The 243,793-nt window shown below is 44.4% G+C and overlaps 5 protein-coding genes and 1 long non-coding RNA gene across 13 annotated transcripts; 4 read left to right on the top strand and 2 right to left on the bottom strand.

Annotated features, from left to right (window-relative positions):
* Window positions 1-10,407: 10,407 nt before the first annotated feature.
* Window positions 10,408-19,780, top strand: LOC123993094. Of its 2 annotated transcripts, none has more exons than XR_006831363.1 (4): window positions 10,408-10,607; window positions 10,717-10,776; window positions 19,505-19,625; window positions 19,720-19,780. It is a non-coding gene; the product is annotated as an uncharacterized LOC123993094 (long non-coding RNA). The 2 variants fall into 2 exon arrangements; XR_006831364.1 differs by having other exon boundaries at window positions 10,413-10,603.
* Window positions 19,781-24,698: 4,918 nt separating this feature from the next.
* Window positions 24,699-31,880, top strand: LOC123990330 (mucin-5AC-like). Its single transcript, XM_046290919.1, has 5 exons — window positions 24,699-24,832; window positions 25,450-25,854; window positions 29,165-30,549; window positions 30,755-30,861; window positions 31,178-31,880. Exons 1-5 carry the CDS (start codon window positions 24,781-24,783, stop codon window positions 31,878-31,880), a joined length of 2,652 nt encoding a protein of 883 aa, XP_046146875.1. The 5' UTR covers window positions 24,699-24,780.
* A 416-nt stretch (window positions 31,881-32,296) lies between these two features.
* LOC124003874 (fibroblast growth factor receptor substrate 2-like) lies at window positions 32,297-80,156 on the top strand. Of its 6 annotated transcripts, XR_006833281.1 has the most exons (35): window positions 32,297-32,827; window positions 32,921-33,197; window positions 34,917-35,231; window positions 35,427-35,687; window positions 36,678-36,941; window positions 37,097-37,372; window positions 39,423-39,683; window positions 46,966-47,232; window positions 58,577-58,840; window positions 58,958-59,221; window positions 59,690-59,814; window positions 60,044-60,182; window positions 60,428-60,700; window positions 61,055-61,196; window positions 61,308-61,444; window positions 61,687-61,950; window positions 62,471-62,737; window positions 62,993-63,292; window positions 63,943-64,221; window positions 64,563-64,712; window positions 65,457-65,739; window positions 66,058-66,164; window positions 66,305-66,410; window positions 66,515-66,595; window positions 66,749-66,766; window positions 66,907-66,988; window positions 68,141-68,231; window positions 68,370-68,446; window positions 70,437-70,571; window positions 70,687-70,809; window positions 72,115-72,278; window positions 72,591-72,726; window positions 72,882-73,002; window positions 75,524-75,607; window positions 75,743-75,834. XR_006833281.1 is itself a non-coding variant. In XM_046312503.1 (34 exons), the coding sequence occupies exons 1-34, from the start codon at window positions 32,771-32,773 to the stop codon at window positions 73,460-73,462; spliced, it is 6,129 nt and encodes a 2,042-aa protein (XP_046168459.1). In that variant the 5' UTR covers window positions 32,297-32,770; the 3' UTR covers window positions 73,463-74,408. The 6 variants fall into 6 exon arrangements, 5 of the variants coding, with proteins under 5 accessions (XP_046168459.1, XP_046168471.1, XP_046168478.1 ...); XM_046312503.1 differs by lacking the exons at window positions 75,524-75,607; window positions 75,743-75,834 and adding an exon at window positions 73,440-74,408; XM_046312515.1 differs by lacking the exons at window positions 75,524-75,607; window positions 75,743-75,834 and adding an exon at window positions 73,440-74,408 and having other exon boundaries at window positions 66,518-66,595.
* Window positions 80,157-81,694: 1,538 nt separating this feature from the next.
* Window positions 81,695-105,660, bottom strand: nup160 (nucleoporin 160). Of its 2 annotated transcripts, none has more exons than XM_046312555.1 (30): window positions 105,487-105,660; window positions 104,657-104,765; window positions 103,709-103,919; window positions 98,608-98,906; window positions 98,368-98,482; window positions 97,950-98,186; window positions 97,699-97,796; window positions 96,104-96,188; window positions 94,417-94,569; window positions 94,119-94,289; window positions 93,807-93,906; window positions 92,027-92,192; window positions 91,657-91,790; window positions 91,228-91,382; window positions 90,942-91,078; window positions 90,755-90,825; window positions 90,474-90,624; window positions 90,150-90,219; window positions 88,785-88,883; window positions 88,454-88,573; window positions 87,640-87,927; window positions 87,419-87,524; window positions 87,074-87,295; window positions 86,843-86,953; window positions 86,514-86,637; window positions 83,347-83,448; window positions 83,048-83,189; window positions 82,773-82,898; window positions 82,310-82,405; window positions 81,695-82,219 (listed from the first exon to the last, which is right to left on the bottom strand). In XM_046312555.1, exons 1-30 carry the CDS (start codon window positions 105,575-105,577, stop codon window positions 82,136-82,138), a joined length of 4,173 nt encoding a protein of 1,390 aa, XP_046168511.1. In that variant the 5' UTR covers window positions 105,578-105,660; the 3' UTR covers window positions 81,695-82,135. The 2 variants fall into 2 exon arrangements, with proteins under 2 accessions (XP_046168511.1, XP_046168503.1); XM_046312547.1 differs by having other exon boundaries at window positions 91,228-91,385; window positions 105,487-105,656.
* A 10,580-nt stretch (window positions 105,661-116,240) lies between these two features.
* Window positions 116,241-186,725, top strand: LOC124003914 (cortactin-binding protein 2-like). The gene is made up of 22 exons (XM_046312567.1): window positions 116,241-116,751; window positions 120,761-120,868; window positions 158,488-158,715; window positions 162,316-163,750; window positions 165,882-166,088; window positions 166,985-167,084; window positions 169,336-169,486; window positions 170,674-170,904; window positions 174,287-174,404; window positions 175,980-176,279; window positions 180,080-180,175; window positions 180,990-181,069; window positions 181,443-181,629; window positions 182,171-182,338; window positions 182,652-182,833; window positions 183,043-183,227; window positions 183,396-183,601; window positions 184,253-184,435; window positions 184,524-184,575; window positions 185,015-185,126; window positions 185,240-185,341; window positions 185,510-186,725. The coding sequence occupies exons 1-22, from the start codon at window positions 116,671-116,673 to the stop codon at window positions 185,834-185,836; spliced, it is 4,839 nt and encodes a 1,612-aa protein (XP_046168523.1). The 5' UTR covers window positions 116,241-116,670; the 3' UTR covers window positions 185,837-186,725.
* A 456-nt stretch (window positions 186,726-187,181) lies between these two features.
* LOC124003923 (cystic fibrosis transmembrane conductance regulator-like) lies at window positions 187,182-236,882 on the bottom strand. Its single transcript, XM_046312575.1, is given in 30 exon segments — window positions 187,182-188,281; window positions 189,034-189,139; window positions 190,296-190,468; window positions 193,782-193,871; window positions 193,966-194,121; window positions 195,082-195,309; window positions 195,886-195,986; window positions 196,417-196,644; window positions 197,671-197,821; window positions 198,013-198,092; window positions 198,865-199,151; window positions 199,459-199,496; window positions 201,127-201,255; window positions 201,502-201,762; window positions 202,131-202,683; window positions 203,066-203,152; window positions 205,305-205,399; window positions 208,085-208,195; window positions 208,197-208,277; window positions 210,261-210,437; window positions 211,147-211,239; window positions 212,417-212,545; window positions 214,792-214,909; window positions 224,686-224,811; window positions 225,932-226,095; window positions 229,302-229,391; window positions 229,842-230,057; window positions 231,084-231,195; window positions 233,077-233,187; window positions 236,554-236,882. Coding segments are annotated over 30 exon segments (4,560 nt in total). The 5' UTR covers window positions 236,607-236,882; the 3' UTR covers window positions 187,182-188,065.
* Between the last annotated feature and the right edge of the window lie 6,911 nt (window positions 236,883-243,793).

Raw genomic sequence — 243,793 nt, forward strand, 5'->3', positions numbered from 1 at the left:
GCTTTCCAATCCTTGGGGATCTCAGACGATATGAAAGAGAGGTTGAACAGGATGGTAATAGGGGTTGCGACAATGGCGGCGGATAGTTTCAGAAATAGAGGGTCCAGATTGTCAAGCCCAGCTGATTTGTACGGGTCCAGGTTTTGCAGCTCTTTCAGAACATCTGCTATCTGGATTTGGGTAAAGGAGAACCTGGAGAGGCTTGGGCGAGTAGCTGCGGGGGGGGGGGGGGAGCTGTTGGCCGAGGTTGGAGTAGCCAGGCGGAAGGCATGGCCAGCCGTTGAGAAATGCTTGTCGATAATCATGGATTTATCGGTGGTGACCGTGTTACCTAGCCTCAGTGCAGTGGGCAGCTGGGAGGAAGTGCTCTTGTTCTCCATGGACTTCACAGTGTCCCAGAACTTTTGGAGTTGGAGCTACAGGATGCAAATTTCTGCCTGAAGAAGCTGGCCTTAGCTTTCCTGACTGACTACGTGTATTGGTTCCTGACTTCCCTGAACAGCTGCATATCGCGGGGACTATTTGATGCTATTGCAGTCCGCCACAGGATGTTTTTGTGCTGGTCGAGGGCAGTCAGGTCTGGAGTGAACCAAGGGCTATATCTGTTCTTAGTTCTGCATTTTTTGAACGGAGCATGCTTATCTAAAATGATGAGGAAGTTACTTTTAAAGAATGACCAGGCATCCTCATCTGACGGGATGAGGTCAATGTCCTTCCAGGATACCGGGGCCAGGTCGATTAGAAAGGCCTGCTCACAGAAGTGTTTTAGGGAGCGTTTGACAGTGATGAGGGGTGGTCGTTTGACTGCGGCTTTGTAGCGGATACAGGCAATGAGGCAGTGATCGCTGAGATCCTGGTTGAAGACAGCGGAGGTGTATTTGGAGGGCCAGTTGGTCAGGATGACGTCTATGAGGGTGCCCTTGTTTACAGATTTAGGGTTGTACCTGGTGGGTTCATTGATGATTTGTGTGAGATTGAGGGCATCTAGCTTAGATTGTAGGACTGCCGGGGTGTTAAGCAATATCCCAGTTTAGGTCACCTAACAGAACAAACTCTGAAGCTAGATGGGGGGCGATCAATTCACAAATGGTGTCCAGGGCACAGCTGGGAGCTGAGGGGGGTCGGTAGCAGGCGGCAACAGTGAGAGACTAGTGTGCAGTTAAAATTGGCAATAAATAGGGATGCAGCTTGAGCCGCACCCTCTTCAACATACACTACCGGTCAAAAGATTTAGAATACCTACTCATTCAAGGGTTTTTCTTTATTTTATTTTATTTTTTATTTGTAAAATAATAGTGAAGACATCAACACTGTGAAATAACACATATGGAATCATGTAGTAACCAAAAAAAGTGTTAAACAAATCAAAATATTATTTATTTTTGAGATTGTTCAAATAGCCACCCTTTGCCTTGATCACAGCTTTGCACACTCTTGCATTCTCTCAACCTGCTTCATGAGGTAGTCACCTGGAATGCATTTCTATTAACACGTGTGCCTTCTTAAACGTTAACTTGTGGAATTTCTTTCCCTTTTAATTTGTTTGAGCCAATCAGTTATGTTGTGACGAGGTAGGGTTGATAGGGAAGATAGTCCTATTTGGTAAAAGACCAAGTCCATATTATGACAAGAACAGCTCAAATAAGCAAAGAGAAATGACAGTCCATCATTACTTTAAAACATGAAGATCAGTCAATATGGAACATTTCAAGAACTTTGAAAGTTTCTTCAAGTGCAGTCACAAAAACCATCAAGCGCTATGATGAATCTGGCTCTCATGAGGACTGCGACAGGAATGGAAGACCCAGAGTTACCTCTGCTGCAGAGGATAAGTTCATTAGAGTTTACCAGCCTCAGAAATTGCAGTCCAAATAAATGCTTCAGAGTTCAAGTAACAGACAAATCTCAACATCAACTGTTCAGAGGAGACTGCGTTAATCAGGCCTTCATGGTTGAATTGCTTTAAAGAAACCACTACTAAAGGACACCAATAATAAGAAGAGACTTGCTTGGGCCAAGAAACACGAGTAACGGACATTAGACCTGTGGAAATTTGTTCTTTGATCTGATGAGTCCAAATTTGCGATTTTTGGTTCCAACCACCATGTCTTTGTGAGACGCGGTGGGTGTGAATGGATGATCTCTGCATTTCCCACCGTAAAGCATGGGGGAGGAGGAGGTGTTATGGTGTGGGCGTGGTTTGCTGGTGACACTGTCTGTGATATATTTAGAATTCAAGGCACACTTAACCAGCATGGCTACCGCAGCATTATGCAGCGACATGCCATTCCATCTGGCTTGGGTTTAGTGGGATTTTCATTTGTTTTTCAGCAGGACAATGACCCAAAACATTACCAAGAAGGAGAGTGATGGAGTGCTGCATCAGATGACCTGGCCTCCACTATCCCCTGACCTCAACCAAATTGAGATGGTTTGGGATTAGTTGGACCGCAGAGTGAAGGAAAGGCAACCAACAAGTGCTCAGCATATGTGGGAACTCCTTTAAGAGTGTTGGAAAAGCATTCCAAGTGAAGCTGGTTGAGAGAATACCAAGCGTGTGCAAAGCTGTCATCAAGGCAAAGGCTGGCTATTTGAGGAATCTCAAATACAAAATATATTTAGATTTGGTTACTACATGATTCCATATGTGTTATTTCATAGTTTTGATGTCTTCACTATTATTCTACAATGTAGGAAATATTAAAAATAAAGAAAAACCCTTGAATGAGTAGGTGTTCTAAAACTTTTGACCGGTAGTGTACACTATATATACAAAAGTATGTGGACACCCCTTCAAATTAGTGTATTCGGCTATTTCAGCCACACCCCAACCGGAGAGGGCCTACAGCAGCACCTAGATCTTCTGCACAGATTCTGTCAGATTTGTGCCCTGACAGTGAATCTCAGTAAGACAGAAATAATGGTGTTCCAAAAAAGGTCCAAGAAAACAAATACAAATTCTATCTAGACACTGTTTTCCTCGAGCAAACAAAGAATTATTCCTACCTTGGCCTAAACATCAACACCACAGGTAACTTCGACAAGGCTGTGAACGATCAAAGAGACAAGGCAAGAAGGGCTTTCTAAAGCTCAACATCCCAAATAGGATTTGGCTAAAAATACTTAAATCAGTTATCGAACCAATTGCCCTCTATGGTTGTGAGGTCTGGGATCTACCCAGCACCCAAGAATTCACAACATGGAATTAACACCCAATCGAGACTCTGCATTCAGAATTCTGCAAAAATATGCTTGGTGTACAATGCAAAACCCAAACAATGCATGCAGAGCAGAATTGGGACTATACCTGCTAGTTATCAATATCCCGAAAAGACCTGTTAAATTCTACAACCACCTAAAAGGATGCGATGCCCACACATTCCACCACAGAGCCCTCACCTACAGAAAGATGAACCTGGAGAAGTGTCCCCTCAGCCAGCTGGTTCTGGGGATCTGTTCACAAGCACAAACAGACGCCACAGGACACAAACACATTTAGACCCAACCAAATGATGATAAAGCAAAAGGATAACTATTTGACACACTGGAAAGAATCAACCCAAAAGAACAGAGCACATTGGAATGCTATTTGGCCCTCAACAGAGAGTACACATTGGCAGAATAACTGACCACTGTGACAGGCCCCAAATCCTTGACTATGTAGAGACTCTGAGCATAGCCTTGCTATTGAGAGGTAGACCTGGCTATTGAGAGGCAGGCCTGGCTCTCAAGAAAAGACAGGCTATGTGCCCACTGCCCAGAAATTTAGATGGAAACTGAGCTACACTTCCTAACTTGCTGCCAAATGTATGATCACATTAGAGAAAAAAAAAAGAAATTCAACAAAAAAACTCCCATATCTGCTAGGCAAAATACAGTAGTGAGCAATCACAGTAGCAAGATGTGTGGCCTTTTGCCATGGGAAACGGGAAACCGTTGGAGCACAAACAACATTGTAAATACAACTTATTGAGAGCATCCTGTCAGGCTGTATCACCGCCTGGTACGGCAACTGCACCAGGCAGTGCAGTTGCATCAAAGCTGGGACCAAGAGACTGAAAAACAGCTTCTATCTCAAGGCCATCAGACGGTTAAATAGCCATCACTAGCACATTAGAGGCTGCTGCCTATATACATAGACTTGAAATCACTGAACACTTAAATGAATGTAACACTGGTCACTTTAATAGTGTTTCCATATCTTGCATTACACATCTCATATGTATATACTGTATTCTATTCTACTGTATCTTAGTTTATGCTGCTCTGACATTGCTCATCCATATATTTATATATTCTTAATTCCATTTATTTTATTTAGATGTGTTGTGAAATTGTTAGATTTTTACTGCACTGTCGGAACTAGAAACACAAGCATTTCGATACAACCGCAATAATATCTGCTAAACATGTGTATGTGACCAATAAAATTGGATTCAATTTATATTTATCTGTTTATTTATTTTCCCTTTCATACTTCAACTATTTGCACATTATTACAACACGATACATAGCCAATAATAACATTTGAAATGTCTATATTCTTTAAAAACTTCTGTGCGTAATGTTTACTGATTATTTATTTTGTTTATTGTCTAATTCCATTTGCTTTGGCCAGAGGTGATTTTAGCATGTAAATCTTGGTGGGGCAAAAAAAGTGGGATTGTCAAGTGTGCTCCCTCTCCGGCCTCTAGGTCACCAGGCTGCTCGTTATGGCGCACACCTGTCACCAATGTTATGCGCATCAGCGCATAATGACACTCACCTGGACTCCATCACCTCCTTGATTACCTGCCCTTTATAGGCCACTCCCTTCGGGTCCTTCCCCGGGCATCATTGTTTCTGTTCCAGTGTCATGTCTGTGTGTTGTTTGTGTTTCTTGTTTTGTATTTAGTTGCGCTTATTTATTAAAACACTCACTCCCTGAACTTGCTTCCTGACACTCAGCACACACGTTACAGAGATGCATGCCAGCAAAGCCACTACACAACACAACACTAAACAATACATTAATTGCACTCAAACGGTGCCCACAAACTGTTAGGGCCTAGATAAAGATGTCCCAACATCTTACCACTGCTACACCTGACTATCAGCGGAGCCTTGTCTGGCAGTGAATTTACTGCCTTTAAAAAAACATAGTTGATAAGTCTGACTTCCTTAATCAAATGTGGTTTCTAATGACAATTGAGATGTACCAACTATGACATAAGGAGACAAGTGGATAAGAGGCAAACCGTAATTTAAATTAAGACATTAATGAGAGAGCTAGGACAGACGTACTTATGAAATGTACAGAGACAGAATTCAGAACATGGGCCGTTCGTACAGTGTTCTCCCTGTACACCAAGTCAGAACTGTAGGATAAATAATGGGAGCATATAAGTAGACAACGAAAGCTCTTACAAAATTTGATGATTACATTTCTCTAAAACAGGTTATAGGCTATATGTGCACCACTAAGTCAGAACAGTAGGCAAAATTAAGAGGGGTAAATAGACCAAAATATTAGTGTGAGGCACATGGGAGGCTAATAGCTTACTACACAACATACACTTAGTATTACTTTCTTAGCTACGGTATACATACCTCCCTGGTATATTACATCATTTATGCAGCAGCATACAATACATTTTTGGACTCACCTTATTGTGCTGTGCTCACTTGAACAGAAAGGTGGCACGGCGGTCCTTCGTGGGCAAATGTTATCTTCAAAGTCTTGCATTCTCTGAATTTATGGTGCTTTCAAGACAATTGGGAACTCTGAAAAAACAAAGTTGAATCATGATGACGTCATTGATCTTCATGTCATAGCATAACCGTCCAAAACGTATTTCCCAGTCAGAGCAATTTTTCCCGGAATTCCCAGTTGTCTTGAACTCACTGAAGTCAGGTTTTCACAGTTACGAATTAACAGTTGTTTTGAGCGCAGCACAAATCATGCTTCATTGACAGCATGGCCAATGTTGAATGTTTATCATTTTAAACTTGGAAAAGAGCCCCTTCATCCCAGATTTGGTACCACACAGCCACTGTCACTGATTCCTTCCAAACCACTCATTGTTGAATTTACGATTTCCAACTTGTTGTGTAATGTTTATGTCCAATGGCCGATGAGCACGGATATGTTTTATCTATAATTTCTCTTCATATGACAAGGATTATAAAGGATTTGCCAGTAGATTGTCTACTTGATTCATGATGATATCTGCTAGCCACAATTTTAAAAGTATGATGTTGATATGATTCATCCAATCAATGCTTCTGTACATATAACATGATTTGATGTCATTTTATCTGTGGCCAATGACCTTGAGCCTTCTTGGATGGGCACATCTAATGTAACTCTACAGCAGCACCCAGGGGGCTAGAATTTTCGATGTCTACCCTTATACTTGGCGGTGGGTGACATAGTGTCCCCATGATTGACAGAACACTGAGCCAATAACTGCGCAATGCTCCATATTTTCTGCTGCCTTGTCCCACCACCACAGAAAGCACTGAGCTAGGCTGAAACACCTGCATTTTGGAGCTGTCTTACTCAAGAAGACCATGTTTGTATGCGGCTTTATTAACTCAATGATATATACATATATATGGTTTGCAAACTGATATGTGACACATATTAATACAAAAATAACATGCAAAACAGGCAAGTCCCCCCCCCCCAAAAAAAAATCATTTTTCATGTATTTATTTTTTTGCTAAAAATATGGCTCTTCCCCACCTGCCCTGAATGACTGGTCGACACTGGCTTTGGCATTGTAAACATATGTTTCCCATGCCAATAAAGCCCATTGAATTGAGAGAGAGGCATATTGGCAAATGGGGTAAACTGAAGAAATAAGGTTGAGGATAAGGAATACAAAATTGTAAATGTACTGTATAACGTTTGTTTTTGCTTTTTTTTATTCAGTGTTTTATCCCTTGCTGAAAAGACAAGTGCCAACTTGTATGGAGGGCTTCCATAACACAGTACATGTACACTCGCAACAGTTGCCAGCACCCAAACAAGTTCTATAATGAATATAAATAACATTTACAGGTAGGCAGTAAGTACACTCAGATTTGAGGGCAACTCCGCAAGACTGAGATCAACACAGTACACCCACAGAAGCACGCCATCTTCTTCACAAATACAAAGAGACGGGCATTCCAAGCAGAAAGGTCAACATAACTACAATAAAAAAACACAATATCCATAACCAGAAATCTTCTTCAAAGAGCACCTTGCAGTTGTAAAACTAGTTTTTGACGTATCCTCGTTTGGTTACTTCGCGATGTCATGGCTGGCTAGAATTAGAGCGACATTCGTACCACTACGCGTCATGACGTAGGGGGGACGAGCACACGTTGTGTTGTTATTACCAAAATATCACTATGTGTAATTGTGGGCTACTGTGTCATGCAGATTACTGCCATCTTGTGGTGTATTAAAACCCTCCACTCTTATTGCAGGCCTTTTTTCTCAAAGAAGTGGATGGCGAGAGACATCTCTAATACTGATAGAGGCAGAGCTACTTGGAGGTGAGATTGCATACTCTTCAGCACCTAGGGTAGTTCTTACCAAGGTCCAGTATATCAACGGGGCAAGTAGTGCACTAGCAAAGCAACACCCTTAATGCACCATGCTCCCATGGCTATACATATCATTCATTCCAGTTGTTGATGCAGTTTCCTCCTTGACTTCACACTATAGAAGGCTGAGTGTCAGGTAAAATGTTTGACAAGAGGCTTTATGTGTGAAGCTCCCTCCAAGCAAGCTCGTGAAACAGTCCTAAGTCAAATCTAAACCTAAGAGCATGGGAAGTAGATATTAGACGGAAAGAGGAAAAAAACGCTGTCTTGTGGTCATTTTTCTGGAACATTAATGAGGACAGAGCAACAGCCTGTTGGTGGCTTCAGAAGCTAGTCTTCGTCTGTTTCATGGTCAAGTGATGTTACAGCAGCTAATGCCACCCACCACACATAAACCTCACAGTTTCTCTGGATGTCCTCTCAAATTGCTATGAACAAATAACGGACACATTTTTACTGTACATTGTAAAAATGGGACACCTTGTGGTAATTTCTGTCACTGCAGTTGTATTCCACGAAAGCTGTCGTTGGGGTGGTATTGTGTAATACCTGAATGTTGGGAGGAGCGGTTGTTGCCCATTTACTGTAAAGGGAGTTTGCCAATTACATTCCTTCCCTACCTCAGAGGGTGATGAGTTTCCTGAATAGTTGGACGAGTGATGTCCATAAATGTCCTTGTAACTCTGTGTCCAGTCAGGGATGACTTTTGAGCAAACACTAAAGCTGGGCAGGCCCATTTTCCTGTACGGCCCTAAGTTGGTGTAACGCCTTATAACAGGTTATAACATTAGAGATGTTATCAATCTGAGAGTAGAGTAGAGAGAATGTTTACCGAGTTACAGTATAACTATTGTCTTCCTGATTATTGTTGCATGCAATAACATTTCTTTCCAATAAATTGTCTGTGGTTCACCTCTCTGTCTTTGCATGCTAAGAGCCCCTTGAACTGAACCTCAAACTTAGATTTTTGACCCTTATCGCTGAAATGAGAGACCAGGTCCTACTGATATGATGGGCCCATCAATTATTTAAACTGAATTCCTTCCCCTCGTCCCCCTCTTTTCCTTCATCTGCACAAGGTGACAATGTGGAAGCCACTTTGGCCTGTTGGGATGGACCCAGGGATGTCCTGCAGACTAGCAAAGATGTTATCAGGACCCCTAGACATGATAGGGCAACTCTGCCTGATTATAAAAGGCTGGAGGAGAAAGGCTGTGAAAGGAGTTAGTGTCAGCTTGTTTCCTGACCAGGATACCAGGATATAAGGTGTGCTTAAGACTCAGTCAGCACTCTAGATGGTCAGAGGAGCTACGTCACCTCCTCTTTCCTAGTCCCATCGCTCTTCCTTCTACCACCAGAGAATGCCTGGAATGTTTTATCGACAAGTAATTAAATTATATTCCCAGATCTCTAATAATGCTGTACACCTCAACGGCTCCTCAGCAGTGACAACATGTTAAGTACTTCACAATGTACACAAAATATCATTAGAACTAAGGCACAATTTGTTTGGCTCATCCGTCTCTCTCCAACCCTTCTAAGGGGTCGCAGGTCAGGGTGTGGGCATGTGCTCAAGGTCGCCAGGCTCTGATTGAACCAGGAAATGGCAAATTGCAGAGGAACTGGAGACTTCCTGAGCTGCTAGCGTTAGCAGCCAAACCCTGCCTGGACCGGACTGAAAGACTGAAAGTAGGAAATGCTCTATGACTCTCCCATTAAAGCAAGTGTGTGAGTGTGTGTGTGTATGTGTGTGGGGGGGTAGGTCAAGGTTAATGCAAGGTACATGATGAGTTGTCTTTTCCATAAGTTCAGGAGGACTCGTTGAAATAACATGGAGTGATAAGAGACGGTTTGTCCAACCACAGGGCCCTGTTTGGCCTGAAACACGTATGTAATTAGGCGGCTGCAGACAGTTTTCTTATTGGACTGCCATAACATTGTATGTGGATGGTGGTTCCATTGTTTCCCATCCCAATCCTTAGGGACATCCACTTTGTGTATATCACCAGGTATCACTGGGTGAATAGAACAAAATGATACTAGCACACCTGGTGAAACCTTGTTTAACGAGTCCACTGAGTATTAAAGCTTCCCTCACTAGCCCAGTGCTGGTACCTAACACGTGCAACACATGGGGCACGAGGACCTTGTTGGGAAACTGTAGACACAACTTGAACAGTGTAGTCTGGGTTCTCTGTCGGTCTGGAGTCTCTTTTTTTCTCTGTGCTTGGGGCTAGAGATCAGGGGGTTCATGTGTCCAGAGACCAGAGCTCTGGGGTCTATGTAGACAGACCAGGGTTACACAGCATATCTTCCTGTAGAGGGTGGAACTTCCTCTTCACCAATTAGCAGCAGGCTTGTTTTTAGTGGGGTTAAGTATACAAGCTCACTCTGCACGAAATGGTACTAAATCTTCCCATCCATCCATTTTGTGCAGAGAGTGTGTCGTGAAGGGCACGAGGTAAGACGAGTAGTAGTTTTACTCACGCTTCAACCCTGACCAGTATAAAAGCCTAAGAACACCATATTAATCCAAATGATTTTTTAAATATTTTGCACCATTCTGGGCACTGGAACGGCATGCTATTGTCCAGCCTTATCTCTAGACCTTGGCACTAGAGGGGCAGGAACAGACTGGCAAGGCTGGGTACAAAAGATAGAGGGAAAGGGGGGTAGGAAAAAGAGAAAGCGAGAGAGAGAGAGAGAGAGAGAGAGAGAGAGAGAGAGAGAGAGAGAGAGAGAGAGAGAGAGAGAGAGAGAGAGAGAGAGAGAGAGAGAGAGAGAGAGAGAGAGAGAGAGAGAGAGAGGAGGGGGGCATCCGGGGAACTCCCTGGCTAAGCATGGGAGTACACCAACACCCTCCACCCTCTCCCTCCATTTATCTGGCCCTGTGGGACCGGGTCTGCCACAGTCTCTCTCTGACCTCTCAGCTCCCAGATGGAACACAATGGGTCAACAGGGAGAAGACCTGGAGAGACCAGCATATACCTCACCCTAGCCACTGTATCAAGACACACTTCAAAAAGTAGGTATGTTGCTTTATCTGACTTTTGGAAATCATTTGAAAATATATTTTACAAAGGAATTGAGTCTGTAAGTCTGATTTGTTTCTGGGGGGGGGGGCTTCTCCCTTTGCAGTATGTTGCACTGATTAAGCGGATAGAAGATCTTACAGACGCATCACCATCGTGAGGCAAGGTATGCTATCATACAGCATTCTCTCTGTTTCTGTCCTGTCATCCGTCTATTAAAACTTGTACTGCAGCCTAAATCACTGTCCATTAACAGTACGTCGTGGTCGACTAAACCTGTGCTTTCCAACCCTGGCCCTCGAGTACCCCCAACGGTACACATTTTTATTGGCACCCTGGACAAGCACACCTGATTCAGCTTGTCAACTAATCATCAAGCCCTCAAATAGGTTGAATGAGGTGCGTTTGTCTAGGGCTACAATGAAAATGTGTTCTGTTGGGGGGTGCTGGAGGACCAGGGTTGGGAAACACTGGACTAAACTGAGCTGAATACCTGCCAGGGTAGTGTTGTGGTGTCGGTCTGGACAAAGAGATGAGACACAGGGATGAGCAAGAAACCATAAGGGGACTTTAGGGACCCAACCAGGACATACTGGAAAGGGGAGGAGAGGACACACATTTACAGTGCATTCACAAAGTATTCAGACCCCTTGACTTTTTCCACATTTTGTTACATTACAGCCTTATCCTAAAATGGATTCAATGTTTTTTTTCTACACACAATACCAGGTAATGACAAAGCAAAAAAAATATTTTTTTTTAACTTGGCAAATTTCTAACAAATAAAAAAACAGAAATACATTATTTACATAGATATTCAGTCTTGAAATTGAGCTCAGGTGCATCCTGTTTCCATTGATCATCGTTGAGATGTTTCTACACCTTGATTGGAGTCCACCTGTGGTAAATTCAATTGATTGGGCATGATTTGGAAAGGCACACACCTGTCTATATAAGGTCCCACAGTTGACAGTGCATGTCAGGGAAAAAAACAAACCATGAGGTCGAAGTAATTGTCCGTAGAGACAGGATTGTGTCGAGGCACAGGTCTGGGGAAGGGTACTAAAAAATGTCTGCAGCATTGAAGGTCCCCAAGAATACAGTGGCCTCAATCATTCTTAAATGGAAGAAGTTTAGACAATCTAAGCAATCGGTGGAGAAGGGCCTTGGTCAGGGAAGTGACCCAATGGTCACACTGACAGAGCTCCAGAATTCCTCCGTGGAGATGGGAGAACCTTCCAGAAGGACAACCATCTCTGCAGCACTACACCTATCAGGCCTTTTTGGTAGAGTGGTCAGATGGAAACCACTCCACAGTAAAAGGCACATGACAGCCTGCTTGGTGTTTGCCAAAAGAAGACACCTAAAGACTCAGACCATGAGAAACAAGATTCTCTGGTCTGATGAAACCAAGATTGAACTCTTTGGTCTGAATGCCAGACATCACATCTGGAGGAAACCTGGCCCCATCCTTATGCTGTGGGTATGTTTTTCAGCTGCAGGAATTGGGAAACTATTCAGGATTGAGGGAAAGATGAACGGAACGAAGTACAAAAAGAGATCCTTGATGAAAACCTGCTGCAGAGGGCTCAGGACCTCAAGACAACACATGAGTGGCTTCGGAACAAATCTCTAATTGTCCTTGAGTGGCCCAGCCAGAACCCGGACTTGAACCCGATCGAACATCTCTGGAGAGACCTAAAAATAGCTGTGCACTAACCACCCCCATCCAAACTGACAAAGCTTGAGAGGATCTACAGAGAAGAATGGGAGAAACTACCCAAATACAGGTGTGCCAAGATTGTAGCGTCATACCCAAGAAGACTCAAGGCTGTAATCGCTGCCAAAGGTGCTTCAACAAAGTACTGAGTAAAGGGTCTGAATACTTATGTAAATGTGATATTTCCATTTTTTTGGAAAACATTTCTAAAAACCAGTTTTTGCTTGTCATCATGGTGTATTGTGTTATTATTTAATCCATTATAGAATGAGGCTGTAACGTAACAAAATGTGGAAACAAAATCACAGACAAACTAATAGACGGGCAATGCAATGCAGGTCCAGAGTGTGAGTGAGATGGTAACGGTAAAGATTTTCAGTTTGAAATTATGACCAACCATAGTTCTCCGAACCAATAGAAGCTGTCTTCTTTGTGTACAACAGCCAGAAGGTCTCATTGTATGCTGTTTTTGTTGTGTGGTTGGTTTGTGGAGGTTGTTGTAGTGGAGTGACAGCCTCAGTTTCTTTAAAAGAAAAATGGTGACAAAAGCAGATGATTTCCGTTTGTAAAGCAGAGGACAGTTAGTCTGGCTAACACCTAATTCTTGAAGTCCCCCTGACTTCAGAGTCTGAAATGGCTCTTTTGATATTGTTGGCACCCAACGTTGATAACGAAGGGGGCTGTGCTTTTACTGGTTGGCTCTCCTCTGTGTCTTTCACACTCAACCCACACACAGTCCCTGAGCGCTGACCCCTTCCATTACAATGGTTGGATTTTCAAATCCAAACAATGAGAGGTCGCGTCAGCCAGGCTAGAAGACAATATCAATGCAGAAGTCACCACCGCAGCACAGGGTGTCTGTGGGTTGTTGCTGCTGTTTAGTTCAGATATTTAAGAGCAGTATCAGTGTTTCCCCTATATTCATTTACTGTAGCAGTGGCAATAAACTCTCACAGACTAACTGTTCGCTTATACGTTTTCTTGAAATGATATACAAAAACACTCAACAACTGTGGGCTTTCTAACAACAGTTGTTACTGTGTCAACAATTGAAGGTCCAGGACAGGTCAGTCCTTCATCTGTCAATTACATGTGAAGGTTGAAGGTACGGTGGGTTGAGGCTGACGGGAGGATGTGGAAGAAGGAAGGAAGAGATGTCCTACTCAGAGAGAGAGAGCGAGAGAGAGAGCTCTCCCCCTCCTCCTCCTCCCCTCCGCTGTCTCCTAACTAGCAGTGGATCGTGTACCAAAAAGTACATTTTATGCCCTGATTCACACCCCTTGACTTGTTCCACATTTTGTTGAGTTACAGATTGAATATCAAATGAATTAAATTGAGTTTTTTGTTGTTGTCACTGGCCTACACACAATACCCCATAATGTCAAAGTGGAATTATGTTTTTCAACATGTTTGTGCAGGGCAAAAACTAAAATGTATAATGTTGGGGGTACTTGAGGACCAGGTTGGGAACACTGGACTAAACCGAGCTGCACACATGCCAGGGGGGTGATGTGGTGTCTGGCTGGACGCAGAGATGAGACACAGGGATGAGCATGAAACCATAAGGGAACTTTAAGGACCCAAACAGGACATACCAGAAACGGGAGGAGAGGACACACATTTAGATGACAAAATCAGAGACAGATAGACAGAAAATGCAATGCGGGTCCAGAATGTGAGTGAGATGGTAATGGTAAAGATTTTCAGTTTGAAATGACGGCCGACCATAGTTCTAGAAGCTGTCTTTGTGTACAATACCCAGAGGGTCTCTTTGTATGCTGTTTTTATTGTGTGGTTGGTTTGTGGAGATTTTTGTAGTGGAGTGACAGCCTCAGTTTTATTTGTATTTTTAAAGAGTGTAAAAGCAGATGAGACACAGCTCACCTTGCGCAGTGCTGGGTGTCTGTGGGTTGTTGTTGTTTAGTTCAGATAGAGCAGTGTCAGTGTTTCTCCTATATTCATTTAGCATTGGCAACAAACTAACTGTTCACTTATAAGTTCTCTTCATATTAGATACAAAAAACTCAACAACTGTGGGCTTTCTAACAACATTTGTTGCTGTGTCAATGAGTGAAGGTCCAGGACAGGTTAGGGCTTCGTGTGTCAACGACATGTGAAGGTTGAAAGTACTTGTGGGTGGAGGCTGACAGGAGGATGTGGAAGAAGGGTGGAGGAGATGTCCTGCTCAGAGAGCGAGAGCTCAACCCGCTCCTCATCCTTCTCCTCCTCCCCTCCACTATCCCCAGACTAGCACAGGATGTTAGGGAGGGGGTAGAGTGTTCCACAGGGGGAAGGGATGAGACGGGAGGTCAGGAGAGACAGGGTTAGTTTAGGGCCCCTATCCCACAAAGGACCTACTCCTGCTGGAGATAGGGTCTTTCGTGGGATCTGTTGACCCTGGAGTGTTGTAGCCCTTATTCTGAGCTTCTCTCTCTCTCTCTTTCTTTCTCTACCACTCGCCAATCCATTCCGTCGTCTATTACCTTTTCACCATCAATTATGTCGTGACATGCATGTCAACAAAATATGGCAGCATTTGACTTACGAACTTATGCCTTCCGATAGCCCTAAAATCATGGGTGCCATCGTCTTTAGGCAGATTGGTGTTCTCACTCATACAGATACCTTGCCAATGTTGCAACTGCCTTGTATTTTGAGGCTCAAGGCCAATGGTAATATGTGTTTGTGTGGAGGGCTGGCATGATTCAATTCTGTGAAGCCATGACTCACTGGGCACAAACTGGTTTGAAAAAGGTCATCAAGTGTTGTTTTGAGGGTGAACGTTCAACCACAGGATTATGTCATGGTAACCAGTCATGGTAACCAATTTTCAACCTAGTCAAACCTTGTATAAAATATGTTGAATTTGCACCTTTGAAACAACGTGAGATTTTCAATGTTATATCCACTAGCAGAAAAAAACTATAGGTTGGGCAGCACCTCCTACTGGAGAGTTGATCCAGCTACAGCTATCCCTTTGGTCTCCCATCCAGGGTTTAAACCAAGCCTAGCCCTAGTTAGCTTTGACATTTGTCACTGACTACTACCAATGTGTTAACGTGAGAATGATTATTGAAAGATCTCCACTTAATAAGCATATAGATTCACTGTTGCTATCAAAGTCATTCCAAAGGGTAGGTTTAACAGAGCAATTGAAATGTAAGTCATACAGTATATCATTAATGATACTATTTAGGCTTATATAGCATTTGTGAAGTCATTAACAGGTATTATTTCAATTCAACCCAGGGTTTATCTAAAAATATACACCGGGTGGGTCGAATCATGAATGCTGATTGGTTAACACCGCATTCCAGTGCCTATTCCACAAGTTACCATCGGTTAAATCTATGACGTTAAAAAACGTATTTAATCTGTTCCATTTGAGCAATCCACTGTCTCATTAGTGTAACGGATGTGAACCGGCTAGCTTAGTTAGCGGTGCGCGCTAAATAGCGTTTCAATCGGTTACGTCACTTGCTCTGAGACCTTGAAGTAGTAGTTCCCCTTGCTCTGCAAGGGCCGCGGCTTTTGTGGAGCGATGGGTAACGATGCTTCGTGGGTGACTGTTGTTGATGTATGCAGGTTCGCGCCCGGGTATGGGCGAGGGGACGGTTTAAAATTATACTGTTACATTAGCACAGCCAGACAATTTATAAACTTGATCTCCACTATAAAAAGCATCTAGATTCTAGACATTATCTCACATTTCCTTTAGACTAACATTTCATTTTCAACAGCTGAGATTTGTATAAACCTCATCTGTCTCTCCGACGTTTGCAACGTTGTCTCAATATGGAAATTCGATCTCCTGCTGTCCCATAGTAATGAACGTGTTCGAGAGTCGGGACTAGACAGACAGGCATGATTTCTCAGTGAGTCGAAATCATGAATCAGCTGGCATCATTTTTTGGATACATACAAAAAATATATATATTTAAAAAATGTGACGCATTGATGAAACGCAGCTAATTTGCAGTCTTTCCAGCTTCAGTTTGAAGTGATTGTGTTACTGTAGCTGTGTTGTTAACTAGATCCTCTGAACAACAGGGTCCTGACGAGTGAGCACATTTTCTATGCCAGGCGAAATCTTGCCTAATTAGCTCATTGAAATGAATTTATCCAAATAATTGTCACTAGAAAACAACTTAAACAAATGCAGCTACTTCTCTGTTATTCTGGCTGCAATTTTTGACGTGACTGTAAATTAGTCGTAGTTGGCTGGCTAGCAAGGGATAAGAACTTGGTCAGCCATTATCGCGATTTAACATTGAGAACGAACAACTGGGGCGCGTCCATAGATACATAACAAAAGGACTGAATGACTGGGTCAAATCCATAGATGCAGAACAAAAGAACTGAACGACTGGGTCGCATCCATAGATACAGGACAAAAGAACTGAACGACTGGGTCGCATCCATAGATACAGGACAAAAGGACTGAACGACTGGGTCGCATCCATAGATACAGAACAAAAGAACTGAACGACTGGGTCGCATCCATAGATACAGGACAAAAGGACTGAACGACTGGGTCGCATCCATAGATACAGAACAAAAGGACTGAATGACTGGGTCGCATCCATAGATACAGAACAAAAGGACTGAACGACTGGGTCGCATCCATAGATACATAACAAAAGGACTGAACGACTGGGTCGCATCCATAGATACAGAACAAAAGGACTGAACGACTGGGTCGCGTCCATAGATACATAACAAAAGGACTGAACAACTGGGTCGCATCCATAGATACATAACAAAAGGACTGAACGACTGGGTCGCATCCATAGATACATAACAAAAGGACTGAATGACTGGGTCAAATCCATAGATACAGAACAAAAGGACTGAACGACTGGGTCGCGTCCATAGATACATAACAAAAGGACTGAACGACTGGGTCCATAGATACATAACAAAGGACGCATCCATAGATACATAACAAAAGGACTGAACAAAAGGACTGGGTCGCGTCCATAGATACATAACAAAAGGACTGAACGACTGGGTCGCGTCCATAGATACATAACAAAAGGACTGAACGACTGGGTCGCGTCCATAGATACATAACAAAAGGACTGTCCATAGATACATAACAAAAGGACTGGGACTGGGTCGTCCGTCCATAGATACATAACAAAAGGACTGAACGACTGGGTCGCGTCCATAGATACATAACAAAAGGACTGAACGACTGGGTCGCGTCCATAGATACATAACAAAAGGACTGAACGACTGGGTCGCGTCCATAGATACATAACAAAAGGACTGAACGACTGGGTCGCGTCCATAGATACATAACAAAAGGACTGAACGACTGGGTCAAATCCATAGATACAGAACAAAAAGACAATGACTGGGTCGCGTCTCTAGCAACCTTAGATTTGTGCAAGGATGAAATAGTATGAATATAGTAATCTAAATAATGTTTTTAATGAAACTATGTCAATCAGTATTTGAATATGTTGGTAACCCTTTGTATAAAAGTGATAATGCCCTCGAAGCCGGTGTTTGGAGAATAAACTCAGAAAAAAAAGAAACGTCCCTTTTTCAGGACCCTGTCTTTCAAAGATAATTCGTAAAAATCTAAAGAACTTCACAGATCTTCATTGTAAAGGGTTTAAACACTGTTTCCCATGCTTGTTCAATTAACCTTTAACAATTAATGAACATGCACCTGTGGAGCGGTCGTTAAGACACTAACAGCTTACAAAAGGAAGGTAATTAAGGTCACAGTTATGAAAATTTAACACACTAAAGAGGCCTTTCTACTGACTCTGAAAAACTCCAAAAGAAAGATGTCCAGGGTCCCTGCTCATCTGCGTGAACGTGCCTTAGGCATGCTGCACCAGATACTGACTGTTGCTTTTGATTGTGACTGCCCCTTTGTTCAGGGACAAATTATTCAATTTATGTTAGTCACGTGTCTGTGGAACTTGTTCAATTTATGTCTCAGTTGTTGAATCTTGTTATGTTCATACAAATATTTACACACGTTAAGTTTGCTGAAAATAAACGCAGTTGACAGTGAGAGGATGTTTCTTTTTTTGCTGAATTTATTCACTGAGTATACCAAACCTTAGGATCACATTCCTAATATTGAGTTGCACCTCCCTTTTTTTGACCTCAGAACAGCCTCAATTCGTCAGGGATGCTGGCCTACAATCCTTTGACCATACCCAGCAGCGTTACAGTTCTTGACACAAACCAGTGCGCCTGGCACTTTCTACCATACGCCGTTCAAAGGCATTTAAATGTGGAAAGAGCAGGTGAAATGTATCAGATGTCTGGGTGGCTGGTTTCAGACGATCCCACAAGTGAAGAAGCCAGCTGTGGAGTGTCAAGTCTGCACCCGCTCCCCCACTCCGGCGCTCGACGTCGTCAGTCTACTAACCCACATTACGCTTGGCAGCCATCATATGGGCACACCTGCTCCCCATCGTTAAGCACACCTGGACTTCATCACCACCCTGATTACTCTCCCTTCATATATCCCCCAGTAAGCCTCAGTAATCAGGCAGTATTGGTTTTGGTTACGTTAAGTACGCATCTCCTGTCTTGTATTAGCTTCATCATCATGATGATGATGATGATGATGATGATGATGATGATGATTAAACTCACCTACTGCACCTGTTTCCTGACTCCCTGCGTATAAGTTACATGGAGGTCCTGGGCTGGTGTGGTTACACGTGGTCTGCGGTTGTGATGCCAGTTGGGTGTACTGCCAAATTCTCTAAAATATCAGTGGCGATTTATGATTCAATTCAATTCTCTGGCAGAAGCACTGGTGGACATTCCTACAGTCAGCATGTCAATTACACACTCCCTCAAAACTTCTGACATCTGTGGCATTGTGTTGTGTTATTTTATTGTCCCTAGCTCAAGGTGCCCCTATGTAATGATCATGCTGTTAAAACAGCTTCTTAAAATACCACACCTATCAGGTGGATGGGTTATCTTGGTAAAGGAGAAATGCTCACTAACAGTGATGTAAACAAATTTGCGCACAACATTTTAGAGAAATAAGCTTTTTGTGCATATGGAAGCTTTCTGGGATCTCTAATTTCAGCTCTTGAAACATGGGACCAACACTTTACATGTTGCGTTTATTTTTTTGTTCATTATGTTTATATTCCGGACTCTGATGATTAAACCTTATTTTTTTCAGAGTTCTCAGTTGTCTTGAAAGCTCCATAAAGAGAATGAAAGAATGAAAGATTTGATGACAAAACTTTCCCACAAAGGACCGCCTCGCCACCTTGCTGTTCAAGTCAGCACAGCACAACAAGGTGAGTCCAAACATGTCTTGTATGCTGCTGCATAAATGATGTAATATGCCAGGGAGATATGTATTGTCACGTATACTCCCTCTCCGGCCTCTAGGTCATCAGGCTGCTGATTGTCCCACACACCTGTCACCATCGTCTTGCGCACCTGCGCCTCATGACACTCACCGGGACTCCATCACCTCCTTGATTATCTTCCCTATATCTGTCACTCCCTTGGTTCTTTCCTCAGGTGTTATTGACTCTGTTTTCACGTCTGTGCGTTGTTTGTGTTACGTGTTTATTGTTTAATTTATTTATTAAAACACTCACTCCCTGAACTCAATTCCTGACTCTCAGTGCACTCGTTACATGTATACTGTACCTAAGAAAGCAATACTAAGTGTATGTTGTGTAGTAAGATATTAGAAACCCATGTGCTGCACCATGATAATTTGGTCAATTTACCCCTCCTAATTTCGCCTACTATTCTAACTTGGTGGAGCACATGTAGCCTATAGTCTGTTTTTAGAGAAATGTAATCATTAAATATTGTAAGAGCTTTCATTATCTGCTTATATGCCCACTTTATTTATCATACAGTTCTGACTTGGTGTGCAGGGAGAATACTGTAAGAACGGCCCACGTTCTGAATTCTGTCGCTGTACATTTCAAAAGTACTGAACAAATAATTATTGACTACATCCATTCTAGCTCGCTCATTACGGTCTTAATCGAAATTATGGTTTGCCTCTTATCCACTCGTCGTCCCCTTATGCCATCGTTTGTACATCTCAATTTGTCATTAGAAACTACATTTTTTAAGCAAGTCAGCACATATCAGCTATGCTTTTTTTAAAGGCAGTAAATGAGGCTGAATGAACTGTTCCGCTGCCAGACAAGGCTCCGCTGATAGCCAGGTGTAGCATTAGTCAGGTGTTGGAACTGCTGTTGGGACAGCTTCATGTAGGCCCTAGCAGTTTGTGGTCACTGTTTGTCACCATTATAGTGCAATTAATGGATTGTTTAGTGTAGTGTTGTGTAGTGGCTTTGCTGACATGCATCCCATTTTTTGCCCCACCAAGATTTACATGCTAAAATTGCCACTGATATTTAGGTATTAATGCACCGTTGGAGCTAAAAACATAAGCAATTCGCTGCACCTGCACACTCCTTGACGTTTTCCACATTTTGTTGTGTTAGACTGAATTTAAAATTGTTTACAGCAACATTTTTTTGTAAATGGTCTATGCACAATGTCAAAGTGGAATTATGTTTTTCAAAGTGTCTTAAGTCAATAAGTATTCAACCCCTTTTATGGCAAGCCTAAATAAGTTCAGGAGTAAAAATATGTTGTAGGAACTCACTCTGTGTGCAATAGTGTTTAACATGATTATTGAATTACCACCTCATCTCTGATCTTTTTTAAACACAGACTCAACCACAAAGACCAGGGAAGTTTTCCAATGCCTCACAATGGCACCTGTTGGTAGATGGGTAAAAAATAAAGTAAAAAGCAGACACTGAATATCCCTTTGAGCATGGTGAAGTTATTACACTTTGGATTTAGTCACTACAAAGTGTCACGAATATCACCGAAGGTGGCTCCCCTTCCTGTTCGGGTGGCGCTTGGCGGTCGTCGTCGCCGGTCTACTAGCTGCCACCGATCCCTTTTTCCTTTTCGTTTGTTTTGGTCTAATTGTTTTCACCTGTTCCTTGTTGGAGTTTTGGGGTTTAAGTTTGTTTAGCCCGCTTGTGTTTGTGCGGGCTTGTTGTCATTGTACGTTGGAGGTGTATTGTTCATTTTGGGTTTTCGCCGTCCGGTTTATGTAACAGTGGTCTTTTGGTTGTGTTGCGGATGTGTTTTGGCTTCACCCATTTTTGTACCTGTTTCTGTTTACTGTGGACATTAAAGCGTTTTTCCCCCGTGAAACTTCTGCTCTCTGCACCTGACTCCACACCCATCACTCTCCTGACATTACATAAAGATACAGACATATTTCTTAACTCAGTTGCCGGAGAGAAAGGAAACCGCTCAGGGACTTCACCATGAGGCCAATGGTGACTTTAAAACAGTTACATAGATTAATGGCGGTGATAGGAGAAAACTGAGGATGGATCAACAACATTGTAGTTACTCCACAAAACTAACTGACAGAGTGAAAAGAAGGAAGCCTGTTCAAAATACGAATATTTAAAATGCAAAGAAATGTACTATTGGTCCTGAATACAAAGTGTTATGTTGGCAAACCCATTAAAACACATTACTGTACCACTCTCCATATTTTCAAGCATAGTGGTGGCTGCATCATGTTATTATAAGGGCACAGGGCGAGACCCAGATGCAGATGGTTTGAGTATCCAAGGGGCAGTCAAGAGAAGGGTCGTGGACAGACAAAAGATCATAACACTGTCAGAGTCCAGGAGGTACAGAGTGGCAGGCAGGCTTGAGGTAAGGGCAGGCAGTATGGTCAGGCAGAAGGGTTCAGAGTCAGGGGAAGCAAGGGTCAAAACCGCGAGGACTAGGAAAAGAGAGATAAGAAAAAGCAGGAGCACGGGAAAAAACACACTGATTGACTTGACAAGACGAACTGGCACAGAGAGACAGGAAACACAGGGACAAATACACCAGGGAAAATAAGCGACACCTGGAGGGGGTGGAGACCATCATAAAGACAGGTGAAACAGATCAGGGCGTGACATTTATGGGTATGCTTGTAATCGTTAAAGACTGGGGAGTTTTTCAGGATAGAAATAAACGGGATGGAGCTAAGCTCAGGCAAAATCCTATCTTTAAACCTGGTTCAGTGCTTTCCACCAAACACTGGGAGATGAATTAACCTTTCAGCAAGACAATAACCTAAAACACAAGGCCAAATCTACATTCAAGTTGCTTACCAAGATGACAGTGAATGTTCCTTAGCGGCCAAGTTACAGTTTTGACTTAAATCTGCTTGAAAGTCTATGGCAAGACCTGAAAATGGTTGTCTAGGAATGATCAACAACCAATTTGACAGAGCTTGAACAATTCCGAAAAGTGGGCAAATGTTTCACAATCCAGGTTCGGAAAGCTCTTAGAGATTTACTCAGGAAGACTTGCAGCTGTAATCGCTGCCAAAAGTGATTCTAACATACAGTTGGGAGAACAAGTATTTGATACACTGCCAATTTTGCAGGTTTTCCTACTTACAAAGCATGTAGAGGTCAGTAAGTTTCGTCATAGGTACACTTCAACTGTGAGAGATGGAATCTAAAACAAAAATTCAGAAAATCACATTGTATTATTTTTAAGTAATTAATTTGCATTTTATTGCATGACACAAGTATTTGATCACCTACCAACCAGTAAGAATCCCGGCTCTCACAGACCTGTTAGTTTTTCTTTAAGAAGCCGTCCTGTTCTCCACTCATTACCTATATTAACTGCACCTGTTTGAACTCGTTACCTGTATAAAAGACACCTGTCCACACAGACCAGAGAGCTGTGTAAGGACCAGAGAGCTGTGTAAGGACATCAGGGATATAATTGTAGACCTGCACAAGGCTGGGATGGGCTACAGGACAATAGGCAAGCAGCTTGCTGAGAAGGCAACAACTGTTGGCGCAATTATTAGAAAATGGAAGAAGTTCAAGATGACGGTCAATCATCCTCGGTCTGGGGCTCCAAGAAAGATCTCACCTCGTGGGGCATCAATGATCACGAGGAAGGTGAGGGATCAGCCCAGAACTACACGGCAGGACCTGGTCAATGACCTGAAGAGAGCTGGGATCACAGTCTCAAAGGAAACCATTAGTAACACACTACGCCGTCATGGATTAAAATCCTGCAGCGCATGCAAGGTCCCCTTGCTCAAGCCAGCGCATGTCCAGGCCCGTCTGAAGTTTGCCAATGACCATCTGGATGATCCAGAGGAGGAAAGGGAGAAGGTCATCTGGTCTGATGAGACAAAAATAGAGCTTTCTGGTCTAAACTCCACTTGCCGTGTTTGGAGGAAGAAGAAGGATAAGTACAACCCCAAGAACACCATCCCAACCATGAAGCATGGAGGTGGAAACATCATTCTCCGGGGATGCTTTTCTGCAAAGGGGACAGGACGGCTGCACCGTATTGAGGGGAGGATGGATGGGGCCTTGTATCGTGAAATCTTGGCCAACAACCTCATTCCCTCAGTAAGAGCATTGAATATGGGTCGTGGCTGGGTCTTCCAGCATGACAACGACCAGAAACACACAGCCAGGGCAACTAAGGAGTGGCTCCGTAAGAAGCATCTCAAGGTCCTAGAGTGGCCTAGCCAGTCTCCAGACCGGAACCCAATAGAAAATCATTGGAGGGAGCTGAAAGTCCGTATTGCCATGCGACAGCCCCGAAACCTGAAGGATCTGGTCAAGAACTACAGGAAACATATGATCTCTGTAATTGCAAACAAAGGTTTCTGTACCAAATATTAAGTTCTGCTTTTCTGATGTATCAAATACTTATGTCATGAAATAAAATGCAAATGAATTACTTAAAAATCATACATTGTGATTTTCTGGATTTTTGTATTAGATTCCGTCTCTCACAGTTGAAGTGTACCTATGATAAAAAAAATGCCAGACCTCTACATGCTTTGTAAGTAGGAAAACCTGCTAAATCGGCAGTGTATCAAATACTTGTTCTCCCCACTGTATATTGACTCTGGTTTGAATATATATCTCATCAAGATATATTAGTGTTAATTTTTTTAAATTACAAACATTTGAATTTTTCCTCCCCTTTGACAATGTACAGTATTTTGTGTAGATTGTTGACCAAAAGTGCGAATTAAATTAATTTTAATCCTACTTTGTAACACAACAGAATATGGAAAAAGTCCAAGCATGTAAATACTTTCTGAAAGCCCTGTATCTCTATGCAGCCAATAAAATGTGAATTGATTCGATAAACCGGTGTCCCCTCATTGCGTTTGTTTTGCCTTCTATCTGAACACTTGAACATCTGTGATGTTCTTTGGAATTTCCGATAAAACAGCATTTCCCTGTCAATGTCCAGTGCTGACGGTTACTTTACTATGAAACAATTGAATAGAAGGAAACACAAGTCACTGACTTTTTCCTCCCCAGAAGGACACTTCCCTTTGACGCCTCAGCTCATCTGAATCTACCGGACGAGTCAAACCATTACGAGTTGTAGACAAAAATGGATACTTTGTTTTTCCTTATATTTATACTTTTTCGATGTACTTCGTCAAGTAAGTAGACTAACTTTTAAAGTGTGAAGATGTCGGTTAATTTACTTGCTTATTATTAGAGTAATAACTTTATTGTGCGTAGGCCTGAAGATATATTAACAACGGACACTTTAGTTAATCCTTATCTATACAGGGAAGCCAGGCAGTGAAAGAATGTTTGAGGTTATTTCAAATATTATGATCAAAGTAGTATCTCACTGTAACAATAAATAGTTCATTTTTTGGCAAAGAAAATACGTATTTCATTTTATATTGACCATCGTATACTATTTTACAAGTAGCCTAATAAAATAAATACAATTTAAATTCACCCTGTAGGTTTGAGATGTGGATAATTAATGAATAATAAATTATGTCAGTCACAAATTACTTTCACCTGATTTATTTAGCAACACCTAAAGAAAATTCCGAGCGTAAACATGTAGGCTTTTCTAGGCCGTAGCTATGTGAGAAATGTTTGGATTTATGCATTAAAAAAACGACATTACTAACCTGCTTTCAAAATAATAATAATAATGTGGATCTTAATTCGTTTTTGGAACATTAGACCTTCAGTCTTTCAATGATTGTTAGTCTCCACACCATTAATTCACCTTCAATTTGCATCTTCCATTTAGACAGTTTCCTTATTGTGCACACCCCAAAGAAACTGTGCCTGTCTACCCACAAATCGACCGTTATCCTTGGAAAATGCAATGTCGCCAGTCCCTATCAACAATGGGAATGGACGAACGATATGAAGTTGCATCACACGCAGTCGTCGAAGTGTCTCTGGGCCAACACGAGCAGTGCGATACCTCTGCACGCTCGCCTGGCCTCAATCATCAACTGTGACAGCGCACATGCCTGGAAATGTTACGACAAACAGGGTACTTTCGGTTTAGCGAAGGAGCCCATGTACCTGAAGAAACAAGGTACACGCGTTGTGATTAGAGGAGATCCGAGGTATTCAAACTGGACAAAGCACGAAGAAGTCGACTCTGGAGGAGGACAGGTGATGACACATTTATGCTCGCGTAAAGGTGAGTGGTCTATTGAGGAATTACCGGGCTAGGCCCTCTGTGTTTAGTTTACGTTCCACTGATTAAATTAGGTGTACCAGTCATATAGGCCTACACTGTTTAAATATATTTGTGTATATGGCTTTGGGCTATCCCTTCGTTTGCATTCAGCGAATTATTTATGCATTTATTTCGGCTATTTGAAATGTTTATAGCCTCATAGTCACATTTATTTATGTGTATTCAACTACCTTACATACATTATCAGTAATAGTAGCCTTGAACTTTATGGCTATTTAAAATTTGATAAGAAAACATAATCATGTAAAATGATAAGGCCCGACCACAGAATAGTATCCTATCTCTATGGGCCCAACAAACCCATTATGACTTAAATGACCTCGTTTTTCTTTTTAAACCAGGGAAAAGAGAATAATCACACAGACCAAATCTGTAGCTAAATTACTCCAAACTACTCCACACCATGTCAATTTTGGACTCGTCTGACATTGGTCTGGTGTGAGTGCATGAGGAAAAGCAGAGGATGACACTCTTGATACTGACTTCCCCTGCACATGGTTGTCCAGTTCTATCAGCTCACTCAGTCAGGAAGAACGTCAATGTTCTTCCTGTGACAATATGGCCATTCGGGGAAATATGAGTGTTTCTCTAAGTCACATTTGATGTAAAATACATGCCACAATGTAACTGGCATTGTTTAATGTTTATTTACACAATGTTCATTCAGGCCACCTGTTATTACAACCATGCATGAAACCAATAGGGGAGAGTGGGGTGTAATATTATAGGTAGTTCTCTCTCACAAATATATCTACATATATTTCAGGATGTTGTGTATGCCTGGAAATAAATCAGAACTTATGTAAATATTACGGTTTTGAAAACATAGCTTGTCCAAAAAAAAGTGGTCTCTTGGCACAACTTAGCCTGGGTAATTTTTTTAAACACTTATGTATTAGTTCCAAGTAGGGCTTGGCTGTTTGGCTGTTTTTTCAACCATTCCTGGGTTTTTCTTTATTTCAAAATGTTGGGATCACTGGTATTGGGGTAGAGGTAATCTCAGAGCTATAGCGCAGTACTGAGCTCCAAAACCAGGCAATGATACAAGGTGCATGTTACATTTAACAAACAGGCCTGTGATATTTTTAGGGTCGGTATCAGGTAAGTTGAGCCACGGGACAGGGTAAGTTAAGCCACGGGACAGGGTAAGTTAAGCCACGGGACAGGGTAAGTTGAGCCACGGGACAGGGCAAGTTGAGCCACGGGACAGGGCAAGTTAAGCCACGGGACAGGGTAAATTAAGCCACGGGACAGGGTAAGTTGAGCCACGGGACAGGGTAAGTTGAGCCACGGGACAGGGTAAGTTAAGCCACGGGACAGGGTAAGTTGAGCCACGGGACAGGGTAAGTTGAGCCACGGGACAGGGTAAGTTGAGCCACGGGACAGGGTAAGTTGAGCCACGGGACAGGGCAAGTTGAGCCACGGGACAGGGCAAGTTAAGCCACGGGACAGGGTAAATTAAGCCACGGGACAGGGTAAGTTGAGCCACGGGACAGGGTAAGTTGAGCCACGGGACAGGGTAAGTTAAGCCACGGGAGTAAGTTGAGCCACGGGACAGGGTAAGTTGAGCCACGGGACACGGGACAGGGTAAGTTGAGCCACGGGACAGGGTAAGTTGAGCCACGGGACAGGGTAAGTTAAGCCACGGGACAGGGTAAGTTGAGCCACGGGACAGGGTAAGTTGAGCCACGGGACAGGGTAAGTTGAGCCACGGGACAGGGTAAGTTGAGCCACGGGACAGGGTAAGTTAAGCCACGGGACAGGGTAAGTTGAGCCACGGGACAGGGTAAGTTGAGCCACGGGACAGGGTAAGTTGAGCCACGGGACAGGGTAAGTTAAGTCACCTACAAGTGTCTGTACTGAATGAAACATTTTTATTTGATTTAAACTTGACCTAAATAGGCAAGTCAGTTTAAGAACAAATTCTTATTTACAATGACGGCCTACCAAAAGGCAAAAGGTCTCCTGCGGGGATGGGGATTCAAAAATAAATAAATATAGGACATAACACACATCATGACAAGAGAGACAACACAACACTACATAAAGAGAGACCTAAAACAACAACATAGCATGGTAGCAACATATGACAGCACAACATGGTTGTAATACAACATGACAACAACATGGTAGCAACACAACATGGCAGCAGCACAACATGGTAGCAGCATAAAACAGGGTACTGCTTAGCCGGCCCACAAGAATGTAATGGTCTACCATATCAAATGCTTTGGCCAAGTCAATAAAAATAGCAGCACAACATTGCTTAGACTCAAGGGCAATGGTGACATCATTGAGGACCTTTAAGGTTGCATTGACACATCTATAACCTGAGCAGAAACCAGATTGCATACCAGAGAGAATACTATAGACATCAAGAAAGCCAGTCAATTGATTTACCACTACCTTTTTAAAATGATTTCTATCTTTATTTCTCAAACACAAGTCAACACAATCACAATCACTTTCTTGTATTTGAATAATCTAAGCATAATTTAACAGTCTTAAAACCTAACAAACACTTTGTACTTTTGTTTTAAACTTTTAAAATAGGCCAGGCCCTGTTGTTACCTCATATCCCAGCGATAAACGCCTGGGAAGAAAACACTTAAATTTGCTCAACTTTCCGCAAGGTAAACATTTTGACTATATTAGCTAACACAGCTACAAGGATGCACTTTCATGCTCCACCTCATTTTGAAGCTTATAGAGACCCCAACTAATGTATAGAACAATCTTAAAATGATCTACTTTGGTTTAGATACAAGCATCATGAAACCTATAACACAATATATTCATTTGACTTGGTGAAAATCCATGTGGTTTCTACCTTCACAGACTCCATGAAATGATGACCTGATCCGAAATATTGGTCAAATTATTAATTTTGTGTATGGTTTCCTAGAAACAAGGGTAACTCAACTTATCACACTCTCTCCTACCCATCTATTTATTTCAAGTACCTTTGTTATGTTAAAAGATGAATAACATGATAATAAACCATCTATTACCACGTTATTTAAAGAGCATTTAGCATTTCACTCAGGAAGCAACACCCACATCAAAGCACAGAGGTGTCAGGAACTGAGGGGGAAATTCTTTAATTTCCCTTTCAAGAACACCTGGGCTGGGTGAGAGTTATTACATATGCAATGCATACAGTATCTTGAATTTATTTCAATGCTATTTTCTGATATTATTACAACCATCTGTATCTACCTCTAGTCACAATAACCCCTCTTTCTTCTAGGGTCCACCACCATCTCAACCACCAGAATGTATTCATCCACGCACAAACCGGTGGCATACACCAGCACTGTCCACGCCATCCCAACGGCCCCTGTAACAGCCATAAACACTCACTCTTCATCAAACGCTATGAGCACCCATAGGAGGACCACCCGTCAGATCTCTACGTTAAGAGTTCCCATCACAACGCCCAACAATGCGGTGACCTATGAGTCTATGGTGGCAACGCACACTTATGACCTCGTCAAGACTCAGACGATGGGTTTCATTCCCAGGTCCGTCTCAACGGTCATCACGGCATCTGGGACAGCTCTCAGCGACAGCCATGATTTTATCTGGTCCAGTCCTGCTTTGTCCACAACTGACTCTGCCATGGACGAAACGGTGAACGCTGCCACCGAAAATGCCCTCCTCGACTCGAGGAACGGAGCCAAGATTCCATCAGTAAACCGAGCAACTTCCAGTTCCACACCCCCTAATGTAGATGAGCTGGTGTCAACTGCCTCTACCACTACTGTGGTTTCCTCTACAATTTCCTCATTGCCCAACTCAAGTGCTCTGACTGATTCACCATCCACTTCTGCATCCGTAGTCGTTACCTCTGATGCTAAAGTCCCAACTTCTGTTGCTTTAACTACCCCTACCCCTGATTCCATCTCTAATTCTTCTGCTACCACCACACCTACCGATACCACAACATTGTCCACAACTAGGAAAGTACCCCCCAGAAAGACTGTCGTTCCATCTACAACCAAAACCACAACAATGCAGACTACAACAACCGCTGCCCCTCCTACTCCTACTACTTCTGCTGTCGGCCAAACCACTATGACTACATCAAATCCCATTATAAAAGTAGCCTCACCCACAACCGCCATAGCCTCACCCACAATAACTTCCACTCTGCCCACAACCTCCTCAGCTCCACCAACAACATCTTCAACTTCACCCATAACATTTTCAACAATAAAGATTACAGCTAAAACCACAAAGAAAATAGCCCCACCCACAACCTTCACAGCCCCACCCACAATAACTTCAACTCTGCCCACAACCTCCTCAGCTCCACCAACAACATCTTCAACTTCGCCCATAATCTCTTCAACTTCACCCACAACCCCTCCAATAACATCTACAAATGCCCCACCCATGACCACTACAATGCCTCCCACAACTACAACAAACCTGCCCACAACTACCAAGACTTTGGCCACAACTACCGTAACCACAACTACTGCAACCACATCCACAACTACCGCAACCACACCCACAATTACCGCAACCACACCCACAACTCCAGCAACCACACCAACCACACCCACAACTACTACAACCACACCCACAACTACCACACCCACAACTACTACAACCACACCCACAACTACCGTAACCACAACTACTGCAACCACACACACAACTACTGCAACCACACCCACAACTACCACACCCACAACTACTACAACCACACCCACAACTACTACAACCACACCCCTAACTAACACACCCACAGCTACTACAACCACACCCACAACTACCAAAACCACAACTACCACATCCACTTCAACCACAACCACTCCCACCACAACCATAGCTCCACTCACAACTACCAAAACCACACCCACAACTACCAAAACCACACCCACTTCTACTACAACCACACCTACTACTACCACCACAACCACACCCACCACAACCATAGCTCCCCTCACAACTACTACAACCACACCCCCAACTACCAAAACCACACCCACAACTACCACTTCTACCACAACCACACCTACTACCACAACCACTCCCACTACAACCATAGCTCCACTCACAACTACCACAACCACACCCACTTCTACCAAAACCACACCCACAACTACCACACCCACTTCTACCACAACAACAACCACACCCACTACTACCACAACCACACCCACAACTACCACAACCACACCCACAACTACTACAACCACACCCACAACTACCAAAACCACACCCACTTCTACCACAACCACAACAACCATAGCTCCACTCACAACTACCACAACCACACCCCCACTCACCACAACCGCACCTACCACAACCACACACCCAACTACCACAGCCACACCCACAACTACCAAAACCACACCCACTTCTACTACAACCACACCTACTACTACCACCACAACCACACCCACCACAACCATAGCTCCACTCACAACTACTACAACCACACCCCCAACTACCAAAACCACACCAACAACTACCACTTCTACCACAACCACACCTACTACCACTCCCACTACAACCATAGCTCCACTCACAACTACCACAACCACACCCACAACTACCACACCTACTTCTACCACAACAACAACCACACCCACTACTACCACAACCACACCCCCAACTACCACACCCACAACTACTACAACCACACCCACAACTACCAAAACCTCACCAACTTCTACCACAACCACAACCACACCCACTACAACCATAGCTCCACTCACAACTACCACAACCACACCCCCACTCACCACAACCACACCCCCAACTACCACAGCCACACCCACAACTACTACAACTACAACCACAACTACCACACCCACTTCTACCACAACCACAACCACACCCACTACTACCACAACTACCACAGCCCCACCCACAACAGCTACAGCTCCAACAACAACTACTACAGTACAGACTACGACCACAGAGTTGACCACCACCCCACAGGTGAGTGATGATGACAGTCACTTGAAATGAACATTTAAATTGATTTAGCATTTGTGAAATTCCATAAAGAATGTTCAAGATCATATTTGCATACAGATTTGGACAAAGGACATTAAAAGGCTGTGAAGCTTTGCACAAACCTGAAAGAAGGGCTATGGTAATGGATAACAGTAATATAGAATATAGACACATCCAAAAAGTATTTAAAGAGAGAACATTCAACAAACAAAAAAGTAGGCTATGAAATACAACCGTGCCATGCCAACTTTTAGCCTGCTGTATCCTATGGGTGTTAGTTTAGATGGGCCATTAAGGTCTTCAGAAAGAGAAAGTCCAAGGCCAGCAGGAAGGAAAGAAGGGTGTGGTGGGGCAAGAGGAGGGGAGACTGCTCAAGGTGCTGTTGTCCAGATAAGTGAAACTTAGGGCTGTGAGAAATACAGTAGGCTATTTGATTAGAACTTGTATGAATTTATAGACAGTTTATAGACAGAGGGCTGAAGTGGATGCTTTGATATGGAATACATTTCCTGAGCACTCTGTCTACCTCACGCCAGTGATGGTGCAACCTGAGCCTTGAGGAATGGTGTAGGAAAAGTATTTAGCCTAGAGATTTATTTCATTTATTTAACCTTTATTTAACTAGGCAAGTCAACCTAGAGTCAGCCTAGAGATTGAAAGGGATGAGGTGGTAGCACGGGAAGAGACTGCGTCGTCGAAAGAGATGCCACGCTTTGTTAGGCGCGTACCACTACTGTAACGCCTCCAACATGCCATTGTGAAATTCTGAATATAATTATACATTGTTATTTTATGGACCGATTATGACAACCAATGTTGAAATATATTTTATATTTCTTCTATTATTTATTGACCTAACATATCTAAATCAGCGTTCGCAATGTTTAGATGTTCGACTGTTATTTTGATACTTTGTTTACGGTGGAGTTGTGTCAAGGTGAGTCATGGTGAGTCATGGTTAAAGTACATTTAAAATGGTTCATTCGTTTCCACCTGTAGCATACCCGTTGTCTCTTTTTGTTCCTTTCAGGTCGAGACCACAAAGGCAGTAAGGTGTTCATTTAACCTGACAAAAACCAGCGCCAATACGGATTCTATTGCACTGGAATTGATAACAACAGGAGAAGCGTGTAACTTCACCGTGTTTTATGAGACTAGTCGGTCCGACATAACGGATTGTTATCAACATGGGGAGTACACTAATGTGTATATCTGCGATATAAGGGATTTGGAACCAGGAACATTACACCAATTCGAAGTTATATCGAAGAATGATGGAGAGAGGGTCAACGTATCAGTGCGCACAGGTAAGCGTTTCAAATCTAAATTCGTTTCTATTCTAATCTATTTTTAACCTAATCAATAATATTATATTCCAAAAGTATATTAGACTGTTATATTGACTTTAATTCATATCAAACGTGCTACCGATATCTGATGTAAAAATATTTTCCAGTATCAGACAATATATGTTTTTCTGTTTATTATACTTATATTTTGAACCATGACATTCGATTGATTATTTTTCGTAAAAAATATCATAACCCCTTCAGAAGATTAGGTGAATGACTCATGACACATTATGACAGAAAAAGTTCTATCATTTATTGAATATATCTTTGAATCTCTGAGGGCTCATGAAGGCTCTCTCTCTCTCTCTGTTGGCGTTTAATTCCACAAAAACATTTGGAATTTTGCATATGTATCATTTTACACTTTTGCAGTAATATTTGACCTATAGGGAAAGGGCTTGAAATAGTATATGTTTATTCAGGATATCATATCCTTTTTCATTATTCGATTTATGGTTACAGTATTGATTCTTTTTTTGTGCACAACATGGCACTGATTGTGAATAGATTCTGTGCACCACATTGAAGAACATAGAGAATAGATAACTTTTGTGCCGACACCTCCTGAAGTCCAGTAGGTACACTTTATCCCACTGTACCTTAGTACAATCCTTTGCACATTGTCAAGGCCACAACCTTAGAATGTCCTTTCAAGAACCACTCTGGTCAGTGGTCTCAAAGCTCTAGATTAGAACCCTGTAAATTCTGGAACACAGCTCCAATCATCTAAAGTTGTTGAGGCAGAGGTCAGTAACAACGCAGAGCATCGTGTTTGTTTCCAGACATATCTCCCTCTCCCCAGAGCCACATCCCGTCAAGCATTGTTTCTTTGTACTAATGGATACAGGAGGTCTCCATGTTTTCTTTTCATGGCACAGATAGATTACACTCAGAGTACACTTCACATCTTTGCGTTGAAAGTGTGCCCAAGTTTTTTTCTCTGGTCCTTGTGAGTGGACCACAACGTTTCCATTTTTGACAGTAGCTTACGAAGGATGAAATCCTCAAGAATAACAGTTCAGGAATTGCCAAATCACGTGGACTTGACATTATCCAATATGTTTTGAATACGGTAGAAATCACAGATACAATGTAGTTATGGTGTAATACAGTAGTGGTCTTGCCAGTTTGGTTTTAGGATTGGACGGACAATGTCCTTAGGGTTCTGCTGATTGGCCAATGTGATTCCTGGGGTTGCTATGAAGAGAGGAAGCCATTATGAAGAAAGGGTCAAAGTTCAGCGTTGAGCTACGGCCTCTCGCCCCGTCCTGCTCCTCTCTCTCTCTTTGTTTTTGTTGTTTCCTGTAACGTCTCGCTCTCACTCTAAGACGCATGCAGGTTTCCCCGTGAATCCAACACGACATTCTTTAAAGAACCAAAACAATATTATCTCTCCCCTCCATCGCAGGCAGTCACCACTGGCCTTCAGCTGAAGTACAAAGGCAGGATGCAGAGACTCTTCATGCACTTTTCTCCTAGTTATGTAATATCATAGATGTTTAATTGATGTGTAGATAATATTGCCAAGGTGCTTCCCCTTGGTTACTGGTTTATGGGATATCTTTGTTTTCTATAGCAAAATTGCCAACACATTATCTCCATCTTTCTTGCTCTCCTTCCTCTTTTCTCTCTGTCCTCTTTTCTCTCTTTTATTTCACTCTCTCTCTCTCTCAGACCCAGTGGGTCCATCCAGGTTGGACGTACTACCAGACCAGATCCAAGCAACCCAGTATAAGAGTCCTATTCAGGGTCAGGGTGGCTCCCATGGCCTGCACATATCCTGGCCTCGATCTCGTGGGCAGGTCGACTGGTATGAGGTCACACTACAGGACACCAAAACAGGGACGAGCCGCATTACCCGCGTCATGGGAACTGCCGCCACTCAGTCTCGCTTCACCGCCCTCACCCCTGGAACCCTCTATGCCCTCAGCCTGGTGGCAACGGCTGGGAATAAAACAGCCCTGCCAGTGCTGGCCACTGCAGCCACAGGTGAAGGGTCATCTTGCTGCTCTAGTATGGTTTGACTGGTCCTCTGATCACACATGATTTGCCTGGTCTTCCACAACTACTGTGCTGCACACCATCTATTTATGATACTGTAGATAGCATAGAAATCCCTGATCTACCTTGTCTTGTTAGACATCATTACTCACTGACACTGACTACTCTGTCTTGGTTACCCAGCTCCCTCAGCTGTCAGCGGCCTCCAGCTCTCACCCTCCTCCAGCAGCCTGGGTGTTTCCTGGCAGCCCGGTCCAGGCAGGAGAGAGGGTTTCAGGGTGCTACTGAGGGAGCAGCAGGGCGCCCTAGTCAGGAACGTCACCCTTAAGAGTAGTGTCACCTCCCACATCCTTGACGACCTGTTGCCTGGGACCCTCTACACTGTCACCGTGGTGACTGAGGCTGAAGGCCTCCAGAACGCCATCTCCAAACAAGCAGTCACAGGTATGGCAAGTAAAACACCTGGTAACTCTGTTTGGGTGGTGACAGTCCTCATTGGTGTAGCAGTGATGAATCTAAGTTTACATGTTAAAATAGTTAGATTGACAAGCAAAACTCAAGTTCAAGTCTTTAACCCTAGCACTATTCAATGTGTCTGATAAAAAAGTAGTTTGTTGAAGGTTATTTTTGCATTGTATCTTATTTTTCAAGTCGTCTGCCATCAAATCACTTAGTCCCATTGTTTGCCAACAGAGCGATCTAGGGCTTCAATGTCTCGGTGGCTTCAATACAGGTGCAAGATATGATGAAATGTTTCTCACATATTTATCTAACTTAGTTTGTAGAGCTTTGTTTTTACTATCCAACACTGCACCCTACCACCATCACGACCATGCTTTCTCTCTGTCGTGTTTCCAGGATATTTTAGGCTTCTCGATCCCACCCTTCCCTTCCTCTTTCTGCAGCTGGCTGGCCCATCAAGGCCTCCCAGAGCGCTCCCTTCCCCTCCCAACCCGCCTAGATATCAATAGAAAAATAGGAAATTACTATGAAATAATAAAATATTTCAGTTCTGTGTATTGCTTAGTTTTTATTTGATTAAAGTACGTAGAGTTCCACGTGTTTAGTTGAAATGAAACTCACAAAAACAATAAAGAGCTAAACGAAACGTGAAGTCATGGAGTGCTCACAGGCCACTACGCACAAACAAGATCCCACAAAAATCCAGTGGGAAAAGGCTGCCTAAATATGATCCCCAATCAGAGACAACGATAGATGATTGAGAACCATACCAGGCCAACATAGAAATACAAAAACTAGAGTACCCACCCTAGTCACACCCCGACCAAACCAACATAGAGAATAAAAGGCTCTCTATGGTCAGGGCGTGACATGATGATCCTTTCTTATCTTTAGTTATTGTGTTGTTTTCCTTGATCTAAATCCTTCTCCCCACATGTTTAAATCAATACTGATATTTTCTCCTTCTCACAGTTCCTGTGGCGGTAACAGAGCTCTTCTTGGAGAACCACGGCAGTCTGGACACCCTGAGGGCCTCCTGGGTCAATGCTAGGGGCGGCGTGGAGGCATACCTGGTCTCCCTGGCAACCCTAGGCTCAGCCAACCAGGATAGGAAGCTTCCCCCCAACGCCACTGAAGTGGTCTTCAGCGGCCTGACCCCTGGACGGCCCTATCAGGTCACTGTGAGGTCAAAGGTCGGAGAGCAGACAACTGAGGCAGTGGCCACAGGCAGAACAGGTAAGTCATTCTGGAGTGTCAATCAACTAGCATTTTCACATGATTGAGCAGAGTTAAGCCAAGTTGAGCCGAGCTACGGATCCACCATAGTTGCTGGAACCGTGCTGGAAAGGACAATGTGAATCTCTCACTTTCTCTCTCTCACCATCCCGCAGTGCCAGCCAAGGTGTCTCAGCTGTCCATGGTGGGCGTCATTGATGGCAGCACTCTGAAGAGTACATGGTTGCCCCCAAGAGGGGACTGGGAGAACTATCGTGTCCTGCTACTGAACGGCACGGTGGCTCTAGTCAATGAGACAGTGAGCAGGCTGGTTAGACAGTACTCCTTCTCTGTAGCTTCCTTGGGGCTGGTGCCTGGCAGGCTCTACACAGCTCAGGTCATGGTGGAGAGCGGTCTGTTTGGCAACACCGCTCAATGTCAGGGGAGGCTAGGTACGTTACATTAAACATTTTTACTGCACTGTATTTCAAATCAAATCAAATTTTATTGCTCACATGTGCCATAAAACAACACATGTAGACTTCACAGTGAAATGCTTACTGACCAGCCCATTAAAAAAAGAAATACAAATATTAGCTACATAAAATGTTTATAGTAACACAATAAAAGTAATAACGAGGTGCCAGTAACAAGTCAATTTGCAGGGGTACTGGGTGGTACTCACTACCCTTTGTAGCGCCTTGTGGTTGGATGTTGAGCAGTTGCCATACCAAGCAGTGATGCAGCCAGTCAAGATTCTCTCAGTGTTGGAGCTGTAGAACTTTGTGAGGATCTGAGGGCCCATCTCAAATCTTTTCAGCCTCTTGAGGGTGAAGACGCTTTATTGTGCCCTCTTCCCGACTGTGTTGGTGTGTTTGGACCATGATAGGTCCTTAGTGATGTGAACACTGAGGAACTTGAATCTGTCTACCGTCGTGGCGGATGTGTTGTTGCCTACCCTCACCACCTGGGGGCGGCCTATCAGGAAGTCCAGGATCCAGTTGCAGAGGGAGGTGTTCAGTCCCAGGGTCCTTGGCTTAGTGATGAGCTTGGAGGGCACTATGGTGTTGAACTCTGAGCTGTAGTCAATGAACAGTATTCTCACGTACGTGTTCCTTTTGTCCAGGTGGGAAAAGGCAGTGGTGCTCTCACGCATGGTTCAGTGTTGCTTCCCTCGAAGCGAGCATGTAAGGCATTTAGCTCGTCTGGTTGGCTCGCGTCACTGGGAAGCTCTTGGCCGGGTTTCCCTTTGAGAGGGAGAGCTTTGTATGCATTCCTGGGTGTGGAGTAAAGGATCTACAGTTTTTTCCCCCTCTAGTTGCACATTGACATGCTGGTAGAAATGAGGTAAAACAGATGTCAGTTTTCCTGCATTAAAATCACCAGCCACTAAAAGCGCCACCTCTGGATGAGCATTTTCTTGTTTGTTTATGGCCTTATACAGCTCGTTGAATGCGGTCTTACTGCCAGCAGCGGTTTGTGGTGATAAATAGACAGCTTTGAAAAATACAGATTTTTGGTAACTAGTATAGTCTACAGCTTATCATGAGGTATTCTAACTCAGGCGAGCAGAACCTCAAGACTTCTTTAACATTAGAGATTGACAAAGAGACACACACACCGCCCCCCGAATCTTACCGGACTCTGCCGTTCTGTCCTGCCGATGCATATAAAAACAGCTAGATGTATGTTATCCATGTCCTTGTTCAGCCATCACCACGAGAAGCATAGATAACAGTTCTTAATGTCCCATTGATAGGATAGTCTTGAACGGAGCTCATCCAGTTTATTCTCCAGTGATTGCACATTCACCAATAGAACAGAGGGTAAAGGCAATTTATTCACTCGCTGCCGTAGTCTCATCAAGGCACCCGCCCGCCGGCCTCTATAGCGTCGTTTTCCCATGTTTCGGGGAGTGTCGGGGATTTGGGCCTGGTCCGGGATAATCAATGTCTTTCGCCTTTGACTCATTGAAGTAGAAGTTGAAAGCCTTCCCAGGACATCTAGTGGAAAGCCTTCCGAGAAGAGTGGAGGCTGTTATAGCAGCAAAGGGTGGACCAACTCCATATTAATGCTCATGATGTTGGAATGAGTTGTTCGACGAGCAGGTGTCCACATACTTTTGATCATGTAGTGACGCTGTTCTAATGTCCAGAAGCTCTTTTTGGACATAGGAAACGATGGCGGAAAGTTAAGATTAGCACCAGAAAATACACAAAAAAAACACAATTGGTCAGGAGCCCTTAAACCGTCCGCTTTCCAAAGCAGCGCCAATCTTGCTGGTTCCCCTGCTGGGTGTTAACCCAATGTTGTTATGGGTTGTATGTTGTCAAGAGCATTTAAGATGTCTATTTAAATTGCCATGGCTTCTGAAGTTTTCATTTTTGTTTTGATTACCCCTCCTCCTTTGCCCTCTCTCTCTTTACTCCTTCACATAATATTCCTCTGCCCCCCCCCTCTCTCTCTCTTTACTCAATTACTCCTTCTCCCCCTTTCTCTCAGCCCCTCAGCCTGTCCAGCAGCTTATGGTCCGTCACGGTGATGAGACGTCTCTGAGCGTGCTGTGGTCTCGCCCCGCGGGGGTGTGGGACGGGTACACCGTGGTCTTGAGACAGGGGGACACTGTTGTGTCACAGAGGACACTGTCCCGTGACGCCAGGGAGTGCACATTCAACGTCCTCATGCCCGGACGCCAGTACGCCATCGCCGTCACGACCAACAGTGGGGGCCTAAACAGCTCGGCTTCAGTGATTGGACGAACCAGTGAGTCAAGGTTCCAAAGGGAGACGGATTTCACCTTTCTTTTCCCAATGTGTTTGTTCTAGACACGACACTAGAACATTGTTCCTTACAGGTTTTGCAGTCATATAACAGAATTGTTGTTGTTGTCATATAATAATGAGCTTCTCTCCATTGGCAGAACTGCTTCTTTATGATCTCATTATGATTTCAAAGTCTTTCTATGACAGGGTTCAACACCTGGTGGCCTGGTGATTTTATTTGGGACCCCCAAGTTTTCTGAGAAAAAAAAAACATTTAAATTTTTTGGACATAAAATACTAAGAACAAAAGCAAATCAGCTCCAAGTGATTTTAATTTTGAAAATATTTTCCAAAGTATTCCCACGCATAAGAGAGAGATACTGTTAATGTGATTGTATACAAATGTCAGCAAGGTTTGAAGTGATTCTGTTTTGGTCTAATATTATATCTGTTTGGGCTTCTTGCGGTCAATTTGCAGTCTACAAATTCTTTGTAATTCTGTTAAGTTATTATGTTATGTTTGGGGCGGCAGGGTAGCCTAGTGGGAAGAGCGTTGGACTAGTAACCGAAAGGTTGCAAGTTCAAATTGCAGAGCTGACAAGGTACAAATCTGTCGTTCTGCCCCTGAACAGGCAGTTAACCCACTGTTCCTAGGCCGTCATTGAAATTAAGAATTTGTTCTTAACTGACTTGCCTAGTTAAATAAAGGTAAATGTTCTGGCCCCTGAGTACCGCTCAAGAAAAAAAAATGTCCCGCTGCTGAATCAACACTGATCAAAAATATAAACGCAATGTTCTCCTTTAGTGAACATTTCTCCTTTGCCAAGATAATCCATCCACCTGACAGGTGTGGCATTTAAAGAAGCTGATTAAACGGCATGATCATTACACAGGTACACCTTGTGCTGGGGACAATAAAAGGCCACTCTAAAATCTGCAGTTTTGTCACACGATGCCACAGATGTCTCATGTTTTGAGGGAGCGTGCAAAGAGCTGTTGCCAGATAATTGCATGTTTGTTTTTTGACCATAAGCCGCCTCCAACATTGTTTTAGAGAATTAGGCAGTACGTCCAACAAGCCTTACAACTGCAGACCACATGTAGCCATGTCAGGCCAAGACATACGGCTCCTTCACCTGTGGGATCGTCTGAGACCAGCCACCCGGACAGCTGATGAAACTCTGGGTTTGCACAACCGAAGAATTTCTCCGCAAATTGCCAGATACCGTCTCAGGGAAGCTCACCTACGTGAATCCCAGTTTCAACTGTACCGGGCAGATGGCAGACAGCGTGTATGGCATTGTGTAGGCGAGCGGTTTGCTGATGTCAACGTTGAGAACAAAGTGCCCCATGGTGGGGTTATGGTATGGGCAGGCATAAGCTACGGAAAACGAACACAATTGCATTTTATAGATGGAAATTTGAATGCACAGAGATACCCGGACGAGATCCTCAGGGCCATTGTTGTGCCATTCAGCCGCCGCCATCACCTCATGTTTGGGATGCTCTGGATCGACGTGTACAACAGCATGTTCCAGCTCCTTCAAATATCCAGAAACTTTGCATAGCCATTGAAGAGGAATGGGACAACATTCAAAAGGCCACAATCAACAGCCTGATCATGTTATGCCGGTGAATGAGGACCCAAAAGCGACTTGGCGAAAACAGAGTCTTTAATCCAGTAAAGGGAATATGCAATACTCCTAGACAAATCGGAGCGGTAAATAAAGCATAAAAAACAATTCCACTCGTAATGACGAGAACAGACTGGAGACTCGATCATAAACTGTAGGTTGCCTCGGGAAGGCACTTGACCGTAGCAGACTCAGACACCTGCTCACCACGCAGCATCTGAGGGAAACACGACACGACAGGGCGATACAAAGACACAGCACGGTGAACAATATACAAGGATCCGACAGGACAGAAACGGAAAACAAGGGGAGAAATAGGGACTCTAATCAGGGGAAAAGATAGGGAACAGGTGTGGAAGACTAAATGATTGATTAGGGGAATAGGAACAGCTGGGAGCAGGAACGGAACGATAGAGAGAAGAGAGAGAGGGAGGGAGAGAGAAAAAAGGGAACGAACCTAAAAAGACCAGCAGGGGGAAAACGAACAGAAGGAAAAGCAAAATGACAAGACAATATAAGACAAAACATGACAGTACCCCCCCACTCACCGAGCGCCTCCTGGCGCACTCGAGGAGGAATCCTGGCGGCAACGGAGGAAATCATCAATCAGCGAACGGTCCAGCACGTCCCGAGACGGGACCCAACTCCTCTCCTCAGGACCGTAACCCTCCCAATCCACTAAGTATTGGTGACCCCGTCCCCGAGAACGCATGTCCATGATCCTACGTACCTTGTAAATAGGTGCGCTCTCGACAAGGACGGGAGGGGGAGGGAAGACGAACGGGGTGCGAAGAAAGGGCTTGACACAGGAGACATGGAAGACAGGATGGACGCGACGAAGATGTCGCGGAAGAAGCAGTCGCACAGCGACAGGATTGACGACCTGGGAGACACGGAACGGACCAATGAACCGCGGAGTCAACTTACGAGAAGCTGTCGTAAGAGGAAGGTTGCGAGTGGAAAGCCACACTCTCTGGCCGCAACAATACCTTGGACTCTTAATCCTACGTTTATTGGCGGCTCTCACAGTCTGTGCCCTGTAACGGCAAAGTGCAGACCTCACCCTCCTCCAGGTGCGCTCACAACGTTGGACAAACGCTTGAGCGGAGGGAACGCTGGACTCGGCAAGCTGGGATGAGAACAGAGGAGGCTGGTAACCCAGACTACTCTGAAACGGAGATAACCCAGTAGCAGACGAAGGAAGCGAGTTGTGAGCGTATTCTGCCCAGGGGAGCTGTTCTGCCCAAGACGCAGGGTTTCTGAAAGAAAGGCTGCGTAGTATGCGACCAATCGTCTGATTGGCCCTCTCTGCTTGACCGTTAGACTGGGGATGAAACCCGGAAGAGAGACTGACGGACGCACCAATCAAACGACAGAACTCCCTCCAAAACTGTGACGTGAATTGCGGGCCTCTGTCTGAAACGCCGTCTAACGGGAGGCCATGAATTCTGAACACATTCTCGATGATGATTTGTGCCGTCTCCTTAGCGGAAGGAAGTTTAGCGAGGGGAATGAAATGTGCCGCCTTAGAGAACCTATCGACAACCGTAAGAATCACAGTCTTCCCCGCAGACAAAGGCAGACCGGTAATGAAGTCTAGGGCGATGTGAGACCATGGTCGAGAAGGAATGGGAAGCGGTCTGAGACGACCGGCAGGAGGAGAGTTACCTGACTTAGTCTGCGCGCAGTCCGAACAAGCAGCCACGAAACGGCGCGTGTCACGCTCCTGAGTCGGCCACCAAAAGCGCTGGCGAATAGAAGCAAGAGTGCCTCGAACGCCGGGATGACCAGCTAACTTGGCAGAGTGAGCCCACTGAAGAACAGCCAGACGAGTAGAAACAGGAACGAAAAGAAGGTTACTAGGACAAGCGCGCGGCGACGCAGTGTGCGTGAGTGCTTGCTTAACCTGTCTTTCAATTCCCCAGACTGTCAACCCGACAACACGCCCATAAGGAAGAATCCCCTCGGGATCAGTAGAAGCCACAGAAGAACTAAAAAGACGGGATAAGGCATCAGGCTTGGTGTTCTTGCTACCCGGACGGTAAGAAATCACAAACTCGAAACGAGCGAAAAACAACGCCCAACGAGCTTGACGAGCATTAAGTCGTTTGGCAGAACGGATGTACTCAAGGTTCTTATGGTCTGTCCAAACGACAAAAGGAACGGTCGCCCTCTCCAACCACTGTCGCCATTCGCCTAGGGCTAAGCGGACGGCGAGCAGTTCGCGGTTACCCACATCATAGTTGCGTTCAGATGGCGACAGGCGATGAGAAAAATAAGCGCAAGGATGAACCTTATCGTCAGACTGGAAGCGCTGGGATAGAATGGCTCCCACGCCTACCTCTGAAGCGTCAACCTCGACAATGAATTGTCTAGTGACGTCAGGAGTAACGAGGATAGGAGCGGACGTAAAACGTTCTTTTAGAAGATCAAAAGCTCCCTGGGCGGAACCGGACCACTTAAAACACGTCTTGACAGAAGTAAGAGCTGTGAGAGGGGCAGCAACTTGACCGAAATTACGAATGAAACGCCGATAGAAATTAGCGAAACCTAGAAAGCGCTGCAACTCGACACGTGACCTTGGAACGGGCCACTCACTGACAGCTTGGACCTTAGCGGAATCCATCTGAATGCCTTCAGCGGAAATAACGGAACCGAGAAAAGTAACGGAGGAGACATGAAAAGAGCACTTCTCAGCCTTCACGTAGAGACAATTCTCTAACAGGCGCTGGAGAACACGTCGAACGTGCTGAACATGAATCTCGAGTGACGGTGAAAAAATCAGGATATCGTCAAGGTAGACAAAAACAAAGATGTTCAGCATGTCTCTCAGAACATCATTAACTAATGCCTGAAAAACAGCTGGCGCATTGGCGAGACCAAACGGCAGAACCCGGTACTCAAAATGCCCTAACGGAGTGTTAAACGCCGTTTTCCACTCGTCCCCCTCTCTGATGCGCACGAGATGGTAAGCGTTACGAAGGTCCAACTTAGTAAAGCACCTGGCTCCCTGCAGAATCTCGAAGGCTGATGACATAAGGGGAAGCGGATAACGATTCTTAACCGTTATGTCATTCAGCCCTCGATAATCCACGCAGGGGCGCAGAGTACCGTCCTTTTCTTAACAAAAAAACCCCGCCCCGGCCGGAGAGGAAGAAGGCACTATGGTACCGGCGTCAAGAGACACAGACAAATAATCCTCGAGAGCCTTACGTTCGGGAGCCGACAGAGAGTATAGTCTACCCCGAGGAGGAGTGGTCCCCGGAAGGAGATCAATACTACAATCATACGACCGGTGAGGAGGAAGGGAGTTGGCTCGGGACCGACTGAAGACCGTGCGCAGATCATGATATTCCTCCGGCACTCCTGTCAAATCGCCAGGTTCCTCCTGAGAAGTGGGGACAGAAGAAACGGGAGGGATGGCAGACATTAAACACTTCACATGACAAGAAACGTTCCAGGATAGGATAGAATTACTAGACCAATTAATAGAAGGATTATGACATACTAGCCAGGGATGACCCAAAACAACAGGTGTAAAAGGTGAACGAAAAATCAAAAAAGAAATAGTCTCACTGTGGTTACCAGATACTGTGAGGGTTAAAGGTAGTGTCTCAAATTTGATACTGGGAAGATGACTACCATCTAAGGCAAACATGGGCGTAGGCTTGTCTAACTGTCTGAAAGGAATGTCATGTTTCCGAGCCCATGCTTCGTCCATGAAACAACCCTCAGCCCCAGAGTCTATCAAGGCACTGCATGTAGCACCGAACCGGTCCAGCGTAGATGGACCGACATAGTAGTACAGGATCTAGATGGAGAGACCTGAGTAGTAGCGCTCACCAGTAGCCCTCCGCTTACTGATGAGCTCTGGCTTTACTGGACATGAATTGACAAAATGTCCAGCAAGTCCGCAATAGAGGCACAGGCGGTTGGTGATCCTCCGTTCCCTCTCCTTAGTCGAGATGCGAATACCTCCCAGCTGCATGGGCTCAGTCTCTGAGCTAGAGGAGGGAGATGGTTGCGATGCGGAGCAGGGAAACACCGTTGACGCGAGCTCTCTTCCACGAGCTTGGTGACGAAGATCTACCCGTCGTTCAATGCGGATGGCGAGAGCAATCAAAGAGTCCACACTGGACGGAACCTCCCGGGAGAGAATCTCATCTTTAACCACTGCGTGGAGTCCCTCCAGAAAACGAGCGAGCAGCGCCGGCTCGTTCCAGTCACTAGAGGCAGCAAGAGTGCGAAACTCTATAGAGTAATCCGTTATGGATCGATCACCTTGGCATAGGGAAGCCAGGGCCCTAGAAGCCTCCTACCAAAAACTGAACGGTCAAAAACCCGAATCATCTCCTCTTTAAAGTTCTGGTAATTGTTAGAACAATCAGCCCTTGCCTCCCAAATAGCTGTGCCCCACTCTCGAGCCCGGCCAGTAAGGAGTGATATGACGTAAGCAACCCGAGCTCTCTCTCTAGAGTATGTGTTGGGTTGGAGAGAGAACACAATATCACACTGGGTGAGAAAGGAGCGGCACTCCGTGGGCTGCCCGGAGTAACAAGGTGGGTTATTAACCCTAGGTTCCGGAGGCTCGGCAGACCAGGAAGTAACAGGTGGCACGAGACGAAGACTCTGGAACTGTCCAGAGAGGTCGGAAACCTGAGCGGCCAGGTTCTCCACGGCATGACGAGCAGCAGACAATTCCTGCTCGTGTCTGCCGAGCATGGCTCCTTGGATCTCGACGGCAGTGTTACGAGCGTCTGTAGTCGCTGGGTCCATTCTTTGGTCGGATCCTTCTGTTATGCCGGTGAATGAGGACCCAAAAGCGACTTGGCGAAAACAGAGTCTTTAATCCAGTAAAGGGAATATGCAATACTCCTAGACAAATCGGAGCGGTAAATAAAGCATAAAAAACAATTCCACTCGTAATGACGAGAACAGACTGGAGACTCGATCATAAACTGTAGGTTGCCTCGGGAAGGCACTTGACCGTAGCAGACTCAGACACCTGCTCACCACGCAGCATCTGAGGGAAACACGACACGACAGGGCGATACAAAGACACAGCACGGTGAACAATATACAAGGATCCGACAGGACAGAAACGGAAAACAAGGGGAGAAATAGGGACTCTAATCAGGGGAAAAGATAGGGAACAGGTGTGGAAGACTAAATGATTGATTAGGGGAATAGGAACAGCTGGGAGCAGGAACGGAACGATAGAGAGAAGAGAGAGAGGGAGGGAGAGAGAAAAAAGGGAACGAACCTAAAAAGACCAGCAGGGGGAAAACAAACAGAAGGAAAAGCAAAATGACAAGACAATATAAGACAAAACATGACAGATCAACTCTATGCAAAGGAGATGTTTCATGCTACATGAGGTAAATGATCACACCAGATACTGACTGGTTTTCTGATCCACGCCCCTACCTATGTTTTGTTTTAAGGTAACCGTGACCAACTGATTAGGGCCTAGTGAATGTACTTCAATTGACTGATTTCCGTATATGACCTGTAACTGTTTATATTTTTGTTCAGTGTAGTTGATGATCTCTGCTCTATGGTCTCAACTATGGTCTACATTTCTCTCTATGGTCTCTGTTAATGTCTCACACCTTTGAAGTTCCTCTCTCGCTCTGTGTCTCCTCTCAGCCCCGGCGCAGGTGACCAGTCTGCGTGTGACCAACGGTGGCAGCACAGACAGCCTCCAAACCCAGTGGGAGCGGGCGGCCGGCGAGCTGGACTCGTACCGTGTGCTGCTTATCCACGACAGCAGTGTGATCAAGAACGAGAGCACCCCGGCCCACACCACGGCCTACAGCTTCCTGGCGCTGAAGCCTGGAGCCCTCTACAGGGTGGTGGTCACCACTGTCAGGGCCGGACAAGCCTCCAGACAGAGCGTGGCAGAGGGAAGAACAGGTAGACAACACTATGATCACTGAATGATGTAGCCTACTTTAAATGTATAATGTTAAAATAGATCAATTAGAAGATAATGTTTAGCTAGCACACATGGATATGAATTCCGATAAAAGCGCTCACAGTTTTAACTGTCTTTGTGTGACAAACACCTGTACTAGTTTATGCAAAATAATGTCAGATAATGTCTTCTATTCGGGGATGGCCAGGATATTATTCAGAACTTTCTTAGCTCTTATCTGATGCGACAGGAATTTTCCTGGAATTTCCAGGATATCCGACTATGCAACAAACATGTCAAGGATTTCCTTTCAAAGACTTCCCTTCATGGAGGGAAAAGGATTGGGGTCTACAGTATTTTGTATGGTTGAATCCCAGCTATCTTAAATCTGTGAACGTTTTCATTAAAAGATGGCGGGGGAAACAGCCCCACTGGCCGCCCCACCACCGTTGTTATTGTTGCTGAGTTGAAGAGCGTCGCGCAGCATGGTAAAATATGCAGTACATATTGTGCTCTTCTATTGCGTGTCCGAGGGGAAAAAACAGAGTTTTTGCAGTGCCTTCTCAATCAATCAATCAAATGTATTTATAAAGCCCTTTTTACATCAGCCGATGTCACAAAGTGCTATACAGAAACTCAGCCTAAAACCTCAAACGGCAAGCAATGAGGATGTAGAAGCACGGTGGCTAGGAACAACTCCCTAGAAAGGCAGAAAACTAGGAAGAAACCTAGAGAGGAACCAGGCTCTGAGAGGTGGCCAGTCCTCTTCTGGCCGTGCCGGGTGGAGATTATAACAGTACATGGCCAAGATGTTCAAATGTTCATAGATGACCAGTAGGGTCAAATAATAATAATCACAGTGGTTGGGCAACAGGTCAGCACCTCAGGAGTAAATGTTACTTGCTTTTCATAGCCGATCATTCAGAGTTTGAGACAACGGGTGCGGTAGAGAGAGAGTGCCGAAAACAGCAGGTCCGTGACAAGGCAGCACGTCCGGTGAACAGGTCAGGGTTCCTTAGCTGCAGGCAGAACAGTCTCTGTAGTTCCCTGGGCTGTTGCTGTGGAAACAGCTCTTTCTGAACTGCCAGCTACTTGAGATGAACATACGAGCCAGATACAAAGTTATAAAGCTTCTGCAGGAGAGAAACAAAGTTAACTGCCTCAGGCACTGATTTTACAGCATCGACAAGAACCAAATTCAAACAATGTGCATTACAGTGCACATAAAATGCAAATCTTACACTGTTTTTAATCTGTGCAGACACACCAGAATGCTTTCTGCTCATGACGGATGCACTGTCATAGCTTTGCCCCACACAATTATTTCTGTAGTCCAGACTATGTTTTTCAAGGCAATCAATTATCATTTTTGTGAGACCTGCTGCTTTCAGCTGACTGAAAGTGTAAAAGCTTTCGTGGATGGCCCCGTTGTAAAAGTACCTCACAACTAAAGACATTTGTTATTTTTTCTTTAAATCTTTGGTTTCATCTGCAATTACACTAAAAACGTAACTTTCTTTTACTTCACTCATTATTTCACTTTGTACCATCTCAAGAACTTCATTTTGGATTTGGTGGCTTGTGTACTTACCATTGCCACACGCATTCATCCTTTTCTCTATGAGAGGGTCAAGCTTTGCTATTTTTTCTAAGATTGTCAAAATATTACCCTGGTGAGAGTCATCCGACTCTCGGTGACCTCTCTGCGCTATATTTTGAGTGGCAGTAAATAGGAGCACATGTGCAATTGTTTTAATGTAAGTACAGTTTTCCTCCACTCTCATTTTTGACATCTAACATTGATGAGTTGCTGTCAATAGCCCTTTGATGCTGATTCCATGCATACATAGCATTAATGTGGTGCTCTGCCTTTGAATAGAGGTTCAAACCAGAATCTTTAAACGGCGCCATTTTCCAGTTACAAAACCCTGACTGTGATGTGAAGGCAGATTACGGTGTATTGGACAGAGAAAAATGCCTACAGGCGAAACAATAAGTCGAATCTTGAATTACAGAATATTCAAGCCATGAATTGTCCTTATACCAAGAACTGTTGAAAGCCCTTTTCCTAGAACCATGCTGAGTTCTGGGAAATGTTTTCAAACACGGCTGTACAGGACCCTCTTCTCTGGATCTTGAAATGTCTGAAATACACATAAAAGAATGTGTCATATCTCTATGGAAATGTATAATTAAGTATAATTAAGCTAACTAAAATGTGTAGTAATTAAGCTAACTAAAATGTGTAGTAATTAAGCTAACTAAAATGTGTAGTTTAAAGTATTGGCCTGGCCTCCCGTTGTGTCCTTTTGGAACAGAAGTCTGATATCTCTCTCTTTCTTTTCATGTTTAATTGACCCTATGCAAAATTAAGACCGTCTATGGTTACATACAATCTCAATCTTAATTACAAATCCCCATCATCACAAAACCTGAGCGCAACCTGTCCGGTGAAGTTCATTAAGAATATTACATGTAACAAACAGTTACATGACCTACAGCATGGACAAGCAAGTTAATGTTTCCTGACATTTTCGGGCTACTAAACAACTATGGATTTATTTACCACAAGTCGCAAAGACAACAGAAACTCCCTCCACTAATTCCAACATCATTAAATAACCTATGCTTAGTCTAATACAGTGACAACAATACCAAAAACTATTTAGTCCAATCAAAGTAAGCTAAAAATGATGTGGCTGTTCATGGTTCTGATTTGTGTGTGTGTGCAAGTAGAAAAAACATTTTGACTCACCATACTTGTAGAGAAACACCAATGCGATCCACCTCTTTCATGTTGACAAAACGGTCTATGACAGTCATACAGTACACACGTTTATTTGTATTGTTGTCCTAGGCTAAAATACCTGCTCGCTAGCCTAACTTCCTTTCATGGGCAACGTTTGCTAGTTAACATTAGCCTTCTACATCTAGCTACATATTTCACTTCCATCCTCTCAGTCCAGTGGCACATTGTATGGATTTATGGTTGGATCAGAATTGCCATGATAATCATTGGCCAGTACGGCAAATTAAGTAAAACCACAATTACAAGTCCCTGTCTCCATCCAAGGCTAATTTAAGAAAGGGGGAATTGTATCTCACTAGCTAGCTAGCCACCAGATGACACAAACAACACGAGATGCAACAATTCAGGTTGTTTCTGTCATCTCTTGATGCGATGTGCCAAATCCACAGTGCCTTCCCTTGACACTTTTGTTTTGGTGCGCCAGGACCATTCACAGTTGAGCTCACTCAGTTTAGCTATAATTTGGCTATTATTTTATACTTTCTTTTTTTATCAAGGGAGGCTAAATGCTCGCTGGTTTCCCTTGCATTCAATCCTAAAAGCGGCAACAATGTCATACTCTTTATGACCAGACAGCATCAGATAAATGGCCTACACATACAGAGGTGAGATACATTCAGCCTCTTGCGATTTGAAGTACAATTATGAAAACACAGAGAGATGAAAGACTTTTTATTTTTTTCATTCTTACATTTTTAAAAAAAAATGGCTTCCCTTGGTAGGTTGCTAGAATATCTGTCTTCTAGATCTTGTATCCCTTGTAGATCTATTTTAGTGGATCTTACTTGTAGATCTTGAAACTTATTCCAGCTTTACCATATTCCTTTAATTTCTTCTCTCTTTTCCTGATACTCTTGCGTGTCATCTCTAATGTGTTATGTTTTCTTCCAAAATATCTGGGTGATTCAGTTCAAATCCTGTCGGTGGAGAATTGTAACAAAATGTAACACTTTTAATACAAAATATCAGAAGCCGAGCTGGTCCGCGGAACAACTCCCTTCCCTAAGCTCTGGCTCTGTATTTATGCACATACAACATATGAGTTCATCCCACATGCAAATGAAGTTACTTCCCTCAATCCATCTGCCACCATTATATCCCAATCTGTGCATCCTGCTTGTTCACGCCCAATAACGCCCATATCTGCTTTCAGTTAAGTTAAAATAGTGGCAGGACGTCTTCATGTCCCAAAAATAATACATGCCCATCTTATGCTATGGGCCCCTTATGTTTAGCCTGGTGTGTTCTTTGGTATTTCTGTCCTTTTTAGGGCTAGTAAACTATGTGTCTAGTAGACTATGTGTCTCTCTCTCTTCTCCTGTGGTCTGATGTACATCTTTGCGTGACAGTATTATGTTTGTCCCTATATGTACCGTTTGCTCCCACAATCCCTGTAACACAAACACAGCAGTTCACTTGAGTTACATTTGAGTAATTAAGCAGATGCTCTAATACAGAGCTACGTATAGTAGTGAGTGCATAAATGTTCATACTGGGCCCCCGTGGGAATCAAACCCACAACCCTGGCGTTGCAAGGGCCATGCGCTACCTACTGAGTTGCACGGGATCAGTTCTAGGACACAATCTAAGCCAATCTAATGCTATGAGCCTGGTTAGTGAGGCTATATCAAACCTAAGAGATATTCAACAGATCAGGTTCATGGTGAAATGACTCCATGAAGCCTGATTCAACACTCACCAATCATAGACAGACTCATCAGTACTCTCTGTATCTGCCCACTCCTCGGAGTCTGAATCCTCTGATGTCTGTTGTCTCGCCCTCCTCATTGCCTCACTCTCTCCTATTCTCTTCTCTGTCCGTTTCATTTGCTCTCGCCTCTCTCTTTCTTTCTTCTCTTGCTCCTTTCTCATTTTTTCTTGCTTCTCTTTTTCTTTCCTCTCCTGTTTATTTTTTATATTCTTTTCTTTTTCCTTCAGTTTTAGTTTAAGCTCTCTATTTTTCTCCTCCTGCTTTTGTACCTTTTTCTCAACTCTTTCTTTCTTTTTCTCAGCTTCAGCTAACTTTTTCTCCGCTTTTTCGTTATCCTTCTCCTCTTTTTTCAGGCGCTTCTTCTCATCTTGTTCTCTTTTTTTCTCAGCTTCAGCTAACCTTTTCTCCGCTTTTTCGTTATCCTTTTCCTCTTTTTTCAGGCGATTCTTCTCATCTTGTTCTCTTTTTTTCTCAGCTTCAGCTAACCTTTTCTCCGCTTTTTCGTTATCCTTCTCCTCTTTTTTCAGGCGCTTCTTCTCATCTTGTTCTCTTTTTTTCTCAGCTTCAGCTAACTTTTTCTCCACTTTTTCGTTATCCTTCTCCTCTTTTTTCAGGCGCTTCTTCTGATCTTGTTCTCTTTTTTTCTCAGCTTCAGCTAACATTTTCTCCACTTTTTCATTATCCTTCTCCTCTTTTTTCAGGCGCTTCTTCTCATCTTGTTCTCTTTTTTTCTCAGCTTCAGCTAACTTTTTCTCCACTTTTTCATTATCCTTCTCCTCTTTTTTCAGGCGCTTCTTCTCATCTTGTTGTCTTTTTTTCTCAGCTTCAGCTAACTTTTTCTCCAATTTTTCGTTATCCTTCTCCTCTTTTTTCAGGCGCTTCTTCTCATCTTGTTGTCTTTTTTTCTCAGCTTCAGCTAACTTTTTCTCCACTTTTTCGTTATCCTTCTCCTCTTTTTTCAAGCGCTTCTTCTCATCTTGTTCTCTTTTTTTCTCAGCCTCAGCCAACCTCTTTTCCCCCTTTTCTTCTTCCTTCTTCTCCATCTCCAGGTTATTTATCCTTTCCTGTTCTTTCTTTTTCTCTTCCTCAAGTCTAGGTTTCTCCACCTTTTCTTTTTCCTTCCTTTCCTTCTCCCAAATTCTTGCCATCTCTTTTTTTTTCTTTTTCTCTGCTTCCAATCTCAGTTTCTCCTCTGTTTCGTCCTCCTTCTTCTGGTTCTTTATTCTCTTCTTTTCTTCCTCAAACCTAAGATTCTCTTCCAGTTCTTGTGCCTTCATCTCTTTCGCAAGGATCTTCAGCCTCTCTTTTTCTTTCTGTTTCTCTTCTTCCCATTTAAATTTCTCCTCCTTTTCTTTTTCTTTCCTCTCCTTCTCCAGGTTCTTAATCTTCTCTTTCTCTTTCTTTTTTTCTTCTTCCAACCTGACTTTTTCCTCCTTTTCTTTTTCTTTCATCTCCTTCTCCAGGTTCTTAATCCTCTCTTTCTCTTTCTTTTTTTCTTCCTCCAACCAGAGTTTATCCTCCTTGTCTTTTTCCTTCCTCAACTTCTCCAGGTTCTTCATCCTCTCTTTTCCTTTCTTTAGCTCTTCATCAAATGTCTCTGCCAATCTTAAGTCCCTCTCAGCCTTTTCTTTTTTAATTTCATCTAGACATTTCTGGCTCTCTTTCATCTGTCCTATCAGCTTGTTCTCCTCCTGTTCTACCCTCTTTTCCTGATCCCCAATACGCTGTTCCTTCTTCGTCAATTGCTCCTCACCGTTACCTGCTTTCTCTTTCTGACCTACATTCTGCATCTTCATCCATTTCCTCTCCACCTCTTTTTCCACAGCTTCAAGTATCTCAATCCGATCCAACTCCCTCTCATTTTCTATTGCCTTCATCATCTCTATCATGTCCTGCTCCGTCTTCTGTATTATATTTGCTGGAGACTTCCTCTGCAACTTCTTCCATTTTCTCTCCATCTCTTTTTCCACCACCACAAGTATCTCCGCCCGATCCTTCTCCCTCTCCTCTTCCATTGTCTTCATCATCTCCTCAATCTCCTTCTCCTGTCTCAAAGCTGGGTCTGAGGATGCGTCTGTGTATAGCCCCTCGAGAATAGCAGGTGGCAACGGCAGAGGGCGTTTGGGAGGAGAGAGATCAGGAAACCAATGTGTTATAGGCATGGGAGGATCAACCAGTGGGGGTAGGACAGGAGAGCGTCCGTGGAGTCTCTGTTCAGCTGGGAGGACACCTGAGTTGCCTGTCAGAGACACACTCTGGTAGTACTGATGCCGTCCTGACGTAGGCTGGCCAGCGGGGGGCACTGGAATGGGGAATTCCCAAGAAGGTTTCATGTAGGTTGAGGAGTCACCCACACCATTCATGTTCTGTCGCATAAGAAACAGAGCGATATTAGGAAGTTATAGCATGTGCATCTTTGTTAAATGGCATAGAATTAACCGTATACTTGTTCAAGCTACATTACATACATTCAACCAATTAAACAAGACAGGATATATACTGCAGCTATAATATCGTGGAATTAAGACAAATATCTGCAGGGCTTTTCTTCCGGCTCCATTGAACTTTCTCAATGTCAAACTTAATTTAGACCCTCATACCAGACCACTAGGTGCTCAAACGAGGGGCGCTCTTATGTCTGAATTCATGTCCTCTCACCTCCTCAAGCAGCTTTCCCAGTCTCCTCATCTCTGCCCAGAGTGCCTTGGTCTCCACGTCTACCTTCTCCTCCAGCCTTCTGACGACCACACAGAGTTCCTGGTTGTCCTTAGCCTGCTTCCATTTGCTGTACTGCAGCATCTCCTCATGCTTCTGCTGTTTCTTCTGGCTCTTTTTCAGCTGAGCCATCATGGCTTCCCGGTCACTCTTCATGACTTTGATGGCCTCCCCAATCAGAGTCACCTTCTCTCTGAGGAGACCCACTTTCTGAGACTTGGTGGGCTGCCTCTGAACAAGATGAATGTATGAAAGGAGATGACCATGTTCAAAAATAAAAGACAAAAAACATGTTTTAGTACCAAATATTTGAACATAAAATGACATAGCAATGACGAAGTTTGAACTTATAAAATTGAGAAATAGCAATTCATTGAACATCAAATAAGTTACATGAAAAAGGAAGCTCCCACTTACAGTAAGGAGTTGTACTCTCTTTGGACCAGGCAAACAGAAACAGTCCATGATGACTGTCTTGTATGTGGACAACTTGATGGAACAAAACAAAGCAATCAATGCAATATAGCCTAAATCATTCAGGATATTTTCTTAGCTTAGACTTGACAATTATTAGACATATTAAATTGGTATATATCTTATTCGAGAGACGGTACATACTTATTCGAGAGATGAAATGGCCAATAATTCACACATTTCACAGTCCATTTTGAATCATCCGTATGCTTCAAGTCCTTTCTTTATGAGTAGCCTTATCGGTTTGCACTCCAACACAAAGGTTAGAACATACGACGAGAATTGGAATGCAATTATGACATCATTTTATTATGATGCTGAATACGGGGTTTTGAAAGCGATATTTGTAATGAAAACGCATCCCCCTTAGAATTAGAATGTTCATTATAATTCTATGTACATACCTCATTACGGCATCACGGCAATTAATAGGCAGCATCATGCCATAATCAATAAAATGGCACCCAATTTAGACCAATAGTATGTGAATTTCACATACAATAATGTAATAATACTTTTTCTTTCCGCTTGTGTTTTGCATTTATATTGATGTGTGTATTTTCTGTAATGTACAGTGCATTCGGAAAGTATTCAGAACCCTGGACTTTTTCCACATTTTGTTACAATACAGCCTAGTTTTAAATTGATTAAATCGTTTCCCCCCCTAGTCAATCTACACACAATATCCCAGAATGACAAGGCAAAAACAGTTTTTTAGAAATGTTTGGAAATGTATATCAAAAAAACTTTAATATCACATTTACAGAAGTATTCAGACCCTTTACTCAGTACTTTGTTGAAGCACCTTTGACAGCGATTACAGCCTTGAGTCTTCTTGGGTATGACGCTACAAGTTTGGAACACCTGTATTTGGGGAGTTTCTCCCATTCTTCTCTGCAGATCATCTCAAGCTCTGTCAGGTTGGATGGGGAGCATCGCTGCACAGCTATTTTCAGGTCTTTCCAGAGATGTTTAGAACGAGTTCAAGTCCGGGCTCTGGCTGGGCCACTCAAGGACATTCAGAGACTTGTCCCGAAGCCACTCCTACGTTGTCTTGGCTGTGTGCTTAGGGTCGTTGTCCTGGTTGGAAGGTGAACCTTTGCCCCAGTCTGAGGTCCTGAGCGCTCTGGAGCAGGTTTTCATCAAGGATCTCTTTTTACTTTGCTCCGTTCGTCTTTCCCTTGATCCTGACGAGCCTCCCAGTCCCTGCCACTGAAAAACATCCTCACAGCCACCACCATGCTTCACCGTAGGGATGGTGCCAGGTTTCCTCCAGACGTGACGCTTGGCATTCAGGCCAAAGAGTTGAATCTTGGTTTCATCAGACCAGAGAATCTTGTTTCTCATGGTCTGAGAGTCTTTAGGTGCCTTTTGGCAAACTCCAAGCGGGCTGTCATGTGCCTTTTACTGAGGAGTGGCTTCAGTCTGGCCATTCTACCATAAAGGCCAGATTGGTGGAGTGCTGCGGAGATGTTGTCCTTCTGGAACGTTCTGCCATCTCTACAGAGGAACTCTGGATCTCTGTCAGAGAGACCATCGGGTTCTTGGTCACCTCACCTTCTCCCCCGATTGCTCAGTTTGGCCAGGCGGCCAACTCTAGGAAGAGTCTTGGTTCCAAACGTCTTCCATTTAAAAATGACGGAGGCCACTGTGTTCTTGGGGACCTGCAGAAATGTTTTGGTACCCTTCCCCAGGTCTGTGCCTTGACACAATCCTGTCTCGACCTGGTTTTTGCTCTGACATGCACTGCCTTCTGTGGGACCTTATAAAGACAGGTGTCAAATCAAGTGGATTTACTACAGGTGGACTCTAATCAAGTTGTAGAAACATCTCAAGGATGATCAATGGAAACAGGATGCACCTGAGCTCAATTTCGATTCTTATAGCAAAGTGTCTGAATACTTATTTAAATAAAGGTATTTCTGTTACATTTTTTAATCTTGTTTTCACTTTGTCATTATGGGGTATTGTGTGTAGATTGATGAGGCAAAACAAATATTTAATCTATTTTAGAATAAGGTTTGTAACGTGACAAAATGTGTAAAAAGTCAAGGGGCCTGGATACTTTCTGTAATTCAGGGATTATCTGTAAAAGAGACCTGGGTCTCAGTATGAATCCCTGATAAAATAAAGGTTCAATATTAAAAGCATGAAAAACAAGTATCTGTAGCCTATTAGTGCAGTCACATTCCATTCAAGACACTCTCTCTTTCTTCTCCATTTATTTATTGAATAACTTTCATATGAATGGCTCATAAATGGCTCAAGCTTGTTGGGTCAACAAGTTATTCAATAAATAAATGGCGAAGAAAGAGAGTGTCTTGAATGGAATGGGGTCAGTAAACCAGAGGTGGGGCAACAGTACCGGACGGCAGGCAGGCTCAGGGTAGGCAGAGGTCAACAATCCAGAGGTGGGGCAACAGTACCGGACGGCAGGCAGGCTCAGGGTAGGCAGAGGTCAACAATCCAGAAGTGGGGCAACAGTACCGGACGGCAGGCAGGCTCAGGGTAGGCAGAGGTCAACAATCCAGAAGTGGGGCAACAGTACCGGACGGCAGGCAGGCTCAGGGTAGGCAGAGGTCAACAATCCAGAGGTGGGGCAACAGTACCGGACGGCAGGCAGGCTCAGGGTAGGCAGAGGTCAACAATCCAGAGGTGGGGCAACAGTACCGGACGGCAGGCAGGCTCAGGGTAGGCAGAGGTCAACAATCCAGAAGTGGGGCAACAGTACCGGACGGCAGGCATGCTCAGGGTAGGCAGAGGTCAACAATCCAGAGGTGGGGCAAAGGTATAGGTCGGCAGGCAGGCTCAGGGTAGGCAGAGGTCAACAATCCAGAGGTGGGGCAAAGGTATAGGTCGGCAGGCAGGCAGAGTGGTCAGGCAGGCGGGTTCAGAGACAGGACAGGTAAGGTTCAAAACCAGGAGGGTGAGAAAAAGAGAGACTGGCAACAGACAAACAGAGATCACAGGTATAAATACACGGGGGATAATGGGGAAGATGGGCGACACCTGTCGGGGGGTGGAGCCAATCACAAAGACAGGTGAAACAGATCAGGGTGTGACACCATGTTGTGTTGCTACCATGTTGTTGTCATGTGTTGCTACCATGCTGTGTTGTCATGTGTTGCTGCCTTGCTATGTTATTGTCTGGTGTCTCTCTTTATGTAGTGTTGTCTCTCTTTTTGTGATGTGTGTTTTGTCCCATATTTATATGTTTTACGTTTTTTTATTTTTAATCCCAGACCCCATCCCCGCAGGAGGCCTTTTGGCTTTTGGTAGGCCTTCATTGTAAATAAGAATTTGTTCTCAACTGACTTGCCTAGTTAAATAAAGGTTAAATAAAGGTTAAATAAAAAATTGAACACACAACCAATTTACTGTTTTAATGTTGCTTGTAAGAGATGTTCTTACATATCCCACATTATTATTGAGAAAAAAACTAAACAAGAATTCAAATAAAAAATAGTTGTTTTTTAAGTCCTTACAATACAAAAACGTTACAAAACAAGTTTTTATTTTTATTTGTTTAACTGTATATTTTGATTCATACAGCCTTCACAGCTGCAAATATGAACAGACAGTGATTCACAGAATGACTGAATCAGTCTCTCTCTCTCCCCATCCCCCCTTCCAGTCCCTGCTGCCGTAGGCGAGGTGACAGTCAGTAACAACGGTCGTATGGACTTCCTCAGTGTGTCGTGGCGACCAGCCCAAGGTGACGTGGATAGTTACCTGGTCACCCTGAAGGACCGCGAGAGGACCGTCCACACCCTGGCCGTGTCCAAGTCCAGCCCTGAGTGTGTGTTCAAGTCCCTGGTGTCTGGACGGCTCTATAACATCTCCATTGTCTCCCGCAGTGGAGTCTACGAAAACCACACCATCGTGCAGGAACGCACACGTAGGTCTACCACGTCTACCTGTTTGTCTGTCTGAAATACGTCTCGTCTGCTTGCTTTGCTGTTCTATTCAATTCAAGTGTTCTTCAATTCTATTCTATTATTTTCCTCTTTCCCAGAGCCCTCTAGTGTCCAGAACCCCACAGCGATCCACTCGGCCAGGGATGACTACCTGAAGGTGTACTGGCGCCATGCGGCAGGGGACTTTGACTACTACCAGGTGGTCATCAAGCACAACAACATCTTCCACCAGAACAAGACAGTTATGAAGAGCCAGAACGAGTGTGTGTTCAACGGCCTGGTGCCCGGGAGACTCTACACTGTCATCGTCAGCACCTGGAGCGGGAAGTATGAGACCAGCGTGTCCACGGACGGAAGGACCTGTGAGTGATACGAATAGTATAATATGTTCTATCTCTTTTTTTAAAAATGTATGTGATTTTTTTAACCTTTATTTTACTAGGCAAGTCAGTTAAGAACAAATTCTTTTTTACAATGACGGCCTAGGAACAGTGGGTTAACTGCCTGTTCAGGGGCAGAATGACAGATTTGTACCTTGTCATCTCGGGGGTTTGAACTTGCAACCTTCTGGTTAATAGTCCAACGCTCTAACCACTAGGCTACTCTATGTGCGTAGCATAGTGGTGTTTGTAATAATAATTAAGCTAGTTACACTCATAACTGTCTAATTTTGGTGAAACAGTTTCCTTGAGCATGCTTATTTGAAACCTGCCTCTCGCCACCCTCTGTCCCTTTGTATATGTTGTACGTTGAGTTTGTATGCTGCAAAATGCATTGCCTCTGAGAACATCACAGTTGATCTATTTCAATCTCGAATCTGTCTGTGACAGTCCCTGCGGCGGTGAGATCACTAGCTCTGGCTGGGCGGGGCACGGAGGACCTTCGTGTCGCCTGGCTGGCTGCTCTGGGGGATGTGGATCACTACGAGGTGCAGCTCCTCTTCAACGACATGAAGGTTAGTCCTCCTGGTCCAGTCTACAGAAGTACCTGGTTAGTCTGTCTTCATGTTTAGAGGACTTTTATGACCTTCATTCTGTTCTTATATTTTCTCCCTGCTTTATTTCTATTTATCTTACCAATTTGAATTATGTAAAGTGACTTTGGGTGTTTCTAAAAAAAAGTATAGTCATTTAATATAGCAGAATGTATTAATAAGGAATGTTTTATATATTATTATTATGAAGGTGTTCCCACCCATCACCCTGGGCAGCAGCGCGGGGGCGTGTGTCCTGTCCTCCCTCACCCCGGGACGCCTCTATAAGATCCACATTTCCACCTTCAGCGGACCCAACCAGAGGGCCCAGTTCATAGAGGGCAGGACAGGTGAAACCTTTGTTTGTTTTCTTTCAAAATGCTTGTGTTTGATTTGTTAGCACGTTTGGGACTACTCCATTGGTTGAGTTGAGTTAGCAAAACGGGACACAGCAAAATGTCACAGAATCGAAAACAAATCGACCACAAGCAAAAGATAAACTGACAACAGTATTCATTTCCGTTCCATTTCCACCCCCTTTCTCCCTCTCCTGGTTCTTCTGTCTCCTTCTCGTCCTTTCTCCCCCTGCTTGCAGTTCCCAGCAAGGTCAAGAACATCCACGTGAGCAACAATGGGCAGAGCAACAGCCTGCAGATCAGCTGGACCCCGGGGCAGGGTGACGTGGACAGCTACTCTGTGTCGTTGTCACTGGACGGGCCAGAGGGACGCATGCTGGAGACGCGACCCGTACCCAAACACCCAAATCAGCTGGGATTCAACTCCCTGCAGCCTGGACAGCTGTACAGTGTGACTGTAAGGTCTATCAGTGGTATACTGTTGAACAACAACACGGCCAGCGGACGCACCGGTGAGGAGGCTGCATAAGGACTCATAACACATTCTTTACTCGTACACTGCATTCATAAGAAGTGCATTAGCATTTCACACTGTATATTTGGGTGTTTTGGTGGTGGACTGGGAAGGAATAGTGATCTCTCTCACTGGTTCTTGGCTATCTACAATTTGAAATCAGTCCATTTGACTGAACTGATTGGTTCTGCTTTTTTCTTTTTTTTACCCCCTAATCGGCTGTTGATTGGTCAACAGTGATGCCTATGTGCAATTTGTATCCCTTAGGAAATAAGTCATCTGACCTCAATGGGACTACCTGGTTAAATAAAGGTCAAAACAATCTAATCTAAACTGTCCCCTCTCTCCTCAGTCCCCTCTGCAGTGACGGGCCTGCAGGCTGACAACAGACACACCACCTGCACTATTCAGGTGAGCTGGCAGGAGGCCCGGGGAGTGGTGGACGGCTACAGCCTGCAGCTGCTGGACGACAGGGGACACCTGGTCACCAACAGGTATTATTATTTGTGTATTCTACTGGCATTCTTATATTTATTCTATGAACCACTCCAATTGTATTGAATTGAGTGGAATGGAATAGAATTGAATTGAATTAAATTGTACAGCTCCCAGGCCTCCTCTGGGTCCACTCCACTCCAGCACCACTTCGACGGCCTCACCCCGGGGAAGAGGTACCACGTCCTGGTCCACACCACCAGCGGAGGGGTCCGCAGTGAGGGGGTCACCGCTGAAGCACGCACGCGTAAGACTGCATGGATTTATTCACCAAGTCCCTTGAAAACAATGTCCAGTGGTATTATGTGCAGTACAGAAGTGCTCAACCCTAATCCTGTTATTTTCCAGGAAGTTCCTTCTCACTGTGCTTCCTTCTCACTTGCTCTTCGGGGTCTAGGTCAGGTTCTGGTAAAGCACATTGTAACAACTGATGATGAGAGAGGGTTTTGATAAATGTGATTTGAATTTGATTTAATAATTCATCCCCAGGTCCGGCGGCAGTTAGCGACCTCTCCATCCAGGCCAACAGCAGCAGCAGCCTGTCCTTCCACTGGTCTCCCCCAGAGGGAGAGTTGGAAGGTTACGACCTCTACCTGTACAATGGAGACGACACCCTGTACGACCGGCGCAGCGGCCAGCCTAACACGCTGCAGGTCTCCTTCCAGGGCCTGAGGCCTGGTGCCCCCTACAGGATGGTGGTGTTAACACGCAGCGGAGAGCAGACCAATGACTCAGCTATCTGGGCCAGGACTGGTGAGAGAGCTACAGATGTAGGATCTTAATTTGACCAGCATTGTCGCAGCAAAATAATCCTGCAGCAACAGTATTTGAACGTTTAGTCCATTCACACTTTTCCAACAATTTTATGTTGCTTGATCGGTGGTTAGTCTATTAGTTGGCCAAAATTAGGCTGCATGAAAAGTGGAATCCTGTTAATATAACTGTGTGTTAGTGTGGGTTTTCAGTGAATTTATGTAAATCCTGCAGCGCAGGAAAAATCTCAGCAATGACAGGGTGATCAAATTAAAATCTAACATCTGTGCTCTCTAGTGCTGAGGAGGGGTACTGTCGGTCTAGGCTATGATAAAGACAAATTCTTACTTGAGATAAGATGTGAGTTTCACATCACGTGATGGCACATACTTAAGGTGTTTCTTTCACATAAACTATGTGGTAAACAAACAACTAAGTGCTAACTGTATCCGTCACGCTCACTGACATTACATCATGACTTGACATCTGATTTTTTTCCACTCCTCCTCGTCCTCCTCAGTCCCAGCTGCAGTGACGTCTCTGCAGGCCCGAAGTCATCCCCAGACGGAGGAGCTCCGGGTGTCGTGGGAGCGTGCAGAGGGGGAGCTGAGCGGCTACCTGTTGTCTGTCTACAACCCAGATGGCTCCCAGCAGGCAGAGGAGGCTCTAGGGCCCGACGCCACGGAGTATGCCGTCCCCACACTGATCCCCGGGCGCCTCTACCATGCTGACATCCTCACCCGCAGTGGAGAGCTCACAAACAGGGCCACCACTCAGGGCAGGACCGGTGAGTCCTCTCTTACTAGATGATTGTCAATGAGTGTTGACATGGTGTTGAGGGGGAATTAGTTGAGTCAGTAAAGAGAACATATGGATGTACAGTAGAAAGAGCAGCTTTCTTGAGGGCTGTCCTGATATGTCTTGATGTTTAACAACACAATTACCATATATTCTACACTAAAATCTGTTTTTATTGTACAGTATTTGCTTGGATGGTCATCAAATTGCTTATCTTTGCGTTGTTATCTTCTCTTCTCTTCAGCACCCAGACCCCCAACCTCTGTGTCATTCGGCGGGGTCACCAACACTTCCCTGGAACTGACCTGGAGTGGTCCTGCAGGCAGCGACTACGACGACTTTGACCTGCAGTGGGAACCGCGGGACCACCTGTCTGTGTTCAACCCCTACCACACCCGGACCTCCGGCAGCCGCATCCTTAAGGGCCTGTACCCCGGACGCTTGTACAACTTCAGCCTGCGTACTGTCAGTGGGGCTGTTGGTGGTGTTGGTGAGGATGGGAGCCCTGCCTACAGCCTGCCCATCCACAAGAGCATCCGAACCAGTAGGTGGCGCTATACTGTACACTGTTTGGTTGCAAGTATTGCAAGACTAAGAAGATGTCGAGTCGTTGCTTGGCTAGAACAAACTCCTGTGCACACTACAGACACGGATAAAAGCAGGTACCAAATGTTTCACCGGATGCATAAGCATCATCAAATATGGGGAGGAGAGGAAGCGCAGTGGCCGATATTGGGAGAATATTGAACGAGATGGAATTGAGGGGACATTCTGCTCATTTTCTCACAAAAGAAAAGCCCAATCTCAAAACAGTTTTCTGTTCCCAAAACTAGAATCCGTTACGGACAGAGTGCACAATGTTTTGTAGACTCGACCCTTTGTTAAAGTTTTGAACAATTGTGTTGTTTACAAGGAGTGCAAGGGCGAATTGAGTTATTGCACACCCGCACTTTACAGAGAAAGTGTTCCCTAGCGGAAATCTCGCTAGCTCATGCGAGCTCATGCTTGGCTCTGCCCACCTCCTTGCTTTTTTTCTGCCCACTACGTTTCATTTACTCCCATTGAAAACGGCACAGATTAACTATCTTGAGTTAGTTATAAATATCTTTGACCCATTTGACCTCTGTAGTAGAGAGACTATAGTTTTTTGGACCCCTGTTTTTACCTCTGACTCCCTCTACAATTTATCCATAGAGCCAGAGCGTGTTCAGTACCTACACTGCCGCCCCCAGAACTCCACCTCCATCTCCTGCTCCTGGGGCCCCCCGGAGGCCGACTGTGACTCCTACACCATTGAGTGCCTCCACCAGGACTCCCGCACCCTGGTGTACTCCCGGCGTACGGGCCGCGACAGCACCCTCTACCACATCACCCAGCTGGAGCCGCACAAACGCTACACCGTCTCCATCAAGGCTATCTCCGACAGCATGACCAGCGAGGCCGCTGAGGATAGCGTGGTCACCATGATCGACCGTGAGTGCCAAAGGGGTTGTGTTTGTGGTCACAGTGATTGTGTGATGATGACCACAGGGAGAGATGTGATACGGTCAACTCTGTATGGCTAAATGACAGCCAAGGCCATTGACTTTGAGTATGGTCTCACTGCTGTCTCCTCTAGTTATTTTGTGGTCCTTATGGGTCACTTTAACCAGTTATAAACATGGTTCGAAGGCCACTATGATCCTCTGTGGTGTGAAGCTGTTGTGGGCTGATATTCTGTGAACTAGGATTCTGCTTGTCCATGTATGTTCCCGGCTAACAAGGTACATTCCAGTACAATCCTAGCTGTTCTATTGCTGCGTTTCTCCCTCCAGGCCCTCCCCTCCCTTCCCTCAGCACCCGGGTTAACAACAGCGCTGCTCTCATCACCAAAAACACCATCTTCTTCAAGTTTAACTGCAGCTGGTTCAGTGACATCAACGGAGCAGTCAAGTTCTTCACAGTGGTGGTGACCGAGTCTGAAAGTAAGTGGAATGAAGGTTGAACAATATAGACAAACCTTTCTATCTATCTATCTATCTATCTATCTATCTATCTATCTATCTATCTATCTATCTATCTATCTATCTATCTGTCTGTCTGTCTGTCTGTCTGTCTGTCTGTCTGTCTGTCTGTCTGTCTGTCTGTCTGTCTGTCTGTCTGTCTGTCTGTCTGTCTGTCTGTCTGTCTGTCTGTCTGTCTGCCTGCCTGCCTGCCTGCCTGCCTGCCTGCCTGCCTGCCTGCCTGCCTGCCTGCCTGCCTGCCTGCCTGCCTGCCTGCCTGCCTGCCTGCCTGCCTGCCTGCCTGCCTGCCTGCCTGCCTGCCTGCCTGCCTGCCTGCCTGCCTGCCTGCCTGCCTGCCTGCCTGCCTGTCTGTCTGCCTGCCTGCCTGCCTGCCTGCCTGCCTGCCTGCCTGCCTGCCTGCCTGCCTGCCTGCCTGCCTGCCTGCCTGCCTGCCTGCCTGCCTGCCTGCCTGCCTGCCTGCCTGCCTGCCTGCCTGCCTATCTCTCTATCTCTGTGTCAGTATGTCTCTCTATCTCTGTGTCAGTATGTCTCTCTATCTCTGTGTCAGTATGTCTCTCTATCTCTGTGTCAGTATGTCTCTCTATCTCTGTGTATCTATCTCTGTGTCAGTATGTCTCTATAATTGCTAAATGTACAGTAGGTTGATTTCTTTGAATTACTGTAATCATGGATGGATGTGATTGTGAATCCCCCCCACCCCTCCAGACAATGAAAACATTCAACCAGAGCAGCACCACCCTCTACCCTCCTATCTGGACTACAAATTGAACAGTTCCGTCAAGGCCTACCAAACCAGCTACTTCCCCAGCCGCTGCACAGAGGGATTAGACAGCGAGACCCAGAGCTTTGCGATCAGCCTGGGTACGGGTATGGACACCCTCGGGGGGGCATGTGACCACCTACAGGCCCAGGACAGGGAGCAGGACCCAGACAAACACAGAGACCACCCTTTCTGTGATGGTCCACTCAAACCCAAAACTGCATACAGGTATAGTACAGGGTTCTGCCTAAATCAATCCAGTTTCCTCCCGCAGTCTTGGCAGATCTGTCGTTTCATTGTTGCTGATTTCTGCAAGCATGAATTTGCGCCGCTGTGTACGATGATGTCATATTGCCCGCAGTTTGTTTTTCTTTTATCTGTAGTTGTTCAAATTAGGGCCTTAGAGTGTAATTCTGTAACACTTTATTTGGATAGTCCCAAGTAGATAGTTTGTAGATGTTCAATGACTCAACAACATTTCACCTAGTGTCATACAGTGGGACCCGACTGGGTGAGATGTCATGGTGGGCTTTCTCTTCTCTCTAGGCTCAGTGTGCGTGCGTTCACCCAGCTTTTTGACGAGGAGCAGAGCAGATACACCCCGCCCCTCTACACAGACACTTACCTGTCCCTCCCCCTGGTCACAGAAGCAGGTGGGATACTATTCACACATAACTCTGATTGGTTGATGGTGTATGATGCCGAGGTGTGATTGGTAGTTAGCGAGAAATGCTTATGAGTGATTGGTCCTCTATGAGAAAGACTGTTGATTGGTTGTATATTCCTCTCATAGAGCCCCTGAGCGGTGTGATCGAGGGCATCAGTGCCGGTATGTTCCTCATTGTCATGGTGGTGGGAGTCACTGCACTGCTCATCTGCAGACAGAAAGTTCGCAAAGTGTGAGTTCCTGGCCCTCCCTGCCCCATGTAACCTACCTATACACTGCATACCAGCTTGATATTGCACTCTACGTACACTCTACATACGACACTTGTGATTACAGTAGTGTGCAGGAGCGGCGGGTGGTCCGACTGAGCATGAGGAGGGAGAGGCCCACATCAGGAGTGCACATGGGCGTCAGGGGGTAAGAGGAGGAGCAGTCTGTGATCAGTTCTAATGCATTTCATTTGTTACATATATAAACTATAATGTGTTTCCTGGCAGGATAAAAACTCACAAAGAAATGACCATTAATGCATTTGAGCCAATAATACCTTTATCTCCCTTTTTTCCCCAGTAACCGTCGTATTTCAAGGTATGTTTTAAATGCTTTGGTTATTGTTTTCACCCAATTACTTTTAAGTCCATTTTGGTTCGTCTTTTGCTCCACTCTGTTTGGCTCAAACCTTTTTTAAAATTTTTAATGAAAAAAAAAATCTGTTGATCCTGCTGCAGCCCCGTCAAGATCATGCACTTTGAGTCCCACTACACCAAACTCCAGGCTGACTCCAATTATCTACTGTCTGAGGAGTACGAAGTAAGACTGGATAACATTCACTGTCCGTTGGGCATTCTCAATCACATATAATAGCATTGGAGTACATTTACAGGAAGTCGGAATAGTCCTATTTACTTTACTTTAATAAAGAAAACAATGCAGACGTGTGTAGATGTATTTTCCTGCTCTGACACCTATCTTTTCATTTAAAGTGTTTTAAATAGTAGATTGATTATGACATTTTATTAAATGCATACAGTATTTACAGTGGCAAGAAAAAAGTATGTGAACCCTTTGGAAGTAGGTGGGCTGTGCCTTTTTTTACTCCACACATAGTTCTGTATGTTCCTTCCAAACAACTCAACTTTAGTTTCATCTGTCCACAGAATGTTTTGCCAGTAGTGCTGTGGAACATCTAGGTGCACTTTTGCAAACTTCAGACATGCAGGAATGTTTGTGTTGGACAGCAGTGGCTTCTTCCGTGGTGTCCTCCCATGAACACCATTCTTATTTAGTGTTTTACGTATTGTAGACTCGTCAACAGAGATGTTAGCATGTGATCTCGCAGTCGTCTTTGCAGGACGGACCCTCCTAGGGAGAGTAGCAACAGTGCTGAACTTTCTCCATTTATAGGCAATTTGTCTTTACCGTAGACTGATAAACATCAAGGCTTTTAGAGATACTTTTGTAACCCTTTCCAGCTTTATGCAAGTCAACAATTCTTTATCTGAAGGTCTTCTGAGATCTCTTTTGTTTGAGGCATGGTTCACATAAGGCAGTGCTTCTTGTGAATTGCAAACTCAAATTTTGTGAGTGTTTTTTGTAGGGCAAGGCAGCTCTAACCAACATCTTCAATATTGTCTCATTGATTGGACTCCAGGTTAGCTGACTCCTGACTCCAATGAGCTTTTGGAGAAGTCATTAGCCTAGGGGTTCACATACTTTTTCCAACCTACACTGTGAATGTTTAAATGATGTATTCGATATAGACAAGAAAAATACAATAATTTGTGTGTTATTAGTTTAAGCACACTGTTTGTCTATTGTTGTGACTTAGATGAAGATCAGATCAAATTTGATGACCAATTTATGCAGAGCTCCAGGTAATTCCAAAGGGTTCACATATTTTTCTTGCCACTGTATGTTCAGGAGGTATCTTTGGTAAACCTAACGTGTCACTTTCTGTGTAAGGACCTGAAAGACGTAGGAAGGAACCAGCCCCTGGACACAGCCCTACTGCCAGAGAACAGGGGGAAGAACCGATACAACAACATCCTTCCCTGTGAGTCAGATGCGCAATGCGATTTCACAGGGTTCGAATACATAGACAAAAAACAAGGGGATTTAGAGATTTCTTTCTTTTCAATATGACAACTAAATTGCCAACTCAATGTCTTTGTGCATGGCCTGTGTTGTGTAGACGACTTGACCCGTGTGAAGCTGTCCTATGTGGATGATGATCCGTGCTCTGACTACATCAACGCCAGCTACATTCCTGTAAGTTATCCAAACACACGGACAAATCTGAACCAACCTTCACTCTGGTAAAATCCCCTCTGTTGTGTGGGGTGGGGGGGGGCTGGAGGTGGTTGGGAGGGGTGGGGTAGGGCAGGAGGTGGTTGGGAGGGCTGGGGTAGGACTGGAGGTGGTTGGGAGAGGTGGGGTAGGACTGGAGGTGGTTGGGAGGTGTGGGGTAGGACTGGAGTTAGTTGGGAGGGGTGGGGTAGGACTGGAGGTAGTTGGGAGGGGTGGGGTAGGGCTGGAGGTAGTTGGGAGGAGTGGGGTAGGGCTGGAGGTAGTTGGGAGGAGTGGGGTAGGGCTGGAGGTAGTTGGGAGGAGTGGGGTAGGGCTGGTCCTTCTGTAGCTCAGTTGGTAGAGCATGGCGCTTGTAACGCCAGGGTAATGGGTTCGATTCCCGGGACCACCCATACGTAGAATGTATGCACACATGACTGTAAGTCGCTTTGGATAAAAGCGTCTGCTAAATGGCATATATATATACAGTTAAAAGTAGGGCTGGAGGTAGTTGGGAGGGGTTGGGTAGGGCTGGAGGTAGTTGGGAGGAGTGGGGTAGGGCTGGAGGTAGTTGGGAGGAGTGGGGTAAGGCTGGAGGTAGTTGGGAGGAGTGGGGTAGGGCTGGAGGTAGTTGTGAGGGGTGGGATAGAGCTGGAGGTAGTTGTGAGGGGTAGGGCAGGAGGTAGTTGTGAGGGGTGGGGGAGGGCTGGAGGTAGTTGGGAGGGGTGGGGTAGGGCTGGAGGTAGTTGGGAGGGGTTGGGTAGGGCTGGAGGTAGTTGTGAGGGGTGGGGGAGGGCTGGAGGTAGTTGTGAGGGGTGGGGGAGGGCTGGAGGTAGTTGTGAGGGGTGGGGGTGGGCTGGAGGTAGTTGGGAGGGGTGGGGTAGGGCTGGAGGTAGTTGTGAGGGGTGGGGGAGGGCTGGAGGTAGTTGTGAGGGGTGGGGGAGGGCTGGAGGTAGTTGTGAGGGCTGGGGGAGGGCTGGAGGTAGTTGTGAGGGGTGGGGGAGGGCTGGAGGTAGTTGTGAGGGGTAGGGGAGGGCTGAAGGTAGTTGTGAGGGGTGGGGAGGGCTGAAGGTAGTTGTGAGGGGTGGGGGAGGGCTGTAGGTAGTTGTGAGGGGTAGGGGAGGGCTGGAGGTAGTTGTGAGGGGTGGGGTAGGGTTGGAGGTGGTTGGGTGGCCTGCGACACCATTTTTATATAAAATTATTTAGTTATCCCACCATGTAAAAATAGTTATGTAATCAATGCTACTTTTTGAATTTGGGCTATGACAGTCTATTACATTCGGACAGTACTTTTTTTTTACAGTATTTCAATCTGAAGATGCATCAGAAAGGTATTGGGAAGTTCAATAGACCATCAGGCAATAATGTTGTATGATCCTCTGTGTAGAAAAGAACATAATGATTGAAGATGTTCTTTTTCCCCCAGTCTGATTTAGTGCCTAGGATTGTCCACTCGGTTCTAACGGCTTGTGGGCATAGTAGAGGGAAACAGTACGGGCGTATGTGTTCCTTACAGTCATATATGTCAGGGATGGGGTCATAATATTTAGTATCTTCTTTAAACTATTCAAAAGATAGAGAAACATTTGTAAGAAGAAAACAGAAACCACTCTGTTCATTAAAACCGCCTCTACCAGAGGTTACTTACGTTACCCAGGTTCTATGAACCAAGCGCAAATGTTCTCTTAGGACCCCATTTTCCAATCAGATGGGGTCGCGACCCCTAGTTTGGGAAACCCTGCCGTAAACTCAGTTCCTCGGGGCAGGGTTGATTGATTGATTCTCAGCCATGTTCCTCAATTAGTATACCTGGGATGTATTACTTGCTACACTCCCTGTGGAGCATAAGGCTGCCACAAGCTCATGCCACGCCGGACAATCCTTTGCAGCTTTTTTTTGCTGCTTCATTAAACTTAATAATAAGGGTCAGGTGGAAAAAACGAAATGTCAATGAAATCTCTTCTCATTTCAGGGGAACAACTTCCGTAGGGAGTACATCGCCACTCAGGGCCCACTTCCTGGAACCAAGGATGACTTCTGGAAGATGGTGTGGGAGCAGAATGTCAATAACATTGTCATGGTGACGCAGTGTGTGGAGAAAGGCAGGGTGGGTAGAAGGAGTTTTTTTTGCTTTTTGTCCGGACCAGTGCTGCTATCATGTTCTATTGAACAATATGTTATTACAATGTTACTATCTACGCGTCTTTGTGTGGTCCTTCCAGGTGAAGTGTGATCACTACTGGCCCTTTGACCAGGAACCTTTGTATTATGGAGACCTCATAGTTCAGATGCTGTCTGAGTCTGTGCTGCCAGAGTGGACTATCCGGGAATTCAAGATTTGCAGCGTGAGTGTGCAGGACACTGATTCTGGAAACTGATTTTTTTTTTTAAATACCAGGTTCTTTTCTTCAAAGTGATATATTGTGTGTTGGCCTTAAATTCAGTTTCACATATAGTACTGATTGTTTTTTTTATCATATTGAAATACAGTGGGAGTAGTTAACTATATATGTAGTTAAATTAGTAATTTATCTACATTTTGCAGTAGCTTTGTTATGCAGGTGAATGAGGACCCAAAAGCGACTTGGCGAAAACAGAGTCTTTAATCCAGTAAAGTAAATCTACAATCATAAAGCATAATTCCACTCGTAAAGACGAGAACAGACTGGAGACTCGATCATGAACTGCAGGTTGCCTCGGGAAGGCACTTGAACGTAGCAGACTCAGACACCTGCTCACCACGCAGCATCTGAGGGAAACACGACACGACAGGGCGATACACAGACACAGCACGGTGAACAATAGACAAGGATCCGACAGGGCAGAAACGGAAAACAAGGGGAGAAATAGGGACTCTAATCAGGGAAAAAGATAGGGAACAGGTGTGGGAAGACTAAATGATTGATTAGGGGAATAGGAACAGCTGGGAGCAGGAACGGAACGATAGAGAGAAGAGAGAGAGGAAGGGAGAGAGAAAAAGGGGAACGAACCTAAAAAGACCAGCAGGGGGAAAACGAACAGAGGGAAAAGCAAAATATTATTATATTATTACAAAACATGACAAGCTTGTTGGTAGTTCAACTAAATTCAAATCTAGGTAGTGTTTTCGGTAGTTAATAACTTTTTTGCCATGTAGTGGCATGGCTTACTACTTTTGCAAAAATATAAGCAAATATGGGTGAATCGGGCAATAATTTCAATATTTTGCAGTATCAGACCTGCCTAATTCTCACTTGAAATATGTTGTTTTGTGTTTAATAGGCAAAATGTCACATTCTGTTAACATATGACCCAAAAATGATCTGTTCTTGCAATTTGTAGTCTATGACATTTCAGATTTACTGTATATACGATAATGTTTCACAAAGTAGTTTGGTTGTAGTGAGTAACTTGAGTTAGCTAAGTAAACTTTTTCTGAAGGGTAGCTTTAATGTAGCCTAACATCTTCCAGTGTGAAGTATTTGGCAGCTTGTTAAACCATATTTTCAGAGTAGCTTCTCCAACACTTGAAATATGACCATAATTGGGTGCAGCTAATGCTGTCTTGACGTATCATTATGTGACAGAACATACAGTAGGTAAGTAGCGAGCTGTGTGTAGCCAGCCTCTAGTAAGTCTCTCTTTCTGACTCTGTCTTAACTCCCATGCAGGAGGACCAGTTGAACTACTCCAGGGTGGTGCGTCAGTTCCACTACACGGTGTGGCCCGACCACGGTGTCCCAGAGACCACCCAGTCACTCATCCAGTTTGTCAGGACCGTCAGGGACTATGTCAACAGGACCCCTGGGTCTGGGGCCACTGTAGCTCACTGCAGGTGGGTCACTGTCCCAATTCCCTAGTCTCCCATTCAAAACAAAAACTCCATAGGACATACTGAGATATAGTGTCTCGTCTTTCCTGAAGAGACAGTATAGTTACAGCCTGCAGTAATGACCAGAGTTGAGGTTAATTCCATTTCAATTCAAAAGAAATTGACTGAAATGATGTTGACAAATTATATTTCCCCTCTCCGTTTAGGTAAGGTAACTAAACTGTATTTGCCCTCCAACCCTCTCTCTCTCTCTCTCTCTCTCTCTCTCTCTCTCTCTCTGGCTTTGTCTTTCTCTCTCTCTCCTCCCTGTCACAGTGCTGGTGTGGGCCGTACAGGGACTTTCATATCCCTGGACAGAGTCCTGCAGCAGCTGGACACAAAGGACACAGTAGACATCTACGGAGCTGTCTTCGACCTGCGTCTCCACCGCTCACACATGGTGCAGACTGAGGTGAGACGGGTGTGTGTTTGTGTGAGATACAGTTTTACTCTGTGTTACTCTGTGTGTATGTGCAGTTGTGTGTTAACTCCAGAACCTGTGTTATGTAATAACACATCCTGACATTGATATATCTGGGTATGTTTCTTTTCTTCTTTTCTTTAAAGTGCCAGTATGCATATCTCCACCAGTGTATGAGAGACGTCCTCCGAGCCAGGAAGCTTCGCAGTGAGCAGGAGAACCCCCTCTACCCCATCTATGAGAATGTCAACCCTGACCCCCAAAGAGGTAAGCCCTCACATTCCTTAGAACTCTCTGTACTGCAGTTCATATCTAGAAGACATCACAAATTATCTATCCTGTCAAATATTAGCCTGGTGCCTCGTCCAGTCTGTTTGTGCTTAGCCAACTCCTGTCTGGGTTAAAGTACTGATAATACAGTATTCATATGCCATTTAGCAGACACTTTTATCCAAAATGTCTTAAAGTCATGCGTGCATGGGTTTTACATATGGGTGGTCCCCGGGAATCGAACCCACTACCCTGGAATAGCAAACACGTATGACATGGTAACGGTAGTAGAGATTACTATAAGACTTACAGTTATACGACCAGGCTACTCAAGCAACCCATTTCAAACACAAAACGCAGCTACACACATTTAGGAGGTTGGAGAGCTGGATGACATCACAAATTATATTTTTTGTTTTGTTTTTGGCCTACAGATATGGTGTATGCCAGACGTTAAAGAGTGTCAGGACTACTGAAGGAGAGAACTGTTTGTACTTTCACTAGTATAGCACTGCAGGGACACATGTTCTACTATTTCTGTTGATTGTTCTTTTCTAGATATTATGGAATATAGAACACTTTATAGCTATTAAAATGATACGAGAATATATATTAACATAATTGTATATACTTGCCTTATATCTGTGTGTTTGTATATATGCTTTACATTTGCATCCTTGGCTTTCGTACACAGTGTGTTCATTTTGTTTGTTAAGCTGCCATTTATACATTATTACGTGGCACAGACCAAAATCCTGTAAAAAAACATCTGATACTGCATAAGTAAAAATGATCTAACAGTATTCACATATCTACAGTAAATGTACAGGCTATTGCATCTTTCACAAGTCACATTTTTGTCAAATGTTTGACAAAAATGCTTTCTGTTTGAAATTATACTTATTTTCATAAGCACTGAAATCATTCAAAAATATCTGAAATATGTATGTAGATAAACCCATTGCACATTTATTTGTAGATATTGTACAGCCCGTGCGATATACCGCTTGAATAGAAAACTAGTCATGCAAAAGGATGACCATATGAGTTATGAAAGCACACCGTTTATGTTGTGTAATCCATATGTGTAGCCTGTAAAATGATAATGATTTTTGTGTATATTTTATGTATTTTAACACATCGTTTGATGTATTTTAAAATCATGTCATGGAACTACAAAATCACACACATCTACAATGTGCAAATCCACAACTCACACATTGGCAAACATGATTGTAATCATCTGAGTGACTGATGGATTCTGTGAATCGTTACACAAATTATAGTAGTTACTGTATGCAGTTTCCCATTTTGCAATCTAAGTAGGCCTAGAAAGTATCAAGGCGAGGGCATTAATATATTATTTGAGTGTTTCAATAAAATACTTAGATAACTAAAAAAAATATTGACAATTATTTATTCATATAATACATTTATAATGGAGTCATGATTTCCAATTTGTAAGTCGCTCTGGATAAGAGCGTCTGCTAAATGACTTAAATGTAATGTAAATGTAAATTTGGGAGATGATGTCCCAAGAGCCCCCCCAATCCTCGCGCATGCGTAGTGGGCTGCACATTCACCACATTGAAAATGTTTGCCTGAAACTCTCGGAAGTTTAGCCAAGAGGTTGCTGTGATTTACCTAGCTGCAATAAAGACGGTGCCACTAAAATAAACGAGCTTATTTTTTGGGGGGGGTATATATATATATAGAAAGAGAGAGACATAAAGGATTATACATGGATTTATATCAATTTTCATTATCTTGCGGTCGAAAACATGAATGGTAGCCACCTTTGGAAGAAGTTGTGATTTATTTATTTTTTTGGCGCTCTACTAGCTAACAACGCAGAGGAAAGATGGTGGAGTTGAGCTAGCTTCGTATGAGATAGCTAGCTAGCTCTGCTATCGTTTGTGTCTGAAAAGTTTGGAAGAACTGCCCCCTTCCGTTTGCCATACTCGTAAGTATTCCAAAAATGTCTTAGTTAAGACAACTTGCATTCTTATGTTTTTTTTATTACTAATTCGCTAGCTAACTAGCGTGGCTGCTAGCAATTCACGAGAGCTAGCTACTGTAGTTAGCTAATGTTAACCTACTGGCTACAGTAATGAATGTGCTAACGGTGAAGTTTCGTAGTTAGTCAACCACGTCTGACGCAAGGAGATTAAGTTACTAACGTTAACATTATCTAACCATTTGAGGAACTAGCTAGCTATAACGTTAACTATATATTTTCATATCAATAAAGCCAGTTAAACCAAAATCTTGGTATTCGGAATATAATGCTTTGGCCCAAGCTACTTCTAGAGTTAGCCATCGTAATTCGGTAACTGTAGCTAGCTTGTAACGACGTTAACTTTCCTTACTAGCTAACATTGTCTTATTTACATCCTTTGAGGCCAACGCTAACCTTTTAACTTGCCAGACACAATAGCTAGCTAACGAACTCCAGTTGTATAACAAACTAGGTCGTCCAGCTAACTAACTTGGCTGACTGTAAATGATCTGTGTGCAGGCCCACATCTTATGTTGGCATAGCAGATAAAGAAAACATGAGTGCTCGGAAGATGGAACCAGGGATACTGGAGGTTGGATCTAGGTAAAAATCTATATATATATTTTACTTTCTTTAGCTACAACTCTTCCTATGGTGAACATTCACTCTTCCTATGATGTCTTTTCACTCTTTTATATGACGTCCATTCAATCTTATTTAAATTACCTTATGATCCAGACATCAGATGGTGCTCTGAAGAAGCCATGGGTAGCTGTTTAAGCTGTCCAGAGAAGGAGTCAATCCCAGATAATCATCAAACCAAATTTAAGGTGAGTCTCTTGATCCATTACAACAAACATACTTCAACGGTGGATCATTGCTGAGCCCATATTCTACTCCCTAGTTATGACAGATTTTGCGACATGTCAAAATATGGAGACCTCTCACCTGAATGAATGGGAGATATTGGTTGCATAATGAAGACCAGCTTCAATGCATTGCAGAGTACACATGTTTGTGTCGACTGACACAGTGACCATTGTGTAACGTTATTGTTCTGTTGCCAGGTGATAAACGTGGATGACGATGGGAACGAGCTGGGCTCAGGCATGATGGAGCTGACAGAGGTAGAGCTCGTCCTCCACACCTATCGCCGTGACGACGTCAAGTGGCCCTACATGTGCCTGCGTCGCTATGGCTACGACTCCAACCTCTTCTCCTTCGAGAGTGGCCGCCGCTGCCAGACGGGACAAGGTAAATTAATAGAGCTTTCCATTCCGCACAATTATTGATTTCACGTATTTCATTCATTGATTTTTGTCATTTTCAAGGGCCGCTCTCAGCGTATGTCGCACCATTGACATTGAGGTCATTTAACAGACGCTCTTATCCAGAGCGATTTAAAGGAGCAATTATGGTTAAGTGCCTTGCTCAGTGGCACATCGACATATTTTTCACATAGTCAGCTCTGGGATTCGGACGAGCGTTCTGTCCGTTACTAGCCCAACTTTCTTAACCGCTAGGCTACCTAACTAACTTATGTGGTGCCCCAGCTGCCTGGGCATTATTATACATTTTTACATTTTAGTTATTTGGCAGGCGCACTTATCCGTAGCGTTAATCATAAGGGAGCTAGGTGAGACAACCACATATCAGTCATAGTAAGCAAAACATTTCCTCTATAAAGCAGATATCAGCAAAGTCGGTGCTAGTAAGAAAAGACAAGTGTTAGTGCCAGAGGCAAGGGTGTTAGTATTTGTTTTTTGGGTGGGGGAGGGTTAACCACATCAGAATACATTGAATCACATCTGCAACTAGGTCATTAGGCCCCAACATCAGCTTTACTGTTATATCGACTTGAACCAGTGAAATATTGATTATGCTGCAATGCTAATGACACAATTGTCTGTGTGGTTATTTTTTGACTCCATCCATGCTTTCAAAGGGATGAGGTCTGGGAGGGGGGGGGGGGGGGGTACTATGGGTTCTGGGACTCTGGTAAGTCAGGCTTGCTGTGTTCCCGTGCTGTGATAATGATGTAATAATGCGATTACCAGAAATGTTAGTCATAGAAATAGAATCATAATGGCTTCATTGACTTAAATACGGCAATAGAAGCCCACTCTCGTGATTCTATTTCTGTGGTGACAGTATTGATGCCTGTGTCTGACTCTGTGGTGTCGTGCTTGAGGGAGTTGGGAGTTTTCGGGTTTGGTCCTGCATAAGTTGTGTGTTCTGTTCTCTGTGCAGTGTGACTAGTCTCGGTGATAGGATCCTGTGTAGTTTGTCCCTGATGTGATGCCATACCTATGGTTGTTCCTGTGTGTTCCTTCTTGACGTATTACTACGCTTCCTTTTTATCTCTATGGCTCTGTTGCTTTCACCTATCCAGTCCCTTTACATCATAGATTACAAGGCAGGCAAGGGCATAGGTGGCAAGGACAAGTTGAAAGAGCCCATAGATGTACAAAACTTTGTTAAACGTGAATGCGTGAGCAGTGCTGGTAATGGTTGTTTCTCAAAAGTGTATATTGCAGTCGTGCTGCCCAATGTGTGGTTCCTGAGTTGAACATCATGATGAGCTCTGCGGCGCAACCGCAATTTTGACTTGACTGCGTTTGACTGTGTCTTCAGGGATCTTTGCCTTTAAGTGTGCTCGGGCGGAGGAGATCTTCAACATGCTGCAGGAGGTGATGCACAACCACAGCATCAGTGTGGTGGAGGAGGCCGTACTGGAGACCAACCAGCAGGCCACACATACTCCTGCCGGTAATCCTATATTCATCCTACAACTAGGGCTTGCACAGGCCCCATAATGAATACTTCTACCAACACTTGCAATGACCTGAGAAATGCCTGTTCCTGTCCCTAGAATGTCCATTGCCTCATATGGCTGTCACACTCTCAAATACCTAACTCTTTCATTACTGAGCCTTCCTTCATTAGATAACTGCTATAAAAAGAAAAGGCTGAAGTCTTGTCTGTCAGTCAACCCTTTCATTGTCCCCACTAACCCCCAGTTCTTCGCTTATGTCTATTCAGCTCTGGGCTACTCTGTTCCCACCGTGCACAATGGTGTCACCCGGATCCCTTCGGTGGGCGACGCCCCCTCGCACCCCTCCACACGCCACCCGTCTGTGGCCAGCACCCGACTGCCCTCAGTGGGAGAGGAGTCTACACACCCCCTCCTAGTGGCTGACGAGGCGGTGAGAGAACAACTCTTAACACCAAGTGCCTGGCGAATTTGAGGGAATAGAATAAGGCCTGCCCTGCACACTGAAATACTCCCAAAACGTATAGCTTTATTGATATAACTACACATCTCCATACAAATGTTTGGGTCATGTTCAGTAGAGCACATTTTGAGATATCCTAAAGAAGACACCCACTGTGCTACTTGTGACATCGATGGGAAATAATGAGTTGATGTAGAAGCTGTTGAGTTGGAGTGATAACGATGTTCTATTAACCCTGTCTCCTGATCCGTCCACAGGTCCACACTTATGTGAACACCACAGGTCTGCTGGATGACCAGCCCAGCCCTCTGACTGCTCCAGCCCCTCTGGACAGCCCTGGCTCAGCCCAGTCCCAGTGCCCCCCTACACCACCACCTCCGAGGGTAGCCAGACCAGAGCCCCAGGCCCAGCTCCAGGAAGAACCCCAGGTACTGCTGGAGTCCCAAGGGGTACGCTTTGTGCTGGGGCCCACCCCTGCGCAGAAAAAGATGGCCAAGGGGAAGCATCAGACTGAGGATGGAGATGAAGAGGAGGCAGGGGAGGACTCAGAGTCCCCGGAGCTTGGAGAGGGAGAGACCAACGGCCACACAGACACGGAGGCCCCAGCCCCACCAGAGGGCCAGCCTCAGCCGTCCTCTACACACTCCAATGGCTCCTCTGCCTCTGTCGGGGCTCCAGCCACAGCCCCTCGCCGTCATCTCTTGCCCCCTGTGACCCCTGACACCCTGCAGAATGTCAACAACTCAGCCCAGCGGCGCACGGCCCTCCTAGACTACGAGAACCTCCCGGCCCTGCCGCCCGTCTGGGAGACCCGCAAGCCCAGCAACGAGGAGGAGGAGAACAACGGTGGACCCCGTGGTGGTGGAGGCCAGGGGGGGCTAAAGATGTCCTCCCTCAACGGCTACAACCACCACCAACACAGCCTCCTCCACCACTCCTACTCCCATCCCCTGTCAGCCCACCCCCCTCTGTCAGCCATGGAGTCCTCCCACAACTATGTGAACACAGAGAATGTGACTGCCCCCCTCAGCGCCCGCTGTGCCCCCGACACGGCACGCCGCCGCAGTGACGGGCCCATCGTGTTCAACTTCGACTTCCGCCGGCCGCTGGGTCAGGAGCATCCCAAGACGCTCAACTACATCGAGGTGGAGATGGAAACTACCGCCTCTTCCTCCGCAGCCTCCAAGGGTGCGTCCTCAGACACCAGCAACCCCCACACGCCCCGCACCCCAACCTCGCCGCCTTTGCCTACCACCCCCACGCGCCGCACCGAGCTCTACGCCTTCATCGACATCGAGCGCACCGCCGCCATGTCCAACCTGCAGAAGGCCCGGCCGCATGACGACGGGTCACTGAGGAAAACGCGGCACAATAGCACAGAGCTTCCCACCAAAAGCACTGTCTGACTATTACCTGATCCGCCTGGCACCTTTTTCTACTATTTACCCCTTTTTAAAATATGAAACAAATGGGAAGGCAGCCTGTACAGGGGCCTTTGTTAGCGACACAGACAGAGGAAACACGTGACGGAGACATTGGAAATGCAAAGAGGCTCCAGAGAGCGGTCCTAAAATGAAATATAAACGGACTTGATTGGGGTTACCTGTAAGGGAATTCAGGTAGACCAAAGTAGGTACTTACTTGCCATATACCAATTTATTCCTATGGTAATATAATACCTCTTCTCCTTCACCCATTCTACAGTGCATTTGGGTTGTTTATTATGTTAATAAGACTGGACTGCATTCCTCCTCACCCACCGTACAAATCAGTATTACTGAACAAAGCATTCCATTTAGCCTTTTTATGATTCACTACATGCTGCTGTAATTTCAGTATCTGAGGATTACATGGTACACTTCATGTTTGACTATGTACAGTAGATTCTGGCACAATAAATGTCTGTTCTGTTTGTATTTAGCTGCTCAATGCTTTCCCCCCCCCCTTAACTTTAATCTTAGATGATTGAGCACTAACTAGATATGAAGGTATGACATGTATTCTATCCAAATTTATATAAGGTTTGATATTGTCGGTATGGGCCTAGTTATATAAATGACCTGATGTGGTTTGATATCCCTCAATATTTTAACAAATCAGATGACATCTAATATACGCTACTGGTCAAAAGTTTTAGAACACCTACTCATTCAGGGGGTTTTCTTCATTTTTACTATTTTCTACTTTGTAGAATTAATAGTGAAGACATCAACACTACGAAGTCATGTAGTAACCATAGTGATAAATCAAAATATATTTGAGAATCTTCAATGTAGCCACCCTTTTCCTTGATTACAGCTTTGCACACTTGGCATTCTCTCAACCAGCTTCACCTGGAATGCTTTTCTGAAAGTCTTGAAGGAGTTCCCACATATGCTGAGCACTTGTTAGCTGCTTTTCCTTCACTCTGAGGTCTGACTCGTCCCAAATCATTTAATTGGGTGGAGGCCAGGTCATCTGATACATCACTCTCCTTGGTCAAATAGCCCTTGCACAGCCTGGAGGTGTGTTGGGTCATTGTCCTGTTGAGAAACAAATGATAGTCCCTCTAAGTGCAAACCGGATGGGATGGTGTATATCGCTGTGGTAGCTAAGTGTGCCTTCAATTCTAAATAAATTGGACGGTCACCAAAAAAGCACCACCTCCATGCTTTATGGTGGGGAGATCATCTGTTCAAAGACACCAAAAATCTCCAATTTGGACTCCAGACCAAAGGACAAATTTCCATTGCTTGTGTTTCTTGGCCCAAGCAAGTCTTCTTGGTGTCCTTGAGTATTTTCTTTGTGGCATTTTGACCATGAAGGTTTGAGTTACATGAACATCCTCTGCAGAGGTCTTTTCTGTTGCAGTCATAACGCGACTGCACTTGACATTTTCCAGATTGACGGTTGTTTCGCTTTGCTTATTTGAATTGTTCTTGCCATAATATGTGCTTAGCTCTATTTGGTAAAATACCATCTGTATACACCTACCTTGGCTCAAACGTGTTAAGGCAGACCTGTTAATTGAAATGCATTCCAGGTGACTACCTCATGAATCTGGTGTGCAAAAGCAAAGGGTGGCTATTTGAAGAATCTCATATTTTGGTTACATGATTCCATCTTATTTCATTCTACAATGTAGAAAATAAAAACCCTTGGATGATGTCCTAAAACTTGAACGGGAGTGTACGTGCAGTTCTAATTTGTCTCAGCCTTAATATGTTCTACTTGCTAGGAACATTGAAATGCCTTTAAGCTAGACTCTGCAATATGACAAGTTAACCTTCAATGCATGCTTACATTAGGAAAGAGCCAATGGTGCTCTTGTAAGATTTGAATACTTCCCTGCACACATTCAGAGAAGACGCGGGGTTCTTGTTGATTTGAAGGAAGTTGCCCTGCTGCTGTGTTTCATGTCGCTGAGTCTACCTTCAGTGTGTTCAAATACTAATAAAATGGCATTTAGGACAACTTCTCAATACCAAGGAAAACTTTAATGGCATTACAATTTACAACAAACATGATTGTAAAAGTTCACAGGCAGCAAAGTACAAAAGGACAAGTTTCAATATGATTACAATGTAAAAAATACATTGTCTCCAGAGGTGAAAACACCTTGAATTGTTAGAATGGAACTCAGACAATATATACAGTACATTTGAGCAACAAGCAGGTAAGATGCACTCTTTTCCTGAACTCAATCTGGTGAGATTCATACAAAGTGTTTATTTGAACCTTAATACAAAAATAGGTGTATTTATCTTCCAGAGTCATGACAGTAAGCGCACCATATGGAGGGGCAGTGCTATGGCTCTTTCAATTAGTCTTCCCTTGATTCATCACATTCTTTCCTATACGGTTAAGGTGAGGAGGAAAGGTTAATTGAGATTGAGCCTGTGTTCTGACTGAGGTGCTACTGGGCCTGGAGCCTTCGCCTTGTTGTCTGGTCCACCAGTTTGTGGTAGTCATTCAGCTTGTCCTGCAGTTTGTTGTATATCTGAGAGGACAGTCATAGGAAACATGGAGATTTGTGTTAACATTTAAACTGATGACTATCATTTAAAAACAGTATTTTAAATGGACTTACACTGGCGTTAGTCTGGGTCTCGTTGAGCGCCTGAAGAAGCTGGTCGATGGAAGTGTATGGGAGCCACACCAATGATGCTGTAGCAGAGAGGGGCCTCTGTAACACACACACACACCATTAACATCTCAGAGAAACAAGGACAAACATTTGGCTTTTATCTTATCAATCCCTATGACATTTTAGAGATGAGAATCAAGTTAATTCAAATGGGTAAAACAATTGCAAGTGATTTATGCTGTAATGTGGGGTCCCCCCCAAAAAGTGAAGGAACTCAATTTGGCTTTCAATTTGCCCTTAAATTGTATTAGCACAATTACAAAAGTGGGTAGTGCATCAGTTTTCCTCATGTCAGTCATTTCATAAATAGCTCCTAGGTATGCAATGTCCAGGGGGTTACGGGATGTTCCCCAATGCTGGAAGTGGGCCAGAGTGAAACAGTTTGGGAACCCCTGCTGTAATGTACCTCAATGCCGAAGTACTGGTGTCCCTTCCCCAGGAGAGCATCTACGTACTCCAATACCAGCTCAGCTGCTTCCTCCAGCAGGTCATAGTTCAGGTAGAGCCGTAACAACGCTGCAGCGTCCACGCCCTGAGCAAACAGGCTTATGTTACAATACAAGGGAGCAAATATATATATTTACAGGATCTAATTAATTTAGGAAAATGTGTCTTGCATCATCTCAAATGGCACAGCGTCACATTTAGTGCAATAGTAGCACAAATACTGCGCTCTCTCACCTTGTAGGTGTTGACCATCCAGTCCGGCAGCGGTACACCGTGTGACAGCAGCTTGTTGATGACACAGCGATGGTGCTGAGCATTCTGTGTAGGGTGCTTCTCCAGGTAGGAGGCCAGCAGGCGCCAAGCCTCATCTGTCGCACTGGAGGGGAAAGTACAACTATTTATCATTTTTTCTCTCGCACGATTTCGCTTTGGCTTAATTTGATCTTATGATGAACTGTTATAATCTCAACAGCACCACAGTGGGATGACCAACCAATTTGTACTATCAAGTGGTCAAATTTAAAACAACCAACCTTGACTCTTTGGTTGTGATGATGGTAGACAACTGATTGGCAGCCAGCCAGTTCCAGGCTTCATTCTGACTCTCCTCTCCACCGTACTGTAACTTTATACACCTAAAAAAAGAATTTAAAAAAAAATAATAAATAAAAAAAGAAGCTAGCATCACACCACTATGAACCAACAGGAATAAAAACCCTTGTATGTGCATGGGAGTTCAGACAAGGCACAACTGCTTAGCTTGTTGTGATCACTACAGACTAAATACAGTGCATTGGGATAGCATTCAGACCCCTTGACTTTCTCCACATTTTGTTACGTTACAGCCTTATTCTAAAATGGATTAAATTACATGTTTCCCCATCAATCTCCACACAATACCCCATAATGACAAAGCAAAAAACTTACATTTTTGCAAATGGATTAATTTTAAAAAATGATTATTTACATACAGTACACATCAAAAGTTGACACCTAGTCATTCCAGGGTTTTTCTTTATACTACATTGCAGGAAAATAGTGAACACAAACTATGAAATAACACAGAATCATGTAGTAACCAAAAAAAGTATACATATATTTTATTTGATGAAAACTTTGCACACTCTTGGCATTCTCTCAACCAGCTTCTTGAGGTAGTCACCTGGAATGCGTTTAATTAATTAGGTGTGACTTGTTAATGGGTTCAGTTGTGTTGTGACAAGGTAGGGGTGGTATACATAAAATAGCCCTATTTGGTAAAAGACCAAGTCCATATTATGACAAGAACAGCTCAAATAAGCAAAGAGAAACAGTCCATCATTACTTTAAGAGATGCAGGTCAGTCAATCAGGGAAATTTCAAGAACTTTTAAAGTTTAAGTGCAATTGCAAAAACCATCCACCACCATGACTGGCGCACGTGAGGACCGCCACAGGAAAGGAAGACCCAGAGTTAACGCCGCTGCAGAGGATGAATTCATTAGAGTTTACTGCACCTCCAATTGAAGCCCAAATAAATACTTCAGAGTTCAAGTAACAGACACATTGCAACATCAACTATTCAGAGACTGTGTTGCTACAAAGGAACCACTACTAAATGACACCATTTGGGCCAAGAAACGAGAGGACATTAGACTCTAGGAAATCTGTCCTTTGGTCTGATGAGCCCAAATGAGATTATTGGTTCTAACCACCGTGTCTTTGTGAGACGCAGAGTAGGTGAATGGATGATCTCCGCATGTGTGGTTCCCGCTGTGAAGCATTGAGTAGGAAGTGTGATGGTGCTTTGCTGGTGACACCGATTTATTTATAATTCAAGACACACTTAACCAGCATGGCTACTACAGCATTCTGCAGCGACACGCCATTCCATCTGGTTTGCGCTTAGTGGGACTATCATTTGTTTTTCAACAGGACAATGACCCAACAGACCTCCAGGCTGTGTAAGGGCTATTTGACCAAGAAGGAGAGTGATGAAGTGCTACATCAGATGACCTGGCCTCCACAATTGGGTTGAGGTTGGGTGATTAAGATGGTTTGGGATAAGTTTGATCGCAGAGTGAAGGAAAAGCAGCCGGCCAGTGCTCAGCACTGTCATCAAGGCAAAGGGTGGCTCCTTTGAAGAATTTCAAATAAAATATATTTAGGTGTTTTAAACATTATTGGTTACTACATGATTGCATGTGTTATTTCATAGTTGTGATGTCTTCACTATTAGTCTGAAATGTAGAAAATAGTAAAAAATAAAAACCATTGAATGAGTAGGTGTCCAAACTTTTGACTGGTACTGTAATTATTCAGACCCTTTGCTATGAGACTCGAAATTGAGCTCAGGTGCATCCTGTTTCCATTGATCCTCTTTGAGCTGTTTCTACAACTTGGAGTTCACCTGTGGTAAATTCAATTGATTGGACATGATTTGGAAAGGCACACACCTGTCTACATAAAGTTCCCACAGTTGACAGTGCATGTCAGACCAAAAATCAAGCCATAAGGTTGAAGGAATTATCCGTAGAGCTCCGAGACAGGATTGTGTCGAGGTACATACCTGGGGAAGGATATCAAAACATGTCTGCAGCTTTGAAGGTCCCCAAAAACACCGTGGCCTCCATCATTCTTAAATGGAAGAAGTTTGGAACCACCAAGACTCTACCTAGAGCTTTGGTCAGGAAGGTGACCAATAACCTGATGTTCACTGACCTTCCAGAAGGACAACCATCTCTGCAGCACTCCACCAATCAGACCTTTATGGTAGAGTGGCCAGGTGGAAGCCACTCCTCAGTAAAAAGGCACATGACAGCCAGCTTGGAGTTTGCCAAAAGGCACCTAAAGGACTCGCAGACCATGATGAAAAACAAGGTTCTCTGGTCTGATGAAACCAAGATTGAACTCTTTGGACTGAAAGCAAAGCGGCACGTCTGGAGGAAACTGGCACCATCCCTACGGTGAAGCATGGTGGTAGCAGCATCATGCTGTGGGGATGTTTTTCAGTGGCAGGGACTGGGAGACTAGTCAGGATCGAGGCAAAGATGAACAGAGCAAAGTACAGAGAGAACCTTGATGAAAACCTGTTTCAGAGCGCTCAGGACTGGGGTGAAGGCTCACCTTCCCACAGGACGACAACCCTAAGCACACAGGCAAGACAACACAGAAGTGGTTTCAGGACAATTCTCTGAATGTCCTTGAGAGCCCTAACGCAAACACGATCAAACATCTCTGTAGAGACCTGAAAATAGCTGTGCAGCGACGCTCCCCATCCAACCTAAGAGCTTGAGAGGATCTGCAAAGAAGAATGGGAGAAACTCCCCAAATACAGGTGTGCCATGCTTGTCGTGTCATACCCAAGAAGACTCGAGGCTGTAATTGCTGCCAAAGGTGCTTCAACAAAGTACTGAGTAAAGGGTCTGAATACTTATGTAAATGGAATGTATTTTTAATCAATTTACAAAACTTTCTAGAAACCAGTTTTTGCTTTGGCATAATAGGGTATTATGTGTAAATAGTTTTTTCCCATCAATGTAATCAAAGGCTGTGACGTAACAAAATGTGGAAAAAGTCAAGGGGTCTGAATACTTTTAGAATGCACTGTACATGCATAACTATGGCATTTACGTAAATCATGCAATGTCAACGAGAGATAAGCGTATAAATTCAAGTCACTCCGTAGAGTTCAGACTGCCCTAACGAAGCTAGCAACTTACTTGAAGGCGAGCCCCTCGAAGATGGGTGTGAGAGACAGTTTGAAGGTCTGGCATAGTGAGAGGGCACAGTCAAACAGTCCTGTTTGAACCAGCAGGGACACCATCTCTACTGCAGAGGCACTGCCTGCAACACCACACACAGTCCTCTATTAGATTTCTGGCATTAGATTGGGGGAAATTGTGAAGAGATTAGTTGCCCTACAGGAATAAATGATAATTTAAAAGAAGCGCCAAAGGCTACAGTTAATTGACTATAGCTTACTGACTGACATTTCACCTTGGCATGGTTCCCTTCAAACATTTGAAAGAATATTGTGTCAGTGTTGTACCTGCGATGGCAGCGGACGGCGGGTGGTGCTGAGCCAGGTTGAGGCGGCTACGGGCCAGGGTGTACTCCTTCTGAAGGTCCTTCAGCTCCAGGATGTCGATCTGACCACTCACTGCAGACACACAGATCAATCGACTTCAGAACCAACTTCACTGTCATACACATTTCATAACCCAAAAAAAAGAGTAGCACAAAGACGCAAAACAGCTACGGCTGTAGTGTCTAGTCTCACCTGGACCAGTAGCAAACTCTCCGTCGTAGTTCCTCTTCGGTGACGCGCCAGGCCTCTCATACACCGCGCCAGAGGACGGCTGTACGATCCAGGCGTAGTCAGGTCTGATGAGTCGTAGACAGTTGAGGGAGGCCAGGTAACAGTTAACCTGTTTCTGGAGACCTAGCTGGGTCCTCACCTCCCTGCCCAGACGCATGCCGTACTCAAACATCACTGTACCCGCTAGAAGTGAGAACACAGTTATATAGACACACCATACAGAGAGGGGCAAAAACACACTGGATGGCGATTCAAAATACCGTCACCCTCCTTTTCGAACCGCTACTAGCATTAATTCCCAACTACCTTTCCTGTAGTTGTGTCTGTTGATGTGGAAGGCGTAGAGGAGCTCGTAGTAGTTGTGAGACATCAGGTCCACTGCTCTGGCCCTGGACTCAATGATGCTGACCACCTGCAGCCAGAGGAGGACACACGGGGAGGGTCAAACACAGATCTAATACAATTATCTAGTGTGTCCATAATGGCCTCTGACCAAATGTAAAGAGAAAGTGTGTGTTTGTGTGTACCTCGTCGTGCAGGTTGACGTAGGAGAACTGGACCAGATCCTGAAGTTGAGAGCGTTCACAAAGAACCACCACCAGCTGACGCAGACAGTCCAACTGCCTGCTGGAGTCAGGGTTCTGTGTGAGGGCTTCGTAGGCTTGGCTGTTGTGTCCCAGGTCCAGGTGGTGCTTGAAGATGCGGGTCCACAGGGCAGCCTGACTCCTGGGGTCGTTGACGGCCTCAGTTATGGCCAGAGTGGCTAGATGGATGACCAGCTCTGGTAGACCAACATCCTCCAGTAACCGCAACACCTAACACACACACACACACACACAATTAAACCTGCACACATATCCACATTGTGTTTCAAAGAAGGCTTTCCAATCCATAGTTTTGTTGTCACGATACCAGAATTTTGACTTCCATACCAGCATATGCATTATGGTTTCCATATTACCACAAACAAAGTACTATGGGTAGTGAATATATTTTCACTTCAGCTGTCCAGACTCCCAGTGCAGGCTAAGTGGAGAGCTCACATGATGCAGCACAGACTCCCAGTGCAGGCTAAGTGGAGAGCTCACATGATGCAGCACAGACTCCCAGTGCAGGCTAAGTGGAGAGCTCACATGATGCAGCACAGACTCCCAGTGCAGGCTAAGTGGGGCAGGTACAATGCGCTCGTGCCATAAGGGGGAAAATCGCCGATACAGACCTGATCCATGACACATTTGACAGAAGTACAAAAAGTACTAGTACCAAGACATTTTTTAAATGTTCCAGTATCGAAAAAGTACCAAAGTGTCAGTATACCGTGCAACACTAATCCATAGTAACCTTGTTGTAGTACTGTAGTCTTGAGGCGGCTGTGACCTCCTCCTCCTCAGCTCCTGTCAATCTCAGCAGAAACTCCTCTTTCTCCACCTCTGTCGCTGCCTCCTGAAAACACTGCAGTGCCTGGTGAAACAAGATGACAGGACAGGGGGTAAAAAAATAATTTAAAAAACACCGCTAAACATGATTAAGATTAGAACACAACAGATACCGTAAGCACCGATGCTACAGGTCGAAACGCAGAGGATAGTTACAGCCACTGCCCTTAGAACTAAAGAAACATTTATTTCAGAAGGGTATTCTCAAATGCACTAAAAATAAAAGAAAAACACACCTTCTGTCCCTCTCCGTTGGCCAGGTAACACTGGCCCAGCATGAAGCGGCAGGAGCCCACGTTCACCTGACACCAGGGCCCAATGAGACGCACATACTCCTGGAGAGAGAGAGCGTGAGAATGGATTCTATTTAAAATGTATTTGTAGGATTTTCATTCAAATCTGCTTTGACAAACAATCAATACACACATTTATTGTTCCAATTGGGAATTTGGTTATGCAGTCAGGGGAGAAAAGAAACAACAACCTAACATTACACTGAACAAAAATATAATCGCAACACGTAAACTGTTGGTTCCATGTTTCATGAGCTGAAATAAAAGATCCCAGAGATTTTGCATACGCACAAAAACCTTTATTTCTCTCAAATTTTGTGCATTTTTTTTTTTTTACATCCCTGTTAGTGAGCATTTGTCCGTTGTCAAGATAATCCATCAGTCTGGTCAGCAACACCTTCTGTTGGGAACACTAAAAGGCCAACTAAAATGCAGTTGTCACGCAACAATGCCACAAATGTCGCAAGTTTTGAGGAAGCGTGCAATTGGCATTCTGACTGCAGGAATGTGCACCAGAGCTGTTGCCAGATAATTGAATGGTCATTTCTCTACCACAAGCTGCCTCCAACATCATTTTGAGAATTTGACAGTAAGTCCAACCGGCCACACAACCGCAGACCACAGGTAACCACGCCAGCCTAGGACCGCCACATCCGGCTTCTTCACCTGTTGGATCGTCGGAGACCAGTCACCCGGACAGCTGATGAAATGTTGGGTTTGCACAACCAAATAATTTCTGCACAAACTTCCAGAAACTGTCTCATGGAAGCTCATCTGCGTGCTCGTCATCCTCAACAGGGTCATGACCGGATTGCAGTTCGGCGTTGTAAATTACTTCAGTGGGAAAATACTCACCTTCGATGGCCACTCTTCCCAGATTAATCCCGGTTTAAAATGTACCGGGCAGACTGCAGCGTGCATGGCGTTGTGTGGGGATATCGAAAATGTCACTGTTCTTCCATGGACTGCATACTCACTAGACATGTCACCCACCGAGCATGTTTGGGATGGTGGATCAACGTGTACGACAGCGTGTTCCAGTACCTGCCAAAATCCAGCAACTTCGCACAGCTATTGAAGTGGATTGGGACAACATTAAACAGGCCACGATTAACAGCCTGTTCAACTATGTGAAGAGATGAGGCAAATGGTGGTCACAACAGGCGCTCATCTGTATTGCCAGTGAAATCCATAGATTCAATTGACTAATCCTTAGATGAACTGTAAAATCTTTGAAATTGTTGTTGCGTTTATATTTTTGTTCAGTATATTATGTGAGGGTCGTTGAGACTGTGGGAAGTTTTTCACCTGCAGTTGTGTGTACTGGCAGTTGCCCATCAGACATTCAGGGAACTGGAAGCCTGGATTGTTAGGCCAACTAGAATGTGTGTGTTAAGGGACAACTTCTTCATAAATATACAGTACACCTCATCGCAACTCAATAGGTCAATCAAAAAACTTGCCTAAAGCATATCAATCTTAGCCTAGCATACGCTAATGCCTGTGAAATAGAAGAAACACCTAGCATAAAGCACTCCAACTCCAGTCTAGCTGCGTGTGAGGATAAGAATAGCTTTGCCTGAAGCATATATCGACGCTAGGGCTAGCCTAGCGGTGTGTGTGTGAGGATACAGTTGCTGAGCCAGCAAGGTGACCACGCTGGAGACCATTTGGGGCCAGTGAAGTAGAGCCGTGCTCTGCTGCTGGGAGTAGATCTGGGTGACGATGGCCTTCCGCGCTACGCTCTGGTAGAACAGCTCCACCACCGTCTGAGGGCTCAACACTAAAGGGGGGTGGAGGACAGGGGGTGGAAAGGATTTAGTGCGTGTTTGAGATTGACTATGTTGCGGTCAGACTCATTATGTGATCAAGATGAGTGATTTTGTGCCTCGCTGTGATCCCCTCAAACACACCAGATCTGTTGCTGGCCAGGGCTGGAGAATCAGACAGCTCTAAGACTGAAAGGTGCTGCAGGTTGGCATCTCTGGAGAAGAAAAATCAAGTAACATTTTAGTTTCTCTGAGGAACCCGAAAACTACAATTTGGCCCTCATATACGCTGACGGTAGTATCTGTATAGCGTGGGTGTGTGTGTGCGTACATAATGTCGAGGGGCACGGCAGTGGCCAGGCTCTGGCTGATGTGTTTGAGGAGATAGTAGGAGGAGAGCAGGTGAGAGGAGCGGGGGATTAGGTCCTGTTGTAGCTGGAGCAGCTGATCCCCTCCAGCCAGGAACACCTGGAAAACACACACACACCCATTTTAAGTCAAAGGAGTAGCTTGAGATGTGAATGGCTGAAAGTGGGTATGGTAGGAGTCAAAACTTCAAGAAATGTGTGTACATGCTGGAGTATGTACGATTGGGCACAGTGTATGTGTGTACGTACATTGTCTCCGAGGCGTAGGTAGAGCTGCTGCAGTATGAGTAGGTCCCTACAGAACAGGACTCTGGTCATGGCCATCTGGCAGACAGCCTGACAGATAACAGCCACTGCCACACTGCTGCCATACAGTTGGGACAGACTAATACGCACTGACAGGCCTGCTGGGACACACACATGCACGTAAAAAACAAAAACGCGTGCACACACACACACCAATTAACACTTGAACGAGTCCGATTATTTTCATTGAGAAGTCTGACCGCAGTTTGAACACAGACTAAGCTCAAACAGGATTCAGCTTAAGTTTCTACTCAAATAACAATAGGATCAAAAACCCAAGGGCTGATAAAACAGACATCGCATAACATTATCTAGGGCTAATATGTGCTGAGATATTAGCATTGCTAGGTCTAATATTATCTAGGCGTCTACCTGTGGTGAGAGGTCCCTCTCCTCCTGGCTCGGAGTCCGTCTCCAGGTCCATCTCTCTGATCAGTGCAGCCATGGCTGACACCGGGTTACGAATGTCCTGCAGCTTGTTCTGAATGTCCTCGATCACATTCTCACTACGATGGGAACGAAAGATGCGTAACGGTCAGTCACACAACACAGCAATGCCTAAATGTGTAGGACCCATAGGAGGTCAAGAAGGTTTGTTGGTTGAAATTCAATTAATGAGAATCGTAGAAAAATGGCCAATGAGAATATGTCAATTCATTGACTTTCAAATTTACCTCCATAAACGGTACATAGGCATTTTGGAAAAAAAGGTCAACTGTTGACGTGTGTGTTTTGTACTGACTTGTCATTGGCCAGTAGGTTCTCCAGCACCATCTCTGCAGCCCTCTCAGGTGACTGTAAATGTTCCAGGGCCTTCTCCATCTCATAGGCCATGTCCCCCGGAACCGCGTCACTCACCAGCCTCAGACACTGCACCAGCTGCATCACGTCACGAGCAACTTCTGGGTCTGGCCATAGGGAAACATGGTAAAAGGGGAAACCGGGGTCAGTGGGGAGCACAGACGAGCCAAAACATAACTAAACAGAAAGGGAAAGGATTAGTCTAGGGAGATGTTACGGAACTAAAATGTCTACCATACAAACAAAACCAACTTGGTACTTTGAGCCAAAATGGCTACTTTAAATACAGTTGACAAAAATAAACCCAGTGAGTAAAGAGCCCTCTGGATCTAAAATGGCTTCTAGGTCTATACATAAAAGAAGCAGTAGACAGATGAATGAGAGAACCAGAATTATAGGACTCTCTCTCTATAGGCACTATAGAATTGCCAGGCTAATATCGGGAGTTGATAGGCTTGATTGAAGTCAAACAGCGCTGTGCTTCAAGCATTGCGAAGAGCCGCTGGCAAACGCACAAAAGTGCTGTTTGAATGAATGCTTACGAGCCTGCTGCTGCCTACGACCGCTCAGTCAGACTGCTCTATCAAATCTTAGAGTTAATTATAATAGAATAAACACACAGAAATACGGGCCTTTGGTCATTAATACGGTCAAATCCGGAAACTATCATTTCGAAAACAAAACGTTTATTCTTTCATTGAAATACGAAATCTGTATTTTATAGAACAGGTGGCATCCCTAAGTCGAAATATTGCTGTTACATTGCACAACCTTCAATGTTACGTCATAATTATGTACAATTCTGGCAAATTAATTACGGTCTTTGTTAGGAAGAAATGGTCTTTACACAGTTCGCAACGAGCCAGGTGGCCCAAACTGCTGCATACACCCAGACTGCTTGCACTAAACGCAAGAGAAGCAACACAATTTCCCTAGTTAATATTGCCTGCTAAAATACATTTATTTTAACTAAATATGCAGGTTTAAAAAATATATACTTCTGTGTATTGATTTTAAGAAAGGCATTTATGGTTAGGTACATTGGTGCAACGGCTGTGCTTTTTTTGCAAATGCGCTTATTAAATCACCTGTTTGGCAAAGTAGGCTGTGATTCGATGATAAAGTAACAGGCATCGCATTGTTTAATTGCAACGTAGGACAAGCTAGTTAAACTAGTAATATCAACCATGTGTAATTAACTAGTGATTATGTTAAGATTTGTTTTTTTTTATAAGATAAGTTGAATGCTAGCTAGCAACTTACCGTGGCTCCTTGCTGCACTCGCATAACAGGTAGTCAGCCTGCCATGCAGTCTCATGGAGTGTGATGTAATCGGCATCCAAAAATGCAGATTACTCCTTGTTATGAAAACTTGAAATCGCCCCTAATTAAATCGGTCGACCTCTACTGCACATAACAGTCAAATCACAATAATATCACATAAAACTGACCCATCACCGCAGTACAAAAAGAGGGCTTGCAATTTCAACCAATTTGCCGCATAATATTGTTCAACCAAGGCACAGTCAAATCTTTTCACTCAGTCAGCATCATTTTTGCCACAAATTGGACAAAACCAACACAGATGGCCACGCAAAATGTCAGAATTGCCGCAGTCAAATCAAGCATTTCACCCACAAATACCACAAACAAATCCCGTGAAATCCTGGAGGGACTGACCAGTAGCGGACAGTAAAGAGAGTTTGGAGAAAGGTCTTTACCTTCACTGACAGGCGTATCCTCCTCTGAGAACAGGTACTCGTCAAAGGACAGGTACATGTGGTCCACAGCAAAGCAGGGCAGCAGGAATGACACAAAGCCCTTGAATAAACACAGTCATTCACTGATTGACAAAAATCCAGGAAAGCAATCCAGAAATACTTTTAATAGAAACTGGGTCCCCTTAGTCCCTTTTGGGATAGATGGTCCTGAAGAAACTACGTAGAAAACATAAAAGAAACAGACACGTATAAGAGAGTTGTGTGTGTTTGAAGACATGGAGCTGTATGTGTGGGCGCCTCTCCTTCCCGTACCTTCTTGAGCAAACAGACCATGTGTGTGTGTGGGTTGAGCAGTAGGCCGAGCGGAGTGGCCAGAGCCTCCTGGTACTGCAGACAGCAGGCGTAGAATTTAGACCAGAACTCCACTTGCAGCTGCCTGTACTCCTCCTGGCTAAACTCAAACTCTGTCACACTGCTCTGCAGCTACATTGGGGGAGAGGGGAATACATATTGGAAACGCAGCAGAAACCAGTCGATAAAATAAAAAGTCTGCAGAAGGGAGGAAAAGGGGAGAGCGAGAGAGAATAAGCAAAGAGTTGGTCTAGCTTACCTCGTTCTCCACCGCCACCGTCACTTCTTTCTTGAGGGTCTCCCAGGGGAGGTCGGCGATTCGCTCTGTGCCTCTCCTGTAAATCTGTAAGGCTTTGACTATAGCAGAGGCAGTGAATCTCAGGGGGGAGAACAGCATGTCCAGGTAGGTCTCCTGTCATAACACAAAGACAAATTAGCTTGATTACAAAGTGTAGCGTTATTCTTGTGGCGAGGCCCAATGTTGACAATATGGAAAAAGAGGATACTTGTTCGGGAGAGTTGATCAATTGTAGGGACGTGGATCTCCCCTTTCAAGATGATTCAAATCTAGTAACATGGGCTCCGATGAGATACGCTTTAGTTTGAAACGATTTGGTTTGTTTAGAGGATCGAATCAATGCAATTCAGTTCGCTGCGAAACAATGCATAAACACATTCATTTTCCCTTCTAAATTAAAATATGTTGCTGATGGATCTCCTGAGCTGGGCCTCTCTGAACAAACTTCTCTCCTTCTGTGTGTCTGTGTAAATTATGTCCATGGTGTACGTAAAGGGAAAAGGGGATAACCTTGTCAGTTGTACAACAACGCGTTCAACTGAAATGTGTCTTCTGCATTTAACCCTCTGAATCAGAAGAAAGGTGCGGGGCTGCTATAATCGACATTCACTTTGTTGGCGCCCGGGGAACAGTGGGTTAACTGCCTCACTCAGAGGGCTCCCGCGTCGGCCATGCAGTGCGGCTCACAAAAGTGATTAGAGCCGTTATGACATACTCAACTTTCCCCTGTACATCAAAAAAAAAAATGGACATAGACTGTTTAAACCTGGAATCCAAGCACGTTTGCGATATTACAACAAAGAAGTTATTGCAAACAAACCGTTTTTCCCCCTGGGACATCATTGCACACAGGATAGAAGAGCACAATACGTACTGTAATGATTTTTTTTACCATGTTGAGCAACGCTCCTCAACTCTAAGACAAAAACAATAACAGTGGCGCCGCTTTCTCCTAAAGCGAAACTATTACTGACGGTGATCCTGAACAATCATAAATAAAGTCCCAAGTAAGCACGGATCAGCAGTTATAACTTCATGAGTTGTCTCCAGTAGGTTACTTTTATTCCAGTAAAACAATGCATTTCAGAACAAGAACCTAGCAAATCTGATTGGTTATCACTAAACTCATAAAAGCTAATATTGCGCAAGCCATTTTTACAAGCAGTTGAATGCTTAAGGTGCCGCGAAGCTGCGCAAGGCGTGCAGTTTGACGCAGCTACTGATATTGCCTGGGGTTGTTCGGCACGCAAAATGACTAGTAGATCAAATGTAATCAATGACAGTCAACGCAGTTACATGCTTAGTTCCACACTGAAGGAGAGGATGCATCAGCTGTGAAAGGAATCTTCGGAAGGTAGAAAGTAACATGATAATTTTTTTTATTCAACCGTCAGTTCGTAATGTCTTAAATCGATTTTCTGACCAATGCATGGTACATTTGGATCCATTTGGGGTCCCGCAGACAGATGCACTCATCTTAAACATTTGAACCGGGGACCGATACGTATTGGTGAATTGTTACACCTCCAATAGCAATGATGTATGGATAGAGGGCAAAGTCATACATCTTTTTTTGTTGTTTAAGTAAATTCTGATTAATCAGTACAAATCACAATTGAAATCAGCGGTGAATGATGTGATGTCTTACCCTGGGGTCCTGGTCTGCTCCGATGTGGACCTCCTCCTCGGGGGCAGGCTGCACAAAAACCTGGTTCCACTGACCTGCCGTGGAACTGAGACATGTCATAAAGGAGGTTAGATAAGAAAAAAATTAAAATAAAATAGGAGTGTGAAATGACCACACTCCAAATATTATTTTGGATATATTAATATACACTTTATTAGGTACACCCATCTAGTATCCGGTCAGACCCCCCCTTTGCCTCCAGAACAGCCGGAATTATTTGGGGCATTCTTCAAGGTGTCGGAAACATTCCATAGGGATGTTTGTCCACGCTGACACAATGGCATCAGACAGTTGCTGCAGATTGGACGGCGGTACATTCATGTTGCGAACAGTCCGTTCCATCTTATCTTAAAGATGTTCAATTGGGTTGAGGTCTGGGGGCTGACCAGGCCACTCAGGTAAACTGAACTCGCTGTCATGTTCCAGGTCATGTTTTTCCACTCCTCAATTGTCCAGTGTTGGTGATCTCGTGCCCACTGGAGCGCCTTCTTGTTTTTAGCTGATAGGAGTGTAAATCCAGCGTGGTCGTCTGCTGCAATAACCCATCTGTGACAAGGATCGACAAGTTGTGCGTTCTGAGATGCTCTTCTACACACTGTTGTACTGCTCCGTCATTTGTGACCCGCCTGTTAGCTTGCACGATTTTTGCCATTCTCCTTCGACCACTCATCAACGAGCTGTTTTCGCCCTCAGGACTGCTGCTGACTGGATGTTTTTTGTCACACCATTCTCAGTCAACCCTAAATAGGGTTGTGCGTGAAAAGCCCACGAGTGGGTGGAAGTTTCTGAGATGCTGGATCCGGCTCGCCAGGCACTGACGATCATACCGCATCCAGTCTCTTAGGTCACTCGCTTTGCTTCGTTGAAATGCTGCGATGCCGGTCTGCCTGCATTATATAAACAAGTCACGTGACCCCCAGTTTATAGGTGTGACCCGGGGCGGCAGCTAGCCTAGTGGAAAGAGCATTGGACTAGTAGCCGAAAGGTTGCTAGATCGAATCCCCGAGCTAACAAGGTAAAAATCTGTCGTTCCGCCCCTGAACAAGGCAGTTAACCCACTGTTCCTAGGCCGTCATTGTAAATAAGAATTTGTTCTTAACCGACTTGCCTAGTTAAATAAAAATACATTTTCGTGAACCTAGAAAACTGTCCGTTGAGTGTATAAGCATAAGAGTCCATTACACTATCCAAAGGATTTGATTTATTTCACCATTATTTAACCAGGTAGGCTAGTTGAGAACAAGTTCTCATTTGCAACTGCGACCTGGTCAAGATAAAGCATAGCAATTTGACACATACAGAGTTACACATGGAATAAACAAAACACAGTCAATAATACAGTAGAACAAAAGAAAACAAAAAGTCTATATACAGCGAGTGCAAATGAGGTCAGTTAAGGAAATAAATAGGACATGGTGGCGAAGTAATTACAATATAGCAATTAAACACGAATGGTAGATTGGCAGAAAATGAATGTGCAGGTAGAGATACTGGGGTGCAATGGAGCAAAAATAAATAAATAAATATCCAAAGGATAATCTAAGTGTAATACTCACTGTTCAAAGTTGATGTATTTCACCACGGTCTGGTTGGTATCGTCAAGCCACAGGCCCCAGATGTCCGTTGAGGTCAGAGCAAAGTCCACCAGTGTCTCCTGAACACAATACAGGAGATCAGTCAGCAGTCCATTACTGATGAGATTTTCCTTTAAAATATTATCCTACCTACACACACACACATTACAGCCGCATCAGCTAAATAAAATCTGTCTCACACCAACAGAGTCAACCCGCCTCCCTCCACATACCTGTGTGGCAAAAAGCGAGGAGATGTGGTCCAGACTGTAGCGATTGTTGTCCGTGGCCACCAGCTGCAGAACTGTGAACTGTCCCCTGGAAGGTATAGCCAGGTATACGGCCAGACACAGCCCCGTAGAGGGGGAGAAGGCTAGCCGCAGCCGATGGCCCTGCCCTGGGGAACCCTTCACGCCACGGCACGCTGGCATGTACTCCAACATGTCAGTCTCCATCAGACACACCTGGTCCTGTAGGAGGGAGGAGGAGGGACATCATGTTTGCAAAATACCTTTTTTTAGGTATAAAAACATTAAAATGAAAAATTAAGCTTAACATCCTTCCTCTAAAGGACATTTCTTGGCAAAAACACAGATATGCTTCTGAACTGCTGCTTATGCAGACTGACCACAGTATCTCTACGGGACTGACCCTATAGGACCACATGCGTAGTTTATGGTCCTGACACAGAGCGAATATGAAGGTGTCGTCCTCCAGTTCTCTTACTGCCAGACTCAGGGCCAAGTCTCCAGGACTCTGCTCGCCTCTGGATGGGACACAGGAGCACAGGGAGGGTTACACACACAAACAATAGAACCAGTGTTGCTTTACACAATGGGACTATTGCACGGACCCACACTCAACCTATTCATGGACAACATGATTTCTAACCTGATTGCAGTTGGCATCCAGCCAGCAAGTCTCTGCATTACAGAGCTCCTCTTCAGCTCCAGAATGGTTATGCTACCCTGTGTGTCATGTGGGGGCAGTGTGATGACCAGGATGCCCCCAGCAGGTGATGCCAGGGCATAGTGGGCCTCTCCCTGGTGGCTGAGCCAGGCTGCTGAGGCGGAGGGGCCTGCTGTTTGGCCTACGGGGCTGGGGATTGCCGCGCTGTGGGCTGGGTCCTGAAGACTTAGCTTCCCCACGTCTGTGAAGATAGACTGCATCTGGAACTCTGTCACCAGCTCCTGTAGAAGTGAGGCGAGGAAGGAGAAAGCATATTTGTATTCAAATCTAAATGTTATGTTTCACATGCTTCGTGAACAGGTGTAGACTAACTTGGGAAATGCTTACTTACAGGCCCTTTCCACCAATGCAGAGAGAAAAATAGAAAGATCATAACACGAGGAATATAAATACACAATGAGTAGTGACAACTTAGCTATATACACAGGGCACGAGGTCATCGAGATAGGGGAAGGCCCTAAAAATAGACTACAGGTGGCAGAGCTCAGCCCCAGTGATGTACTCTGTAGCACCTTGCGGTCTGATGCCAAGCAGTTGCCATACCAGGCAGTGCTGCAACATGTCAGGATGCTCTCGATGGTTTAGCTGTAGAACATAGAGTATCCAAGGGCCCATGCCAAACCTTTTCAGCGTCCTGAGGGTGAATAGGCGTTGTTGTGCCTTCTTTACGACTGTGTTGGTGTGTGTGGACCATGTCAATTCCTTAATGATGTGGACACAGAGGAACTTGAAGCTCTTGACCCACTCCACTACAGCCCTGTCGATGTGGAGGGGGGCGTGCTTGGCCCCCCATTTCCTGTAGTCCACGATCAGCTCCTTTGTCTTGCTGATATTGAGGGAAAGGTTGTTGTCCTGAGCTGGCACCACACTACCAGGTCACTAACCTCCTCCCTATAAGCCATCTCATTGTCCCTGAGGGGCCCCCGTGTAGAGGCACAGTGGCGGATGTGTTGTTGTTGCCTACACTCACCACCTGGGGGCGCATGTCAGGAAGTCCAAGATCCAATTGCAGAGGGAGGTTCTCTGTCCCAGGGTCCTGAGCTTAGAGAGCACTATGGTGTTTAACACTGAGCTGTAGTCAATGAACAACATTCTCACATAGGTGTTCCTCTTATCCAGGTGGGAAAGGGCAGTGTGGAGTGCAAGAGAGATTGCATCAACTGTGGACCTGTTGGGGCGGTATGCGAATTGGAGTGGGTACAGGGCATCTGGGATGATGTGAGCCATGACCAGCCTTCCAAACCATTTTATGGCTACAGATGTGGGTGCTCTGGGGCGGAAGTCATTTACAGGTTACCTTGGCGTTCTTGAGTACAGGGACTACTGAGGTTGGTTTGAAACCAGTTGCACAGGATACCGAAACTTCTGTACTTTGATACTAGAACATGAAAAACAGTTTGGTAGTCTAATTTGCTAAGTTTCGGTACTTCTGTTAAATGTGTCTCACGGATCAAGTCTATCAGCGCAGTCAATGCCCCACTTATAGCACACTGTGCCTGCTGCACTTAGCCTGCACTCGGAGTCTGGGCGGCATCATGTTACCTCCCTTCATGCTGCACAGAAGTTAACACACTTGAATAATGGGACACAGCACGTAGACATTTTGAAACTGTTCTCAAAACCATGTCCATACAGGCTAAAACACTTTACAATACAACAAGATACTGGTAGCTTCCAGCTTTGCAATCGATATAATATAATATGCACACCATAATGCAAAACATGCTGACTGCCACCAAAACTTTTTTCATTCACTTAAATATCAGTCTCTCTCACCTCTCCCAAAGATGATCTATTACCTCAGCGAACTGACTGAATAGGGCTCCGACGGGCTGCCCCCGTCTTACTTCATGATTGACGTTATTACTTGTTAGAGACAGCGTGCACTTTTATAAAATAAAGCTACTTCTATGCAAATGTTGTTGCTCAGTACAATGAAATAAATCCCAAATGGAAGGGTTACAGATTGTCATGGGGCTACAGATGTCAGCCAAAACAAGCTCAGTAACTCAATGCATGCACATGGACTCACCTGTATTGTGATCAGGCCAAGGCTACATCTTGATTTAGCCGTTTTAAAGAGATTTACCACTCAAATTACCATTATGTTATGCAGTTTGGTAAAACTAAGTCAAATGTATTGTATGATTGTACAATGAATGCATAAATGGCAGTCTGAAAATGTTTCACATAAAAATATAACGTAATGATATTGAACTCCAAATATTACCAATGATTGAAAAACGCAGTAGCTGTGTTTATCCGCCTGGACCAAGTGCAATTCTGTGACTTTAGCTAATATGACTATTTTTATTTATTTACCATGGTATCGTTTTGGTATTGAGTAAAGTGATTGTACTAAGTATTGTGACACTAAACCCAGTATTGAAGTAAAAATGCTGGTATTGTGACAACCCTACACATTTTATTTTAGGAATACCAGACAGGCTCAGGTTGAAAATGTCAGGGAAGACTATGATCAGCGTGTGATCTGAGTACATGTCAGGGTACTCAGTTTGGCCCCAAGCCGTGTGAATGTTAGTTTGTTTGAAGGTCTTACTCACATCAGCTACGGAGAGCGAGATCACAGTTGTCTGGAACAACTGTGCTCTCATGCATGGTTCAGTGTTGCTCGCCTCAAAGCGGGCATAGAAGGCATTTAGCATGTCTGGTAGGCTCATGTCACTGGGTAGTACGTGGCTGGGTTTTCCTTTGTAATCTATGATAGATTGAATGCCCTGCCACAGCCAATGAGCGTCAGAGTCAGCATAGTAGGATTTAGTCTTGTATTAACGCTTTCCTGTTTAATGGCTTGCCGGAGGTCGTAGCGGGAATTTTTAGAAGCATCTGTATTAATGCCACTATCCTTGACGGAGGCAGCTCAAGCCATTAGCTCAGTGCTGATGTTGCCTGGAATCCATGGCTTCTGGTTGGTATATGTACGTACTGTCATTGTGGGAACGACGTCGTTGATGAACTTATTAATGAAACAGGTGACCGATGTGGTAAACTCCTCAATGTTATCAGATGAATCCCTGAACATATTCCAGTCTGTGCTAACGAAACAGTCCTGTAGCTTAGCATCCGCTTCATCTGACAACTTCCGTATTGAGCACATCACTGGTACTTGGCGTTTTAGTTTTCGCTTGTAAGCAGGAGGATAGAGTTGAGGTCGACTGATTAATCGGAATGGCCGATTAATTAGGGCCGATTTCAAGTTTTCATACAAATCTGAAATTGGTATTTTTGGGCGTCGATTAAAAAAAATCTTATATATATATATATATATTTTTTTTTATACCTTTATTTAACTAGGCAAGTCAGTTAAGAACACATTCTTATTTTCAATGACGGCCTGGGAGCGGTGAGTTAACTGCCTTGTTCAGGGGCAGAACGACAGATTTTCACCTTGTCAGCTCGGGGCTTCCAATCTTGCAACCTTACAGTTAACTAGTCGAACGCAATAATGACCTGCCTCTCTCTCGTTGCACTCCACAAGGAGACTGCCTGTTACTTAAATGCAGTAAGCAAAGGTAAGTTGCTAGCTAGCATTAAACTTCTTATAAAAAACAATTAATCATAATCACTAGTTAACTACACATGGTTGATGATATTACTAGATATTATCTAGCGTGTCCTGCTTTGAATATAATCTGACTGAGCATACAAGTATCTGACTGAGCGGTGGCAGGCAGAAGCAGACTCGTAAGCATTCATTCAAACACCACTTTTGTGCGTTTTGCCAGCAGCTCTTCGCAATGCTTAAAGCATTGCACTGTTTATGACTTCAAGCCTATCAACTCCCGAGATGAGGCTGGTGTAACGGAAGTGAAATGTCTAGCTAGTTAGCGCTCGCTAATAGCGTTTCAAACGTCACTCGCTATGAGCCTTCTGGTAGTTGTTCCCCTTGCTCTGCATGGGTAATGCTGCTTCGATGGTGGCTGTTGTCATTGTGTTGCTGGTTCGAGCCCAGGGAGGAGCGAGGAGAGGGACGGAAGCTATACTGTTACACTGGCAATACTAAAGTGCCTATAAGAACATCCAACAGTCAAAGGTTAATGCAATACAAATGGTATAGAGGGAAATAGTTCTATAATAACTACAATCTAAAACTTCTTACCTGGGAATATTGAAGATACATGTTAAAAGGAACCACCAGCTTTATAATAATAATAAATGCCATTTAGCAGACGCTTTTATCCAAAGCGACTTACAGTCATGTGTGCATACATTCTACGTATGGGTGGTCCCGGGGATCGAACCCACTACCCTGGCGTTACAAGCGCCATGCTCTACCAACTGAGCTACAGCTTTCATATGTTCTCATGTTCTGAGCAAGGAACTGAAACGTTAGCTTTCTTACATGGCACATATTGCACTTTTACTTTCTTCTCCAACACTGTTTTTTCATTATTTACTTGAGATTTTATTTTATTGATGTATTATATTATGTTAAAATAAGTATTCATTCAGTATTATGAATTATTATAATTGTCATTCTTACAAATATATATATGGTTTTTAATTATTTATTATTTTTAAAAAAAAACATGTTAAAAAAAAAAATATTATTTTTATTTATTTTAAAATCGGCATCGGCTTTTTAGTCCTCCAATAATCGGTATTGAAAAATCACAATCGGTCGACCTCTAGAGTTATGATCAGATTTGCCACAAGGCGAGGGAGACCCTTATATGCATTTCTGTGTGTGGAGTGAATATGATCAAGAGTTGTCACCTCTAGTTGTACAGGTGACATGCTGGTAAAAATTTGGTAAAACGCATTTCAGCTTCCCCACATTAAAATCACAGACCACGAGAAGCAGCGCCTCTGGATGTGCATTTTCTTGTTTGCTTACAATGCAGTGGTTTAAGGGAGTGCCTAAGATCGTGCTGCACTGTCAACCAAATAAAAACATTTCTCAAAATATTTGCCCAACTCCACCCCTGCTTCGGACATACTTTTCATGCATTCTGGTTTAGAAACGTTATGAAAAAAGGTTTTTAATAAAAGAGGGACTTACGCTGCGGTACATGCGTGTGGGGTGTGGCAGCACCAGCCGGTGCACGGTCTGATTGGTGACAATGAGGATGATGACATTGTTGAGGGTCTCCTGGATGTGGACACCTCCAGGCAGCAGGTGGCAATGTGTGATCTTGAGTTTAACAGCATTGTTCAGTAGGTTGGTGTCCAGAGACTGCTCCACCAGCTGAACTGTGTCCCCAGAGGTGGACCTGGAGAGAGGACATAGATGAGACAGCATGCCAATTCCAATTAAGGCCTCAAGAAGCTGTGTGTGTTTTACATGTCAAATTAAATCGGCATTGACACATGGCTAGCCCGGGTCAGTGCCAGCTGCATCGTGTGGCTTCTCAGCCTGGAAACTGTGTGATAGAACCCGTGTCACATACAGTGGTCCTCCAAGATTAGTCTAGGACAGAGTATGGCAAGAGAACACAGTCTGGCTACAGATTTAAATCAATGATGGTATGTTGTCAAAGAACAAAAAACCAAACAGAAGAAGTATATGATAAGAACATTCAGACAGACAAAAAAAAAGAAGACAAAAGTGCTTTAAGGTGTTGAGCTACCGTGAGCAGCAAGAACAGCTTCAATGCACCGTGGCAAAGATTTTACAAGTGTATGGAATTCTATTGGAGGAATGGCTCAGGCACCGCTCCAGAATCGCCAATAGGTGTTCAATTGGGTTGAGATCTGGAGACAGACACATGCTTCCTTTAAGCACACTTTACTGCTTTGAGACCGCTTTTTCAGAGTCACAGAGATCTCTTCTTCTAGCCATGGCAGCCAAAAGAAAACAGGCATTTTTATACACGACGGGATGTTTACTGCTTAATTAACTCCGGAACCACAGATGTGTGGAAACTTTCAATATACTTTGGATCCCTAATTTCCTCAAATGTTAACGTCATTTTGGCAGTTACCTACAGACATACATAGCACAACTCACCAGTGTATGCATCTGTTGCTAGTGATGGACAGGAGTTTTCCACTCTCCTCATAATGAAAGCCTCCTGCGCTGTCCGGGTATTTTACACCGCCAGGAAGAGAATTCAGACCTGTTGAGAAACCATACATGACATCTGGTTAGTTCCAATAGAATGTTGCATCGTGGCTTTGCTTGTTGACAGTCTCAAACTGTTTTGGTCTGACACAGACAGGTGGTTAAACAACTTGCTAGGTTTTTTGGGACTGTGCCGGAGTCCAGATTGACCAACATCTTTCTTTGTCCAATAACTGCGGTTGCAATGTTAGCGGTCAATGAAAGAGATACCAAAAAGGCAGAAATCTATACATATCCTATACGAATGTGTCAATATAAAAGCAATAGTTAAAACACTGCCTTTCAGAGTCTGGAAGCCATCGCAACAGTATGCTGTAAAACGAGCAGACCGTGGTCAAAAGCGGTTAATTAGCTAGCTAGCTAGCTAGCAACCTGCTTATGTTACGCGCGAGGATACTGATAATTGAAAGTCATTTCGGCGTACGGTGTAGATAAGCGAGGTATCTAGCTATACATTGGGGTTGTGGTGCTCGGTTCCATCAAACTCCACCTGCAGAGGACACAGTTACCTTGGTTGTTAGTTTATTAGCACAGACAACACGCCTGCTCCGTGGATGTCAGTAGCTAACGTTAGCTAGCTAACCAACCCATTGAGCTAGCGCGTAAGCGGCCCTAATGGTGAGTCACTCACGACCTCACTACAGCGTGTGTCACAAAAATCTTTCATATCAGTGAATAGAAAGCGGAACAATATTTTAATATTCATAAAGTTTTACCAAGGTTTACAGTTATGTCCCGGAATCTTGGTAGGGTTTCCCTCTCAAATCCACATATCTCTATAAAACTCCTTTCCAAGACCGCCGCCATCTTCACCGCATTGAGTTCTGGGATTGAATGACCGCCTTCTGGCCTTTCAAAAATTTAAAGCTGTAGCCACAGATAGAAAAGTGAGTGGGTTAGTTATTAAAAACATGTTTGCTGTTGCTCTCGAAAGACAAGTGAACCTCTCTTGCTTCTCTCTCATCATCAAACATCGCTCTCTTGTTGCCTCTGTCATGATAAAACATCATAGCCACGTTTCAGCAGCTCCTGAAAAAAGTTTGGGGTCACTTAGAAATGTCCTAGTTGCAAAATGAATAGGAAATATAGTCAAGACCTTGACAAGGTTATAAATAATTATTTTTAATTTAAATAATAAATGTGTCCTTCAAACTTTGCCTTCGTCAAAGAATCCTCCATTTGCAGCAATTACAGCCTTGCAGACCTTTAACATTGTAGTTGTCAATTTGTTGAGGTAATCTGAAGAGATTTCACCCCATGCTTCCTGAAGCACCTCCCACAAATTGTATTGGCTTGATGGGCACTTCCTACGTACCATGTGGTCAAGCTGCTGCACAACAGCTCAATAGGGTTGAGATCTGGTGACTATGCTGGCCACTCCATTATATACAGAATACCATCTGACTGCTTCTTCCCTAAATAGTTATTGCATAGTTTGGAGCTGTGCTTTGGGTCGTTGTCCTGTTGTAGGAGGAAATTGCCTCCAATTAAGCACCGTCCACAGCGTATGGCATGGCGTTGCAAAATGGAGTGATAACCTTCCTTCTTCAAGATCCCTTTTACCCTGTAGAAATATCCCACTTTACTAACACCAAAGCACCCCCAGACTATCACATTGCCTCCACCATGCTTGACAGATGGTGTCAAGCACTCCTCCAGTATCTTTACATTTTTTCAGCGTCTCACGAATGTTTTTCTTTGTGATCTGAACACCTCAAACTTACAATTGAAGTCGGAAGTTTAGATACACCTTAGCCAAATACATTTAAACACAGTTTTTCACAATCCCTGACATTTAATCCTAGTAAAATTCAGTCTTAGGTCAGTTAGGATCACCACTTCATTTTAAGAATTTGAAATGTCAGAATAATAGTAGAGAGAATGTTTATTTCAGCTTTAATTTCTTTCAGCACATTCTCAGTGGGTTAGAAGTTTACATACACTCAATTGGTATTTGGTAGCATTGCCTTTAAATTTTTTAACCTGGGTCAAATGTTTCAGGTAGCCTTCCACAAGCTTCCCACAATTAGTTGGGTGTATTTTGGCCCACTCCTCCTGACAGAGCTGGTGTAACCGAGTCAGGTTTGTTGGCCTCCTTGCTCGCATACGCTTTTTCAGTTCTGCCTACAAAATTTATATCGAATTGAGGTCAGGGCTTTGTTGTCCTTAAGCCATTTTGCCACAACTTGGGAAGTATGCTTGGGGTCATTGTCCATTTGGAAGACCCATTTGTGACCAAGCTTTAACTTCCTGACTGATGTCTTGAGATGTTGCTTCAATATATCCACCTAATTTTACTTCCACATGATGCCATCTATTTTGTGAAGTGCACCAGTCCCTCCTGCAGCAAAGCACCCCCACAACATGATGCTGCCACCCCCGTGCTTCACGGTTGGGATGGAGTTATTCGGCTTGTAAGCCTCCCCTTTTTTCCTACAAACATAATGATGGTCATTATGGCCAAACAGTTGTATTTTTGTTTCATCAGACCAGAGGACGTTTCTCCAAAAAGTATGATCTTTGTCCCCATGTGCAGTTGCAAACCATAGTCTGGCTTTTTTTATGGCAGTTTTGGAGCAGTGGCGATAGATATAGATACTTTTGTACCTGTTTCCTCCAGCATCTTCACAAGGTCCTTTGCTGTTGTTCTGGGATTGATTTTCACTTTTCGCACCAAAGTGCGTTCATCTCTAGGAGACAGAACGTGTCTTCTTCCTGAGCGGTATGACGGCTGTGTGGTCCCATGGTATTTATACTTGCGTACTATTGTTTGTACAGATGAACGTGGTACCTTCAGGTGTTTGGAAATTGCTCCCGAGGATGAACCAGACTTGTGAAGGTCTACAATTTATTTTCTGAGGTCTTGGCTAATTTCTTTTGATTTTCCCATGATGTCAAGCAAAGAGGCACTGTTTGAAGGTAGGCCTTGAAATACATCCACAGGTACACCTCCAATTGACTCAAATGATCCCAATTTACCTATCAGAAACTTCTAAAGCCATGACATAATTTTCTGGAATTTTCCATGCTGTTTAAAGGTACAGTCAACTTAGTGAATGTAAACTTCTGACCCACTGGAATTGTGATACAGTGAATTATAAGTTAAATAATTTGTCTGTAAACAATTGTTGGGAAAATTACTTGTGTTATGCACAAAGTAGATGTCCTAACCGACTTGACAAAATACATTTGTAGAGTGGTTGAAAAATTAGTTTTAATGACTCCAACCTACAGTGGGGCAAAAAAGTATTTAGTCTGCCACCAATTGTGCAAGTTCTCCCACTTAAAAATATGAGAGAGGCCTGTAATTTTCATCATAGGTACACTTCAACTATGACAGACAAAATGAGAGAAGAAAATCCAGAAAATCACATTGTAGGATTTTTAATGAATTTATTTGCAAATGATGTATTGAGACTCATTGATCCACACAATTACTAGCCTTCATTTCTCAGAGCAAGAATAGACTGACAAGTTTCAGAAGAAAGTGCTTTGTTTAAGCCTGTAATCGAACCCACAAATGCAGATGCTCCTGATACTCAACTAGTTTAAAGAAGGCCAGTTTATTGCTTCTTTAATCATAACAACAGTTTTTAATGATCAACTAGCCTTTTTCTAAACCTAGATTAGCTAACACAACGTGCCATTGGAACACAGGAGTCATGTCATGGTTGCTGATAATGGGCCTTTGTACGCCTATGTAGATACTCCATAACAAATCTGCCGTTTCCAGCTAATAGTCTTTTACAACATTACCAATGTCTACACTGTATTTCTGATCAATTTGATGTTAATTTAATGGACAAAAAATGTGTTTTTCTTTCAAAAACAAGGACATTTCTATGTGACCCCAAACCTTTGAACGATAGTGTATATATATACAAAAGTTTTAAAAAATGAAATATGGTAATATCTCATTTATGTAAGTATTCACAGCCCTGAGTCAATACTTTGGAGAAGCACCTTTGGCAGTGATTACATCTGTGAGTCTTTCTGGGTAAGTCTCTAAGAGCTTTCCACACCTGGATTGTGCAATATTTGGCCATTATTTGTTTCGAAATTATTCAAGCCCTGTCAAATTGGTCGTCGATCATTGCTATAACAACCATTTTCAGGTCTTTCCATAGATTTTCAATTTGATTTAAGTCAAAACACTACCTCGGACATTTTTGTTTGTCCCATATGTGTGCTGCCAGTCTCCGGGAGCTGCCGGTCATTGAGCATGGTCTGCAGTCCTTCGGCCAGCTTCTCCCAGATCAACTTTGTCAAGCGCACCAACCACAGACACTACCTGTATGTCCCTCAACAGGTACGTACACCATAGAAGTAAATATAGAATCGTAGGGCCTATAATTATAGGAGGACCTTTATGACGTACACAACCAGGCTGAGTTAGGACAATTCAGTGAGACATGAAACTGTGTAATATGGCATGACATATTTACATATAACAGTGTGTGTGAGTGCATGTATATGTGTGAGTGCATGTATGTGTGTGAGTGTGGTGTGTTTGTGTGTTTTTGTGTGTGTGTGTGTGCATGGGTGTGACAGATACATTTAAAACCAATTGCACTGTTATCACTAACTGTCCAACCAACCCACTCATGGCAGGTGCTACTGCTAGGTTGGTCGTTCTGGCAATGCCCAGACCGTGTCTCTGGCCCTGTCTGGATGTGTGTACTATGGCACCACCCAGCACAAGCTCCTCCACGCCCTGTGCTTCAACCACGAGCAGACACACAGCGACCGTGACAACCACGCCAACATTGTGTCCTGGTAGTTAATTTTTTTAAAGAAACAAAATATGCTTCCCTGCTAAAATATGGGTCAAATATTGAGAGGAATGTGAGTCTTATTCAGTACATTTACTTATTGCTTGCTTTTCTAATGTCTACCAACCTTGCCAGCTAAGGTAGCTAGTGGCAAGTGGTACTACAGAGAAACAGAAAAAAAATGTATATGTTATTTTTTAATAATAATAATAATAATAATAAATAATAATTATAAACAGGACAATTCATAGGGGGCAAGTGCCCCTGTGCCCGCTATGGGCATGACGCCTCTGCCCGTCTCAACAGGCTGCCCCAGTGTTAAACACACATCTTGTATTTCTGCACTCTCTCATGAGGATGCGTTGGTTCAATAAGCCGACATCTAAACATTTATTGTATGTTTGTTTAATTATTTTAAAAGTCTTAATGTTTTTTTGCAGTGTGGATACCATTGGTGGGTTCAAATAGTATTTGAAATAATTTCAATGGAACCAATAATAATAATAGTTTCAAAACTGTAAAACCTGCCCACTTGGTACTGTTGGGAGATTAGAGCAGCTCAAAGTATTTGAAACATTTCAAATAGTATGAACCCAGGTCTGACAAATGTCTGTGCCAAACAACATTTTTAACACTGCCTTGCCGCTAGGCTACCGAGGTTCGAACTGCTGTCAGTCCCAATACCAACCACAAGGGGGCGAGAAATTACCACAGAGCCTTGACAGTGATTCCATTTATGAGTATACCACTCCATCGATTCAATTCAATTCAAGGGGCTTTATTGGCATGGGAAACGTATGTTTGCCAAAGCAAGTGAGGTAGATAATAAACAAAAGTGAAATAAACAATAAAAATGAACAGTAAACATTACACTCACAGAAGTTCAAAAAGAATAGAGTATTTACAAATGTCATATTATGCATATATACAGTGTTGTAACAATGTACAAATGGTTCAAGTATAACAGTATACAATGGTGTTTGTTCTTCACTGGTTGGCCTTTTCTTGTGGCAACAGTTCACAAATCTTGCTACTGTGACGGCACAATGTGGTGTTTCACCTCTATCATCAGACTCCCGAACCCCCGCATTGAAATGGGTCTGAATCCAGAATATATTTCAGTGCATCAACATTATAGACACTGTCTACCCAGATATATTTAACAGGACATCACCATACCTGATTTTAAAAGCTCAAACTGTTGAAGTGTTTCAGTTTCACCTTTTAATATATGCACAAGTACAGTGAAATGCCTTTCTTGCAAACTCTAAGTGTTTGCATGGCACATAATCTAACCTGCATGACTTAATGTGAGCCCTTAAGTGTTTGCACTTCAATCAGACACCAACAGTAAGTGTTTGGTTGTGATAAAGAGCTGACGAGATGGATCAGTATATCTTCATTACCTGCCAAAGCCAAACAGAGGCTATCACTTGCTGTGAAAGTGTAGGCTATTACCCTAACATAATTACAATTCTAAGTTTGATGGCTGTCTGCATTCTGGCTTGGATCCCAACAGACGTTCTTCACAAACACAATTCTTCCATTGTGACCTGATCTACTTGACAACAACAAAAAAAGAAGACGCATTCCAGTTCAAAAGGTTTGGTCGTAAATGCTAAATCGAGTCAAAGTCAAATCTGATGAGCTTTGTGTTACACGTAATGTATTGAGACTCATTGATCCACACAATACTACTTGCGGGCCAACTCCCGAAAGGAGTTTGTCTGTTCGTGCATGCACGATTAGGGCCCTGAGTTCTTCCCCATGATCTGACCAGGAGAAATTCCAGGTCCTAACTATGGCTATAAATATGAAGTAGGGCCCAGAGGTGTTCCTGGTCAAGTCACACACAGGGCCTTAAATCTATGATAGTATCTGTGTCGCAGTTTTTTTGTTGTTGCTTTGAAAATATGTGGTACATTTTCACAACTCTTAGTACAAAACCCCAAACTGGTGACACTTGTTACGCAGCCAGTCTTTCATTCGAAACCTGTCATCGTGCATTCATTTGGATTGTAAACGTCTCTTACCACACAACCATTGAATCAAAATGAACGTTTATTGTGAAATATAATAAGAACATTGGTTTAATCACCAAATCACAACATAATTATCTATTTTCAATTTTGTTGTTTTAACTACCAGTTCCAATGCAAGCTATGCAGGATACAGGTTTCAAATCGCCCTTAGAAGTGCTGAAAGTTAAATGCTACAGTCCTGTAAATTACAGTAGATTACACAGTTTTCACATTTGACAACACACCTACATTACCCAACAAAATTGACAGAAAATCTATCATTTCCATAATATCTATCCAATGTGCAATCAAAGGTGTGAACAATGAAGACATCCTCTACAATCATTCATTTTTCCCCAGATATAATTGCAACATAGGTGTACTGTAATTAAATGTAATAAATGAAATTAAAATAAAACATAACGTTTAGCATGCACTCATTTGCGTCAAGCCTGTCTTGAGCATAATATCATTTACAGTGAAGTCTCATATTTGAATATTTTAACTTTATTGATCCCAGGGAGGAAATTGGGTTAAATTTATGGCAAATGTGAGGTAGGTATATGGTACAAACCTTATGCTCTTTTCTTGTTTTACTCTAACTCCGTTAGCAGTTTCCTTGTCTTCCTCTCGGGGAGGGAAAGAGGGGAGGGGGGATGATCTCTCTCATGACTGACACCAATGCGACAATCATCTAAGCAAAGTAACCATCAGAGAGAGAGAGACAGAGGGAGAGAGACAGAGAGAGATAGAGGGGCCTCTGTAATGCTACGCTATGCTACATGCCCCCCCCCAGCACTTTGAGGGACTTGGCTCATAGTGACTCGCTCATTGTCGATACACACAGCGAGCACAATAGCTTCCTGTTGGTGACGAGGGTGGAGGGAGAGCAGGGTGAGCACTGGGCAGCAGAGCAGCCATCACTAGTTCCAGTGTGCTCGTGCGTTGAGGCGTTCCGCGGACAGACCAGGCGGCCCGGAATAAAATGACTTCGTCCCGGATGAATCTCACGTCCTGGCGAGAGCTTCAAATGGGGAGACACAGAGGGTCCGGATAGTGACTCAACAGAGAGAGAGGGAAGGAAGAGAGGATGTGGGGAGGAGAAGAGGAGGGGATGGAGGACAGAACTGGGCCACAACTCTTCCTGATTTTCCTGAGTGGCTGCCAAAGCCTGAAGCAGACCCCGCGCTCTCTGAGCACGATGAACAAAAGTAGCTGTTGTCCTTTCTTCTCTCTCTTCCCCTTTCTTCCCAATCTCATGCCCTCTCGCTCCCTAAAACGTTGGACCAACATCCTCTGTTTGAGGAGCAGGTGCTACAGACACACAGTAAAACACTACTGCAGAGTGACTCAACACTTTACTGTCTGTCAAGTGTTGACAAACCACAGGGAGTGGAAAGCAGCTAATACTGGTCATTGTGGTTAGGGTTGGGGCTTTCAAAGGTGCTTGTGTGAAGTTTGTTTGCCATCGTATTTCCATGTTTTTCAAAAAGAAAAAAAAGTTAGCAAATCATTATATCTGTCATTTCCACCTGCCTCATATGTTGCGTTATCATAGCAATTTAACTGGTATGAAATTATACAACAAACCACAAAGCAGGAAAGGAGGAGAATTTTGTCAGAGAGACCGAGAGCAAACTTGTGAAGCAGGTGGAAATGATAGAAATACGCAAGGCACTAAGGCAGTCAGGGAGAGGAGACTAGGAGAGAGGAGAGAAGGAGAGATAGACAGACTAAGAGGAGAGGCCCTATCTCCATATGGAAGGAGGTGTCGAAAACACTAAGTCTGCACTACGGCAAGTAAGGAGGGGCAAGGAATGAGATGGGTTATCCTCACCCCCGCGCCTTCCAACCACCTACCCTAACCTAGGGTCGTGACCCTGATACTGGCACCAAGCGTCAGAGAGAAAGACATCCTTGTTCCAAACAGCCCCTGACTTCAGTTCAGATGGATGCCACAAAGATGAAGTCAGACAGAGACTTGATGACTTCAACACCGGACAAGGCTGTCATCCCAGCCGGGAAGCACAATCTGCCAATGTTACATGTTTGTTATAGACGACACAGTAAACACATCGTTTGATGACCTTTTTAACATGCACTACCTGTTTGGTAATGGTAGACTTGGTGTGCATTTACAGTACATGTAATGGATCATGATAACTCTTTTATGACACTTGGCATGGGATAATGTAGCTGCATAAAATACACCTAACTGTTAACCCCCAAGAGCACAATCTGTCACTTCTGACAAGTTGTAAGTGCTCAGTACTAGTTGTTTTGGTCTGCTTTAACTTTAAATATATGACTGTTTTTTTTTTTACATTCAGCATGGCGTTCCAATCCAATATCCAATTCAGAGGACCTGTCTGTCAATCCTAGACACAAAGAATGCCGGGGATCCAGTTCTGAGAGGCCCCTCTATCTCTCTCTCTCTCTCTGATGGTTACTTCCTCTGTGGGCTGTCCTGAGTGTCCTCACATCCCGCAGGGGAAGACACTCCATATACTGTGTGTTAGAAACAGATCTAGAATCAGACTTACCCTCCTTGAATACTTACCTTAGGGTCAATATACCTTGGGTCAATATGCATGCACGCAGGAGGACTTCTTTGTATCGCTTCTCTTAGGTAGGATATCAGTTACACAAGGCTTAAAACCTAGTGGGGCCTAAGGGCCAGTTTTGGTTTATTGCATAGCGTAACTACAACACATTTCCTAAGATGCATTTATCCCCATCATAATATTGTTCGACATAATTTTTTAAAGCATCCCATAATGCCTTATTCTACATTGTTAAAAGCTCGAGTTAATTGCTAAGCCGCTGTGCTGTGGTTCACCTCAGCTTAAGGCTAATTGTTCTGCAGTACATTGCATGAGCATTGTTGTGTGAGCATAATGTGAAACGAGGTTTCAGTAGATGCTTCTGCTGCAACACACAGATGTATGCTGGCCCTAATTTAATTTGATCACAGCCTGCTGAGGTAGGGCAGGTCTACTGCTCCTAAATGGCACCCTATGCCCTTAATAGTGTACTACTTTTGACTAGGGCACATAGGGTACCCATAGGGTTTTGATCAAAAGTAGTGCACTGTAAAGTGAATAGGGTGCCATTTGGGACGCAGGTCAGGTCTACCGTTCCAAAACCCCCCACTATCCAGCCCCAGCCTGTCCAATATCAATAGTTTCTGCTGTGATGCCCTGGGAACGCTGGTTGGCCAATTAGCATAAACATGATTAGCCAGATTTGGCCCAGAGTCAGCGTTCAATTAGGCCGGTTGAGCAGTAACAGTAGATCCCTTCTGCGGTTTAAAAATAGCAGTGTCTTTGTAGCTAACAGCACCGCTGGTGGTCCACAGTACACACAGTCAGTTACACACAGAGGGTAACTATCAGTAACAAACGAGACCAAGAGTTCAAACCAAACTCCAACTTTGGTTTTCCTCCGTCTCACAGTTGAACTCATGGGAGCGAGGAGGCAAAAGGTTGTAATTGAGGGCGGTTTATTTTGGGCTAAAAGTACTCAATACCATTGTTGCATTCTAATGAGGATGTAGCTTATAAAGTCATGTAATAAGTACGTTTACAGTCATTATTTTCCTGAAATCAATTTTGGAACTTGACAGCTAAGTCATGCGAGCAGAAGTTTTGTTGACTGCCAGTGGGGGCCCCCCTCATCCAAACAGTCCCCATAATCTCCAACTAATGACACATTTCCCTTCAGCACCATGATGGAGAGAGGGGATGGAAGAGATTATCTCCGCATAACATCTCTAGCAACATCCAGCAATCTGCATCAGATTCAGACATGAGTTTGGGGATTTGACAGAACAATCATAGAGTATAGGCTATGTCTGTCTGAGACCCAAGGGCCTGCAGGGCCACCTCACAAATCAATCAATTTGGGACAGAACTGGAAGTCCCCTTTAACAGAGCACAGAAGGACTGGCAGCTGTCCACTTTGATTGGGCCCAGGATAAATGTGGTAATTGAGACAACACAGTACTTTACTATACATACATTTATACTATGACAGATGTAGGCGAGAGAGTGTTGAACAAAGAAATGGGACACTGTGCGGTGTGATGTCACCAAGGTATTCTACTGTGTAGGTCTTTTCAAAGCAGCAATGGCACCAGCTATTTAAAACAAGGGTAAACACAAGCGAATGTCAGTCGTTATCATAGGCCATGAAAATGTGCTGGCAATATCCTGTATTTGACCCAAATAGTGTATCAGTGACCTGGTTCTGTAGGACAACAAGGAGGCGAAAGGATCACCCTCGAATCCTTTAATGGCACATCTGGACGCCCCAGTAATATTTATATTCATATCCGTGATGATAATCTGTGGACTGGAGAGCCATTGTTGACATGGTGACAGATATCTCTTTGATACATGACCTATCCATGCATGTAGCAATCCATCGGCTAGACATCCCGTTTACAATGACACGTCGATAGGCCTATCTTTTATTAATTAAACACATTATAGGCTATAATGTCTGACGAGCAGGAAAATGTAACCTGTAAAATAATAGTGGGTATCCATTTGCTGGATATTTTATAATGCACTAGGGGGCCTATGCTATTGTGTGTAATCCGAATAGGCCTCTCGGCTTTGGCTGTTGGCATGCAACAACAATAAATCCTCAGGTTTATGACTATGTGATTCACAAATCCACAGTCATGGAAAGGGTAAATAGGCGATTTAGGCAGTAGACGCGGTGGGGTTCCTATTCAGAAATAGGACACAGCCGTGGCTACACTCCTACTTCGCTCCCCTTTCAATCACTCTTTAACGACCGCACAGCGCACCTCATTTCAAGTTGCGAACGCACGATTCGCATCTGGAATACGCCTCGGGTCCACGCCTACGGACCAATTCCCCCCTCCACCAACCTGCGTGCCCGAAAAACGCCACGGTCCGGTCTAGGCCAGACTGTCTCGTACGCGGAGGCACATTTCTCTCTCTCGTGTTATAGAAATTTGTGGCTAGAGTCGTGTGTGATATTTGCATTCAGCACCGTAATAGTTAAAGCGGTACCGAATGCGTTGTTTTATGTTCTGTGTGGTGCCCTCACTCCAGCAGACCGCTACAGTAGGAAGATGGCGTCGGAGGGAGCGAGCGGGGAGCAGCCTCCTCCGGTACAAACACTGGCAACCACAGTGCTTGGAGGTGTCGAAGCGGTAAGACGTTTTGTTTTATATTATATCCAGGTCTATATGTTTACATCGTTGGTCCCCCCCCCCCCGTTTTGGAATAAAGGAAAGGGAGTAAGGAATTAGGAAAGACGGCGCATTTCTCTACGAACCTGAGTGTTCATCTTGAAGCAACAGTAATATGTTTGGCAATGTAGAGAACAGCAAAACAAGGGTTCTCTGATTTGTGTAGACGCCGACTGTACATATGACAAAGGCTTTTATGGGAATTAAAATCGTATAGAAAGGCAAAGGAATTGGGTTTATCTATCACAAATAGGTTAATAGCTCAAATGTTGGTACGGCCCATATGGGGAAACGTAGTTGGGCTATAAAGCACTGATTTGCGATGGTTACAAAGGGGGTTTCAATCTGCACTTCCAGTTTAAACACAATTTGGGCTATAGGTTTTCGCTCTCACAGACCGGGATGTAATGTAGGCTAGTCGTCTGAATAGATAACGAGCTTGCTTTTGACATGGCTGTTTGATGCATAATCGTGCCCCTTTTTCACCCCGTCAACGCTCCAAGTTGAAACCAAATATGTTGATTGCCGTGTGTCAGTGAGGCTTTTGACGTGAATATGTTGTTATCAGATGTAGCCTAGTTGTGTTTGAACAAACCTGCCTCTACGGTTAAAAAGAGAAAGACACTAAATATCCTATGAGGACCCCAAACCTCTTACAATCTTACATTTTAAGCAGCTCTTGTCTGACAACAAATCATGGCCTATTTGCAGTCAAAGAATAATGTTTCCTATTCTGTATAGGCCTACTAATTATTTTCGATTTGACCTGTGACCCTTAACAATATTAGAAATGTTGACTCTCAGTGAAAGTGGTTTTGTTTGTCTGCAAACTCCCCACTAATTGGACTGAGCTGCAATTTTTTTTTTTTTTTTAAAGCTCATCTATCCGGGACTTCTCACATTGGTCCCTCATCTCGCAGACAGGTTGCAACATGTGTGCCAGGGCACCGGCTTGCTACCCCTCTGTGCAAATTAATCAATCTCTTTCCCTGCCGGAGGGGGCCATGCAACCTTTCCCTGGTTGTGGTATGCTTGGATGGTTCCATGTGCTCTGTTCAGTCAGACCATTGCCCACTACCTATTCTGCATGAATTTACTGACTGGTCAAAAGAAAGCCATCTCCCATTTGCCACTTGACTTTATCCTCAACTACATCATATACTACACTCGTTTTTATATGTAATTGAGCATTCCTATAGGACACGGGAAATATAAAGAACTGTTCTGGGTTTGAGGTTCAAAGGCTATTGAGAATATGGACTGTTCTTGACTGGAAGATCCCAAGGGACGGCTGTTGAAGTGGGAGGAAAATAAGATGTGTGGGTGGGAGGAAAATAAGATGTGTGGGTGGGAGGAAAATAAGACGTGTGGGTGGGAGGAAAATAAGACATGTGGGTGGGAGGAAAAGGCAAGAATATCAAGGCAAAGTAAAATAGCGATGGAAAGGGGGCAGAGTGAGAGCAGAACGAAAGCATGAGAGATGGACGGAAGGAGAGCAGTGAGAGAAGCAGGGGGGGGGGGGTCTCTGTACACCAGAGACATGTCTAAATTGGTCTTCATTTCAGTGACTCAGCTGGTATAGCTCAGAGTACTGTGTTAGCCAAGCCAGCCCTGATCTCCTGAGCGCGTTCAGTGCACACTACGCTCCTTCCTTGCTTTAACGGCCCGTTCTGCTGAACTGGTACCTCGACGACGGCACCGCAGCACAGCAACCAACCGTCCCCTTCTGACTCGGCCATACATCTCTGCCTGTCTCTCTCGCGAACTGTCTTTCCAAACATGCCAGGACAAGCCAGGCCAGCTAGCCTCTCTTTAGGGGGGCTTCTGTTTCTATGCCCCCAGTTAAATAAAGCTCTTTGCATACCCCTGCAAGATCCTCCTTTTGTTTGCTCTCGGGGGAGGAGTTTCTCTTGTGAAGGGTCCTTGAGGACCGGCTCACTTGGTTTAGAGAGGGGTCAGAGGGTGAACAATGGTGGTGGTGTGGTGCCACACTCGTCACCTCCCCCAATCCACCCTATAGCATTAGTTAGTACGCACACATTTTTAACTACCTGTTCCGTTGTAGAGGGGTGTCTAATTTATTTGAATGTCGCCACTAATCTAACCTATTAGGCTATAGGACAGAGCCCATAGTAGTTGGCTCTTCCTTCCCTCCACATAGTGCAAATACACACTCACCCACACAGAACAGCTATTTTGAAACGCACGCCTCATGGAACAAATTAGCATTAGCTTCCCTCACCTGCTCACTGTGCAGAAATGCAGGAGGGTGACATGCCACCCGAGCACATTGACGAAGACTGGGGGCCCCACATGATAGCTTTGGTTTGGATAGTGTCGTGCAAGCCTTCCCGAGACTCCCAAATCCGATTCTCCAAATGGCTCACTGGCAGCACAGTGAGGGAGAATGCTGTGTGGGGTTGGTTGGAAATTGATTAGCTTTTTTTTTTTTTTCAAATCGATCGCTGGATTCTTTCCTTTTAACCCCCCTGCTGTCTTGATTGGTGCTGTTCAGAATTAAATAGAATGCCGTACTTTCTAAGGGCTTAAATCACACTGTATCCTGGTTCGCTTACTTGCACTACTAGTTATTTGACAAATATGTATTAGGCTAAAACCCGTCTCATTGTTGGCCTATGATTTACGCAAAAGTTGACGTACCGGTATCTCAAGCCCTATGAGTGTCTTGTCATCAAGACATAGTATTTGAATGCCCAGTATTTAGGGACACTTTGAACTACAACAGTCTGCTAAAAGATCAGACCTGCTGATTCCATATTTTGTCTGTGATTTAAGAGAGGGCTTTGAAGGAGGCTGCTGGGTCAAAGATGAAAAAAAAATGGAGAAACCTTGGCAGGGATTGAAACGCATGATAGTAAATCACGCACATATGGCAGGGTGATCGAATGTCGTGAACAGGTACCAATGAATGTGCCTATGCGCAGATCGACTAGAACACTTGTGACTTGAGGCAAGGAGGTCGTCTCTTCCTCCCTCCCAGATTATCTTTGGTTTATGATGTTTCATTGAACAAATAGCCGTGCAAAAAGGAAAGCTCCTCTGGGATATAAATTAAATTGAAAAATGGAATTGGATGTGTTTCTAGAAGAGAGAGGTTTCTCTGCAGATGTTCTTGCCAAGTAACTTTCTCCCATCCAATCTTACCTCAGTGTATCTCTGCCTGTGAGGTTCTCTCATTTTCATTGTACACTTGTGAATGTTAGTTCAGTTAAATTCCCGATATCTTCAAAAGCTGAGGATGACTAGACAAGTTCTTCTTATTCAATCAGGACAACGGGTCTTCAGTCTGTCCGTCAGTTTTGCACTGCCGTCTCTGTCGTGGAATGTAGACGAACCAGCCGCCGCTCCAATGTCCTCGCTCCTCACCCTACTAGCTGCCATTCGGATAAACCCAGGAACGACGTACATTTGACATTTTTGACATTTCTCTTGTTTTAAGGATGTTTTATTTCCCTTTTCTAAGGGCAACAGTCAGAGAGGATGGAAAAGCCTTTTAATCGATTGAAGCAGCAGTAGAAAGTGGTCCCGTCACTCACAATTACCCTCATCCTCATTCCTTCTCCCTGTCCGTTCGCCCTGCGAGGTCCGTCTGGCAAAATCAGCGTTTAATGATGTGGCTAAATGTAATTGGACCTTTTTAATAGCCTCAAGGTTCGGTCAGACGTTTAGGGTTCGTTAAGGTCACGAAACTATCTTGAGGAATGAGTTCTGTTTGTCATCGTGTGACTTGCAAACCCAACTGTTTTGCAGTAAGTTGGTGCTCTGAAGTTCTATGCATGTTCTTATTTGCCCCAAAATGTGGGATTTCCCAAGGATTAATAGAAACATGTCCTATAGAACATGGTGTCAAATTATTTCAGGAGACAAAAATGTGTTTTAGTTATATTAAAATGTTTCCTATGTTTTGCGAATAATACTTATCTTTCTGTGTGTGTGTGCGTTTTTTCAGAAATGTGAGTTTAACATGGATAATCTGAGCAAGCCGGAGCTCCTGACCCTGCTCAGCATCATGGAGGGAGAGCTGGAGGCCCGGGACCTGGTCATAGAAGCCCTGAGGGTGAGTCTGGACCACACACACACCTAAGTTTTCAGTACCCTCGTGAGAAAATGCAATTGGGAATTGAACCGTTGTTACAGATGATGCACGCTGTAGAAATCTGTAGAAATCTATATGGACTTGCTCAACACATATGCGGACTGTGATACGTCAGTGTTTACTTGTCAGCGATATGGACGAAGGATGTTATTTGTGTAGGCTTGTTGTTGTTGTTCTTGTAAGGGCCACTTTGACCGAAATCTGGAAGTTCTACAGTAGGGATGAGGTTACTGGATTGGTTCTACAATACAGATGCGATGGATGGTGTGGTTCAGTTGGATGCAGACAAGGTGACATGGTGTCCTTTCCTCTCGGGTTGTGTGTCCTGGCATTGAGGTGACTATCCGTCCTCCTCGGGGGGCTAAGTGGCAAGTTATTTCTATGAGAAGAACCATTCAGGACACTCTCTCCCTCTCTACCCCCCCCCCCTCTCTCTCTGCTGTATTTAGGTCAGAATCACACCACTGAATTTTGCTCGCTGCTCCACTTCGAGCTGTCCTGTCCTCTTAAACTTTTTAATAGGTTTCTTAATGTTGAGTAGTTCTGGGAGCAGGGCTCGAGATGGGATTGAGGCCAATCTCTTTTCTTAGCCTCTGGAAAGTGATATTTGAAATCAGTACGTTGTTCTCTACTAGCGAGAAATGCGGTTTGTACTGTATATTGCGGTTTTTCTTTGATGTAGTGCGTTTTTTGTCTTTATCGACCTGACTGGCCTTGAACAGTGTTTTCTGGCATCATGTTTTTCTTCCTTGCGCCTAGGCACTGGCTGTGCTTGGTTTGGATCTGTACCGTGCATTCGGAAAGTATCCAGACCCCTTGACCTTTTGCACATTTTTACATGTTACAGCCTTATTCGCAAATGGATAACAAACAAAAAAAATCCTCATCAATCTACACACAATACCCCATAATGACAGAGATTTTAAAAAACTTTTGCTAATTTATAAAAATGAAAAAGAAATACGTTTTTATTTACATAAGTATTCAGACCCTTTGCTGTGAGACTTGAAATTCAGCTCAGGTGCATCCTGTTTCCATTGATCATCCTTGAGATGTTTCTACAACTTGATTGGAGTCCACCTGTGTTAAATTCAATTGATTGGACATGATTTGGAAAGGCACACACCTGTCTGTATAAGGTCCCATAGTTGACAGCGCATGTCAGAGCAAAATCAAGCCATGACGTCGAAGGAATTGCCCGTGGAGCTCTGAGACAGGATTGTGTCGAGGTACAGATCTGGGGAAGGGTACCAAAACATTTCTGCAGCATTGAAGGTTCCCATGAACACAGTGACCTCCATCATTCTTAAATGGAAGAAGTTTGGAACCACCAAGACTCTTCCTAGAGCTGACCGCCCGGCCAAACTGAGCAATTGGGGGAGAGGGCCTCTGTCGGGGAGGCTCCAGAGTTCCTCTGGGGAGATGGTTGTCCTTCTGGAAGGTTCTCCCAGCTCTACAGCACTCCACCAATAAGGGCTTTATGGTAGAGTGTGTCTTTTACCACTCCACAGTAAAGGACACATGACAACCCGCTTGGAGTTTGCCAAAAGGCACCTTATTGACTATGAGAAACAAGATTCTCTGGTCTGATGAAACCAAGGTTGACCTATTTGGCCTGAATGCCAACCATCATGTCTGGGGGGAAACCTGGCACCATCCCAACAGTGAAGCATGGTGGTGGCAGCATGCTTGTGGGGATGTTTTTCAGTGGCAGGCACTGGGATGCTAGTCAGGATCAAGGGAAAGATGAACAAAGCAAAGTACAGAGAGATCCTTGATGAAAACCTGCTCCAGAGTGCTCAGTACCTCGGACTGGCGCGAAGGTTCATCTTCCAACAAGACAATGACCCTATGCACCTAGCCAAGACAACTCAGGGGTGGCTTCAGGACAAGTCTCTGAATGTCCTTTAGTGGCCCGGACTCGAACATCTATGGAGAGACCTGAAAACATCTCTGCAGCGACTAGAGTTCGACCGATTAATCGGAATGGCCGATTAATTAGGGCCAATTTCAGATTTTCATAACAACCGATTTAACAAATAATAATATAAAAATATATATTTTTAAATACCTTTTATTTAACTTGGCAAGTCAGTTAAGAACATTCTTATTTTCAATGACGGCCTAGGAACGGTGGGTTAACTGCCTTATTCAGGGGCAGAACGACAGATTTTCACATTGTCAGCTCGGGGGATCCAAACTTGCAACCTTACAGTTAACTAGCCCAACGCTTTAACAACCTGCCTCTCATTGCACTCCACGAGGACCCTGCCTGTTACTCGAATGCAGTAGAAGCCAAGGTAAGTTGTTAGCTAGCATTAAACTTATCTTATAAAAAACAATCAACCAATCATAATCACTAGTTATAACTACACATGAGTAATATCATCAACCGTTTATCTAGCGTGTCCTGCGTTGCATATAATTGATGCAACGCTGGGGGATGATTTAACAAAAGCGCATTTGCGAAAAAAGCACAATTGTTGGACGACTGTACCTAACCATGAACACCAATGCCTTTCTTAAAATCAATACACAGAAGTATATATTTTTAAACCTGCATATTTAGCTAAAGGAAATCCAGGTTAGCAGGCAATATTAACCAGGTGAAATTTTGTCACTTCTCTTGCGTTCATTGCACGCAGAGTCAGGGTATATGCAACAGTTTGGGCAGCCTGGCTCGTTGCGAACTAATTTGCCAGAATTGTATGTAATTATGACAACATTGAAGGTTGTGCAATGTAACAAGAATATTTAGACTTAGGGATGCCACCCGTTAGATAAAATACCGAACGGTTCCGTATTTCACTGAAATAATAAACGTTTTGTAATCGAAATGATAGTTTCCGGATTCTACCATATTATTGACCAAAGGCTTGTAATTTCTGTGTGTTATGTTATAATTAAGTCTATGATTTGATAGAGCAGTCTGACTGAGCGACGGTAGGCAGCAGCAGGCTCGTAAGCATTCATTCAAACAGCACTTTCGTGCGTTTTGCCAGCAGCTCTTCGCAAGCACAGCGCTGTTTATGACTTCAAGCCTATCTGCCTAATGGCTGGTTTAACCGATGTGAAATGGCTAGATAGTTAGCTGGGTGTGCGCTAATAATGTTTCAACTGAGACTTGGAGTAGTTATTCCACTTGCTCTGCAAGGGCCGCGACTTTTGTGGAGCGATGGTTAACGCTGCTTCGAGTGTCGATGTTGTCGATGTGTTCCTGGTTCGAGCCCAGTTGGGCCGAGGAGAGGGACGGAAGCTATATTGTTTCACTGGCAATACTATAGTGCCTATAAGAACATCCAATAGTCAAAGGTATATGAAATACAAATGGTATAGAGAGAAATAGTCCTATAAATACTATATTAACTACAACCTAAAACCTCTTACCTTTGAATATAAGTCTCATGTTAAAAGGAACCACCAACTTTCATATGTTCTCATGTTCTGAGCAAGGAACTTAAATGTTAGCCTTTTTACATAGCACATATTGCACTTTTACTTCTCCAACACCTTTGTTTTTGCATTATTTAAACCAAATTGAACACGTTTCATTATTTATTTGAGGCAAAATGGATTTTTATTCATGTATTATATTAAGTTAAAATAAGTGTTCATTCAGTATTGTTGTAATTGTCATTATTACAAATAAAATGTTAAAAAATCGTCAGATTAATTGGTATCGGCTTTTTTGGTCCTCCAATAATCGGTATCGGCGTTGAAAAATCATCATCGGTCGACCTCTAGCAGCGATGCTCTCCATCCAACATGACAGAACTTGAGAGGATCTGCAGAGAAGAATGGGAGTAACTCCCCAAATACAGGTGGACACCAAGCTTGTAGCGTCATACCCAAGAAGACCACCCATCCCCAGGACCACCCATACGTAGAATGTATGCACACATGACTGTAAGATAAAAGCGTCTCTAAATGGCATATATTATTATTATTATATTATTATTATTATTATTATTAATATTATATTATTATTATTATTATAAGACTCAAGGCTGTAGTCGCTGCCAAAGGTGCTTAAACAAAGTACTGAGTAAAGGTGCTGAATACAATTTTTAAATGTCATTTCAGTGTTTTATTTCTGTATGCATTTATAAAAACAGTTTGCTTTTTTAAAAATGATGCATTTGTGTAGAATTTGGCTGTAAAATAACACAATTTGGAAAAAGTCAAGGGGTCTGAATACTTTCCAAATGTACACCCATCTCTCGTTCCCTCTTTCTCTCTGTTTCTCTCTTTCTCATTCTTTCTGTCTGGCATTCATGCTGGCTTTTAGTGTTCTTCCCGGCTCCCTCCCTGTGGATATCGTATCTCTGCAAAAAAATAAATAATGCCCTCTTGACTGTCGTGATGACTGTCCAAAACACAAATACCCTACTTGTTCTCCCTGAGATAAGCCTGCTCAAAGAGGGAGGAGAGTGATGGATGGATGGATGGATGGATAGAGGGGGGCCTTTACCCTGAGAGAAAGTGTTTCCCGTTTTGTTTGTCTGTTTCACTTGCTTTGGCGCTGTAAGCATGTGTTTCCTATGCCAATAAAGCCCATTTGAAGTGAGAGGAAAATAAATGGGAAGGGAACTAAAAAAAGAGTTGAGGACAGAGATAAGGGGCCCACATCTTGACGTCTTGAGAAGGGTGGAGAGGCTGACATCCTCTGTGAAAGTGGGATGGACGGTGTGCCAGAGAAGATTTGGCTGACAAAATCCTCTCAAATCGCCAGAACGAATGGAGCCGTCAAAAAAATAAAAAAAGTGTCATCTGGAGACCAGCTGGCTAGAGCCATTGATATCACACAGTTAGGCAAGTCCTCTTCTTTTAAACCAACCACTAGTGCTGTGCCATTTAACCAAGATTTTGTTTTGTTGTAAACAACTAATTGACCGTCGTCTGTTTTAATTATTTGAATTACGTTTGAGTTTTTTCTTCTTCTGTGAGCTCAATGAGCACCACACAGTTTCTCTAGAGATGCATCAGAAGCAGCCTGAACTGTGCAATGTAATAGGGAGTTGTAGTTTCCAGCAGGCCAATATTCTACATACTTTAGCGCATACAAACGCGGTAATTAACTCAAATGACCCTTGTCCATTGCGCATCTACTTGTCCGGTCTGCGTTTCTTTTACACGAAGAATCCAGGTGCTGTAGCTCTACCTGAAAGTACATGATCTAATTGATTGATAGTTGGTATTCAGCAGTCATAAGTGTGCCTTATTTACTTTGAAGAACTACTAAAATAGTGATTTTTGTCAGACAGCATAGGTAGCAGCTCTGTAGAGCTGATGACTTGGAATGAAATAAGTCATCAAATAAAACAAATGTATTACACAACTGAAATGTTTTATTAAAGTAAAGTCATTTGAATAAGTGATTACGTGATAAGCAGTAATAAGCATCATGGGACTTGTAGTAATTGTTTTATTTTCCGTTACAGCATTCAACCTACATAATGCATTATAATAAAATCAACAACAAAACATTGACAACCATGATAATTTAGGAATTGAACCTAAACCAAACCGACCTCAAAAAGCACTAATTGCTCAGCATTACCAACCACAGTACGGTACAAAACACCAGACACGCCGAGCCACCCACTGTCCCTAATATCGCCACACAGACAGACCTCTGAAATGTTGACCGACTAAAGTGTGATGGGCCGCTTTGTATTGGTGTCTTTGTGTTTGCGGTGTTTTGGTGTTAAGAGGCTTTTGTGGCGACGACTAATTAGCATGTGGCTAAAACTGGCTGAGCCCTGCGAATCAGTTTCATTTTAGAGAATAGAAGGGCCGTAAACAGATTAGCCAAACGAGCGCAGTCACATGATTAGTGCAGAAGTACAGCAGAGCACTCTCATTCTTCTGGTGGCTGAGCGTGTCTGTCAATGATCAACTGTCAACAACCAGGGTTCAGTAGCAGTTGGTCCGTGCAACCACTTAACCTAAGACTGGGTAATAAAACACAGTTTGTTAAAGGTGCAGAAATCGCTCCATCATTTCCTGGTGACTAAAATTCGAATAGTTTTGTCTAATTTCAGTTTGCGACAAAACAAGAGGTCATTGTGTGGAGAATCATTGTAACATCTAAGCCGCTGTGAAATCTATTTTTATTTTCAGCTGTTTGAAGCTGGTATACAAAACCGAAAGTATAAGGCACTGGAAGCATAAAAACGGTGCATATAGATCAGCTCTACCTACCACTTATTAGACGCTTTCAATGAGAATGGCAGATCTATAACTCACATTTCTATGTTTTGGTCAGGCATCCAAAATGTGACATATTGCAGGTTTACAAGTGGAAGCTCTTTTTTTTTTGGAGTGCCAAAATCTCCCATGGATGTTTGTTCATAATTCATGTTAAAAAAAATATATAATAAAGCTATATGGTGGATCCCCTGATTTGACCTATGCAGTTGTTAGCTCTGGGATTATTTTATGTAAGTAAGGAAGGAAGCATTTTATAGGCTAAGTATTCCAAAAGGGCACAGGTCCAGCAGACCAGGCATATATTAATTCCACCCACTACTGACTTTGGTTCATTCTCTCGCATGCTCCCAACAACAGCGCTGCGTGTGATCTCTTGTATGAGTAAAATGCTATGATACCCTTATCCTTGAGGCATTATGTAGCCAACGTTTATGCATAGCAGGATTCCCCAAGCATGTTTTATTTATTTAAAAAAATATATATATATTTAAGCTTTGAGACATGGCTTGTGTGGGGGTGGTGATGATGGTGGTCACTATTCAAGCAGGGTTGTATAACATGACCCCAAAAATCTCCATGACTCTATCGCCATGCAGGGTGGAGGGGGGGGGGGGGGGGTCTGGTTGCTATGCGGACATCAGAGCCAGGTGGTTGGTTGGATACTAATTTGCTAGTGTGGCGGAGAGAAGAGGGTTAAACTGAGACTTAACACCAGCCAAGGTAGACCAGCCTCTGTAGCCATCCAGTTATCTATATATACATACACCTGTCACTCTGCCTCTCCGGTGGATTTATGTCTTACATTTTATCTCCATACAGGTTTCTGTTTCCAAAACTAGAATCTGTAGACTTTACCCTTCGCCAAAGTAATTGTTTCATTTCATTTTATTTTAAATGTGGTGTTTAAAATGTATTTTGATACTGATAGGGGTGGGGGGATTTGAAGCCCTGTCAGACTGAGACAGGTTAGTCTCTGGAGAGAATGGAGTCTGACTGTGTGGTTGACCAAGTGTCTGTCTTGAAGAGGGTCAGTGCACACTGGAGTCGTGTGTTGTTTTACAGGGTCAGCCATAGTAGTACCTTTCGGTTACTGGCCCAGCACTAGGCTACCACTAGGCTACCTGCCGCCTTATAACACAGGGGGATTGGAGAAGAGGGAGGTTTCGGAGGTAGGTCTTAGGAAGCTGCTCTCTCTCTCTCTCTCTCTCTCTCTCTGGTGATTGGTGGGCTACAGGGTGAACTGTCTTCCGGATGATTGGATGACGCAGCACAGGCCTGTTTGATGTGCGTCAGGCTTCACTCTAATGTTGCGCGAATGTGTTCACACGGTCGTTCCACCTTGATTGCCAAATGAAATAGGAGAAGGACACCAAAATAGCCCCTCTCTCTTTCTCAATCTCACTTTGCTGTGTGTGTGTGTCCTTCCTTTGTGTGTGTGTGTCAAGGTTACCGTTGGCCGGTAATTGCTGTTTTTTGTATAACATTATAAAAAGCATCTCCCCCCCCATTCCCCGTCATGCTTATCGGTCTCAAGGTTCATTTACATAATTTGGTGGAATTATATTGACCCATGTGTGTTTTCATTAGTCATCATGTATCTTATCACATACGCACAGCATACAGAGCCTATTTTTAGCGGAATATCACCTCCGCTCTAGATCCTCATCTCGTTGCTGCTCAAGTGAAACCTCCTTTTAGAAGCCCAGTCATTGCGCAGCAATTCTAAATGCAATTGCATGTTAACTGTTTTTGCTGGCCCTAGGGTTGCAAAGGGTCGGAAACTTACCGGTAAATTTAAGTTAAGCCCCGGGAATTTTGCTTAAATTCGTCAAAAAAGATAGCTTATAACAGTGCACCATTTTTTGGGGGTGATACACAAGGCAATTCTAGATCTTGTGGCATATTTTGGTTAAACTATCCCCAACCCTCTGCATGCAGAGTGCATTCTTCCATCACATGTACAGCTGATTCTCAAGATCTTGCACACTAATGAGATGCTATTGAGCCCACACTACTACACTGTCTGAGCCAAGGACTACATGCTTTCTGGAAAGAATGCAACAAAGATGCAGAATCATCTGGCCAAGTGCATAAAGTTCCCTCAGTGCTCACAACAAGCAACCTCTGACAAAAGTCCCTCTACTTCTGTTCGAGATGAAAATGATGAATCAAGACAACCTAGCAATAGCTCATGGTCCTCCTGGAATCAGATTTTTTTTGACAATGGAGGAATGTAGTCAGAGAAATGCTGATGAATGTCTTATGCAACTGGTTCACCTCTGATTCTCACAGGCAATGTGTATCGGGAGAGATTTCTGAGTGTTCTTTGCCCAGCATACACCCCTCCAACCAGACATGCTTTATCTACTAATTTGCTGGATGCAGAGTTCAACAGAGTTCAAGTGAAGCTCAAGTAAATCATAGAGAAAGCTAACTGTATTGCAATCCTCTGATGGGTGGTCGAATGTTCGTGGGCAAGGAATAATTAGCTACATCACCTCCACTCCTCAACCAGTATTCTATAAGAGCAAAGACACAAGGGACAACAGACCCACCGGTCTCTACATTGCAGATGAGCTGAAGGCAGTCATCAATGACCTTGGACCACAGAAGGTATTTACACTGGTGACAGAAAATGCTGCGAACATGAAGGATGCTTGGTCTAAAGTCAAGGAGTCCTACCCTCACATCACACCCATTGGCTGTGCTGCTCATGCATTGAATCTACTCCTCAAGGACAATGGATACACTCTACACGAGAGCCAAGGAAATGGTTAGGTGGGTCATCAAGTTATAGCAGCAATCTACCTCATCAAGCAAAGTGAGAAAAATAAGAGCACCATATTGAAGCTGCCCAGCAACACCAGTTGGGGTGGTGTTGTCATGATTGACAGTCTGCTGGATGTGAAGGAGTCTCCAAGAAATGGCCATATCACAGTCTGCCGATATGGACAGCCCCATCAAGAGGATCCTCCTGGATGATGTATTTTGGGAAAGAGTGGTAAGCAGCCTGAAACCCCAGAAACATATCGCAGTAGCCATTGCACGGATTGAGAGACACAATGTCATCCTGTCTGATGTTCAGTACGGAAGAAATCCGTACTACCCTGCCCACTTCACTGTTGCTCCAAGCAGAGGAAACTGCAGTTCTGAAAAGCATCAAAGAGCGTGAAGACTTCTGCCTGAAGCCCATACACGCCGCAGCGTACATGTTGGACCCCAAGTATGCTGGCAAGTGCATCCTGTCCGGTGCAGAGATTAACGGGGCCTATGGTGTCATCACTACCATGTCTTGCCACCTTGGCTTGGATGAGGGCAAGGTTCTTGGCAGTCTGGCAAAGTACACTTCCAAGCAAGGGCTTTGGGATGGAGATGCAATATGGCAGTCGTGCCAACATATCTCATCAGCCACCTGGTGGAAGGGACTTTGTTAATCTGAGGCTGTTTCCCCTGTTGCCTCCATCATCCTCCAAATCCTACCAACATCAGCTGCCTGAGAGTGCAACTGGTCCTTGTTTGGGAACACGCACACCAAAGCACGCAACAGGCTGACCAATACAAGGGTTGAAAAATTGGTGGCCATCTGGGCAAATTTTATTATTTTTGAGCCTGACAAAGAGCCATCCTCAACAAGGTTGGAAAGTGACAGTGAAGATGAGGCCTCAGTCGGATGTTCAAGAGGTGGACATTGAGGAGGTCCAGGGAGAAGACATGGAAGCCTGAGAGGAAGACGACCAAAGCTTTAGTTTCTAGACTATCATATCACAGATGTATGCGTCATTGAAGATCATTCGGTATTCCCTTTTTGTTGTTCTGTGAAATCATCCCATGTGAAGAGTCAATGATTTTAATTAAAATTTGATTCGTAAACTGAATTGTTTTTTAAAATGTATATTGGAAGCATTTAATCATTTGCAATTCTGTCTACTTATGACAAGCGTGCCTCCTATTCTCCATTCAAGTGCGTAGGCAGTGGTTGGCAGGCTATCGGCATGGCACACAGCACGTTGCAATGTGAGCTGGAGGCAGTAGGCCACGCATTATGAAAACACATATTTGTTTGAAACCTGGATGTTTTACTTCATATTATAAGGCATGTCTTACCTTCCTTCAAATTATAGGAAAAATCCGGCCATAGAAATGTGGAGGCAAATATTTTATAAAGACTTCATCATTTGCATTTCTCTCCTGTGTTATTGGTTTTCATATAGGCATATTGTCATACCTTCATACCGACCTTGTGCCATACCGGGATATTCGGTCATACCAGCACTGAACACAATGCTAACAAGTACATGTCGTCCCATAGAGGGTGCTAATACAATGCTAACGCGCATTGCAAACGGTTTGAGGGAGCGTGCAATTGGAATGTTGACTGCAGGAATGTCCACCAGAGCTGTTGCCGGATAATTTTCTGTAAATCTTTCTACCGTAAGCCACCTCCAACATTGTTTTAGAGAATTTGGCAGTACGTCCAACCGGCCTCACAACCGCAGACAACGTGTATGGCGTTGTGTGGGCGAGCAGTTTGCTGATGTCAACGTTGTGAACAGAGTGCCGCATGGTGGGGGTATGGGCAAGCATAAGCTACAGAAAACAAACACAATTGCGTTTTATCCATGTCAATTTGAACGCACAGAGCTACTGTGACCAGATCCCATACTGACCAGACATGTCCCCTATTGAGCACGTTTGGGATGCTCTGGATCGACATGTACGACAGTGTTTCTGTTCCCTCCAATATTCAGTAAATTCTCACAGCCATTGACGAGGACTGGGACCACATCCCACAGGCCACAATCAACAGCCTGATCAACTCTATGCGAACGAGAGGTAAATGTTGGTCACACCAGATACTGACTGGTTTTCTGATCCACGCCCCTACCTTTTTTTGGTAAGGCATCTGTGACCAACAGATGCATATCTGTATTCCCAGCCATGTGAAATCCATAGATAAGGCCTAATACATTTATTTAAATTGACTGATTGCTTGTAAACAAGCACCATGTGACTGGGGACTACGGTAAGCTTCGTAATAATGTGACGGGTGAAATGAATTGCACAAGTTGACTGCAGGTATTTACTTAAGTAGCTACAAATATTTGAATTCCATAAAAAAACCCATCAGGAACAGTTTCAACTGAGTTGGAAAACCATCCCATGGCCTTTTCCAAATGCCCTGGTATGTATACTGCCCCTAAGCCTATTTTCATATCAACTTTCTTTCATTGTCCAGAAGCCAAAGGCGCAATCCTAGTTATATTAGTAACCCATCTGAGTTGTTGCATCTTTAGATTCTCCCTCTTCGTTTGTTTTTAACAGATCTTTTTTTCTCTCCGTCACATATGGGACCGTACACATCAGGTGTGCTGTTTTAGAATGGCGTTTTCCTGCAAATGGCAGTTTGAAAAATGTCATTTTGTATTGGCAGCTTCATCACAGAAGTGATCTAAGTATTATTCATTCTAAGCACCGTTGGTGGACCACCTAATGGGTTTACGGCCCAATGCATATGGGTCCGGTATATTTCCCAACTGGCCGGTAATTTAAAATCTTGTCCGGCGCCACGTTTTCCTAATGGAAACCCTGATGTGTTTGTGTGTATGCTCTTTTTTTTGGGCTGTGTGTGTTGCCTTTTTGTAGGAGTGGTTTTTAGCATGTTAGGTCTAATTTTCCACATACTTTTAGTGTTTAAGCATCATCCAGACAATTGTTTTGGTCAGTTCCATACCTGAGATTTCTTTGGCTTGCATAGTTGCTTTGAAGAAAATGGAAAAACTGCTTCAGCTGAAGTATGTTGGCAGTAGAGGTCGACCGATTCATCGGAATGGCAGATTTTAATTAGGGCCAATTTCAAGTTTTCATAACAATCGGTATTTGGATGATTTTTAAACTTTTGTAATTTTTTTTAACACCTTTAATTAACTAGGCAAGTCCGTTAAGAACACATTCTTATTTTCAATGACTGCCTAGGAACAGTGGGTTAACTGCCTTGTTCAGGGGCAGAACGACAGATTTTTACCTTGTCAGCTCGGGATTCAATCTTGCAACCTTACAGTTAACTAGTCCAACGCTCTAACCACCTGATTACATTGCACTCCACGAGGAGCCTGCCTGTTACGCGAATGCAGTAAGTTTCTAGCTAGCATTAAAATTGTCTTATAAAAAACAATCAATCATAATCACTAGTTAACTACACATGGGTGATGATATTACTAGTTTATCTAGCGTGTCCTGCTTTGCATATAATCGATGCGGTGCGTATTCGCGAAAAAGGACTGTCGTTGCTCCAATGTGTACCTAACCATAAACATCAAGGTCTTTCTTAAATTCAATACACAGAAGTATATATTTTTAAACCTGCATATTTAGCTAAATGAAATCCAGGTTAGCAGGCAATATTAACCAGGTGAAATTGTCACTTCTCTTGCGTTCATTGCACGCAGAGTCAGTGTATATACAACAGTTTGGGCTGCCTAATTTGCCAGAATTTTACATAATTATGACATAACATTGAAGGTTGTGCAATGTAACAGGAATATTTAGACTTATGGATGCCACCCATTCACTGAAAGAATAAACGTCTTGTTTTCAAGATGATAGTTTCTAAGGCTCGTATATCTGTGTATATCTGTGTGTTATGTTATAATTAAGTCTATGATTTGATAGAGCAGTCTGACTGAGTGGTGATGGGCACCAGCAGGCTTGTAAGCATTCATTCAAACAGTACTTTTGTGCGTTTTGCCAGCAGCTCTTTGCTGTGCTTCAAGCATTGCGCTGTTTATGACTTCAAGCCAATCAACTCCCGAGATTAGGCTGGTGTAACCGATGTGAAATCGCTAGCTAGTTAGCGTGGTGCGCGCTAATAGCGTTTCAAACATCACTCACTCTGAGACTTGGAGTGGTTGTTCCTCTTGCTTTCCATGGGTAACGCTGCTTCGATGGTGGCTGTTGTCGTTGTGTTTCTGGTTCGAGCCCAGGTAGGAGCGAGGAGAGGGACGGAAGCTATGCTGTTACACTGGCAATACTAAAGTGCCTATAAGAACATGAAAGGTTAATGAAATACAAATGGTATAGAGAGAAATAGTCCTATAATAACTACAACTTAAAACTTATTACCTGGGAATATTGAAGACTCATGTTAAAAGGAACCACCAGCTTTCATATGTTCTCATGTTCTGAGCAAGGAACTTAAATGTTAACTTTCTTATATGGCACATATTGCACTTTTACTTTCTTCTCCAACACTTTGTTTTTGCATTATTTAAACCAAATTGAACATGTTTCATAATTTATTTGAGGCTAAATTTATTTTATTGATGTATTATATTAAGTTAAAATAAGTGTTCATTCAGTATTGTTGTAATTGTCATTATTACAAATAAAAAATGTAAAAGTCAGATTGAATTGGTATCGGTTTTTTGGTCCTCCAATAATCGGTATCGGCGTTGAAAATCATAATCGGCCGACCTCTAGTTGGCAGTGTTGTTCTGCTCTCCAGAGCAAAAAAAAAAAAACTCTTGTGCTCAGGAGTAGGCATGTCATCTCTCGCTTGTCAACAGAGCACATGGATACACGTACAGGAATACGCATAAGGAAAACAAGCAGCATTTCACTAGCTAGGACTAGCATACGGCTAGCCTAAATGTCACTAGCTAGGACAGGGATTAGCATACGGATAGCCTAGAGGTCACTGGCTAGGACAGGGATTAGCATATGGATAGCCTAGATGACTAGAAGAAGCTATATAGGTTGTTGGATTGCTGAAGTATGGTCTGGGACAGTGTGTCCCAGCCTCATCGGACTAAGCTTGTTGTTATTGCAGGCAATCTCAACACTGCGTTACAGGGAAGACATCCTCCTCCCTCATGTGGTACCCTTCCTCCAGGCTCATCCTGACATGACCCTCCAGCATGACAATGCCACCAGCCATACTGCTCGTTCTGTGCGTGATTTCCATGGCCATGGCCAGCGACGAGCCCGGATCTCAATCCCATTTGCAGCACGTCCGGGACCTGTTGGATCGGAGGGTGAGGGCTTGGGCCATTCCCCCCAGGAATGTGTGGGAACTTGCAGGCGCCTTGGTGGAAGAGTGGGGTAACATCTCACAGTAATAACTGACAAATCTGGTGCAGTCCATGAGGAGATGAACTGCAGTACTTAATGCAGCTGAAGGCCACACCGGATACTGACTGTTACATTTGATTTTGATTCCCCCCCCCTTGTTCAGGGACACATTTTTCATTTTCTGTCATATGTCTGTGGAACTTGTCAGTTGTTGAATCTTATGTTCATACAAATATTTACACATGTTAGGTTTGCTGAAAATAAACGCAGTTGACAGTGAGGACGTTTCTTTTTCTTGCGGAGTTTATTTCCATGGTTCTAGCCATAGGTGTGTTGTGTAATACGTTTTGGTGTCATTACGTGTTCAGTCTTTACACGTTCTTGAGAATCAAGTGGTTCAGAGACCTAGGTGTGACCTTTTCCAAGCTTTCTCCCTTGAGAGCCAATTCCATCGCAATGCGGAACGCAACAAGACTGTATTGACTATGGAACATGGGAAAATATCAATAAGGGATAATTATAGGAAACAGATAACACGTTCAAATTGGTGTGCATACATTATTGGTGTGCATACGTTATTGGTGTGCATACGTTATTGGTCATTTCAATGGTTTACTTTATGGGCAGCTGCCCGTTTTGTCCCTCTGGCCATGGAAAAACTGTTTAAATTACTCCTGGGTTGATGAGGGCTGGGAAAACCTGCATGATCTGTCACACAGACTGTTGCGCTGTTAACAGCATCATCAGTGTCTTTGGTAGTTACGTGTTGGCATTATCAAGTCCCATCGGAACAGCAAACGCACTACATTTCGGTTGATATTGCCTTGCACCCCCCCGATTTATTTATTTTTTCTTCACATTTGCACCACCAGTTCCCTGTCTCTGGGAACTCGTCTGCCTGTTGCCATTTTCCCCCAGTCTTCTATCTGTCGAAGCTCTTCATCAGTATATTCTGGCTCATATATAAATATGGTTCTCAATATGCTCATAATAGTGGAAATATCCAAGTGCCCACAAAGACATGAGATGGCTGTAGAGTTTCTTGTGAGGACGTTTTGAAGCATTTTTTTTTTTTGTCCGCCCACTACCACTATAAGGCTCATGCAAGCAACTAAGCCAGCCAAAGAAATCTCAGGAATGGAACTCTGACTAAAACTACTGCCGAGAGATGATGCTTCAACACTAAAAAAATAAGTGGAAAATGACGTCTAACATGCCAAAAAAGAACCCAAATATCCCTTTAAGAATGTTTTTTTCCATTTGTCACATCCCCCGTATTGTCACATCCTCAGTATTGTCACATCCCCAGTATTGTCACATCCCCAGTGTTGTATGTTCCGCAGAGTTCTATGTTATGTGTGCAGTTTGCCTGAGTGTTGAGTGGAAGGGACTCTCGTTAGCAGTAGAAGGAAATGAACCACCCCACACACACACACACACACACACACTGTTAATTCACCGTGGGTGTTTTGTGGCGGGGTTTCTTGCTCGTGACAGAAGGAGAGGAGCAGCTGCGAGCAGTTGTTACATCACCAAGCAAGGACTGCTGTCGCCGTCACCATGGATAAGAGGCCTGATGACCAGGGGAGAGCGAGTCTGACAGAGAGGGAGAGAGAGAGGAGAGTGACTAAGTGAGACCGAGAGTCAGAAAGCCCAAGAGAGATGTTAGAGAGACAGACTGTAGCTCTACTCCAAATATCTCTCTATCTGTACTATCTGTATTTCTCTACCTCGACCCTTACCTATCTCACTAGCAACCCCCCCCCCCCCCCCTCCCCGCGTCGTCTTGGGCTGGGAACAGCCAGGGACCTCACGATATTACCATGACACTTAGGTGCCAAATGTAAATGTATTGCTGTTCTTTACCGCGACGTTGTTGTAATTTGATGGTCCAAACCCAGGTAACATGCACACCTTTGGCCAACCTATCAAGTTGCATGGGGGAATGTGTAGTTTGGAGAGAGCTTGCATACTGGGAACATGTCGGTCGAGACATCCAGAATAGAATAGACATCAGCATGTTGATGTCTGGTCGACGTATAAACGTTGTAAAACTGCAGAGTTTAGAATGTGGGCCTTCTACATACATCTGCACGACGTCTTGCCAACGAGTAAACGCTGTCTAAACTTCTTTCTTCCCAATGTATCCTGTATACATCATGCCTACGTTGGGTAGACGTGTGTGTGTGTGTGTGTGTGTTATCTGGGAACATATTGCTCACTATATGTCTGTTGCAGAGAGCGCATGAGAAACTGATCAGTCATGGAAATGAAAGTGCTGAAAACACGTTGGCTCACTATTTAAAAAGGGGAACGAGCTACAGGATGGAGAATACCAGAGTTTTGGAGCAGGTACAGTCGACTAGCGCAGAAATAACGTTACCTAGCAGCAACAACAACAACAACAAAGATTCACACCCGATACTTTTTTTTTCTCTCTCACATTTTGTTGTGTTACTGTCTGATTTTAAAAGATGACTCTAACATGTATTGACTCAGGGGTGTGAATACTTATGAAAATGATTTGATTTCTGTATTTAATTTGCAATAAATGTGCAGACATTGATAAGAACATGTTTTCACATTTTGGGATATTGAGTGTAGATGGGGGGAGAAAAGATTCCATTTAGATTTCAGGTTGTAACATAACAAAATGTGTGTGAATATACAGTTGAAGTCGGAAGTTTACATTACACTAAATTGACTGCCTTTTTAAAAAGCTTTGAAAATGTATGTAATGGCTTTAGAAGCATCTGATAGACCTCCAATTGACTCAAATTATGTCAATGTCAAATATGTGGATGTAATCCAAGGCCTACCTTCAAACTCTGTGCCTCTTTGCTTGACATTATGGGAAAATCAAAAGAAGTCAGCCAAGACCTCAGAAAATAAATTGTAGACCTCCACAAGTCTGATTCATTCTTGAACGTGCATTTGGAAATTGCTCCCATCTGTACAAACAATAGTACGCAAGTATAAACACCATGGGACCACGTAGCCATCATACCGCTCAGGAAGAAGACTCATTCTGTCTCCTAGAGATTAATATACTTTGGTGCGAAAAGTGCGAATCAATCCCAGAACAACTGAAAATGACCTTGTGAAGATGCTGGAGGAAACGGGTACAAAAGTATCTATATCCGCAGTAAAATGAGTCCTATATCGACATAACCTGAAAGGCCGCTCAGCAAGGAAGAAGCCACTGCTCCAAAACCGCTGTAAAAAAAGCCAGAGTACGGTTTGCAACTGCACATGGGGACAAAGATCATACTTTTTGGAGAAACGTCCTCTGGTCTGATGAAACAAAAATAGAACTGTTTGGCCACTGACCATTATTATGTTTGGAGGAAAAAGGGGAATGCTTGCAACCCGAAGAACACCATCCCAACCGTGAATCACAGGGGTTGCAGCAGCATGTTGTGGGGGTGCTTTGCTGCAGGAGGGACTGGTGCGCTTCAGAAAATAGATAGCATCATGAAGGAGGAAAATGATGTGGATATATTGAAGCAACATATCAAGACATCAGTCAGCAAGTTAAAGCTTGGTCGCAAATGGGTCTTCCAAATGGACAATGACCCCAAGCATACTTCAAAGTTGTGGCAAAATGGCTTAAGAACAACAATGTCAGGGTATTGAAGTGGCCATCGCAAAGCCCTGACCTCAATCCCATAGAACATTTGTGGGCAGAACTGAAAAAGCATGTGCGAGCAAGGAGGCCTACAAACCTGACTGTTACACCAGCTCTGTCAGGAGGAATGGGCTAAAATTAACCCAACTTATTGTGGGAAGCTTTTGCTACCTGAAACATTTGACCCCAAGTTAAACAATTTCAAGGCAATGCTACCAAATACTAATTGAGTGTTTTGTAAACTTCTGACTCACTGGGAATGTGATGAAATAAATAAGTTTAAATAAAAAATTATTTCTACTATTATTCTGACATTTTCACATTCTTAAAATAAAGTGGTGATCCTAACTGACCTAAGACAGGGCATTTTTACTTGGATTAAATGTCAGAAATGGTGAAAAACTGAGTTTAAATGCATTTGGCCAAGGTGTATGTTTTCTTCCGACTTCAACTGTATGTGTGTGTGTGTGTGTGTGTGTGTGTGTGTGTGTGTGTGTGTGTGTGTGTGTGTGTGTGTGTGTGTGTGTGTGTGTGTGTGTGTGTGTGTGTGTGTGTGTGTGTGTGTGTGTGTGTGTGTGTGTGTGTGTGTGTGTGTGTCGATATATTGTCCAAAATAATGTTGCGATATGTAACTATCAATTTATTCCCTCATCACTACTTTCATCCCCGTTGTACTCTCATTCTTTCTCTGTTATCTCTTATTGAAGAGTGTGGAATAGCTCGGAGCACAGGGCCATGGTTCCCGATCGATGACTAGGCATCTGCGTGAGGAGAAGGGCCTGCCAGTTTGTGTGTGTTCCTCTTGGATATAATTAATTGAGGTGTCTCCCACAGACTTTAGTAAGAGTAATTACGATGAATAATAGGGTATTAGACTAGAGGAAGGTTAATGACAAAGAATATGATGACTTGTCATTCACCACATTTCAATTTCATCATTCCATTACAATTGAAAGAATGATTAACTAACTAAAAGGTGGTTAAATAATTAATCCTACAACAAAGCAATTCACAAACCACAATGACAGCAGAGACACTGGCCAGCACTGCCACAGACCCCAGACCCCAATGACTACTTTAGATAGAACTTCTATCGTCACCGTGTCAGCAGAAATCCGACTGAGGCTAGCCACAATGGAAATAAACCTTCAGGCTCGGTGTTAATTCTCCATAATTGTTACATTCATGTGAATGTCGTCTCCAGCTGGAGCGTCTTTATATGCATTTGAATGATCATATGAATTAAATCAATCAGTCCATGGGAGCCGTGGGGACGTGACTGGAGCTGTTGGAATGGGAAACGCCAAGTGTGTGTGATAGAGAATTGAGGAAGGGCCGGGAGGTGATGGGAAGAGAGCGGTGTTTTAAGTGCTGCTGTGTCTATGCTGTATAAGGCCTGGCTGGCTTTCATTTGGACTGGTGCCCTGTGCCCCCCCCCCTCCACAGCAGACAGTAACCCCACTACAGCCCTCTCAATGAGACACAACGTACTGGACAGTGACACCTGGCTGCTGTCTGCTTTTATTAAAGATATGTAGACATAGATCACCGCCACTACTGGCTTCCCAGGCAGTGGTCAGTAAAGCTATAGAGTTCGCTGCCACAATCCAAGGCAAGGACTTAGCAATGTTAACGTAAGCCTTTTTTAAACAGATTTAATCGGGAGGACTTGCCCTATCCATCCTGGTAAACTGTTTCCTAGTTTAACTATGTATGTGTGTGTTCAGTTTCATATCCACGGAAATTCAGAAACGGTCTGTAATAAAACAACCAAATGAGGTTGTTCTCTTCTTTACCTCTGTCTCAGTACAGTCCTGCCTTGAGGCTGCGGCTAGGGGTCGTCTGGCTTGTGAGGAGAGGAGGTCTCGGCGACTGTCTTGTCGTTATACAGAAACAGCTTTGTCCTATAGGAGAGGATAGCAGAGGAGAGCTGCTCTTCTCAACACTGGCTCTTCTGTTGTCCCGCTCGTGGTTACATTTTGAACCTGGTTAGGCCCCCTTAGTGTGACTCGGGGTGGTGTTTGTCGCACGTTTGCCCTCTATTCCTCAACAGTAAAATGCCAACACAAGTCAGCGTCATTCACAAGTTTCTTCAATGCCGCAAGGACTTTCCTGGCCTGTCGCAGGCCTCTTCTGTTCCATTCTACTCCCAACATTACTTAACCACCCACCTCATCTCATTTATGGCCACATAGTGTCTTTACAGCCTCCCCTCAATCCCTCCTCCATTTGGTAGGTTTGGGTTGGCGGCAATATTCCCAGGCAGGGGACTTTAATTCAATCTGAATGGAGGTGGTTGTTTTTAAAGGATGCAGAGCGCTTTGGGGTCGTTACAGTGTGGGCTTATTTTATTGGAACCCGCGGTGTGTACACTGAGCTTCTGGGGAAGAGGAAGGCGAAAGCTGCGTGGTTTAGGGAGAGGGCAGGGGGGTGGGGGGTGTATTGTAGTGTGGGTGGGTTATGTACCCAGGGTGGTCCGCTGTGTGTGTGTGCGCGCATATATTGAAGGGGGTCTCTGAAGCGGGTGGGTTATGTACCCAGGGTGGTCCGCTGTGTGTGTATTGAAGCGGGTGGGTTATGTACCCAGGGTGGTCCGCTGTGTGTGTATTGAAGCGGGTGGGTTATGTACCCAGGGTGGTCCGCTGTGTGTGTATTGAAGCGGGTGGGTTATGTACCCAGGGTGGTCCGCTGTGTGTGTATTGAAGCGGGTGGGTTATGTACCCAGGGTGGTCCGCGGGTGGGTTATGTGTGTCCGCTGTGTGTATTGAAGCGGGTGGGTTATGTACCCAGGGTGGTCCGCTGTGTGTGTATTGAAGCGGGTGGGTTATGTACCCAGGGTGGTCCGCTGTGTGTGTATTGTCCGCTGTGTGTGTATTGAAGCGGGTGGGTTATGTACCCAGGGTGGTCCGCTGTGTGTGTATTGAAGCGGGTGGGTTATGTACCCAGGGTGGTCCGCTGTGTGTGTATTGAAGCGGGTGGGTTATGTACCCAGGGTGGTCCGCTGTGTGTGTATTGAAGCGGGTGGGTTATGTACCCAGGGCGGTCCGCTGTGTGTGTATTGAAGCGGGTGGGTTATGTACCCAGGGCGGTCCGCTGTGTGTGTTTAAAGGAAACCAGGGCTGTCAGTCTGTATTTGGCGTAAATGCATGGTGATGGGCGGAAACATAGCTTCCTTGCAGTTTTTGGGGTTAAGAGACCAGAGGCAAATCAGCCCACTCAGACACACGCACAAACACACACACACACACACACACACACACACACACACACACACACACACACACACACACACACACACACACACACACACACACACACACACACACACACACACACACACACACACACACACACACACACACACACACACACACACACACACACACACTTTTTGAGGAGGTCCGCCTGACCTTCAGCCCTGTGCGACCTCGAGTGAGTTAGTGGTTGTTAGTTAGTTAGCCAACATGAGTTTGATCGCGTGATGAACAGTATGTGGTTGACGTGATCTAGGAGGCCCCTGTCCAGACTGACCATTAAAGAGGAACAGAACGTGTTTTAATAGGCGTGTGACCAGGCAATTCCACAGTAATGGAATAATGCTTTGACTCTGTTTTTTTTCTTCTCACTTTAAAATATATGCTAAAGAAAAAAACTGATTTCAAAGTTGATGCGCAAGGACTACGTCTAACACTTTCCACAAAATGTACAAAAACAAATTCGGCAGATTAACTTTGCAGGTGTGAACTTTGGTAACGCCAATGCGAGCAGATACCATAGACTTCCAGTCATTGCACTAACACTAGTTAGCATTGGCCGGCGAAACTACCTAGAACTTCCTTCATACTGGACACAGAGACCTGAACATGGTTTCCACTAGTTCATCTGGCTCTGGGGAAGGGAGTGTCCCTTTAAAATATGTCTGCAGAAAGACTGGGTTGTCAGCTATGACATGGCACCGTGAGTTTTATAAAAAAAAATATATTTTTGGTTATTCAAGTACAGTAAGTGAAGTGGCTTTACACCCGGTAATGTAATTACGTCATGGGTCCCTGGTCTGTACTACACAGAAATGCATAATGATGGATATGAATGTCATTCTCCTCGTGTTTCACAAGTTTGGACAGTGCAGCAGATCACAGAAGAGTATAGTGCGTAGAGTTCTGTGCAGTATGTTACAGTAGAATATACTGTATTCGACTCTACTCTACTGTACTATACTCTACTCTTTCTTTACTGTGCTATCCAAAATTGTGAAACGCACGTCTGTGATGGGTTCCGATTTGGTTGGGTCTGTCTGTGGGCGTTTACATCAAGGTCAAGGTGGGCTGAATAAATGTCAAGTGCCCGTGGGCGTCCGGTGCTCAGTGGGTGAGGGTGTCGGTTACATTCAATGGAGAGACAAAGGGGCTCATGGGTAGGTGTGCGTGAGCGAGTTTGATTGATCGCTCTTGGTTTTGACCAACAGACAAGGAAACCCATCATGGGCTGAACATAACAGTATACCACTGTAAGAGAGGACAGTAGCGGGTGACCGAAATATATTTTGTGACTTATGATTTCCCGTGGTAGCAAATTCCGTTTGGTAACAGAATTAAGAGTTTTAATCACTTAATAATTAACAAACAAAATTCATATCAGTAAAATGACGACAATTAATTGATAGGTCTACCTTTACTTGTTACTTCGGTGAACTTTCGTTATCCTCCCTCATGAGGGAGAGAAATGAGAAAATATCTTAAAGATATGTGGGTTTTTGGTCAGTATTTCTTAAACTTACAGAAGGTAAACAATTTCTCCAGAATAAAATATACAGTAAGTGTTGATATTAGTTGGCAGGGGTCTTTACATCAACTTTTATTGTGTTTTAATGTATTTCTGATACCATTTTAAGACTTTTTCTGGTAGATGTTTTCTAAGACCCATTTTCCATCTATTTATCGTGAAATCAAAGCCTCTTTATTTATGATTATGCCACCTTTTTTTTAAAAATGGAAAATGGTTGAAAAATGTGTCTGTGCCCAAAATATAGACTCTGAGCTTTCATTTGACACCCAAATTGATGTGCTCATGGGCCCTTTATAGATGGAAATGCCCTGGTGTGGTAATGGGCTTGTTGAAGGGTCAACAGCCTCCATCTCACACGGACACACACACACACACACACACACACACACACACACACACACACACACACACACACACACACACACACACACACACGGACACACGGACACGGACACGGACACACACAGAGACACGGACACACACAGAGACACGGACACACACAGAGACACGGACACACACACACACACAGAGACACGGACACAGAGACACGGACACACACACACGGACACAGAGACACGGACACAGAGACACGGACACAGAGACACGGACACAGAGACACGGACACAGAGACACGGACACAGAGAGACATGGACACAGAGAGAGAGAGAGAGTTAATTTGATTGAGTGGCCGGCCTCGCACTCAAACGCTACACACACACACACACCAAATGAGGTGTAGATGTGTTTGTGCACAAGTGAATTGCATTGTCACCTTGTGCTGTGCATTGTCAGTGCCCCGCCACTAAAACAAGTGCTAAAACCACAGCTGCCATTTTATCTCCTGTGTCTGGGACTGAAAGCAGCAGAGTAGTGTTGGTAGAGTGAGGTTCATTAAATGTCTGCTGTGCAAGACTCTAGGCCATGGTATTTGTCATTGGATGGTAGGCCCTGCTAAAGTTCTCACTCTAGTCATATGGTTTATTACTCTGCCAACCTCCAAACAACCCCTTCGCTTTCTCTCTCTCTTTCTTTCTTGCTTTCCCCCCTTCTCTCTCTCTCTGCCTGTCCTTTCTTCCCCAACCACCCCTGTTTCTGTCCCTCTCTCCCCCGATTCCCCCTCCACTCCTCTCCACCTCCCTTCCCTGGCATGTTTTAAGTAGTATTTCCTCAGGTCTGTGTGTTGGTGCTGCTGCTTCTATTCAATGTGCTTTTCTAACTGCTCCCCTGTGTATTCAGGACAATCTATTCAGGGGTCTGTCACCGTCTCACTTGCTACCCTCTCTCTTCCCATAGTCACCATTCCCTATTTTCATTGGCTAGCCATGGGGGAGCAATGACCTTTGCCACCCACTCTTATTGGTCAGTCCTCAGTTACGCTTGGGGTGTTTGGGTGTAGGGTGACACGAGCTGCATTCAGAATGAGTGGCCTGGTATAATTTTTGCCAATTTGTGATATGGGATTACGTTTTGGAATGCATTCAAAATGGCACCCTATCCCCTACATAATGCACTACTTTTGTCACACTTCAGTTCAGACCCACCCACATATTGTGCTTGAACATAATGTTCCATCTTTTATTTGTGATAAGGATGCGCATCTCGCCTTTCAAGACGATTTGATACGTATCCAGATACACAGGCTCCGATACAATACAGGAACGATACATTTCAGTTTGAAACAATTCGGTGCTATTCCATTTGATTAGAGGAACGAATCGACGCGTTTCGTTCTGATGCGAAACGGTTCGACACAAACATTTGCTGAGTGTATATATTCATTTTATTTTCTAAAATTTCAAATCTTGTGAGCTCAGCGTCTCTGAGCTGGCTCTATCTAAGCTGACTTGTCTTTGTGTGCGTACAAATGATGTGGGTACCTGAGCTGAGCCATAAGGGAGACATCTACCACCCCGCTATCAGATTGGGGTGGGGGGGGTGCAGGCAATGCATGCTTTGTGACCTGAAATCACCATCACCCACTAATTAACTTGTCATTTTTGCAGATTTAGAAGTGTTTGAGTTTGTAATGTATTGACATTTTTTTTTAAAAAAAAATAGCATGACAAAGCAAATGAATATATAGCACAACTTTGGATTTCACCCAGTCTCAAAATTGAATTGTTTTGATCGCTTGGATTTTGACCTCTTGCATAAACTCCTGTAACCCAATTTGGCAAGCTCTGATATTGCTCATATTTTTTTTATATAAGTAGGCAGTTGTCTGCCCTACATACACAGACATAGATAATTAGGATATCTTAATGCATATTGGAAATATAGACCTGGGAAACATATATTTAGAAAATGAATACTTTCACCAAATTACCAAAAAGGATTCTTTAAACTTTACATCACCAAGTTATCCCATTAGGTAAACCATTTACAGTATTAAATTGCCTATTGTAGAATAAAGGTAACCTTTCACGTTGAACAGCTTCAGTGCTGTTCTTTGTTTACACCCATTTAGCATCGTTTACACCCGCTAATGTCTTACATGCTGACCAGACCGGACAAGCCGGCGTGCGCGAGCGTAAATGGAGAAATCCATGTTATTCAATTATTGCACCCACACTGCTCGTGCACGCCAACGAGCGTCTGCTTTGCCAAGGGCAAAAATAAAAGTAATTCCTATTTCTGAAGCAGTCCTGCCTCTCCCATCTCCTCATTGGTTTATAGAAGCAAGCACCCACGTGCCATCTCCTCATTGGTAATACCCACATGGGTGATTGAAAGACAAACTGTTTTGCCGGTCGCCGTGGTAATACTATGAAAGTTTAGATGCCAATCACCATATAAGTTCAAAGATGAAAAAGCCTGGAAGGAGGAGAGATGACTAGAAACAATTTGGTTGACAGTTTTATGTGTGGATTAATTGTCATCCCTCTCAACCATACAATTGTTAAATTCCTGTCTGTTGCAGATTTTCATTCTCCCAAGTCATCCTATAATAAGGTGAGGTTATATTTGAGACTGTTTGTGACTGTTTGAGGTTGTGGACAGGTGTCTTTTATACTGATAACAAGTTCAAACAGGTGCCATTAATACAGGTAACGAGTGGAGGACAGAGGATCCTCTTAAAGAAGAAGTTACAGGTCTGTGAGAGCCAGAAATCTTGCTTGTTTGTAGGTGACCAAATACTTATTTTCCTCCATATTTTGCAAATAAATTCATAAACAAATCCTACAATGTGATTTCCTGGATTATTTTTTCTAATTTTCTCTGTCATAGTTGAAGTGTACCTATGATGAAAATTACAGGCCTCATCTTTTTAAGTGGGAGAACGTGCACAATTGGTGGCTGACTAAATACTTTTTTGCCCCACTATGTGTGTGTGTGTGTGTGTGTGTGTGTGTAAAATCGGCGTCCAAAAATACTGATTTCCGATTGTTATGAAAACTTGAAATCGTCCCTAATTAATCGGCCATTCCAATTAATCGGTCGACCTCTAGACCAAACCCCAACTTTGATATGTAAATAATAGATACAATTTGAGTGTGTATCACGTCAATCACAGGAGGTTGGTGGCAACTTAATTGGGGAAGACGGGCTCGTGGTAATGAGTGGAACAAATACATTAAACGTGTGGTTTCCATGTGTTGGATGCCATTCCAGCCATTATTCTGAGTCACGTTGGTAGAGTTTAAACACCTGCTCGGTTTAAATATCACAGTGTAATTGTCTTTAGGTCAGCTGTTTTTTTTGTTATGACATTTGTGTTTCTTGACGTAATATGTAATTGTACTGTATGTGTGTCTATAGTTTTGTTCAATGGTGTGTTAGTGTACGTAAGTTGTTTTGTCTGGAACTTTGTCCCCCCCTGCTGCTGTCGGACCAGTTCTCTTGAAAATAAATGTTATCTCAATGAGAAAAACCTGTATAAATAAAGGTTAAATAAAATAAAAAATGTAATAAATAGAGCCCTCCACTTCTCAGCCGCCTCAAATGACGTCGGTGCTATACCATAGCCTTATTTATGCATTGACATTTTGGGATTCCCCTTTTGGCACAAGCCTTCATATAGCCTAAATGAGCACATTCTATTCAATTCACCCAGTAGTCACATGAGTATTCGGTTTGCGATTGGTTTTGACCGAGAGAGCACTCATACCTGCTGGGTTGTTCTTGTTAGCCTAGCGCTGTTGGCATCTAGGCCTGTAAATGCCATTGTAGTGGGGCCGAATTAGCCACTCGCACGTTCCTGGCCTGCTGCTCGGCTGGTTATATAAGAGTGGCTTGGTTTGTCCCTAGCGGTGGAAGCTCAACACCAGCTAACGGCTAATGTAAATGTAATGTCACTGACTGTTCCTCTGCTGTCACGTCGCCCTGAGGCAAGGCACACACATTTCAGTAGGATAGACTCTAAGCAAACATGCTGTGACAGAGAGAGAGAGAGAGCGGGAGGGAGGAACTTGGAGACATAGAGAGAGACTGAGAAATGAAGAATGTTGTGAAGAATGGATGGGGTGACATGGATGGAAATGGAGAGCTGGAGACTGAGCGAGTGAGGAGGGATGGAGAGTAGCTAAAAAAACGGCTATTCCAAAATGGCAATACCATTTAGAATGTCTCCACTGTGGTGCAGCTGTATACTGTAGTAGAATATGACACACAGGTAGAAAGTGGGTAGACTGGCCCGTCACTTTGAAGCTTCAAACAGCGTTCGAAACGTCAATCTTTTCTCGAAGGCTATCTGCAGGTGCAGTTGGTATGCTCTACTATAGGTTTAAGTGCTGTTGCAGATCCAAGGAGGATGTGCTCAGACATGATGTATTAGTTGTTAGCTGAAAGACTTGATCCAATCCGACGCTACTGTTGCTGACACATTCCTATTGAGCAACACTTAAAAACATGAACAGATTCTACTTGTCTACCCATGTGTGAAAATCTCTGTTAAATCAGCCTTATATTCTCCGCTGTTTCCATTTACAGACCCCTGAGTCACTCCTCAAACAAATCTCCCTTTCCTGTTCTCTCGCTCTCTCTCTCTCCTGCTCTCTTTTCTTTCTCTCTCTCTGTCAGGCATGTGCTAGTAAATGTTCATGTGTTTATTGATCCCTCCAGCAAAGTGAAATCCCTCACGACTGCCATGTTTGGCCAGTGTTCTCTCTTTCTCTCTCTCTCTCTCTCTCTCTCTCTCCTCTTGCTCACTCTCGCGCTCTCTCGACTCAAAAAGGCAGATCTGTTTCTGTTACAGTAAGCTACCCAAAATACTGGAAATGAGAAGAGATAATCATTTGATTCATGCTGTATGTGTGTGTCCGTGTCTCTCTCTTATCTAGATCATTACATTATTCCCATACTGTTTTTCTAGTTGGCAAATTAGTGGATGACCTGTCTCCATCTTGTTAGTAGAGCACAGACTGTGATGTGCACATGCACCCCCCTCCATTCATTCACCTTCCCTCTCATTGCCCAACTAATCATCGGTCTTGCTGTCCATTTGAATCCATCTCCTATGATCCTTCGGGAAGCCCAGGTCTTTTCATATGGATATTTGTCTCCCACAAGGCATTGCAGCACAGTGAAGGGTACGCTCCACCCCACCCGAGAAGAAAAGGAATAGAGAGACGATCAGGATGTGTCACACTTCTCTTTCGTTCTCTTTCTCTCCACCCTCTCCCTTCCATGAGGGAGGGATGGCCTCACCATGAAATATAGAACATATGGTAAATGGATCTCTAGTATTGTTCGTGTTACATGGGTTAAAAAGGAAAAGACTGGTATGAGAAGTGTATGTATGGTTGAAAGACCTTTTCATTGAAGCAGGTACACTTCTTTGGTGGTACTTTTTGACAGTTCAGAGGAGTAGGTTTAGGTGTTTTTTGTTTGTTTGTTGACGCGTTATGTCTTATGGTTGTTGATGTGGGGTGGGGTTCAGGGGCGGCAGGGTAGCCTAGTGGTTAGAGCGTTGTACTAGTAACCGGAAGGTTGCAAGTTCAAAACCTTGAGCTGACAAGGTACAAATCTGTCGTTCTGCTCCTGAACAGGCAGTTAACCTACTGTTCCTAGGCTGCCTAGTTAAATAAAGGTAATATATATATATATATATTAATCGTAGCACCTGGGTGGGTGTGACAGAAGGGACAGAGAGCTGGGGGACCCCCAGGACCCATACTGCCCCAGGGGGACCCCTACCCCCTGGACACACACACACACTCTGGCCAGTATTCCAGTAAAGCCTCCAATATCCCAGAGCCCTCTGTATCTCTAGAGAACATAAATGTAGATAGCCTATCATGGCAAAGCTTTATCCTCAGTCATAATATATTCAGTTTTTCGTCACTAAGCTGACCTAGAAACTTAAATGAGGTGTTTTAGTGAATAAGAACAGGGGGAAGCAGTGTGTGTGTGTGTGTGTGTGTGTGTGTGTGTGTGTGTGTGTGTGTGTGTGTGTGTGTGTGTGTGTGTGTGTGTGTGTGTGTGTGTGTGTGTGTGTGTGTGTGTGTGTGTGTGTGTGTGTGTGTGTGTGTGTGTGAATATCAAAGGCAGGATCTTTATATGGGCAGCTTTGAGGCAGAACTCTTGCATTCAGACATGATTTTTTGTTAATGACCCAAAAGCGTTTTTCCCCCCCCTGGTTCTTGCAAAGAACAAGCTAGTGTGTGTGTGAGAAGAGAGGCAAGGGAGAAGGCCCCGTGGAAGTCTTTAAATACCACAAAGAGCTCGCTGTGTCTGATTTAAACGGTCCTACACACACCCACACAGAGTCGACAAAAGCCTCTCTCATGGCTGACCTTTCGACCTTGGCCCCTGGCGCATATGATTCCAACCAGCCATTATTCCAGAGTCCTTGATGGCAGAATTTCCCAATCCCAGGGTTGTCCTTCTGTCTGCCTGCTAAAAAAATTAATATATATATATATTCCCCTGGCCCCACCATCACAAACCCACCCTAGTAGCCATGTAACTAGTCTACTAATTCCCCTCAGCTTAACTCATCCTATCTCGCAACAGGCGAGCATTAGCAGCAATAGCGTCAGTTTGTTTAGCCAGGGGTTGGAGGTGTATGGGGCGGGGCCGTGGTCGGACTATGGTGGGCGATGTTGATCTGGAGCCCCTGTGGCTGAAATGAGGAACTTGTGGAGCAGTCGACGTATTGACCAAGCTGTCATTGCACGTGTGAGGTAGCACATAGAAATGTAACATGTAGAGGTGGTGACGCGATTCTTTATTGCTACGTAACAGAGACGTCTCTGTTCTACATAATGCATTTCTATCTGCCTCTTGGAGTTTTATCTGGGAGACCAGCAGAGCACCAGACAATAGCTGAGTGTCAATATTAGTAAGGGCCTTTCTTGCCTTTTAAAGTTAAATCATTTTTCTTTGAGTTGTAGAGGAAAAGATAACATGTACATTTATTAAATCCTTCTAGATTTAGGTAGCCTTTCCCCTCTGCACATATATATACATGTTTTTTTTTTAACCCTGTAGCTGTTAGAGATATTGATTTATGCATTAAGGCCAGATTGACACTGCCTCTAATGTAAAATTCAGATTGTCATGAATACACAATTAATGGGGCTTTGAATAAAATATGATCCTTTTTCTCCAGACGAGCTTTGAGTGCTCTTTTTCTCTCTTTCACTCTCACTTTATTTTATCACACCCACTTCCTTCCGCTGCCACTCTCTTGTCTTACTCTTTCCCCTATCCCTCTCTCCCTTCCCCCTCGCTCGCCCTCTCTTCCTCCCTTCCCCTCCCCCTCTCTCTCTCCCTCCCTTCCCCTCTCTCTCTCCCTCCCTTCCCCTCTCTCTCTCCCTCCCTTCCCCCCTCTCTCTCTCTCTCTCTCTCCCTCCCTTCCCCTCTCTCTCTCCCTCCCTTCCCCCTCTCTCTCTCTCTCTCTCTCTCTCTCTCTCTCTCTCTCTCTCTCCCTCCCTTCCCCTCTCTCTCTCTCGCTCTCTCTCCCTCCCTTCCCATCTCTCTCTCTCCCTCCCTTCCTCTCTCCCCTCTTCTCCTCTCTCTCTCTCCCTCCTCTCCTCCTCCTGACTGTGCTGTTTCTCTGGCTGCGTTCCCTAAACCCTCTCACCCAGCTATGCATGCCTGTAAAGGTCGATGCTAATAATACTGACTGGGGCCTTAGTATACACACAGCACTGGCAGTAAATATACTCTGATGTTACTGCAGTCTTACTGGTGAATAAAACACTATGAATATTGAAATACTCTGTTAGTAGTAGGGCTACATGGATACACTCCGAAATAGACTGCCTATACTGTTATAACTTTCAGTACAGTACTGTGCCACATAGATACACACACACACACACACACACACACACACACACATACACACATACACACATACACACATACATACATACATACATACATACATACATACATACATACATACATACATACATACATACATACATACATACATACATACATACATACATACATACATACATACATACACACATACATACATACATACACACATACACACATACACACATACATACACACATACACACACACACACATACACACATACATACTAGAGGTCGACCGATTTAATTAGGGCCGATTTCAAGTTTTCATAACAATCGGTAATCTGCATTTTTGGACAACGATCATGGCCGATTACATTGCACTCCATGAGGAGACTGCTTGGCAGGCTGACTTCCTGTTATGCGAGTGCAGCAAGGAGCCAAGTTAAGGTGCTAGCTAGCATGAAACATATCTTATAAAAAACAATCAATCTTAACATAATCACTAGTTAACTACTCATGGTTGATGATATTACTAGTTTAACTAGCTTGTCCTACGTTGAAAATAAACAATGCGGTGGCTGTTACTTTATCATCGAATCACAGCCTACTTCCCAAACAAGCACATTCATGAAAAAAGCAATGTCGTTGCACCAATGTGTACCTAACCAAAAATATCCACGCCTTTAAAATCAATACACTAGTATATATTTTTAAACCGGCATATTTAGTTAATATTGCCTGCTAACATGAATTTCTTTTAACTAGGGAAATTTTGCCACTTCTCTTGCGTTCCGTGCAAAAGAGTCAGGGTATATGCAGCAGTTTGGGCCGCCTGGCTCGTTGAGAACTGTGTGATGACTATTTCTTCCTAACATAGACAGCCAACTTCGCCAAACGTGGGATGTTTTAACAAAAGCGCATTTGCAAAAAAAGCACATTCGTCTAAGGTGTATGTAAACTTCCAACTTCTACATGCATACATCATTGGGAGTGTTAAACACTGGCTCTGCTAGGAAATACCACACGCATGCAGGAATATCCTCCCACAGTCAGAACAGCTGATCCTGGACATAATAAAAAACACCTTATCCATAAGCACACCAGGGAGCAAAACTATTGTCCCCCTGTACAACTTTCCATCAATACATCTCCCCGGCTATCAATTCCACACTAATAATATTTTTTTCCCTAAGCATATTGTTTCCCAGTGTACTATGTATTTACAGTATTGGGGAGGTATTTAAGTATCCATTCCAAATGACACTACAGCCATAACAGCACATTTGTTTTAAGCATTTGTCAAAGGACCTCCAGTAGAGGAGCCTCTTCCTGCTCACCCCCGACCTCTTCCTGCTCACCAGGAAATAGATAGCTTTTCCATTTCCTGCAGGACTTATTGGAGTGCAGCGCTCTTATTCCTGATTCACACAATAGGGCCGGGCCGACCCTATGGTGTAGTGTGACGCGGTCTTGTTTTGTGCACTGTCCTCTTCCAAGTGTTCCAACCTGCGCGTATACAAAGATGTCAACCTTGCCCTGTTCCTTGCCCTGTTAAAAAGTAGACTTATTAACCACAGAAAGCATTTATTAAGCACTTATAAATCAGTAATTAACTGTAGAAAGGGTCTGCCTCTGGTTATCTGCAGGTCATGTGACACTTACTAGCCTGTGCTGGTCTGGCCACCCTGAGGTAGCCATGTCCTCTCCAGTGTAAATATTTTTGGATGGATACACCCCCCTCCCCGGAAATAAACGCTGGTTACAGATGCCATCTCTCTCACAGGGAGCCACGGGCTGTTTTTATTTGTTGAGGTAAACATAATTTTCCGCTTGTTAGTTACTTAACGTGCCCTGGAGTTGTCCTCTAAGAGCTCTGTATTCAGTAGAGTGTACTGGCATCAACACGGAGTATCGTAGAGTAGAATGCCCATGTATTTACCTGCCAACAACTGGCCATATCTATCCTCTTTTATACAAACCAGATGAGTAGTCAGAGTAGGGCTGGACGGGATACCATATTTTACGAAATACCTGTATTGATGCACGGACCGCTTTGTTTTTTTTTTTACTTCACTTTTTTTATATACGGGGTTTTGAATGTTTTGGTGTGTTATTGAATGTGATACGAAGCGTGTAAAGTCCATATTTCTAGTTTACTTTGCTACCTGAGTCATCTCTCTCCGCTCTCGATGCCGCTTTCCACACAGACCAAGCCCCGCCCACTGTCACTCAAGGAGCGCATTTGTAGTTCCTCCACCACGAGACGCTTGCGTTCAGTCTCTGCGTTGTTAATGCAGTACATGTGGTAATGTTGACGACAACGATGGCGTTTTCACTTTGCGTTTTTATAATTACACCATTCGTTTGTTTCTTACATCTGGAAACCACTAGTTTGTCTTAGTAGGTTGGGTCTAAATGTTGTTAGACGCTAATCGCCAGCTAGCTAATAATTGTACTGAGTCAGAGCGAACGTAACTAATCAAATTAATTTATAAAGCCCTTCTTACATCAGCTGATATCTCAAAGTGCTGTACAGAAACTCATCCTAAAACCCCAAACAGCAAGCAATGCACGTGTAGAAGCATGGTCGCTAGGAAAAACTCCCTAGAAAGACCAAAACCTAAGAAGAAACCTAGAGAGGAACCAGGCTATGAGGGGTGGCCAGTCCTCTTCTGACTGCCGGGTAGAGATTATAACAACATGGCCAAGATGTTCAAATGTTCATAAATGACCAGCATGGTCACAATAATAATCACAGTGCCATATAGCCTGATAATACCAGTGATGGTGTAGACCTACATCTGCATATTTTTTGTTTAACAGTATCTTCTAAATCAAAGGAATACTCGAAGCAAGAATATGTTAGCTACATGAAGTAGCTAAGAGAAAACATTAAGTTTTTATATAAAGATTATAGGGTGCCCTTAGGAACAATTGTCAACATTTTGGTTTCTACTCTGTCACAATAACTCCTCCCTGCCATTTTTCATTTGTAATGTCAAAACACTGCATTTTAAAGTACCCAATATTATATTCTAACTATAGAATTAGAATAATCATTCTATTTCCATGATTCCAACAGTTCACCCAAGCGTTATGCTCTAAATCACAAGTCAAATTGCAATTGCAAGGTTTGGTTCAAAATAAGGCCTAGATTGTTTCGTGCAGCCCCGCGTGGGAATTATCTCAATGAGCGCAGGGAAATGCAGACGTTTATTAAAATGCTGAAAAGTATTTTTTAGATATTTTGTCCATATCGCCCAGCCCTAAGTCATTCTCCTAATAATCCTATGTTGAGACAGTATAAACCTCTGTCTGTGTGTGTGTGTGTGTGTGTGTGTGTGTGTGTGTGTGTGAGGCGGGGGTCTGTGTATGGTAGATCCCCTGTAATTAGGGATGATATTTGTGAAAGCCCAGTGGAGAAGACCAGATGTCTGTGACCTCACTGCACCCTCCACATCCATACTGATTTACACATTAGGGAAAAGATCAGATGGGTATCGGATATGCAAAAGATCTGAATCGGGATGCCTTTGTAAATGCAGCCTCACACACACACACACACTTCAATGTCCCACACCCAACTCTCTCTCGCTTGCTCTCCCCTCTTTCTTATTCCTCTCTCATCCATACTCTCTCGCTCTCTCCCCTTTCTGTGGTATGTTCACATTTAACGGTCAGAGTAATGGGAGCTACCTTTGAATGTTTGGGGATCGCCATCAATCTCTACCCTCTGTGTGTGTGTGCGCATGCGCGCATGTGTAGCAAGGCTATGCAGTAGTTTGTTTATGTGTGTTCAAAGTATTCCTATTTAATGCACGTGTGCGTTCTGTGAATTTCATCTCCTTCTTTGGCGAAGCATCGGCCACAAGAGCACAGTAGCTAGCCACCCCCCAGGAACACATTCTGTGTCTGTTCTCTCACTTCTCTTTGTGTGTATCTCTCTCTCTCTCTCTCTCTCTCTGTTTCTCACTCCCCTTCTGCTTGATTTCAAGACCAACTGTCATAAATTATTCCTTTTTCTTTGTGCACACAGAACTCAATGTCCTGAACATTGAACACTGTGAATGTAGCACTGTAACACTGTAGAGGTAGCTTCATGTTCAGCCCTAGCCTATGGGAGATCCCCTTTTCCTCTGAACAATGAAGGAATGTAGGGTTTCAGCTTCTCTCCAGGAATGTACAGTAGTGATTCCTCCTTAAAACTGTCCGCGTTTTACTATTTAGTTCCTTAACCAAGGTGTTTGGTTTGAAGTGGTTTATGACCTGTGATCCTTTGGTCACTGGCTCGTGAGCTCAACGATCGTGTGGTCAATTATTACATGGTCAATGGTGTCCACAGTTGCCCGAAGGCCTAGATGATGATAATAATGGCTACAGTAGCTTAGTGTAGCTGCATTGGCTAACTGACACTTACTCATAGCAGTGCCTCAAATTCACCCACCGGTGCTCTTATGCCCAATAAAGACTCTTGCCTGATACCAAATCATGCCGGTGCATTAAAAAGTACTTATGAGCCTGGGAATCTATCCCCAGTTATTGTCTTCCCATTGTCTTATCTACAGTGGGGCAAAACAGTATTTAGTCAGCCACCATGTGCAAGTTCTCCCACTTAAAAATATGAGAGGCCTGTAATTTTCATCATAGGTACACTTCAACTATGACAGACAAAATGAGAAAAAAATTCCAGAAAATCACATTGTAGGATTTTTAATGAATTTATTTGCAAATTATGGTGGAAAATTAGTATTTGGTCAACAAAAGTTTATCTCAATACTTTGTTATATACCTTTTGTTGGCAATGACAGAGGTCAAACATTTTCTGTAAGTCATCACAAGGTTTTCACACATTGTTGCTGGTATTTTGGCCCATTCCTCCATGCAGATCTCCTCTAGAGCAGTGATGTTTTGGGGCTGTTGCTGGGCAACACGGACTTTCAACTCCCTCCAAAGATTTTCTATGGGGTTGAGATCTGGAGACTGGCTAGGCCACTCCAGGACCTTGAAATGCTTCTTACGAAGCCACTCCTTCGTTGCCCGGGCGGTGTGTTTGGGATCATTGTCATTCTGAAAGACCCAGCCACGTTTCATCTTCAATGCCCTTGCTGATGGAAGGAGGTTTTCACTCAAAATCTCGCGATACATGGCTCCATTCATTCTTTCCTTTACACGGATCAGTCGTCCTGATCCCTTTGCAGAAAAACAGGCCCAAAGCATGATGTTTCCACCCTCATGCTTCACAGTAGGTATAGTGTTCTTTGGATGCATCTCAGCATTCTTTGTCCTCCAAACACGACAAGTTGAGTTTCATCTGACCATATGGCATTCTCCCAATCTTCTTCTGGATCATCCAAATGCTCTCTAGCAAACTTCAGACGGGCCTGGACATGTACTGGCTTAAGCAGGGGGACACGTCTGGCACTGCAGGATTTGAGTCCCTGGCGGCGTAGTGTGTTACTGATGGTAGGCTTTGTTACTTTGGTCCCAGCTTTCTGCAGGTCATTCACTAGGTCCCCCCGTGTGGTTCTGGGATTTTTGCTCACCGTTCTTGTGATCATTTTGACCCCACGGGGTGAGATCTTGTGCGGAGCCCCAGATCGAGGGAGATTATCAGTGGTCTTGTAGGTCTTCCATATCCTAATAATTGCTCCCACAGTTGATTTCTTCAAACCAAGCTGCTTACCTATTGCAGATTCAGTCTTCCCAGCCTGGTGCAGGTCTACAATTTTGTTTCTGGTGTCCTTTCACAGCTCTTTGGTCTTGGCCATAGTGGAGTTTGGAGTGTGACTGTTTGAGGTTGTAGACAGGTGTCTTTTATACTGATAACATGTTCAAACAGGTGCCATTAATACAGGTAACGAGTGGAGGATAGAGGGGCCTCTTAAAGAAGTTGTTACAGGTCTGTGAGAGCCAGAAATCTTGTTTGTAGGTGACCAAATACTTATTTTCCACCATAATTTGCAAATAAATTCATAAAAAATCCTACAATGTGATTGTCTGGATTTTTTTTCTCATTTTGTCTGTCATAGTTGAAGTGTACCTATGATGAAAATTACAGGCCTCTCATCTTTTCAAGTGGGAGAACTTGCACAATTGGTGGCTGATTGAATACTTTTTTGCCCCACTTTTACAACATCCCAGAATATTACTAACAGATTAAACACACCATTTCCCCTGCCTCTCGACTCCCAATGTAATCTAACAGACATCATGGCTCCTGTAGCAGTGAGTGGTTGGACAGGAGAGTGGAGCTTAGGAATTGGCCCACGCCAGAGAGGGCACAGTGGGCACAGCATGACCGTCTGGACTTGCCTTTCCCACGACCCGCTGGGCTGGGCTGAGCTAAGGCTGGCCAGAGTGCAAGTGAAGGGGCTGAGCTGAGACTGGGTCCCATCAATAACATGTATATGGGTCTAGGACAGGGGTGGACAGTTCTTAACTTGAAGAGACCCTGCGTGTGCTGGCAATTAGTAACACTTAGGACCACAGACATGCTAATCAATCCACTCGTATAGTAATCGTCAAACGTGTACCTAGCTAATGCCATTTGGCTTTTTAAGAATCGATTGGTTGTAATAATCAAATGGTCATTGATGGAATTCTGTGATTCCTCTGTCTGTCTGTCTCTCTCTCTCTTTATTTATTTATTTATTTATTCTATCTCTCCGTAGGCGCGGCGGAAGGAGGTGTTCCTGCAGGAGCGTTACGGCCACTTCAGTCTGACCGACCCCTTCCTGGCCCTGCAGAGGGACTTTGACTGTGTCCCGGGGGGGGACAAGGAGCGCCGGCCTGTGGGCTCCAGCCCCATCGCAGTCCTGGAGGCTGTCATGGCCCACTGCAGGAAGATGCAGGAGAGGATGTCAGCTGAGCTGGAAGCTGCCGAGAGCAGGCAAAAGAGGGTAGGTTATGGGAGGCTATGTGTAGACAATACTATAATATGATAACTGTGTGTGTGTGAGATGCATTTGAAGTTGCTTTGCCATATTTGGTTAATGTCAAGTGTGTGAATGTGCGTGCGTGTGTCGGAGAGCAAGTGTATGTATCTGCTGTACATCTTCCTGTCCCTGGACTATGTAGGACTACCTGTCTGATTTAAGTCCACCGTGGCCAGATGTGTTCCGTCTCCGTCCTGTTTCCCCTCTCTCTGTGTGCTATTCCAGCAGAGGTAGTGGGTGAGGGATGGAGTGGTTGAGCGTAAGGGTGTGTGTATGGGAGGTTGGCAGGGCGAGTGTGAGGGGAATGGTGTGCGTGGCAGTGTATAATTGTCTATGGATGGATAGAATGTTGGTGTGTGGAATGGGGCTTGCCTGGGAGGAAGGCGGGGGGTGTATGTGAGAGAACTGCTCTCCTTGTCCTGCTCCTGAACCCTTCCACCAGTCACAGAGCCAGCGGAGACCCGAGATTCTCTCCAACCGGGCTTGTGTGGCTGGGGAGACATCTTAGCCAGCACTGTGCTGTGTGCTCCAGATAAGCAGTGAGACACAGCCAGCCAGCCAGCCAGCCAGGGGATGATGCGGAGAGAATGGAAGAAGGGGGGAAGGTAGAGTAAGAGAGGTGATTGAGGAGTATTTAGAGGATCCAGTTCCGTACTAGCTCATTCCATTGCGAAACGTTTTGCTACGGTGTGCCCTACTCGACATGACCCTGCTGTTTGCGTTTAGCCACTGAGACACAATGAAACCTGCAGCCACTCCATTTTGACTCAATGTCACTACAGCAGCACAGCATGGAGTCCAAAACACTAGAAGCTCTTGGCTCATTTTCCCAATACCCCCTCCCTCCCACTCCTGGAGTAAACCACCTCCCCCAACCTTCTGCCTTTGTCACGGTGACAGGCCACACGATTGTCTGGATGAAGCTAGCCGTTTCATCTGCCACAAACCAGAACATGACAACGACGAGAACGCCAAACAAATCGTTAGCGCTGGTCTGTGAAAAATAACATACTGGAACATAAACAAATACATGAGAAACAACTTTGGAAAAAAAAACTCCTATCCCGTGTTCACGCCGACCCCCATACAAAGTCACGTTTCTCTGAGTCAGCTTCTTGAAATATGAATGGGTTTTAAAAGCCAGCTGAAAGGCCTGGTGCCATTCATCCGTGTGTAACACTCCGCTCACCTGCCTGGCAGAGCGCAAGGCTGTGTGTGTGTGTGTGTGTGTGTGTGTGTGTGTGTGTGTGTGTGTGTGTGTGTGTGTGTGTGTGTGTGTGTGTGTGTGTGTGTGTGTGTGTGTGTGTGTGTGTGTGTGTGTGTGTGTGTGTGTGTGTGTGTGTGTGTGTGTGTGTGTGTGTGTGTGTGTACTGGCATAATGCATTATGAATGAGTCATTAGGAACAGGGCAGGGTCCTTACTGACTTGTGTTGCCAGTGAGGTGTACACGCCGAGTGGACAAAGCAAGTAAATCAAATGGTCCTTTCGGGAGAATATAGACTCCACTCTAACAAGACCCGCACCCTAAATGGGAGAAATTAGTGTTTCCTCGTGGCAACAGATCTCACCGTAGTACAAACGGCACAGTGGGAAGTGCTTCATTTCAGTCGGATGTCATTCTGTTGCTATTCAAGCTTCATGCCGTAGGAGCTACTCGCCCTCTTAGGAGTGACGTAACAGGGACTCAGTCGATCAGTCCGAGATGTGTGCTCGTTCCTGTGAGGATTTACAAGGGGTCGTGTTTGGGGGTGGGGGTGGGTAGCAGGCAGGCGTAGTGGATATCAGCCTCATTGTTTGGGCTCGTTAGAGCAGCGGGGCAGGCAATCGCCCGGAAAGCCCAGTTAAGCCTGTACCCTCGCTGCCAACGCACAGCTAACAATAGCAGCCACGCTCCAGATATAGTCGCCCGGGGTTGACAAGTCATCGAAATTCAATCAGATGTTTGAAACGTTAGATTCCATCGTCCATTTTCTTCCCGTGTTTAGCGCCGTTCTTCCAATAACTGCTCCGTCGTGTGTGTGTGTGTGTGTGTGCTATTTTGCATATTGACTGTTTCTGTGTAAATGAGGTATTTTGCTTTTTGAATTATGATTAAATCAATATTCTAAAATTGAGGACTGTTATTGCTGAATTCAAACGGGTCTGTTTTGTATTCTGTGGTCTTTTAGGGAGAGACCGACAATACTGAGGTCATTTAAACATGACTATTGTCCACTGTTGTGTGAACATGGAGAGGAGGAAATGCTCCTCATTGTTCAGTTAGTTGAGCGCTACTATTCACCTTGTCCTTTTGAACATACAATGTCAGCTTGCAATTATTGCCAAGTGGTGTTTCCTGAAAGGTTTGTAGCTTTTCAAGATCATCGTAATTCCATTGTAGGCGTTGTCGTGTTTTCAACTCTTTGGTTATCAGACCAGGTAGGTTCAGGAAACAGTTTCAACAAACGCAAGGAGCCTCGAGAGCACCTCCACAGTTCATAAAGTGAGCATATTGATTTCAGTGTGTTGGCGAGCTGAGCTCTCCACTCTGGGCGTGATTTGAGGGAGGTGCTTGTGTGTGTGTGTGAGTAAGGAGGGAGCAAAGTGAATGTACGTACGCCCTTGTGTATTGGATTAACGTTAAGGTGGTGTGTGTGTGTGTGTGTGTGTGTGTGTGTGTGTGTGTGTGTGTGTGTGTGTGTGTGTGTGTGTGTGTGTGTGTGTGTGTGTGTGTGTGTGTGTGTGTGTGTGTGTGTGTGACGCAGGGTCTACGTGGTATGTGTGACGTGCCGCAGATCTACTGTATGTCATGTGACGGCGTGAGTGTGACATGCTGTACACCGAGCATACAAATCAACACCTACTCGTTCCGTGTCACAGACCGACCAGGTTAAAGCGATGATCCCTTTATTGATGCCACTTGTTAAAAAGGACTTTTTAAGCCACGAGACGATTGATACATGCGTGTGTGTGCCATTCAGAGGGTGAATGGGCAAGACAAAAGGTTTAAGTGCCTTTGAACGGTGTGTGGTAGTAGGTGCCAGGCGCTCCGGTTTGTGTCAACAACTGCAACGCTGCTGGGTTTTTCACACTCAACAGTTCCCTGTTGTGTATCAAGAATGGTCCACCACCCCAAAGGACATCCAGCCAACTTGACACAACTGTAGGAATCATTGGAGTCAACACGGGCCAGAATCCCTGTGGAACGCTTTCGACACCTTGTAGAGTCCACGCCTCGACGAATTAAGACTGTTCTGAGGGCAAAGGGGGGGGGGGGGTGCAACTCAATATTAGGAAGGTGTTCCCAATGTTTGCTATACTCCGTGTATGTTTTGCAAAAGATATACCATATGTGGGTAGTAGATATGTGTGCTTGATATCTGTGTAGTTTGGTGTAGGTGTGATCTGACCGTGTGTGTATGTTGTTACGCAATTGTGTGAGTGTGTGCAGATAACGTGTGTGATTTGAGTTTCCATGTTTGAGATCATTTGTACAGTTTGTGTTTGGGATAGCGGTGTGTTGTTCGGTCTGTGTGTCTGACAATACAGTGCGTGTGTGTGTGTGTTTTTTTTTTTGTCTCTCAGCTGCAGCTGGAGAAACTGCAACTGCAGAGTCTGGAGCAGGAGCACCGTAAACTAACCGCCCAGCTGAAGGACGAGCGGGAGAAGAACAAGCACATCGTGATGATGCTGGTGCGGGAGTGCAAGCAGCTGGCCACGCGAGTGGTGGAGGAGTCGCAGCGCTTCGACGAGATCTCCGCCCGGCTGGACGATGAGGGCCGCTCGGCCGGGCGGCTGCAGGAGGAGCTGACGGCAGAGAGGCAACGCGGACAACAGCTGGAGGCCAAGATGGAGAAGCAACTGTCAGAGTTGGACACGGAGCGTGAGCAGCTGCGTGCCAGGCTGGGCCGAGAGGAGACTGAGAGCCTGAGCCTGCGCCGGCTGGTAGAGCAGCTCAGGACTGAACGGGACGGTCAAGATGGTAAGGATGATAGAAGGGTCTCGGCCCAACTGGGTGCTGCTGCCGTGGATCCCACCGCTGCCACCAACACGCCACCGCCCAAACCTACGGTCTCTGTTGCCGTGGCCACGGACCCCGTCATATCCCGGACGGCCTCCTGCCAAACAGATCTGTCCCCGCCAGAGGCCGAGGGGCAGAAGAAGCCAAGCCCCCTCACCATCCCTGTCAAACCCACTCCCACCAACTATGCGGGCCTCAGCCTGCCCAAGACGCCCAGCGCAGGCCGGGGGCTGGTCCATAGTAGCGCAGGGGGACTTCCTCAAACGGGGGAGAACGGAGCAGAGGGCCAGACGCCCCACGGGGGACTTCACTCTCCAGCCCCCACTCCAGCGCTGCCCACGGGGGTGAGCCCTCGCGTCCAGGCTGCCCGCTACAAGTTCCAGGAGCAGGACCAAAACGGCACGGCCTCCCACAGCAGCCCGCCGTCCCGCGACCTCTCCCCCACCAACCGTGACAATTTTGCCGCCAAGCAGCAGGCGCGCCACACCGTCACGCAGGTCCTCTCACGTTTCACCAGCCCCCCAGCAGGGGGCACCAGCGCCCTCCGTCCCGGCCTGCCCCACTCCACCTCGGAGGGGGGCCCCTTCCCCGGCCGACTGGGCCACCCCATCGGCCTCAAGTCCCCCACCGTGGCCAGGATCGACCGGGGCAACCCGCCCCCCATCCCGCCCAAAAAGCCGGGCCTCTCCCAGACCCCATCCCCTCCTCACCCACCCATCAAAGTGGTGGGGGACGGCAGCCGCTCCCCTGGGGTGGGGTTAAAACCCGCCACGCCCCAGCTGCCGCCCAAACCCGCCCTGGACCTGGTCCCAGCCCTGACAGCGTCTCAGGTGGGTGCCTGCCCCCCCGCGAGGGGGCCGCACCAGGCCGCATGTGCAGAGTGCCCCCCCACCAGCGCTACCATCACTGTCAGTAGCCCCTCCATAAACCCCTCCTCCTCCGCTAGCGCTCCATCCCGTAGCCCCCGTGCCCCAGGCAGCCCCCTGGCAACAGCATCAGGTAAAGGGGCACCACGCTCCCCCTACCGCTCTCCCCCTACTGCCTCTACCTCTCCGCTCCAACTATCTTTCCAATGCTAGGTTAGCCTAGCTTAGCATAGTGTTCAGGATATAGGGAACCTGCTTTAACCACAGGAGTCCAGAGGAGAACAGAGCAGGGTCAGTCAAGTTCAGCTCTCGTCCCTCCCTGGCCCTAAACCATTGCTTGAGACCTGATCTCTCTGTACGCATACTTAATTCTCTTCCCCCTCCTTCAGGAGCCTGTCGTCTCCCTGCTTCTCCATAGACCTATTCTGACACGTTATCCCCTAGCTAGCAGCTGTAAACAGACCAGTGGCAGGCTAATATCATGTGCCTGGATAAAGGATCAGATGCTAGGCTAGCTTTCTCCGGCTGTAGGAACTAGGAGCGTTACTTCACTGTTTCTTGAGGTTTTGAGGTTAGTTTTCCCTGTTCAAATAGGGTGTGTAGGGTTCCTATGAGTAACCCTCTCTGAAGCTGATGCCAGTGGCTGCTCTCTCCCCTCATCCCCTTCATCGTCCACTAGCATGATACCTGTGACCCTTGACCCTTCTTCCTCTTCATCACTACCCCCTCCCTGCACACTTCCTGTCTGCACATTTCCTGTTTTCCCTTCACTAACCCCTCCCACTGACCATTCCATTTCCCTTCCTGTGTCAACTCTTGCACTCTGTTTTGATGTACCTATTATGTATGTTGACAGTCCTATGAATGTTGATGCTGTTGTGCTTAAACTACTACTTCTTGTTTATACTGCAACGTGTGTTTATTGTCGCAATTGTTTGAAAAAAGGTTTTCCACAACCATTTTCCAAGCAATCAAGTGGAGAAGTTGCGTGATGCAAGTCCTGTTTTTTTTTGTCTTTTTAGTTTTTAATGTCAATGTGAGAGAAGTGTTTCGCACTACACTGACCGAAACGAACTAGTAATGGTGCTCGTTAGTTCTTAGTACAGATTTCGCCGTTTTCTTTTGACATTTGCAGTATCCTATGCCCCACATTACTTCATGAAGGGATACATTTGCTTTTTAGGTTAATGGTCCTGTTGTCAGATTCCAGTCCCAAAGTTGTTTTGTTTATCCAATCCAAGTCAAGTTTGTCTCAATGTTTCAATATGCCGAGGAAATTGTATCATTTCCAAAAGACTAGATTATTAAGACTAGATCACGATACAACGTCTGACCCCACAGCGGTGAGACGGACTTTATTTTCGACTCAGAAGACCAAACTAACCGGCCGATGTAATATCACCAGTAGTGGTGTGGTCTCTGTTACCCGTCGACATGGAAACGGTGACTGCTGATTTACTTACCCCCCCTACCCCCTCCCCTCCTCCCTCTCCTTTTCAGTCTATCAGACAGGGGTGTTCCCGGAAAGGGTCTTCAGGTCTCTTTGCTCCACCCACTTTAAAAAAATACCTGTTTGTCCTGAGGAGTGTCAAATAACCCACGGTGTCCCTTTTTTTGTAGCGTTGTAGCTAACAACGGCCTTTACCTTCCCTCCCACCCCGTCTATAGAGCAGAGTTTTTAGCATTTCTACAGCACAGTAGATTAGAGCTGAACAATATTAGGCCTATGCTGTTGAGTTGCAAATTAAAAGTAGGCTATTGGCTTTCCTTTCTTTCTTGTCCTTTACTGAATCGTGTTATGGTTTCTTCTATACATTTTTCTTTGCTCACACACATCCTGCTACGTAACGTTGTCGTCGACATACTAAACGGTTTGTGCACGGATGGGGTCGGTGTGTTGATTGACCATTAAATACACGCGTGAATGGAGATTGTTGTGGTTGGTTGTGCGGCTGGATGGATGGATGATGGTTGAGATGACAAAAAATGCCCTCCATCCTACACCTGGGTTCCATGACTTGTCCACCTGTTCTGAAAGGCAACTTATTCTATGTCGTTGCTTAAGAGGGCATATGTAGCAAAGGGAACAAACTCTTTAAATTCACTCGGTTATCAATAGACTCATGCTTCTCGTTTGAGCTGTAACTACACTAGTCATTGTGTCGTGGAACTCCCAGGTGTCGTCCCTCTCCCTCTTCTCCCAGCCCCTCTCTATCAGCTTCCCTGCCATGTTAAACCTTGTGTCCCCTTTAACTCCCATTTAGGCTGGTGTCCCTCCATAGTCCCCTCGCTAACCTGCGGTGGGCCCGTTGCCCTGGACGACGGGCGCCCCCTGCTCCTCCAAGCTGCTTCCCAGGGAAATGTCACTTTATTGTCAATGCTGCTTAACCAAGATCCAACGGATAATATTAGTCATCTTGAAGACCACCCAACCTCTGCCTTGTTTTCTGCTGCTCAGACCGGACACACAGGTACAGTCATCACATTTTGTTGGTCACACGCGCCAGGTACAACAGGTGTAGACTTTACCGTGAAATGCTTACTTACGAGCCCGTTCCCAACAATGGAGAGTTAAAAAAGTAAGACAAGTATTTGCTAAAAAAAAAGAAAATAAATAGTTACACTATTAAAATGACAATAACGAGACTATATACAAGGAGTACCAGTGCCGAGTCGATGTGCAGCGTTACGAGGTAGAGGTAATTACGGTATGTACATGTAAGTGGAGGCAACTAGGCAATCAGGATGGGTAATAAAACACAAAGCTGCAGCGTGTGTGTGTGTGTGTGTGTGTGTGTGTGTGTTTGTGTGTGTGTGTGTGTGTGTGTGTGTGTGTGTGGTGTGTGTGTGATGTCAATATGCATGTTTGTGTGTGTGTCATTGTAGTCTAGTGAGTGCATAGAGTCAGTGCAAAACATATATGAAGATGTCCAACTCCATTGATTCATTTTAGTCAATACAGTTATTATAATTGATATGAAGCACAGAATTACTGCAGATAGACAACATGGGAATTGTGGCCTCGAGGGACAGCGATCCCTGCTCACTCATGTGTGTCAGAAAAAGCTCCTGCTGTTCCACTCTTAGGCGGTAGACACACACACACACACACACACACACACACACACACACACACACACACACACACACACACACACACACACACACACACACACACACACACACACACTACCTATTGCAGCCAAGATTTGAAGCCTTTCTTTCACGTTTGATAGTGTTCTGTCATTCAATTGTTGTTGATCCGTAAACAGTGGCAATGTGCAGAGGCACAAAGTAAAACCCTGTTTCATTTAAAGGAAAGAACTGAGGAAATGAATGGCTATTTCTCTCCCCCACTCTCTCTCAGACTGTGTTAAGCTGCTGCTGACTTCAGGGGCGTCTGCTGATGTTTCTGATGAAAACGGATTTACGCCTTTACACTTTTCCGCCGCGTTCGGACACCACAGGTTGGTGCACAACGCACACAACCCCTATTCTTTACATCAACCTGTCTCTAAAAACAGTCACTGCTACATACTGCAACCCCTCAATATCTAGTTCCATATAGAGCCACTGCCAGTAACTGTCGGCTCAGTATCTGGCATGCGTACAAACTGACAGATATTGTGTCTCCATATGTATCACACACAGCAAACTGTCAAATCCTGCGCTAAGCGTGTGACATGTCATTATGTTACTGTACATGTTAAATATAGTATCCTCTCAAATAGTGTCGTCCGCGTTTGGATGGACTTGGCGGCTCAGAGTAAAAGTTGATCTAGGATCAGCTTACCTGCCCCGAATCCATAAAGGGAAATGTACGTTTCAACTTCATATGTGACTAATGGTGCGTTTCTATGTTTTGTTGTAAAAAAAAAAGATGAAGATGACATCATCAACCAATTAGTAGACAAAACCCTACACATATATGGTTATAATTACACGATGCACACCGATGTCATTCGAAACACTTATCTTCCTTACTGCGAAACATTACGCTCAATTTTCACATATGTTGGGATGCTGCTGGAGGTGAATATGAAGTTGAACAATTTTGAAATGTGCCTTTAACCTCGACGGGATCGGTGTCCCCCCCCCCTGCGGGATGGTTGTGCTAATGTGAATAGCATGAAGTTGTACGTAACCAATGGGCAGAAAGCTTATGTTCTTGTTAATCTAACTGCACTGTCCAATTTACAGTAGCCATTACAGTGAAAGCTCTTGTTTGAGGAGGGCGCACAATTAGGAACTTGATAATGTATTAATAAACCAAATAGGCACATTCGGGCAGTCTTGATACAACATTCTGAACAGATATGCAATGATTCGTTGCTGCCATCTAGTGGCCAAAATGAGAATTTTGCCTGGGCTGTAATAATACATTATGGCCTTTCGCTTGCATTTCAAAGATGGTGGTAAAAAAAAATATAAAATAAAGTTTTTTTTGTTTGGTATCATCTTTAACTAGGTCTAATGTGTTATATTGGGGCGGCAGGGTAGCCTAGTGGTTAGAGCGTTGGACTAGTAACCGGAAGGTTGCAAGTTCAAACCCCCGAGCTGACAAGGTACAAAACTGTCGTTCTGCCCCTGAACAGGCAGTTAACCCACTGTTCCTAGGCCGTCATTGAAAATAAGAATTTGTTCTTAACTGACTTGCCTGGTTAAATAAAGGTAAAATAAAAAATATTCTCCTACATTCATTTCACATTTCCACAAAGCTCTAAGTGCTTCCTTTCAGATGGTATCCAGAATATGCATTTCTTTTGCTTCAGGTCCTGAGCTACAGGCAGTTAGTTGGGTATGTCATTTTAGGAGAAAATTGAAAAAAAAAAGGCTCCAATCCTTTAACAGGTTTAAATGAGGGGTTTCCCACCCCTGGTCCAGGGGCAGTTGTAATCCTCTACCTCTATGGCGCCCCCCTGTGGACACCTGCAGAGTGACGTGAGATAGGAGCAGCTGGGGATGTCCTGTCCTTTATGTGAGCCATGCTGTGCTGGGCACACATCCAGCCCTGCCCTATACCATCCTCTGTTGAGTGTAGAGGCATCCTGAGTAAAGTAGCCCCGACCTAGGAATGAACAGTGGTGGCTGGTTGGAGGCGGTATAGGAGGACGGGATAATTTTGAATGGCTGGAATGGAATGGAATGGAACTGTATCAAACATATGGAAGCCACGTTTGACTCCGTTCCATTTCATCCATTAGAATGAGCCCGTCCTCCTATAACTCCTCCTATCAGCCCCCACTGGAATGCATGTTACCAGTGCTGCAGTAAACGTTTTGAGACTGTGAAACACCACTCTGTGTGAGTGACTGTCAGCGTGCCGATCGGCTACCCCCACTATTAATACTACTGTTGTTGCCAATTACAACACTGCACATTCACCAGCTGGCCAGGGCTAATACGAACACACACACAACGAATGTGAACACGCACTGACCTATGTCTGCAATACAGGAAAAGGATGACCGTTTGACAGCGTAGAAATGTTACCGTAACTTTTAAGTTTGACTTTTGAGTGTCACTACCTCTACGGGGCTGTTTCCCGGACAGAGTTGAATATAAATCAGGATGAAGATAATTCTACTTAAATGAATCCGTATTTAAAAAAATCTGTTCTAGACTAGGGAGTCTCAGACTAAAATAAGGAGGATGCTTCAAAAACCACGAAACTGCCCCTGTGTGTGTAACTTGACCTCTTCTCGTGTGTATGTCCAGGTGTGTGGAGGCCCTGGTGTCTGGTGGGGCTGATGTGGATCATGGGGCTGTGGGTGGACAGACCCCTCTGTTTGTGGCCAGCGGAGCTGGCAGGCTGGACTGTACCAGAGCCCTGCTCAACGCCGGCGCAGACCGTTCACGATCCACCACCGTAAGTTCCCAACTGGCGCCAGATGTCCTCAAACGTGCCTCGTTGTCCTGTAATACATTTCTCTTATTTTCAGATGGTCCTTCACTGACCCTTATTGTCACACTCAGGACTGAGATCGTTTGACTTTTTAATCCTCAGCCCCCAGTCAATCAAGATCACAGAAAGCTAATTGGGTTTTAATGTCTGCTAGACGAGTCGTGCAGTCAGTCCTTAGAACACATACGCTTCAAAACAGCAAGGGAATTAATTCACTTTTTACATTTGCATCACAACACATGGAGCTTCACATGGCCTTTTAGACAAATATATGTTATTTTAGTTAACCTTTTTATGCAGGCAAGTCGGTTAAGAACACATTCTTATTTACAATGACGGCCTAGGAACAGTGGGTTAACTGCCTTGTTCAGGGGTGGAACGACAGATTTGAACCTTGTCAGCTCAGGGATTCGATCCAGCAACCTTTCGTTTACTGGCCCGACCTGCCGATCAGTGTTTCACTTATAGATTTCCTGTATCTCTAAAGCAGCCATACGGGATATTTATTTTAATTTTTTTATTTTACCTTTATTTAACCAGGCAAGTCAGTTAAGAAGAAATTCTTATTTTCAATGATGGCCTAGGAACAGTGGGTTAACTGCCTTGTTCAGGGGCAGAACGACAGATTTGTACCTTGTCAGCTCGGGGGTTTGAACTTGCAACCTTCCGGTTAACGCTCTAACCAATAAGCTACCCTGCCGCCCCAAATATCATATGACCATTTTACTCACGGTATTGTTGTTGCCAATTATTCATGAATGTGTTGTGCTTAGTTGTGTATTTAGACAGCTATGTCTAAATGTCTTGGTGACGCCCCTCTGCGAATAGCCACCATGTTGTCCCTGGGGCAACTGCGTACAAATGCAGCTCCACTGGGCTATTTTGGTCAACATCACATTTGCAGAAGTCATATCAACCAATATATCACAGAAAGTATTTCTAATGTTGTGTGTGCATTTTAAAATTGGAACAGCTTGGAGTGTATGCAGGTGGCTTATGTCTTTGTGTGTGTGTGTGTGTGTGTGTGTGTGTGTGTGTGTGTGTGTGTGTGTGTGTGTGTGTGTGTGTGTGTGTGTGTGTGTGTGTGTGTGTGTGTGTGTGTGTGTGTGTGTGTGTGTGTGTGTGTGTGTGTGTGTGTGTGTGATCCACAGGACAGCTGCACGGCTCTCCACGCAGCGGTTAGCTCGGGACATGTGGACACTCTGCGGCTTCTCCTCTGCCACCCTCCCCCTGACCACACACACCATGACCCTGACCACAACCATAGCTCTGACCGTAGCCCTAGTCCTGCCACGGTCCCGATCCTATCCAGCACCTTGCTGAACCAGGCAAACTGTGAGGGATGGACCGCTGCACACATCGCTGCTGCCAGGGGCTTCAAGGTACTGGGACATGACTTGTGTACTGAAAAGGCCCACAGCAATGTAGTATGCACTGTATGTATGCACATAGACACGTTGACCCTATTTTTCAATTTTGTTAATTGGAGACAAACAAAAATGCACATGCTTACACATGTAGTAGCTGTGCAGAATTCCCCCAATTTCAACCATATACGGCCTATTTGTGTTTTTTAAATTATATTGTTAGAATAATGTTTGAAAATATCTCATTTACAAATACACTTGCATGAAATGACCCTCTATCAAACCAGCATCTTTCAAAGGTACCGCCCCCTCACAATCTGCCTCCTAAGCTCCCGTATTTTTCGCCATGGATTTCATGATTCTTTTTGCAGTCCTCTTGCATATTCAACATTAGTTGGGAGACTATGTTTATAATCTAAACACGGTTCTCTAGAATTGACCCAATGCACAAATCGTTTACATTGTGTCCAAGATCAAAAGCCCTATTTATGAGATTGGGACGTTGCTTTTCGGGAGCGATTTCCATTGTAGTGAGTTACTTTGTGAACATTTGAATAAACTCTGAACTTTCATAAACTGTACCAAAAAAAAGGAACACCCACCTGTGCAAAGAACGCTTCCTCCTCGGTCTTGTGGTATAAATATTGTCTTTATGCGTTTAACCCCCGTCCAAGAGTCGGTGTTGTAAACTATGTCGATCAGAATCCACATTTGACATTTTGAAGGGGACCGACATGTTTGAGCAGTCATAGCAGACGTTGGCGAGATTGTAAAATGAATTGGGGAAATGATCTTTGTACGAGCAAGAATTGGAATATGCATTGGTTCTCTTTTGAAATGTGAATCAATCCAGCAACAATTGTGCCAAGTTAATTTACACGGCACAAAAACCAGGGATTTAAATACCGGAAAGAAAGGAACCCTGCGGTGGGCGGGGTATGCATGTAGCTTCACACAGACACGTACTGTGCCTTCTGAAAGTATTCAGACCACTTTTTCCACATTTTGTTACCTTACAGCCATATTCTAAAATTGATTAAACCCCCCCTCTCAATCTACATAAACAGTTTTTAGAAATGTTTGCTCATTTATATTTTTAAAAAGAAGAATAAATTAAATTACATTTACATAAGTATTCAGACTCAGTACTTTGTTGAAGCAGTTTTGGCAGCGATTACAGCATAGTCTTCTTGGGTATGACGCTACAAGCTTGGCACACCTGTCTTGTGCCTTTTTGCTGAGGAGTGGCTTCTGTCTAGCCTCTCTCCCATAAAGGCCTGATTGGTGGAGTGCTGCAGAGATGGTTGTCCTTCTGGAAGGTTCTCCCATCTCCACAGAGGAACTCTGGAGCTCTGTCGGGTTCTTGGTCACCTCCCTGACCAAGGCCCTTCTCCCCTCATTGCTCAGTTTGGCCATGCGGCCAGCTCTAGGGAGAGTCTTGGTGTTTCCAATTCAAGACCTCATGGCTTGTTTTTTGCTCTGACATGCACTGTCAACTGTGGGACCTTCTATAGACAGATGTGTGTCTTTCCAAATCATGTCCAATCAATTGACTTGACCACAGGTGGACTCCAATCAAGTTGTAGAAACATCTCAAGGATGATCAATGGAAACAGGATGCACCTGAGCTCAATTTCGAGTGTCATAGCAAAGGGTCTGAGTACTTATGTAAATAGGATATTTCTGTTTTATTTGACTTTGTCATCATGGGGCATTGTGTGTAGATTGCTGATTTTGATTTAATCCGTTTTAGAATAAAGCTGTAACGTAACAAAATGTGGAAACATTGAAAAGACTCTAAATTGAGCTCAGCAGTCTGAATACTTTCCCAAATGCTGTGTGTGTGTGTGTATAGTTGAAGTCGGAAGTTTACATACGCTTAGGTCATTAAAGTCATTCAAATTCGTTTTTCAACCACTCCACAAATTTCTTGTTAAGAAACTATAGTTTTGGCAAATTGGTTAGGACATCTACTTTGTGCATGACACAAGTAATTGTTCCAACAATTGTTTACAGACAGATTATTTTACTTATAATTCACTGTATCACCATTCCAGTGGGTCAGAAGTTTACATACACTAAGTTGACTGTGCCCGTAAAGAGAATGGACAATTCCAGAAAATTATGTCATGGCTTTGGGAGCTTCTGATAGGCTAATTGACTCATCCTTGGCTAATTGGTAGGCTAATAGGTTAATTGGTTCATCCTTGGGAGCACTTTCCACACGCCTGAAAGTACCACATTCATCTGTACAAACAATAGTGTGCAAGTATAAACACCATGGGACCACGCAGCCATCATACCGCTCAGGAAGATGCGTTCTGTATCCTAGAGATGAACGTACTTTGGTGCGAAAAGTGCAAATCAATCCCAGAACAACAGCAAAGGATCTTGTGAATATGCTGGAGGAAACAGGTACAACAGTATCTATATCCAGAGTAAAATGAGTCCTATATCGACATAACCTGAAAGGCCGCTCAGCAAGGAAGAAGCCACCTCTCCAAAACCACTGTAAAAAAGCCAGAGTACGGTTTGCAACTGCACATGGGGACAAAGATCATACTTTTTGGAGAAATGTCCACTGGTCTGATGAAACAAAAATAGAACTGTTTGGCCATAATGACCATAGTTATGTTTGGAGGAAAAAGGGGGAGGCTTGCAAGCCGAAGAACACCATCCCAACCTTGAAGCACGGGGGTGGCAGCATCATGTTGTGGGGGAGCTTTGCTACAGGAGGAACTGGTGCAATTCACAAAATAGATGACATCATGAGGGAGGAAAATTATGTGGATATATTGAAGCAACATCTCAAGACATCAGTCAGGAAGTTAAAGCTTGGTCGCAAATGGGTCTTCCAAATGGACAATGACTCCAAGCATACTTCCAAAGTCAAGTTATTGGAGTGGCCATCACAAAGCCCTGACCTCAATCCCATAGAACATTTGTGGGCAGAACTGAAAAGGCGTGTGTGAGCAAGGAGGCCTACAAACCTGACTCAGTTACACCAGCTCTGTCAGGAGGAATGGGTCAAAATACACCCAACTTATTGTGGGAAGCTTGTGGAAGGCTACCTGAAACATTTGACCCAAGTTAAACAATTTAAAGGCAATGCTACCAAATACTAATTGAGTGTATGTAAACTTCTGACCCACTGGGAATGTGATGAAATAAATCAAACCTTAAATAAGCCATTCTCTCTACTATTATTCTGACATTTCACTTTCTTAAAATAAAGTGGTGATCCTAACTGCCCTAAGACAGGGACTTTTTTTTTTACTCTGATTAAATGTCAGGAGTTGTGAAAAACTGAGTTCAAATGTATTTGGCTAAGGTGTATGTAAACGTCCGACTTCAACTGCGTGTGTAATATATATTATACTGTTTTGTGTGCTGTCAGGACTGCCTGGAGGTGCTGTGTAGCCACAGTGACCAGGACATAGAGAGGAGGGACAAGTGGAACCGCACCATCCATGACGTTGCCACCGACGACTGCAAAGACTTACTAGAGAACCTATGTGAGTACCAGCAGCAGGGTGTGTGCACTCTTGTTCTTTTGTTCCAGCCTAGCACCTGATTCAAACTGGCTCTTCTGTGTTTGAGTGCTCCATCCCCCTTTTCAGTCATGTGGACATATGTAATTGGCTTCCATTACATGGGATCAAACATTGCAATAATACTGCACCGAATAAAATATAAACGCAACATTCGCCACCTAATCTATGGATTTTACTTGACTGAGAATACAGATATGCATCTGTTGGTCACAGACACCTTAAATAAAAGGTAGGGGCTTTGATCAGAAAACCAGTCCGTATCTGTTGTGACCACCATTTTCATCATGCAGTGTGGCACATCTCCTTCTCTTAGAGTTGATCAGGTTGTTGTTTGTGGCCTGTGGAATTTTGTCCCACTCCTTTTCAATGGCTGTGCGAAGTTGCTGGATGTTGGCGGAAACTGTAACACACTGTCGTACACGTCGATCCAGAGCATCCCAAACATGCTCAATGGGTGACATGTCTGGTGAGTATGCAGGCCATGGAAGAGCTGGGACATTTTCAGGAATTGTGTACCGATCCTTGCGAAATGGGGCCGTGCAATATCATGCTGAAACATGAGGTGATGGCGGAGGATGAGTGGCACGACAATGGCCCTCAGGATCTCGTCCGGGTATCTCTGTGCATTCAAATTGACATTGATGAAATGCAATGCAATTGTCCATAAATTATGCCTTCCCGTACCGTAACCACACTGTCACAATGGGGCACTGTCCACAATGCTGACATCTGCAAGCCATCTGCTCAGTACAGTTGAAATCAGGATTCATCCGTGAAGAGCACACTTCTTCAGCATGCCAGTGGCCATCGAAGGTGAGCATTTGCTCACTGAAGTCGATTATGACTGCCGAACTGCAGGTGAAGACCCTGGTGAGGATGACAAGCACTCAGATGAGATTCCCTGAGACCCCCTAACCCCTTTTTCTCCCCAATTTTGTAGTATCCAATTGTCTCATCGCTGCAACTCTTGTACAGACTCGGGAGAGGCAAAGGTAGAAGAGCTGTGCGTCCTCCGAAACACAACCCATCCAAGCCGCACTGCTTGACACAATGCCCACTACTGCCAAATTCTCTAAAACTACGTTGGAGGCGGCTTATGGAGAGAAATTAACATTAGATCCACTGGCAACAGCTCTAGTGGACGTTCCTGCAGTCAGCATGCCAATTGCACGCTCCCTCAACTTAGATATCTGTTGCATTGTGTTGTGACGCAACTGCACTTTTACAGTGGCCTTTTATTGTCCCCAGTACAAGGTGCACCTGTGTTAATGATCATGCCATTTAATCAGCTTCTTGATATGCCACACCTGTCAGGTGGATGGATTATCATGGCAAAGGAGAAATGCTCACTAAACAGGGATGTGAACAAATTTGTGCGTGTGGAACATTTCTGCGATCCTTGGTTTCAGCTCACGAAACATTTACATGTTGCATTTTTCTATTTCTGTTCAGTGTAAAACTAATTCTCTCTCTCTCTGCCTCCCCTCTCCCTCTCTCTTTTTTGTTATTTTATGCACCCCTCCCTCCCTCCCTCAGACTCCTACAGGGTGTTAGTGTGTGTCCAGTCCAGTGGCTCAGGAGAGCCCATGTGTCCAGTGGAGGTGTTGAAGGATGGGGTGTGTGTGAGCGTGCTGGGGGGGGTGTGTATTCACCGGGCTACGCGCTGGGCCGAGCTGAACTACGCCCTGGGCCAAGCCTTGACCTCTCACCTCCAGCTGCTCTGTGGCGACACCAACACACACACACACCAACACACAAACCAGCCCACCAGAGATGACACACACCAACACACACACCTGGGACTGACCCCCGCTAGCATGGCCTCCATCCTCATAGGTAAGGAGCTGTAATGGTTGTTGTTCAATTGATTTACTAGTTAGCTTATCTCTAAAGGATATCCCAAACAGAGAGCATACATTTACATTTACATTTAAGTCATTTAACAGACGCTCACACTTGGTGAGCAGGGCCTTGTCTGTTTTTTTTTTTTAAGCCAAATCTCCCAACCTGAGTCAAGTTTACAGAGGTGTATTTTGTGCGACACTGCAACATGTTCCAAACAGCTGCTACCTCTGAACGCCTCCCGACCGCCCCTGGGTTCAAGTTTGAATTTCCCTTAGTCAGCATGAGGGAATGGATGGCACCCAACAGGAGACCAACGACTCCCTGCTGAACTGAATCGCTTATCTGAATATGAATCTCTCTTATTCTCAACAATGAATCGCTATTACAGTAGGAGTTCATTCCAGGGGAATCTCTATGGAAAGTATGGTTCCTAGACAAATGGGTTTTCAAATTAAATTGTATTTGTCACATGCGCCTTCCTGTGAAATATTTACTTAAACAACGACGCAGTTTAAAGGAAAAAAACAAGTGTTTACTAAATTACCTGAAGTGAACGCTAAAAAGAAAAATGGGGGAAAAAATACACGTAATTAAAGAGCAAGTTATAAAATGACAGTAACAAGGCTATATCCAGGGGGTACCGGTACAGAGTCGGTGTGTGGGACCACTGGATAGTTGCGGTAATTGAGGTAATATGTACATGAAAGTAGAGTTAAAGTGACTATGCATAGATGATAACAGAGAGTAGCAGCAGTGTAAACATGGGGGGGGGGGGGGTCTGTTCAGGTTAGCTGTTCAGGGGTCATGGCTTGGGGGTAGAAGCTGTTAACCAGTCTGTTCAGGAATCTCATAAATCATATTTCTCAAACATACAAGTATTAGGCACCATTTTAAAGACAAATTCTCGTTAATCCAGCCACCGTGTCTGATTTCAAAAATGCTTTTACAGCGAAAGCTCCACAAACGATTGTTAGGTCACCACCAACTCACAGAAAAACTCAGCCATTTTTCCAGCCAAAGAGAGGAGTCACAAAAAGCACAAATAGAGATAAAATGAATCACTAACCTTTGATGATATTCATCAGATGACACTCATAGGACTTCATGTTACACAATACATGTATGTTTTGTTCGATAAAGTGCATATTTATATCCAAAAATCTCATTTTGCATTGGTGTGTTGTGTTCAGTAGTTCAAAAACATGCTGTGATTTTCAAGAGAGCCACATCAATTCACAGAAATACTCATAAATGTTGATGAAAATTCAAGTGTTATGCATGGAACTTTAGATACACTTCTCCTTAATGCAATCTCTGTCAGATTTCAAAAAAACTTTACGGAAAAAGCATAATCTGAGTACGGCGCTCAGAGCCCAAACCAGCCAAAATAAATATCTGCCATGTTGCGCAGTCAACATTAATCAGAAATAGCATTATAAATATTCACTTACCTTTGATGATCTTCATCAGAATTCACTCCCAGGAAGCTCAGTTCCACAATAAATGTTTGATTGTTTTCGATAAAGTGAATAATTTATGTCCAAATAGCTTCATTTGTTAGGGCGTTTGGTAAACAAATCCAAATGCGCGTTTAGGTCCAGCTGAACGTCGGATGAAAAGTTCAAAAAGTTATATTACAGGTCGTAGAAACTTGTCAAACTAAGTATAGAATCAATCTTTAGGATGTTTCTATCATAAATGTTCAATAATGTTCCAACCGGAGAATTCCATTGTCTGTAGAAAAGCAATGGAACGAGAGCTACCTCTCATGTGAATGCGCGTGACTGAGATCGAGGCTTCTGCCAGACCTCTGACTCAATCAGCTCTCATTTGGCCCCCCTTCACAGTGGAAGCCTGAAACAATGTACTAAAGACGGTTGACATCTAGTGGAAGTCTTAGGAAGTGAAAAATTACCCATATCCCACTGTGTATTCGATAGGGGCTGAGTTCAAAAACTACAAACCTCAGATTTCCCACTTCCTGTTTCGATTTTTTATCAGATTTTTGCCTGCCATATGAGTTCTGTTATACTCACAGACATCATTCAAACAGTTTTAGAAACTTCAGTGTTTTCTATCCAATACTAATAATAATATGCATATATTAGCATCTGGGACTGAGTAGGAGGCAGTTCACTCTGGGCACGCTATTCATACAAAAGTGAAAATGCTGTCCCCTATCCCAAAAAGGTTAAGAAGGAATTAGGAGTTTAGATTTATGGTCAGATTTGCCAAATTGAGGGCGAGGGAGAGCTTTGTACACGTCTCTGTGTGTTGAGTAAAGGTGGTCTATAATATGTTTCCCCCTCTGGTTGCTCATGTAACATGCTGATAGAAATGAGGTCAAATGGATGTTAGTTTCCCTACATTAAAGTCCCCTAGGAGCGCTGCCTCTGGATGAGCATTTCATTAGCTGCAGGTGAATCCCCGGCCCTTTCATATCTCTCAATTTCCACATAATTATATCTGAACTATTTTACTTGGACATTTAGGAATAAATGGCAAATGAATAGCAGGCCGTAAAATAAAACGTAACAAATGTTTTTGTGAGGATGAGTCCTTTTATGAGTAACTGTCAGTAGGGTTTAGTTGTGTTTTATTCACATTCACAGCTTAAAAGCTGGATTTCAGGGAGTGTTGGATGAATCGTTTTGGAATGAATTGACTCCTTCATAGATGATTATTGAAATCGTGGCTCGTTCCAGGCACCTGGCGTTGCAGCTGGTTTAGCAAAGGTTACACTCACACAGACACACGCAAGCAGGCACGCCCACTCTCTCGCTCTCTCTTTTGTTTCTGTATCGCACATCCACCACACATTGCAGCTCTGTTGGATGGCACACATCCCTGGGTCCTGTCCAAAGTTGTGATCGGGCCAAGCCGGAGAGGGCTGGAACATGAGCCTAATTGAGCTTGGCCCGATCACACCACCATTCACACAGAGCCTGCCCAGAATGAACACACACAAACACACTCCAAGGAGGTAATTTCCCGGTCACATTGTTAGGAAAAAACTCCCTAACGTGTGTCCTGTCTACTATGAATGACTAATCTCTGCACCGAGAACCAAGTCAACTGTTAAATTTTTAACATGCTAATGTTAAGTCTGTCACAAGAGACTAACGAATGACTGGCTTGGTACATGGTCTGAACCGACTTAGTGAAGTCTGGCCTAGCCAGGGGAAAGATAATCCAGTCTGTCTGGCTGAGCTCAGACAAAGGAAAGGCGAATGGGTCTGTCCTCTGTTCAACACGTCAAGGTGACACCAGTCAGTGGGAATTATGCCGACGCAACCGCTTTTCCCCCAAAAACTCAAGGACGAGAGCGCAAGGGAATCCGCGGTCAAGGGAGGGATGAAAGCGAGAAAGAGAACAGTGGCAACTGGGGATGCATTATGGATGAGGTACGGAAAGATAGAGGAGGAAGGAGAGCGGGGGGGAGGGGTCGACATATTCAGGGAAATGTCTGATTTCTGTGTGAAGATCAGCGCCCTCAATGGGTTTTTGGGCTCGTCTTTCTTTCCACCTCTGAGGGAGTGTGTTCGTGGGTGGGTGCAGCACCATGTGTGTGCTTACAGAACCTTTAACCTATTATCAACTGTGTAACATGTGACGTTGACGTAAAGCTGTCTAGACATGGCTACAGTGTGTCGTATTTAGGTTCCGTTTGAATGCTGTATTTGTTGTTGGTAGGCAAATGTCTGTGCGTTGTAGTGTAGCATGTATTGTGTGTATCTTCAGTGCAGTGTGTGGTGCTGTTGTTAACATGTCACGTTGTCTTGTTGTTGTAGGTGACACTGTGTGGTTGCCAGGTCAGGAACTGCCTCTGTCTCCATGGGACCTGGTCAGGAAGCCACTGAGCCAGCACATCACCATCAGACTCAAAGGTACCAATCTGGCAACCCTGATCATCTTGGAATACAGCTCTCCACTTTTTTTTTTTTTCTTCTCTTCTCTTTTCTCCTCTGCTGTGTTTGTGTGTGTGTGTGTGTGTGTGTGTGTGTGTGTGTCTCTATCGAGCCCCTGTCCACCCACTGCCAGTGTATTGACGCATTGCCAGGGAATCTTTAGCTAGCTTTTTCTCTTTCTGCTGTGTTTATATAGATGGGTTGGTTGTTTAGCAACAAAACCGGACGCGTGCGCAACTATGGGGCGAAACAGACAGGGTTGGCTTAGACTGTTGACTGTATTTCGTCTCCATCAATACATTTGCACAATGAGCACTTGTTGTCTCAAATACATCATTACGGTTGCTGGTTAGCTAGCTAGCAAATGTTTTGTCGTATTAACATTGAAATGACATCAGTCAAAACAAGACAATGTGTCAAGAACAAGATACAACTAGATGACACGAGCCACCTGCGATTCCCCACATGGCAGATTCTAGTCATTATTCCTAGCCATCTGGCAATCCAGCCTTCTACCCCTTTGAAGTGCGCAAATAGTTTTTCGTGACGTTGTCAGCTCTATTGGCAGGCTCATTTTCAGTCTGCTTAGAACCGTGTGTTTTGACAGCGCAGGGAAGATTCCTCCAGTTTTGACACTGAAACAGCGTATCTGAAGCTCAGAGGCACAGTTAAAACTCCCAGGAGGATATTCAAGTGTGTGTATATGTGTGTCTGTCTTCCTGCATATATCTATGCGTCTGGGTGTGGGTTCATTGATTGCTCATTTCCATGTGGGTTTTGCGTTTCTCGACAGGTCTGTCAGAGTCGTGTCTGGATGAGCTGGCCCTGGAATCTCTTATCCCCCTTCAGCTGCTGCAGAACTACGTCCGCCTGGTACACACACACACACACACACACACACACACACACACACACACACACACACACACACACACACACACACACACACACACACACACACACACACACACACACACACACACACACACACACACACACACACACACAGAAAAAGGACAAGAAGAATATTCATATCATTATATGGATTCCCAAAATAGGTCACTTGGATTTTGGGTATAGTTTTGTCATGCATGTTAGTATGCCCTCTACTGGCCACATCTCCTTTAGCATGAGAATGTAGTGACTGTGAGTTCCCGTGTCCCCCATTTCTGCCTAAGTGTGTCTGAAACTGCTTGGAGCTTAGTGTGTCACTTTGTTATATTCTCTTGCGCTCATCCCTCTTCAGGTGGAACAGTACCGTAACATTATCTTCCACGGGCTGGAGGGGAGCTGTCAGGAGTACCTAGCCAATCAGATCTCCCGCTGCATCAAGACCAAGCAGGAAGTATTGGGTGTGGCCTGTGACATCATCAGGGTGGAGGTAGACAGGAGTCTAACTAAACAACAGCTGTTGGACACCTTCATAGCTTGTGGTAAATGCCTATAAATCACACTCCACCCTTATTGGATTGTTCTATGTGTTGTTTAACTTCTTGATGCACCCATCCCGTTCTTCCAAACATCAAAATACTGCCCCCTACACTCAAGAGGTTAAGCAGTAAGGCCCGAGGGCGTGTGGTATATGGCCAATATACCGCAGCTAAGAGTTGTTCTTAGGCCGGACGCAACCAGCTTAATTAGAGCAGTAAAAATAAATGTTTTGTCATACCTGTGGTATACGGTCTGATATACCACGGCTGTCAGCCAATCAGCTCGAACCGGCCAGTTTATATTATAGCAATATAGATATACCTGCCTTTTTTCTGTTCAGGGAGCTTGGATTGTGTGTTTATAGAATCTATAGCTTGATTTTTGCCTCTTTTTTTGTTCTCTCTCTCACTGTATTTGATGTGTGTATTTTGGGGATTTACAGGGCTCATTTGAAAAATAGACCTTGGTTTTCAACGTGACTCCCTGTCAAAAATAAAGGTTCAATGAAATTTAAAAATTGAATTGTCCGTGGTTTCCCTGCAGGTTTCCTGGTCCCAATAGTTGGTGTGTCTCTGTGTAGCAGTACTAGTAGGGTGGGGCGGTGTGTGGTGGTGGTGTTGGAGGGACTAGAGAAGGCCCACTCTCTGACTGAGCTGCTGGGAGACTTGTGTGAAGGCCTGGAGAACCGTGGCACGGCCTACCTACTCCATGGTGAGGCCTACTGGATATAGACTGGCCGACTGAATGAGAGTATGTGTGTGTGTGTGTGTGTGTGTGTGTGTGTGTGTGTGTGTGTGTGTGTGTGTGTGTGTGTGTGTGTGTGTGTGTGTGTGTGTGTGTGTGTGGGGGGGGGTAGTGAACCAGCAAGTGTGTGAGTGAGCGAGCGAACCAGCGAGTGTGTGAGTGAGCGGCTGAACTGTGAGGGAGTGAAAGAATGAATGGATTAATTAAGGACCGAATAGATGACAGAATGAACAGGTGTCTAACTACACCCCCCTCTAAATCATCATCATCCTCCCAACAGGCCAGATGGGCCCACACCACTTTCAGGAGGGAGGCTTTCTGATTGGCACGCTGTCCAAGTCCCGCCTCAAGGGCTCAGAGCTCCGCCTCCAACAGCATTTCCGCTGGGTAACGCTGCGCTGGGACTCGGAGCCGCTACACGGCCTTCTGGGAAGGCACCTCCGCAGGAAGCTGCTCCACAAGGTCAGTCACAGAAACACACTGCTCCTTTAGGAACAGACCTAGATTCATTGTATCCGTACCTCGATCCGCTAGGGCACAAAACGGACCTTAGATCATTCGTCTTACTCGCGCAAATGGGGGCCAGCCATCTTGGTTTTCTCGGATAAGATTGGAAATATAGTGACGTTCTGGAAAGCTGTGCTTTCCCTTGACACTCTCTCTCTCTCCAGACGCAGGGTGGTGGCAGTGGTCAGGCTCCCGAGGGCCTGCTGGAGAGGACGGTGTGCTGGGTGAGCTGTGTGTGGCAGCAGCTGAATGCCTGTCTGTCCCGCCTGGGGACCCACGAGGCCCTGCTAGGACCCCAGCTATTCCTCTCCTGCCCCGTGGTGCCAAACAACACACAGGCCATCGTCAAGTATGCACCTGTGTGTGTGTGGGGGGGGGGAGGTGCAAACTTGTGTTTCAAGCTTAATTTAAGTTAGACTATGTATGACTGTGTGTTTCTGAAGCAAACTAAGGTGATAGGGGAGCAGCAGTATTCTGTGTGTTGTTTCTGTATTTCTTTCCCCGTCTGTTCCTCCAGGTGGCTAGCCCGGCTGTGGAACATGGTGGTGGTCCCTCGCGTGGAGGAATCCATCGTCTCCCGGGTGACGGTAAAGCGCTCCTCCGGCCAGCGGGTGTCGCCTAACAACCTGCGCCTGAGCTCGGGCCAGCAGGCGGTGGTCAAGGCTGCCCTCAGCATCCTGTTAAACAAGGCCGTCCTGCAGGGATGCCCACTGCCACGTCACGGTGGGTACACACTTCACTGTTGCCTGACAACTCGCCCTGAATTTCATTCCGCCGCACTATGGATCGACATGCGTTCAGTCGGAAACTGCCATCCCTGAAGTTGTTTGTGTGACTTCAAAATGAGGGCCGTTGTACAAAACAAATTCATCCGCGATTGGATTGTTTCCAACAGATCTAACCAATCAGTGCCTCAAAGTTGATCATGTCATCATGTTGACCGGCTCTGGCCCAAGCCATCGGTTTCTGGGACCAATCAGAACTGTCCGAATGTGTTTGCATTCGCGAAATCGCCAGGGAGGGAGGAAGAAGAGGAAACGTCAGTTGGCCCGAGCGACGCAAAAATTCCCATTTCTAGGGCCGACCCGAACTGAACTGCGCTGGCTCGCTCGCGTATGTTCTTTTCACGTTGTCATTTCCAGCACGGGGCCCAGCAACTACGGTGGACGCGTTACCAGGCCAGCTCAGTACAGCTCGACTTGCTTGGATGGGTTTGTCCCTTTTTTAAAATGTGAATCAGGATTGTATGTGTCTTATCTTTGTTTTGGATGGATGATAGGTAGACTGGTTGGCTCCTTGTTTGCCAGGTCGGGCGGGACGTAGATAAAGAGAATAGTGTAATGCTACCTAATGTTAATGTCTTTCTCTCATCAGAGATTGATAGGCACCTGTTGGAGTTCCAAGGCGGCACCTTCCCCCTCGCAGCCATTGGCTCCTGTAAAGGAAGTGGTGGCAGGAAGGGGCGGGACAGCGGCATGTGGAGACGAGCTAATACCAGCCCACGGAAGAAGGGGAGCCCCACCTCCAACTGGACCTGTGGAGGTTCCCTCAGAGAAGGTCAGGATGAAGCGGTGTCCCCCCCCCCCTATGATTCCTGTTAGAATAGCCATAATGGGTGTTCATGTTGTCCTTCTGTTGCCCGCAGGGTCATTGTCCAACACGGATGTCCGCTTTATCACCAACGGCAACGCTCCAAGGTGAGTGACGTTGACCCGAGCCGTTTATTTGACACTTAGGAAATGTCCATTTATTCATGGTTTGCAGTAAAATGTGTTAATGTGACGCCGGCTCTAGTATGTTGTTTAGATCATGTGATATGCTGTGTTCTAGCCTCTAGGAAACGTGATAGAATAGAGTATTACTGAGAGCATCCAGCAGGGGTCAGTGTGTAGTTATATCTGAGTGTGTACTGTTGTACTTCTACTGTGTGATTGTTTGTACTGATGTTGTACTGTGTGGGGTTGTACTGTACTGTGTGATTGTACTGTGTGGGGATTGCACTGATGTTGTACTGTACTCTGTATGTATGTGTGTGGGATTGTTCTGATGTTGTACTGTGGGATTGTGCTGTTTATTGTGCTGTGTGGTGGGATTGTTCTGATGTTGTACTGTGTGTGTGTGTGTGTGTGATGGCAGTGTTGTAGATGGGGACCCTGTGAGTCTGTCTCTCTGCTCTGACGATGAGACTGATCTGATCAGGGAGCTGCAGACCATGTGCTCCAGCAAGTCAGAGCCAGACATCAGCAAGGTAACGCTCACTCTCTCTCTCTCTCTCTCTCACTCACCACACACACACACACATACACACACACACACCATGAGGTTGACGTTTTCCGCCGGCTGTATTCTTCTGCGTTGCAGATTGCTCGGTCCAAGGGGGACTTCATTGTCTTCTCTGGCTCTCCAAGTGGACAATCGCCCCGCCGGAAGACCGACCATGAAGCAACCGCTCGACCACAGACGGTGAGTTAAACTGCGCTTAAAGGCTCTAATTAAAGGCCTAGCACCAACACACCTATTCAGTTCAGCTCATCACGTGCAGAGCTAGAACAAAACTGAACTGTCTGGTGGTCCTCCAGTAGCGAGATGAGCAAGTGTTTCCCAACCATCTGCCTGTCTCCCCCTTTACAGACCGGCAGCCGTCACTCTACTCCCAGCTCCGCCCCAGGCAGCCCCGCCCCTAGCAACGAGAGGCGACCAGCGTCGCGGCCCAAATCTCAGCTCCCCGTCCCCAGCAGCAGGGGGCCGCAGCCACGAGCCAACAGCAGCAGTGCCGCACCACGAACACCCACGATGACCGCTAACCGCAACGCGGCCAGAACTGAACCAAGCAGCAGCAAAACAAGGCAGGCCCCAACCAGACATAACAACCACGTCAACGAGAACAGCCAACAACACGAGGACATTTGGATCCTACACCGAGACTTGCATGAAAACAACAACAACAATACAAAGTAGTAGATGAACTTCCACCTCCCTTCCTTTCCTCCCACCCCTCCGCAGTTGTATCCCTCCATGTTGTAGTTAGGCTTATGACGGCCTTTTAGTATTTGTACTTGTTATCCGTACTTGTTAAACTGTATAGCAATTGTGTACTTTGGGACCATAGTTTTATGATATTATACAGTATTGAAAGAAGTTTAAAAAAAAACACATTTCGCAGGGAATTATGTCAAAAGGACAAAGACAGGATTTACCTTTTGCGGTGAGTGTTTTGGATCAAAGAAAAGCAGGCAGGTTGTTTTTGCAATTAGGTATTTTCTAATATTCAAGTGTTTTATGTTTAAATAGTTGCAAGGTTGGTTTAAATACTGTTGAAATGAATCAGGGTTTTACCAAATATTTGTAAATAAGAATTAGTAACTTTAATGGTATATATATTGGTGTATGTGGTATTATGCTTGTACAGTAAGAACTCAAAAACAAAAGCTGAAGAAAAAAAACCATGTACATAAGTTTGTAATGATAATAACATGCGAATTCGGTTCATAACTTTTCACTTGTTTCAAAGTGAATGGAATGTGGCAATAAGTAAATGTAATTGCAAACACAGGACATTTTTTTTGCTTTTGACGTTAAGCCATAAATACTTTAAACTACCCACAATTCTGCCCACGAATCATGGTTCGATTAATCCATACACTGATACAAATTTCAAAGCAGCATGGTTTGTTCGCTTTATTTTGTTAAACATGTTTGTTTTTTTTAAATGAAAAGTGTTATTTTGAATGGCCATCGTTGATAAATGTACAGGAGATATTTTTGTCAACCTTTGGTGTTGATCTGTATGATGTAATGTCCTGCCTCCTTTAAGAACAAAACATTAAAACCGCACTGTTAACCCCAACAGTCCTCCACCTCGTGTCTTCTTACACCAGACTACTGGCCTGGGTACAGTATGTAGGACCTTCGACTGAGAATCTAAAACAAACGACTTATGAATGCTCTACGAAGCACTACATAGAGGCTTCACAAATAATTTCTAAGGGAAGGCGGTAACACGTCATGACTGCAGGTGTAATTCTCTACAACGCGGGTCAAGTTAACGAGAGACATTTTAAAAAAAATTGAAAACCACCTGCATTACAGGGATGGGGGGGGGGTCTTCAGGACCGGAGTTGAGAAACGCTGTCTTAACAATGACCTCGTCTTTTCTCAAAATCGTTTTACAGGAAATATAATTGATTGAAATAAAACTATTCTAATGGAAAAACAAAACAATGTTATACATTTTTGGAAATGAGTCTCTTTCCGATGGATAAGAAACAGCTTTTTACACAAGAAAAAAATTGTCTGTAGTCAGTTACATTTCAAGGTGTCGGTACCATTTTATCATATCGTTATAAAAACTGTTCTCCAATATCACTAAGGAGCAATGTGCCAAATAAAAAGACCAGAAAGGACAGACAAATATTTAAAGTTCCAGAAGTACAGGAAGGAGCTTGACAAATCACATTTGAAAAACCATTAAAAAATCAAATGAAATATATGCAGAATTTGATCATTTATTTTCCTTGCTATTACCCTGCCAGGCCACCATGGAAAAAGTACCTCCGGTTTCTTTAAAGTGCATAAAAATAGAAACACTTGTCCATAGCATCGCCATAGCATCACCCACCATTCATTCCTGTTTTGTGTCTTTATAGCTTTGAATAGAAGTTGCCCTGCGGCACAGTTTTCCTTCCAAGTCCGAACAACCATTGGGAGGGAAACCAAACTGACCTCAGATCAGTGTCTGGGCAATTTCATCCTACTCTGTATTTACAGGCAGCTTTTGAGTTTAGGGACTGTATGCTTTTTACAATCTTGCTTAAAAAAATGTATGGCCTTTATATATTCAAACAAAACTGGCATTCCAATGTTCTCAAAGTGAAACAAATCTCACCCTGGAAACACCAGGATGGTGCCTTTTGATTGAACAGAGCCCTGTGTGTACCAATAAGGACCGACCACCTCTCACATTCACACTCTTTAATCGGCAGCGCATCTTTCCACGATTCCTTGCAACCTATCTCCTTGCCTCCTCAACCATATCGGAGAAGGTTCAAGGTCCCTCCTCAGGCCTACTTTTTCCCCATGTGTTTTGACAAGGAGCCGAGGAGAGAGGATGCAAGGCAATGAGGAGAGTTTTCATCAAGAAAGAGCACTCCAGAAGACAAAAATGGCGTCCAGTTAATCCGGGGCTCCTTAAAGATGCGTGTTCTGGACCTCGTCCTCAGCCACCTCCTGCAGGGCGGTGATCTTGGGCGGCTGGGATTGAGGGGGTCGCTTGCTGGAGTTGAGGCGGTGCAGGGGGAAGAGTTCGAGGCGCTCAGCAGCACTCATGGCCTGCTTCAGGTGGCTGGTCTCATTCAACAGCTTCTGAATGGAGTCGTACCTCTTCATAGAACTGCCCTCGATCATCTGGAGGGAGAGAGGAGTAAAACTGACGATTTGGCACAACGAAGGGTTAAAATGACACCAGGTTGTGTAATGCGGATCGAATGACATGTTTGAAGACGCTCCAGTGTCAAGCCCCCAGCATCATGCCACTGTGCCTGCATTGTCACGCTGTCTGCTTGTGTGAACACAAACGGGGAGCGTGTACCAACACACACAGCCGACACCATGCCCTGAGTCATGGGACACCGTAAATCAAATATGTTGTTTATGGCGAGGCTAACAAATGGTGATGCACTGATAGAAGAATTGAATCTAAGATGGAGGATATAATGTTTGTTTAAGCTGGTGGTCGGTGCTCTATTCTCACTTCTTACAGGGAAATACCAAGGGCTCTATCCAGTGTTTCCCAACCTTGGTCCTCCAGCACCCCCAACAGAACACATTTTCATTGTAGCGCTGGACAAACGCACCTCATTCAACCTATTTGAGGGCTGGATGATTAGTTGACAAGTTGAATCAGGTGTGCTTGTCCAGGGTGCCAATAAAAATGTGTACCGTTGGGGGTACTCGAGGGCCAGGGGTGGGAAACACTGCTCTATTCAATCTGTATCGCTGAAGAATGTAGGTAAAGGTAATTTCCTATTGAGCAGACAAAACCGTGAATGCAGTATTTGCTAATAGAGCCGTAAATCATTTTAATAGAAGAGACAGGCAGTTAACAAAGGGTAACCTAATGCTTAAAGGGAGATAGGTGTGTGCGCGTGTGCGCTAACCAGGAAGGACTGGCACTCCAGCAGTGGTTCCACTCTGTGTTCTGACAGTATGACTGTACAGTTGGAGAACGACTGTTTCAGGGTCTTCCTCAGGACCTGCAACGTTCTGTGAACCAGAAACAAACCAAAACGCAACCATCAGACAATGTTCTTCAGCCAACCATCAACAAACCAGAGTACACTCAATTAACCAGAGAGTTTAACAGTAGGCCTGCATACACACATATATAAACACACACACACACACACACGCGCACCGTCTCTCATTCTCCCTTCACGTACAAACTCCTTCCACTCTAGCTTCCCCAATGTGCACTTACTGCTGAGATTACTCTGAAGTAGACCAGTGTCATCAACCACCACTAATTCACTCATGACAGGCACCATTTAGCTTAAAGACCTGTGTCTTTACGTGTGGTTACACCCATTCTGTGCAAACACACACAGTCAAAGACTTACAGTAAGTCCTGGAATTGTCACCATATGCAGCGAGACACTTAGGCTGCGTTTACACAGCCACCATAAGAACCCAATCTGATTTTCTTTCTATATCCAATCTTTTTTTCTGGACGTCCACACTGTTTTACATGTGATCCATATCGGATTTGCACATTCACACGGATGTAGCCTCAGAGGGGAGGTTGTCCTTGTAATGACTGGCCATGGGCAACAACAAAAAAAACACTTCAGAGCAAACAAATCTGTTTGAGCGTCCAGACAGAGGTCGCATACGAAAGATCAGGTTTGTGTCAGGATCCAGATCCATATACTGTATGGAGGCGGTATGAATCGGAAGTCAAAGGCTGTGTTTACACAGGCAGCCCAATTATTGGCAAAAGAGCTGACCTGATCGGTCAAAAGCAATTAATGAAAAAGATCACAATTGGGCTGCCTGTGTAAACACAGCCCCAAAAAAATCTGATTCCATGTGTTTTTTTTGTTGTTGCTGATTACACATTAGCGAAAAGATCAGATTGGTATCAGATATGCAAATAGTTGGCAAAAGATCTGAATTGGGCTGCCTGTGTAAATGCAGCCTCATACAAACACCAGAGGAGGCTGGTGGGGGGGAGACGGCTCGTAATAACGAATGGAATGGAGTCAATGGAATGGTATCAAACACCATTCTATTCATTCCGTTCCAGCCATTACTCACTTAAAGTGCCACTAGCCACCACTGGCACATAACACTTATCTTCCATGTCCAACCCCAAATCCAACACGCACTCTCTCGCTTTCTCTCGCTCACTCTCTCCTCTTACATGGGGTCGAGGAAGGCGCTGGGTTCGTCCAGCAGCAGTATGCGGGCCTTGCTGAGGATGGAGCGGGCCAGACACATGAGCTGCTTGTGTCCGTTACTCAGGACGTAACCTCCGTCCTCCAGCTGGAAGTCCAGCTTGTCTGGGAACTGCTCTATCACGGACTTCAGACCCACCTGGACGACATATAGGGCCGGAAACACCGGAGGATCTCAATCAATCAATCAACCAATCAACCAATCAATCAAATAAACAATCGACCAATCAAATTAAATGCACTGACTCAGTTGGCTCCAACGGACCTCCGTAGGCAGGGCAAAACAGGTGACATGGAGTCTGATGTGGATTTCAGGTTAGTTCTACACACCGTCATTGTAAGCAAATACGGTGCGTGCGTTAGGTGATCAATTTATAGGAGAGCAACTTCACATGCGCTATGGTCACAGAGTCAAGCCGAAGCAGACTTGCATGTGACTCCTGTTTCCCGCCTGGCAGTGGTTACTATGCAACTACCAGTATGGTGTGGCTATGGTGGCACCGTCACTGCCCTGCTGACACACACGAACACAGCAGCGCCTTACCATCAGCATAGCATGTCAGAACGAGGTTACTATGGCATGGTAGGAATGGGGTCAGCGGGACTCTCTGCAGTGTACAGACAGAAGGACAGTCAGACAGACAGGAGAGAGGTGAAGAGAGAGGGTGGACAGTGATAGAGGGGACCTGTTGTGATTGAGGCTAGAGTTAGGGTTGAACCGGGATGTGGATATAAAGCTAGGGCTATGGGTTAGGATTGAGGGTAGGGTTAGGGTTGAACTGGAATATAGATGTGAAGTTAGGGTTAGGGCTGTGGGTTAGGGTTGAGAGTAGAGTTGAACTGGAATGTGGACGTGAAGCGAGGGTTAGTGCTGTGGGTTAGGGTTGAGGGTAGAGTTGAACTGGAATGTGGACGTGAAGCTAGGGTTAGGGCTGTGGGTTAGGATTGAGGGTAGGGTTAGGGTTGAACTGGAATATAGATGTGAAGTTAGGGTTAGGGCTGTGGGTTAGGGTTGAGAGTAGGGTTAGGGTTGAACTGGAATATAGATATGAAGTTAGGGTTAGGGCTGTGGGTTAGGGTTGAGAGTAGGGTTAGGGTTGAACTGGAATATAGATGTGAAGTTAGGGTTAGGGCTGTGGGTTAGGGTTGAGGGTAGGGTTAGGGTTGAACTGGAATATAGATGTGAAGTTAGGGTTAGGGCTGTGGGTTAGGGTTGAGAGTAGGGTTAGGGTTGAACTGGAATATAGATGTGAAGTTAGGGTTAGGGCTGTGGGTTAGGGTTGAGGGTAGGGTTAGGGTTGAACTGGAATATAGATGTGAAGTTAGGGTTAGGGCTGTGGGTTAGGGTTGAGGGTAGGGTTAGGGTTGAACTGGAATATAGATGTGAAGTTAGGGTTAGGGCTGTGGGTTAGGGTTGAGAGTAGGGTTAGGGTTGAACTGGAATGTAGATGTGAAGTTAGGGTTAGGGCTGTGGGTTAGGGTTGAGGGTAGGGTTAGGGTTGAACTGGAATGTAGATGTGAAGTTAGGGTTAGGGCTGTGGGTTAGGGTTGAGAGTAGAGTTGAACTGGAATGTGGACGTGAAGCTAGGGTTAGGGCTGTGGTTGAAGTTTACGGTTGGGGGAAGGGTTAGGGTTGAACTGGAATGTGGACGTGAAGTTAGGGTTAGGGCTGTGGGTTAGGGTTGAGGGTAGGGTTAGGGTTGAACTGGAATGTAGATGTGAAGTTAGGGTTAGGGCTGTGGGTTAGGGTTGAGAGTAGAGTTGAACTGGAATGTGGACGTGAAGCTAGGGTTAGGGCTGTGGTTGAAGTTTACGGTTGGGGGAAGGGTTAGGGTTGAACTGGAATGTGGACGTGAAGTTAGGGTTAGGGCTGTGGGTTAGGGTTGTGGTTGAGGGTTAGGGCTGTGGTTGAGGGTTAGGGCTGTTGTTGAGGGTTAGGGCTGTTGTTGAGGGTTAGGGCTGTTGTTGAGGGTTAGGGCTGTGGTTGCGGGTTAGGGCTGTGGTTGAGGGTTAGGGCTGTGGTTGAGGGTTAGGGCTGTGGTTGAGGGTTAGGGTTGAGGGAAGGGTTAGGGTTGAACTGGAATGTGGACCTGAAGCTAGGGTTAGGGCTGTGGGTTAGGATTGAGGGTAGGGTTAGGGTTGAACTGGAATGTAGATGTGAAGTTAGGGTTAGGGCTGTTGTTGAGGGTTAGGGCTGTTGTTGAGGGTTAGGGCTGTTGTTGAGGTTAGGGCTGTGGTTGAGGGTTAGGGCTGTGGTTGAGGGTTAGGGCTGTGGTTGAGGGTTAGGGCTGTGGTTGAGGGTTAGGGTTGAGGAAGGGTTAGGGTTGAACTGGAATGTGGACCTGAAGCTAGGGTTAGGGCTGTTGTTGAGGGTTAGGGCTGTTGTTGAGGGTTAGGGCTGTGGTTGAGGGTTAGGGCTGTGGTTGAGGGTTAGGGCTGTGGTTGAGGGTTAGGGTTTTGGTTGAGGGTTAGGGCTGTGGTTGAGGGTTAGGGCTGTGGTTGAGGGTTAGGGCTGTTGTTGAGGGTTAGGGCTGTTGTTGAGGGTTAGGGCTGTTGTTGAGGGTTAGGGCTGTGGTTGAGGGTTAGGGCTGTGGTTGAGGGTTAGGGCTGTTGTTGAGGGTTAGGGCTGTTGTTGAGGGTTAGGGCTGTTGTTGAGGGTTAGGGCTGTGGTTGAGGGTTAGGGCTGTGGTTGAGGGTTAGGGCTGTGGTTGAGGGTTAGGGCTGTGGTTGAGGGTTAGGGCTGTGGTTGAGGGTTAGGGCTGTGGTTGAGGGTTAGGGTTGAGGGAAGGGTTAGGGTTGAACTGGAATGTGGACCTGAAGCTAGGGTTAGGGCTGTGGGTTAGGATTGAGGGTAGGGTTAGGGTTGAACTGGAATGTAGATGTGAAGTTAGGGTTAGGGCTGTTGTTGAGGGTTAGGGCTGTTGTTGAGGGTTAGGGCTGTTGTTGAGGGTTAGGGCTGTGGTTGAGGGTTAGGGCTGTGGTTGAGGGTTAGGGCTGTGGTTGAGGGTTAGGGTTGAGGGAAGGGTTAGGGTTGAACTGGAATGTGGACCTGAAGCTAGGGTTAGGGCTGTTGTTGAGGGTTAGGGCTGTTGTTGAGGGTTAGGGCTGTGGTTGAGGGTTAGGGCTGTGGTTGAGGGTTAGGGCTGTGGTTGAGGGTTAGGGTTTTGGTTGAGGGTTAGGGCTGTGGTTGAGGGTTAGGGCTGTGGTTGAGGGTTAGGGCTGTTGTTGAGGGTTAGGGCTGTTGTTGAGGGTTAGGGCTGTGGTTGAGGGTTAGGGCTGTGGTTGAGGGTTAGGGCTGTTGTTGAGGGTTAGGGCTGTTGTTGAGGGTTAGGGCTGTTGTTGAGGGTTAGGGCTGTGGTTGAGGGTTAGGGTGGAACAGGGATGTGGACATGAAGCTAGGGTTAGGTTTAGACCGGAGACCAGTGTGACTGGGTGTGAATGTCGTGTCTCACCTCCTCAGCCACACGCCACAGTTCCTCGTCACTGTAGCGAGCGTGTGGATCCAGGTTCATACGGAATGTACCAGTCAGGATGAAGATTTTCTGTCCAGAAAAATCAGATTAGGGCATACATTCACCATAGCAAAAATACCATTGAATATCTGAGCACTAAGTCTAGTTGCGGGGTGGTATTTACCTGTGGCACCACGCCGAAGGCTTTCCTCCAGGTCTGTAGGGTGACCGAGTTCCAGGAGACCCCATCGATGGAGATCTCTCCGTCTGTAGAGGCCAGCCGCAGGAGGGCTGATAGCAGGGTGCTCTTTCCTGAGCCCGTCCTCCCCAACACACCCACCTACACACAAAGCAATGAACATCCACCCGGTTCAAATATCCTCCTACAGTGCCGACACAAAGCAACACAGTATTCCGATTATGTCCCTAAAATGTAGAGTACAGATCTTGAGCCAGCATTTCTACCATGATTAACCAACACTATGTGGAACGGGAGACTACTGTAGAATTAGTATTGGGGAGTAGTGAACTACATGTAGTTCAACCAGTAATTGAACTTGCAGTAGCTTGGTGGTAGTTCAACTAAACTTAAATCTCGGTAGTGTTTTCAGTAGTTAATTGCTTTTTTTGAGGAGCTAACTACCGGAAATACAAAAATAAGAGAAGATATGGGTGAAATAGGGCAAAATTTCCTTTATTTTTCAGCATCAGACCTGCCTAATTCTCACTTGAAACATAGTTGTGTTTAAAAGGATAGACGACACATTCTGTTTACATCTGACTCCAGATCTGTTCTTCTGATTGTTAGCCGATGACGTTTCAGATTTAGATATGCACATCTTCCAGGAAGTAGTTTTGATGCAGTGAACTACTTTTTCGAAGTAACGTTTGTTAAGTCAACTATATTTTTCTTAAGGGTAGACTTAGCGTAGCTTAACTTCTTTCAGTGAGAAGTAATTGGTAACTTGGTAAACTATATTTCCAGAGTAGCTTCCAAAACACTGTGTAGAACCACTCTCCCACAGGCCAGAGCGTCAGTGAGTTAGGCCATTAACGGGAAGCTGTAGCTAATGGCTAGGGCGGTAGGCTAAAGTGCTGACACTAAGATAGTCTCCCTCAGGCCTCGTTACTAGGAACTGTATCTATCCTAATTACCTCTCAAGACATACCACAGGGAGTCTGAGTCTCTCTAGCCTCCTAACAGCCCGAGAGAGATTCATATACTGAATTCCCCGCCTGAGAGCAGGACCATCAGCCCCTCATCAGCCGCACGCAAGCGCGCACACAGAGAGTGACCTACACTCTGTCCTCCTTCCACAGTGAAGGAGAGGTCCTGCAGGACGGAACGTCCGGCCTCGGTGTATTTGACGGTCAGTCCTTGGACGTCTATGTGGCCCTGATTGGGCCAGCAGTCCTGGGCGTGGGGGTTGTCGATCACCAGGTCTGTTCCTTTACCACCTCCACCGCTGGGTCTGGGCTCCTCTTGAGGCAGGTCGATGAACTTGAAGACCCGGTCTACCGATCGCATCTGGGGGAATAGGGGATGGAGAGATCAGAGCGGTTGGAGGGAGTTGTGTGTACGTGCTGTGCACAGGAGAGAATAACAAACCATCTGTAAATAAGCACATGTGTGTTACCTGCTACCCTGCAATGTGTGACGGTATGTTTGAGTAGTGAGCTCCCCTCCCTGGTTAACGAGTTCTATTCCCACGTAGTAGTGTCAGTCAGTCTGGCAATAACAGTGAGTGTTTCCTCTCACTCTGTGAGCACGAGGAGAACTACATGTCCTGCACTGTGATTAGAAGAATCACGGAGCCTGAACGCAGCTCATTTCAACAGCAACAATACATATGCACTCACACACTCACACACTCACACACTCACACACACACACACACACACTGGAGAACTGAATATATTCTTACCGAACAATAAAACAAGTAGAGTATCCCGCACAAGCAAAGCCAAGGAGATTCATGTTTCATGGAGCGTGTGCTTGTGTTACTGATGACTGACCACGGGTAATGTGGTATGTGAATGCAAATACACATCTATCTGCCGTGGTGCTAGTGATGATTGATCCAAACTGTGTGTGTGAACATACCAGTCCGTCCACAGTGATGCTGGTAATGACAGCCCATTGGAACGTCCCAAGGATGAGCATGGCTAAGGCCACGATGATGCCAATCTCCCCAGGCTTGTCCTCTGTGGAATACACACACACTATCAATGGGCAGTCAGCAGTCACACACACACACACACACACACACACACACACACACACACACACACACACACACACACACACACACACACACACACACACACACACACACACACAGGTAATAGCACACTTCATTTGCATCCTGATGTTATACACACACAAACGCACAGATATTAATGAAAGCGAACGCTGTCAAATTAGCTCTAAATTCACTCCCAACATAAACACTGTGGTCCATCGAGACATTCTACAGGTGCATACAAACGTACTGGCATTTATGCAAGTCGAAAGTAAATATGTGTACATGCAACGCAATCAGCATCTCCTGACTATGTCCCAAACGTATTTCTAAGCTGTCAAAATGGGGTGTGTGTGTGTGCGTGCGTCTGTCTGTCTGTCTGTGTCACTCACGGTTGGTTCCCACGGCGATGAAGACTGCGGCGGAGAAGAAGAAGACGAAGATGATGTCACAGCGGAAGAGGAACCATCGCAGCGTTGCGAGGTAGTGGAACCAGGTGGCCGTGTGGGTGTTCAGGGCCTTGTGGAACAACGTCTCAAAGTAGGACTGACGACCAAATGCACGTATAGTCCACAGACCCTTCAGAGAGATGATGAGGTGGGAGAATATAGGGCTACGGGCTGAGAGGAGGAGGAATGAGAGAGACAGAGTGAGGAAGAGAGAGATGAAAAAGAGTGTGTAGAAGAAGAAGAAAAATGTATCAAAGGGGGAGAGAGAGAGAGAGAGAGAAAGAAAGAGAGGAGGCAAGTAGAGAGATAACGAATGGAGAGATGCAGGAAGGGGGAGAGAGAGAGAGAAAGAAAGAGAGGAGGCAAGTAGAGAGATAACGAATGGAAAGATGCAGGAAGGGGGAGAGAGAGAGAAAGAAAGAGAGGAGGCAAGTAGAGAGATAACGAATGGAGAGATGCAGGAAGGGGGAGAGAAGAGAAACACAGAAGCATTAGTCAATCACTCACAGGAGGTCCGACACAATATCTATGTACTTCTTCACCAAAACGCATGGTTGATGTGGACTTGTTGACAGAATTTCAATTCACTTCCTGGCCCCAACCCTGACTTACAGTACGCCACATAAGCTACAAAACATCAGAGTTTACGTCTACGTCATCGTCAAAAGTTGCCGTTGGGGGTTAACTGTGTGTTTCGTCTAGTTGTGCATTGGGAGACAGGGAGAGAGTTTTGTCCTTTTGGGGACAGTGAGTCTGTGTGTGTTCAGTGAGGGACCATGAGAGAGCGATGCCAGGATGGAGCCAGAGGAAATCCCTGATCACGTTTTCTCTCTCCATGGCTGCGGGAAGGCCTTGTTGTTGCCATCGGCGACACACTCGAAATGACAGGATCAGGAGGAGTAATGTCGGAATGTCCCAAGACCCGGCACGAACACACAAACACACACACACTTCTTTCTCACTAAGTAAGTTAGGGGGGAATGTATGGAATGTTTTCAGAGTGTTGGGAATTGTTGTGGTGAGGGAGAATGTATAACCGTTACTTTGTTCGCCTCCTTGCACAGTACAATGTAACTTCTGTATCTGCCCATTTTTCTCGCCAATCAAGATGAATCACGCACACCTCCAGTACTTGAGAGTTCTCCATCCCCAGCCCAACCTGTCAAGAGCCCCATCTAATCCCCCTCCCAGTCTCACCCTCAGCCTCCAGTTGTTTGAGCTGCTGTCCCGTACGCAGAAAGTACTTCCTCAGAACCACGAATATGACGGCCAATGGGATCGCGGCAATGAAGATGTATGGCCTCATGATGGACACAGTGAATATGGCACCCAGCACGATCAGAGTTAACTGGAGGGAGACAATAGGAAAGAGTCAGAGAGATATAGTGAGAGTGAGAGTGAGAGAGTGAGAGTGAGAGTGAGAGTGAGAGTGAGAGTGAGAGAGAGATAGATAGATAGATAGATAGATAGATAGATAGATAGATAGATAGATAGATAGATAGATAGAGACTGAGACGGGCAGAGCAGACAGCCACCTACCTGGATGAGGTCAAACAGTGCAAGGGGAAGCATGTCGTCGATGGTGGCCATGTCTTTGGTGAACCTGTTCATGATCCGACCTAAAGTACAGGGCAGAAAAACACATGCATGGAATTGACTGCCACTGGTGGTCGTACTGACTAACTGAAAGGCTGTCAGACTGACTGATTGATGTATAGGCTGTGAGGTTGTATGGACAACTGACTGATAAGTTAGCCATTAAAGTGTTCAGACACCGGTAGATGCATGTACACTATGTGTCTATGTAACAGTATAATTTTAAACTGTCCCCTCGCCCATACCCGGGCGCGAACCAGGGACCCTCTGCACACATCAACAACAGTCACCCTCGAAGTATCGTTACCCATCGCTCCACAAAAGCCGCGGCCCTTGCAGAGCAAGGGGAAACACTACTTCAAGGTCTCAGAGCAAGTGATGTAACCGATTGAAACGCTATTTAGCGCACACCGCTAACTAAGCTAGCCGTTTCACATCCGTTACACTCACCCCCCTTTTGACCTTCCTCCTTTTTCCGCAGCAACCAGTAATCCGGGTCAACAGCATCAATGTAACAGTATAATTTTAAACCGTCCCCTCGCCCATACCCGGTCGCGAACCAGGGACCCTCTGCACACATCAACAACAGTCACCCTCGAAGCATCATTACCCATCGCTCCACAAAAGCCGCGGCCCTTGCAGAGCAAGGGGAAACACTACTTCAAGGTCTCAGAACAAGTGACGTAACCGATTGAAACGCTATTTAGCGCACACCGCTAACCATTTCACATCCGTTACATCCATAGCTGATGCATAACTCTTGGTTAAGCCAGGGGTTTCAGCAGCTGCGCTCACCAGTCTTCATAGTGTTGAGTACAGCCATGGGGGCCCTGAGCACAGCGGTCAGCATCTGTTCATGCAGCCTCTTGGACACAGTCAGTAAGGTGTGGACCAGTGGCAGGCCTCTGAAGAACCCCAGCGCCAGAATGCTCTCCGACGTCGCCACGTAGATGTAGATGATGTAATAGGCGCTGGTCGGCGTGACGATGACTGGCTTTTGGACGGCGGGCGACGAGGCGTTGACGTGTTGCTGGTCTACGAAGTTAGGCGCCGACGGGTTGGCCTCCTCTGTCCAGATCTTACTGGGAAGGAGAGAAGCAAGCACAGTGGTTGCAATGGTATCTGAATGGTGGTCTTTTGTCTGAGTACTGTACTTTGTATTGGGCTGTTTATATGTTATCGGGCTGATCTTGGGGTCTTGTGGTGAATACTGCTGGTTCACAATTGATCGTAGGCTGATGTTAAACATGTGTTGTAAATGTTTATCAGCACAGCATTACGTCTGCATTTTCTAAACTGCAGAGGGGGTTCTTGCTGTTCTTTTGTAGGTTTCCTGTACCATTATCTTCTGTAGAATGAATATTACACATAGAAATGTTAAAAACTTACTCTGTGATAAGAAATATCCCCAGGACAGAGCCAGCAACCTACAACACACGACAAACACAGTTAGACTGAGGGTGGCCCCTTGCATTGTAATTCAATGGTCAACAGGCAATATAATTAGGCGATTATGTTCCAACAGAGACCCTGTAGTAGAAAGAGGAGGAAAGGAAGTGCTACTAAGGTACACAAAAGTACATTTTGGGACACAGAAGGTGCTCTTTGGTAAAAGGGGTGAATTGGTCATCAAAAAGAAATGAGGACCAAGGCACTCTTCATATAATTGATTCAATAGAAACAACGTTTGAAAAATCCGACGCGTTTCGGCTGCATGGCCTGAAATGCGTTGGATTATTTATTTTTGAGAGACCCTGTAGTCTCGCACTACGTCACTCCGTATTCTCCTTCAAGAATTCCAAAAAGGCTGGAGTTGAGGTTAGGGTTCTCTAATGCAGAATTGTTATGGGTTAATATAGAGTATTTTCTCTAATACAGTATTGTTATGGGTTAATATAGAGTATTTTCTCTAATACAGTATTGTTATGGGTTAATATGGAATCTTCCCTCTAATACAGTATTGTTATGGGTTAATATTGAATATTTCCTCGAATAAGGTATTGTTATGGGTTAATATAGAATCTTCCTTCTAATACAGTATTGTTATGGGTTAATATAGAATCTTCCCTCTAATACAGTATTGTTATGGGTTAATATAGAATCTTCCTTCTAATACAGTATTGTTATGGGTTAATATAGAATCTTCCTTCTAATACAGTATTGTTATGGGTTAATATAGAATCTTCCTTCTAATACAGTATTGTTATGGGTTAATATAGAATCTTCCTTCTAATACAGTATTGTTATGGGTTAATATAGAATCTTCCATCTAATACAGTATTGTTATGGGTTAATATAGAATATTCCCTCTAATACAGTATTGTTATTGTTGAAGGCCAGGCACAACTCTTTAATAGGGCAATTTTCTTCCCCTTAATCATATTACAACTTTTACCAGTTGAATGTGGACACAGAGTATACTTTTTTGCATTAACATTTTTCAGAAATATTTGATGAAAATAAAGCAAATTATGTGATTTCTCATTAAATATGCACCCATCTGCATTTCATGCATATCCACTTTTTCCAGACATGAAGTCAGCCTGGTTTAATTTTGTTAAGACATTCCATGACCGAACTTATACATAGCAGATTGTGGACAAATACTTTTTTCATCTTTCTATCTGTAAAATACTAAAGAAAGGTACGTAAAATATTGGCCATATATCACAACCCCCCGAGGTGCGTTATTGCTATTATAAACTGGTTACCTACGTAATTAGAGCAGTAAACATAAATGTTTTGTCATACCAGTGGTGTACGGTCTGATATACCACGGCTGTCAGCCAATCAATCATAAAGGGAAATAATCCCCGATCTAGATTGCCCTTCAAGCAAATCAGAAACGAGTAGTCAACAATGGCGTAGCATATATATATATATATATAAAGTATATAGTTCCGCTCCATTGCACATCGTCCATTGTAAATTGTTTATACATCCGTATCATGTATAAAAGGTGATTCTGATTCCCTCTAATACTGTACTTTTATTGTTTAGTATAGTATCTCCAAGACAGGGATGATCTAATGCTATCATTTAATACCGTTTCTTTACCTCTACGGCGAAGACGAGGAAGATGAAGATGAGGACGTAGACGAGGTTCCTGTTGGTGAAGATGTAACGCAGGTAGGTGTTCCACGACGTCGTGTCGAACACGTTCTCGCGCTCGTCTGCAAAGCATTGCTGCAAACAGACAAAAGATACGTGTCGAATGAAACACTCGAACCTAGCTGTTCTTAGTGTTTTGTCTTCAAATGTCTCGGTTCAAACACTGGTGCACTTTCGGTGACGTCTCCTGGGCTATTCCTTGACCCTAACCCTAAACTTAACCTTTACCCTATAACCTCCATGTGCTCATGAAGACCAGCAGTTACAGAGGAAAACATCCAACCTGCCTTGAACCCAATCAGCTCCCTTCACTGAACCTACCTCCATATCCTGCTCATCCACATCCTCGCTGATGTCATAGACAATGTCTTTGGACAGGCGTCGTGCGTAGATGTCCAGCTCAGAGGCCAGCTCGCACTGTGGCGTGATGGACAGCTTCTTCCTGAAGGACGTCTGGAGCTGCTCCCTCCTGCCCTCCCCCCGGGCGTTGGTGATGAACTGCAGCACAGACTGGCGGCGCTGCCCGCTCAGGTGCTGCAGGCCATGATGGTACTGGTTCCCCCGCGGCAGCGACTCTTCAACCTACAATAGATAATAATATAACATATGCCATTTAGCGGATGCTTATTGGCAGACGCACCTCATTTAGCGGATGTACCTGCAATGAAATCAATGAATCAGTCAGATGCACGGGACACAGCATCTTAGTGTACACAGTGCAATGAAATGGTTAGTTGAAATGCGAGCTCTCCTCTCAAACAGTAGAAAAACAGCGCAATAAGAATACTTTGAGCCGGTTCCCCAGACTCAAACTAAGCGTAGTCCTGGACTAAAAAGTATGTTCAACAGAGATTCTCCATTGAAAGCATTGCTTTGTCCAGGACTAAGCTTAGTCTGTGTGCAAGAAACCTCCCCTCAGTCAAAGAAGATAAGTAGAGAAGCAGCCTCACCTGATCGTCCTCGGGCACCACTGAGAACTTCCTCTCTGACAGCTCTCGCACGGCATCCTCGATAGTGGTGGACCCGGGTGGAGGAGCCTGGGCTTTCTGGGGCCCCGCACCGATGAAGGAGAATTTACGGGCCGGCGCTAACGGATGAAGAATAATTGACTGTTTACGTTTTTCCGCTGCTGTGAGACCGTCGCCCCCGGCAATGGTGATGGCTTGAGGACCATTGTTTGTACAGATGATCGGTGGCGGGGGCTGACGGAAGGACTGGTGGATGGGTTCGGGGCCACGGAAGACCGCGGATTCATCGATAGAGACGCGTCGGAGGGTCTCAGTGAGGATGGAGCTGCGGCGTTCGGCGTTGATGTTGTCGTAGGCCTCCAGGCCCAGGAGCAGGGAGCTGAAGTCTGGTCTCTTGGCCTGCAGCTCGGAGAAGGAGCCGTAGAAGTAACACACTCCGTTGTGAAGCAGAAGGATCTTGTCCGCTCTCTTCAGGTGCTCCAGCTTACTAGTGACCACGATGCGAGTCTTGGAAGACATCAGTTTACACAGACACCTGGCAGGAGAAAATACATGTATCCTTTGTTTAGTTTATCAAACTTTACTTTAGGCATTTCTGTTCAATCATGTGCTTGCCCTCATTTCTGGGTGGGAAGATGCTGATAACACAAACATCAGAAATTAGACCAAAGGTCATGAATGTCAGACAGGAAGTTACATTTCCACGAAAAGCCCTTTGATCGACCAAAATAACATCTCACCAACTAATCCAAGTTGTCACTAGGTCAAACACAACAAGAAAGACACAACCTTGACCTTAACCTTCTCTCCTCTCCTTAACCATTCACCCTGCTCATTCCACCCAGCCCAGACCAACCCTCCCCCATCCTCCAGGCCCCGGCCAATATGAAAGCCTCAGTGTTGAGTCACAGACAGACCTCTCAAAGATCTCTTTCTCAGTCACAATGTCCAGGTGGGTAAAAGGTGAATCCAGTAGGTAGAGGTCGGCGTCTTTATACACAGCTCTGTAATAGCACACACAAACACACAGAGAAACAAACACACAGAGAAACAAACACACGGAATGGAAACGTGAATGGAAAAAAGTCATAAATTAAATAGGCCTTTAAATGAGGAAGTTAAGTCCCTGTGGGATTCAACTCAGTTTAAGTGATACATTTACTATGACAATATAGCCAAACTGACAAATGTGTATTTTGTTAAGTGGGAGCAAATGGGCACCCAATACAATAAAACCAATAAATAATGAATATGTCGGAACATTGGAATATGCAGTACCAGTGAAAGGTTTGGACACACCTACTCATTCAAGGGTTTTTTCTTTATTTTCACTATTTTATACATTTTATACAGATTTCAAAACTATGTAATAACACATATAGTAACTTTAAAAAAGTGTTAAACAAATCAAAATATATTTTATATTTGAGATTCCTCAAAGTAGCCAGCCATTGCCTTGATGACAGCTGTGCACAATCTTGGCATTCTCTCAACCAGTTTGATGGGGTAGTCACCTGGAATGCATTTCAATTAAAAGGTGTGCTTTCCTAAAAGTTAACTTGGGGAAGTGGCATCAAGGCAATGGGTGGCTACTTTTTAGAATCTCAAATATAAAATATATTTGGATTTATTTCACACTTTCTTGGTTACTACATGATTCCACATGTGTTAATTCATAGTTTTGATGTATTCATTATTATTCTACAACATAGAAAATTGCAAAAATAAAGAAAACAGAAATAAAACAAATTAGATCATAGAACACCACAGTTACAGGAGCTGAACTAACAGTCAAATGAAGAAAAAAGTAATAATATTGATTTGGTAGTAATCATCTTTTTCATAGGGCATTATGACCATTAGGATGCACTATCCATGCATACATTGTCCCATAACAGCAGTCTCGTGGGCAAAACAACACAAGATGCAGTCTGCCTTCAAGAGTATCAAAATCAAATCCATTTTTGTCACATGCGCCGAATACAACAGTGAAATGCCTACTTACAAGCCCTTAATCAGCAATGTAGTTTTAAGAAAAATAAGTGTTAAGTAAAAAAATATTGAACAAATAATTAAAGAGCAGCAGTAAAATAACAGTTGTGAGGCTATATACAGGGGGGTACCGGTACAGAGTCAATCAATATGCCGGGGCACCGGTTAAGGTAATTTAGGTAATATGTACATGTACTGTAGGGGGGGTCAATGCAAATAGTCTTGTTAGCTATTTGTTTAGCTGTTCAGGAGTCTTATGGCTTGGGGGTAGAAGCCTGTTTAGAAGCCTCTTGGACCTAGACTTGGTGCTCCCATACCGCTTGCCATGGGGTAGCAGGGAGAACAGTCTATGACTAGGGTGGCTGGAGTCTTTGACTGTTTTTAGGGCCTTCCTCTGACACCGCCTGGTATAGAGGTCCTGGATGGCAGGAATCTTGGCCCCAGTTATGAACTACCCTCTGTAGTGCCTTGCGGTCAGAGGCCGAGCAGTTGCCATACCAGGCAGGGATGCAACCGAGGATAGGCCTGGCTAGTACCTGGCCAGGCCTATACTCGCCCTCTGACCTCCACTTAGGGTCACCCCTCCCTCCATAAGGGGCGTCTACACCATGCTCTCGATGGTGTAGAACTTTTTGAGGATCTGAGGACCCATGCCGAATCTTTTCAGTCTCCTAAGGGGGAATAGGCTTTGTCGTGCCCTCTTCACGACTATCTTGGTGTGTTTGGACCATGATAGTTTGTTGGTGATGTGGACACCAAGGATCTAGAAGCTCTCAACCTGCTCCACTACAGCCCTGTCGATAAGAATTGGGGTGTGCTCGGTTTTCCTTTTCCTGTAGTCATGTCACATTCCATTGACATTTCCATTTTAGAAAGTACTGTAAGTATCGGAATATACACGATCCATGTATACACATAACAGTAGTCTCAAGGGCAAAACAACACAAGATGCATTCTTCCTTCAAGAGTATTATGTCACATTCCACTGACATTTCCGTGCTATAACATTTCAAAGCCATAACACGAGTAATGACTTTAATAAAATCAACCACAGCGGTCTGCCAAGTACCGTATGTTATATATCTTCAGTGTTGAATGAGTGTTTCCACAGGTCGTACATGCTGAGAGACAGGTGTGTGTGTGTGTGTGTGCACCAGTATGTACCTGGCCAGGCCTATCCTCGCCCTCTGACCTCCACTTAGGGTCACCCCTCCCTCCATAAGGGGCGTCTTGTCTTTCTCCGGCAGCAGGGCCAGATCCTGAGGGGTGAGCAGGGGAGGGTTAGATAAATGTTTGAGACATAGACATGCACACCCACACAAACAGAAACATGAAAGGTAGGGGAATTGGAATGTCAAAGCAGTTGTAAATGTATCGGGGAAAACAAAGAAAAGTTCAGTGTTAGTAGACATAACAGACTGAAATGTCAGCTACAAAAATATAAACAAACAGTTTGTTTATGTCGTTTACTCCTGAAAAAAGGATGTTAAAATGGGCACTGACTCAGTTCAACATCCCCTAGTTTCAGTCAAGTGTTTAAATGTGAAATAAAATAACCTGGGGCCTGGTTAACAGATGATCTAATGTACCGTGTGACAGTTCTACAAATGAGTTTTGCAAATCCAATTACTTTTTCATATTGGTATACAGCTGCAAAGCAATCAAATCACATGTACTTAAAGCTACTGTTAAGGCTTTAAGTACAGTAGCTGAAAGACAGAAAGGTGGAATTTCAAAAGTCTAATTCCACCACATCAAACATACCAAACAAGATACACTGAAACATCGAAAGAGTATGAAAAACTTCACAAATGCCCACTAAAAAACAACTTGTCATTTAGAAAACATCGATATGAGTCAGAAACATGTACTCTATTGTCAAAATTGACTACAAAGTTTAAATAGGATTTTTTGATAAAATATCGTTTTGTGAGACTTGTGGTCGTGACTGCATCGCAACGTAAGGTTGGGTTTGTTTCAAATCTGCCCACGTGCCCACAGCAGGCAACGCACAAGTAATCATCAATTTGGAGTGCAGCTGCAAGCAACCCGATCATAATGCCTGTGGTAAATTTGGATTGTCTATGGGACTAGTTAGGGATGATCAGTTAATAACACAATGTAAATGGGAAAATATGTAAAAATTTGTTAAACATGTTATAATTTGTTAAAACATGTTAGAAATTGTCAAAACAAAATATAAATTGTAGAAATTCATATACAAATATTGAAAACATTTAAGGAGAAAACTCAATGAACAAAATATTGTCTCATTTATATTGTGTAATAATTTATTGATGGCTCCAAACTAGCCTCGGAGCGAGTCAAACCAACTTTGCCACTGTTGCACACCCGCCAGCTGAAGCTAATGGGAAAATCACAACCCGAAACCAACTCACGTTTGAATTCAGTCATGGCCGCTAGCATTAATTTTTGTAATGAACCAAATCTAAAAACGAGGCCAAATCAGGAAGTGCAGTCGCCCTTTAATAGCTAGATGATTTCAAACACAAATGTCTGAAACATGTAAACCAACATGTGAAAGAATGAATTTAGTCATACATAAAACCTCCTACCTTTATAAACGCTACTTCTGCTATCCAAACGGAAGGCATTGGGAATTAAGTTCAGAGGTTGTTTAACAGGTCGTAAAACACAGCAAGTGGAGAAAAGGCACCGTGTCTCACACTGACAAAAAAAAGTGTGGCTAGCGCTACAAGCTAACTATTCTCTCACCATAAACCTTGGTTCTGGGTGCTGAGATTACAAGCTAGCTAACTGTTAACGTGTAGAATGATTGGGGTTTACAAGAAACAGCCCACCCATGATCATTTTCTGGTCCCAGGAGAGATCGAAAAATAGAATGGAGCATGATCACACAGTCTGATACGTCTGGGAACACAGATGTCTTTCACAGGTGTCTCTTTATCCTCTCTGTCTCAGACCACGTATACCAGATTGCTTGTGTCGTATTCTCTTTTGAGAGATGGAATATTCATGACTCCTCTGAAGTCACTCAGTTGTTGAGAGTTTGGATGCAGGTGAACATTACACAGTTACATAAGAGTTGAAAGGTCAGGTCAAAAGGTGTTCATTTGGGAGCTGTCAAAGTGTTAAAAAATAGGTGCATACAGTAGTGTTTGCTTCGAAACAGGCAACGACACACTTAGGCCTAGCACTTAGGCCTAGCACATCATCAGAGCTGTTCCGTACCATCTTTTGTAACAGCCTTTTTCAACGCAGCGCAGATTTCAAACAGTGCCTCAAGACGCCTCAGGTAACACACCATCCAAATGATCTGTGCCAAATCATCAATACCCCCAGGGCATGAGCGGTGCCAGTGTGCCACTAATCATTTTCACCCCTTCTCAGTGGTCTAAATGTAAAAAACAATAAATGCTACTGCATAGTAGCTCTGTTGCACAGAGTTTTCTGGTCAGGTCACATACACAGAGATAGACAGAAACACAGATTGACAATGAATGCTCTAGTCTAGTCTACATCCATGCTTGTGACTGAGCAAGCTGATATTCCGTCCCAATGACATAATGTGGGGTGTCCATGGCAACGGGAGTGTCAGGGACAGTAATCCAGTGACACACTATGACATCTCAACTCCTCACAAAGGCTCCTGGGTAGACAGCCAGGTGGAACATATGAGTCAAGGGAGGAAAAGAGGACAGGGCTGGGAATGAGAGATGAGCAAGAGAACATGGGGAGGTAGAGAGAGTAGAAGAAAAATAAAATCTGGTAAAAAGAGGGGAGAATTTTTTTTTTTAAATGAACGTGGACGGAAATAAAGCAAAGATAGAGGAAAGCAGAAGTAGAGAAACATCCACCACGACAACGTCAAAGACCATAACCTGAGACCAAAACAATTCTAACCAAGCTAACAGCCGACACACAATATGACAGAGCGACAGCATATTTCCCTCCATCCGTACCTCCTCCAGCTGACAGGCCTTGATGACAGAGGTGTAGCGGAACTCGTCGTAGGTCAGGCCAAACAGGATGTTGTCACGGATGGTTCCGGGCATGATCCAGGAGGTCTGGGGGGGAGAAGGAGATCCGCCCACTGTGTCTAATCTTCCCCTCCGACGGGACCAGCTCCCCCAGGATCATCATCAGCAGGGAACTCTGGGGTGGGGGGGGGGGGGGGGGACACAATATCCGAAGCGTCGAGCACAAAACATGTGATGGGGTAAAATTGTGTGTTGATTTTTGGGGGGGAAGTAATTCCCAGCACCTTAAAGGAGATAAGCTTGGTGGTGTGTGTTAATCCTGTTGTGAAGGGAAGAAATGTCAGAACACTATGGAGTAGAAATATGCAGAGAGGGGAGAGATACTGTATATGTGCATCCCTAATCTATGTACAACATTACGCCCTGGAGAGAGTAGAATAATAATGTATTCTATGATATGCTATCCACTTCAGCTCACCAGGGGAAGGGATGGCGTGCAACTGTAGGTAGGGGGGGCAGACACTCATCTCCAAACCTCGGACTGACTGCACTTTATAGCACCAGTAAAGGTGGAATTGAGGCATAGACATGATATTTATAATATTAAGTCTTTTCACTTTGTCTCAACATGTAATATATCTCAATCACATGAGGCTGGTGGCACTAATCGGGGAGGAGAGGCTCCTGGTAATGGCTGGAGCGGAATAGGTGGAATTGTATCCGATACATCAAACACATGGTTTCCATGTGTTGGATGCCTCTCTATTTGTTCGGTTCCAGACATTGGCACCGTCATAGGGTGCCACCTTTCCAACAACTCAGTTCATCGTATTTCTGCCCTGGTTGAGCTGCCCCGGTCAACTATAAGTGCTGTTATTGTGAAGTGGAAATGTCTAGGAGCATCAACGGCTCAGCTGCGAAGTGGTAGGCCACACAAGCTCACAGAATGGGACCGCTGAGTGCTGAAGCGCACAGCGCGTAAATATCGTCTGTCCTCGGTTGCAACACCCACTACAGAGTCCAAAACTGCCTCTGGAAGCAACTTCAGCACAAGAACTGTTCGTTGGGAGCTTCATGAAATGGGTTTCCATGGTCGAGCAGCCGCACACAAGCCTAAGATCACCATGCACACTGCTACTTGCCCGAATGCATAGCGCCAACTGCAAGTTTGGTGGAGGAGGAATAATGGTCTGTGGCTGATTATCATGGTTCGGACTATGCCCCATAGTTCCAGTGAAGAGACATCTTAACGCTACAGTGTGCTTCAACTTTGAGACAAGAGTTTGGGGAAGGCCCTTTCCTGTTTCAGTATGACAATGCCCCCATGCACAAACCAAGGACCATACTTAAATGGTTTGTCAAGATCGGTGTGTAAGAACTTGACTGGCCTGCACAGAGCCCTGACCTCAACCCCATGTAACACTTTTGGGATGAATTGGAACGCCGACTGCGAACCAAGCCTAATCGCCCAACATCAGTGCCCCGACCTTACTAATGCTCTTGTGGCTGAATGGAAGGAAGGTTACGCAGCAATGTTCCAGGATTTGCTGGAAAGCCTTCCCAGAAGAGTGGAGGCTGTTATTGCAGCAAAGAGGGGACCAACTCTATATTTATGCCCATGTCCTCCTGTGTCTCAATAATATTATTAAGACACAGTATGACCCATTGAGAAATGAGGAGCCCACACTCCATCCACCCCTGTCATTGTTCCCAGACAGCGAGTGGTCCAATACCTTTCCTGAGCCTGTGGATCCTTAGTAAAGGGAAACATATTGAAACACACTATGACATAGCGAGATATGAGAATCACACTTCAGCTACATTACATCTAAAGTGCACACTCTGTTGTGATGTTCCACCTGCTACACGGAAACCAAAGCATTTTCATTCACAAGATAGAATGGACGTGCGTGCATCAGCACTCAGGAATTGAACCTCTGCGAATTCTGAGCTTGGACGCTGCCATTGGAGGCGACCAACTCAAGCAGTAGCTTTCGCCGACTTAAAAGTAAGCATTCCCTCAATGGCTGATGGCAAAGCCGGACGCCCGATGGCTGTAGCGTAGCAGGGACGTTACAGGGACTGCGGTTGGCACATTTACAGAAATGTTGATTCATGTACATTGTTCCTGCAAATAAACAGTGAGTGGTAGTGGTACCTTCCCAGAGCCGGTGGATCCAGCCACGGCCAGCATCTGTCCCTTCTCCAGGTACAGGCTGATGTTCTTGAGGACGGGTGTGACATACAGGTTTGTGAAGAACAACCCTGCGTCACCGTTAGGGTGGCCGTTAGCCTTGTTCTCCTGCTTAATTATCTCAAAGAGCTCCCCGATACCCTGGAGAGGGGGAAGAGAGTAGGGTGTGAAAGAGAGACGGGGGTAGAGTGAGAGAGAGTGAGTGAGTGAGTGAGTGAGTGAGTGAGTGAGTGAGTGAGTGAGTGAGAGAGAGAGAGAGAGAGAGAGAGAGAGAGAGAGAGAGAGAGAGAGAGAGAGAGAGAGAGAGAGAGAGAGAGAGAGAGAGAGAGAGAGAGAGAGAGAGAGAGAGAGATATTACATTGAATTTTCTCTTATACAATATGACTAGACCAGCTTGCATACATTTCTGGCTGTAATAGGAATACTAATTCCTAAAAACTAATTCCTAAAATGGAAAACAGACTGGTGAGAAAATGCTATGATGAAGGCTTTACGCTGAAATGCGTCAGCCATCCGGCCGAGAACATTTTCAATATTCTGGGAATCACTGAGAAATAGGAGACTCTTGCCAGTATATTACTCAAATGTCATTATTGGCCCCTAATCCATCAGCTGTTGCTTATCTAAATTAGTGCACAGTGTCTGAACACAAATGATTTTCTGCCTACTTGGGATGGTCATAAAACGTATCCATAAAATGAAATACACTGCCTGTGACATTTCAAACTGATAATGTTACTCTGTGGTAATGAATTGCCTTTTTCCTAGATAGTAGTAGGATCATTCTCAGGAAGAATAGAATGCATACATACACCTGCACGCACGCTCGCACGCACGCACACACACGTACTTCATCCCAGGAGGCAGTCACATTCACCAACTCTATCTCAGTGGTGGTCAGGTTGTACTCCAATACTTTGTACTCCTCTTTGCAGAGGTACTCCTACAGGATAGACAATGGATAACAAAACAAGGACGTTATCTTGGCAACAACAAGTCAGGTCAATACACACACACACACATTCACACACATGCACACACACACGTGCACACACATACACACGTGCACACACACATGCACACACACACACGTGCACACACGTGCACACACGTGCACACACACACACACACACACACACACGTGCACACACACACACACACACACACACACACACACACACACACACACACACACACACACACACACACACACACACACACACACACACACACACACACACACACACACACACACACACACACACACACACACACACACACACACACACACACACACACCCTTATTCTGGGTATAAATATAAACAGTAGTGTAAGACGAACGCAAAGCATGTGTTGTCCGACTGTAGTGTCCTGTGCAGTATAAAGACTGAAGACCGAGAGGAATTACTGCTAAGATTGATACAACAACCGTACTGTGATGGCCTTTTTGGCTGAGGATGACATGTGTGTTTGTCTCTCTGTCTATTCCTTGATGTGCCTTTACGGCAAGGCGGTGTGAAGGGCATGTGTGTGTCTTGGGGTGCAGTTGGGCTGGGAAGGTTTTTGGATTCCAGATGTTGGACTGAGAAGATGAGTCCAAATAATCATGTACTCAAATACTCATGTATGTGAACCCAGGTCTGGTGTGGGTATGCGGGTGTGTTTGTGTAAGCCAATTCCCGTGTCTTTTTTAGACATGATGTCAACAACATTAAAAATATAACGTAACTTACATAACCGCCAGATGTAAATAAAACCAGAGTTATCATCAACCTATGTTAACAAGCACTCCTCTCCCCTCCACTTCCCCTTGACAAGTCTGTACATTCCACAGGCAAATGTACACTATATACAGTATCAATAACTATAACAGGTGCTCCTCCAACCCAACTCCATCTAACGTCTTCATTTAGTTTCCCCCCAATCCCAACCATTACAGCCCTCGACCAGACTTCACCCAAGCAAAATGCCCAATTTGACAATGACTCAAAGTTCCAGTGTACTGTACCGCATCTAGATGAACCTTCAAATCCCATCCATCCTTCTCACCTCCCCCTGTCCTTCCCCCATTTCCCACTCCCTCATTTTCTCCCGTACCCATGTACACGAATCCGCCTCACCTCTATCTTTGTGACCAGCGCCAGCGTGTCGTACCACATCTGTATGGAGCCGGGCAGCTGTCTGGTGAGGGTCATACGGAGCACCATGCAGTAGGAGGCAGTGGTGAAGATCCGCCTCAGGATAATGCCCTGTAGAGATCAGATTGAGATTGGACTTTATTCATCCCCATTCATCCCCTTTATTCACCCCCAGAGAATTCCATAGATTTCTAACCTCAATGTCAGAGTTTAACCTCAATGTCCACCACAATGTCAGAGATTAACCTCAATGTTAAACTCTATTTCTATGTGTTTGGCCGAGTGTGGTTCCCAATCAGAGGCAGCTGTCTTTCATTGTCTCTGATTGGGGATCATACTTAGGCAGCCCTTTTTCCCTCCTTCAGTTTGGGATCTTGTCTTTGTTTGAGTGCATGTAGTTTGCACGACAAAGCTTTTCGTTCGTGCTATTGTTTATTGTTTTTTCTTTCTTGGTGGAACATTTAAATAAAATAATGTACGCCTACCACGCTGCCCCTTGGTCTCCTTCCGACGACAAACGTTACACCTGTAGTAAATTCAATTGATTGGACATGATTTGGAAAGGCACACCTGTCTATATAAGGTCCCAAAGTTGACAGTGAATGTCAGAGCAAAACCCAAGCCATGAGGTCGAAGGAATTGTCCATAAGGCTCAGAGACAAGACTGTGTCGAGGCACAGATCTGGGGAAGGGTACAAAAAAAATACCTGCGGCATTGATTGTCCCCAAGAACACAGTGGCCTCCATCATTCTTAAATGGAAGAAGTTTGGAACCACCAAGACTCTTCCTAGAGCTGGCCGCCTGGCCAAACTGAGCAAACAGGGGCGAAGGGCCTTGGTCAGGGAGGTGACTAATAACCCGATGGTCACTCTGATAGAGCTCCAGAGTACCTCTGTGGAGATGAGAGAACCTTCCAGAATGAAAACCATCTCTGCAGCAGTCCACCAATCAGGCCTTTATGACAAAGTGGTCTGATGGATGCCACTCCACAGTAGAAGGCACATGACAGCCCGCTTAGAGTTTGCCAAAAGGCACCTAAAGGATTCAGACCATGAGAAACAAGATTCTCTGGTCTGATGAAAACAAAATTGAACTCTTTGGCCTGAATGCCAAGTATCACGTCTGAAGGAAACCTGGCACCATCCCTTCGGTGAAGCATGGTGGTGGCCGCATTTTGCTGTGGGGATGTTTTTCAGCGGCAGGGACTGGGAGACTAGTCGGGATCGAGGCAAAGAGGAACGGAGCAAAGTACAGAGAGATACTTAAAAAATATATTATTTACACCCATTATTATTTTACCCTTTTTCTCCCCAATTGGTAGTTACAGCCTTGCCCCATCACTGCATCTCACGTACGGACTCGGGAGAGGCGAGATTCAAGAACCATGCGTCCTGCGAAACACAACCCTGCCAAGCCGCTCTGTTTCTTGACATACTGCTCACTTAACCGGAAGCCAGCAGCACCAATCTGTCGGAGGAAACACCATACACCTGGCGACTGTGTCAGCGTGCATGCGCCCAGCCCGCCACAGGAGTTGCTAGAGTGTGATGGGACAAGGACATCCCGGGCCGGCCAAACCCTCCCCTAACTCGGACGGCGCTGGGCCAATTGTGCATCGCCTCTTGGGTCTCCCGGTAACAGTCAGGTATGTGACAGGTCGGGATCAAACCCGGATCTGTAGTGTTGCCTCAAGCACTGTGATGCAGTGCTTTAGACCGCTGCGCCATTTGGGAGCACTCAGGAGCACTCAGGAACTCAGACTGGGGCGAAGGTTAACCTTCCAACAGGACAACGATTCTAAGCACATAGCCAAGACAACGCAGGAGTGGCTTCGGGACAAGTCTCTGAATGTCCTTGAGTGGACGCTCCCCATCCAACTTGACTGAGCTTGAGAGGGTCTGCAGAGATGAATGGGAGAAAATCCCCAAATGCAGGTGTGCCAAGCTTGTAGAGTCATACCCAAGAAGACTCAAAGCTGTAATCGATTAAAGCTGTAATCGCTGCCAAAGGCGCTTCAACAAAGTACTGAGTTAAAGGGTCTTTTGATTTATATATATTTTTTGCAAAATAAATATAAAACCAGTTTTTGCTTTGTCGTTATGGGCTATTGTGTGTAGGTTGATACATTTTTAAAATCAATTTTAGAACAAGGCTTTAATCTAACAAAATGTGGGAATACTTTCCGAAAGCGGTGTATGTGAAAATCGTGCACTTCCTTTATTAATCACCAAGTGGAAATTCATTGGTTGTACTTTGTCATAGTAAAAAACAAACAATACAAATACTCACCACATAAAAAACATCCCGAGTAAATTAAAAATGGATATAAATATACAAAGGCCAGTGGGAAAAGTACCTTGCTGAGGGCATGTGGCACAATGGCTGACACGATGACCAGGATGGCAGAGAAGAAGTAGGAGGCGCTGTAGAAGTAACGCAGAGAACCAATCTTCCGCGTCAATGACATCTCATCCCTGTAAGAGGTAGGTGGGGGATTCATTTTATATAATACTTCCTATTACGTAACCTCTCTTACGTTTGTATTTTAAATCATTTTCTAATTCATTTGAATTATTCAGTTTTCTCATTGAAAAAAACATAGTTTATGCCAAATTTGGACTAGACAAGGAAGCCAAGGTCACAAGACGCCTAGTCAAAGGTCTTGACGCAGAGGCGTCAATAGGTGGACAGACATCAACAGGGGAATCCAATTATGTATTTAGGCCCAATTCACCCAAATCAGACAGGGATTAAACATTGGCAATTGACTAAAGGATTGACTAGACTACACAATGCAGGAGTGTTTCTCTGATTGGCTTTGTTTGTGAATGTCATGTGTCATGATCATAGACGGCAATTAATCCTCCCTTTGAGCTTCAGCTCATATTTAATGGAATTGAAGTGAAAATATCTTGATGGGAATCTTATTTATTAATGAGAGTCACAGGTCATCTATCCCAGCTAACAGTTTTTGATTCCCAGAAGATCTCTGGTGGATGGGATAGTGTTCCTACCATGACCTTTCACCTCAGAGTATTAGAGTTAGAGAAGGGATGGGCAACTCCAGTCCTCAGGTGCCTGACTGGTGTCACACTTTTGCCCCAGCCCCAGTTAACACACATGACTCAAATAATGAATTAAACATGATCTTCAGTTTAGAATGAAATTGGTTTAATCAGCTGTGTTTGCTAGGGATGGTGAAAAGATGTGACACCACTCTGGTACCCGAGGACTGGAGTTGCCCATCCCTGTGTTAGAGTCAAAGCACGACCTCTTTCCCCATAGTTCTCGGAATGTTGCCAGCAAACAAAATGTGGGCTCAATGCATGCTAAAATATGGGTCCCGAGTAGGGTGCCAATATTGGGCCAATGCGCTTTTGCTCATCTGCTCAGTGAAATCTGCCTTACCAGTAATGTAGCAAAACATGAATTGAGTTAATAAAGCCGCATATAAACATGGTCCTTTTTTTGTTTTCTTGAATAAGGCAGCTACAAAATGTGTTTAAGCAGAAAATACAGAAAATAAAGTGTTCTGTCACTTTTGAGAATACTACGTCACTGCAAAATCTAAAGGGAGAGATTGTCAAATCAAATTAAACACACTGTTTGTATTTGACCATTATTCCCAGTCACCTTGCCGTGGTTAAATGTGGTGGTTCACACTTTCAGTTTTGCGCGAATGCTACCATCTATGCACGGTTTCTGGTCTGGGTAGTTTTTAATAGTCACAGTGGGAACAACATCCCCTATACACTTCCTGATGAACTCAATCACTATGTCCATGTATACATCAATGTTATTCTCAGAGGCTACCCAGAACATATCCCAGTCGCGTGATCGAAACAATCTTGAAGCATTAATTCCGATTGGTCAGACCAGCATTGAATAGACCTTAGCACGGGGTACTTACAGTTTGAGTTTCTGCCTATAGAAAAGGAGGAGCAAAATAGAGTCCTGATCTGATTTGCTAAAGGGAGGGGGCGGGCAGGGGAGGGCCTTGCAGCCCCCTTGGGTGCTGCCATAGATTTACATTAGAAGAGTCCATCTGGCCTCCCGAGTGGCGCAGCGGTCTAAGGCACTGCATCACAGTGCCCGGATTCGATCCCAGGCTGTGTCACCACCGGCTGTGACTGGGAGTCCCATTGGGCGGGGGCACAATTGACAAATCGTCGTCCGGGTTAGGGGAGGGTTTGGCTGGGGTGGCTTTACTTGGCTCATCTCACTCTAGCGACTCCTTGTGGCGGGCCAGGCGCCTGAAGGCTGACTTCGGTCATCAGTTGAACGGTGTTTCCTCTGACACATTGGTACAGTTGGCTTCAGGGTTAAGTGGACGTGGGTTAAGAAGCGCGGTTTGTTGGGTCATGTTTCGGAGGATGTGTGACTTCCCCTTTGCCTATTCCGAGCCCATTGGGGAGTTGCAGTGATGAGACAAGATAGTAATTGGATTGCAATTGGATATCACGAAATAGGGGTAAAACAATTGAACAAAACAATTGAATAAATAAAAATAAGTGTCCATCCAAGAAGGCTCAAGGTCATTGGCCACAGATAAAATTACATCTAATCACATTATATCTACCGTAGCTTTGATTGGACTGCAAGCTAGACAAGCAGTCATCATCATGAATCACGTTGATAATCTACTGTCACGGATTCCCCCGGTACTGCAGCTCATTCCGTTCAGCAGCTCCGGAGGTCTACGTCACCAGCACTCTAGGCGTCACTGAACTGGATTCATTCCCACTAACCACGGACTGATAGAACAGAAGCCTCTGGTAAGACACAGGGCGAAGGCCTATGCATTTACCTGAACAACAGCTGGTGCACGATATCTAAGGAAGTCTCAAGGTTTTCTAGACCACCTTTACTCCACACAGAGAAATGTGTACAACACTGTCCCTCTCACTCCATTTGGCAAATCCGACCAGAATTCTATCCTCCTAATTCCTGCTTACAAGCTAAAATTAAAGCAGGAAGCACCAGTGACTCGGTCTATAAAAAAGTTGTCAGATGAAGCAGATGCTAAACTACAGGACTGTTTTGCTAACACAGACTGGAATATGTTCCACGATTCTTCTGATGGCATTGAGGAGTACACCACATCAGTCACTGACTTTATCAATAAGTGCATCGAGGACGTCATCTCCACAGTGACTGTGCGTACATACCCCAACCAGAAGCCATGGATTACAGGCAACATTCACACTGAGCTAAAGGGTAGAGCTGCCACTTTCAAGGAGCGGGACTCTAACCCAGAAGCTTATAAGGAATTCCGCTATGCCCTCCGACAAACCATCGAACAGGCAAAGCGTTAATACAGTACATTGCTAAGATCGAATCGGCTTGCAAACTATTACAGACTACAAAGGGAAGCACAGCCGAGAGCTGCCCAGTGCCACAAGCCTACCAGATGAGCCAAATACGAGGTTTGAGACAAGTAACATTGAAACATGCATGACAGCATTAGCTGTTTCGGATGACTGTGTGATCACACTCTCCGCAGCCGAGTAAGACCTTTAAGCAGGTCAACATTCACAAGGCCAGATGGATTACCAGGATGTGTATTCTGAGCATGCGCTGACTTACTGGCAAGTGTCTTCATTGACATTTTCAACCTGTCCCTGTCTGAGTCTTTAATACCAACATGTTTCAAGCAGACCACCATAGTCCCTGTGCCAAGAAAACTAAGGTAACCTGCCTAAATGACTACCGATCCGTAGCACTCAGGTCTGTAACCAGGAAGTGCTTTGAAAGAATGGTCATGGCTCACATCAACAGCATTATCCCAGAAACCCTAGACCAACTCAAATTTTCATACTGCACCAACAGATCCACAGATGATGCAATCTCTATTGCATTCCATGCCAGTGTTCAGTGTTCAACACCTAAACACCTCCCTCTGAAACTGGATCCTGGACTTCCTGACGGGCCGCCCAAGGTGGTAAAGGTAGGTAACAACACATCGGCCACTCTGATCTTCAGGGGTGTGTGCTCAGTCCCCTTCTGTGCTCCCTGTTCACTCATGACTGCATGACCAGGCACGGCTCCAACACCATCATTAAGTTTGCTGATGACACAACACAGACAACAATGAGACAGACTATAGGGAGGAGGGCAGGACCTGGCGGTGTGGTGCCAACCTCTCCCTCAACGTGATCAAGACAAAGGAGATGATTGTGGACTACAGGAAAAAGAGGACTGAGCATCGAAGGGGCTGTAGTGGGACAGGTTGAGAGCTTCAAGTTCCTTGGCGTCCACATCACCAACAAACTAACATGGTTCAAGCACACCAAGACAGTCATGAAGAGGGCACAACAAAACCTATTCCCCCTCAGGGGACTGAAAAGATTTGGCATGGGTCCTCAGATCCTCAAAAGGTTTTACAGCTGCAACATCAAGAGCATCCTGACAGATCGGCCTCCGACCGCAAGGCACTACAGAAGGTAGTGCGTACGACCCAGTACATCATCGGGGCCAAGCTCCCTGCCATCCACGACCTCTCTTCCAGGTGGTTTCAGACGAAGGTCCTAAAAATTATGAAAGCCTCCAGCCACCCAAGTCATAGACTGTTTTCTCTGTTACCGCACGACAAGCATTATGGGAGCACCAAGTCTAGGTTCATGAGGCTTCTAAACAGCTTCTACCCCCAAGCCATAAGACTCCTGAACAGCTAATCAAATGGATACTCAGACTATTTGCATTGCCACATCCCCCTTTTCTACACTGCTGCTACTCTCTGTTATTATCTATGAATAGTCACATTAATAACTCTACCTACATGTACATATTACCTCAATTACCTCGACACCGGTTCCCCCATATTGCGTCTGTACCGGTACCCCCTGCATATAACCCAGCTATTGTTATTTACTGCTGCTCTTGAATCTCATACTTTTTTTTGATGTATTTTCTTAAAACTGCATTGTTGGTTAAAGGGCTTGTAAGTAAGCACTTCACGGTAAGGTCTTCCTTCACCTGTTGTACTCGGCGCATGTGACAAATACAGCTTGATTTGATTTGATATGTGTGCCCTCTGTTCCTCATTGTCCTTGTCGGTTATTGTTACCATGTCCGTTGGTCTTGTGTGCACCTGTGCTGTTGTATAGGCTTTCATGCTATGTGTTACTGTGCACTTGTTCTATGGTCTAGTCCCGTGTATTATTATTATTACAGCGTGACATCTACTAGCAAATCCTTTTCAATCCTTGTCATATGAAGAGAAATTATTAAAAGGTATCGATGCTCACCGGCCGATGGACATAAACATTACACAACAAGTTAGAAATCGCAAATTCAACATTGAGTGGCTTGGAAGTAGTCAGTGGCTACATGCAAGTGTTACAAAGCAATCCCTTTTTTGTGGTGTGTGGTCCAAGTCTGGGTTTATGACACGCCTGCTCCCTTCATTACGCACACCTGTTACCGTCATTACACGCAGCAGCGCTCATTGGACTCCCCTGGACTCCTTCCCTTTGTTGATTGCCCCGTCTATAACTGTCTGCTCCCCTGTTTGTTCCCTGTTTCAGCATTAATGTTGTTATGTGTTTATGTCCAGATGCTGTCCTATGTCCGTTTTCATTAAATGCTCACTCCCTTTACCTGCTTCTCGTCTCTACCAGAGTCGATCCATACAGTTTAAAGGTATCTTTTCCCAGCTTAAAATGATGAACATTCACATGCAATACCGTGGGCCAGAAAAGGTTGAATACATTGGCCATGTTGTTAAGCCACCATGACTTCTGCTGCGTTCAAAACAAATGGAAACTCGGAACTGGGAAATCTCAGACTTTAGTAAGTTCAAGACAACTGGGAACTCGTAAAACAACCAGCTCTGACTGGGAAAATACATTTTGAATGGACATCCAACTCAGATTTCCAAATCGGAACCTTGAGCCTCATTCTAGAGCTCTGACCTGAAGATCACTGACATCATGATTCAACCTTGTTTTTTCGTAGTTCCCATTTGTCTTGAAAACACAATAAATCCAGAGAATGACAGATTTTTAGGACAAAGTTTGATGACACAATTTGCCAACGAAGGACCGCTGCACCACCTTCCTGTTCAAGTGAGCACCACAAAAGGGTGAGTTCAAAAATGTATTGTATGCTGTTGCATAAATTAAGTAATATGCCAGGGAGATATGTATACTGTAGCTAAGAAAGTAATACTAAGTGTATGTTGTATAGTAAGCTGTTAGTAGCCCATGTGCATCACCCTAATCATTTGGTCCCTTTCACCCTCACACCTACTGTTCTGACTTGGTGGTGCAAGTCAACTTTAGTGAAATATAATCATAAAATATTGTAAGAGCTTTCATTGTCTGCTTATATGCACTCTTTATTCATCCTATGGTTCTGACTTGGTGTACGGGGAGAATACTGTAAGAATGGCACATGTTCTGAATTCTGTTAATTTAAAAAGTGCTGAACAAATAGTTACAGTTGAAGTCGGAAGTTTACATACACTTAGGTTGGAGTCATTAAAACTTGTTTTTAAACCACTCCACAAATTTCTTGTCAACAAACTATAGTTTTGGCAAGTCGGTTAGGACATCTACTTTGTGCATGACAAAAGTCATTTTTCCAACAATTGTTTACAGACAGATTATTTCACTTAAAATTCATTGTTTCACAATGCAGTGGGTCAGAAGTTTACATACACTAAGTTGACTGTGCCTTTAATGGAAAATTCCAGAAAATGATGTCATGGCTTTAGAAGCTTCTGATAGGCTAATTGAGATCATTTGAGTCATTTGGATGTGTACCTATGGATGTATTTCAAGGCCTACCTTCACACTCAGTGCCTCTTTGCTTGACATCAATGGGAAAATCAAAAGAAATCAGCCAAGACCTCAGAAAAAGAACTGTAGACCTCCACAAGTCTGGTTAATCCGTGGGAGCAATTTACAAATACCTGAAGGTACCACGTTCATCTGTACAAACAATAGTACGCAAGTATAAACACCGTGGGGCCACACAGCCGTCATACCACTCAGGAAGGTGACGCATTCTGTCTCCTAGAGATGAACGTACTTTGGTGCGAAAAGTGCAAATCAATCCCAGAACAACAGCAAAGGACCTTGAGTAGATGCTGGAGGAAACCGGTACAAAAGTATCTATATCCACAGTAAAACGAGGCCTATATTGACATAACCTGAAATGCCTCTCAGCAATGAAGAAGCCACTGCTCAAAAACCGCCATAAAAAAGCCAGTTTACGGTTAGCAACTCCACATGGGGACAAAAATCGTACTTTTTGGAGAAATGTCCTCTGGTCTGATAAAACAGAAATATAACCGTTGGGCCATAATGACCATCGTTATGTTTTGAGGAGGGGGAGACTTGCAAGCTGAAGACACCATCCCAACCATGAAGCACAGGGGTAGCAGCATCATATTGTGGGGTGCTTTGCTGTAGGAGGGACTGGTGCACTTCACAAAATAGATGGCATCAAGAGGGGGGGAAATTATGTGGATATATTGAAGCAACATCTCAAGACATCAGTCAGCAAGTTAAAGCTTGGTCGTAAATGGGTCTTCCAAATGGACAATGACCCCAAGCATACTTCCAAAGTTGTGGCAAAATGGCTTAAGGACAACAAAGTCAAGGTATTGGAGTGACAAACACAAAGCTCTGGCCTCAATCCTATAGATAATTTGTGGGCAGAACTGAAAAAGCATGTGCGAGCAAGGAGGCCTAGAAACCTGACTCAGTTACACCAGCTTGGTCAGTAGGAATGGGCCAAAATTCACTCAACCTATTGTGGGATGCTTGTGGAAGGCTACCCAACACATTTTACCCAAGTTAAACAATTTAAAGGCATTGCTACCAAATACTAATTGAGTCGTGGCCAAAAGTTTTGAGAATGACACAAATATTAATTTCCACAAAGTTTGCTGCTTCAGTGTCTAGATATTTTTGTCAGATGTTACTATGGAATACTGAAGTATAATTACAAGCATTTCATAAGTGTCAAAGGCTTTTATTGACAATTACATGAAGTTGATGCAAAAAGTCAATATTTGCAGTGTTGATCCTTCTTTTTCAAGACCTGCCCTGGCATGCTATCAATTAACTTCTGGGCCACATTCTGACTGGTGGCAGCCCATTCTTACATAATTACTTGTATTTGTAAGTCTTGAGTAAAATTACGTGTATTACTCATCTCTGCTGTCCTGCGCCTGACTCCTCTGCACCAGCTACACCCAGACCTATTACATCGCCTCACTGTGCGTGCAGATGCACTCACACCTGCCTGCTGCCATTCCTGAGCAAGCTCTGTACTGGTGGTGCCCCGATCCCGCAGCTGAATCAACTTTAGGAGACGGTCCTGGCACTTGCTGGACTTTCTTGGGCACCCTGAAGCCTTCTTCACAACAATTGAACCGCTCTCCTTGAAATTCTTGATGATCCGAAAAATGGTTGATTTAGGGCAATCTTACTGGCAGCAATATCCTTGCCTGCGAAGCCCTTTTTGTGCAAAGCAATGATGACGGCATGTGTTTCCTTGCAGGTAACCATGGTTGACAGAGGAAGAACAATTATTCCAAGCACCACCCTCCTTTTGAAGCTTCCAGTCTGTTATTCGAACTCATCCAGCATGACAGAGTGATCTCCAGCCTTGTCCTCGTCAACACTCACACCTGTGTTAACGAGAGAATCACTGTCCTTTTGTGGCAGGGCTGAAATGCAGTTTAAATGGTTTTCTGGGATTCAGTTAATTTGCATGGCAAAGAGGAACTTTGCAATTAATTGCAATTCCTCTGATCACTCTTCATTCTAGAGTATATGCACATTGCCATCATACAAACTGAGTCAGCAGACTATGAAATTAATATTTGTGTCATTCTCAAAGGTTTTGGCCATGACTGTATGTAAACTTTTGACCCACTGGGAATGTGATGAAAGAAATAAAAGCTGAAATAAATAATTATAGTGATAGTTTAATACTTCAATAGTTTGAATGTATTTGGCTAAGGTGTATGTAAACTTCCGACTTCTAATGTCTTAATCAAAATGACGGATTGCCTCTTATTCCGCCCATCGCTCCCTTATGCCATAGTTTGTACATTTCATTTGTAAGTAGAAACCACATTTGTCAAAGCAAGTCAGCCAAATCAGCTATGTTTTTTAAAAAGCCAGTAAATGAGGCTGAATGAACTGTTTAGCTGCCAGATGAACTATTTCGCTATGCTGATAGCCAGGTTTAATAGTGGTAAGGATTCACTCCATGTTGCTGAAAAGAAAGCTCTGCAGTTGGGACAGCTTTATGTGCAATTCAAAGTGCAATTAATGTACTGTTTAATATTGTGTTGTGTTTTTTTTTTTTTAGTGGCTTTACTGGCATGTATTGCACATTTGTTTTACCGTTTGCCCCACCAAGATTTACATTCTAAAATCAACACTGGTTATATAGCGAGTGTGCCCACTTTGGTATTGGCACATGCCCTTTAGTCAACATCTCGCAGATACCGTGCGGGTAGATGAGATTATTATGGACAAAAGAGCTAGATTATTTTTATTTGTCAAACGGCAGTCAAGCATCGACCATCCTGTCACCTGTATAAGACCCTCGACATTTATTGTAAAGTGACACAAATGTGAGCCCAATGCACACTAATACTGTGGCCCCAACTAGGATGCCCAAGAGGAATTTATTTAATTACTATTTAGAACACCAAAACTGGAATGACACACTCAGTAATGATTGCGCAATTTTTTTTGCGCAGAAAACGCCACCAAAACGCTAGGCTTGGTGTGGGCTAGCCCGTGCTAGGCTTGGTGTGGGCTAGCCCATGCTGGGCTTGGTGTGGGCTGGCCCATGTTGGGCTGGTGTGGGATTGGTGTGGGCTAGCCTGTGTTGGGCTTGTTGTTGGGTAGCCTGTGTCGGGCTGGTGTAGGCTAGCCAGTGCCCACATTGCCCACTGAATACCAACATGGGGCCAATGGAGTCATGTTTGCTGCCTTAAAAATTGCTTGTTAGGTCACTTGGCTCTGTTGATGTACAGCACTTGTCAAACTCATTCCACAGAGGGCCACGTGTCTGCAAGTTTTCATCAACCCTTGTATTCGATTGATGAATTAACGTCACCAACTAGTAAGGAACTCTCCTCACCTGGTTGTCTAGGTCTTAATTGAATGGAAAAAAAACAAAAACCTGCAGACACTCGGCCCGCCGTGGAGTATGACACCCCCGATGTACAGTATTAGGTTGTAGTTAGGTTATGGAGGGTTTTGTGTGTGTGTCTTACTGTCTGATGTTCTTGATGATGGTCTCCATCACCTCCTCCCAGCCGTAGGCCTTCACTGAGTGGATGTTCTCTACTATCTCTGAGGTCAGAGCCAGGCGACGACTGATCATCCCTGCTCTTTTCTGCCTGATTATAGGACACCCCCCACACACACACACAAACACACACACACACAAACACACACACACAAACACACACACAAACACAGAATAAGACACATACGTACATACACACACCAGATGATACAATTCCTTTCCAAGTTCAGTGAGATGGCTGAGGATAAACATCCAAACTTGATGGGTCTGCATGTTAATTAACCAGATTTATTCCTGGGTAAAAAGGTTTTTGTGCCGAATACACTGTGGTGTTATAGATGTCACGTTTATGGGCATGTCACAACAGTGTGTAGGAGGGAGATTCCAAGATGTGGGAAGTGTGAAGGAGGACATGTGGGACAGAGGAAGGTGTAGTTTTGGTGTGAACAGTTGTCAACTGTAGGGGTGCCCATGTTGCTGGGGATCAGAGGTGTCCGGTTCGAGAGAGGCAAGTTGAGGTGGCCAGGGTCAGAGTAGTGCAGAAGAAATTGTATGCTGAGGCAGTGAAGAAAGCAGAGGAACGTCAATCAAGGGTAAGGGATTCTGAGAGGATCCCTGTGAATAGTAGATCTGTGCCAGAACAGAGGGACAGGCCAATGAGTGATATATGTTTCAGTAAGGTTGGCTTCTTAGCATTCAATAGCCATGGATATCAATTGTACCGCAGAGGTGGAACGTAAGTCACAGAAAATAGATGTTGTGGCGGCAGCTGCAGGGAAGTACTTGGGGGTACGAGATTTGACTTCAGAAGAGTTACAGGGCGTGTTGAGTGGTAGTGTCCGGTCCACACTGGTCTTGGCCTGGGGTAGGGTCAGATCGGGTTAAAGTAGTGGAATAAGGTCGTTTGCCCTTTTACCATTTTGTATCACAAAGTTGAATGGATGTGTATTGTAGTTCAGTTGGGTGGCGCTAATGCAATATATTGGATGCCAACCGCCATTAATCTCCACCGAAGAAGAAGACTTTCCAGGCAGTGGGGAAAAAAACCTTGTCAGCATTTATCAGTTTCTTTTTGTTATCTGCGTGTCCAATATCAAACGTGAGTAACCCGCCATATTGATTACACGTTTCTAAGCTATTTTGTGTCAATTGATGCGCATTTAACGATGCAATGTTGCTTACTAGTGGGAGAATGTTAGTCCAGTACCTACCTGTGAGGCCCCATCTTCTGTGAGAGGCAGGCCTGTACAATGCCCAGCAGGGTGAGGGCAGCCAGGGCACAGAAACCATTCACCTCGATCAGTTCCCAGATCAAACCCACACACAGGATACACTGCAGAGGGGTGATCCACACAAAGTGGGCCAGGCCAAGGCTCTGCAACACACATGAATGTATGAAGAGAGATGCAGCAACACAATACTGTTGGTAAAAGCTTTTAAGTGATATCAAACTCAACGGTGACGAAGACATGGATGTCTCACGGTATGGTGGGTTATGCACAGTGGGTAAACTTTGATTAACACCTTAGTCTCCTGAATGTGTTTGGGCATTCAGGTCCAAAGAGTCCCTTTCTGAGCACTTCTTCCATGGGTGAACATGTATGGAGAGTTTTGTTTCAATCAAAAGGAATGCTGTCAAAATGGGATTGAATTCAAATGTATTTACCCTGCCATGCCTGTCAGGTGGATGGATTGTCTTGGCAAAGGAGAGATGCTCACTGACAGGGATGTAAACAAATTTGTGAGCAACATTTTTTGAGAAATAAGCTTTTTTTGTGTGTATAGAACATTTCTGGGACCTTTTATTTCAGCTCATGAAACCTGGGAGCAACACTTTACATGTTATGTTTATATTTTTGTTCAGTGTATAAACGCAACATGCAAAGTGTTGGTCCCATGTTTCATGAGCTGAAATAAAAGATCCCAGAAATGTTCCATACGCACAAAAGGTTTACATCCCTGTTAGTGAGCATTTCTCCTTCTCCAAGATAATACGTCCAACTGACAGTTGTGGCATATCAAGAAAGTGATTAAACAGCATGATCATTAAACAGGTGCACCTTGTGCTGGGGACAATAATGGCCACTCTAAAATGTGCAGTTTTGGCACATTGCCACAGATGTCTCAAGTTTTGAGGAAGCGTTCAATTGGCATGCTGACTGCAGGAATGTCCACCAGAGCTGTTGCCAGTGAATTGAATGTTACATTATCTACTATAAACCACTTCCAACGTCATTTTAGAGAATTTGGCAATACGTCCAACCAAATCAAATCAAATCAAATTGTATTTGTCACATACACATGGTTAGCAGATGTTAATGCGAATGTAGCGAAATGCTTGTGCTTCTAGTTACGACAATGCAGTAATAACCAACAAGTAATCTAACTAACAATTCCAAAACTACTGTCTTATACACACAAGTGTAGGGGGATAAAGAATATGTACATAAAGATATATGAATGAGTGATGGTACAGAGCAGCATAGGCAAGATACAGTAGATGGTATCGGGTACAGTATATACATATGAGATGAGTATGTAAACAAAGTGGCATAGTTAAAGTGGCTAGTGATACATGTATTCCATAAAGATGCAGTAGATGATATAGAGTACAGTATATATGTATACATGTGAGAGGAATAATGTAGGGTATGTAAACATTATATTAGGTAGCATTGTTTAAAGTGGCTAGTGATATATTTGACATAATTTCCCATCAATTCCCATTATTAAAGTGGCTGGAGTTGAGTCAGTGGGTGGACCAATTCAGGTGCTGTCTGTGTGGGTGGACCAATTCAGTTTGTCTGTGATATGTATGCCGAGGAACTTAAAACTTGCTACCCTCTCCACTACTGTTCCATCGATGTGGATAGGGGGGTGTTCCCTCTGCTGTTTCCTGAAGTCCACAATCATCTCCTTAGTTTTGTTGATGTTGAGTGTGAGGTTAATTTCCTGACACCACACTACGAGGGCCCTCACCTCCTCCCTGTAGGCCGTCTCGTCGTTGTTGGTAATCAAGCCTACCACTGTTGTGTCGTCCGCAAACTTGATGATTGAGTTGGAGGCGTGCGTGGCCATGCAGTCGTGGGTGAACAGGGAGTACAGGACAGGAGCTCAGAACGCACCCTTGTGGGGCCCCAGTGTTGAGGATCAGCGGGGTGGAGATGTTGTTGCCTACCCTCACCACCTGGGGGGCGGCCCGTCAGGAAGTCCAGTACCCAGTTGCACAGGGCGGGGTCGAGACTGTAGTCGATGAACAGCATTCTCACATAGGTATTCCTCTTGTCCAGATGGGTTAGGGCAGTGTGCAGTGTGGTTGAGATTGCATCGTCTGTGGACCTATTTGGGCGGTAAGCAAATTGGAGTGGGTCTAGGGTGTCAGGTAGGGTGGAGGTGATATGGTCCTTGACTAGTCTCTCAAAGCACTTCATGATGACGGAAGTGACGGTAGTCGTTTAGCTCAGTTACCTTAGCTTTCTTGGGAACAGGAACAACCGCAGACCCCTTGTAACCACGCCAGCCCAGGACCTCCACATCTGGCTTCTTCACCTGTGGGATCATCTGAAACCAGCTACACGGACAGCTGATGTAACTTGGCTTTGCACAACCAAAGAATTTCTGCACAAACTGCCAGAAACCGTCTCAGGGAAGCTTATCTACGTGCTCGTCATATTCACCAGGGTCTTGACCTGACTGAAGTTCAGCGTTGTAATCGACTTCAGTGGGCAAATGCTCACCTTCGATGGCCACTGGCACACTGGAGAAGTGTGCTCTTCACAGATGAATCACGGATTCAACTGTACAGGACAGATGTACAGGGGAGAGCGGTTTGCTGATGTCAACGTTGTGAACAGAGTGCCCAATGGTGGCAGTGGGGTTATGGTATGGGCGGGCATAAGCTATGGACAACAAACTCAATTGCATTTTATCAATGGCAATTTGAATGCACAGAGATACCGTGACGTGATCCTGAGGGCCATTGTCGTGTCATTCTTCCGCAGCCATCACCTCATGTTTCAGAATGATAATGCACGGCCCCATTTCACAAGGATCTGTACACAATTCCTGGAAGGTGAACATTTCCCAGTTCTACCATGGCCTACCACCATACATGTCACCCATTGAGCATGTTTGGGATGCTCTGCATCGACGTGTACGACAGCGTGTTCCGGTTCCACCCAATATCCAGTAACTTCACACATCCATTGAAGAGGAGTGGGACAACATTCCACAGTATAAAATGAACAGCCTGATCAAATCTACAGAATGAGAAGGAGATGTGTCGTGCTGCATGAGGCAAATGTTGGTCACAACAGATACTGACCAGTTTTCTGATCCCCACCCCTACCTTTATTTTTAAAAGGTATCTGAGACATGTGAAATCCATAGATTAGGAATTTATGAATTGATTTAAATGGACTGATTTCCTTTTATGAACTGTAACTCAGTAAAGCCTTTGAAATTGTCACATGTTGCGTTTTTATTCTTTTGTTCAGTGTAAGTAAATTATTTGGGTCCTTAATTCTCATCCATATTGTTGAGGTTAGGGTTAGTACAGCAGATGAGTTGGGTGGTTCTTACCTCATCCAGCTTGTTGAGGTGGGCTGACATCAGGCTGACTAGCTGACCTGTGCTGATCTTGTCCAGGACCCGGCTGGACAGCTTCAGAGTCTTGGGGGTTGAAGGTCAGGGGTTAGGACGGACACAAAGGGTTAAAAACGTGACACAGGAGAGGCTGCTGTGTGACACTAAGAGGATGTAGCAGCTACATAGCTGACCCTCACACCAGAGAGTGGCTACACTGAAGAGGGTGATGTGGATCTGCATGCATGCCTAGGTGGTGGCATGTCAGATGCACACAAACACTCACCACTTCCTCCTCACACACACCACTTCCCCCTCCCACACACACCACTTCCTCCCCACACACACCACTTCCCCCTCCCGCACCCCCCCACACACACATACACACCACTTCCCCTCCCACACATATCACTTCCTCCCCACACACCACTTTCCCCTCCCACACACACCACTTCCCCCTCCCACACACACCACTTCCCCCTCCCACACACACCACTTCCCACTCCCACACACACCACTTTCCCCTCCCACACGCACTTTCTTATAGATGAGGCTGAAGAGAGCGATGCGTATCTGCATGCCCAGGTGGTGCAGCCCAAAGATGGCTGGCTGCAGGAGCAGGAAGCGAGTGATGAAGAGAAGACTGAGACCCAGGGCCAGGTAGTAGCCCTGCTCCCGCTCCGGGGCATGAAAGGGGTCGAACGAGGCAATGATACGACCCAGGAGCTGGGGCTGCACTGCCTTCGACGCCTCCTGGAAGAAAAGAGAGAAAAATATATATATCTGTCATGCTATAATGATCAGTGTGTTCCTGAAAATCTGAAGTAGCCTGTATAATGAAAAACGTATCCAGTATGGGGGAGGGGTGCGGGGGAAAAGGGTCCCCTACAAAACTGAATTTGGTGGCACTTTGACATCATGATCTTAATGATATACCTTGATACCTCTGCTCTTAATCTCCCATAAACCCTGAACTGATGGGCATTCCTAGAAGGTTCCATGGGGATCACCTCACACCACCAGGTTACGCAAGACCTGCTGCTGACGTCAAACTTCCTCACCGAGCGGAGGAAACTGGGATACTCACACGGCAGTGAAACATGCTTCTTCTCCATACTATGGTCATGCCGCTAATTCACTAGTAAGTACCACACAGGTACAGGACAGAACAGGCTAACAGCTAGCCTGGGTTGGGTTGAGGTCAGTTCCATTCCAGTTCCAATTCCCTCCAATTCAACAAAGTGAAGTTGAACTCAGTTCATGTGTTGAATGAGAAACTGAAACTCCCCATTGACAAATGATCCCGTTTTTTTTAATTCTAGAATTGGAACGTCCATTTCCTTCCTGAATTGAAATGGAATTGACTGCGCACACAACCCTATCAATGGTATAACACCCCTGCGGTCACAATATATGATCTGTTCTCATATGAGAGATCCTGTATGATAGACAGATGCACTTCAAAGGGGCAAAATAACACTATATTAAGACCCAAATGGCAACCCACATTTTAAATACAAGGTTGTTCATCACCTGGTATCGTAGTAATAAAGTATGCAGGCCTTTATACCAATCGTGGCCGACTCCGGTTGTGGCGAGCCCACAATGTGTGCAGGCTTTCGCTCTAGCCAAGCTCTACGACACCCGATCAAATAGATCGTTATTCGGTTTTATATAGAGTTTGACTAATGTGGGTTAGTTAAACTAGAGCAACACATTTCCTTTTTAACTAACTGCAACCGTTGGACACCGGTGCTTCACGTGGAGAGATGGACTCACCCCAAAGTACAGCAGGATTCCGTAGAACACAAAAGGCCAGAGGAAACAACGGGAGAGCGCCCGCAGAAGACGAGGCTTCTTCTTGGCCGAAGCCACTTCTCGGTCCCATTCTCTACACCAGGAAAACAGAGCGGAGAAGTTAGAATCTATATTTTAAAAAACATTGGCTGACAGTAAAAGTAAAGTAGGGGCACATTGTTCAGGGCCCTGGTGTATAACCTGGGCACTTTGGCTGACTTGTTAAACGGAGTGCAGAGACCTTGGCGAACGAGGGAGAAAAAGAGGTAAGAGAGAAATGTGAGAATTTGTGAGAAAAAGAGAGCGGAGGGAGGGAAAAGGCAGAGAGGGGAGAAAAAAAGGTGATGAGAGAGAGACAGAGACAGAGAGAGGGACAGGGACAGAGAGAGGGACAGGGACAGAGAGAGGGACAGGGACAGAGAGAGGGACAGGGACAGAGAGAGAGGACAGGGACAGAGAGAGAGAGACAGGGACAGAGAGAGGACAGGGACAGAGAGAGAGAGAGACAGGGACAGAGAGAGGGACAGGGACAGAGAGAGAGAGACAGGGACAGAGAGAGAGAGACAGGGACAGAGAGAGAGACAGGGACAGAGAGAGAGAGAGAGAGAGAGAGAGAGACAGGGACAGAGAGAGGGACAGGGACAGAGAGAGAGAGACAGGGACAGAGAGAGAGAGACAGGGACAGAGAGAGGGACAGGGACAGAGAGAGAGAGAGACAGGGACAGAGAGAGAGAGAGAGAGAGAGAGACAGGGACAGAGAGAGAGAGAGACAGGGACAGAGAGAGAGAGAGACAGGGACAGAGAGAGAGAGAGACAGGGACAGAGAGAGAGAGAGACAGGGACAGAGAGAGAGACAGGGACAGAGAGAGAGAGAGACAGGGACAGAGAGAGAGAGACAGGGACAGAGAGAGAGAGAGACAGGGACAGAGAGAGAGAGAGAGACAGGGACAGAGAGAGAGAGAGAGACAGGGACAGAGAGAGAGAGAGACAGGGACAGAGAGAGAGACAGGGACAGAGAGAGGGTAAGAGAATGTGTGATTGCACATGATAGATGTGATAGATCTGGCCCTTTCAAAGGTCGACTTTCACACCTATTTAAAGGGCTGCTGACACACTTTACTGTACCACTGTCCCTACGCTCACCCCATAGTGGCCCAGCATGGGACATGGTTGTGTTTATTTTGTTTCGGGGACAAAAAACACGCGTGGCATATAACAGGTGGCCTAAGATCCTTCCCTTTTTTCTTTCTACAATCCTTTCAAAGGCGTGACATTTACACACATCACAGAACGGGGACAGAGCAGAAAGGACATACCGTGAAGGGAAAGGGGAGAGAGACAGAGAGAGGGCCAGAGAGATTGAGAGGAGAAATTGACCAGATTAATTAGAGAGAGAAAGAGAGTGGTGAGAGGAATGAGAGAAAGAGAATGAGATTGAAAAATAGGAAAAGTGCATAGAGATTGAGAGAAGAGAGAGCGAAAGAAAGAGAGAGTGAGAGTGAGAGTGAGAGTGAGAGAGAGAGAGAGAGAGAGAGAGAGAGAGAGAGAGAGAGAGAGAGAGAGAGAGAGAGAGAGAGAGAGAGAGAGAGAGAGAGAGAGAGAGAGAGAGAGAGAAGAGCAGAGAGGGCCCAGCCTGCCCCACCCCACCTCCGGTGTGTTTGTTTGGGACATGCCAAAGTTTATGTTTGTCTGCCCCCCTCCAACCAAAGGCCATCCCATATTTTAGGTAGCGTGGGTCATCTAGAATTTCCAGTTCTTTATGTGTTTGTGTTCCGTATCATTGAAATGTCTGGAATCAAATTTGGACAGGAGTTAAAATAGTTAATCAAAGCACAGCACCGTGTGTGCAAACGTGTGTGCGTAATGAAGAAAAAAAGAAAGACATTTAGAATTGAGTAACTTCCAAGGATGCACAGGTGTGTTCAACATGTCTTGCATGTTCATAAAGGGAGACACTTTGGCTGATTTTACAAACCTTTCTAGTCGTTCAGAAAGATTGTCCGCCAGATCAAACGACGGTGCTTTGTAAACATCGGTCAAATCCAACTTCTTCCTGAAGCCCTTCCTCAACAGTGGAGATGTCCACCTGCAAAACAACAGAATGGATGGGTATGGGAGGTTTGGTTGGTGAAAAGTTATAGAATATAATAGCCTACTTCTGAGGTACCTACCTGTAGACCACATATGTCAGAGTCAAGGTTTTTTACGGCCCCTGGGATGATCTTGATTTATTATTAGAACCGGCCCGCAGACCGCAGCAAGCCGGCAGCCCGCAGATCTTTTACACGCACCAATACTACATTTCCCACAATGCAACGGTGACGCACCGAGCAGTAGGCTGCTTCATTTCAATATTTATTGGCACAGCAGTTGTCAGCATCACAGTAAAATTAACTTTCAGATACCCATCAAAAATGGCAAAACGGAAGGTGGACACTGAGAACCGGGGGTTTCAAACAAGGTGGGAGTCGGAGTATTTGTTCACGGAGGTAGCTGGAAAACCTGTGTGTCTTCTGTGTGGAGAAAGTGTGGCGGTACTGAAAGAGTATAATCTGAGACGACATTATGAAACGAAACACGCGGACAAAAACAAGAATATGGACATGGAACAAAGGCTACAAAAGGCAGAGGAATTAAAACGAGGCCTCAAATCTCGACAGGCTCTGTTCAAAAAGCCCAATCACAAGGCCAGGCTGCTGTCAAGGCCAGTTTTATTTTGGCAGAAGAGATCGCTAAATCAGCCCGGACATTTACGGAGGGGATTTCATCAAAAACTGCATGATTAAAGTTTGTGACGAAGTTTGCCCAGAAAAAGGCAACTCTTTTTAAATGTGAGTCTGAGCAGAAACACCATTGCCGAGAGAGTAGACCAGTTGTCCATCAATCTAAAAGAGCAGCTTGTGAAAAAGGGAAAAGATTTCATTGCATATTCCTTGGCTGTGGATGAGAGCACCGACATTTCTGACATTGCCCAGTTGTCAATTTTCATCCGCGGAGTGGACTCCAGCCTAAGCGTGACAGAGGAGTTTTTGGCTTTACGTCCTATGCATGGCACAACTACGGGGCATGATTTGTATGAAGAGGTGTCAAGATGTGTAAATGAGATGGAGCTGCCTTGGGAAAAACTTGTGGGTTTGACAACCGACGGAGCACCTGCGATGTGTGGACACAGGAGCGGACTGGTGGAGAAAATACGGGAAAAGATGCAAGAGGAAAACGCGACAGGTGAGCTGACAGCTTATCATTGTATCATACACCAGGAAGCGTTGTGCGGTAAAGCCTTGAAAATGGAGCATGTAATGAGCATCATCACGCGCACAGTTAACTTTATCAGAGCCAAAGGTTTGAATCACCGCCAGTTCAAGGCATTTCTGACGGAGTTAGAAACGGAGCATGGTGATTTGCCTTATCACACAGAGGTGCGATGGCTAAGCCAGGGAAAGGTGCTTCAAAGATGTTTCGAGCTTCGTGAGGAGATTTGTCTGTTCTTGGACAGCAAAGGGAAAGACACAACACAACTCCGAGACGAAATGTTTCTGTGTGAAATGGCTTTTCTGTGTGACATTACGAGTCATCTGAATGCAATGAACTTGCAGCTGCAGGGTCGGGATCGTGTCATCTCTGATATGTACAGTACAGTGAAGGCATTTAAAACCAAACTGACTCTGTGGGAGACGCAGATGCGGAAAGAAAATTTGAGCCACTTTCCCAGCTGCCAGACCATGAAAGAGAAGCTCTCTACCAGTGCGTTCCCGAGCGCACAGTTGGCTGATAAAATAGGTATGCTTGCCGCTGAACGCCGATTTGCTGACTTTGAAGCACAAAAAGCAGGTTGGAACTGCTCGGTAACCCATTTGCTGTTGACGTGGAAAGCTCACCACCAAACCTCCAAATGGAGTTGATTGACCTCCAATGCAATGATGCACTGAGGGCAAAATATGCGGCAGTGGGTGCTGCGGAGTTCGCCCGTTTCCTCCCCGACACAATGCCCCAGCTGCGCATCCAGGCTGCTCAAACGTTGTCTATGTTTGGCAGCACATACCTGTGTGAACAACTGTTTTCTTTGATGAACTTGAACAAAACATCACACAGAAGTCGACTTACTGCTGAACACCTCCACTCAATTCTGAGGATTTCCTCAGCTCAGAGCCTTACCCCGAACATTGATGAACTTGTGGAAAAGATGGGACACCACCAAGTATCACCCTCAACCTCAAACAAGTGAACATTACTGTGCAATCACATATTTAGAGTTTTTACTCAGTTCAAGTTTAAAAGTTAAAGTTTAATATTTGTTTTCACTGCATGTTACTTCTCCTTAAACAAAGTGTTGTTTTTGATTAATAGATTTTTGCACTTTATTTTATTGTATTTCAATCCAATTATATTTTAAAAATATTTCAGTTGAGTGGATGATAGAAAATTGCTATTATTGTTTTTTTCTTTGAAGTAAATTTAGCCCACTTTTGCTAAAATAGAAAATATAGGCTACTGATGGTGCCTTGAATACCGGTTTCTTTCATTTAATGTTCATGTTATGGGGATTTTTATATAAAGGAAATTTGTCTTTTGTGTCTGTTGAAAATTAAAGATTACTGACAGAGCCATAAGAAAATATTGCTTTATTTATCTGATCATATTGGAATATATTTGTTAGGTTTTCAGTAGGTTCAATTAGGTTCACTAGACTATATGCGTCATTTAAAAAATTTTCAATGAACATTCGAACAGTCCGGCCCTCGGCTTGTAGCTAAATTTTTTATTTGGCCCTCCGTCCATTTGACTTTGACACCCCTGCTGTAGACCAATCTCCCCTGAAGTTGAGCACAGATAAGCCTACTCAAGAACTTAATACATTGTATTAACCAAACGCCCATGCAGTCATATAGGGTGGCAAAATCATACAGCATTATATCAGCAGCATGCATGTAGCATGAGAATTAGGCCGAGGTCTACAATTTAGATAGCTGCATAATTTGTTTAAAACATTTTTTTTTTAAAGCAATGCTAAATCTGTTAAATAATGAGTTTTGGGATGGCATGGGCTTTTCCCATGACAGGACGCGTGTGGTGAGTGTTGTAGCCCACATGACATTATACATATACACTATACATGCATTTCAAACGCCGAGAGATGTTCAATATTATTGACTCATTTCATACAAAGATATCACAATTGAAAGATGGAGCGCAAAGAGCTGCTGGAATTTCATCTCGGAGCAAAACACACAGAAACGGTCCTTGGAGCATATTTGCACTTTCGTTTTTAAGCATTTACAAGAATCTACTAAAAGTGAATATTGAAAAATAATACGATTCCTGTGACCTGACTTGCCGGAAAACTGACTCTGTCCCCTTTCACCAATGCGCTCTCCATATCTGGCAACAGCCTCTGGGAAACCATTCAAGTGTTTATTTACGACATATATGAAGAAAACATATCATTCCTTACCAGAATACATATTTGGAGAGGAAGTTTGCATCTTCCACGGGTGACTTCTGCATCCTAAGAGCACCGCCAGTTTTATTTCACTGCACCTGTGTCCTATCGCTTCCTCCTTTCTCGTGGATGACCGCTAGTTCTGTTCTGACTGTCCCAGCTTGTGCCGACTGTAGAAATGCGCCGAGCAGAGGTGATGTCACTGGTGTGAAATTGTCTCCAAGCCGGAGCTGCGACCACTATCCAAACAACTAACACACAATGCAGAGCACACAACACACAGACCGCAGCAAATGGGCTGTCTTGTCCTTGCCTCGATCCCGACAATGAGAACACGTTGGTTAGCGAGAGAGAATCCTTTATGGACTCTCCAAACATCCCGGAGTGCGTCATTTCCATACTGACAAGCCTCTTCAAAAACGTACACGGGTTGCATATTGTAGCAACCCAATTTGCGGAGACATAAACTACTACATCTATAATGGCGCACCAATTTGTAGCTGGCAGGTTTCAAAGAAATCATCTCTTCTGCAATTATGTCAATTTATTTGAATCAAACGGGTATGTGATCTCATTCATTTGTTAGAATGAATATGTCCTTCAGAAAACCCAGTTACATCACCTGGGCTCCAAGCAATGTATCAGAATAAGACTTGATGATGGAGTTAGTCTGGAGAATATTAAAGAAAAAGTAAGCTACTGTCCTGACATCTTCTGGTCTGTTCCATGAAATGAGTCCTTTTGCGTCCTTTCTTATTTTATGTAGAAATTGTACATCAATATTGCATTTTAAAAGGCTGTTATATTAAATTATGTGCACTTTAATATAGACCACTTGGAAAATGAAATGAATCAGATGTTTTTATATGAATAAAGACATTTGTGAAATTCCGCGTTTTGACATGTCCCTCTGGGCACTCCTCTCCAGGCGTTCTCCTCCAAGTTATCACTATCATTGCACAGCTCTAATTATTTCGTTGCTTTGACAAAGTCATTTCGGACAATTATTATTTATTTCATGTGATTAGTGATTAATAAAAAGGTTTTAAAAAAATTCTCTCATTTTAATGTCAACCCTGTTATGTGACCTGAACTCTCGTTTTAATATGGTGAAACTATTAATTAAAACAAAGAAAATTCAAAAGAAAAATTGAACCTCTAATAGTCAACTTATTATGTAAAATAATAACCCTGTTACTTTATTTGGCACTTAATAGGCACTTACTATAGTTTTAAAAAAACATTTGAATTAACCTCTTGAGATGGTGAAAACATGTTTTTTATTAAGTTGAATATGTGCTCTTCATGGCAGAATATATACTGAACAAAAATATAAACGCAACATGTAACTATTTCAAATATTTTACTGAGTTACAGTTCATTTGAATAAATCAGTAAATTGAAATAAATTCAATAGGCCCGAATCTATGGATTTTACATGACTTGGAATACAGATATGCATCTGTTGGTCACAGATACCTTACAAAAAAAGGTAGGGGCTTTGATCAGAAAACCAGACAGTATCTCGTGTGACCAACATTTGCCTCATGATGGGAAACACATCTCCTTCGCATAGAGTTGATCAGGCTGTTGATTGTGGCCTGTGGAATGTTGTCCCAGTCCTCTTTTTAATGGGTGTGCGAAGTTTCTGGATATTGGCGGGAGGTGGAACACGCTGTCGTACACATCGATTCAGAGCACCAACAAATGCTCAATGGGTGACATGTCTGGTCAGTATGTAGGCAATCTAAGAACTGGGACATTTTCAGCTTCCAGGAATTATGTATAGATCCTTGTGATATGGGGTCGTACATTTTCATCTTCCAGGAATTATGTATAGATCCTTGTGACATGGGGTCGTGCATTATCATGCTGAAACATGAGGTGATGGCGGCGGATGAATGACAGGATCAGGATCTCATCACGGTATCGCTGTGCATTCAAATTTCCACCGATAAAATGCAATTGTGTTCATTGTCCGTAGTTTATGCCTGCCCATACCATAACCCCACTGACACCACGGGGCACTCTGTTCACAACATTGACATCAGCAAACCGCTCGCCCTCACAACTCCATTCTTACATATACTCCCTCTCCGGCGCTATAGGTCACCAGGCTGTGCATTATTATGCACACCTGTCACCATCGTTACGCGTACAAGCGCCTCACCAGACTCACCTTCCCTATATCTGTCATTTGCTTTGGTTCCTTCCCCAGGCGTTATTGTTTCATGTCTGTACGCTGCTCGTGGTTCTTATTAATTAAATCATTCACTCCCTGTACTTGCTTCCCGACTCTACAGAATAACTTCTCACCAAATGGATGCATTAGGGAGTGTTTTTTGTTTTGGCAGGTGCCATCGGAGTGCCGCTCAGGGGCAAGTGAGGATGCCTCAGCCTGCTCTTCAGGTTCACAAGACTCAGTTGTGTTGTGTGACAACACTGCACATTTTAGAGTGGCCTTTTATTGTCCCCCGCACAAGGTGTACCTGTGTAATGATCATGCTGTTTAATCAGCTTCTTGATGTGCCGCTCCTGTGAGGTGGATGAATTATCTTAGCATAGGATAAATGCTCACTAACAGGGACTCGTTTTGTGGAATGACCCTTTTACACTTCGAAATAGCAAGAGAAACGTCATAGTGTGAGATACATTCAATGGCTTTACAATCAAATAGAGTCAATAATACACGACCGGTCCTGGCATTCATCATTGCGTGCAACTGGCATTCATCATCCTGCACACCTGGACTCCATCACTTCACTGATTACCACCCCTATATCTGTCACCTCCTGAGGTCCATTCCCCAGGCAGAATTGATGATGTGCTTCATGTCTATACGCTACTTGTGTTTGTTATATTGTTCTGTGGACCATGTTCCGTTTACTATTAAACTCACCACCTGCACTTGCTTTCCGACTTCAAGCATATACGTTGCAGCACCACCAAGGCGAGGCAGAAGCACGTATAGACTGGAGCAACCCACTGAATGATTTCCATATGTTCAAAGAAAATGTAGCTGACATTTTACTTGATTGAGCCAAAGCTTTCATCGGACTCTTAGGGGGAAGGCCCATCTCTCATTCCCAACAAGTATTGATCCCCTTGAGGTTTTTGGCATCTGGACCCTTCAGTTGAGAAGCAGGAGATATGTGTGCTGTAAGTGACTGTATGCAGAATAGTCCACAAGTCTGAAATGCTATATGTGAAGTGAAAGACAAATACATCAAGTTCCCCTGATGCTGCTGCCCAAGTCAACAACAAAGTAGAGTTTTATGAATGTGGGAACTTCCCTGGAGTCATTGGGCTATATAGATATACAGTGGGGCAAAAAAAGTATTTAGTCAGCCACCAATTGTGCAAGTTCTCCCACTTCTCGGAGAACTTGCACAAGAGAGAGGCCTGTCATTTTCATCATAGGTGCACTTCAACTATGACAGACAAAATGAGAAAAAATAATCCAGAAAATCACATTGTAGGATTTTTAATGAATTTATTTGCAAATTATGGTGGAAAATAAGTCACCTACAAAAACAAGCAAGATTTCTGGCTCTCACAGACCTGTACCTTCTTCTTTAAGAGGCTCCTCTGTCCTCCACTCGTTACCTGTATTAATGGCACCTGTTTGAACTTGTTATCAGTATAAAAGACACCTGTCCACAATGTCATATGGTCAGATGAAACCAAAATATAACTTTTTGGTAAAAACTCAACTCATCGTGTTTGGAGGACAAAGAATGCTGAGTTGCATCTAAAGAACACCATACCTACTGTGAAGCATGGGGGTGGAAACATCATGCTTTGGGGCTGTTTTTCTGCAAAGGGACTAGGACGACTGATCCGTGTAAAGGAAAGAATGAATGGGGCCATGTATCGTGAGATTTTGAGTGAAAACCTCCTTCCATCAGCAAGGACATTGAAGATGAAACGTGGCTGGGTCTTTCAGCATGACAATGATCCCAAACACACCGCCCGGGCAAGGAAGGAGTGGCTTCGTAAGAAGCATTTCAAGGTCCTGGAGTGGCCTAGCCAGTCTCCAGATCTCAACCCCATAGAAAATCTTTGGAGGGAGTTGAAAGTCCGTGTTGCCCAGCAACAGCCCCAAAACATCACTGATCTAGAGGAGATCTGCATGGAGGAATGGGCCAAAATACCAGCAACAGTGTTTGAAAACCTTGTGAAGACTTACAGAAAACGTTTGAGCTCTGTCATTGCCAACAAAGGGTATATAACAAAGTATTGAGATAAACTTTTGTTATTGACCAAATACTAATTTTCCACCATAATTTGCAAATAAATTCATTAAAAATCCTACAATGTGATTTTCTGGATTTTTTTTCTCATTTTGTCTGTCATAGTTGAAGTGTACCTATGATGAAAATTACAGGCCTCTCTCATCTTTTTAAGTGGGATAACTTGCACAATTTTTCGCTGACTAAATACCTTTTTGCCCCAATGTATTCCCATCAAGTGTCCCTCTACAGGAATCTCTACAGGAGTACAGGAATCTTACAAACTGGTACTCAAAAAATGTACAAAGTGTAACGTATACTCCCAATTTGCAGTTCTCCAACATTGTTGCACGTTGGAAAGGTGCAATTCATGACTCAAGGTTTTTCCAAAACTCCTCTTTGTATGCTCAGCATAATGAAGGACAAGACAGTGGAGCCATGCTTGGCGACAGTGGGAATATGCACAGACCAACTTCTCCTTCACCCCCCATCTTCATGCAATAGGACCTGAGCAACAACAGTACAACCAAGCTCATATCCGCACCAGAGGTGTATTGGAGTGCATGTTTGGTGTATGGAAGAGTCTTTTCCAGTACGCTTTCAACCAAGAAGATGCATTGTCATAATTGCAACCCCAGTGCTTCACAATTACCTCAGATAGCATGGCTGCCCAGGTCCTTGCAACGGAGGTGAGGATGATCCAGATGTTCCCATGGTTGAGGCAGACAATGACAGAAATGGACAAGCCTGCAGAGGTGCTTTTGCTGTGCAGCACTCCTCACAACAGATACCTCAAGTGATTGAAGCAAAAACGAAAATAGCCATGGATATTCACAGATGGTAATATCTGGATTCAGAACTGGTGCTGGTTGGAGAAGAACATTGCTACTGCTGCTACTTCACGTTTCCCTCCTATTTCATAGCCAACTCAACATGAAGGATGTGCATCTTCATATCATGCTCTTCTTTTAAATACATTAGTTTGGGCTCATTAAATTCCATGTCCAGTTTCTCATGCACGCTCAGCCTCTGTCTTTATCCTCCGGCCCGGGTCAGTGACACAATCTTCCTTCCTGGCTGACCTTCATCCTGTTAAGATACGTGCCCTCCAAGCTATGGTGATTATCTGCCTCTAGAAAATGGTTACGTTGCTGCATTAGAGGACATTATTTCTTCAAGAGTTGAGTTCATTACATGATTTTTATTGCAAGAGATGACTGACAACATTACATATTCCCTGCAGTCCGGGGATGGCACAGGTTTTTATGAATGTGTCCTACCAAATGAGGATTGGAACAGTCCCCCATCTGAACTGTCTAAATGGGCATCATAGGGGATACCTTCCAGGGGTTACTGTCTATCAATAATTCTGGTCAACAAGTCCCCTAGCTCATCCGTCTTTGGTATTACCAGTCGTGAAATGCTCTCTACAAGCGACAGCATCTGTCTTCTTTAAGTAGATTTTTGTTTTTCCACAAGACCTTAGAAAGACAAGTCAATATAGAAATTATATTAGTAATTATGCATGATATTGTTTGTTACATTTATTTCACACAAATACATTTCGGCCTCACTGTTGTGTTACACAACAAAACTAACATTTCAAAGTGACTAGAGAAATGTATACTGTAGCTAAGAAAGTCATACTACACATATGTTGTGTAGTAAGCTGTTAGTAGCCCATGTGCCTCACCCTAATAATTTTGTATTTTCCCCCTCATAACTTACTTGGTGGTGCACATGTAGCCTATAGCCTGTTTTAGAGAAAGGTAATCATAGAATATTGTAAGAGCTTTCATTAACAGCTTATATGCCCCATTTGTTTATCCTATGGTTCTGACTTGGTGTACAGGGAGAATACTGTAATAATAGTTATATTGACTACATCCGTCCTAGCTCACTCATTAATGTCTTCATCGAAATTACAGATGGCCTCTTATACTCTCGTCGTTCGCTTATTCCATAGATTGTACATCTCAATTGTCAGTAGAAACCACATTTGTTGAAGCAAGTCAGCCAGCCATAGCAACTATGTTTTTACCAGGCAGTGAATTAGGCAAAATTAACTGTTTTGCTGCCAAACAAGGCTCCGCTGATAGCCAGGTGTAGCAGTGGTAAGGATTTCACCCCATGGTGAAAGAAGAAAGCTCTGCTTTTGGGACAGTTTTATGTAGGCCCTAAAAGTTAGGGCCTGCTTGTCACCGTTATAGTTCAATTAATGTATTGTTTAGTGTTGTGTTGTGTAGTGGCTTTGCTGGAATGCATCCCCCAAAAATATTTGAGTTTGCACCACCAAGATTTACATGCTAAAATCACCACGGGCTAGGATGGAGGGATTATTCGTGCTGAATCTGTCTAAATCCAATTGAATTATCTAGATTCCCTTTACCAAGGGAACCTGTTCAAAAATATCTGATATTTAAATGGAATTACTCACAGTTTAACTAACACTTTACACTCAAATAGGACTATCTATTTGAGATACAATCACATCCATTCTGTAACGATGTACGCTGAGAGTCGGGAAGCAAGTTCAGGGAGTGAATACATTTAATTAATAAATGAACAAAACAAGAAACACAAACAGAGCACCGACATGAAACACCAACAATGACGACTGGGGAAGAAACCAAAGGGAGTGACATTTAAAGGGCAGGTAATCAAGGAGGTGATGGAGTCCAGGTGAGTGTCATAATGCGGGTAACGCTGGTGAAAGGTGTGCGCCCTGACGAGCAGCCTGGTGACCTTTTATCTAACCTTTAGGCTAGGCTAGTTGAGAACAAGTTCTCATTTGCAACTGCAACCTGGCCAAGATAAAGCATAGAAATTCGACACATTCAACAACACAGAGTTACACATGGAATAAACAAAACATACCGTCAATAATACAGTAGAACAAAAGAAAGCAAATATATATATATATATATGGTGAGTGCAAATGAGGTAAGATAAGGGAGATAAGGCAATAAATAGGCCATGGTGGCAAAGTAATTACAATATAGCAATTAAACACTGGAATG

This window comes from Oncorhynchus gorbuscha, linkage group LG02, assembly GCF_021184085.1.
Source record: "Oncorhynchus gorbuscha isolate QuinsamMale2020 ecotype Even-year linkage group LG02, OgorEven_v1.0, whole genome shotgun sequence".
Classification (NCBI taxonomy): Eukaryota; Metazoa; Chordata; class Actinopteri; order Salmoniformes; family Salmonidae; genus Oncorhynchus; species Oncorhynchus gorbuscha.

What these genes read in the sequence shown, in the direction of transcription:
- LOC124003914 (XM_046312567.1), top strand. Translation starts at nt 116,671, where the DNA reads ATGGCGTCGGAGGGAGCGAGCGGGGAGCAGCCTCCTCCGGTACAAACA. An exon ending in TGGTCATAGAAGCCCTGAGG is followed by an intron (nt 120,869 to 158,487) that starts GTGAGTCTGGAC and finishes ATCTCTCCGTAG; the next exon opens with GCGCGGCGGAAGGAGGTGTT. An exon ending in CATGGCCTCCATCCTCATAG is followed by an intron (nt 176,280 to 180,079) that starts GTAAGGAGCTGT and finishes TTGTTGTTGTAG; the next exon opens with GTGACACTGTGTGGTTGCCA.
- nup160 (XM_046312547.1), bottom strand. Translation starts at nt 105,577, where the DNA reads ATGGCGGCGGTCTTGGAAAGGAGTTTTATAGAGATATGTGGATTTGAG. An exon ending in TGGTCTGTTTGCTCAAGAAG is followed by an intron (nt 93,907 to 94,118) that starts GTACGGGAAGGA and finishes TGTTTATTCAAG; the next exon opens with GGCTTTGTGTCATTCCTGCT. An exon ending in GCCAGTACACACAACTGCAG is followed by an intron (nt 88,884 to 90,149) that starts GTGAAAAACTTC and finishes CTCTCTCTCCAG; the next exon opens with GAGTATGTGCGTCTCATTGG.
- LOC124003874 (XM_046312503.1), top strand. Translation starts at nt 32,771, where the DNA reads ATGTTTAGATGTTCGACTGTTATTTTGATACTTTGTTTACGGTGGAGT. An exon ending in GTTCATAGAGGGCAGGACAG is followed by an intron (nt 60,183 to 60,427) that starts GTGAAACCTTTG and finishes CCCTGCTTGCAG; the next exon opens with TTCCCAGCAAGGTCAAGAAC. An exon ending in GCCACTGTAGCTCACTGCAG is followed by an intron (nt 72,279 to 72,590) that starts GTGGGTCACTGT and finishes TCCCTGTCACAG; the next exon opens with TGCTGGTGTGGGCCGTACAG.
- LOC123990330 (XM_046290919.1), top strand. Translation starts at nt 24,781, where the DNA reads ATGGATACTTTGTTTTTCCTTATATTTATACTTTTTCGATGTACTTCG. An exon ending in TTTTCGATGTACTTCGTCAA is followed by an intron (nt 24,833 to 25,449) that starts GTAAGTAGACTA and finishes TCTTCCATTTAG; the next exon opens with ACAGTTTCCTTATTGTGCAC. An exon ending in ACATTTATGCTCGCGTAAAG is followed by an intron (nt 25,855 to 29,164) that starts GTGAGTGGTCTA and finishes TCTTTCTTCTAG; the next exon opens with GGTCCACCACCATCTCAACC.